Source organism: Toxotes jaculatrix, chromosome 19 (assembly GCF_017976425.1).
Source record: "Toxotes jaculatrix isolate fToxJac2 chromosome 19, fToxJac2.pri, whole genome shotgun sequence".
NCBI classification, from domain to species: Eukaryota; Metazoa; Chordata; class Actinopteri; family Toxotidae; genus Toxotes; species Toxotes jaculatrix.
Window position 1 is genome coordinate 4,259,153 of NC_054412.1, and position 243,793 is coordinate 4,502,945.

At 40.6% G+C, this 243,793-nt stretch overlaps 8 protein-coding genes and 1 long non-coding RNA gene across 14 annotated transcripts in view; 4 read left to right on the forward strand and 5 right to left on the reverse strand.

Annotated features, from left to right (window-relative positions):
• The window catches only part of tfap2d (transcription factor AP-2 delta (activating enhancer binding protein 2 delta)), a 13,837-nt gene extending 6,620 nt beyond the window's left edge, over window positions 1-7,217 (reverse strand). The window contains exons 1-3 of the mRNA XM_041064666.1: window positions 7,179-7,217; window positions 5,971-6,489; window positions 2,533-2,593 (exon numbers count right to left, since the gene is read on the reverse strand). Of these exons, the coding sequence (XP_040920600.1) occupies window positions 2,533-2,593; window positions 5,971-6,489; window positions 7,179-7,217 (619 nt within the window). The remainder of the gene's footprint in view (window positions 1-2,532; window positions 2,594-5,970; window positions 6,490-7,178) is intronic.
• Window positions 7,218-88,330: 81,113 nt separating this feature from the next.
• Window positions 88,331-94,954, reverse strand: hadhb (hydroxyacyl-CoA dehydrogenase trifunctional multienzyme complex subunit beta). The gene is made up of 16 exons (XM_041064051.1): window positions 94,877-94,954; window positions 93,694-93,766; window positions 93,387-93,428; window positions 93,139-93,235; window positions 92,878-92,922; window positions 92,159-92,258; window positions 91,962-92,049; window positions 91,502-91,689; window positions 91,248-91,428; window positions 91,012-91,133; window positions 90,498-90,577; window positions 90,353-90,400; window positions 90,056-90,143; window positions 89,674-89,748; window positions 88,914-89,078; window positions 88,331-88,756 (listed from the first exon to the last, which is right to left on the reverse strand). The coding sequence occupies exons 2-16, from the start codon at window positions 93,758-93,760 to the stop codon at window positions 88,721-88,723; spliced, it is 1,422 nt and encodes a 473-aa protein (XP_040919985.1). The 5' UTR covers window positions 93,761-93,766; window positions 94,877-94,954; the 3' UTR covers window positions 88,331-88,720.
• Window positions 94,955-95,203: 249 nt separating this feature from the next.
• fhit (fragile histidine triad diadenosine triphosphatase) lies at window positions 95,204-95,957 on the forward strand. The gene has a single exon (XM_041064052.1). The coding sequence runs from the start codon at window positions 95,399-95,401 to the stop codon at window positions 95,855-95,857; it is 459 nt and encodes a 152-aa protein (XP_040919986.1). The 5' UTR covers window positions 95,204-95,398; the 3' UTR covers window positions 95,858-95,957.
• A 1,785-nt stretch (window positions 95,958-97,742) lies between these two features.
• On the forward strand, window positions 97,743-111,298 carry LOC121199407. Its single transcript, XR_005896446.1, has 4 exons — window positions 97,743-97,861; window positions 98,119-98,225; window positions 98,332-98,449; window positions 111,141-111,298. It is a non-coding gene; the product is annotated as an uncharacterized LOC121199407 (long non-coding RNA).
• Window positions 99,055-111,430, reverse strand: gareml (GRB2 associated, regulator of MAPK1-like). 2 transcript variants are annotated; one of them, XM_041064050.1, is made up of 7 exons: window positions 111,156-111,430; window positions 108,236-108,376; window positions 104,995-105,125; window positions 104,697-104,862; window positions 104,360-104,487; window positions 101,978-102,147; window positions 99,055-101,524 (listed from the first exon to the last, which is right to left on the reverse strand). In XM_041064050.1, exons 1-7 carry the CDS (start codon window positions 111,265-111,267, stop codon window positions 100,924-100,926), a joined length of 1,449 nt encoding a protein of 482 aa, XP_040919984.1. In that variant the 5' UTR covers window positions 111,268-111,430; the 3' UTR covers window positions 99,055-100,923. The 2 variants fall into 2 exon arrangements, with proteins under 2 accessions (XP_040919984.1, XP_040919983.1); XM_041064049.1 differs by having other exon boundaries at window positions 103,637-104,487.
• Window positions 111,431-113,122: 1,692 nt separating this feature from the next.
• Window positions 113,123-115,105, reverse strand: atp5mj (ATP synthase membrane subunit j). The gene is made up of 4 exons (XM_041064053.1): window positions 114,989-115,105; window positions 114,005-114,128; window positions 113,587-113,607; window positions 113,123-113,265 (listed from the first exon to the last, which is right to left on the reverse strand). The coding sequence occupies exons 2-4, from the start codon at window positions 114,126-114,128 to the stop codon at window positions 113,252-113,254; spliced, it is 159 nt and encodes a 52-aa protein (XP_040919987.1). The 5' UTR covers window positions 114,989-115,105; the 3' UTR covers window positions 113,123-113,251.
• A 3,775-nt stretch (window positions 115,106-118,880) lies between these two features.
• On the forward strand, window positions 118,881-160,510 carry syne2a (spectrin repeat containing, nuclear envelope 2a). Its single transcript, XM_041064953.1, has 80 exons — window positions 118,881-118,994; window positions 119,624-119,685; window positions 120,647-120,742; window positions 120,879-120,956; window positions 121,043-121,135; window positions 121,317-121,513; window positions 121,640-121,839; window positions 122,038-122,138; window positions 122,718-122,807; window positions 123,136-123,249; window positions 123,352-123,489; window positions 123,609-123,773; window positions 123,885-123,997; window positions 124,123-124,291; window positions 124,585-124,681; window positions 124,757-124,962; window positions 125,058-125,210; window positions 125,403-125,540; window positions 125,678-125,767; window positions 125,998-126,165; window positions 126,458-126,616; window positions 126,706-127,452; window positions 128,284-128,450; window positions 128,737-129,067; window positions 129,748-129,866; window positions 129,986-130,106; window positions 130,274-130,440; window positions 130,798-130,948; window positions 131,037-131,935; window positions 132,268-132,423; window positions 132,563-132,713; window positions 132,884-133,042; window positions 133,134-133,301; window positions 133,378-133,479; window positions 133,758-133,961; window positions 134,942-135,147; window positions 135,654-135,758; window positions 136,160-136,442; window positions 136,866-137,044; window positions 137,190-137,505; window positions 137,659-137,823; window positions 138,003-138,341; window positions 138,434-138,570; window positions 138,801-138,930; window positions 139,804-139,974; window positions 140,073-141,464; window positions 143,451-143,615; window positions 144,240-144,395; window positions 144,540-144,772; window positions 144,872-146,909; window positions 147,009-147,343; window positions 147,436-147,580; window positions 147,683-147,883; window positions 147,971-148,230; window positions 148,310-148,460; window positions 148,988-149,131; window positions 149,235-149,366; window positions 149,541-149,723; window positions 149,848-149,985; window positions 150,319-150,504; window positions 150,749-150,871; window positions 151,259-151,441; window positions 151,684-151,800; window positions 153,282-153,359; window positions 153,483-153,851; window positions 154,069-154,172; window positions 154,271-154,418; window positions 154,884-154,970; window positions 155,265-155,420; window positions 155,541-155,741; window positions 155,943-156,032; window positions 156,336-156,413; window positions 156,522-156,701; window positions 156,798-156,998; window positions 157,200-157,289; window positions 157,593-157,778; window positions 158,055-158,225; window positions 158,391-158,525; window positions 159,432-159,631; window positions 160,336-160,510. Exons 1-80 carry the CDS (start codon window positions 118,958-118,960, stop codon window positions 160,508-160,510), a joined length of 17,268 nt encoding a protein of 5,755 aa, XP_040920887.1. The 5' UTR covers window positions 118,881-118,957.
• Window positions 156,530-217,543, forward strand: LOC121199612 (nesprin-2). 4 transcript variants are annotated; one of them, XM_041064459.1, is made up of 42 exons: window positions 156,530-156,677; window positions 156,798-156,998; window positions 157,200-157,289; window positions 157,593-157,778; window positions 158,055-158,225; window positions 158,391-158,525; window positions 159,432-159,631; window positions 160,336-160,468; window positions 160,865-161,047; window positions 161,589-161,738; window positions 162,049-162,225; window positions 162,527-162,682; window positions 162,783-162,938; window positions 163,371-163,541; window positions 163,857-163,990; window positions 164,491-164,686; window positions 165,539-165,721; window positions 165,910-166,023; window positions 166,196-166,347; window positions 166,511-166,658; window positions 166,997-167,091; window positions 168,464-168,695; window positions 169,028-169,225; window positions 170,351-170,473; window positions 171,345-171,500; window positions 173,645-173,803; window positions 174,500-174,666; window positions 177,698-177,860; window positions 178,326-178,516; window positions 178,918-179,068; window positions 179,316-179,498; window positions 179,709-179,846; window positions 180,185-180,376; window positions 180,596-180,884; window positions 181,562-181,630; window positions 182,957-183,090; window positions 183,229-183,355; window positions 184,064-184,245; window positions 184,330-184,506; window positions 216,429-216,605; window positions 216,805-216,899; window positions 217,131-217,543. In XM_041064459.1, exons 9-42 carry the CDS (start codon window positions 160,874-160,876, stop codon window positions 217,336-217,338), a joined length of 5,517 nt encoding a protein of 1,838 aa, XP_040920393.1. In that variant the 5' UTR covers window positions 156,530-156,677; window positions 156,798-156,998; window positions 157,200-157,289; window positions 157,593-157,778; window positions 158,055-158,225; window positions 158,391-158,525; window positions 159,432-159,631; window positions 160,336-160,468; window positions 160,865-160,873; the 3' UTR covers window positions 217,339-217,543. The 4 variants fall into 4 exon arrangements, with proteins under 4 accessions (XP_040920393.1, XP_040920394.1, XP_040920396.1 ...); XM_041064460.1 differs by having other exon boundaries at window positions 157,596-157,778; XM_041064462.1 differs by lacking the exon at window positions 216,429-216,605.
• Window positions 217,544-219,797: 2,254 nt separating this feature from the next.
• On the reverse strand, window positions 219,798-233,915 carry esr2a (estrogen receptor 2a). Of its 2 annotated transcripts, none has more exons than XM_041064465.1 (9): window positions 233,780-233,915; window positions 228,003-228,919; window positions 227,019-227,185; window positions 226,200-226,316; window positions 225,347-225,655; window positions 224,056-224,140; window positions 222,810-222,943; window positions 221,719-221,902; window positions 219,798-221,429 (listed from the first exon to the last, which is right to left on the reverse strand). In XM_041064465.1, exons 2-9 carry the CDS (start codon window positions 228,407-228,409, stop codon window positions 221,192-221,194), a joined length of 1,641 nt encoding a protein of 546 aa, XP_040920399.1. In that variant the 5' UTR covers window positions 228,410-228,919; window positions 233,780-233,915; the 3' UTR covers window positions 219,798-221,191. The 2 variants fall into 2 exon arrangements, with proteins under 2 accessions (XP_040920399.1, XP_040920397.1); XM_041064463.1 differs by having other exon boundaries at window positions 224,002-224,140.
• Window positions 233,916-243,793: the final 9,878 nt, after the last annotated feature.

The window sequence follows — 243,793 nt, forward strand, 5'->3', positions numbered from 1 at the left end:
GCATTCGCGTCATTTTTTCTGGCCGCAGGAAGGCAGCTCGACCTGTGGCTTCAAAAACATGTCATCCGGGTTCAGCACCGCGGACAGCGGCTTGCGCCTCTCATTTCAGCACGTGGACAGCGACTCGTGCCCACAGCACACCTGTGACAATGCAATAGAGTGGAAACAAAAGCCTGTTGTAGTCCAGTGGACAGCACTTTGCACTTTGCGCAAGGCAGGATGGGACTTGTCTTTCACTCAGGCTGTCAAAAAAATGGAGGATTCCAGGTCGAGGGAATCGATTGATACTATTGGTTAAGCTCCTGTGTGTGTGTGCGCGCGCGCACACGTGCGTGTGCACGTGTGGTGTGCGCGTGTGAAGTCCGGCTCGTCTTTGTCTACTTGTGACACAAACCGGGCAGACCTGTCTGTCAGACTCACGCGCTCTGACAGAGGCGCGCGTCTCTGAAAGCCGCGGGTTCACATCATATTAATTCCCCTAAAAATGTTTTGATTCAAAGTAGTTTGTATTTTATGTTGCCAAGGGCAATCGAAAAGAGCTATTGCCGGTAGTGCAGTCAGTGGAGCGCGCGGGCCCAGAGGCGATAACGGTATTTAAGCAACGGAGAGTAGCCTCGGGCTGCGGCGCGAGCGGCGGGCGGGATCACACGCGGAATCAAGCGCCTTTTACGAGTTTGCCACGAAAATTAAAGAAAAAGAGATACGGGCCAAATGTCATTCTCCTCATATTTTAACAACAATGTTTATAGCCCCAAAAAAGCCCGCCAATGTCTTGACAGTAAAGAGGGAGGCGCGTGCATGGGCTGTGGTGGCGGGGGCGCGCGTCTGACAGATCAGCTTGATCTGTGAGGCTGCTGCTAGAGCTGAACTGGAAGAGGGATAGCAGGGTGATTAAAAACACAGACGACTCCTCCTAAGTAGGATCCGCGTTTCTTGAGTGATTCTCTTTTGAAAAAGGTTATGTGAATATTCATGCCGCCAAAGCCGCAGTCAGAAAGAACAACATTAATATGATCTCGGCTGAATCCGGGGCCCCGCTCGGCATTAGCATATCAAAGCGTGCGCCCGAGGCGAGAGAAGCTATCGATACGGGAGCGGGAGGTAAAGCAAAGATTATTGGTTGTGATGGTTGCAGCGGCTGAGCTCAGGGCCAAATATGGCGCACCATTAACCGAAAGTGATAGCGAAGGGATTCCCGCGTCAATCCGAGAGAAAAGCCCCAACACCTAGGCAGAGCTGATGAAAAATTAAACCCGAGACACAGCCTTCCTCTCTCTGTGTGGAAAACTACACATAGTCCCGACTAAAAAAAAAAAAAAAAAAAAACACAGGAGCAGGCTGTGATGGAGCAAAAGCACCACATCCACAGCGTGTTTAAACCCACTCGTGAGGAAATTGGCTGGTCTGCTGTGTGTTGGTACAGACCGAGTCCTCATCCTTACCTGAAGAGTTAACCTGAGCCGCTTCCACGACTCAGCCCCGATTAAACTCTCAACTAACAATAATACTGCGCTCCAAAAAAAACAATGACTGCTGTGATGCTGTTTACATTACAGCCCACAAATAAAGATGTAAAAGAAAATCTGGCCAGAAGCAGACAAACGCCTGGTACATACCGAGAACAGCTAAATAAAAATAATATTTTTGATTGCCCTTTTCTGTTTAAGGTAATTCTCTAATATATTTTTTAAATCATAGCCTACCGTAGTTTTCTTGCTTTATCTTTATTATTTTTAATCGAGCTGAATTAAATTTATTTTGACAACAGACCTAACAGATCTATACTTTAATAATGATATAGTCCTTTTTTGACATTATAAATTATTTTCCAGCCTGCCAGCCTATTCATTGTTTTCTATAGGCTACTACAAATACAGGATTATTATTTTTACCCCGTGTTTTCATATTTAACATCATTACATACGTGAGATAAGATCATCAACAATGTTTGAGTATTATAATAATTTTATGATCTCAAAATAAACATTAATATTGCATTAAAGTAGTCTGTTTGTTTTATGGAAACAAAGGCAAGCCGTCAGTCTGCACGGTTAAAATGTCGCCTACAGGTTTGACTTCAAAAAGGAAGTGTCTGTTGTGATGTAGATTACTGTGTGACACAGTTCAGCAGGATATGTGTCAAATACACATTTCCCTATACATGTCATGTGCACCATAGCGTGTCTGTATTACGTCAATGCCAAATTAAGTTATGACACTGCTGACACTTAATTTTATTTTCTCAACCAAACTGAAACGCAACACTTGGGGTGGCTGGTGGGGAAGAAAAACACGTGTGTGTTGAGTGACAGTCCAGTTCACGCTGGAGCTGGGGAGCACCGTCTCTGCGCTTGTTGAACAGTGTGTTAGTGTTTAAATAGGCGAGAAAATGGGACCGTTCCCGCTGTAACATGTTGACAGCAGACAAGAGAGGGGTGTTCCTGTTTGTCTGTCTGCTCGCTTGTCTTGTCGTGTGGAGCCGTGAGTGCTCACGGCCTCCGGTACAACAGCAGAGAATAAACGGGGCCTTACCTCTCCGGATGACGCCCCCTTGGCCGTTCAGCACGAGCCCACACTGCGCTTCCACGGAGCCCTGCGGAGACACGCACTCATTAGGACGAGCAGGGAGGTGAAACCGCTTCACCCAGATTTTTACACCGCTGGAGCACAGTTTACTCAGCTGTCAGGCTTCAGATGCAGCAGAACATAATAACGTTTGCCTCGTTTTTCTTTACGTGGGAGCTGTGATGCTTTATGATCAATGAACGGAGGTGTTCGTGCGCCTTTTCACTCACCAGCACACAGAAAATCCATCTACACATAGATGAAAATAAAACATACACCGAAAAGGGCACAGTGGAATAAAGAAAACAGCGTGGTTAATAAAATTTGGAGATAATAATAGCACTATTGTTGATCTAATACGCCCCACGGGCATGTTTAAATGTTTTTTTTAGACCACAACATCATAAAGGACCTATGCGTTCATGCCAATTGATCTGTGGTTCCCAACCTAAAAACGACCCATTGTCAAAACTTTAATCTAATAAGTGATTTGCCCCTTTTTAGATTCTTTAATTTAAAAATTTGATAAGTCTTAAGGAAAAATAAGAAAACACAAGAAAATATTTAGGAAAAGTCAGATTTTTAAAATGTTTCCTCAGTGATCTCATAACCCCTAAGATTTAAATGGTGACACCTCTGGAGAGTCTCGACCCTCAGGTTGGAAGCCCCCTTTTATAGTTCCTTTATATTTTTGTGCAACACAGTTAAGTTTGTCAGTGAGATTGCAAAAAAAATGCATGCATGGCGTGTAAATATCGCACCACTTTTAAGGACATTTGTCTTGTGTATTTTAAGCGTTTCGCGTGTCTTTTAACGCCGTTTACTCCCCACACACCTCCACTGTGGAGAGATGACCATTTCTTTACCGACAACACAACCTGTTGAAACATAAAAATTAACCTGATATAGTTAGTAGATTATGATAATGATGGGGTAGGAGTAGGAGTCTCTGCAGAATATAAGTCAGAAGAAACTAAATGACACACAAAAGCAAAAAAATATATTTGCGTGGTGATAACTCACGAAATAGTTACTCTTACGCTGTTTGGTGATGCCAGGCTGCCCTGTTGCTCGCCCCTTTTGAACAGTTTTCTAGTGGTGGAAGCCTTTTTGTTAGAAAGTGTACATCACTTAGCAGGCTCTGAGTAAGACTGAGGGCACAGCAGAATAAAGGATGCAGCTCACGGTTCACCCAGAAACGAGCTTAATTTGAAAGGCTTCAGGCTATGAAGCGGGGGACAGCACAACTCGCCCAGACTCAGAAATGAGCGAAAAGTGTCCAGAATGTGTTGCAGCCACCAACCTGTTGGGATGTTACTCTGTGGGCTGCACGTAACAAGCACACTGCAATATGTAGGGCCTGCGTAAATCCATATGGAAACCTGTTACCGCCGCCATTTTGGTCCAGATCAGACTCGCGTGTTATCAACAATGTCATCAAGAAAGGAGAACACGCGCTTTTTATTCAGAAAACACTTAATCCTCCGTGCGAGCCTCGAGGCCCGGTCCATGCAGAAGCCCCTGATTAAAATAAACTGGAAAAAAGGAGCTTGTTGTAGCTCTTTCTTAACCAGGTCCTGCTCTGTTTCTTTTCTTCTACTCCGAAGCTAAAGTGATTATAAAATCAATATACAAAACGCAGAGGTCTTGCATGAATTAGCTTAGTGACGGGAGAAAGGTGTGGCAGCTGCTTTTGTTCAGCATGAAAATCTCTTTAACGCGCTCAAAGATGCGACGGGGCTGCACGAGACCATAGGCGCATCTGTTCCGTTCATGCATCCGCCTCGTGCAAGCTCAGGTTCACGAGCCGTTTCTTTCTTTTGCTCAATAAAAGGGTCAAACCTGCGCTGTTTTTATGTCCCGACAGCTTAAAATAAATCTAATATTTTCTATAGCGGCGATCAGCTGGGAGCCAAAAGTAAAAAAAAAAAAGCAAAATAAAATATAAAATATAGTAAAAAGGAGCCTATTAATTTTAGTTAAGCAGAATAAATTACAATTTCAAGTGGCATTATAAAATAACCAATGAGGACATAAAGAACAATTAGAAAATAATTTAAAAAATAATAATGCAGGCTCACTTTTAATTCCCCAAACTCGATACTATGTTTGTAACAATTCAGTATTTTTATTTTAAAACATGTCCTCATCCTTAGACCATACTGCCACACCCTTTAAATAAAGTAAAATAAATTCATCACAGGAAAACTGAATTAGCCTTTTATAAAATAATTTAAAAACATCCGATTACTCTTTGGATTTAAGTGTTTGTCGTTATTAAAATAATACAACTGATTTATTATTGCTGGTATAGTGAAAACATTAAGATACACTCACTGTTTGCTCACTTCTGTAGCGTAATGACATTAAAAATGTCGATAAAGGCGAACTTGTGTGGAGTTGGTAAATAGTTAACGTGACTGAAATTATGTGTCACTGTGTTAAATTGTGTTTAACTAGAGACGTGTTTTAACCAGCTCAGATGTCGCTGCATAAGTAACAAAGTTGATTGACGTTAAGTCGGTAATTGGATAAACTACGGTGCTTTATGGCGCTCGAGCTGGGCATTGTGCCCTGAACCCCGATCCGTTAATCCGCCCTTTACCGGAGAATAGAGCAACCAGCGGCTTTTCTTTGCCTCAGCAGACAGCCGGACACACACACACACACACTCACACATACTCTCTCTCTCTCTCTCACACACACACACACACAGAAGCTCAAGCACCGTGCGAATCCGTTTTCATCTCCACCATTTCTTTACATCGAAAAGAATTATGTAAAATATGGGTCACGTGTGTTCATGGAAAAAATAAAGGGCGGATTTCACAATAGGATTGTATAGACTGCCAGTCAATTAACCTTTAGAAACGGGCCTGCCTTTCAGAGGCACGGTGCCGTGTGGACCTGACATTTACTCAGCCTGTTGTTCAGTCACGTTTGGTTTGGCAACAGAAATGATCTCAAGATGATATCGGTGTTATTTACTCCGAAGTAGGACACGGTCATGTGCCGGAGATAATACAGGCCAAATGTAATACAGCCTCGTCAGTGTCACAGACGACAGACAGATGAAGCAGACAGGCACAGACAGACATCTGGCGCTGTCTTTCTGTTCAATATTTTGGAATTGCTGTGTGGCTCGTACAATAGGGGGGGGAAAGTTTTTCAATAGTAGGCCAGTGGGGCAGGGATACTGGGGCACTGGGTCTTGTGACAGCTACAAGGGTCTGTTATCCTATTCTGTCATATCTCATGTCCTATCTTATCCTAGTGTTAATAAACCAGAAAGCAGAAGCCGGAGGAAATATAAAAGGGAGGGAACACAAAGGAGCTGGATCTCAGGCGCTGAGCTGAAGGGAGACTGTGAATGAGCGGGGAAAGAGGCACGGAGGCCGCCGGTACCTGCAGGTCGTCTGCTGCGGGCGGAGGGAGGCCCAGGCCGGCGGCGGGCAGCAGCCTCTGGTCCGGGTGGTGCATGCCGACGCCGTAGGCCTGGGAGCCGTGTGACGTCATCAGCGACAGGTCATGGCGCCGGTAAGCGTCGAGGCAGCCCAGCTCGCGCCGCTGCTGCTCGTCCAGGCACGAGGACTTGAGGGCCGAGCGCGCGTTGTGCAGGTTGATGAAGTCTGCGGGCTCTCCGTGGTGGATCTGCTGGTAGTACTGGCCCGAGTGCAGCGAGTTCAGCCCGTAGGCCTCCGGGGCCACGGCCGGGTGGGAGTGCTGGAACTCGTAGTGGAAGGACTGGTGGTGGAGGGGCGTGTACTGGTGGTTGGCCGAGAAATAGGGCGAGGCGAACTCCGTCCCCGCCGGCGCCGGGTAGGTGAGCGGGGAGGAGGAGGAGTAGGCGACCGAGGAGTTGGCCACGGACTCCAGGCAGCCGAGCTGCATGAGCCGGTAGCTGTTTGATCCGTCGTGACGTATCTACAAGATAATAAAGAGACGGTGAAATATATGAGCCGTGTCATTTAGCATCAGCCGGTGTCTCCTCTCTCTGCCTCCCAAACACACTCAAAAACACAGCTCACACACTCAAAGCGTTTTTTTCCACTTTAAACCACCTGAAGGAGATGTCATTTCCACACGCCCGGGAGGGGAACGAGCGCACGGCAACAGGAGCCTTCGGTATTTTTTTTCCCTCCCTTTGGCATGCCTGTCACTCTCCTCGCAGCGTTTTAAAAGGCGTGCTGTTATATATTATTATTATTATTACCGAGCTGCTGGCAAATTTACTGTCCCGGCTCTCTCGCTCACACTGGATGGGGAGGTAAGCAGAGTGAGGCACAGCGGAGTGTTCCGCCCTAAAATGTTCTAATCACACTGTTACCGGCTCACACACGAGCCTCATTTGCTTCCACACACTAATAAAAAGCCCCGTTTTTTACCGGCTGCTCCAGTGAGATGCTCGTATCATTCCTACCCTCCATGCACATTTTTATTTTTATTTTTTTTAAATCCATGCGATACAGTATATTCCAGTTCGAGACTTCTTGAGAGCAGATGCTACCTCGAAATGCCTCCGTAACTCACTTTAAACCAAAGAATATTTATCCTACCACACACCGTCTGTAATTTCATGAATTAGAGGATGTTAAGTAAATAAATTACCCTACCTCTGCGTCGTGGACAAGTCCGGGGAAGGTCGCTGACATTGTGCTTTCTCCAAAGTAACCCGTGTTTTTTTTTCTCTCCTCTCTGGCCCGTTCGAATAATAATAAAAACGAGTTAAAATCCCCAAAAAGCGAGAGAAATGGAAAAGTCCCCCCTCGCGCGCTCTCGGTAACGGCAGAAAGCTGGCGGAACGCGAGCGTCTCCCCTCTGCACGGACGGGGCTGGCTCACGGATTTTGTACTTGCAGGGTATTTCTCGGCTGATGTCGTAGGTCCCTTGGTAATATAGAAGTTTTGAAAATTAAGCATCAGCACTGAGGAATGGGAGGACAATAGACGGAGCGGAGCATCCCAGGAGACAAGGAATAAATATTGTATCTTCGCCTTAATAAGGAACCAAGTGCTTCTTTCAACATTTTCTACGCTTTTTGTGGACATTTTCCTTTTTGACCCGTTTGTATTTTCACCAGGTCTTCTGCTCGCTTTCGTCGTGTTATTATTATTTTTTCTTTTATTCACACCGGCTAAGTCGTTTTTACAAAAATGTGCGGATTTTCAACGGAAATGTAAGTTTGCTTTGAAATATTCTCCAGCTAATTTCGACAATTATCAGCGGAATAAAAATGGATTTTCTTTTGTTTCCACAACAAGCCTGTGATCGATTTAGATAGCTTCGATGAGGAATTTCATTTGGAAACGGGATGAGTTCGATGCTTTCTGCTCGCATCAGACGTCTTTAGGTGAATTTTCGTTATTATTGTTTTAAGCAGTTCTAATAGTGTGGTAAACACACCGATTTCACAATGAAACAAGCACATGTGCAGGCCTACACATTTTTCAGCACACATTCTTTCGATGTGATCACAGCGGGATCGATAAAATATTATCCATATGTATTAAAAACGTTTATTTTATAAAATATTTTTTCCAGTAATGGAAATGACTGTTATTATGACTTTAAATGTTTGCTTTTCATGTGTAAATGTGCTTTAAATGAAATCGACAGTTCTGCTGTTCTATTTTTCTTTTCTTTTTTTTTTTTTGTTATTTTTGCTCATGCATGGAAAACAGCGTTTGATGAACCATATTTCATTTTTTCTTTTTAACGGGGTGGGGGTGAGGCGTGTGGGGGGTGTGGGGTTACTATGAGTGTTGCCTTTGTGAAAAACCGACAGAAGCACGAGATCTTTTCTCTTTTCAAATCAGCATTGTATGTGTGCATGGTTGTGCATGGTTAGATGGAAGAACTGATGATGTATTATTATTATTATTATTATTATTATTATTATTATTATTATTATTATTATGCCTGGCATGTCAGAACAGAACTGACACTTTTTTTCGGTCAGTCGGTCAGCCTTGTGGCCCTTCTTTCTGCCTCTCTCTCTCTCTCTCTCTCTCTCTCTCTCTCTCTCTCTCTCTCTCTCTCTCTCTCTCTCTGTTTCTTTCCGTCTTTCTGTCTTTCTCCTCGTGCTGTAACTCACCTGAGCTCGCGCCCTCGGGGTGGTCCTGCCCAGCTGAACTGAGCCGTTGTGGTGTTGTAGAGAAAGACGGTAGAGGAGGTTTATTATTATCACTATTATTATTATTATTATTATTATTATTATTATTATTATTATTATTATTATTATTATTATTATACATATATTGTAGCCATTATTATATACTGTAGGAAAAAAAATACAAAATAAGCAGGAGAAATACCTTCCTAACCACAGTCAGATTAATGATCTAATTAAATAGTAACAGGTGTGGAGACCTACACAGTGAGCTTGAGTCAAAATATCCATCCTATATAACAAGAATAAATAAACAGAAACACACATTCTGTTGCTTAGGCCACCCGGGAAGCAAAAGAAATGAAAAAAAAAACAACAACAACAAAAACTAAACTAAAAGCAGAAGCCAGAGCTCGTGGTCACAGTCTGAAGAGGAGCAAAGGGAAATAAAGGAGAGAGGAGGAGAGGAAACTGAAGGAGGAGAGGAGAGTTAGTCTACTGTCTGTCAGATTTCCTGCCATTCAAAACAAACCAGCCAACACACACAGAGGGGGAGAGAGGTGGGGGGGGGGAGAGACCAACAGCTCTAACCCAGAGCAGAGATAAGCCCTAATCAGTCTTGTTTTGGATGTTTTTTTTTTCCTGCTCAGCTGTAACTGTAACCAAAGCGACTCCATGATATTATTAAAGTGCAGACTGTGACCGCGCTGACGCCGGGACGCCGGAATTGACTCTGCACTTTAATTAAACAACTATTTCCCCTCCCATCTGTTACTGCATGCGTCTCTTTCTCTGTCCTCATCGGTCACAATAATAATAATAATAATAATAATAATAATACACTTGTCCATAGCCCCTTTGATTTTTTTTCTGTAAAATGTTGCATTTACTCTTTTGATAGTAGTTGCTATTGATTTTTCTTCATATGGTGCCATTTCTCCAACTGGAATTACATTTTCCACTTTAACATTGTATCACATAAACAAAAAAAAAACAAAAAACAAAAAAACCCAAATGCCTGCAAACAAGCTTAAATATTCTACAAGATCTCCCCTTTCTTCTTGATCAAAACTATTTAGCCTATAGGCTTGCAGTCACATCTGAAAAAGTCCTCGTAAGAAACACAAACGGCCCAGGCGGAGACACAAGCGGTGCAGGGGCCGCATTGAATAGCCTCCTTTAAAAAGTTCTCAAGGCCTTTTATATTTTAATTAACCGTTACCGATTGTTTTGCCTCGAGGCTCGACGTGAAACCTCTGCACGACGAGACCGGTGAAGGCCGGTTGTCGCACGCCAGGTATTAAAAAAGGAAAGAGAGACAGAGAGGGTGGGGGTGGGGGAGGAAAGGAGGAGGGATGAATGGGAAGGCCACCAGGCAAAGAGAGATGGAGAGAGCAAGGGAGAGCTTTGGTGTCAATTAAGGTCCCTTAAGTGATTCTAAATGTGATCATACGCTCATGATTGTCTGATTTACGTCTTATTTTGGTCAGAAAATATTAAGGAAAACCGACAGAATTACATTTCAAGGTCATAAAAATCACTCCGGGAGGGGCACATGGGTGTAGGTCTGATTTGAACTTTTTTTTAAGGGGGGGCAAGCTCTATCAACCTGTGGGCAGGAAATCATGCTGACATACAGGCCTACAGTGGAACAGTAGCAGCTTAACCTGTTTCCTCCCACATCATCATCAGGACTGGATCAAAAGGAATGAAATTTACCTTAGAACATACAGGCAGTTTTAAAGGACTGACACATACTTATGTTCTCACTTTGAGGTAAAGTATGCATGAAAAAAACTGGCTTCTTAATTTGTTTTTTAAAACCCTTTTAAAGTCATTCAGATGAGTTTCCTACAGTCAGAAGCGATGCAGCTTAAAGGATTCTGCTCACTCCGCTGACCTGTGTCCTGACACATCTGTGAGCGCATGAGTCACATTTACTTTATTTATGTCACGAGGTTTTTGCTGGTGAACACTGTTGCCTCAGACAGACAGATATATATGTATGCAGAGAGCGCAGCCACCGTCGCCGCCGACTCGAGGCACCAGTTGCACGGTAGACGGTCCTAATAGGGCTTAATGCCGACGAGTGGCCCCGCTTTACCGGGGGCTGGGAGCGCCGCACCAGATGCGCACTGATCTCCGGACAGGAGCCAGTCCATCTGCCGCCTGACGAGGCAGGGAAAGGCCCGAAACCCCGCACAGTAAAGCCCACAGGCGAGAATTTAGATCAGCCTCAAGGTTTGTGGATGGACCGCTGCTCCTGCAGAGAGTCAGGGGCCCTGTTGTCATATTTCAGGAGCAAGTGTCAGGAAATAAGACAACATGGAGAGGCAGAAGATTAGGATTTGAGCACACAGACACTTGTGACAGCCCATTGACTCGCTGACTAATAATGTGACCTTTATTGTTGTAACAGAGGACACACTTCAAGCAATACCTGCACAACTCTATGTGGATGAAATGTCTAAACAGTCAAGCATTAAGGACTTAAATTTCCTCTGAACTTAAATTTTAGTAACACCTCTACTGACTAATTGACTAAAAAGCATCTAATCAGTCATCAGATCCATTTTACTCATAGAAAGTGATTATTTTTAGATGTAATAAAAAGTATGACGACCAGTTTTTTTTAGCAATTTCGATAGCACATACCAGTAAATTGAGGGATTTCACTGCAGCTCAGGTTTTAGGCTCAAATAAACCGTTCTAATTAATTGTCACTTAAAATACAAAGTTCATATTGTACGAAAAGAACCACATTTCCTATGATACCAAGAGGATTGGTATCATGCATGATACCATGGTTGAAATGGTGACAACGTATTTATATTAGATCACAACATAGCCTGCAGTCATTTAGCCCATTGATGCCAGTGTTAACAATAATCCCCTTATAGGCTTTAAGGCTACTGTAAATATATTGTGTCAGACTGTAACACTTACAGCAACTGATGATGCATTTAGCGGGTGCAGAGATTCATGCTGAGTGTTAATGGGTCTATAGGCGGTTCAGGCTCATGTTTATTTCCTCTTAACGTTTTTTTTCCCCATAAACCTCACGTTTCATTAGTGTCAAATCATTTGTGGTCTTCAGTTAGAGGAGAGCCACAGCTAAAAATCCACAGTACTGTCTGTCTGTCTGTCTGTGTCTGTCTGTCTGTGCATGTGTTGGCCTTGTTTATGAGTCTGTTTTTGGTTTTAATCAGCTCCGGTCAGACACCGACCTCATATGGCCATGAGCGTCCGTTAACTCGGTCCTTTAGCCTTAGCTGTGAGTGTGCGTGTGCATGTGTGTGTGTGTGTGTGTGTGTGTGTGTGTGTGTGTGTGTGTGTGTGTGTGTGTGTGTGTGTGCGTGCGCGCGCGCGCGCGCGCGCAGGCCTCCACCTTTCCAGCCAAAATAACGACTGGCATAATGAAGGCCAACCATAACAAACGGCCCCAGAAGATGTTTGTCCCCCATCAACAGCAAAAGCAATTAAGAAAATGGTGTCTGACCTACATAAAGGATGCGCCTCGGAAGGAAGCACAGGTTAATATGCTAATATGGATCTGCTAATTGTGGGGATTTACTTGTCGGTTTGCGGAGGGGAGGGGCCGGGGCGTCACTGCCTTGTTTAAGCCTTCAAGATTTGCAGCAAATTAATTTCTCCCCATGCAGTGCGTGAGGTGAGGAGAGCAGAGAAAGCAGGAAACAGGTGGTCGCTGTTAAATGAACATCCAGGGAGAAACAAACCAGTAATAAAGTCCAGTTCGACCAGATTAACTGAAGTTTTTTTAATTTTTAACTTTACTAGATTTACTTTTATTCCCGGGGTTAAAACAAATACCATATAAAATACATCAACGTCCTGTCAAGTGCATACATGATATTAATTATCATCGCCCCGGGAGTGACACCCCCCTCCTCACCCCACCCACAGCGGCCACAGAGCCGCAGGACATTTAGGCTACTTCAAGGACCCTCCGTCTCTCCAGGAAACACTTTAATTTATCTTTTTAAATGCCCCCCGACAAAAAAAAAAAAAAAAGCAGGAATAACATGGGTGCTACCTGTCATATGAGGCACTCATCGGGTTTCAATTCCTGTTTGTGTTGCCAATTAGCGTGTTCAATTGTTGTTCTTTGTTGCTGTAATTACTCCTGAAGTCAGTTCAGAAGTTCAGTTCAGGGCAGACACGTGTCAGCTGCTGCGAAAACAGTGAAGAAAAGGCCAATCTGCTGCCAACGGACAGTCACTCACCAACATATTGGATATGTGCACGTATATAATCCGTAGGCCTGAACATGGCGATAATAGCTATGAACAACAAGCCCTGTGGGTTTTTGATCCCGGCCCTTTTTGTCTGTTATTGGTAAAACTGGAAAAGTGAACCTTTCTCTTTAGATTCCTGGATTAAACATTTCTAAACACTAAAAAAAAAAAAACAACCAAAAATCTCCTTAATATAAATATTTTTTCTTTTAAAAGATTTGGAGAGGAGACTAAAAACAATAAAACGAAACCTTAAGCCGTAAAATGATCGTGGATTAAAACGTCGCCTGTTGAGGGTTTTTCTTATCTATTGGAGTCATAAATCATCGCTCTTCTATGGTGAATAATTAACAGCAGCCTGTTTTAATAGACGATTGCAGCCCGACCATAACCGAAGCTCTAAAATTGATCCCTAAAACTTAACTTCAGCAGCTGTTGGATCAGTAAGCCCACTGTGTGTCTGTGTGTGTGTGACTGTGCGCGTCGATCGATGTTCATTAACTTCTCTTTTCAAGAGTTTCTGAAATGCTCCTGAAGATCACACGAAAGCTAAAAGTCTTCTGACTATTTCCCATCCAGCACTGTTGTGTGTGTGTGTGTGTGTGTGTAATGCACAGATGGGAGGAAAGAGCAAAATGTACTTTCAGATTTTCATCATCTCCTCTTCCTCCTCCTCCTCTTCCTCCGTGGTTTTATTTCTTTTAAGATCTTGCAGCTTTTCAATCCAGTAGCTACATGAGATGCAACAGGCAGTAAAAAGCAGACTCTTATGATTTTTAAATTAATCAATTATCTCACTGGGTTTTGTTTTGGCTGTTTGTTTAGACAGATGATTCATCTCGGTTGTGTCTGTGGGATTTCAAATTTATTTAAATTAATGCCAGTGTGGAGAGAAAAAAAAATAGAATAATGGTAAATTGCATGTGTGATTACTTTAGATATGGCTCCAGGCTGTAATGGAGGCTTTTTATTGCATGGTGAGTTCAATGCCAAGAGTCAAGTGGGTCTTTGACCCTTTGACTTTATTCTCTCTGCAGCCGGTTTCAGCTGATGTCAGTCATTATAAATGTTATTTCTACATGTAAGGGAGATGTTACCAAACTGCCACAGCTGGCTGGATTTGGCAGTGGAGGGAGCTGCGTAGGTCACAAAGCCTTGGATGACTGAGATACTGAGGCCTACACCAAATACAGCTTCAGCACCTTAAAGTGCTGCCCACGAGTTTGCCTTCACAGGGATGATGTAGTAATTCAGGTCTTGTGACCCCCCCCCCCCCCCGATCTTCATGTGTGGCCGTATTGCAGACATCATCTATTACTACCTCTCGCTTCTTCGTCACTTGCCAGTTTATTAGGCACACCTGCCTCATGGAGGTTGTGATGTTCAGTTTAAGTTGACAGTCTTTTAAAGAAGCATTGATTCAGCATTATCATGATCACAATAACAGAGCAGAATTATGTTTTTTCTTTTTTTTTTTTTTACTTCCTTCTACTGTAACCATCCTGCAAACCCTTGTGAGGGGCTTAGAGCTTCTTTAACCAGGATTCTCTATAACACATTAAAATGTCAGATCAAACTACAGCAATTAAATTGGTTTTGCACATAACACAGACAAGCTGGCCTTTTATTCACTTGAAACTATCTTGTCTCGTCTCGGCTCCACAGGCCCCTATTTTTCACCAACTTTTGTTTCACATCTTGTTCAGTCTTTGGTGATTTCCAACTTTTTCTTCCTCACTCTGTTTCAGCTCAGTATGTGTTAACAACTGACGTGCTGACCGTTAGACCACTCAACGCGTGTTGCTGTTGGTACATCTTTGCCTCATACTGTGCTGAAACCAACAAAAGATCAGCTGTTTCTGCAACTGGACAAGAAAAGATAAGCTCAGAATAAAACAACTGTTTAAACGTTTTATCGCAGCCTGTTTCTGGTTCTTTGGTCGAGAACCAAGATCTTCCTCTGGACAGATATGAAAGTCATTTTAACAATATGTAATAACCCTGTATGAATTATATGAAAATATGGTCATTTAAAGGGTCTTTTGTTGATGTTTTCTTGCATGAAGAGTAATTCCCATCTTTGCTGTTCTTGTCCCAGCCAGCAGAGCGCGCCGCTTTGGCAGTGCAGCCCCAGGGAAGATTAACCTGCAGGTCTCAGAAAAAAGAGAGGGCGTACACACACACACACACACACACACACACACTGATTCACACCCTCTCTCACTTTCAAAGCTAGAAAGTATACACATGCAAAGGGGGTGACGCAGGTTCAGTGACTTTGATCGTGTAATTCCTGTGTAATCTCTGTAATCTTTTAAAGCAGAGCTGTTTGAATGTATGTTGTATGTGTGTGAATGCGTGTGAGTGTGTGAGAGTGACGATGTGCGTAATGTACATCGGATTAACAAGATGAAGCAGAGGCCGAGACTACTGTTAAAAGAAAATCTTTAAGAATCAAACGATCTGGCCCGTTGGCCCTTTCACAGCTTTTCAGTTCAGTACAGTTAGACCTGCAGATTCAGGCTGGAGTTGTGTTTTTTTGTTTTTTACAGTGAAGAAAAAAGACATGTGCAGACCTGGGTCCCTCTCATTCACAGTTTCATTTCGTTTAGAGTGTTCAGTTTTGTTTCCAGACTGTTTCCAGTGTGTGGATGTGAGTCACCACTGAGCAGCTGGATGGATATTTCACTCTGACAACAGGAGCAGAAACAGACACATGAAATGTTCAGCAAACTTCACACTCCGCTGGAAGATAATGTTAATAGGTGGCTTGAAGGCCTTCACTTTGAGCTGTTTAAAAAAAAAATAATAATAATAATTGTGTTTAATAAAGAGCAGGATGTACATCACCAATGCTCCTTCTATTGGTGCATAACAGCAAATGAAACAGATTATATACATACACATGGAAAAATTCAAAATAAATCCTGATCATGAGAACTTTAACTCTGAGCTCTGTGTGTTGTCTTTATTCGTATTTTGCTGAATTGCATGTTGTACAGACAAAGCCATTTAGTTGGCTTTCATCCACTTCTTCACATGATGTAGTAGCCATCTTTGTTCCTGTATTATGGCTGATTACAATTGTTATTGTCATGCTTTGGGAATGTATTGTTACGCTGTGATGAGAAGAGAAAGCCATTGTCTGATAAAAGCCTCTTAAACAATGGTGTTTTAAATTAAAAATTAATCCTGTGAGAGTTCAAGCGAAGCCACCAGATCAACACCTTTGTTATCCAGCCAGCATATGCGGCCTTTACTCCAGTGTGGTCTTCAGATGGTGCAGTGGAAACCAGTCAGCATCACACAGAAGGAAACTACCGTTCAGAAAGAAGCGGTTGCAGCTGTAACGTTTTTAGTGACAGTGACTATTGGTTTTCTCACATCACCGCCCAGCAGCACTCTCCACTTCTTAACCCTCTTTTCTTAAGCTGGGTCTCTTCTGAACACTCACATTTTCTGACATACTATGGCTAAAAGCACCGCTTGCATCGGTTTCTCATTACAGTGGCAGCCTCCTACCTCCTACTGGTCTCACTTGGCAATGAGCAAGTTGGAAATAAAGCAGGTCTGACCGATGGAAGAGCTCTAATGTCACCAGACACAGTCATGACTTCAGCTGTGTTTTGGCCAAACAATGCGACTGTGACGATGTGAAAGTGACAGCAGGACACAGACAGAGGTCTGAGAAGTTTCTATTTATATTTTGATTCATACTTTTTTTCCATTTGAAAAACACTGACCCGCTGCACTGTTGTTTTCTGTGAAGGACTAACCTTCAAACATTTCATAGATGTTTTTATAAATATGTACATGAGGTGAATGTTTAATTTTTGAAGTGACAGTCATTCCCAAAATTGGGTACACATGTGACGAAGGTCCTTGGCCAGAATCAAACTATAGACGTGGTTATGTGGTTTGCAATTTAACCATTACACTGCCGGAAAATCTATGTTTTGAAGAAATAGTCTGACATCTGGACATGCGTTTTTCTTTCTTGCGCAGAGGTAGATGAGAAGAAAAAAAAAGTGAAGCATAAAAACCTTAGTTTTCTGTTTCATGGGAAATTCGTTTTCAGAATTTTGTCCTTGGAATCTCTGCTGGTTGATGACCAAGTGATCCTGGCCAAAAACTAGTCCCCGCACATAACCCTCGTGTAAGGCTGGAAATCAACACTTTTGCACTTCGGTTTCTGTACGGATTAAACAAAGCTTTAGAGGTGGTGTGAGACTGATATCGTTTCCTTTGGAGGGAGCCAGACTTGCTGTTTCCCTGTGTTTCCGGTCCTTTTACTTGACTAAGCTAACAGGGCTGCTGGCTCTAGCTACATATTTACCTTGCAGACATGAGAGTGATATCATATAAATCTCGTTGTGTTAGAGGCTCAATATCGAGAGCTTGTCAAACTATGGTCTGGGAACACCCAGGAGTCCCTTAATTTCATATTGTGTACAAAGCGTGACAGTGACAGTGACAGTGACACCAACACAATTTTGTCATCGATTCAGTGACAAAAGTGTCTACACCGAAATTTATTAGAGGTCTGAGGAAAAAAGAAATTAGACTCTTCCTTTTTTTTTTTTTTTAACACAACCAAGGATTTTCATTTCCATTTCTGTCCCTCACAGGCCGCCATTAGCCATATTGATTTCCCCCCACTGTCAAACTCAACTGCCTCACACTGTTGTCTTCTCAGCCTCTAATGTTTTTGCTTATCCTCAAATGCAACAGAGGCAGATCTGAAACAGAAAAATTGTAGATGAAACAATACCCAAACCGAGCAGCGAGGACAGAGAGAGACGCTGTAAAAGTTGAAAGCAGACTCGGTCAATTATAACAGACTCCTCCGGCTTTGAGCCTTTTGGTCGGCCATAAGCTCATACGCTGTTTTCTTAAGTCGTCCGCTGCCAGAGAAATCCTGTTTACTGTGCAACAACCAGCGTGGATGTCAACCGCAGTGTATATGCATGCACCTGAGATCACAGACCTGCTGCTTTATGGCAAGACAAACACCCACATTACACACTCATCCACCGCAATACACAGGAAACACACCACAACAGTGTGTGTGTGTGTGTGTGTGTGTGTGTGTGTGTGGTTACTTGACTGCTCCTGTATAATTACCAGGGAAGTCTCCTGATGTGGAACCTTTGCTGTTCTCACAATGAACCCATTTACTGCTGCAAAGCATCAAACACCTGCCAAACACACACACACACACACACACTCAGAAGCTGGTGGTTTACATATACCGGCACATGCACACATGGGCCTGAAGAAACATATATATACACACACACACACACACACACACAAACCATTTCAAACGAATGCAGAGAAATAAACAGAGACGAGAGCACACAACCCCTTCACCCCTCTGGGAATTTTACTATTCCGCACTTCTCTGCTTCTCTCATCCCTCTCTCTCTCTTTCTCTCTCACACACACTCACTTGCTCACTCTCTCACTCTTTTTCTCTCTCTCTTCGTCTCTTCCTCTGCTCCTTTGTCTCCCTGATTATGCAGTCGATCCCAGGGTGCGCTACTCACTGAGATCATCCACCTGTCAATCTGGAGCACACACACACACACACTTTTTGCACACACCATTCCACCAGTGATATTGATACAGAGGAAATATTAATGACTTCACTCACCTGCAATACACTGTTGTATCTTGCACTTCCAACACCGGGCCATGCAATTCATCAAGACACAGTTCTGGAAACTTCCACTCAAAAAAAAAAAAAGAGAGATGTGGTGAAATAACACTGAATGCTTTGTCCCTGAACACACACACACACACACACACAGAGAGAGAGAGAGAGAGACATGTCGAAAAGCGTCACATCAAGTAGTGAAAATGCAAGATGGCGTGTAACTTTAACATATCTTTAACACATGTCATGTTTTTTTTTTTAGTGCTTTGGGATATGTATATCTTTTTATTACAATTTGGGATGGTGCAATCACAGATCGTATGTTGTTATGTGTTTGTTTTCAGGGGTAAATATTACAGACTTCACGTGCAAAGAAACACTGAAGCAGTCGAGGCAGATAGGGATGTGGATGAACGTACGGTATAAATATATCATGGCGGTATCTTCTTAGTCATAGCTTTTGAAAGCATGTGGGCTTATCAAGTGCATATTTAAGCGTATTGTTTATTGTGGCAACCTGCCCCACATATGAACTCCTGTGCATCCTCACACTAGGAAGATCAGTCAATATGTTTGACTAATAAGGAAGGCTGAACAGCAGGTTCTTGTTCTTAATTCAGAAAGTTTTTCTTTGTATCCAGTCTTTTATTCGCACGTTGTTGTTACTGAAGATTTCAGAGTTTGAACAGTATTTGAAAGATGACACTGCATCTAATAGATTACGTGACAAACCAGTGAATTGTCAATAACTTACATGAAAAGACCAAACCCGACAATACGCAATGATTTTCTCCTCCATGTCTGTGACCCCAAGTAGTCTACCAGTGCTTACATGTGCTGATGTTTGAGGGCACAGACCCTGAGAGCCCAAAACGGAGGAAGCTATCCAATCCTGCTCCAAAAAAGAGGCAATGTGTACAAACGGTTATGAGGCAGGAGCTGATGCTACAGACACGTTTTTTAATTTAAGCTGAACTCATTGTCACGTTAGCAACCAAGCTAACAAGCATGCTAATTCTCCAGTACCTCTTCACTGAATGAAGACGATGTAGAAAACATTGCTCACCAGCAGTTAACCAACGATTCCTGTGTGTCGTTCTACAACTAAATATTTTTCAGGCATGTCCAGATGAAATTTGCTGTGCCACCTTCTTGTGTGGCTGAGTCTTAAAACAGCCACACACTGTGGTTTTCAGCAAATTTCACTCAGCGAATCGTGAATTTGCTGTGTGCTGTATTAAATGTGTGCTATGATATTCATGGCAGCAGGACAACGCATGTGGGATCAACTCAAAACTGCAGTGCTTATGTTCGTGGTGATAAGTGCAACAGTGGGGTTCACAGATGAGTTTTAATGGTTTTTGGATGATTGTGGAACTATATGGCACAGATGAAGAAGCTACACTACATCAGGTTTTGGCTATACTGGCAAAACTGGGATCATTTCTTTGGTTGGTGGTTTTGGATTTGGTCATTTGTTGAGAACAAGAGAAATATAGAATGGCACCATACTTATCTGTGAATATCAACATTTTACCAAAAACTATGTTTTTTTGTGTTGGGTTTTTTTTCCCCCAGAGAAGAATTTAGCATTTAGATCATTAGGGCACCCAAAAACTCCACTGAGTGCCAGGGAAAGGGTTAGCCAGCAATGAATCTGTTAGCAGCTTCTCAGCTTTAGTCTGTGGCAGTCTGAAGACTCCTTCTTTCTGCACCACCACGCTGGAATGTTTTCTTTAACTAAGGTCAAGAAGCAACCTTAATTAAAGGAAGAGGATGGCATTGACTGAGAAAGCAGATATGTCCTTCACCGTCCTCAGTCTTTGTCTCAGATCACAATGCATGATAGATAGGCAGGTACGTATGTACTTGATAGATAGATAGATAGATAGATAGATAGATAGATAGATAGATAGATAGATAGATAGATAGATAGATAGATCTCGTCTCCATAGCTCATTTCATTTCTCTGCCTCACTCCATCACTCTCTCTGAGATCCTGGGCCTTAGCCTCATGCGCTCTGATGGTAGAGGTTACCATGGAAACGGAGTGGTCTTGTGGCCCTGGATGTAAGCACGCACACACACACACACGCGCACTAACAAATTCACTCTTCCTCTCTCCCTCGATCTCTCTCCGTCTCTTCATGCATACATATTCGGAGCTACAGGTGCCCCCAAAAGTATCATCCTTCCTGATTTTGATTGACACACTCAAGGGGCGACGGATCACAATTAGTGATGCGGCAAATTTCCCACAATGCCCTGCAGCCACTGGGCACCCACTGCGCCTGCAGCCAGCTCATAAATATTCATGGTACATCTGATGAATATGCAAATGGTAAAAAAGCGGCGGTGTCCAGGTGAACAACCCGCAGCTCACCAATCAGAGGCCACCGCGCGCACTCGACATCCAGGGGTGGGAGATGTGGCAGGAAATGGCGTCTCAGGGCATCAAAGGGGAAATCATCAGGCATTGTGATTTTAATTAATACAAAACATCTTGATCATAAACACTAAGTTCTGGGTTAAAACTAACCTTAACATCACAATTTATACCTAATCCTAGGTTTAATTTGGTGAATGTAAACCAAAAGTCTGCCTTAAGCTCTTACTCCTGATATTAACCTCACTCTTTAAGTTTTAATTTCCCTCTGACATCTAGTTCATGGATAATTCCAACTTTAAACTAAATTCTAATGTCTTAAATATGTATTTTAAAAACAAACTTTAACAACAGACATGAAACTGTGTTGTATAAATCAGACTTCGTCCTTAATCCTGCTTCTAATCCCAAATTTTTTAATTTTAAATCTAACTTTTACTTTAATACTAACCTTTCTCATGGATTATAAAACAATGTTTTGATCCTTAATCTTAATTTGAATTACTTTAAACGTCATGCATTTGATTTTAATCTTATGTCTGGATGGAGACCTCATGGTTCGTAAGCCTCAATTTAACTGTAACCCCAGTCTCCGTCTCACTATAGATCTTATACAAAATATAATTATGTCATGAAACATATGTAGAAAAATATCAATAAATCAACAAACACATGACACCTGAAAACACAAAGAAGTAAAAAGAAGTGTCAGACATTAAATACATTATACTGGCTGATGTATTGTTATTCTATTGTTTTTTGAATTCTCATTATCTCTCTCGAAAATCCAGGATCAGTCTGTTGAAGATTTGACCTTTGCCTGTTTGACCTTCTCACTATAGTACTTCCACTTTTGACCTTTGTCAAGAAAGTTGTGTTAGTATCTGTAAGAAGGATATCATAATATTGATATCTCAGTGAAACGTGTTGCACACTTAGGCCCTAATCCGAGGCACAGTGGGTTCAACTTTGGTGATTATCTTGATCTAGAATTTCAACCATTAGACGATGTTTGTTGTTTAACTGAAACTTTGAAACTAACAGCAGTAGAGACTTGACTTTAAGTCCTAAGGGGTTGTTCGCAGAGTCAAGAAATCAACCTCACTCTAATGAACTGAGGTAACAAGAATGACATCTGTGGGCGTAATATATTTTCTACTTTGCACAAAGTTGGTTTCAGGCTCTAGTTGGTTGAAACCAACCAGCCTTAACTGTTGGAGGATGAGTTTAAAAATATTTATCGGCAAATGGAGTCTGCTAACCCTGCAACAGCATCTGTCTTGCTATTACACTGTTATATGAAAGTGGTTTTGGTGTTTTGCATGTTTCAAACGTATAATATGCACACACACACACATGCACGCACACACACACACAAAAACACACTCATGAAGCCACACCGGGAGCTGCTCTGCTGCAGATCTGGGAGAAAAACCAAAGCGGACAGATCAGAGCGGAGATATAATCAACTCTGAGTTCTGAGGAAAAAGCATTTCGTTCCTTCCTTCCAGTCCTCCTTTACCTCCTCTCATCTCCATACCATCTTTCACCACCAACACCACCACCCCCTCTTTCATCCTCCCCTGTGTGGAGCTCTGTGCGGCGGCTCGTGATGCCGGCACAAACAGACCCAGTGCAGGGTCTGAACAGACGAACCGGCAGCCGGCGTTGCTCAGAACCCATAACCCAAACTCAGAGATGGGGCTCATGTCGAGGCAGCGCTCCGGTGCAGAGTTCAGCTAAACCAGAAGGTTTATTGCTAGCTGTGTGAATGTGTGTGTGTGTATGAGTGTGTGTGTAGGTGTTATTGAGAAGCATGGCTTTCCCCAGAGAGATCCTCCATTAATTGTGAAGTGAAGGAGCCTGAGGGCGACACCAGGGACCTCCATTAAACACAGACAGGCAACTGACAACCTCTCTCTCTCTCCCTCTCTCCCCACTTTCTTTTTCTCTCACCCCTCATCCCCTCCCTCATTTATCCTCTAAAATTCAAATTCACATTCAAATTTAAACAAGGTTCATTGCCATGAAAGGAGCAACCTAATGTTGGCAAAGCAATAACAACACACAAAAGAAAATAGTTTTGTTGATTCTGGGAGGCTGCAAACAAGGAATGTATCACCTAAATGTAGCATGCATGCATAAAATATCTGATTTTTGCAAATTTCAAGCAGCAATTACCCTTGTTAAACAGCTTCTGTTGTGCAGGAATGTTTTTTTGTTTTTGTCTGATTCCATCAGTTGAGGTCGACTCGGGTTTCTAATTTCCTCTGCCACACACACCGCAGACATTTTACAACTCCACATGCCCCAATTATACGTTTAAAACATCTCTCTATTCTTTAACTCTTTTTTTTCATTTCTCATATTTGTTTTTTTCTATGCTGGGGCTGACAAGTCTGCAGTCAGTGGAGATAAACTTTGTCTCTTCAGAAGCAAGTTGAAACTTACTAATGGTGTTGGTTCTGTCCTTGGAGCCTGCCCCTGCGATGGGTGCTTTTTGTAGCTGGGCTGTAAGTCCCTTATGAACTTATTTCCACAGCAGGGTAATTATTGCAGGTACAATGCCTCAGGATGAGTACCTGATTCCCAACAGGATCGGTCTGGACTCCTGAATAAGCCCATATTGAGATCTTCTCCAAACTGCCAGTCAGCGGCTGGATCTTCTCTTCACCACAGGAAGCTCAGTTTTCTTGTCCCCCCGGTGAATCTGCAGCTTCTGAAAGTGCAGTCACTTCTCTGGATTCAAAAATACTTTATAAATAGTCACCAATTATCCATCATTGTTCTAATTTTTATCCTTTTTCCCTCCTTTTCTGCTGTGTGTGTGTGTGCATGTGTGTGTGAGCACTAAGGGTCACCGGCCACTAGAGGGAGCACCAGTAGTGTGGAAAAAGCTCACATTTGTCAGTCCTCACTTACCCCCACAATGACTTTGACCATCTCACACATACACACACACACATATACAGAGTACAGTATATGCACATACTGCTGTAGGCGAGTACCATTGAACCTAATGGAGTCCACCTTAACTCTGATTATCAATGAATTTGCCGGGTGAGGCACTGATGTGCATTTTCTGCACGTGCACAAAAACACAAATACACATGCACCCTCTCTCTCTCTCTCTCTCACACACACACACACACACACACACACACACACACACACACACACACACATACGCTACAGCAGATGTTAAGGATTAGTGTGTGTGTATGGGTGTGTGTGTGCGTAGCCTCAGGCACTGTTCAACAATGCATTATTCCTGAGTGCACCAGTTAAGAGGGGCACTCCGTCTCCATGGCAACCACCCCGGCTCTGATGTAAACATGGGGGTAGTTGAACGTCAGCCCCAATAAAGTGGAAGATTTGCCCCCCAAATTACAGACAATAAAAGACAATAACACACCAAAGTGTAAACATGTCCTAGTGTCTGTTGGAGAAGTGTGGGGATTGGCTGTGTGAGGGCAGATATTGCTATATTGATCACATCATGAATAAATCTTTCTCCTCATTTTCACCTAAATCCGAGCTCCGCGAACGTAAACTCTTCGTAATGTAACTGAGAGCAGTTGCGGTGAAATCAGGGTCAAACAAGCCACATCTTAAAGATGAACACGTTCTCTCCCCTTCTAATCCAAACCTGGCAGAGAGGAGAAGTTTGTTTATGTCACCCTGGAAATCTTAATCTCTAATCTTAGATGTAAAAACCCCAACAAAGCCACTCACTTCCTGGTTAACATCTGAGGGAACCCGGGCTTTGTTATACAATATAGACGGCTGCCAACTTTTGACAGCCCTCGAAGAGAGCGGTGGATTTCTGGAGAGATTAGTATAATCACTGAAGTCCCACCGGGGCTAAATATAGGTCGAGCAGGAGCGGAGAATCTAAGCTAAGAGAGGAGTAGGTGCTGGTGGCCATGGGCAACATTTTGAGGCAACGTTGCAGGGTAACTGTGACCATCAGTGTGTTTTTCATTATACTTCTGTTCCTTGGAGCCCGGCGTTCAGCAGTAATCGTACTGAATCTGTCACCCCGCTGAAGGGAACGCCGTCTGTGGCTGTTACTCTGAAGCTCCACACATTCTGTAAAGACAGTGGTTTTTGACACGTTGCATTTATTTCACTGCGTTATTACGGTTTCTGTTCCATCAAAACATCAAGCCAACTGACAGGTTGCCCATAACAGTTGCCCTTAAATCGCTGTAAACCCTGTTTAGAAGCAGGTTTATTATTTGAACCAGTCAACTAAAGCATGAACTGATGAACGACTCACTTTGTCACTACAAAAATGGAAGCACAAAATCACATTTATATCACGGCCCAGTGCTGAGCTGTGATGTATCACAGTAATGTGATTTCTCTTTTTACTAACAGCTAATGAATGGAGAGCGAGAGTGTGTTTGGCTCTCTTTGTATTTGCGTTAGGTTTGTGATAGCGTAGACGTCTGTCCAGTGTGTGTTGGGATGGACTCCCACCTTCATGGAATCAGAGAGTGAAGACAGTGGATACTGTGATAAAGGAAAGGTGTTGATTTCTTTCATCTAGCTTCCATCCCTCTACATGCGTGCACATGTGCTGGAACTTCTTAATGCAACACCATTACCTTTTACATAAGAACAATAGTAAGTTCTGTAGAACAGAAGAAAAGTAGTAGCCAGTTCTTCACAGAGAGCAAAGACTGTGGTGCCAGGTCGGGTTCTGTATCCAGGTAATTGTCTTGTGAGTCCTCAGATTTCTGTTCCTTCTGTCAAAGCAGTAACCTGAGGTGTGCTATGTTTTTTTTTTACAATGAAATGGGGAAAACATTGGCATTCATTTCACCCTTTTCATCAACGTGTTGTGATGCGGGTTCCTGTGGTTCCAGAGCATCGTGGAGTCAAACCAGCCAAACCCAGCAGGTCACGTCCACCACCTCATCCAGGCAGAACCATTACTCTCTGGAAGCCACACAGGCAGAAAAGTAGGGACGACGGGGGTTATAATACTCATGAGTGTGTTTATAAGTGTGTGTGTGTGTGTGTGGATCCTAAACTCTCTCTCCATTGGAATGGGTTCTAGTGTGTGTGTGTGTTTGTGTGTGTGTGTGTGTGTGTGTGTATCTGACAGCTCAGATGAGGACTGGCTGCAGGCAGCTGCTTTGCTCGAGGCCACATTCAGTTCCGTCGCGCTGCATTAGTCCCCAACCAACCTGTCACCCCTAGCAAGAGAGTGATAGTACGCAGCGCGCACACACACATACACACACTACTAAACACATTTACACACACTCATCACTGGTTTCCCATGTGTTCACGAGCTCAAAGTGGCACATAACACACTGACACATGCAAAGTAAACGCAATGAAAAGATTATGCTCACTTTATTTTGCGTTGATTGGTGGTACAGCGACGGCTCCTTGTCCACGCCAACGCCAAACTATTCATTTATTAGTTGGTGGGAAAGTGTTAATCAGAGTGACTATGGCTAAAGTACAGTGTGTGTGTCTGTGTGTGTGTGTGTGTGTGTGTGAGCATGTGTGTATTTGTGTGTGTGCAGTCCGTCAGTGCTGATATGCTAGTGAGGGGGACTAACCGGAGTTGAGTGGAGTCTTTTGTAGCGCAGGCGAGGCCCTCAGGCACAGCCCCAGACCTAGACCCCCCCCACCACTACCATCACCATCACCACCACCACCACCACCACCCACCCACATCTCACACACACACACACACATACCCCACATGCATATGCCCACGGCCGTCGTGCTGTAGATCTGATGTGACAACTACAGTGGGGCAGACTTTCCCACCATCACCCTGCGTTTCGATGGGATGTGACCGCGAACGTGAGCGTGCATGAGAGCAAGTGTGTCTGTGTGTGTGTGTGTGTGTGTGTGTGTGTGTGTGTGTGTGTGTGTGTGTGTGTGTGTGTGCAGTGGTGGGGTGGTGTTAGTTGAGGGGTGTCATAATGAGGCTTGGTTTGGTGGGACAGATGTTGGGATTCGGAGGGCATCGGTAGAGACAAGGAAGTGATGGTTCATTAGTATGAGAATCTCTCTCTCTCTCTCTCTCTCTCTCTCACTCTCTCTCTCTCTCTCTCTGTCTTTCTCTTTCAGCCTGTCTGCTTCCTTGTTTTTTTCTGTCTCTATCACTGCCTTTCTCTCCCTCTCTCTCTCTGGTATGATTTCCTGTGCCCGGAGCCACTGACAGAGGCAATTCTTCCCCTCTCTGCTGCAATGGTGCATCTCTGATTAACTTTTAATGACTTCACTATAACAGCCACACACACGCACGCACACACACACACACACACACACACACACACACACACACACACACACACACACATACACACACACACACACACACACACACACACACACACACACACGGAGGCCAACACTGGCTGGAGATGCATGCTAGCGATGAGATGAATCAACCAAGAAGTTTGCACTTTGGCTCAGCCGTGCTGATAGCCTGTAATGGGAGTGATATATCGGAGCAATGGGAAAGGATGGAGCTTTACAGCCTGGTGAAATGTTGGGAAAGTTTTTTTTTTTTCTTGCCTTGGTCTAACGGCTGTGATCATTTTAACCCTCATTTTCTTTCTCATTCCTGGTTTCACTGACCTAAATTTATGTTACATTTGATCAGAGCTGCAGACTTTAAACATTAGACATGGATTTCAGGCATAAACAGGTACACCATCAATTTTGCATGTCAAAGTCAATTTGGGACGACCACGCAGTCCTTTCAAACAGTTGTATAATGTCCTCTGTGGCTCTGGACATAGACTAGGTGTCCTGGCTCAGGTTTGGTGGCTTCAAATTTTAAACAGAAATCGGGTTTGGATGCCATCACTGAGTCAGCTAAATATACACGTGGAAAGCGCTTTAAATACAAGCAGTCAAATACTTTACAATATTCCTGTGACTGTAGAAAAGCTGTTTAAGAAAAGCCAGAAAAAGAGACCAAAGCTGATTTAAAAGGGTGGGAGGAAATTTTGAGAGCAAGCAGAGTGAGAAGAGAGGTGGAAATCAGTCAGTGGGAACGGGAGGCTCTGCTACATCACCACAAAACCTGCCAAGTGCTTCAGCACTTAAAACAAAATGGATATTGAGTTCTCACCACCCGCGGTAGAGAGAGTAACCTACTTCCTACCCACTGCTTCAGAGAGACTTTTCTCACTCTTAGAGTTGACCCATAAGTTTGAAGTGGTATAATTTGTGGATTTTAGAGTAAAACAGATGCAACCTAATTGCTAAGTGTTAAATTCTTGCAGCACAAAGGTCATAGGGAATTGCACAGAATCCAAGTGACATTACGTTTTCTTCTAAACATTTCTGCAGATTAGTTTTATATAAACGTAATTTCTAGGAGACGGTGTTGTTATAACCAGTGGTGGACGACCGTGTTGATGAGGAGGAGAAATGAGCCATGTAGTGCGGATGCCCGGAGGTGGGAACCAGTATAAACCCCTATTAACTCCACAACCTCTTACCTGTTTAGAGCTGATTGCAAAAAGTTGATGTTTTGAAGCGGACGTGAAGCTTCGCCTCTGAAATCGTTGCTTTAAAATGTGTCAGACATTTCACTGTCAGAAAAACTGACAGACATATTTAAAATGATGAACATAAGGCAACTCATTATCAAAGTCACAACTTAGTGGAAATGACGACATGAACACTTTGTGTGTGAGGTGTGCATGATTAGTAATAGATATTACATCTGTATTTTTACTGTAATAACGCACAACACTGTACTTGAAAATATAAACTGTTGATGAAACAGCGATGAGTGATCGTGAGCAGTAAAGCTGATTCTCTCTCTTTTATTTATCCATTCATTTATTTTATTTTATTTATTTATGATGAAATGATGATCAAGAGAACACTTTGTCCAAAACACAGACATGAAACTGTTTTTAGGAAGAAAACCTTCCTCATCCATCATCATTATATGGAACCACTTTGTATCTGCTCTGGTCTGTTTCATTCTTTTTTTTTTCTTTAGTCGTTCACATACAGAGAATCCACTTCTATGAAAAGCTTTTTCATTTGGCATGTTTTTTTTCCTTGGGGCAGAACATAAAAATAATGTAATCATAAACCCAACATAAAAGAATAAAACCAATACAACAATATTGCATGGACTGCCATTATAATAAAATGTCCTTATGAAGTTTCTCTCTTCCTGCCTGCATGTACCTGCTGAATAGGCAGGCGAGTGTTGTCGGCGTATTGATGAGTTCAGCCATTTTGTTTTTTCTCCAGGCAAAACTCTCTCTTTCATGTTTCTGATCAGAAAGAAGGAAAACAGTTATGAATTAAACATGCAGGCGTAATACATCTGCCAAATCCATACCTTACTGCACGACCGGCTGCGTGTGTCTTTGTGTGAGTGCGTACGCCGATAGTTTCCAACAATGCTTTTTGAAGTTTGCTTGTTTATGATCATCTGGATACTCTTCAGGCTGCTCTGTCTGCTTTAATATCTTCAGTTTTATTTTCTACAATTCAACCAAACAACCAACTCTAACAGGTTGTGTAAATATATGAGGCTTGTTTCATGTAACAGGTTGTTTTCAATTCAGGCCTGCTGTGGGACCCTGCCTCTTGAAAACATACTAAGATTTGGGTTGTTTGTATTTCAAGTACAATTTCAGGAACATTGTTTAAAACTATTTTAATCACTTTGTTTTGTGAAGTTTTTCATACTTTGACAATTTTATAAGAACATTTTTAAAGAACAAACTGTGTGACAATAATTTAAGGTCAAATATCCTCTTACTAACTGTTCAGACTTTTAACTGCATCTCTTGGTCTTCTTTAAATGAAACTAGCTCAGGTGGTTTTCCTCCTGTCCACAGTCTGCTGGTGGACGACTGTGACTCCTTCCCGGTTGATGCTGTGACTGGTTCTGGTCTGTTGTCCCCACAGCTGTTGTATTTGATGCCATACATCGCTTGATTCTTGCTGTTTTAAAGTGATTGGCTTGCTCATTTTGGTCCATTGTTATGACTACGTCTGTGGAAACAGATCCTCTGCTCTCAGCTACAAGCAGGCCAGTGAGTCAGGAGAACAGGCACAAGGACAACATCAAGATTAGCCTAAGAAAGCTCCACACTGCCACAGCAAACTGGGAGGACTTACAACAGAACAGCCTTGAGCATTAGCTCTGGATGTGAACCACGCGCTGCAGAATAATCCTATACGAACGTTAACGTTAAACCAATGGAGACTGAGCTGAGACATTCACGTCTGATCCCAGGATCTCTCTCTCTCTCCACGTGGTAACACACGCCATGGATCTTCATGATTTTTAATAGAACATTATATTCGGTGTGTCTCTGGTGTGGAGTGCCATAATGCACACACACTGCTTTTCTTTGACTTGTCAGATAAGTCAATCCCTCCGCTTTCTTTTTCCCTCCATCATCTCTCCTCTAATGAGGATGATCATCTGTCGCTTTCACACACGTCTCTGCCTCCTCCAAGGCCACGTTCTCACGGGGAATACTAAGCGTGTGTGTTTCTGTGTGTGAGAGGTTACGCTGATGTAGCAGGTCACTGAAAACCTGCAGTGAAACGAGCCTCACCGTGCTGCTCACCCGTCACATTTCATTAGTCTGGCTTTTTAGTGGAGACGTTTCTTGTCACATGATGGTTTGACAGCTGATTCACAAGATCTGTTTCTCATTCTCTGCAGAAAAATTGAGTTTTCACGTGAAAATACTCCTAAAGGATTTTGAGTAAAACATTTAAACTTGGAAAAAAATGGTTGAAAGTTTGGAACATTTTAGGCTTTAAATGCTAAAAACTGTGCATTAGGTGTTTTGGCACTTTAAAATAAGATCAGTCTTTCAGAGCACATAACGTAATTTCTGTGTGTGTGTTTTGTCCATACATACTGTGTTGTGTCCATGTGTTTCTGTGTGTGGTTGAGTGCTATGCTGTGTTGCATCTCCCCGTGGTGGAGATGGAAGGCGACATGCCGGGCTGCTCTCTGTCAGAGGAAGGCGAGTGTTAATATTTAACTGAGGGAGGCTCTATTTAGAGCCCGCCGCCTCTCCTTCTCCCTGGTGGACAGCACAATGCCGATGCCGACCGGCGCTGTTATGGAGGAACGCTGTAGGAGGCAGCCGCACGTCACTAAGTCTCCCTGACAGAATCAGTTTGCAGATGAGCTTTAAAACGCGCCGTGCTGTTTTCCATGCCTGCATGTTTGTGTGTGTGTGTGTGTGTGTGTGTCTGTGTCCTGACAATCTCTAATTTAAGAGTTTCTCCTCAGAGAAGATGGCATCCCAGCATGCTTTGCACCTGAACTCACAGGCCCGTTGCAGGGCATTCAGGTACAGGCAGCGCTGCCCAAAAGTGCAAAAGCCCATGAATGTAACTGACTCAAAAACTGGTCTTGTTATGTCAAGGCCAATACTCAGTTTGCTCAATAAGATCAGTATTTGTGCTTTACCGATCCAGCGTATCAGATCAGTGCATCCCTACAATGTTCATGATCAGTTTTTCATAACACAAATGTATCATATAATGATATGATTACCTTAAGTATATTCATAACAAAAGAAAGGTTGGGATGTGAGATGGAAATTTTAATTAGTCTTCATTTTACAGAAATGCCAGTTCCTGCCTCTCCACACTCCCCACCCTCTCCCTGTGGGTGAGCCCTGACAACCTATGAAGGAAAATAATTTTGTCCTCTTGTATCCTGCGGATACCCTTTGGTAGTTTGTGAAGTCTGTGACACTTCGGCCCTCAGATGCAGCTCCGTCTTCATGGCAATGGTCCAGCTCTTTAGGGGTTTGATTTTTTGTTTTTGTTAGAAGTTAATTTAATTACTTTTACTTTATACATTTTATTTTTTGTGCACAAAGAATAATTTTATATTTTCATGAGTAGCAGATGCCAGAATAATTTTCCTCGTTTGGAATTGATCCTCACTATTTGACTTCTCTGCTGTGCTGGCTAATCTCAAACAAATCCCACTAATGAATTAATGAACTGTACCTTTTTAGCTTCCCTTAACTGAGCAAAATGTACCCAGAAGACAGTCCCAGTCTCTGGTTGTGTGATTTGCTGCATCTGTTGTGAATCAGAAGATAATTCCAAAGAGATTTCAAGCTCAAGCTGAATGCATGCACTGTACTGGTGGAGTCTGGCCCTGAGTGTTCGCGACAACAAGTGTAATGAGTTTTCATGAACTGGCTACAGGCTGAATTTTTACTGTGTTTTCGCAGTTGCTGAATAGATGAATATGCAGCCACAGTGCAGGGGCTACTGGCTTTAGTGTGTCCACACCTTTGCTGCTGGATAGAAACCTGAAAATGTCTTAGGATTTCCGAGACCTGTCGATCAATCAGTCAACGGAGACACACAGAGAAGCTCATGACTCTTCAGCTGAAGTTAAAAAAATTGGGGAAAATCTAATCGGCAGTGTTAAAATGAAATAACAGAGCCAGTGAACTTCCAGGGATACTGAGTCCCTTAAATCCTGGATCAGTCTTTCTTGAGGAATGTCTCCAAGCTGTGGATTGCTGGGAAGTTGAGTGTGGGTCGGAAGTGGCCTCTGTTGACCTTTAACCTCAGAGTGAGACCTTTTGTCAAGTGCTCCACAAAAGCCTCTTTGCACCAAGAGGAGTCTCCAGCTCCAGCCCCCCTCCCGCCCCCCACACCTTTTGTTTGGCGTGTGTGTGCATGTGGATGTAAGGTGTGAGCGTGTCTGTGCGTGTCTTTGTATCTTGGAAGTGTCCTTGGACAAATCTCCTCAGACTCATTAAGTGTCCACTTTACCTCCCTGTCTGAAATCAGAGCCAGTAACGGTCAGGTTTTATTCAAACAAATAAAAGCCCCAGAAAAGATGAGAGGGTAAAAAACTGAACTGTGATGCCTCGGGTAACACTTTATCTCCTGGATCTGGTAATTTCCTAATAATTTCATAACAATTCCTTTAAAGTTTCCTGAACAGAACTATGTTATTTGGTATCAATAATAAGGACAATGGACTCAAGTTTGTGAAAATGTTGTGAGTTTAAAAGTATTTGTTGATTTCCAGAGAAATTTAATTGAGTGAACTGCTTCATTTGAGCCTTAGAAAATATTAACTCATCATTTATTTGTTATGGGAAAGTTGAAGTTTGAAGATGCTGACCATGTGATCACAACATCCCTGGTTTGAGTCCAGCTGGGGACCTTTCCTTCCTAGAAAACACAATACATAGATACAAACAGATACAAATAAAGGGTCTAGCTACCATTTGATTTTTCACAGTGTGCAGAATAAATATGCTTTGCCTGCTGAAAGCATAAAGAGCCTTGCATGTACACAACTGATCAGCTGACCTTGAGCTACCTAACCCTGCATCAATCCTGAGATGTTTATGTTGGTAGTTGTTCAGACAGTCATCTTAAAACCTCCATGCATTCTTGAATCTCCCCAGTGTTAATATAACATACATTATATCTGTTAATGTTTATCTTGTTATAATCTCAATCTGACTCGTGATGCAGTGCGCTGAGGTCTAGCGGTTAGGGAAGAGACCTGAATAGCAAATTAAGGATAAACCCTGCTGAACTTCCGTAATATTCAAGGCTATCTCTGGCAAATTTAATTAGCAGATACAAATAAAGCATTTCAAATGTGCGCGTGCGTGAGAGTGCGCGTGATCTGATGGGATCAATAGTCGTTTGGGAGGCCCAGTTGGCAGCTGCTGAGAGCAGGAAACAGGTGCAGACATGGCTGCTTGATGTACAAGGCGACTGAAATGAGATGAAACCACTTGACCCCCAGAAGAACCAATTAATTACACAAAATCTCCTGCAACAGTGAAACTCCGAACAGCTCGACTTTGGCAGATCAGCCAGGAATGCCTGGATCCTGCTCCGCCCCTCCACTCCCCGCCCCAGAATGTTTCCACATATCTGTTTCGAATAAAGAGAAAGTTCTCTGAGGATAAACAGAGGGGTTGAAATGCTTGCTACCTGGCAGTTAGGTGCATGAAATGATGCATAAACACAGGGAGAGGAGAGGGAGAGGCAGAGAAAGGTAGACTGAGAGTGTGCGTGTGTGAGAGAGAGAGAGAGCCGGAGATTGACAGTTACTGGGAGGATTTTCAACAGGCCTCTTCCTGAGAGTATTGTTGAGCAGCAGCTGAGATGTTAGGCATGCTAATGCTACAGCTAATTATGCAACCGTGTGAAACTGGCCAGCAACACACACACACACACACACACACACACACACAACTCACACAACTCACACAGCAGCAGCACCTCAGAGACAAACACGCAGCAGGCCAAAGAAAATTTCCATTTTTACATCACTGCCATCCAAACTTAATCTTTGCTTTATATACAGTCAGATCTTCAGTCCTGCTATGATACAACAGGTATAAGGCGGCACAATCAGGTATTTACGCCTCTGCCAAAGAGGCTGTCTTGTTTTTTGTTAGCGTTAATCAGATAGTTAGCAGGAATTTTCGCAGACTTGTTTATGGATTTTGGTAAATTTGGGGAAAATCTGGTGCAGATCCAGATCCAAAAGCACCACCATGAGGCCATTTGTAAGGCGCAGTATGTTAACTTCTAAACTGTGGAGCTTAAAAGTGAAATTCCCTCTTTTTCTTTGTTTGATTGATTTAGGTTGTATGTAGATATCGCTGTTACACAAGCATTTAAAACAGCCGCTACACGTTTCCTCTGATCTGATTTTCTCTTCTACAATTTTCATCCAATTCTCCTGAAAAAAAAAAAAGGTTCATTCCATATTTGGTTGAGCCCAAAAACAGAGCACTGTGCAACTGCAACCAAGTTTAGTTGGCTAATTTGGATTACTCGGTGGTCGTGAGTCTGACTCACGTGAAATTCTCCATGAATCGGTTCCAATATTTGCATTTCTTTCCACATCGACATCCATTGTTGCTGTTGTTTTTGATAATATGAAAATAATTATTATAATGGAGATATTTAATATCCCTTCTTCCCTAAAGCATTTAAATTTTAGGGGACAGAAAGAACTTGAAGCAGGGATGAGGTGAGATGAAATGATGCTACATAGCATTAAATATTAGCATCATTTTCAAAACTCATCCGAACCCTTGAGCGTGTCGATCAGCAGTGGGTGAATTCAGTCCGGTGGAGAGGGTGGAGGAGGATGTTTGAGGTGTATAGGTATCAGGTGGCCTTCTCCTCTGAAGCACCAGGCTAAAATTTTGAATACTGCCTTAATTGAGTGCCCCTCCTTTGGCTGGCGTGGTTCTTGGTGTCCCCCCCTCTTGGGGCCCGGGGAGGCCGGTGTGGCCGTCTGGGGGGGCCCTGACCCTAAAACCCTGCCTGAGGCACTGACTGCCACCAGCCTGAACCCTCCCTAACCCCCAACTATCTCGCTCCCCTCCCCGGCTTTCTGTCTCTGATGCTCTGCCCCTCTCTGTCCAATTGGCTCTGAGCTACAGACTTCTTTTGTCTGTCCTCATTAGAATACTGATCCTGCACACACACACACACACACGTTCATACACACACTCCTTTTGCACTAATTGCAGTTTCATTGGTCTATCCATTGCTGGGCAGATGGCAAACAAAGGAATCTCAGCATTTAACTAAGAAAATAAGAAAAATTCCACACATGCTTGTTTTGTTTTGTTTTGTAAAAGAAAATATGTAATGTAAAAAATGCTTTGTCAGGTTTTGTCTGTATTTATCTGTGTTTACTTCCTCCTTTTCATTAACAACCAAATCAAGTCAATTCACTTGTCTTTCAGATAATGAAGCTGCCACTACCCACACACCTGTGTTTACATACTCTTATGTTAACTGGTTGTTGTTGTTTTTCTATAGTAACCTAACTCATTAAACGTAAATGAGAAACCTGGCTTCAATCATCGGGATACTGAGATAAGAGAAACCCAATTAACATAGCTGCATTTCTGCTGTGTACATGTGCAACCTACATCTTTATACATTCATAAATTGTTCAGATATGTATCCGTCTTGTTGAGAATTAATAAAGGAAGTAGGCAGTCAGTCAGCATGAGCTCTGAAGGCTTCCCCCACTGAAAAGATATTGCCCACATTTCTTCAGAGGAAAGACAAATTAAAACAGAATAATTCTGGAGGTTCCTCCTATAACTGCCAGTGGTTCTCGTTGCATCCCTTACAGTCTGCTGTGATCACCTATTCTCTATCTCAATAGTGTGTGTGTGTGTGTGTGTGTGTGTGTGTGTGTGTGTGTGTGTGTGTGTGTGTGTGTGTGTGTGTGTGTGTGTGTGTGTGTGTGGAATCCAGGTGGTTATGAAACTGATCTTTGTATAGAGAGAATAACTTCTACAGACGTGTGTTCTACGACTGCCCCGGCTTAAAATGTCTGGTGCCTCTACATTTTTTCACCCAGTATGGTGATTGCCCTAATAACCATCTCTCTCTCTCTCTCTCTCTCTCTCTCTCTCTCTCTCTCTCTCTCTCTTCATGCATATCAGTCACTTTCAAGCATGAGTCCGGGCGTGAGACTCACACCAGCAGAAGGCTGACTCATTCACCCTCAGCGCCTATCCCTCCCTTCAGCTTCTTCAGCATCTATTCAACACAGAAACAAACTGTAAGTGTGCATCGAACAGAGCCGTATCACAGAACATGACTGTACTGTGTCACACACCAGGATCACCTCCTAAATAAATTCAAAACTAAATATTAATTTGGAAACATGGATTTATACTGCTTGCTGGTATTGTGGATAGTAGTAAAAAAAAAAAAAAAAAAAAAGGAACTCAGCTAGAAAATCAACTAATAATGTAAACTAATTTTACTTTAATGTTGATTTGTGAAATTTATTTTATGTCTTTTGTGTCCAGAACTCAAAACAATAATGCCACTGATGTTGATGGGAAATGGGGAAATTACATTTCATTCAAAAGATGTTTCTTTATTTACTCAATAATATTCAGTATATAACATATTAACATCAGACCTTTAGGATCTTGTTTCATGGCTTTAGAATAAACATGTTGCTGAAGCTTTGCACACTGAGACAGGTGCCTTACATATGATATTTGAAACATATTCATGTATATATATGTATGTGATTTAGTAGCACTGGGAAAACGTGATCCATAATGATGCAATCAGAGTTTTTCATGACCCGCCTGTTAAATACGTGATTGCAGAAGACATACACACAGACAGCGTTGCCTCTTTCAGACACAAACAGAGAGAAATCACAGATAACACTGTGCAATCGAGTCGGTCCCTTCAAACGTCTCTCCGCCATCCACTACGAGCTGTCCATCATTTTGACTGGCAGCTCAGAGGAGGGCTCTGACGGGCAGATGAGAGCAAGAAGCCGATCTCTGCCTCAGAGGCAACAGCAGCAGTCCTGTGTTCTCCTGCCCACCTCACACCATCTCCTCCTGCTCTCCTGCCCGCCTCCCACCACCTCCTGCAGGCCGTCATCCTTCCTCTGCCTGCAGCCAATAAAAAGTGGACATCATCTCATGGAGGAAATGTGTTGTTTACAGGGACAAGAGCACTCTTTCTCTGTCTCTCTGTTTGACTACTGAAACATCAAGGACAGATGTGAAGGTACGACACAGATAAACTTGTCACCAAGAGCAACAGCTGCATTTAACAGCGTCTCTCTGAGAAACTTCACCAAACATTCTTACTCAGAGAGACTTCATGCCCGTCTCTGCACCTCCTTCTTCAGGCCCCCTTTACATCCCACGTATACTTTTAAATTCTTGTTTTTCACCCGCATCATGATCTCCAGGGCTGACCTCCAACTCCAGGACCACCTTCATCCTCCTTTTATGGACCCTCGCCTTGCTTCTCAGGCCCCACCACGCTCTCCAGGACCACCTTCGGCCTCTTTTTATGGACCTGCATTTCACTCCATAGTATAACACACCACACTCCCCAGGCTCACCTTGTTCTCCCGGCCCTCCTCGTTCTCCAGGCCCACCTCGTTCTCCAGGCTCCCTGTGGCCACTCGGCTTTCCAGCTGCCTCCGCAGGCCCACTCTTCACTCCACAGGTCCTCACTGTCTCCAGGCTTTTCATGCCCACAGCTAGAGTCTCTTTGATGTTGCCCTTCTGGCAGACAACATAGGGCTTGGTGGACGGATTAGTGTGTATGTTTGTGTAGAGCATACACACTTGGGCAGACGTGCACACGCAGACTCAGAAAAGAGAAAAAAAATTCACACGTGCACAGCAGCTATAAGACGAAGGAGCCTCATTGGTGTGAGCATGAGTGTGTGTGTGTGTGTGTTGTCAACCATACTGGAATACACTCTTTTCTTGTTCACACACACAAACACAGAAAAAAGGCAAACATGAAAAGGACTGGGTGATGAGCGGCTGACAGCAGTTCGACTGACTCTGCTCAGTCTGACCACGGTGGGTGGGGCCTCGCGTGAGGATTGACACATGTCACCTCCAATAAGACTCCAGCTCCTCAGCTGTCAAACCACACCAGACTGGCTCGCAGCCTCTGGGAGCATTACACTGACAAACGTGGGTTATTATCAGAAGTTTTTGAATGGAACATTTACAAACAGAAGGGAAATGACTCAGACTTTTGGCACAAACTAAATTATTTGAAAACCGCAACAAAATAATGGAAGAAAACAGGAAACGATTGAAATTAATTTTAAGGAAACTGAAACTGAAATTGAAACTCTAACCCTTGTGAAATGTTTTCAGCAAATAGCCATGAACGTCTCACAACAGCTGTATGGAAAAAGTTTGTACAACATCATGTTTTACAGCTTTTGTGCACAAAGGAAAAAAGAACAACATTCCTCAAAATCAGCATCTTAATGAAAAGCATAAGATACTGGAATTGGCACAACACGTATTTTCACACAGAATAATCACAGAGGTGGCTGATAATTTTAATGACACATTCTCCAGTAACTACTCCACGGCACTGCTTTATTCACTTCACCAAACGTTTTCAGGCATCGAGCCTTCGTCAGGCTGCTGTCTGAGGCTCTTTGCAGTTTCCTTACATACAGTCCGTCGATCAGTCACGTGCACACTGTGCCAAGTGAAGAAAATAATGCATGGATGTTTTAGGGTGGGGTTTTAGGGGCCTCTTCTCCGTGCATGATGTCAGACACCAGAACACACACAGGTAGCAGTGCTTTGGTTAGAGAGAGTGTAAAAACTAAAAAGAAAAAAACAATATTTATATTAGTGGCACTATAGAGCATCATAAAATATGTAAATAGCATAAACAAACCATTGACTGTGACACTGCTGAAACTCTCAGTCCAGTAGGTTTCTCGATTTTGCAGTAATATTTAATGTCCATTGACTTAAAAAAAAACTGATTCAGTTCACTTGTCTTGCTCTCTAAGTGTATTGATGGTTTCAGGGAATTCCATTAACCTCTGCAAATGTTTGAGAAACACAGACTCAGGTCAGGAGGTAATTTTATTACTGCGCTGCTAACATAATTTAGCCCGTGTGGATTAGGCTGATGGTCTCTGACCCTCCGAAGAACGTGTTAAAACTTTGTAAAACAGTCCTCCAGTGATGGGATTTCTCTGAGCTAATCTTCAGTTCTTCAATAAGAACATTAGCATTGCAAATGATCTCTGATGAACTGACCGTTATCAGTGGAAAGCTAAGATGGCGGTGGGGGTCGCTGGCCTCATTTCGGCACTCTGGGGCGATCTAAGGTCTCAGCCCAACACACACTGACATTCAGTGGTGAAGCCTGATGCGCCTTCTATATGAATTAAAGCCTAAGTCAGAACAATTATGTGTCAGTATTCCTCCAGTGTCTTGTGGGAAACGCATCAGCTCTTAAAAGGAACATTTTGCTCCAGTTATGCTCTTCACGGGGATTACTCTTTTTATAGAACTATAGGAATTCACTTACTTCTCCCTCAAGGGGTACTACTTAAATGTCATTTTTGTCAAGCAGTTTACGACAAACTTTAGACTTTTTATGAAATATTGCATGTCACAGCACATCAACCTTGATGTTGAGAGCAACATTAGATGCTCTGTAGTGATCAAATGCGGTTTTGATTTGAAATGAGACAACAATGAGGCGCAGTCAGAGGAGGATTCACATGCTTTAGCTTGCGGTTGTAGCTGGATGTACGGCCTATGGCTGGCAGGCTGCTGCTAGCTCTCTGCCAGGCAGATGAGAGCCGGGTTAATGTTGGGATTTGTTCCCTAAAGCTCCAACACAGAGGAAATACTGATCAGCTCTGCCGTCAGCCTCAAGACCTGTTAATCGCTAATCAGCACTTACACAGCCTCAGTCTGACTCACACACACAAACACACACACACACATAAAGGGTTGAGGTTGCGTATTGAGACAGTTCATGTCATGGTATTATGTACTTTTGTTTGTGTGCAAAGCTGAAATATGTCTTTAACTTTGACATTTTTCACTTGTTTCGCTCGCTTCTTTTATTTCTTGAATAAATCTGGCAATTAAAAGTAACTGGATTACACCTCATCCGTTACCACACCCCACGCTTCATAGTAGTTTTCTGTTGTTTATCAGGAAAACCACATTCTCAGGTGAATCTCAGTTCTTTCTGACCAAGTTTAAAAACACACTGATCAGACAGAAGAGCATCCCAAACCTAAAATAAGTGATTTCAAAGACGTCTCTCTAAACGGAGTCCCTCAGACTGAAACCTGTTACCAACCCACATCAAATACACCACAAATACAAAAACTGCAAGTGAAATTTCATTCAGGTAATACGGCCTAATTTAAATCAATAATTCTATAATAATTTTTGGGCCCTTTTCTTGTCTCTTTTTGGGATCCCTGTTGCCGTCTAGATTTTGTTCCATGTGTGTTGTGTGTAGTATTGTAATCAGTAGTAGTACACACAACCTAGTTTGAATTACATTGCATTAATTCAAAATATGCATTAATTCACATTTAAATTAATTAATGTTTAAAAAAGGTTAAGGTGAAAAAACCCCTTGATGACATACAGTTAAAAAAAAAGATTGCAGAACACATACCATCTAAATTCTGACTGAATCTTTACAGTATGTATTTTCCTGCACCAAAAATGTCAGTGATCACATCAGTTTTACCTCATACATTCATTTATCCTTTTCAGGAAACTTTTCCAGTTGGTAAAATGACATGTCTTATGATGTGAACAAACACTGATAAAATCTTTAAAAGCGAGGTTTATATCCTCAGGATTATAAATTACCTCACCGGGCAATTTAATTGCACGAATACCCCTTTGTTCTCCCTTTTTCCACAAGCGCCAAGCGAAGAGTTTCACAATATTGCCACAGGTATGCTTAGTTTTCAGAAGTGCATCTTCTACTTTTTGTATAGTTAAACATGCATATTCTGACTGTTTTGTTTTGAGTCTCCGATGTACACTCATTAAATATTTAACTGTAGTCGTTATCAAGAGACTCAATATCTTCCTGTAAGGGTTTTAATTTTGCAAGATATAGCTTTCGAAGTAGGATGCACCCTGTCCTCTGACCTTCAACGCATCCCAAAAAAAATCAGGTGTAGTAGATCCTTCATTTACACTAAGAGAGTGATCAGTTTGATCATTTATAAACTTTAAGAGTTAATTTTCTTGTATATTAGAGAGAGAGAGAGAGAGAGAGAGAGAGAGAGAGAGAGAGAGAGAGAGAGAGAGAGAGAGAATTGGTTTTACTGACTGGAATTTACTAATAGAGGTGAAAGATCAGAAATAGTCCCATTTACATATTTCCAAGGAGGGTAGAGATACTGAGTGACTAACTGGTAATTGACATAGAATATTATAATATGAGGGTGATGACAGATATTTGTGCAGTTATTTGATATCTTTGGACTGAACTATTTTTGTAAACATTTCCCTTCCAAAAAAATTTGAGTAAATTATAAAATGTCTAATTTCAATATGACATCTTTCCACTGACAACAGAAGTATTCAGCAACTTTGCAGTGAATATGTAATCATCCAAACTGCATGATCTCCTTTTTGTAATATTATTTGTAATGAAAGAGACGTCTGGTCTCCGTATCAGCAGGTCCACCTGGCACTTCCCTGTGATTAATTCAACATCTCAGTCACATCCAAAGTCCACTGCTGATTTCACTCTCCAGCACTCCTCTCACAATCACCATGATCAAACTCCCACCTCAGTCATCTTAACCTCCTCCACCACGCATAGCTACTTCCTGTCCACCCCACCACCACCACCACCACCACCACCACCCCTTGCACCCCTCTCAGATTGGACCAGTCATATGGAAGGGTAATGCGAGTATTGTTCTGGGCTGGGCCGGTCTCTCCACAGGAACATTGGATTCTGTTTGAAGTTGTGATCCGGCACGGCCGACTCACCTGCAAGATCAATACGCCGGGTTCAAAGCTGCCGGCTTCACAGAGAACACACTCTTATTAATTTATAGAAACTTCTAGAAACTTTGTCTGAAGGGAAAAACCTCCAACTCTGTGTGGTGGAGAGACAGGGGGAATTATTAATATACCTGGAGAGAGAAAGAGAGACAGGGGGAAAGAGAGAGGGAGAGACCGACCAACCATCTTCTAACACCTTATATGAATATTTAAATGAGTTACTGTTTGATGTGGATTGATCATACAAAAAGTGTGTGTGTGAGCGTGTTGTGTGTGTCTGGAGCAGACAGATGGATAAGGAAGATGGTTAAAAGGCTCATTAGATCAAGAACATGTGTGTGTGTGTGTGTGCGTGTGTGTGTGTGTGCGTGTGTGTTTAACTCATTAAGGCAGTCTATTTGAGTTTTCCTTTGTTGTCAGATTTGATGATTTGGGGGAAATTTCCAGCCTTGGATTCAAAGCATTCCTGTTCGGCGCTCCAAGCCCGCGGCGTCGGGAATGAAACACTCAACATTTATATTTAATGATATCAATTTATCAACAGGAACAATCTCAGGATGTTGGCTCAGATTTGATTCCATGTTCCCCTGTTTTTACCTGAGGGACACATGCACACGTTTTCTCATCACCGTGCCATTAATATACTCCTCTGCCTTTCTCTTACATCTGCGCGCTGGTAATAACCAACAACTTCCTCACAGAGCAGTTCAATCTGTGTCTCACTTACTTGCTGCAGAAACACTGAAGACTGTGGCGTGAAAAGATATGTGGGGTTTTAGGTGGAGTTTTCACAGGCTGTGTTTAAAAAAAAAAAAGTTCAGCTAAGTTAAGAAAACGATGACTGGAGTCGCACATGAAAAAGAACTTAAAAGAAACTAAAGGCTCAAAACGCGTGACAAAAAAAAGAGAAGAGAAAAGGCCCCATGATGGTGTATCAAATGCCCAAACAAGAAAAAACAAACAAACAAACAAACAAAACAGTAGCATCAACTATTTCTACTGGGAGAAATAACAGTGGAAGCCATCAGAGAATCAATGAAACGTCAGAGGTGGCGATAACAAGTCAACTGTACAGCAATATTTTTATTTGACAGTGACTTGGAGTGTTGTATAATTTCCAGTTAATTTTAAACAATCAGGTATGTTTATTTCTTTTGCATTTTTGACACAGGAAGTATTTGCAAAGTAAATTCTGCGAAATACTGTCGGTTTGTAGAGGCGTGATGAAAGTTTGCTCAGAATGGTTTTATAAATAACTAAATATTTACATGTAAGAACTTATATTCAAAAAAATCATTGTCATTTAAAGAGCTAAATGTAGATTTCGCCAAATAGAATAATTCCATATTTTGTAACATATAAACCTTGTTATCTCAGAGATTTTACTCTCATACATCAAGTTTGAATCAAGTTTCTCACTGGAGGCATGAAGCTGTAGTTTTGAGGCTCTGAAGCAGTTTTGAACTGATGTCACAAAGTGTGTCCAGTGTATTAAAGTATTCTGTGTTGAAATGTTTGTTGGCTCCTGCTGCGACTGATCTAACATGACGCTCTCTTGATTCTGACTCCTAAAGGTGAAGTAAAAAAATCTGATTACGGTCCCCATCTGAAGAACCTCAAAGTCAAAGCGATGCTGTATTAATCACTGAGTGTGCAGACCTCCTCTTCATCCTCCTCCTCCTCCTCCTCGTACTGCTTTAATGTGCTGGTCTGTGTTGGTTGAGGACTTCTAGACGTTGTGTGTCTGTGTGTGTGTGTGTGTGTGTGTGTACGCTGCATATAAAAGCTCCTCCATCCTCGAAACCAACTGAACTCGCACAAGCTCAAAGTAACAAGGTTCAAGAGAGGTTCAGCTGGAGAGGCTGAAAGTGAGTGTGAGAGGGAGACGCTTAAGAGGTAGATATTACATGGCACTGTGTGTGTGTAGGGGTGTGTGTGTGTAGGCGTGTGTAGGTGTGTGTGTGTGTGTGGATAGAAAGTCCAGTGAGCAGGCCGTTGCAGTAAACTCTGGGGAAGGCAGAGAGAATCCTAAGTCAGTCTGTAGAGAGTGAGGGCTTTCCCTTTCAACTAGAGCTCCCCTGGACTCTGCACACACAAAAAAAATACACAAACCTACACACCACACACACGCACACAGACACAGGCATGTACGTAGATCCGTGCACGCACACATTGGCAAAAGCACGAAAACACACACACACACTCACACGCACAGGGGACACGAAGACGAGGATGCCCATATGCACACACAGACAAAAGCACACTTGGGATAATTCTGCACATGATTACGCACCCAAACACACATACACAGGCATGAACGCACACACTCCATCTTTCTCTCTTTTTGTGCCTCTCAGTAGTTCCTCAGTGTTTCATCTGACAGCTTATTCCCAGTGTGGCTCCACTCTGTATTCACCCCGGATCCCCTCAGCACAGACACCCTGTGAACACACACTCCCAGGTGGAGAGGTGGGGGGGAAGGTGACCTCGGCCCATATGCACACGCACACACACACACAAACGATGATCAACCCGACAAAAACAAATTCACCAAATTCAAATAGCAGAAATTCTTTTCTGTTTTTCACAACTGGGGCAAAAAGTAGATTTTTTTTTTTTTTTTTTAAACTAAATCAGAATTTGCATATTCTTAAAATGTTTGACGTGTCTGCAGTGACGACAAGCTGTCTCCAGCCTGCTCTGGTGATCTGCAGACGCTGTGACATGTTCAGTTTTTTCGGTTCAGTTACAGTACGAGGAGAAATCTGAAGGGATGAGTTTGCATACGAATGAAACAGGCGATTAGAAATTTTAAAGAACTGCACCCAGCTGGTAAATCAATGATGATTAATCAATGATGATGAAAGATGAAATATCTAATTAGAGGAGCAGTGAAATGCAAACAGAAATAAAAACAAAACTATTACAAAAAAAAAAAAACGTATGTCCTTCTACAACTTGCTCTCAGCCTTGTTACAGGTGGAGTGAGCTGAGTTTGACTGTGTGAGGCATCTATTTACATGAGTGTGGCCGATTTGGTTTCTATACTCACAGTTGGTGATTGTGTCTCTTATGCTCCGTGTTTGTGTAGCTGCCTGCAGCTGCATTTTAAACAAGAAATCATCAAGTATGACACAAAAATTGCATTTAAATTTATCGTGATCCTTTTTTTTTTTTTTTTTTACCAATATGAGCTCTGCTCCTGGGGACAATGGACTGGTCCATTATGTGACACTTCAGCGACTCAAAAATGAACCTCCACTTTTGTGTTTATACTACGAGTCCATTTATTATGTAATAAACCAGAACTTTTCTTGGATACTGGTGAAAATAACAAACAATTCAGCACCTTGTAAACACAACTGGCCCCAAAGTATACAAATGAAATAATTTGTTGCCACCAAACCACAACACCATGCTTCCTAACTTTCTTATTCCTCTCTCTCTCTCTCTCTCTCTCTCTCTCTCTCTCTCTCTCTCTCTCTCTCTCTCTCTCTCTCTCTCCTTAGGTTTCCCCTGCAGCACTTTGGGAAGAAACCCAGCGTCAGGCAAACCGCCTGCATCTCCTGAGAGTGGGTGACATTCACAAACTCTGCGCGTATACAGTAGGTGTGTACATGCATACACATGTATGAATGTGTGTGTGTGTCTGTCTGTGTGTGTGTGTGTTTGAGAGATAGAGAGAGAGCTGTGGCTAGAGCCCTAAACCATCAGCCTAGCGGCACTACAGTAATAACCACAGGACTCACTCACTACCACAGGCAATGTGTGTATGTGTCAGTGTGTGTGTGTGTCTGCGTGTGTGTGCACTGTAGGTCTGTATATGTGTGTTTGTATGTGTGGTGATGAGTGTATTGATCTACTACTACTACTTTCTTCCTGTATGTTGTATAATTTCTACCAGTACTCTACAAAAACGATGCAATTTTTTTTCTGTACTCAAAAAAAAAAAAAAAAAAACCTGTGTATGTGTGTGTGTATGTACACCATGTATTCAGGTGTGTGTGTGAGTGTGCAGTATCTCATTTAGAGGCCTGTAGTCCAATCACAGCTCAGCTCTTCAACCCCACACCTGTCAATCCATCCTCGACAGCGAGTGGTCGAAGGGTCTAAAGCCATTGGACAAGGTCACTGCAGAAAGACAGATGGACAGACAGACAGACAGACAGACGGATGGATGGGCAGACAGATCAACAGGCAGATAGACAGATAGATAGGGTCTAAATATATGCAGAGAATCATACCATTTTCAAAAAAGAGGAATGGTAAAATGAGCCTGCCCTCTATTCCCCGTTGTTCTCCCTCTCCTCCTGTTTTCCTCTCTCTCTTTATCATGCTCTCTCTCTCCCTCTCTCTCTCTCTCTCTCTCTCTCTCTCTCTCCTCTCTCTCTCTCTCTGGTTGCTGCAGGGTTGATTGGAGGTTTTGTCACGCCTGCTTTGACAGGCCGGGCAGAGCTCAGGTCCCAACGGTTTGGCAATTATCCTCTAACCCAGCAGCCTACTACTGCACAAGTGCGCTCACACACACATGCACGCACACATACATGGCCTGCATGTCAATACGTCAGAGATGGGGAGACAGGCTGTCTGTGTTTTCCATCTCCTTCTCTTTCGCCCTCTCACCACATCTGTCTGTCTCTCTCTCTCTCTTCCTCTCTCTCTCTCTCTCATTAGCCGGGTGCGTTTTAGAGGAGAGGAAGGTGTGAAACTCCGGAGACTCTTAACATTCCACTCTAATATACAGTCCATCTTAAGCCATCCAGGGCCTGAACCCGCACACATACACACACATGCGTACACACACGCGCAGCGTAATCCTGGGAGATCAGAAGGGCTCCTCTTCCTCTTGCTAAGTAGCGTTGGACCCATCTACAGACTTGCTGACAGTCTCTCCAGCTTAGCAAATGTACAGCAGCTTGTCAAGCACAGGAAGTAGCTTAGGCTCCAGAATTAACTTAAACATGCACTTTAGAAACACAGAGGAAGCCACAGCGTCCAGCCCCGTGTTAAACCTGCAATGCAATCTGTCACTTTATTTCAAACAGTAACAAATAAATAGGGTGTACTTTACTCCGCATGACCCAGTCTCTGTCTGTTTGTCCCACAGCTGCGTCCCAGTTCCATGCCACACCGTAAAACTGAGGCATGTACCCTACTGTGAGCACTAATGCTAACTAATGCTCCGTTTTAGCAGTGGGTGTGTGTTAAACTGCAAGTCTGAAGTACAACTGCTGGTTTTGAATTTGAATATTTCACATGTAAAGATTTTACTCACTAAATGAGGCCACATCTTACGCATCTAGTTATAGTTAATAAAAAGGCAAATGTTAATTGCATTTCTGTGATGTTAGGACACAGACATGCAATATAAAGAGCACAGACCTTTCTCTACTCTGCACACTGAACATTGTCATAAATCTTGAGGTGGGGATTTGTCCAGCAGTTGCTGGTTCCAGCTTCCCCAAAGTGAAGGTTTGCAGCTGACAGCAGGTTTCATCCCTGCCTTTTCACAGTTGGAACAAACTGCCCCACATGAACGTGGCCAGTGGTGCCCTGGATGACCTGATCATGGCACATACACACATACACACACAGGCTCACAAGGTGAAAACAACAACAGCCATTCTGTCACGGCTGGTAACGAGGGAAAGGCGTAATAAATGGAACAAAGTGCTGAACAGCGATGCAGAGTTAGCTTTAGGTCACACGGCAGATGCTTTCCAGTTCGCTGGGCTTTGCGCGTAGCGCGCGGCTGGTTCTGGATTATCCCACAGAGTTCATCAGACAGCTCATCAAGATGAGTGACAAGTGTAGTGCCGTTGACTGAGGGGATGGATTTACAGCTGGGACAATAGGTGAATGCTATTAGCGGGCTGGTGGGATGTAGCAGCAGCAGAGGTGTCGAACCGAGGGGCCAAAACTGAAATACAGTGAAATACTGAGAAGTATAGTGGAGGTGTAACATCCCTGTTTTACACTCTCTGTATCTCATAAAATTTTATATTTTAGTGCTGCGAGTACAGAAGTTAAAGTCCCTCTGCCACCATTTCATTGTGGTGGAGACTGAAATCTCAGATAGTCACATCTTAGCAACTCTAGATGCCAGAGAGACAGATGTTTTTTTTTTTTTCTATAGGACAAGTATCTTGATAAAATTGAGCATTTACACACTGTATGTACAAAAAAGAAAAAAAAATAGAGAAAAGTCACACCTATTCATACAAATCAGTGGGATGAGTCTATTATTTAAAAATGATTAAAGGAATCAGTGGTTTTGACAAACATAACTGATGATAAGTATTTTGAAAAGAAGCTCTTAAATTCAATAGTTTTTAGAGCAGGTTCTGAATGGGTTACACTCCAAATCGCCTTCTGACTCCTAATTGGAAACATGATGAGAATATTTAACTGCAGCAAATAAATGAAAATACTCATTTTTAAAAACAAGATAATGTTTCCTACTGATGAAAATATTTTGTGTTGTGAAACTGGAAACCAGTTACTCTCATGTCCTAAACTAAGAGGCTTGTTGAGAATTCGTATCAGCAGGTGTAGCTTTCCATGACTGGACACTTCTCACCTTTAAACTTCTCTAATCAAGTGGTTCACGTTCCTGTCCTTTTCCTGTTTTACAACGTGGCACCGTCTCCGTTTCTTGCTCAGCGCCCTGGGCGGCGTAATCGTCAAATCCATCAACACACTCGCCTCACATCAGATCAGCACGGCGCTCTTTGAAGGAGATGGACGTTGAAGCTTTATCAAACAGACAAAGCAGTGATCTTCCCTTCCGGCGTAAAACAACTACATACACCTTACAGCAACAAACGTCTCAGTGTGTGTGTGTGTGTGTGCGTGTGTGTGTGAAAGAGAGTGTGTGTGTGGGTATGGAAGCAGAACAAGTAGATGGGTGTAATTTCATAGGTGTGTGTGCTTGAGTGTGTGTGAGTGTGTGTAGGCGGACCTTGCCTCAAGCTAAAGTCATTGAACAGTTAAGGAGTTCCTGCTACACTCCAGGCTAAAGCTGAAATGCAACCGTCTGACCACGCGTGAAATTACCACCCTTTCATGAGTGCAAAGCACACACACACACGCACACACACAAAATTGTACTTGGACAATCCCATATTCACAAACATACTGTAGTACAGTATCTGCACACCTATAATAGACAAGCAAACACTCACGCACACGTCATGTGCAGAAAGCATGTCATGGCTGTTAGCGGTAACATGGCATGGTGACATGGAGGAGCCTTAGAAGTGCTAATAGCCCTGCCAGTGTGTGTGTGTGTGTGAGAGAGAGAGAGACAGAGGGAGAGAGTGTGTCATTTTTGGATTGCATCTTTATTTACAGTACGCAGCACTTTTCTTAACAGCAGTTACAAAATGCATCACAGCGAACAGATAAAAGAAAAACAAAGGGAGATGATAAAAGAACGAAGAGGTACACCTTAAAAGAACCTCGGGCCAAATCCATCAGGAAAAAATGTCACATAAAACAAATTTCCAATACAAATGGAGAAGCACAGATGTAAATCGTGGAATCAGTGATGGCTAAACTTGAGCAGCTTCAGTGTCACTGTACTGCTGCTGCTGCTGCTGGTTCACTGTCACGCTGTCAGGACAGAAGCTGCAGGTGTTAGCGTGGCTAACAGGGCTAACAGCAGCAGGTCCACAAAGTTGTAAATTAAACAGCTGCTTATAAAGCACTTCATCAATCTCTGTCTCTGTCCCTGATCGCACTGCAGCCAAAGCTGCATCTTTTCTTTACTGCTGCTTGTACTATTATACCACCGCTGCTATTTGGTCATAGCAACTTGGTCGATCCAGAAATTAGACAGGCACCAACCAGCAACTTTATTGCATATATTTAATATGTTTGGCCCTGGGGTTAAATATCCTGTAAACTGAGACATCTGTGAATCAGATAATACAACTGCAAAATTATGGCTAAGCTTACACAACTAAAACTACGATATAATAAATGTAAAAATAATGAAAAATAGATTATGATGGCTGCTAGTTCCACTAGTAATACATGTGCGTAGACACTTCCACCACGTTTACTTTTTTTTTTGCACTGTATAAAAGTTTCACTGTGGTTTGTAATTAACATGAATCTTTAAAACAGAGAAGCAGCATGTGAACATAATTTGAGTTGTAGTCAGAGGTTGAACTCACTCACAGTGAGCTTTTACTTCTACCCACTTACGTTTACCACCTCCTCACATATAAGAAAGAGTTATGAAGACGATTTTAAAAAAACAGGAGAGACTTGTTTGCCAACTAGACCTCTTTAAAAGTTTTCGGTTTACACTTTGCGGTTGGTTTACGGCCACAGAAAAAGATGATCTCTTCTTTTCTTGGCTAAATTTGTTTTGTATAGTGAAAATAATAAGAGCCATTGTTTTATCCTATAGCACAACAACTCTCCAGCCAGTTAGCCGGGGCTCCGGGTGACTATAGGTTTTCCATTAGTTGAGCTGCTAACTGATTTTGAACGTTCAATAACGCTCAGTCTGTCAATTGACATGAAAAACAGCTCAGCTTCTTACTCGATACAGAATACACTCATGGTTTCTATACACAACCTGTTTATCTTTCTGTCAATCAATCTATCAATCCGTGTTAGGCCTTACACACACACACACACACACACACACACACACACACAGCCCTGGGTGCCGGTTTAGCAGGGTAATGCAGTCTCAAGCCTTTCGCTAGGCAGTGTGTCACAGTGCATTATCCCAATTTCAGATCACAGTGAGCGTCATTTAGACACACACATACAGTACGTGCTGCTTACACACACACACACTCACACACACTCATGCACACTGAGCCATCACAGCAGTCGTCAGTTAGATTTGGTTCTTTTGAAGCAGAGCAGAAGTGCGGTAATGTCACAGCCTTGGGCGACAGACTGCTAGCACCCTGACACCCATATTACTCCCTCCTCCTCCGCCCCCGTCCTCCCCTCCAGCTCACCCCACCCTCCTCTCCTTGCCAACCAAACCCCCTCCCGCCCACCACCACCAACACCACCTTCCTCCTCTTCGCGGTGAACGCACTGAAACACAGACACACACACGTACACACACACACACAGACTGTCATGGCATATTTAGCTCCAAACCCCTCCTGTTTTTAATATCTCCATCTCAAATAAGTTGTGCTGTTTCTAGAGTAGCACTGTCCTCTCCAGCCCAGAGGAAGAGGGAGAGAGTGGAAGGATACACTTGGTGACAATGAGCATTAAATCAAGAGGTTTCCTATCCATCCGCAGGCGGCCTGATGGAGCTGCTTTCACATTATCAACATGTAGACTTACAATACCTCCTCCTACATTCTCCACGTCTTTACATTGTGAATGCATATCACTGTGTGTTGAATAACATGCTTTTGATAACTGGTAAACGTTTGATAAAGTAGAAAAGATAACCTGGCTGAAGTGTTGAGTTGTTGACAACCTGTTTGATCATCTGATAGCTCGTGTTTCTTGCCCTGTCGGACCTCACTGTAGTGATGTGACCATGTTCCCACATCTCAGATTAGTTAGACTGAGCAAAAGCTTGACTCGACAACAAGAACTCACATCCAAAACTATGTAGTTAAGTTATAATGAGCTGAGATGCTTTTGTATATAGTTGGTTGGAGTTTCTCGTTGGACGAGGACTCACTGTGTCATTGTGGATGTAATGTTAGCATAGCGTAGCAGGAAGTGCGCATTAGCAGTATTGTTTTTACAATAAAGCTTAGCCGAGCCCCAATATCAGTCAAGTATTTGGCACCAAGCTGCTTTCCATGTGTCTTTTCACCTCTGCCTCCACAAACAAGGCAATTTGGGAAATGTGGTTTTAGTGGTCAGACAGCGGACAGCAGAGCAACAGGAACTGTTGTGTCTCTGAACTGTGTTCACAAATCTGTGGATGTGACATATCGACTAAGAGATTTATTCAGTTCAAACAACCTTGGTGCTTCCAGTGGATTTTCCTCGGGTCCCTGCTCTGTCTAGTCATCGGTCACACTCCGGCTCAAGGACGGTGTGTGAAAACATTTGGGAGGAAAAGAAAGAAAAAAACTGTTTCCTAATCGTGTGTGTGTGTGTTTATGAGCATTAGTCTTTTATGGGTGAGCATTCATGTTTGTGTTTTGTTGTACGTTTACCTTTGTATGTGTGTGTCTGTTGTCAGCTGTACAAGCAGGTGTGTGAGTTTGTGCAGAGGTGTGCATGGTAACTCTTGTGTGTTAATGTGTGTATAATATGTGATAGTATGTTGCTGTGCATGGATATATATATACATTAGTTGGTTTGCAAGTGCAGTTGTGTGTGTGTGGGTGTGTGTGTGTGTGTGTGTGTGAGATAGACCATGGCCTGAGGTCATATCTGCGGCAGGCGGCTGCTAGAGCTCAGTGCCGGAGCATGATCCCCTACGCCTTTAATTAGACACATTAACATACACACATACACACATACAAACTCACACATGCAGTACACACAGACAAGAACACACACACACACTTCTTCACTCTCTCACTTCATCCTCTCTCCCTCTCTCCCTCTCTGTCTCTCTCTCTGCCTCCCACAATAGGCCTGTTGCATGACCCGAGGCTATGCCGACCACACCACATTAAAACCTGGACTAATCAACTTCATACTCTCATGGACACTTACCCACACACACGCACAGACACACACACACACACACACACACACACACACACACACACACACACACACACACACACATACACATACAAAAGCCCACCCGCATGCAAGTTGCACTTAAGCTCACAGACACACACACACACATACTCAGACACACTCTCAGCTTGTTAATTCTCCAAACAGAACATGAACCCAGAGTCACGGTGGTTACAGTCTGATTAGATGTGGTGACTGTGGCGAGGAGCAAATTAAAACTTGTGCATGACCAAATGAACAACGGGACCGACTCAATTTGGGAATAAAGAAGGACACGGGGATGATTCGATACGTCCCCTTAAGCTTTTTAACTGTACATTGTTTGGCTGTCAAGGTGAAAAAATCAATATGCCTGCCTGTGGTCAAATTGAGCCAATCACCTACTGAGTAAATGTATAATCACGGCGGTAAAAGTAATGCACAGTAATGGTACCGTCTTGGACTGAGTCATATCATGGGGATTAGAACTGAGGGGTGTTGTTGTTGTGCTCAAAATTTTGTATATTAAAGAAATAAAAGATAGCAAAGTTCCCCTCCAGTAACATCAGTGGAAACCACTACTACATGTTATTCATGTTTAGTTTGTTTGGTTGAGTTTGTTTCCTCAGTTTCACTAGTGAAAATGACAACTGTTTATGTTACAGTTTGCATGCATATCTGATTTTGAATTAAAAGTTATCATCAGCTCAATATATTCGATTGGTGAAAGCTGTCGATACTGCAACATTCTCGTTTGCATGTTGCTTTTCTATCTATCCGCAGCAAATCCACACCAGATATTCGGTAGCATGTGACCCCTGACGTTTTCACCTCGTAAACGAACAGACAAATGGAGAAACAATCAGTAACCCGCAGAAATTTGCAGACTCGCCTCTCTTCACTGAAAATCAGTAGGTTTCCACCATCTAGTTGCTTGAGGTTGTGGACGTAACGGTAGCCTCGGGGTGCAAAGCCAGGGATCCTTGAGGCTGCCATGAGGAAGTATCGTGAGTAATAGAGGCATGTACTGGCCACTAACCTGCAGCTAAATACAATGGGAGTCACACACACTGGGTAGAGGTAACATCTTTGATCCATAAACACAGAGTCAGGCTCCTGATAAATCTGCATATTGACAAAACAATTAAATGATGTTGCACTTGTTTCTACATCACATGTAGGCACACAGTTAAATATGAGAATACACACACACACGATGCTGATTATAAGATGACCCCTCCTTTCCAACACCTTTTTTCATTTTTTCCAAAAAGAGCTTTTTAAGATAAGAAGTGTTTGAGACTTGTCCTGCTGGGAAAGTTTTCTTTGAGATTCTACTGGTCCAAGGATAAGATGAGAAACCTTTTGTTTTGTAATAGTGAAACATGTGTGTGTGTATGTACATGTATGTTGTGGGGTTTTTTTGTATCAAGCAGTTTGTTCATTATGACAAATATATGAATATAACTCTGATTGTAGTGTGAGGTAGCCTAGTGAAAGTATGAGTAGGAGTTTCCACTTTTGGATGAAGTTGTACACCTGCAGCTGAGTAAACACATACACTTCATACTGTACACACACACAAACACAAACACACACACACACATACATGATGGAGCGGCAGGCAATCGGACATGAAGGGTAGAAAGAGCTTGATGGTTCACGCTCCGAGCACCTCTCACCTGGAAAACTAATGATTATTGACTTCCCTCCAGCAAACGTTGGGGACGTTCGCCTCAGGCCCTCGACCAGCTCCCCCACCCCTCACCCCCCAACACACACACACACACACACACACACACACACACACACACACACACACACACACACACACACACACACACACACACACACACACACACACACACACACACACAAGCTACAGAAGTACAGTTGACACCAGACACATGCAGCCTCAGAGGCAGAAGGCATCGGCCATTTAGCTTCATTCTAACGGAAACCACGCACACACACATTTAGCACTGAAAGACAGGGGTTGGCAAGGAAAGGGAGGGGGGGTCAAAGAAGAGGTAGTGAGAGGTTTGGCGAGTGGTGGGGGGGGTTGTCTGCCTTTTTCAGTTTTTACTCCAGCAGCAGCAGCATTGCCTGGGGGGCTTCAGCCCTGCCACTCCCCGCCAGAGGAGAGAGGCTGTCACTACGCGTCTGTGTCACTCTGAGTGTGTGTTTGTGTGTTTATGTGAATGTGCATTTCAGCATCGTGCATGTGCACATGTGTGTGTTTCTGTGCTTTTCCATTTGTGTGTGTGTGTGTGTCACTCCTGCTCTGTGTCAGCTGCTTAAAGCTGCCAGGCCACATTGTGTTCTCCTCTCTCTTGCTCTGTGTGTGTATGTTTCCCTCTCTCGCTCGCTGGGCTCTGATTGGCCAGTTTGTTGGCTTCCGGGTCACCGAGGCGTTAATAAGCCGAGAACGAGGGGAGGGGTGGCAGTGTTACAGTTAACAATGTTAACTGTAACACAACTTTTAATCAGTCAGTCTGTTTTAAGATCTCTACAGATTTGAAGATTTCGTGCAGTTTAACGGTGGAATTATTAAGTGATAGATCAGTGTTTTTCTAACTAAAGTTTAGCGAAGAGTCATCACTGATCATTTAAGTCATTTAACTTGGAAAAATGCTAAATAATAAATAATAAAATGCTAAATATTCTGTGGTTTCAGCTTCTCAAATGTGAAGATGCGCAGGTTTTCTCTGTTTCTCATCGCTGTAAAGCTTCCCATCAGCTGAACAGTGTGAAACCGACATCAGGATTGTGTATTACATTGTGCTTGCATGTGCACGCGTGCAAGTGCACGATGCTCTATAGCGTTACCAGTGGTCCAGAGCTTCTTATCAGAGCTCTGAATTTACTGCTCATAAATTGAACTTATTTAATAGGATGATTGTGTTAATCCTTCTTTCAAAACTCACTTATTAAATTGTAAAAATACACCACAGAAATTATTTTTTGATTTGAGAAGATGATGATAAAGATACAGCTAATATCAGCCAATACACAGGCTAGCCAGTTCTCCAAATCTATAATAATAGCAAACAGCACACTAATGTACCCATAGGGCTCTGTGGGACAAAATCAAACCACAAATTGTGGCTTTGTGGAGACTCGTTTGTTTATTTGGAGACTTTGTGAAAACATAAGAGAGCCCCTGCTCGGTCAGGACAGTTTGAATTAAAAATATCACCAGACTGACAGACAGTGGTCTGTTTTTATTGTCAGGAAAAGTATCAGTTGACTGATGTGAGGTTGCGGTTGTGTGTCTGCTGCCGTCTGTCTGGGATGTCTGGCTGGATTCAGCACGTCAGAGCTGTGCGAGGAGGTTTCCCACAACTGACAGATGTGTTAAAGCCGCATCGGCCCCCGAAAACCCAGCCGTGTCACCTCCAACACGCCGCTGTCAGCTTCCCCCTGACAAGCCCTGGAAGTGAAATGTCTCTCTTGTTCAATTTAAAAGAAAGTGTCAGTTTCTTAAGCATTTTTTAAGTGTTTTTGTAGTTATAAGTAATTAAGAAATTTTACTGAAATGGACGTGTCGTGTTATCAAAGCACAAAATTATTTGGGTGATTTCATGACACAGATTTACAACCACAAACATCTTCAGCATTGTTCAGTTTTACAGATTTGACTTGAAACTAGAAAAAAACATTTGTAAATCATTGCAACTCCTCACCTTTACATCCTCTAAACCCATTAGGTTGTAAATCATACATACATTTTCATTATGAAAAACATCTTCGACTCAAAAAAGCGAAATATATTCGAGGGTAGTAAAGGACAAGTGTTCTTTGAAGATGTATCTCTCGAATTCCTAAAAAATAGTCAAAAACAAAATTATTTAACATCCTACACATGTTCTGCACATGATGTCTGCTGTGATTCTGTTTCTCGGTTGTGCTTTGACATCCTCATCCATCCTCATCACTGATTTACCACCAATGAGCAGAAAGGAAAGAGAGGTGTGAATAAAGGGGCATGTGGAAAGACAGGGCAGACTTTTAACTCTTTTAATTCTGCTGGAGGAAGCTGGTTAACCCTTAAGTGTTTCGCCCTGAGGACATCTATGAAAACTTAATCAGCCCCACCTGGGATGGGCATCTCCATAACAATGACTGCCCGTGCATACGTGTATGTGTGTGTGTGCGAAATGTGCATGCACGGAAATGCTCTGTGAGCTGTGGTCAGTGAGGTATGCAGGTCTATTTCTTATTGATGAGCGGCTGACAGTGGATGGGCGGAGTCTGTGGTGTGGTGGCAGCACCACAGAAGAAGAAGAAGACAAAAAGAGCGAATCAGGAGATGAAGGCATCCTGAGGACCATATGCACCCGTTCAGATCGGTTAGCATGCCCAAAGGCATGAGAGCTTTCATCTGAATATGCCAACTTTGTACTGCATGCAAAACCACCACAGTAGCTGCAGGTCAGTGCAGTCTGTTCAGAGTGTGTGGCTGTGTGTGTGTGTGTGTGTGTGTGTGTGTGTGTGTGTGTGACCTTACAACACTGTGTCTGCCTGCAGAGATCGATGCATCCGGTGTCCGAAGGTCTCATCAATAGACCACTCATCAATAGCATTAATCACATCGTATCTTATCTATTGTGCTATTGTGTGTGGTAATGCATTGAAGCTAATGAGACCACACACACACACACACACACACACACACACACACACACACACACACACACACACTCATCCCACCTGAGAGGTAATTTCTTTCTCTTGCTGAGAGGCACCAGAACAAAACATTCATTTATTATTCAGAAATATATTATTCATCTATTCAATTAGCCACTGTTCTCCTCAGCCAACCTAAAGAATCAATGTCGGCAATGGATATGATATGCACAGTCCGTCGTCTGACACACACACGCACAGACCCACACAGGGAGAGGTCAGTTAGACTGTGATCAGAATTTGTAATGGAATCTGCAACCTAAAACCACAGAAGAAAACTAGCCGGGCAAACAGTAACAACACGGATTCTCACACACAAAAACTGTGTACTGACAAGCGCACACCACACATCCAGAAGACACACACAAGACACACAAAGAGAAGGGAAAGGTCTGACTGTAAACTGAGCTAAACCGTTTAGATATTTCAGGGACACATACAGGATTTCAGTAGTTATGGGGTCTTCTACTCTAAATTAGATTTGAATAGGTTTCCACACGGTTAAGTATAAAATTTTGTTTTGTTGTGATAATTACGCAACTCAACAACAGGCAGGAATCAATACAAGATACTGGCTATTTTGACAGGTCCAACAAACACTGAGTCCTCTGTTGGTCCTCCAAAATGCACGAACACCACTGAGTACATCACATGCTTTCAGAAAGATCTTGTGGTTTAAAGGCAAGTTTCAGTGGTAAGACACGGAGCTGTCTTAACAAAAGATGAGACCATACGTTGCACATCTGCCTCGTTCTATAGAAAGACAGCGGGAAAAAACAAAACAAAGTGATCCGAGCGATTAACCTCCTTCTCTCTACCAGATCTGGCAAAACTGCTTTTTCACTCGTAGGCGAGCAGAGAAATAAATCCATCAAAAATGTAGAATTTTCAAACTGGGTTTAGCACAGTCACAGCTGGACTACATTTGCTGGTCGTAACTGTTACGTCTTTACTTTGTGATATTGAAGTCATGAACACTTTCATGTCTGAAATGTGCTGAAAGCTCCAAGTTGTGACATACACCACCTTCTGGTGTTATTATTTGTAATAATTTTTTGTCAAATCTTTTTTGTTGTTGACTCTTTTCTCATTACAAAATATGACCACTGAAATGTAGTTTCATGTTTTGCAGGTGTTTTTTTTCCCTGTGTTTCCCAGCTGGATTCAAACTGGGGACTTTGTGATGACACTGCCGGGATCTTAAACCTCCTAGGTCACAAGGACTCCAAGAAGATGTACTGCTTTTGAAAAAGGATCAAGGTAACATCCGTGTTTGTTGTCAGACCCCTAAGATTACTTAAACTGCATGAATATCAAACATATCATGACTTTCCGTTGTACTTGACTTCCTGTCTCGTAAATACAACCTCCCGATCCCCATCTGAAGGCAACATCAATATATTCATGTGTGTGACTCACAAGCGATTATATTTTCTTACTGCTTCTGCCAGAGTTTTTTTTTTTTAATAAAGAAGTAGAATATATTAGCAAAAGAAAAAGTATCCAACCACACTGTGTGACAGTCCTAAAGCTTCCTGACGTCACAGGAATCCACATATACACGAGGCAGTGACAGTTATGAACTGCAGCACTTTTTTTTTCTGTCGAAAATGCGTCACATCTGTCAAATACCAAGTTTAAGCAGTGTTCTCTCGAAACATCTCAAAATCGAGAAACCAGAAAAGTCTAGGCTGTTGTAAGTAATATTAAATTAACTTCCCATAAGCTGCACGGGTAATAATAAGTTACTGTTTTGAACCATCAGGGACTAGGCCTACTTTCTCTGTTTACATAGTGAAGTGAAGGCTCAGCGGATGAATATATGGTCGAGAAATGGTTCCAAAAATAAATCTATACCCAGTTAATTTCAGTTTTATTATTCTCCACTGCAGCCAATGATCCATCAGGGACACGTGAATGGATTTCAGTGTGTCAGATGATAAACTCAGCAACAGGACAATCTCCTAAAAACTTGCTTGAATTAAACAAGAAGTTTTTTTTTTCTAAACTTCCTCCCAAGGCTGTTTAACTGACAACTTTAGAGCAAAAAGTGTTCATCAAAGAAACACACACCGACACTCTGACACTGACCTGTGTGTCAGCGTGTAACAGATGTCAGCCTCCACTTCACTTTGGGGATGAAGTCTTGACAAAACAGAGCCGCTTCCAATAGGAATTAGCCTAGAGGTTATATCCCCATTCATCATGCTCGTCAAAAGAAAGAGACTCATCGATTTAATATTGTGCATTTCTCAGAGCCACCCGTCATCAGACTAGATAATGTTGAAGACATAAAGAAAGAGATAGAGAGCGGCAGATAGAGGGAAAGAGACCGAAGGTATAAAAAGTATGTGTGTATGTGTGTCTGTGTGTGTGTGCGTGTGTGTGTGTGTGCGTGTGTGTGTGCATCGCAGTAAGTATGCTTCAGATAGAGACATTGGGCCATTTTTTCGTCCCTCCTCGGAGGGGATAATTATCTTTTGCATATTCATATATGCAAACACGACATGAATAATTTCCCTCTCCACCTTCCTCTCCCTCTCTCCAAAGGTTAGCTCATTAATTACAGCCCAACAATTAGCAGGAAATATTTTTATAATTAATTATTTGCTGTTTCTTTGGTGCCAGCGCTCGTGCATAACTTACAGCGGGGTCAGAGCCCAGGACAGCTGTTGAGGGTGTCTGTAGTGACGGCGAATGGCGTGCCCATGCTAATGTGATATATGACTATGCTGTGCAAGTCTGTGTGCACAGTTGTTAATGCTACATGTGTGAGGACATGGAGTGAAACTATTTCAAAACAAAAGCACATCAGCATACGCACCATCTAGACAAAAACACATGAACACAGACCAAACGCTCTCCATAGCTCTCGTTCACACACACACACACACACACACACACACACACACCAGTCTGAGTGTTGCTTGTTGCCTGTGGTCTTTGAACTGCCTCTCAGACTCCAGTCTGTCCAAATTCACTTTGAGGCATCCAGCTCTCCGCCTGCCTAAACTACTGCAACTCAAACACACACAAAGAAAGAAACACATGCACACACATATCACAAAGACAGGCAGACAGGCAAACATGCACTGAAACATGCACACTACCACGCACACACACACACACACACACACACACACACACACACACACACACACACACACACACACACACACACTGATAGAAACACTTTCCACATTTCTGCACCTTAGCTTCTGCCCGCAGAAGTTCTTGGAAAGTCATTTTTGGTTTCTACCTGGAGTCAAACATCCAACATTCTCACCTAGAACTTGAGAAAGGAAATAAATCAATAGATTTAATTTAGCAGCCAAACATATATACCCACGGTTGTTCACAGCTGCAGAATCTGGACATAGTGAAATATCTTAAAAACTGAATCTGAATCTGCTAACATCCCTGATAATGTTGTGTGTTCCCTGTATATTATGTGGAAAGCTTTGCTTAGTCCTATTTATAGGAAGAAACAGAATGGAACCATCCCAGTGTCTCACTGTGTTTGACTTTCTTCCTTCTGGTTTTGGTTTGGTAATATTTCCATAAAGAGTCATACAATAGGATTGTGTACATAACATTCATTGTAGCCTCCTCTGTGGCCTCTGTTTCTCAACTGTTTGAGACAGATACAAATTTATTGATTTAGCTTTTGGTCTGACAAAATGGATAGACAGTGAAAGGGATGCATCAATTGCTCTGTTTGGAAAAATAGATGGAGAATTATACGTACTGCATGGCGAGACAACACATAGTGGTTACCACTTTTTAAAATTATTTTAGCACTGCAAGTAAATCCACTGCAATTCCGCTGAAATGAATTGATTTTAGTCTGAAATCTCTGCTTTAAATGCTGCTGTGACTGAACCCTGAGTATAAATCCAGTCTGAGGAAAAGAATTTATTTTCTGATCAGTAGCTTTTTGCATTGGAGCTCTTATCAGTGGTCTCTTTCAGTGTGTTATCACAGCATGTTATTGTTCAAAAGGTTCTAAAACACCACAAAATCCACAAACACTAGCATAATGACGATTATGCAGACAGGTGGTTGCCAAGTTTTTAGCCATAGGAAGTGTTTCTGCTATCTGAATTATACGATTGTCATCAGCAAGCTGTATTTGTATTTTTCACCTTTCCCATCTGTCCTTTTTTCACTGTATGTAGTGTAGTAGCAAACCTAATGCAACCATTTAGACTAGACATTACACAAGTTGCTGTTGTTCTCATTGTCATCTTTACTACGCTGAGTCAACAGGTGCGTAAGGTGATTAAAGCTGCAGTGTTGCTCACGGCATTTAATGCAAAGTGAACAATATGACACGATTTTAACAGATTCCTTTGGTCAATATACCAAAGGCTGTAATACTTTACTGTCAGTGTTGTACGGCAGATAATTTTCCTTCTCTCGCGTGAAGGCCTGGCATCTTCTCACTTTGATCCAGACTCTCTCCTCACGCTGTGAAATGAGAGGTGAATGTGACTGCGCCGCCGTACGCCGTGTGTGTAGTTTGTCTCTCGGCTTTAAAGAGGCATCGAGCAGCCTGTCCTGTTCGCTTTCTCCTGAAGACTAATTTATCTACGCTGCCTCTCATGTCGGTGCCACTCTTACACGGCAGCAAAGGAGTTTTTGACTTCTACCGAGGCAGGAAGGTGTGTGTGTGTACACTCATCAGTAAGTGTGCGTGTTTGCGTGTGTGTGAGAGAAATAGAGACAGAGATGACACGTGGGCGTTTGAAGAGTGAAAGGAAACATTCTCCCGCTCTCGCCTCCCATTAAACATATTTGTACATTTCATCGCCAATAAAAACAGCAAATCAATCTCATCCAGCACTCTTCAGAGGGCCCTTTGAAGTCTTCTTAGCAAATGACCTCCCACTTTCCCCATCAACCGCAACCCCCCACAACCCCACCGAAAAAAAAAAAAGTCTAGTGCAATATTTATCTCACTTCACAAAATTTTTAAGTTTTTTTTTTTTTTCTTTTTTTCTTTTAGGAAAATCCTTGAAATTTTCATCAAAAGCATTCTAATCAGGCACTCCTCAGGTCAGCTAATGAGTTGGCAGGAGTGGGGCCCTCGCCGGGCGGTTCTCTTCAAAGGGCTAGCTCATTAGCGTTAGCGGCTCTGATTATGATACTTTCACATGCTCCCCTAATACACTCGTGCACATACACACTTGTTCACTCACTTGACACTGTCTCCCTTGCTTTAACACACACACACACACAGCTGTCATTAGCTCAGTTAGCATCATTAGCATCATTAGCAGCCAAGGTCAGTGTTTGAAGCCAGAGACAGACTAGCGACCTCCATCTTCCTTCCACCAGCTTTTCAAAATGTCTCCTGGCCAGTTTAACAGCTCCAAAGTTACATCGCCACAATTAGGCCAGAGGAAAGAGAGAGGAGAGAAAAGGAAGGGAAAAGGAGGTGTAAAGAAAAGATGTGGAGGAGACGACTGGAGGAAAAAGTGAGAAAGAGTAAAAAAAAGACAAATACAGACAACTAAAAGAAAGTAAAAAAAAAAACTTAAAAATGTACGCTTTGCCCTCTCTGCCCTTTAGCTTTCTAGGTTTTTAGAAGCCAGCTTTTCCCACCATAGTTCTTTTTTTTTTCTTTTCTTTTTTTTGTGCTGGCAAAGAGAGAAAAGAGTTCACATGTGATTTGCCACAACTCCATTGAGAATTAATTAAAAAAGATGAAAAAAAGACGTCACCCCTTCGTGGATTATTCAGCTTCCCATTTACCTCTTGATAACATCACATCTTGGTCTATGTGGTGACTCTTTGGGGAAGTTTTTCATGTTTGCTGACATTCATTGTGTGTCATGGTGGCAACATGATGAATGTTAATTATTAAATAAAAAAACTAAAGTCTGTAAAACTGGTTCTCAGGCCTAACTTACATACAGTACAATTTTGATTAAACTGTTAATCAAACACCCCCTAATTACAGGTTTATTGCTTTATTGTGGACATAAGCTGTGAGCATGTTTTTGCTCTTCTTGGGTGTTTTTTTTTTTGTTTGTTTGTTTTTTTTAATGCCTTCAAACATCTTGTGACCCCTCAGATTTATTGTGAAGGTTGAAAACCCCCAGACTGGGGACCAGCAATCTGAAGTAGAAAGTAGTAGAAAGTGTATTCACAAAATCTTTACCCATCAGTCTTATTAGCATTTTTTTTAATATGCCAGTACTTCCATTTCAGCTTAGCATGAAAACTTGTGCGATTTTTCAGCTTTGTTTTTTTTTTAACATCCTTTAAGGGAAATTACATATTAACTGTTAATTATTGTGTTGTTATTTATTTAGTTTACAATCAGAAATTAAAGAGTTATAGTTGTTTTTGTTGACTTTACAGGTGTTAGTCACAGCAGCTGGAGTGACCCCCACCCCCCCTTATGTGCTTTAAAGCACAGTATCAGCTGGCTTAGTGTTGAATTAATACACGCATATCAGAAATGAGAAGATGCCATTTGTGGAAAGAACCTAAAACCAGGCTTTAAAACCAAAATTACTGTGAGGGAAGACATGTCTCCCTCTCGTTATCCGTCCGTTCCCCTCCTCCTCTCTCACTTGTTCTCTGTGGTCAGTGTGTGACAGAGGCCCCAGGCTGACTAATGGCTGTGGGCGAGATGTCTGGGAGACGGATCTGCCCCTCTAATTCACTGGTGGTGGACACACTGGATTTAACCCAGACTGACTGTGAATGTGTGTTTGAGACAGTGTGTGTAAATGTGCTTTAAAGCTAGAGACTTTGTGCTGCTGTGTGCACGCATGCATGTACGTGTATTTGTGTGTGTGTTTCCCAGAGAAAGCCTATTGAAAAGCCTCTCTCCAGTCTATCAGATTAGCTCCATTAGTGGATTAGCCGGATTAGCCGGATTAGCGGGTTAATTGCAGTCTGCTGCTGCGTTGGTGCACAGAGGCTAATGACGGCTAACGCTAGTTAATCGCACACACAGCCGCGTTAGCCAGCTACTGCCACGTCTGGCAACATGGCACACACATCAGGGAAGCCAGCGTGCACCAGCTTCCCATGAGGATTAAGGACAAGACCACACATCTCTGCCCGCCATGAGTTAATAACTAATAACATACTCCGTTTTTTGGCAAGGTTGTCTCTTTTTTATTCAGCTGCTGTTGTGCTTGTTTGTCTTTCCTCTTAATTAGAAACACTTTATCGCATTGTTTTTGCAATAGTTGTTGGATTTAGGCTGTACTTTGCTTATTTGCGATGTATGAGGGTTTCTGTGCGGTCCGGTTTTTGAAGATTTTGAAGCAGGAATCACATCAGGATGAAGGTGATGTGGCAGTGGGTGTTTTACATGTTACAGAAGCAGAAAGGTTGGAGGCTTGAATCCAGAGACAGGCTGTAAAAATCATTGCACAAGCAGGAAAAACAGATATATGCGAGGAGACACCTGGCTGTACAGTGAGCACACATTCACTGGCCTTCAGATAAAACTTTCCCAAACATCATAATATATAAAATTACTTATTTAAAACCTTAAGTATCTTACAATACGTTTTTGACTGGATTTATATTTCATCTCAGTCTTAGTGTGTGATTAACTCCTACTTTAACAAATAATTCACCGTCACCAAAACAAGGCTCCATACTCCTTCGTAATTTCCTCCTATAGTAATAAGATGTGCTTCTACACTGAAAAAACTTTGCAGCTCAGTCAAGTAATCAAATCAGTGAGAATGAGAAACAATGCCTGTCGATGCTTGTACAAAACTGCATAAATATACAGTATATTCTTAGGGGCATATGCTACAACATGCTGCTGTTATCAAGCCATGGGCACAGTTTGAATTAATTTGCCTTGTGAGGAGAACGCTGCCTGCCCCTTGCTTATTGTCTTAGTTTATTAGGGTATGGACAACAAAACAGGAGATAAATATGAATGCATGCACACTTCAGTAGTGTTCAAAACAGCATGTGGCCTCAGAGAAAGTGAAACCTTTTGAAACAAATTCACAAAAAAATATTAGGAATGTTTTTCTGTAAAACTGGCTTTTGCTTAAAGTCTGATTAGGTACAGGCAGTGTGTTGTTCCTCTGACTGTATTGATACGGATTTGGATAAAATTGATAAGCACCGGGCCACATTTGTCGCTCCATGACTGATCCCTCTCTTAAAGCCGTTTCAACTTTTACGTTTAAAATGATCCCATTTACTATCCAATATTATGTGCAAATATTCAATAGGGTTTACTCCTAAACACCTGCACTCTGCTGGTTTGTTTTCAGTTCTTCTGACTGACACTGTCAGGGCACATTTCCTTAAAAAAGAAATGTGTGGAGGTGCTTAAAAGTTATCAAGACATACTGAATATCGGCACACGATACTGGCTAATCCACAAATATCAGTAATGGTGTAATCTTAATTCACGGTGAAATCCCAGTGAAGTCATCCACATGTGAAATGCAATCTAACCTGGAGCCCTCCTGGATCAACACCGGGGGCAGATGTGTAAACAAAACCCAAATCAACCCCAATCACCGCGGCTGAAGAAATAAAAGGAAAGAGATGATGGGTCAAAGCAGCGGTACGTGATATGTTGCCGGTAGGATGTGGTGTTGGGAGCTGAGTGAGTGCGGTGTTATTGATGCAGTTGCCAATGAGGTCTGACACATGGCTTCAGGACAGGAAACGCCAGGGGTTATGGGTAAAATGGGTGTTAGCGAGAGTGTGCAGAAAACCAGAAGCACACCCACACCTATGCACATCGCTCGCACGCAAAGACATAAGAAGAAGCAGGAATGTGAGAGAGCATGGACACACACACACACACAGACTTTCCATATATTCTGTGGGCACCTCTGCCTCATTAAGGGGAAGTGAAGGGCTCCCTGCTCATCTTTTAAAGATAAAACAAAGTGCTGTGATGTCATACCTCATCAGCCTTCGCCAAGGAGACGAGAAGCACTTTAGCAGAAAGAGCAGAGTGTGTGATCGCCTGAACGCACAGACCTCCCTCTGACACTCTCTCTCTCTTGCTTTCTTTCTCGCAAACACACACACGCACGCACACACACTCGCAATCGTGGTGGCAGTTGATGGTGGATGAGGGATGCATGTTGGTTTGGGGCTAAACATGATATCTCCTTTCCCCAGGGCCAGCCAATCAGAACAGCCTGGCAGGGAAAAACAGCAAAAGCACTCAAGACCAGCCAGAAGAAAACACACTCAAACACACACATAAACACAGACACACACTAACAAGGCACGTAGACCCACAAAAAACACACACTCCTGCACTCCTGCATGCACCAAAACTCCCTCCGAGCAACCATCCATCCAGACAAAGAAATGCTTCGGCAGACACACACCTGAAGTGCCAGTTGAGTGTTTTTCAGCACTGTACAGCAACTTCCTCTTTATCATTATTGTGAACATCATGATTTTCATCGATAGCTAACATAGCAGCAGGCGGGTTCATTTATCGCAAAACCACACCAGCTACCAGCAGTACAAGCGAGTACAAAGCCGAGCCCCGTCGCCGCTGCCTATGTTCTTAGAGTTGCACCAGTGCCTGCGGGGGGTGGGACCTTAGGGTGGGAGCTAGGGGGTATGGGGCACAGGAAGTAGGTACCTGGGGGGCAGCAGTCAGGGGAAGTGCCTAGAGGTCCAGGGCCCAAGGAAGACAGAGTCACTGCTATAGGCTCCGTTAAGGGGGAAGGATTGGGGCTAAGTGTTTCCAGGGGAGCTGTAACACAAGAGTAAAAGCTGTTAGGAGGCTGAAACCATGAAAACCAAACTGGCGTAAAGAAGAAGAAAAGATGACAGTGAACAGATAATACAGTTCAGCGGTGATGAGTTTGTATCAGCGTGAGAATTTCACTTTTTCCTCAGAGAGAATTTTTTTGCACCAGTGATCCGATTTCTTTTTCCATATTAAACTCCTAAACATTACACGTACATTACACAGGCCAATAAATACTGAATCTGAAAGTCATTTTATTTTAAACCATAATACTAAACCATAATTAACCCTAAATTAACATTAAAAGATATTTGAAAAAGATATGTTTTACATTATTTCACAACTGCAGCTGTTTTCTGATCAATACAATACCAGTCCTTTTTTTTCTAGTATACCTTAAAACACTGTTGAACAACAACATGAAAATGTTGTTTACACATTTATGAATCAGTAAAAATAATCCAGTAAAAATATCTAAAAATAAAACACTATCACTCTGCAACCACTTTTTGCTATCAATACTTTTTTAGTTTTACTTGTAATGGAGTATTTTTACACAGTGACACTGCTGCTTTTATTTGTTTAAAGGATCTGAATACTTCTTCCACCTGTACCTGTGGGCACACCATCAACGTTAAGATGGCAAAATGTACAAATACAGATAAAAGAGCATAAATTATATAAAGTCTGACACTAACAAGTCAAAGCAAAAGCTGCAGCTTTGCTCTCAGTTGTGTGACTTTTATTTGAACTTGTCTGCCAATGTGTAAACTCAGAGACACCCTGAAAACTGCCCTGTGATGAAACGTCGCCTGTCACACGCAGCAGCGAGAAGACTAGCTTCCTTTCATAAAGCCTTGTTATGCAACGCGAGGGCCGGAGCTACAGTGCAGAGTTCGAGCTGCTTGCTGTGAAAATTATCAAATTGTAACTACGGCAGTCTGGGAAACTGACGATCTGTGAATCTATGTGCGCCATCCGAGTCAAATCGTCAAACTGCAGCTCAGGTGTAGCTCACTGACAGAGGATTAGAGAGATGAGACTCCCTGGTTTGTTTGAGAAGTCGGCTCCATCGCTTTTCAGTTTGCCTGTGGGTCTCACTTGGTTGTTGACCCCTTATAGATCTCGACAAGAGTTTTCTCTCACTTTTTATTACATCATGTCGGCATGTGAAGACACCAACAAGCAAATAAATAAATTAAAGTTTCAGGCCATCGATAGAAAAGTGTTGGATGGATTTTCTCTCTCTACTTTTCTTTTCCTTCACAGAATCTTTTTCATGACAATTACTGATAATTAGTCCCCACATCAAAACTAAAACAGATAAAACAGCAGTGACCCAGGAGAGCACGGGGGGTGGGGTGAGGAACGGGGAGTGGGCGAGGTGGGGTAGGGGTATTTGGTGATGGCAGGGTCATTACAGGGTGTAGAACAGTGTGGAAGAGGGGGCATCAGGGCAGGGAGGAGGGACGGTGGGGGTGACGGTTGAGGGGATTTGCGTAGGGTGAAGGCTGGGTGTGATGAGGGAAGGGGGAGGCGGTGGGGTGCAGCTTGGAGGCTGGTGTGCGGTGGGGGTGAGGGTTGGTGGGGAGGGGGGTATCAGTGGGGAATGGTGTCAGCTGCAGAGGCAGCAGGGAAAGCCGACATCTTAATAAAACAGCCTCAGGCTAAATCCCATTAAAGGCCTCAGAGCCTGTTACCACTGCTGGCCAGGTAGCGCACACACACGTAACACACATAACACACTCCACACATACACACACACACACACATCATATATTTGTGCCTGCACGTACACACATTCACACACACACACGAATATATTATATATGGATCCATGTGTCCGTCTCTCTGTCTGTTCCTGTCTGTCCATGTGTGGGGGTCTTTCTTTGTGTTTTTGTGTGTGTGTGTGTGTGTGTGTGTGTGTGTGTGTGTGTGTGTGTGTGTGTGTGAGGTTTCACCATCTGACCATCGTGCAATTATACACTCCGAATCGCACAATGCTGCACGTACACACCACTGAACACACCTAGTCCTGCCTATTGTTGTTAAAGGTGTACAGTTCATTTACAAGTCAGTCGACTCGTTGTGATCTGACATCATCATCTTCGTTGTTCCGCCTCCATCTTTGCTTCCAAACCTCTGCTCCGATTAGAGAGAACGCAGAGGAGGTGGACCCACCAGTCCCAAACGTTTCGATGAAGAGGTTTCTGAGAAATCGGGGCTTGTGTCGTCCCTTAACTCACCACCGTACGGGGTGCTGTTGTAGCTGCAGCCGAGGTTTCTGGACCTTATCGCTGTAGAGATGAAGCAGACAGGCTCGTGCATTAAAAACACAGGAAATGTGGAATTTTATGTGTAGCTCAAGGCCCAGATTTTGGTGGAATGAGACAAGGTGTTATTCTAAAATCTCCTTAGTCTACCTGATCACTGGGTATGTGTGCTGTAAATCATTTTTACAGGTACAGTTGGTCCTAATGGGGCAGCAGTGCAGCCTAGCACAACCTGGAAAGTATCTGTTAATCACTGCAGCAGTCATGTGTCCTGCCAAAATGTCCTTGAACGCCCCACCAGTTCATTCATTATAACTGGATCTTGGAAACAACATCAGTTAAATGACTAAAATGTAAAAAGCAAGACCCTCAGTTTAGTGTGAGAGGTGTAAAGGGGCGACCTTGTGATTTCCTCAAAATAACATAATAATTTCCCTCAGTTGATGAAAAGGCCCAATCAACACCCAGAGTACAGCTTTCAGGTCATATTCATTCCTGCTTCGCCTTAAACAGGCCAAGGGTGTTTCCTGGGGGTGCTTTCGCTCTGATGCACCCCATTCTATAGCACCCCCTGGTGGCTGCAACGAGGTCTGTCTGCCTTTATGGGACAAGTGGCACATAAAAGGCAACTTCCACAAAAGTTTTGCAAGTGTAGACCTTAGTTGGATGTATCTGCTGCCATCCTTGGCTATATTTAGTATACTATTTTTTTTTTCTAAACATGGCGATTTTCAACTTATATAAAGTAATTTTTAATTTTTAATTTTTAAAAATTTTTACACTGTTTATTTTTCCAGACATTTCTTTAATCTTTGCTTCTTTTCTGTGAAATACTGGGCAATTTCATTACTTGGGTGTCTTCAGATTAAACAATCCAAGAAAGAGCTTGTGAAACCAGTGATGAGGGGTTAGCATGTTTGTTTTAAAGAGTTATGAGCTGAAAAGGCTTAGGAACCAGCTCTCTACTCCACACACCTGCATACAGGTACCTTCAGCTGCACTACTGGGTATAATGCAGACATGGGAAGTCATATTTTTTAAAAGCGAGACAGGAAATGGCAGAAAAATCTTCAGCAGTGAAGATGAGCTCTGGAGGAGATTTGTCAACGATGGCAATTCCTCCCTGGAGCACTACAGACGCTTGTATGATGAACAGTATCTAAACTGTCCTCTGAGTTTTTATCTACACATACACTCTCTGATTCTGGGCTGGGATCCAAGTATACTGGCCCAAATGAAACACGTGCTCACACAAACACACACACACGCACGCACGCATGCACACACAAAGTGGGGGGAGATCAATATGAAAGAGGAATCTATATGTCCCAAAGTTGAAGTTCAGCCTCTGTCTGACAGAACACACAAGTTCCTGTTGTAGTAAACTATTGTTTTGACAGGATGTCACTTCAGTTCTGCAGAGTGTGTGTGAGAGCGCCGAGCGCCGCGCGCCTCCTCTTTATCTCAGGCCTAAGGCTACTGTCACTGAGCCGGGGGGAGAGTGGGAGACCGAGGCAGACAGACAGAGGGAGAGAGAGAGAGAGCGAGGCAGGGAGGGAGAGAGAGAGAGAGAGAGGCAGGGAAATAGGGAGGAAAAAGGGAGAGATAATTCACTTGTCAGCTGCCTGATGAAATGCCATTTTAACTGAAGCTGCTAATAGGAGCATTACGGGGGTTCAGCAAGCCGGAGAGAACTTGCTGATAGTCAACTCTGCGTGTGTGTGTCTGTGTGTGCGTCTGTGTGTGTAATACAGATACCAATGTACTTTTTTCCCTCCTTTTATTATAAAATCTCTTGCTGCCAACATCCATCATATCAGATCTCTGACTCCACACTGGCTGGGTCAACGTACATTTTTGTTTTCCTTCTCCACCCAGTCACAAAACCTGCTGCATCCAACCCAGTTACTAATTACTCCACGAGACTCTAACTGGCCAGCGCTCATGTGAAAAGATGGTGTTAAAGAAACTTCACAGCTTCGCGTCTAAATCATGTTTGAACCACTCAGCGCGCTGTGGAGTAACTGTGCTTTAATATTTTACATGTTCAAAGTTTTGGAGGATAGTTCTGCTCAGGGTAAACATTAGAGAACTTATTTAAATTAGAGTATATTTAACTTTATTGACGTTACACTCCGTATATCATTTAACCAGACACTGCAAACTACAGCCACGCTGAATAGAAGCCACAGAAAGTCAATACGTTTGATAAAATAAGGCAAATAAGAAAAGTGTAAGATGTTACATGTATTTTTGGATTCAATTTCATTATGATTGAATTTAATCAGCAGTCTTTTTGTTTGACTGTGGACTCAGTGGAGTTAGATCCACCTTCTGATTTAAACTACAGAAGGTTCATATAAAGTATTAACAAACATAATAGCCACTTTTGAATTTGAATTCTCACATTGCATCAGAATGTTTACACCATGTTAATATAGCAGGCTGTATAAAACTGTAAGTTAAACAGGAGAAACTGTAGTACAGTTATCTGATGAACACAGGACAAAGCAGCACTGATAAAAATTCAGTTACATTTTTATCTAAAAAACACAGTATCCTTACATCGTACATTAGTTTGATTGTACTTCTCTTCTCCAACACATCTTAAACTATTTATTTGGAACAGCTACACTCCTGGTTCTTAGCCACATCTGGCTCTTGTTCCTTCTGAACTTGAATGCACTTATTTTAAGTCACTTTGGACAAATATGATTCAGGTCTCAGAGATTTGTGTCAAGCTAAAAAAATCCTAGTCCTCTAAAAACACCTTGGATTACATTAATTTATAGTTTCATTACAAAATAAATAAATAAATAAATAAATAAATAGTCCAAATTTGAATTTCACAAAAATATTAAGTCTTATTGTTAAATAATAATACTACTACTACTAAATAATACTAACATCCCCAGGATGCTTATGTTTGTGTCTCTTTCGGATCTTTGTGCAAACAGGTTTAATGGTGCATTAGATTTCACGCAGATACAGTGGAAGCTTATATGCAGAATCATCACAGCAACCAGTTATACTGTCCACCAGCATTACTGCTTTCAAAGGGACATCTAAGACACACACACACACACACACACAACCACACATTCACTCACACAGAGAAAGGGTTAAGAGAGCCCTGAGGCCAAGTGATTTACGCAAGAATGGGCTGAATAGTTTCTGTCTCTTTCTGCATGTGTGTGCATGAGCATGTGTAAATGTGTGCACGTGTGTGTCTGTGGGTGTGTGTGGGCGCTGGAGTACTGTATTTAAATAAAATACTCCACTTCAGAATTGCTGTATCCCTTCCCAGCCATAGAATATAACTGATAGATTGATGTCTTACTCTTATTCTTCCTTTTTCACTTTTTCAGCCCTTATTCTGGGCTTAAAAACGTATAAACGCAGACAGTCAGATGCATTAACACATGAAGTGCGAGTCAAATGAATAATCTAATGTTCAAACACATGACACACACGTTAAAAGCCGGGTCCAATATGGCCCTCAAGTTAAAACATGCCCTATTATCACCCTTAAAAAGAACAAATCAATGATATTTCCAAGAAACAATTAGACAATTTTATATCATTTAAATAGATTTAATACTTCCTCTTTTTTATGTACATAAACAGAGGCATTATATGTATGTAAATATACATATATATTATGTACATACATGTATGTATATAAACCATGAACATTTGCCTTAAAAATATATGTCAGTCCCTGTGGTTTCACTCTACAACTTATTTCATGAAAGTCAGTAAACATAATAAACAGAAATCAACTATAGTCTCTCTTTTTTTCCCCTAATGGGACATATTGTCCTATAACAATGAGTAATTTATTATTAATCACTGAGTAGGACCCAAGGTTTACCTCACAGAAAAACTATAGTCCGTGAAGGTAGGACTGTCAGAGGTAGGCAAACTGAGTCTGGCAACAATTGACAAATTAAAACACAATATCCAAATGAGACAGACAAGCAGAGAAGCAGTCAGCCAGCCACCGAGACACATTTGCTTTGCTTTCAGTCTGTGAAGAGCCTGAATGCCATCTAGTGGCTGCAGCAGGAGGCCATGCTGAAACAGTGCATCCAGCAGCAGGATCAGAGGTCACAAATGGAGCAACTTCAATGTCAACAGCACCCCCTGCAGGGAGAAAGCACACAGTCCTCTCATTATGCACAGGATCAGTTGTGGTGGTTGCACTGTCAGTTTAATAGAAGAATAAAACAGGCTGGTTAAATATTGTGAGCTGCACACAGTGAGATTTGAACTCATGCACTTCTCAGAGAGGTGTACGAGGAGGAATGTGTGAAGAGTCCTATTCTCGCAAAAAAACAGAAGCCAGAAATCTGTTGAGCTGCAATTCAATACATTCAGGTTTAATTTCTTCATAAAATACTATGAAAATCTGGACAATTTACAAAGTAGTTGTGCCTCTAGAAAACGAGGATTAATTGCTTTGAGTCATTACAGTTGAGCTTACACCTCAGTTTGTATCTGTACATTTAGGAGTTTTTAGCAAACAGCTGCTTTACACAACTGAGTAGCATAAACAGGTTGTTGGCCAGTACAGTTCAGACAACCTCATAATGAAAACCCAAAGTGACACAGCACATCAGCCATAACAGGTTCGCAGTGTGACAGTAGAGAAAGAGTTTCAGAGACAAAGATACCACATAATACTGCAAGTACATACAGTACATGACACTATGAGTTTTCATGAGGATACTCAGTAGGTTGGGTCAGGGAGAGACACAAAGCAGAATTTATTTGTAAATTCATATTTTTTCCATCAGTTACTTCAACATACAGTTTAATAGTATAAGGGAACATAGTAATAATGCAGTTGAGTGCTGAGTGTATTATATCGAAATGTGGCCACCACATTTAATGTCCCAGTGGCCATCAGCATTCAGCTGGTGAAGGGGAAACAGGGGCACTGGATGGGCCTTCAGTGTCTGTGGAGGAGCAGGGGACCGTGGAGACTGATATGACACACACACATATCCATACATGTCTGTGTGTGTGTGTGCATGCACCTGACAAAACTGTGTAAATGTGCATTCTGTCAAGGTGTGTGTGTGTGTGTGTGTGTGTGTGTGTGTGTGTGTGTGTGTGTGTGTGTGTGTGTGTGTGTGTGTGTGTGTGTGTGTGTGTGTGTGTGTGTGTGTGTGTGTGTGTGTGAGGAGCTGTGGATCTCCTAATTTAGCCTCCAGAGAGCTGAGACGTCGGGGTGTCAATCTCACTGCGCTGCTTTTTTCCCCACTTAACTTTTTAACCGAGTTTCCTCCTCTTTGCAATCCTCCGTATTTATAGCTGCCAAGCCTGGAGCAGCCACGTATGTCTGTGTATGTGTGTGCGTGTGCGTGTGTGCGTCTGCGGTATTTACCAACATTAAACTCTTTGTGCTGTGTATGTGTGTGTGTGTGTATAGCTGCACAGCTGTTGATATTGTGGGGTTAGGGGTTTGGTATTTCAGTCAATTTCCACCGAGACGAAGATGAAGCGCAACGTGAGAGAGACAGAGGAAGTGTGGAAATCGCTGGAGGAAAAAGAGAGAGCAGAGGAAGAAAGAGAAGGAGGTGAAAGGGATGAGGAGGGAGGGATGGCGGTGGAGGGGTTTGAAGGGGGTAAAGGGATGGATGGAGGGATGAGGCAGACTTCTGGCCGGGCGAGCTGCTCTGAGACTAATTAAGGTGAGGGCAGTGGCAGAGACGAGGTAATGATGAAGAAAAGGATTTACTCCCTCCATCCCTTCGTCTAAGACACACACCAGCTCTCTATCCATCACTCAGCCCCTCACCTCCCTTCCTTCACCCCCTGTCTTCCACTCCTCCCTCATCCCCTGTCCAACTCCCCTTCTCATTCCTCCTCTTCTCCCTGCTGGTCCAACATTTCCTGTCTTCGCTCCCCAAAACCAGTTAAAAGCATTTTGTCAAAACACAATACAGAAAAAGAAAGCAGATAACTGGTTTTAAATATAATAATAAAATAACTGCATTTATTTTGAGTAAAACATACTTTGTGAGACAGTGCACTGGCTTGCAGTGGCTCATTGGTTAGGACGTAAACCGTGTTCTGGTACTGCTGAGTCTGATGATGTAAAGGCAAAAGGCCAAAAAACAAAGGATTGCAAGGCAAGATGTTCGACAAACTTTAAGGGGGAGTGGGAGGTGACAGCTCATGTTTATTTTGGACTGGACAGTATCACCACTGTCTGCTGAGCAGCTCACATCCACCAATTGTCAACATTTATTTTTGAAACTAAGAGAAATGTCTTTGTTTTTCGTTTGAATGTACAGTTTCGTTATTGAAAAAGTTTTGTAAAGGTTTCTTAATTCCTTTATTAAGAATAAGGGTCAGTATAAATGTGTGAACACAGTCTGTGGTTTACGGTATTGCTTGTAAAGTGGTTAGAAACTATTTGTTTGTTTTTGATATCTGATATTTGGGTGGGAAATGACAGTTGCTTCTAAAGAGTGAGACATGACTTTACCATAATTACTCTTCAGCACCTTTAGGCCAGTTGAAGAGTAAAAACCTGTGGATAACTTCAAAATAAGTTAATCGGTTTCTCTGACACCTAGACTTTATCATTTTCTTCTCATCTATAATTAATTTTGATTGAAAAATGCAATGTTAGTGCTGAATTGTGGCACAATTATTTTTTGTCTGCTTGAATTTTCTTTTTCTTTTGACATGTTGTCTAATCAATCAAAGATTAAATCAGCTCAAAAATGGGTAGATTCTGAATACTCACTTAATCGAATAGAGGAATAGAATAGACACACATACAAATACAAATTAAGTAAGTGCAAAAAAATGATAAAAATGCAAAGTGTAAACCATTAAAACACTTTTTCTTTTTGCTAACTGCACTTGGAATAAAAGGCTTCATATAATCATTCTAGGTTAATTTTTATTCCTTGATTTAATAATGATTTAATTTTTTAAAAATGGCACTCTTTCAAAGCTGCTGCAAATAACTGTTTTATAAAATATCTGATTTACTTTTTTTAAATTATTGTATTTGTAGAAGCTTTTTTTCCCCATGTTTCCAACATTTAACCTGCACATGCTGCTCTGTATGTGCAGGTTACATATTCAAACAAAAATAATTAAATTGCAGAGGAGGGAAATATTATTGCAGCATGTTTGTCTCACCTTTACAAAATGCAGTAATCATTAGTGTCCAACTCTTTCCTGACTTTTTCACCCTTATTCTCTTTTCCACTCCTCCTCCCATCATCCATCCCTCCCTCTCTACTCCTCACACTGTCAGCCCTCACCCCCTCCTCTCTCTCACTCTCTCTCTCTCTTTGTCATCTAGGAGTGTGTCTGCTCGCTCGCTCCAGCTGTGACTCTTCCACAAATCTTCTCCTCCCTCCATCTTTCCCCTCTCTCTTGCTCCTTAGGCATCTTTCTGTGGGCAAACAGGAAGCCATGCCGGCTTGTCATGAGGTCTCCTGTTCCAGCCCCGCCAACTGTGTTCCTGTCAACCAACGGCGATACACCCCTTTTGCAAACGTTCACTTCCACCCACACGTATCCTACATCTGCTTCTTGCCGTGTTTTGGCGTCTTCTTGTTACGAATTTGCATACAGTTTGCAGAAACAGTCATATCCTCTCCTGTTGTCTGTGCCTGTCACTCCCCGGCTGGAGCTGGAACTGTGAGGCGAAATGTCTCCTCGCTTTAGTTTGAACAAACGCACGACAAAACACTTCAAACCAAACATGTTTTGAGTGTATTCCCCCTTCACCTCATTTTGTTTAGCCGTGTGTGACCTGCACTAAAATGTGGGTCTCAGTGAGAATGAGGAGGCAACAGAACAATGCCAAAACACGACAGTGTGCAGGTATAGGGAGGTATAATGCTAACAAGATGGCAATTACTAACATTTAGAAGCCAAGCAAAAGGTACACTTCATTCATTTCACACATAATGGTCCATTTATTTGAGCACCACTCAGCCTTTGAGAACAGCTGTGTAATGTGACTCTAAAGAGAGCTTGTTTGTTTATTTTTTAAAAGTTAAAAAAAAAAAAAAAAAAAAAAAACAACCCTGAAATATTTGACAGAAAAGCTTCGTGACCTGCACGGAGTATGAAAGATGAGACCGTTTAACAGGCAGGGAAGGTCTACTGAGAAGTGCTACCGAGTCATGGTACATGAACTGTAGTATCTAGTGTTTTTGACTTATAGTGATGAGTCAGAATGTGTGAGCCTATCCTGCATCAGATACGACTTTTTTTTAATCTTTCCTTTCAAGACTCCCAACTTCATGGAAGTGCAATACTAAATCAGTGAAGTCTGGACTAAGGAAGAAGTGATGAAAACAAACTTGAGGAATGATGCAAAATGCTTTGGTACCAGGCATCAGAATCAAACTTTCATAAACTTTTTCATGATCTCTTTTCGGTGAGATATCACTTGTCGGTGTTTCTGGTCATAAGTATTCAGTGTTCCCCCGGTCTTCAGTTTTCGTATTGTAAATCTTAAAGATGTTGATACTGACTGATGGATTTCTGCTTAAGGTTGAATCTTCTGTTTTGCTGCATCAGGCAGATTAGTCATTCAGGTTAAAACTTTGTTTGGAGCAAACGTATTTTCACCTCGGTTTGCAGCACCTAGAGCAAAGCTGCATCCGTCTCCAGAGTGGTTGAGAAAGTCCATGCAAAAAAAAAAAAGAAAAAGTAACAGGAAAATATTTCCTGTTTCACAAAACTAATACCAGTACAACAAAAAGAGGCCAGGTTGGAGCAGGTCCTAATCACTTATTACAAAAAACTAAATCACCAAAAGGTGTCGAGACTTTGAGGCTTTTGATCAACACGCTTGAAGGATTTAGACTTATAAATGTCTGCAATCTTTTAAATTAGTTTTATAAAATGTCATTTTTATACACTTGTTGAATGTAATGAGTTTGTACTGGCTGCCTTTTTTTTAAATTTAAATTTCATTTTTCTCTCCTGTTTTTATAGGCTGTTTAAATATAATTTATACATGTCATTGTTATAGAAGCTCTCTTTAAACAATGTTTAAATAGAATTTAAACGGCCTCTATGCTAAGCGGTTCCCCCTCCCTGGATAAATATTTCAAATAAAATCATTTTAAAATAAAAACATCCAGGCAAACGCCACTGCTGGTATGTGTTATGTTAGCACTCAGTGTAGCAGCACTAGGACAGAACAAGCTCATGGGGAGGGAGAACAAAAGATCAAAAGGAATTGTGTGATAATTTTAACTGCACAGTTAATGTTTAAAATAAGTTGTCACTTCACCACTTTAACACCATCACCAGTTCAGGCTTTAAACTCATGTACGGGATTGTCACTCCCGAAACACCCCGCTCACAGAGACTGGGGAGCAACAGCAACAAAGTTCACCCTCAAACAATTCATTGCCTGGAGAAGACAAACTCCTTTAATTAAATCTTAATGTAGCACTGATATACAGGAGACATACAGTAGATAAACAAGGACAAAAATGTACAGATAGATAGTTTTGAGAGCATAAAATGTTCAGTTTGGGGAGTGACGAAGCTTGAATATGTCACTAATGTGGAAACCCACAGCTTCAAACAGCGGTTTGTTTAAAGACTTCCCGAACAACGTCAGATTTTAATGAGGCTGTGAAGTGCACATAAAGAACGAAGAGTGCTGATAAAAAGCAATCCTCCTCTTTGTTTTTCTACATTTGTGTCCCTTCTGTAGGTTGCTTTTAATCAGACCTTTTGGGCTGAAAGAAAAAAAAAATTGCATTAAAGTTGGTTGCTTTGCTTAGTATGCAAAGATGTAATCCACTTTTAATACAGTTTAGTTAATAATCAGACCGAATTCAGGCTAATTCTGCTGAACATTATTAAAAATCTCTTCAGATCTCATGTAATTATTTGCTTCTCGTGAGAAACCCTAATACTATAGCTCAGTACAGCTTAACGAGATGATAGGAAGTGTGATGCTTTCTGCCTCAGAATGCCAGAGCACAGTGTGAAATACCTGCATCACTAATGGATGGCTTTTAATTTCTGGGGTTTCAGTGAAACTATAAATTCTCCTTGCTTCACTACACCTGACAGTACACTGGCAGCACTTATTTTTCTTCACTGATTTTCCTAAGAAAGTCAGTGAAATAACTAGAGAGGGGGGAAAAAAAGAGGTTCTACAAAGTGCACCCTCTGTACTTTCACATATAATGACGGGAGGAAGCAGCATGGAGATAGCATGTTTGATCACTGCACACATCACACAAAGAAGAAAGGCACCTTAGAGGAACTTTGGCACCAGTTTTTTTTTTTCGCGCACCCTCCCTCTGTAAAGTACTACAGTACAACAAAATCAGTGGGAAAAATGTGCAAGACTGCAGAAAATAACACTGTGTACTTTGAGCTAAAAGAATACAGTACGCAAATAATTCTGGGAGACTGCAGCATCAGTCAGTTTCCAGTACTTATGTGATTTAAAAAAAAAAAAATGGCATGAAAGCCAGCCATGTATCTGCCTTGTAAGTTGTTGGCTCTGGTGCTTTATTCACCATTTTAGTGCCATAACGAGCAAAAATAAATTCTAGTATAACAAAATGTAAAATAAAACAATAATAAGAGGTTGTGTTTTGTGACAAATAGATAAATTAAAATATTATCAGTTCACAGCTTAACATTGGCATGCAGTAACCTCAACTGGAGCACATCAGGTGAACAAATGAGAGAAGAAAGAAATTGTCGTGTTAAGGGGTTAAAGGGAAACTCATGCTGTGCAGCTAAACATTGTTCAAATCCACAGAACTTTATTTTAGATTCTAGTGTAGATACCAAAGTTTTCAAAGATACCAAATATGTCAAGCTGAAGACCTGAGGACAGTCAGACCATCGCTTTAATGTCACAGTGATACAATCACTTAACTCAAAAAGATAAACAAACTACATACTCAGTCATCTCGACTCTGAATTGGCCTCCACGCGAGCGAACATCTTGTGTTATGGTAAACGATGTTGTATATATGCATCATTGCGTGTTCTGGTGCAGAAGTTTTGTACCACATCCTGTGGAAATTTTAATAGGGCTTTACACCGAACTGCCAAACTCCATAAAACTTTCTGGATTCCTAAAAGACCTTGATGGTTCGTGCATGGGCAGCAATCTGTCATGTCAACCGATTCCCGCTGCCCGCCCCTTTCTGCAGTGCTGTCTGGTACTGTGTTGAAGGCCGTTTTGAGCAATGCAGGGGCTTTGTCCATCATTTTTCAGTTTGTTCAACCTGATGATATAATTTAAATCGCTGTCTACGCAGGTGAAGCCTGATGAAGAAAGGGAATAAGCTCTAAACCTCGAATGCCAATCCCTCAAGATTTAAAGAACAGTCTACAAACCCCCTGAGAAGAAGAGAGAAAACTTGCATTCAAACTTCCTATTGGTGACCTTCATTATACCTTACCCCACAAACCCTTAATGTGACTAATCCTTATACTTAACTTAACTCTTGTAGAGGATTGAAGCACAAGGACACACACTAGGAAATCAGCAATGACTTCCTCGTTTCACTAACGTCAGAAATCTTCTTTGTGAAAGGAGGGGCGAAAACAAGCCCTTGACAAATGGAGTTTTTGTCATCAAAATGGTGGGACGGCAACCTTTGACCCCTTCAGATTTCAGCACCTATGAGGCGGGGCCCACAGCCCAGCGGGCGCTCTCATTGGACAAGGTCGTTGGACATTTGAGCCCTGTGGGGGGATGTGATTGGAGCGTGAGCCTTATGCAGAGCGCGGGATGCAGGCGAGAACAAGAGACACCAACACAGCATGAGACACATACAGAGAGAGAAGGAGGCTGAGACGAGAGGGAGATGGATGGATGGATGGAAGGAGAGACAGGGAGGAAGGTGTGCGTGTGTGTGTGTGTGTGTGTTTGAGTGTGTGAGTGCGTGTGCAACAGAAAAGCCCAGATAGCAGTGTGTCAAGAGTGCTGTCAGTCACTCATCCACCCAGCTGGCTAATTGGCTCCTTACTCTCTCTCTACCACTTTCTGTCTACCTCTCTTTCCCTTACACACTCTCTCTCTCTCTGCCTCCCTCCCTCCATCCCTCCCTCCCTCGCTTGCCCTCTCTCTCTCCCTCCATCAGGCGTTGCTCCTAACTGCGCGCCGGAGGCCAAAATGCAGATGAGCTCTGCCTCGCGTCAGGGGGAGCTTCTGCTCTGCTTAATTATCTGTGTGTGTAGGTGTGTGTGTGTGTGTGTGTGTGTGTGTGTGTGTGTGTGTGTGTGTGTGTGTGTGTGAGAGAGAGAGAGAGAGAGAGAGAGAGAGAGAGAGAGAGAGAGTTAGCTTATCAGCTTACCGGCCCACACACACACACACACACACTGTTCATGCTGCTGCTGTTGCTGCTATGCTAAACAGCAAGGCATCCTGGGAATTGCAGTGACAGCTCATTTTGGTTTTTTCGCAGTCTATGTATGAAAGCTGCTGAGAGACAACCTTTCCCTCCCCCCTGCCTCCCCCCATCCCTCTCCCCTCACAACACACACACACACATACACACACAAACAGACACACACATACACACATTGACATATACACACACTCACAAAACCCTCTCTCTTTCCCTGGTGCTCATGGGAATGGGTCTGGGGCCTGTCACTAACCCACCCTCACTCCCTTACCCCCCCACACCTTCCTCCCCACCACCCCACCCTCCCCTCATCGCCGCGGTGACAGGGCTTGTTGACAAACGCCAGCAGTCATCAGGGCACCATGGGAAATCTTCTGCCACCATTTTGTCAGCAGAATGACAGAAGTTGTTAATGTCTCGCCTCTCGCCCTGACACGAGACGCCGGGGCTGACAGACTCTGACACGCGCCATACACACTCACACGCACACTGATACACACTCACGCACAAACACACTCCCAGAGATACACACTGCAGCACGCAGCCGTACACCGACACAAATGTCACGCTCAATACAGACACAAACACACACATCCATGCACACTCACTCACACACACACACACACTGACATGCCGCACACACACCATTCATGTCCACATTTTGTGCCCCCCATCCTTCACTCTCCCCCCATCTCACTCAACTAAATCAGTTAGTGTGTGTGAGTCTGTGTGTGTCTGTGTGTTGTCTGACAACTAGATGTGTATGGATGTTTAGTGTGTATGACTAGGGAGTGTTAATGAGGATATGTCTATGAATGTGTACGGCTCCTAATGAGTTGTACACCAGTGTGTGTGTGTGTGTGTGTGTGAGAGAGAGAGAGAGGGAGGGAGGGAAAACAGTGTCTCAGCTCTCGTTATGGATGCGGCGTATGCGTCTGATCAATAACATTTACAATCCCAACAGGAGATCGAGCCTGGCGGACAACCCTAACTGACCGTTATGAGAACATGATGAACTCTGGACAGAGCACACACACACACACACACACACTCACAAACACACACACAGATACATATGGGCAGCTTCTCTGGACAGCCAATTATCGTTCCTCATAATCCACTTGCTCCACACACAGCCTCTGCCATCCACCTGTGTACAGTTGGTGTACAACCGACAGACGTCGAGATGTATTTGTGAGTGTGTGTACGTGTGAGTGTGTGTGTGTGAGTGGGTTGCTGAGGCTGCCAAAGTTCCCTCCAGAATCCACAAAGATACACCATCTTAAGCACACAGGCCCCTGATCAGATCAACATGGGTAGTTTACCACATTTCGTTGCACCGGCTGCACCTGTTAGGAACTGAACTATCTATTTGATGTCTCAGGATTTTAATGAGTCGTCCCTGCAGGGTCGAACGCTGCAGAATCTGTTGAGGGTGGAGGAAGGTGTGTTTGTATTGTACTTCAAAGTGTGAATTAGAGCCAGCTCGGGTGTTTCCAGAGGCAGGACACAGGCCCAGCAAGCTAAAAAGATGTGGCTGAATCGAGCACACAGAGATACCGGGCAGATTTCACTTAACAACACAGGGATGGAAAATTACACGTGTCATGTCTGCTTTAGCAAGTGAAATTTAGTTTTCAGTATCAATTTAACATCAAAATCTTTGTGAGGTGCAAAAGACGATGATTTACCATACCCTCAACTCCTCCGTTATATTCAACACAACTTTATTTATTACTGTGTGATCAATTGTGCGCAGCAGCTCGCCATCTTGATCAACAGATGAACACATGGCAAACTACAGACAATCAAAGGCTATAAGTTTAAAACCTATATGTGAAAATGGCATTAAATACATTAAGAAATTACTATAAATGTCTAAAAAGAGCAACTTAAATATGAGGCTGTGTAAAAGCTGTGCTCAGTGTAAGCCTTTGAACCCTCTGTTTCAGCCAAACACATTTAACACGTGCCAGCTGTTCTCAAGCATTTTCATGTTGCTCATTAAAAATAATAGAATGAGGGTAATTATACGCGCATCACATGTAGGTGGCACAAGTCAACTGGACAGAACTGACGAAAAGAGAAGAGCACGAATGATTTCAGACCACAGTTTTATGTGACTAGACAACTTTCCCATTTCCATCCCACACACATTGAAAGCTCCCGTCTACACTTCTGATTCTTTGGAGCAGCAGTGTGGTTGCTATATGGGGGTGCATCACAGCAAATATGACAACTTTTTAAACCTGTGTCACAGGAGTTATTTTTGACTGCATGCATATCACCTGCAATTTGCAAAATGTTATCCTTCTTTTTGTTCTTCTAAAGCTGGTTTACTCATTTTAATGTTGTCTTTGTGTGGTTTTCCAGGTTCTCTCCTGTACATCAGTGTCTACCAAAGCCTTCAACTCAAATGTTGCAGACAGCATTCACAGGACCATTACAGTATTCATCTTCCTACTGCCTACAGGAAGTACAGTCAAATGGTGAGTACGTATGTGTGTGTGTGTGTGTTCGTGTGACACATAGCTCACCTATGATGCCATTTGTTTGTTAGTCTCGTACAACTGCCATAATGTCTATTCTGTCTATAATGTCTAATTCTACACAGACAGGACTTCTGACTTGTAGACTAACCAACCTGGTTTCATATTATCCACACACACATCCAGCTCTGACACTTCTGCAGTATCAAAAGTTGCACACACACTCTTTCTCTCTCATTCTCTCTCTCTCTCACACACACACACACACATACTGGCGGAGCTGTGTCACTTATATAGCAGATACCAAAACTTTTACCCTCACATACACCCACTCGCACTCATTTTGACACTTGTACAGTAAGTAGGGTATGTGGAAACCTGTTAACAAACATTCACACATACACTCACATACTTGTTTTACTATATTCCTGGGGACCAGTCATTGTCTCATCCCAACCCCAGCCCTTACCCTAATCTACCTAAACCCAATTCTTAAGTCTTAACACTCAAACACATGCAAAAAAAAGGTTCTGCTCTAAGCCTGAATTTTCAGTTTCTTTAGTTACTGCTCCTGGCCAAAAAGTAGCTTGTCATTTTTGTGCTTGAACCAACAGGATATGAGGTGTTAGTTAATTAGTGAGCTTTAGAGGTGCTGGTGGGTGGATTCTCTTAACGTTTTTGGTCTTTATGCTGGTGGCTTTATATTTACAGTCTGAGGCTGGTATTCATCTTCTCAGCAAGAAAGCAAATAAACTTATTTCCCAAAGCGTCAGACTATCACTTTAATGCTGCTCTTTCACTTGTGATACTTTAAGAAGGGACAATATAAATGATTTGGCTTTCCATACTTTTGTAAATAAAGTTTACTTGTTCTTGTACTAATTTGTACAATCACAATCACTGAATTAGATTTTTACAATTACTTCCATTAAAGACTTAAAAGGCCAACTGCTCTCTGCTGTTAACTCAGGTGACTTTACAGTCACAAATTCCACACTGGGCCTTTGGCTCACTAGAAGAGCTAGAAGCACTCCCATCTTTTAAGTAAAAGTAGCAAAACCATTAAATAGTATTCAAAACATACTTAAGGTGCTAAAATCAATCATTATGCAGTATGGCCCATTTCAAAATAATGCTCAGTATGTTGTTTATTAGCCTACTGATGCATTAATGATTTAATGCCATAGAGCTGCATTAAAGGCTAATTTTATCCACTTGCTGGGCAGTGTAATCTATAATAATACATTATAGATTATTAGTCGATTATATTTTGTATTAATAATTTGAATCTGCCAAGTAAGTAGTAGCTTCAAAATAAGTGTAGTGGAGTAAAAGTATAACATTTACCTCATTTATTAAAGTATAAAAAAGCATAAAATTTTATTACTGAGGTAAAGTAGAGCACCTCAAAACTCAAGTAACGTACCTTAGTTTTTACCACTGACAGACATTATTTTTTTAAAAAAGATCTGTAAATAACTAATAAAGTGGGAAATATGTAAACAAAATTGACACATATGACCCCGAACCACCCACTGCAGATTATTCCATCTTTTTGCGCGTGCCTACACACAGTTTAACATCATACACACGCGCGTGCAGGCACACACCGAGCGCACGTCGCAGGTGGAGGAAGCGCGAGTCAAGTGCACCTTTCAGCAGGTGCCGCCCCGCGTGAGCCGGCTAGGACGAGATGAAAGACACCGCTGCACACCGACTCCCTCCTTCTCTCACCCCCTCCGCGCGAACACCCCGAACCCCCCACATCCTCTCCCCCCTCCTCCTTCTTCTCCCTCTCTCTCCCTCTCTCTCTTTCTCTCTCTCCTCCCTCTCTACCTCCCCCCGCCTCCCTGCGCGCTCGGTGAGGTAGATTTGTAGTGACAGCAGCGGGTGCATTCGCCAGTCATTCCCCATAAAAGGTTCCGTCTGATCAAAGCCCCGCTGAGGCAGGGAGAGGCATGGAGGCGGCCCGCTATGTCGGCGTGTGTCGGTGTGTCTCCGGTGTCTCGCAGGGCTGAGGCGGTTTTGAAGCTTTAAAAACACAAAACCCTCTCTGTCTCTCTCCCTGCTATTTACATTTGAGCTCCGTTTTGCCTTGGCAGTAAAACATTGGTTTTATTCCCTGTGCCTGCAGCCCGTGTGACAGGCTCGGCTGCATTAATCAGCTCCTCCCGCTCAGAGTCAAGGATTTCTTAAACTGGAAGAATTAAATCTTTAAATACATTTTAAACGGATGTGTCTGACTGAAGTTATGTTAACAAGCCCGCAACCTCAGGTGTGTGAGTGTGTGTGTGTGTGTCAGATTCCCCGGTGAGCGCTGAGGGGATCGTGCACACCAAAGAATAAAAAGAGGCAATGTGTTGATATAAATTTACCCATCCGCAGTCAATTAGACAAACACTTTAGCAGGTGTAGAAGTTGCGCTTTTCCGCGATATGAACACCAAAATATCAGGGAGACACCGCTGCCACCTGAACTTTTTAAGTCATCTGCCAGTCACATTCCCAATTTTCCATATTCATGTTGTTTTAAATCACCGGGAAGCCCAAGCATCCCTCTTTACCTCCTCATTAACATCAGTCGTCTCGTCAGAGGCAGACAGCATTATTCACCATCAATTAAGCGCAGACGAATCCAAAGTCAGTCTGCTGCTGACACATCTTGGTGCAGGGCCGGGATGCAAATGCAAAAAAAGAAAAAAAAATTTTTTTTGGTAATGCAAATTTTGAAATCTGTTAAAGAGCAAACCCCCCCCCCCCCCCCCCGTCTCCAAATTCGTTGTTGTTGTTGTTGTCTGCTGCACAAAGGTTTCCATACATTGATCTTTTTCCTTGCAATAGTTTCAGTCCCTGCTGAATAAAACATAGCCCATCAACATTACTTGGAAGTTGTCCGCACATCAAGGCCTTCAGCACAGAGAGTAAATCATCACAGGGATGTGGAGGAAATGCAATGAACTACTCACAAAAACCAAAAGTCACAAAGAAGTTATGTTGTGTACACTAATCATTCAATTTTAATCTGATTTCTGGAAATACTGACTACTAAAACAATTACTTGTGTAATTATCTTTATAGGTGTAAGGTAAAAACCTAAAAACGGTGTCCTACATGAACACAAACTTTCATAGCGATAAAACAGTTGTGGTGGTTTTAAATGATGGATTTCTTCATTTGGTCTTTGCTCTGAGTGGAGCTCAGCTGGAAAGTGAGGTCACTAGTAAGGATAGTTATGGGATTCTTTATGTTGCCAGGCAACAGCCAGTAAAATTAAAGCTTTATCACCTGCAACCTTGTGTCTGATGGAACTGAACTGTATCTCATTTAAACTTTGGAAAAAAGTAAAATTGTAAATTTACATGTCTTTAAATTGCTTGTTTTGTCTGACCTACAGCCCAAAGGCCCCAAATTAACTTTGCTCTCATTTACTATTTACTCTCAAGACTAAGAAAACCAAACTACATTTTACAAGATGGATCCAGTTCAGTTGGTTTTTTTTTGTTGTTGTTGTTTTAAAAAAGTGTTTGCATGATCAATCGACAATTAAAATACCTGTCACACCCTAAAAGCTCACCACATGCAGTCATCTAGAAGTTGTACTTAGAAAGCAAACAAATATTGATTGCTTCATAAATGAGGATGTTACAGGAAATCACTATAATCAAAGCACTGGCTTAAACTGGAAGCTAATAGTCCCTTTTTCACAGAAGAAGAACAGCAAACCCACAGATGAGAGTGAGAGAGAGAGATGAGTGTTGTTATCATCGTATCATTTAATTTCCACAGTTTGTACGAAAAAAAAAATATCACAGCGTATATAAACATTAGCACTGTGGCTCCTCCGAGTGCTTAAACTCTATGTTACATTCGACTCAGACAACGCTGACATGATGCACTTCAAAGTCCACAAAATTAAAGGCAAACTTCCTCTGCAACATTCTGTGATAATTTAACAGCCTCTACAAAAAGTTTAATTTACACAAGCTTCCTCACACACACTCGCACGCTGTATCTTATCTGACTCTCTGATCAATCTCTGATCAAGGCAAAGTGGTGCTAGTATGTACACTCTGTTGTCTGGATGTTAGCGTGTGTAGCCGTCATGATGATTAGCCTGAAGATCGGGTTACAGATGGTGCTTCAAGCGGTTTACTGGGGGTAGGCCTCGATCACCATGGCATGACCCTGGGAAACACAGGAAGACAAGCTTGTGAGGAAAACATCAACAGTATGGAGAGATTAGTTGGATCACTAGAAACAAAAAACATATTAAACTCTACATTCGCCTGAATTCAGTCAGTGTCATTTTGCCGTGTTATGAATGTGTCACCAATGACTTTACCTGTCCTCCAGCAGCACAAGCCGCCACCAGCCCGTACTGTCCTCCCTCCTTCTGCAGCCGGTGTGCCACTGTGGTTACCAGCCTGCAGCCAGTGGCACCGAACGGATGACCCAAAGACAGAGAGCCTCCCCACAGGTTGAACTTCTCCATGGGAGGAGTCCCCACCTACATACAAGAGACATGGCTGGTGAGAACTGACACTTACACCAGTGAAATCTAAATTCAGAAATCAGAGAAAGGCAGGGCTGTTAACAGACACTGAACGCCAAGGTTAAAGCTCAGGTGAACATTTTTTATTTAACTTGAAAATTCTTATCGACGGACTTCCATATGACCGGAGAGCAGTTAAAATGAAAGAGAAGGCACAGAAAGAAGGGCAAGGAACTGCACTGCACTGACACGATTTCCCTAAAAACAACTATTACGCATGTTTTTCTTTGCATTTTAGCCCCTGATGTTAATTCATGAAATTATTTTGTCAGTAAACATCTAAATTTTCATTCATGTTCACTGATTGTGAAAAATTAGCTGTGATATCAGACCCAACGACCAAACCAGAGTCTTACATTTTTTGTATTACAACCATATACAAATACGTCTACACCAATATCAAATGATAAAAATTTCATTATGTGAGTATCTTGGTCAAAATTAACTGCACACAAAATGTTCATCTGTTGCAGCATGTTTCAAGCATCCACATGTACTGTATGGATCTATTCAGAGAAAAGGCCAACAGCTGACCAGCAGCTATCTTTACCTTCGATTTCCTTCCCATGTACGTCTGGGCGAACCAATCTGAGTCCATAGCCTTCAGATTTGCCATTATCTGGCCCTGGAAAACACAGAGAAATATATATTCAGAGAGTTACCATAGATACCAGGCTCTAAACACATTGATTTCTACTGATTCAAAGTGCGAGATGTGGAGTGGACCGGTCAAATCTTACTCCAACATGGATGTCGATGAATAACAAACACCACAATTGGATTAAGGCAGACACGAGATTCTAGCTGAATTATTTAAAAACATGTACATCTAAAACTTAAAATTCTTGGAGATTGACAGGATATTAACAGATCAATACACACACATTCACCCACCTCTAAACAAGCCCACACACCCTTTCGTAATAACTTACCGCAAATGCCTCGTGGAACTCAAAGACATCGATGTCACTCATGGACAAGCCGGCCCGTTCCAGGACTTTGGGTGTGCCGTACGTTGGCCTGAAAGGGTCAGTAGGTTAAAACACACACAAGTTATCCAGCTATCACTATCTTCTTTTACCAGCCCTCATTTTGCAAATGCTTGTTTAGCTGTCAGTTAGTTAAAATCTGTGAATAATATATGAACTTTAAAATAACATAAGGCAAAACATCAGCTGGCTTTTCTGCATGAGAATCAGTGAAAGTAAGAATAAGATACTGAGGCTCACCCCAAAAGCAGCTGATCTTTGGGGTCCTGAGACACGTAGACAAAGTCTCTGCCAGGATGAAAACACAACATGATTAGCACATCATCTGAAATGGCATCACAGGGGAAACTGAGGCTGTTATACCAGACAGGGAGGGCACAGATACCTCAGGTAGGCTTTAGGCTTGTAACCCATAGCCAAAGCTTTCTCTTCAGACATGATAAGCACGGCAGAGGCACCGTCAGTCTGAGGACACACAAAAAACAAGCGGTTTACTCATAATCAAGGTAGTTTATGAGCGGTGTTTTCACCTGTGAGCAAGAAGAGTTGAAAGAAAATCAGGGTTTGACAGTTTGGGCAGGGTTATAGATTTCTTCCCTGCTATACATTTCCAGAAAGAGTTTCTACAAAGCCCAAGTGAGCGCTTAAGATAACTGTACAAACAAAGCCAAAGCTGTTGTCTGAACTGAGAAGACTCACAATGCTGAACCAGATTTTAACAGTATTCTGCTTCAGGTAAACTGCAGCTTTGTTTTTGCAGCTTGAAGTTTGTGCAGCTTTGTGTGTTTGTTTTACACACAGAGACAGAAGCTGCTGTCTACGCTGAAGGTTTTAAAGCAGGAGGGAGGAATTAAGAACACTGAGAATGTGTGTGTGTGCATGTGTGTGTGTGTATTTACCAGGAAGGAGGAGTTGGCAGCGGTGACTGTGCCGTGAGGTTTAATGAAGGCGGGCCTTAGTTTGCCCATTTGTTCCATGGAGGATGGACGGATGCCATTGTCCTTGGAAACAATATCACGACCTGGAAAAGACAAAAATATACAGTCATCATGTGAATGATTTAAGAAAAAACCTTAATACTAGCTTCTACCTGTTACAATTCATGCATAACCTTTTCACCTTTTGCAGTGTTTACCTGGCACTTTAAAGGAGATGACATCCTTCAGCAGACCATCATCTTGGGCCTTTTTAGCGAGAGTGTGTGATCGAAGAGCGAACTCATCCTGCTCCAACCTAGAGACCCCAAACGCAGCAGCCAGACGATCAGCACTGTGGCCCATGGTTTCGGCTGTGGAGAACTCAGCCACAGCAGGAAGCTACACACACATAATAAAAGGTTACACCAAGGAAACACTACACAGCTATAGGACATGTGAAGTGAATATATACCTCTGGGGAGAGATGTGCCAGCCGGATGCTGCCAATCAGACTGAGCCTCTGGCCAAGGGTCTTTGCTTTGTTGAGGGACAGCATGGTCTTCCTCATCTTACGGCTGTGACGGATTGGAACATCGGACATGAACTCCACCCCGCCTGCCACAACAGCATCACACTGGCCTGCAGCAATCAGACCAACAGCTGGAGAGAAGGAGGGAGAAGAATGAGACAAAGAACATTTAAAACATTTAAAAAAGGTAAACTACATACCTGATTTTTTTTTGCAGTGCGTAGGATTGAATGGCTGGATTTAGTGTGCTTTACTGTTTTGTTTTATTACTTTTAATTACTTCTCACAGCAGCAGTTTACAATGTAAAACTAATGTCAGACACTATCACCCAGCACAGCCCAAGACATACAGTGCATGTCAAATAGAAGTGGCCGGGTGTAGAGGTTTCTTTCCCTGACATACCTGAGGTCATTGCCTGGTTGGAAGAGATGCAAGCCATGGTGACGGTGTGAGCTGGGATCTTGTCAGAGAAGCCTGCACCCAGCGCTGCCTGAAAACACAGCAGCACATGACATGAGCAAGGTAGGTGAAGTTCCATATATTACAGCCATTTTGGGGTATAGGTGTGTGTGTGTGTGTGTGTGTGTGTGTGTGTATACCTCTCTCGCTACATTGCTGGTTTTAACCTCCTGGATGACTGTGCCATAGATGATGTAGTCAACAGCATCTTTGGGTATACCCGTCTTGTTCAGCAGACCCCTAGAGAAACCCAAATGGACAATTTTAATCACAGTAACACTAAACCAAACAGCATCCTGAGTGAATGTATTACACTGCAGGGTACAAATGTAAACTCTCATTTTTGACAAAACACTCCCACCCCCTTCATTGCTCTGTGAAATTGTTTTTGCAGTACCCGCCCCCATCCGAACCAACACATTTCAGCTATTTTTACATCCAGATATTTACAGTCTATAATTTTGTCATGCTGGTTGTCCAGACTGTAAACCTACTATGTGCGTGACTATGTCTCTCCATCCTGGAAAAGGGAGCCCATCCTCAGTTGTTCTTCCTGAGGTTTCTTTCTGATATTGTGTTATATAAATAAAACTTGACTTGACTAGATACCACATTTGAAGGTCACCCATAATTCACAGAACTGTAGTTACATGTGATATACCCTTGGTCATACATTTCCTGGATTTTCTCTGGAAAAAGGAAAAGTGCTCCCGTAGTCATGAACACTACACATGGGACTGATTCACAGAGTAATAAAGTTACTTACTGTGCATGTAATTTACTAATTCAAACAAGTGGATTTAATGTTGAGCTATTCTTTAATGCCACTGGTGCTTGGTGGCCAGTATCTCACACTTACTGCAGAGCTGCTCTGGCCAGGTCATGGGGCATTAGGTCAGCATATCTGTAAACACAAATCGCAAAGGTTTTACCCTCAAGCCACTGAGATTATCTTTGTAAAACAGTGGTTTGACTACAGGTTTTCATTAATTACACTTTTCTAATCACATCCAGACCAAACAACCTTTTTGAGCAGTGTTCTTATCAAAACACCACAAACGTATGATGGCCACAGGCTCCAGCCAGTCAACTTAGCCATAAGAAAAGAGTAGAGACGTACGTGGTTCCAGACATCAGGAAAGGGGTTCGAACTCCCTCCACCAGCACTATGTTCTTCACACCAGGCCGACCCAGTGTCTTCTTGCTCTTTGTCTGAACTGAAACACAGAGAAGACGACAGGACATTTCTAGACACTGACAGTTGTAAGCTAACCTGAGGAATCCCTTTTCAACCATTTAGATTCCACCTAAGGAAAAGAGTTTTGTAAATGTAAACGATACCACAGAGATATAACAGAAATAACTTACCCTGAGCCTGAAGCTGGGCCGTTGTACTGAGAGAGCGTGCCCCTGAGACAAAACAGAGATCAATTTAAATTACTTCACCAAAATTTTGTTGGCGCAAACATCTCAAATAACTACCAATACACACAAGACAACATAAGAAGATAACAATGTTGATGCAGCCTGAGTCGACACAGCAAATGCCTGTATTTTATATTGGATCACCAATTAATGTGACAGTGGCAAAGGATCATATTTTTGTAACTACTAATATGCAGAACGTATTCATAACGACACACTGAGGAAGAAAACAAAGATGCAGACAACTCACCCAACCGCACCGCCCAGGAAGGGCTGACAGAGCAGCTCCGAATTGAGTTCAGCAACATGGAAGCCATTATGTTCTACACAGAAAGAAACTGTAAACGTTACTGCGAGGTTCTCATCAGGGATAATCACCACCTCTCTAAAACAGCTCTAACAAAAACTGAACACTGCTGCAGAATTACTGCAGGGCTGCTGTATTACACTGCTCTAGTCTTAGCTAGGTGTACCTAACAAACTGGCAACTGAGAGTACATGCCCTCACATTCCAGTACAGAGACCAGTTTTCCTGGTTCTTGATATTCAATAATGTCTATGGAGAATGTGTGAAATTCTTGGCTTTCCTTGCCTGAATTTACAATGACATTTTTATATATATTTTTTTTTTTGATAGTGAAGCCTGGAGAGTGACATAACCACATCACACAGCCTCTCACTTCTGTAGGCAAAAGGTCAGCCGTGGTAAGCACCTGTGACCCGAATGTCGGTCGCTCTGAGCGTAATAAACAGCACCGGGGTTAGCTTGACTGTTTATAACTAGTTAATGCCGACGTATGACTATGCAGATCATGTGGTTTAATGTGACAGTACGATATATATGATAGAACGCGATGGATCATTTGCATCCAGCTCGAAACAGATCCCTAAACGTTGCAGTGAGGAGTGAAAATTTTGCAAATATCAGTGGAGTTTTGAATTAAGTACAGATGTAAACTTACAGAAAAGGTATACCGGTCGTGGCTATGGATATAAATAAGGGCATACATATATATGTAAGCATTATGTCTTATTCTGTGTCTTATTATGTGGCATGGTATGTCATATAATTGTCGGTCACCCGGCCCAACCCCCCCTACCCCGGCTCTGACCCTTCACCTAGATTCCTGCCCTACAGAGTAACGGGGACAGAAATGCACAATCACAGGTCTCAAACAGAATCGGACCTGATTACAGATCGAATATTTACACACGCGCGTTTACATCGATCGAAAACATTTTACTGAACAATCTAAAAAGCAAAACAATGAAGCTGGAAGCTACACGGAATCTAGTAAAGCTAGCCGGTTGTTAGCTACAGTTTCCATTTAGTTGTGATCTATTTCGCTATGTTTGCGATGAAGAAGCGTATTTGCAGAAGCTATGTCTTTCCTTTCTCTAGTTTTATTATCAACAGCTACGTTGAAGCTTACCTGTGCTGTGTGCGTTCTGTCTTTGACGACCCTACCTCCCTGTCAGACGATCGGCCACACTCTTGCAGCGCAACCGGACTACAAAACCCGCTAACCGCTGTCGAGGACCCACCCACATGTTGCTGACCGAACAGATGCCTGAAGAACCAATGACGAATTGAATGCACACCTGCTGTGTTTAAGAGGAATTTTAATTATAGTTGATAAAAATCGACATTATAAAATACTGTTTTCTCAAGCAAAAAAAAAATAATAATAACGATATGAACAAAATAGCATTTTAGGCTCCGGCGCTATTTCAGTGTGTTAGGTTGGAAGGCCCTCTTTCCTTCTCGCCATCTGACCACAGCCGCCACTCTCGCGCTTCCACAGGTGAACATGGCAGGTGTTTGTGCGACAGGCGTTTTCTCCAAGACCTCACACACCGAGGCCTCAAGCTAGCATTAGCCGCTGGAAGACTTCGCCCCGGCTGATTCTCGATTCCCGCGTTAGCTGATAGCTTAACCGGCGAGTCAGTGGGACATGTCGACCCTGCGCTTTGGGCAGCATCTCATCAAGGCCTCGGCTGTGTTCCTGCAGACTGAGCTGTCCTTTGCGCTGGTCAACAGAAAGCCTGTGGTGCCTGGGCATGTGCTGGTGTGCCCCCTGAGACCGGTGGAGCGTTTTCGGGATCTTCGGCCGGATGAGCTGGCGGATTTATTCAGCACCACCCAGAGAGTCGCCAACCTGGTGGAGAAACACTTCGACGCCACCTCGCTCACCATTGCCATCCAGGACGGCCCCGAAGCCGGACAAACCGTGAGGCACGTCCACGTCCATGTGCTGCCCAGGAAGAAGGGGGACTTTGAGCAGAATGACAGGGTCTACGATGAGCTGCAGAAGCACGATCGAGAAGACGAGGACATTCCCTCCAAATGGAGATCAGAGGAGGAGATGGCAGCAGAGGCGTCAGATCTTAGGAAGCAGCTCCAGAATCTCTAAATAGACAATGTTCAACATTTCATGTCAATGACTGGAAGATTATGGGAACACATCCTGATTCTTATGTATTTTATTCTTATTTTCTAAAATAAAATGACCAAAAAAAATAGTTTTCTTCAAGTTTTTTTTCTTCTAGCAAACATCCCTCAGCAAAGTTGTACTGGGTGTTAACAGCTGGCCTGAAGCTTTCACGTGTTTTCTAGTCCTCACTGTCTGTCTCTGTTTCTCAGGTCACGCCAGCAGAAGCCTCTCAGTGTCTTCATCACTGGCAGGTAAAGAAAAGCTTGATGGTGATTGGCCCATCTGATGTACACTCACTAGACTGATTATTTAGACATTATTAAGTGTGTAGAGCCCCCTGTTTGCAGAGGTGAATTATTCTTTCTAGCCTGTAACCACTGACTTTCAAACAAACACAAACATTCAGATTTATCTAAGCAAAACATAGTGTGTGTATCCTCCAGGTCTTACAGACATGTAGCATTCTTCTTATTGCTTGAATTTGTTGGCACTTTGCTGCGTGTCTTGGCAGGTTACTGCCACCTGTAGATCAGTGTAACAGTGTGACACCACTGGAATGAATGTGAACCACATCATCAGCAAACCTGTGTGCAGAACAAACAAAACAGGCCCACTAATTAAAAAAAATGCTCCGTTGTGATACTAGAGATAAAAAAAAAAATGTTAGAATGTCGACTAAAGTCTCCATCCTGGAGTGTACTGCTTACTCCAAACAAGAAGTAGATATTTGTGAACAACATCATTGGTACCATCTGTCAGACAGTGCCTCTAGCAGCTTGACAGTTCAGTATCTACTTTCACTCTTAGATTTTCTGGCCACACACAGATTTTGGTTTTCGGGTTTGGTTAGGTATTCTTAAAAAAAATAAAATTCACTTTACTTTTAGCCGCAATTCAGCAGGTAACAGGCTGGTTAATGGGGCCGTCCCAGTTCACAATGTGCTGTTAAATGTCCTTGAGTAAGGACACTGTTGAAGTGTATTCGCGCTGCTTATGCTAAAATTCTCTGGGGATGGTGTTAAACTTGCAGAAATTAACATAATACAATACTGGTAGCCCTCTGTCTGACGGTCTCTCATCCTATTTTTTTACTGTTTTCTCCATCAAGCCCGAACACATGTCACCTACAAGCTCAAGGATGATGTGGCAGTTATACAACTCAATGATACAACAGCTAAGGTGTGTGCGTGTATCATTGTGGTTGTGTCAGAGAAAGAGAGATTATGTATGTGACAGTCTTGACTAGCTGTCTCTGTCTCAGTCTCTCACTGACAGATGATTAATCAGAGTGTGTGCATTTGTGTGTATGTGTTTGTGTGTATGCAGGTGAACACACTGTGCAGTGCAGATGCAGTCTGAGCTGACGGAGGTGATGAGGGAGATGTGGTTGGAGCTGTGAAAAGTGCCATCTTCATCTCCAGCAAGCCTAGCTGCTTTACCAGATACCAAGTAGGCTTATTAGGGCTTGAACAAGGATTTCCATTACATGCATGCACATGAAAAAGTTTGTTTGGTTTTCACACTTCAAACTTTCCTACCTGCAAACCAATCACACACATATAAATTTAAAATTGTCTCCTTGCTTTAATGTATATCCCTGAACTGCTTTCTTTACTCCGAGACTGATCCAATCCTCGAAGAGCAGTGAAGAGGACACTCGTCTCTCTCAGGAGAGTTGGAAGATGTTGTAGAAGATCAAGAAATCTCTATCCCTATTGACGCTGGTACCCATGGCTCCTGCCTTGGTGGAGGCCTCAAGATAAGACTGTGTGTGTGTGTGTGAAAAGACATTCAGGTGTGAAAAATGCTGCTTATGTGGATTAAGAGTTCAGCACTAAGTCCTGATTTTGTGTCTTCTCTGTAGTTTCCAGCCTGCCAGGACCTCAAAATGCCAAAAAAAAAAAAAAGATCCTGGAGACACCAGGGATCCTGCTGGCTGGACTGCTGCCTGGAGCAGGCGCCTCCCAGAGACTGCCTAAAATGGTACACATACACACATTCATATTAATCAGTTATTCGGCCAATGGCTTGAAAGCACTGCCACAGTCTGGTGCTAGTGGCTACTGAGTTACACTTGAGTATATTAAGGTCAAGAGCCTCACTGGGGGGGTGGGGGGATATCAGCTCATAGTATCTGCAACCTGCTTGCCGTGTGTGTGTGTGTGTGTGTGTGTGTGCGTGCGTGCGTGCGTGCGTGCGTGCGTGCGTGCGTGCGTGCGTGCGTGCGTGTGTGTGTGTAGGTGGGTCTCTCCGGAGCATTTGACATGATGTTGACAGGCAAGAACATTGGGGCTGAGAGAGCCGAGAAGACGGATCTAGTGCTCCAGCTTGTGGACCCTCTAGGTATGTTCTGCATTGCTGTGCTTCATAAGACAGATAGCACTGTTCTCATTCTGTAATCTTCTGTGATTTGAAGTTTTCATGGCCTTGTCTGTTCTTTTTTTGTTTTCCAGGCTATGGAGCCTGCGGACGAGAGGACTGTTGAGTACCTTGAGGAAGCTGCAGCGGGTGTGGCCATGGGAATCGCCAACAAGAAGGTTCCCCTTACAAAGGAGAAGAGCCTCATGCAGAGTGAGTGAAGCCTGGTTCACTGTAGTTGACCTAATCTCACCAGGGGCCTGTACCACAAAGCCAGATCGACTTATCCCAGCTCTCTTTTGGTAACGGGGCTTCACAGGAGCCTAACATTGGCTGGTTATCAAGTGGCTCTGTTAACTCTGGGTTTTCCAATCCAGCTACGAGCATGTTCTTGTGAAAAAAGCTTGTTAATTACAAGCATATAATATGAACATTCGCTCAAGTGCTGTACAGTGCTACACAGGGATAAATAGCCCGTCACGCTGCCCATGTGTCTGAAAACTGACTGATCTGGGATTCTGTTTTATTTTTATGAAATCATTTCCTATCAATGCAATAATTGTAGTACTGTATCCAGCCTTATCTTCAATAAGCCTCACAGCCGCCTGTCTGTGTGTTGTTATGACTCCGGCTCCCCGCAACCACCAGAGCAAACAAGAGTGGATAACTTGATTTTCAGAGGTCATTAAGTTTCTATTTATTTTATATTCTCATTTATTTCTTCATTGCTCGTCTTACAGTGGCCTTGCAGTTACATGATCACAGAGAGTACATCAATATTATGTAGGTGTAGTGGACCAAGGAGGAGGTAAAGTGTTTGTGTGTGTGTATGTGTGTGTTGGGAGGATTTATGGAGTTTCATAGATGTGATGTGAAACAGTTTTGAGAAAGCTGGCATCAGTAAGCAGCCGTTGGGAGTTTTGGGAATGTGGAATTTAAAGAGGATTATTTCAGACATAATGAGAGAACAGCAGCTTATATGGCAATAAGAGAATCACAAGAACTAATAAACAAGTTTAACATTTACAACATCATAAATTGCATTTTCACAGTCATCTGACTAATGTTGATGGTGTTGCTTCTTGAAACAATCCTCAGTGTAGCTGAGGCTACAGTCCCTGGTTATAAAACATTATTATTATCATCAGTACCTGTATGGAGGTATAGTTTATACCCCTAATTAAGCAGGACATACATGTAAATTTCATGGAGCTGTCCTCACTTTAATTTGAATAGCGTCTGTCCCTTGATCTGCTGATGTCCGGAAGTAGAGACACTCGGGTCTTGTCTGTGTGTGTTCAGCCACAACAGATCAAATCTGTCGCATAACTGACACATGTTCTCATTTTGTACATGTTTCAGTTGTTTTGGGCAGAATTTAAGTGTATTTATGTACTGTAATAGAAGTAAAAATGTAGGGCTGAAACAAATGATCATTTTCATATTGATTTATCTGACAATTTTTTTTTTAAACTTAATCATTTGGTTCACAGAATTTAAGAAAATAGTGAAAAATGCCTGTCAAAATTTCTGTCAACTGAATTTTAAAAGGCATGTACCTATTAAATTATTCATTTTTATTATTTTTTATAACTTTATGACTAGAGCAGTCGTTTTAATATCTAATACGACATTAGTAATCCTTCAACAGTTTGTAACTGTCTCATATTTTATGGGGCTGTGGATCTTTCTTCATATTTTTCTGATACTTCGTATAATGTTTGTTTATACTGGACCTTTTTCTAATTCTTCTTTCAAGCAGTCATCAGTGTGTTTTCTTATGTCTCATGTTGCGTAACGAAGAAGTAAAAAACAAATGCCTGCATGATCGTTTTGCTAACTGTGATTTCATATAATATTATACATGGCTAAATCAAGCATATCCGAAGAAGTGATCTGAGGTACATTTTGAAAACTCTATTTCTGAGGCAGTCAAAAATTCTATTATAGCATGGCAACACATCTGTGCATGTGACTACAGACAGAGGGACATCTTGTGGTAACCTTAAAGGGGGTCAGTTAAAGTGTCACTGGCCCAAAGCACAAAGTGGCATTGATACAGAATACTGTATATTCATAGATGTTTCACTGACTCATTGATCAGTACCAGAAACTCAGCAATTAACTGGGTTTCAGACTTTCTGCATTTTTCTTTTTTCTTTAGCTCTCAGCAGCTCGCTCTTTCTAATCTCCATAGAGCCTCTCACTCTGTGAGAAATTACTGTGGCGTAATTTATGCAATATGTAAAAACTGCAGGAATTCTGTTGATTTGTTTAAAATGAAGGCATGTGTTCCCCTCATGTCAGATCACACACGTATGTAGTGTTTAACCTCTCTGCTGTCTCGTAGCATGAAGATGTATCGTGGTTGACTATCTGCCCCGAATTGAAACAGGGCACTTAAATCATGTAGCTCTCTGTTGTAGCCATTTGTTAGTAAACTAGTCCCAGTCTGTGATCCAGACAGGAAATATGCAGTCTGTCAGAGACTCTTGGCATGAGAGCCAATCAAATGTCAGTTCTACAGTTTGACCACAGGGTGGCGTGGTTTCCTTCAGCACAGTCTCAGCTTCAGTCAGTGGGGCTCAGCAGCCAGTTGGTCACAGTGGAAGGCACATTCAGGAAGGCTCAGCAGCCAACAGGCACATTAACAGGACAGTGTGTGTGCGTGTGTGTGTGTGTGTTTGTTAGATTTTGGGCCTCCAGCCCTGTATGAACTGTGTGATCTTGGTGACATGGAGTCGGCTCAGGTGGAAGTCATGTGACAGGATGTCCTCAGTCAGCTGCACCAGGAGGCTGCCGTCAATTCGCTCCCTCTGGAACACGGCTACCGCTGCCTCTGATAGGCCGATGAACCGCAGACACGCCGACACTTCCTCCAATGACAGGGCAGACAGGTCAGCAGGAGGCCGCCAGGTGGGGTCAGGGGGCGAGGACAACCCTTCAGTGACCCCTGTGGACGTCCCACCGCCCTCTGCACCTCTGGAGGAATCTGTTGTGGGATTGGCAGCGGGCTCAGGCGAGGGGCAGGGGGACTGGCGGTTGAATGGGTTCAACGCCCCAAAGGGAGCAAATCGACTCTGTGGAGGTGGTGGCCTGAGTCGGGGTCCGGAGGAGGTGAAGGAATCCACCCATGGCTCTGCCCAGGTGGCCTGTGCTGGTTGAGGATTGGCTGTGCTGTCTGAGGGGATGGCAGGGACTGGCTCAGGACTGGCAGGGTTAGGGGCAGGGCAGTCTGCCCAGGAGCACGGGTAACAGTACAAGGAAGCATCTGGAGAGGGTGAGCAGCTGGGACAGAGCGGGAGAGAAGGATAGTTTCCGCATTAAGATAGCATAAATAAAATCCTAAATGAAATCATACACGTTTTGGAGTATAGTTTATAGATATTTTCCCATATCAACAAGTCTTTTCCCATTAAGCATTCACTAAGGATCTGCAGGTCAAAAGACATCTAGACCTGTAGGTTAAAACTGGACTAAACATGGTCATTTTCAAAGTTTGTTATTTCAGCAGTATTTAAATGACTGTATTTGACTGTCAAACAGGTTCTGTCTGTCACCTAGACAAGGACCTGTAAATGTGTTAAGTTTCCCTTCTTGCTGAGCACTTTAAGGACTGTCTCGTTCATGTCCACTCAGTAATTACACTAATAATTGCAAATAAATGTGACAATGATTTATTGATAACATAAAGGCTGATTAGTAGCATGTTTCAGTAACAACAAAACCTTCATACTATACCTGTCCTGAAGTCCAGAGGAGTAGAACGAGAGGTTGGGTCTCAGGGAGGTGGAGGCTTTGGGGAAGCGAGGTGGGACAGGCGGGCTGGGGGCTGGACTGGAGATAGAACCCCCTTTAGAGCAGCGAGGAGGGACTGGAGGGGCGATCAAGTAGCGACACTCTTCTCTCACCTATACGCAAACACACACAAAAATAAGCTACAACAGCACAAACTCTAACTCCTGAAACTTGACTTCTCAGGAGGCTTCAGTTTGTGTGTGTGTGTGTGTGTGTGTGTGTGTGTGTGTGTGTGTGTGTGTGTGTGTGTGTGTGTGTGTGTGTGTGTGTGTGTGTGTGTGTGTGTCTGCTGGCTTGTCTCAGTGTTCTGCTTGGTAAATGTCAAACTTAGTGACCTTTACACCTCAAACAAACTCCCTCACACACAGTGGCAAGCTCTTCACAAACACACACATACATATGCACACACCCAGAGAGTGTCTTGGCAGGCTAAATATCAGGGAATGAGGAACACTGTGTGTGACAGGGTATAATCCTGCTGCATAGCAGACGTCAACACCCACACACCCTCTGTGTACTGCTGCTAGCTGCCATCACTTTAGAAGAAAAAAGTTAATTAAACAAAACAAGAGCGATAACGCCCCCCTTAGAAACACAGACGCATTATACACTAACATATGAACACTAACGCTGGGGAACAGCAGCAACGAAAACAACCTTGTTTTCACCGTGACACACCAATCTCTGGTTTAAAAACGATTCGTTTTTCAGGGAGTTTCATAGATGCTGGTCATCTTACAGAGGAACACAACAGCCTTCAGTTGAACACGAGGAGCATGAGGAACTATAGCAGTGCACATAAAACACTAAACCTATTAAAGTTAAAAAAAAAACAGCCAAACAATCCTACAAAGAACTTTAGTTACAGTTCATATATTACATGTTCCACTTAAGCACTATAAAAGGAATATTGCACAACCTTTCCATTTATGTTCAATTAATTAGGTTTGTCTCTTTCTATCACAAAGTGATGTACCACAGTAATTATAGCACCACATGTTGTTCATTAAATTAGTATGTTTGCAGTTCTAAATTCTTACTGTCTGGTTGTCAGGATGTAGTTAAAAAAGAAAGTTGTTCAGAAAGTGATGCTTTTTATGCTTCCAGGTCATTTTCAATCCATAGAGGAAGAGTAGCTTAGTTCGTTTGTTTTCCGTTCTGATCATCAGAAAGAGACTGTTGCTTTGTCGTCCTCTTTTATCATGAAGTCAATGATAACGCGGCCATTTTTAATACCAGTGGCTTCATCGGTATAATGCTGTGCCATGGGAATAAAATGTCTCTGGGCCATTTATTGAATTATTGTATTCCAGCATACAGCAAACATGTACCTGCATCCTGAGTGATGATGTATGTGTTCGTGTTCTGTGAGCGCATGGGCTGTGAGCGTGAGGCAGCCTTTCCAGGAAGGCAGTGTGTGTTTGTGTACGTGTGTGTGTGCGTGTATGTGGTCAGTGAGATTTAAAAGCTGTAGTGTATGAATAATTCAAGTCAGGCATCCTGACTTTTAACTGCCAGATGTTGCTGTGGACAGATAAGAGGAACAAGAGACAGAAGGACAAAAAGAAAGACAGCAGCTGAGACCGAAAGACTGAAACTCACAGCATCAGATTTTGGAGGTACAGGGGGCGGGGTGGACACTCTTGTCACCATGGTACCAAGAGAACCGTCCAATGAGGAAGACGAATGGAAGGAGATGAGGTTTGGCTCCTTCCCCAAGCCCTCTGCGTTTTGATTGGTCCAGAGTTCCTCGTAAGGGATTTCCTCACTGGTCCTCATTTCAGCCTCAGTCCACTCAGGAGTCACATACTCTCTCTCCTCACCTGGTCCCTCCCCCAGTCTCTCCCCGAGAGAGTCCCTACAGCGCTGTGATAAGCTGTCCGAAACCCCACCCCCATACCCACACATCGAGAGGCGCTGCAGTGCCGGTGCCAACGAGTCCTGACCCGACACACACATGCGAGAGCGGCGCGGGCTCACACACTCCTCTGTCATACACTCCAGCTCTGGCCGGGTCTCTCTAACGGCACGCGAGTAGGCATCTGGGTCGAAAGCGTGTCGCAGTAGGAGGCTCTCCAGCGCCGCTGTGTGAACGGAGGCCTCGGCCACATTAAACCGGGGCATGCAACGCAGCAGCAGGAAATGGGACGGTGAGACTTCCTGTCGGCGGAGTACCATGCAGAGCACCACCGTCTTGCTGACAATGTTGAGCAGCTTGTAGCGGTGGCCCTCTCGGACCGCATGGCGGTCGTAGGGGTTTCGTGGTGGTCGCGAAGGTACGGACACATTGACAGGGAGGCGAACCCTCTCGATTATGCTGCGTACCGTGTGCTCCCCTCCCAGCATGCCTTGTTCCAGAGGGGAGCGTGTGCAAAAGCGTCCACGGCAGCCAAAGGGCAGGCTGACACTCTGATTGGTGCGATGGTTCATACAGACCAGGCAGGGAGTTTTACCTGAAGAGGCAGAGACAGAAAGGTGGAACGGCAAAGGGTCAAAAGAGGCCAGAGCATGATACGCTTTTAGCTCAGGGGTCTGGGCTTTATTCTGGTGAAAGTATACACCAGAATAAAGATGAATATGAATATCTCATCCCACACTTGTCCTCACTCTCAGTGCAACCACTGAAAATAGGACACAACACACTGAGTTTGGCGTTACTTACTTCTAGGAGTCTTTCCCAGGCGTCTCAGGAGCGCGCTCAGTCCCGTCTTTTCCTTTGAGGGCGTGGCACAGAGAAGCTCCGCTTTCCCCATGAGTGACAGCTCATCTCCAGCCTGCAGAGTGAAGCTGTAAGGCTCACTGTCCTCACTGAACTCTCCTGAAACCACCTGCAGCACACACACGCATGGACATAAGTGGATGTGATAATTCACTGCAGGATACAACATCACCTGCCTTTTTTTAGGATAAATCAAATGCAGCTGGAAATGCATTTTATGAAGGTGTGACAAAGGGCTAACCTTCACACTGAAGGTGATCGTTTCCATGACAAAGACTCGGTCTGGGAAGGCTCCAGCAACTTCCTCCACGCTGGAGAAATACTGGACCGGATCCCTGACGTCCCGGTCTTCATCCAACAACTTGAACTTGCCTACAGGAAACAGGATGATGGTGACGGGGGAAAAAGGAGAAGGGACGACAAGGGCGGAAGAGAATTAAGGCGGAAGAGTAAAGAAGTTGGTGAAGGAAATAAAGGAAAGGACGGAAGGAGGATAAAGTCGGGGGAGCCCAGAGGAGAGAGGATGATGACAAAAAGAGAGAAGGAGGGAAGGAATGAGGACAAGGAAAGAGATGGAAAGAAGAGTGCAGGAGGACAAGAAGGAAAGAAAGTAGTGCAGGGAAGAAGAAGAAGAAAGGGAGGGAAAGGGAAGGGTAAAAGGCTGTTTCTGTTCTGTCTTTTTTCTCTTTGACTTCCTGCAGTCTTACTTCAAAAACACACACACAAACACACATCCGCAGTAGACACTGTTTGGACGAGAAGAATACAAAGACACCTCCGTGACCTATGACCTGGCACCAGCTCTCGGCCAATCAACAGCCAACGGGGTTGGCATGGCAACCAATAAAGGACCCCCATTCTCACGCAGAGCAGAGACACATCACCATGGAGACACTCACACATACACTTTCACACACACACTCACACACACACAACTCTCTCTCTCTTTCACCCTTTCGTTCCCTTGCTCATCCCCTCCTCCGCCTGTAAGTGTTTCACACTCCAGCGTTGTAGTCCAGTGGCTGTGTTTGTGTTCTTTACGTTGTAAACTTTTTGATGTTTCGGAATCAAAAGAACGTTTTTAAAGGCGCTCACATTATTCTTGCATTGAACTACAATAACGCTCCAAGGATCCTCTTTTTTTCTCACAGAGTCAAAGTGTTTGTGTGTTTGAGGGAAAAGAGACATGAGAAAGTTATTTTGTCTGAGAGACAGAGCAGAATACCAAACTCCACCATCCTCCTCGCCAGCACCTCCCTCCTTCTCTCTCCCCCTCTGTCTCCTCCACCCCCCGCCTTCCAATTCAAACAGAACCCCCAGGATAAGCTTCCACCCACCGAACAATACCAGCAAGTGCTACTTTTCAACACAACCCACCAACCCCCTTCCCTAAAAAAAGTGACAGGCTGAGAAGGGGGTTGAAATGAAACAGGGTAGCCAAAAAAAAAAAAAAACTCAAGTTCCATCTTGGAAACTCTTATAAGAAAGAGAATTATTTGGCATGAAGCGAGATGTGACACCACATTAACTATTACTCTGTGAGAAAATACTTTTCCAAGAAATGAAAACAGAATTATTTTGAGGCTTTTAAATTCCTACGACTAAGGTTTTGGCAGGTTCTACCACATTACAAGAGTGGCTGTGGCGCCACTTGCTTCCCTGAAACCTATTCATGACAAGGGATCGTTCAGCTTTTCTGTCCTCTATGCCTCAGTCATCCTTGGCTCTCACTGATGGACAGAGGACGATACAGACAGACATAGCGAACATGAGGAGGAGGAGGGAGCATCCTGTTGTCCATCCCCAGGGGTAAACCTATATTGCTCTCCTCCTAAGCTTATTTAGACTTCCTGTATGAAGTCATCACACAGACATTAGCTCATCACTGGCAATGGCCTCTGATTCAACAACAACTTGTGTCTTACTCTTAGAGAAACATAAAGGTAGTGTGCAAACATTTTAGTTAGCTTTACTGGCTGGCTTTTTTGTGGATGGCAGAATAAATGCAGAGGTGCAGAGGACAAAACTGTCTTTAAGAAATCTGTGCAGTTCCTAAACTTTTCGTGACTTCTAGTCCCTGGATCTTTTGACTGAAAAGTGCTCTAAGACAAGCCGAGTTACATCAGTGCTAAAATGGCCCAGTGTGTTACAACCACTTGCTAATGTTGGCAAAGATGGGGATCACATGCCTCTGATGTAAAATATCTAAAGCAACAATGATCTCAACATACCCCCTCCTACCCAAATGTTCTTTCATTTGTCCGAAAAGGAGCCTGAGAGGCGGCAGTAGTGTGAGGTAACATCAGTGCTCCATCAGCGGAGGAAGCAATGGAGAGGAGGCATTAAGATCCAGTTACACAGCAAATAATGTGACTGGATGGAGAGTCTGAACAATGGGATTGTGGGGATGAGCTCCGGTGAGGTCATACTGACTAGACTCATTCAGCAGGAAAGCGGCAAGTGAATGGAAAGGAGAAGCCAGGGAAGGTCACATCTACAGTAGCTGGCTGGTTGTACGAATATGGACTGTAGTGAGTGTGTGTGGGTGTATGTACAAGTATATGTCTGTACACTGGAGTTTAACTAGGGTCTGGTTGAATGTTCAAAATGTGACCGTTTACATGCTGTAAACAAGACGTATATTGTGTCAGCTGGTTCCAGCTCTTCTTTGAAGCTAATGGCTGAAACTCTTTCTCCTTTAGTATAAAGAAACCTTCTTTGGGAGTTTATATTTGGGCTCTGGGCTACATCAGGCTTCAAAGGTCTAAGCTTTTGAATAGTGTTATCTGCCAAGTTCCTGATGAATCACTAAATACCAAAAAATTAGGAGCCAGTTCTATTGAGAGTTCTGCTGCAACTATATTGTATTGCATTGCGTGGTTGTGTGCTTTAATTTTCTGTTCCTGTTTGTTATCTGAGCCTAGTTAAAATATGAACGAACTATTGAACTTGAACTTATTTTAGCTTCTTAATTTATCTTTACAGCACCCATGTGGCTTAGAGGCTAACACAACGATCATGAGACACAACATCCCTGGTTTGAGTCTGGCTGGGACAAGCTGAGGCAATGCTCCCTCATTTCCTCTCAGCTCTCCTATATCACTATCTGAAAAAGGCATAAAAATCCCCCAAAAATCATTACAAATATAATTTATCTTTAAGACCCTACAAGTCGACAGAGGAGGTAACACAACGATTTATCATTTATGTAACCAACCAGCTAAATATACACAAACTTTACTGAACAGTTTCTAAGTGTTACAGTGTCTGTTCTGTGTGTGCGTGTTTGCCAGCAAGTGGAAAATGTTGACCTTGTGACAAAATTGTGTATTTATTTTATCCCCAGAGAAAATGGACATTTTAGGGGAAAATTGATTTGGGTGAGGACAGACTCTGACTTCTCAGGAATTTTTGTCCATGCAAATGTTGAAAAGCAGTGCGTGTGTGTGTGCGTGTGTGTGTGTGTGTGTGTGTGCACTCACCCTGGTATTGCAGAGGGATGTCTATCTTGGGTCCAATGACGTAGTGGCCCTCCTCTAAGCTGTGGGCCGTCACTGTGGTCCACTGACGACAGGAGTGTAACAGCACCACATCGTCCTCTGACAGACCCTCCACACATTCACCTGGAACACACACACACATACACAAACAAATCAACACACAGAAATGGATTGGGGATAAACAAACAGTCTAGTGGCCTCAGGTTTTAATTTCTAAGGTCACAGTAAGTGGCTCAGCAATGGAAAACACTAAAACACCTCCCCACACATACAAACACTCTCACGCATTCAGGATTCAGTGTCAATAATTACCACCATCAGTGACGGTTCACCACCCCTAACCTACTCATCAGGACCCCGCTATGCAACTGGCAACCTACTATTACACAGCCCCCATACATACACACACAAACACACACACACACACACACAGTTCTCCAGCTTTCACTAGAGCCATCATGTAGCACAACAGCATTGATTTCTGCTGATAGCACAGTGGTACAATTCAATCACACACACACACACACACTCTCTCGCACTCACAGACTCACACACAGATCACATGGATTCACATCGTTTTGTTCTTGTTACTGAGGGATAGCTGTTACTCCCAAACCTTTTAGTCTAACGGTCATGTTGATGGATGGCTGAATAGAAACATGGGACAGAACATGAGGGATTGTCAGTAGAAGTACAACAGGTCCTCTGCTGAAAAGATAACTGTCCTCAGAGGACCTTGCTTTCTTTTGGGACTTTGGCTTATTGTCACATTAGGATTGACACTAAAATCTGTGTGTCATCCAGTGAGACGTCTGTATGTGTTGGTGTATTTTTATTGGAACTAGATTTGAAAGGTTTGTCAATTATTCAATTAGTGCATAGATAGGAAATTAATCAGCAACTAAACTGAAAAGCTGTTTAAGTTATTTTCAAGCATAAATGCCACCTATTCCCAAGCGTCAGTTTCTCCAATGGGGAAATATGCTGCTTTTCTCTGTTTTATTTCATCGTACATAGACTATCAAGATTTGGAGAAGATGCCTTGAACATGAATTGATCAATAATTAAAATAATCAGTAGTTGCAGCCCTGATTGGAACTATTTTAAAACACGGTTGTTGTTTGTTGTTGTTAATATGACGAAATGGAGGGCAAAAAAAAGCCAAGCAATCATACCCTGTTGTAAATAACTAACCTTCATCTGTGTTGGCAGGCAGGACAAACAAGCAGGCATCTGTGGTCTAACTACAGTGCAGTTAATAAACACCTACGGGCGCTCTCTCTATACAAAGCACACGCGCGCCGACAGAAGTAAGGTGCGTAATTTTCGAGGACCATGACATGGCTCGGGTGCGCGCTTTTGTCCACCAAGGAAAGTTGGAGGTTTTCCTCCTCGTCGCTGCTCGTTAGTATTCACCACATTCACCGACAGATTACAGCATTTACATATGAAAAGAATTGAGCAGCACTTCAGCAGCACAACAGACACTTTGTGGCTTTCCGGGCCTCGCTGGACTGGAACAACTTTGGCCATGACACCCATCGCCCGTTCCCAAAGTGAAGACACCAAATCTGGATAGTAGAGAATCGTGTTGGCATGAGAACATAACACAAATAAATAGAAAACTTAACACAAATGGTAAATAATGACTCTCTTATCCAAGTCAGTGGGCTGGTGTGAACTATGAAAGCCTGTGTCCTAGAATAAATTCTGCAGCTGCACTAAGTTAGCCAGATTTAACCAAAATAATAACGGAAATAAGACCTTTTTGGTTTCAAAATAAGAGCACAAAATGTGCCCAGGGAGCTGGGACAGTCATTATACCTTGACAATAACCTGCATAACTTTCATAAAAAAGTACAGCATTTGATAGACTTGACAGTAATAGTAGTAGTGGCATCTGTAACAGTTTATTTTTTTTTAAATGTTGAAAATATTGAACATGATGAAGAAAAACACAAATGTTCCAAATCAGCAAATTTGTTATATTCTGTACTGAGTCTTTTTGTATTACAGCTTGCTTTATTTTAGTAAGCAAATCTTCAGTCTCTGGGCTACATCTTTATTGGACCTGTCAGCCAATCATTAAAAGTTATGCTACAATAGCAAAACTTATGCTAATTAAATTAAATTAATCATTTGGTCTATGAGATATCAGAAAGTGAAGTCAAAACTGGTGTCTTTAAATGTCTTGTTTTGTCCAATCAACAAGAAATATTTAGTTTACAATGATAATACAAGGAGAAAAGCAGCAAATCCTCACATTGGAAAAACCAAAAGTAGAAATGTTGGGTATGTTTGCTTGAAATTTACTTAAAGGATTATTTGATTTTCAAAATTAGATTTTCTGTCTTTCAGCTAGTTGATTACGCAGCTAATTGTTTCAGCTCTAATCCCCATCAAAATGTCTGCTTAATTTGTTTTGTAAAGATTATGCAAGGTTACCCTCCAAGCTACTGATTGCTGATTTAATTTATTTCTTTCTTCTATCATTTAAAAATGTTCGTTCTCATTAAAAAAAAAATCTGACACGATTAAATTATTTATTTTGAAAGTTTTGACCGGAAGCGGAAAATGTTTCCTGTCAACCTTGACACTTAAAATGCTGCACAGATTCTTCGGTAAATTGCCATACTTGTTCTTTCATAGCAGCGTCGCTACGTCCACGAAAACCCGTAGAAATACACTTCACTCGATGCAAGTTTAAGTTTTTCACTTTTCCTAACTGGAGAATCGTACTTATCGTTTTCCACCATCATTACTGCCATAGTTATCTTACCTCTGGTGCTGCGAAGCGGGACGTTAGAGTTGGCTAACAGTTGTCAAAATATATATATACAACAGCCCTGAAAGTTTTTAATGTTCCTTCTGGTGGTCGAACCCCTAGGTGAAGGTCTCTTACCGTGGGCCAGGCGGACCAGAGTGGGCAGACGGAACTTGCTGACCACCGCGTCCAACGGCAGCGCCAACGGGCTCCAAGTGATCTCCGACAGGCTCGCCGACAACTTCTCCATCCTCCCGGGTCATCACGGTACCGGAGATAATGGTGATGATGATAGTGAAGATGAAGATGATGATGATGATGGTGGCGGTGGTGTTGGTGGAGAGGATGAGGGTGGCGTTGGCGGTGGTGGTGGTATAATGGCAAAGAGTTTCGCCATGTTTGAATGTAGGAGAGAGCGAGCGGAGTCACAGTCGGTGCGCACGAGCGGTGGGAGGGAGCGCGAGCCCTCTCTCTTTCTCCCTATGTGTTATTCAGTGTTTGTCCACCACCCCCACACATAAGCGTGAACGAAATAGCAAAGTAAAACTTTGATTTTGTAGTTTCTGTCAATAAGATATAATTCAAAAGTCAAACGTGGACGTAAAGAAGCCTCCTGACTATCTTTACAGGCCTTTTGTGTGATAACCTGCATTGTATCTTCATGTTTTCCCCATTAATTATTACACCACTTTATCCACACACGTTAATCTGAGCAGGTGCGTAGGTGGAAAAACGATAGCCAGAGGGACTTTTTGCAGGATTTCTCAACCTCTTCCGGCTCGCCGTGGGCTCATTTTAAAAATGCCAGAGTTTTCACGAGGCCCGCAATCACAGAGATGGTATGTAAGCATGGATGGATTACCGAACAGGCCTACAGGGCACGGGCCCAAGGGACCGAGAGATCAGCGGACCCCTGGGCCAGAGCCCCTGTATGAAGGGAATGTTATAACTGAATAACTAAAAAGAGGCAAAACCAAAAATAGGCACAAAAACTGCCGCCATTCAACCACAAAGAGACACAAAACAACAGACAGGTCCAACAGACTTTTATGTAATGATGTAGCATTATGGCAGAGCAAATTCATGAACACCTGCACGCCCAGACCAGTATCTCATCCCTCTGATCAAAAGCAATCGATTCATCTCAGTCCATCAGTTGTGCAGGTGTATATAAAGCATTTCCACCTGTAGCTGTATCACCAGCACATGTAGACAGTAGTGATGTGTTGCAGAAGTGGAATCGGTTTATCCACCTCCTCACTCAGCACTAAACTTCTGGCCTCAGGCAGGACTCTGGTCAACTCACTCTCAGGTCAATGAACCAAACTGTAAACAGAAACTGATTCATTTGCGATTGATTTTTGCCAGCAGACCAGCTGCGATGCTGCAGTCCTTTCTGCCATAATCCAGAGTGAGCAGTTCAAAAGAATTACATAACTGATATTAAATCTACTGTTGTAAATGAGCGCTATTCACATTGTCTATTGTAAGAGGGTGAAGGATGTCAATGCAGGCTATCTGTCAGTTATCAAGAGGGCTCATCCAATCACAAATATTTGGTTGAATTAATGTTATCTGGCTTTCTAGCTTGAACCAACCACACCATTGCCCACTCAGCACCAAATATGGCAGCGTTGTGGCTTATTCTCCGTTCAGTTAGTTAAAATGTAAACCCAAACTGTGATTGACTGGCTATTAATGGCTCACTCATTCTCAGTTTTCACTCTTACAACAGGGTATGGCAAACACTGAAATACAGTATGTCAGTGTAAGGGATTTATCAACACAGCCACTTATTAATGCTTAAAAGTCCCAAATGTGAACTATCTGTCAGTGATATAACGTGTTAGTGTAAATCTAAATTGTACACCAATAACCATCCCTTCAAAGACCAGAGCAAAATATGTACTTATGTGAAATACATGAAGCACTCCCTCTAAAATGTATTTACTTTCTGTGTTCAGAGAGCCTCAGGTTCATTCCCATACCTATATATTGATTACAAAATGTATTTCATTAGAAGCCTTTTTCTGTCTAGTGAACTCTAGACTCATGTAGCATTACTGTGTGCCCAGTGTGATACAAATTTACTCAGACAATATCAATGAAATGACCAAAACTTTGGATAGCAACTTTATTTGTTCCATATTAACAAAAATTTAAATTGGAAGTTGGACTAGCGACTGGGGCATTATTTCACAGCAGGTGAAGGGGTGGTCAGCATGGTGGAAAACTCAGTGGGCTGGCTCTGCAAAAGGAGAGGACAAGAGAAAAACAAAGTACACATTTAATTGCACAGATTAATAAAAATAGACCCTGGCCAACTAAACAGGGGCAGTCAGCAGTGAACTTCTTCCAGCAGCCAGTAATGTTCCTCCAGATGCCATCTGTCACTGACATCTAGAGGAAAACATATGAAACTGCACATCTGACATGACTGACTTGACTTCTCCTGCAGCCTAACTCATGTTCAATGCTGCAACCAATCCCCACAAAACTTCTTGTGTTTAAAACTAACACACCCACACATAGAATTCTCTGTTAAGGTATACAAAATCTGACTACTTACTGCTCTTCACAGCCTTCTTACCTAGAATGAAAAAAAAAGCACATACATTATATTAATCACATTAACCAATACAACTAAAATACAGTGCATTAAAATATAGCTCAGGTAAGTAACTCTAGCTGCTTAAACATTTTATATCTCGGCAATTGATTAAATGTTAAATGATGCAGGATCACAGCATTTATTCAGCACTGTGAATGCTGCTTTTATTTCTCACCTCTGTACAACTTCAGTGTTCTTACTAAGGAGAGTTGTCTTTGTTGTGCTATGTTTATTAATGATGCTTACAAATCAGTCAATCCAGATTTGGAAGCAGATATTTGCCGAATTAAAACCACCTACATTACTCCAGATTCTGCTTGTATTATGGAGTGCAGCTGCATTTTGTACAAATTGTCTTAAACTGCCTTAAACTCACCCCCGTAGGAAACTTTGTAGTACAGGTATGTCATGATGCCAACACCAACCCACATCTCTTGGTATGCCTTTGTGTAGTAAGGGCTCATCTTCCCCCACCAATTTGCAAACGCACGTCCAGCCATCTGTGGGAGAAAGCACCAACATACAGTCAAAACAACACTCTCAAATAAGAGTTAGTTTCAACATCGGCTGGACTGGAACATCATAACTGTGCCATACGCTCTCCACATCAAACTTAATTTAAACTTTACCACCTTTCTGAGGTGCTGCTCTCAAGCTTACCCAATTTACTCAGTCACAGATTTCGTATTTTACGTGCAATGCATTTAATTCGTTAGTCTGCAATAATCTGAGACTGGTTCATTCGTACAATATTTACAGCATAAAGAACTCAGTGTGTTACCTTGACCCTCAGCTGTGTCGGGCCAAGCTAATGACTTTGTCCAGCTGGGAAACAGTGATCAAAAGACCGGGTAAAATACCACTACTCTCTTCTCTTTTCTGATTTTTACTGTTAGTGGAACAAGGGACATTGTGTTTCAACTGACATGTCCAATACCCACATTTTTCCTTAAGATGAATCAAGCTCCTTGGCTAACGCTAATGCTAATATCATAACCTCGCATCTTGCGTCGGCATTAGATGTATGCATGTATGTAAGTCCGGTAAACTAATGAGGAGAACATTCTGAAGCACACACATTGTTGATATTTATACTGTGCTCGTGTAATTTGATCATACAACTGCTTCAATCAATGAATGGCTCCTGACTAGCATGTTAGCATCCTCTGTGCTGCTGAACCATGAAAGAACGCTAATTAGCTTTAGCACGAAGCTAAGCTAACTAGCTGTGTACACCTCCAAAGCAGCCCTGGTGAGTAGAGACGATAGCTTCATTTGAGATTGCTGTCGTGTAGAAACAGCTGCTCTTCTGTTATGATTAAAGTCACTCAGTTAAAAAAAATGTAAAGTCTTCTCTTACTTTTCAGTTTGTCACTCCGCTGTAGGAAGGTCAAGACAGCCGCTGCTGCTAAACGTCAAAGTCGTGGGGGAAAGCTTCTTCTACTCTCGTCTGTGTAGTACTTCATCCACGTTTTGCTGTTGCAGCGCCACCAGATGGAGGTACACGATTGACTTATTTGAGACGTGACTAACGCGTTTTTTCTAAGACATTTGAATGGTAAACAATTGTCTTTTCTCCTTTTTTGCTTCCATGTAAAAACTGTAATTAGGGTATTATGTGCTGCTGAACACCAGACTTTCTTGACAATCACAAGGTCTGATACATAATTAGCTCAATAAAAATATACTCAGTACAGGCAAGTGATGCTGGAGAAGGTATATAATGTTATAACTCCTTACTACTTATCTGCTTTGATTGTGTTTAAATCTTAGTTTATAAGTCTCACAATGAAACTTTGATCTGGTTTCATGTTGCCCAAATTCCTGAAAATACAATTTCCACTTGGCAGTGAAAAGAAGAATCATGGGTGTGAAGCTCATTTGTGAATTCTGGATACTGTTTATTCTAAAAACTGGACAGAGCCACCATAATATTTTAAATAAATGCCGATTTACTTCCCGTGATTACATTCAAGTTAGGGCAGTGTCAAACTGGAAAGATTGGTCAGGTGTCTAAAAACAGAAGTAAGAGTTTGGTTTATTTCCTTTAATTGGTGCTTTTACAAGAAAATGTCAGTGGTCATAGACGTGTGAAAGCCCTGTCTCACTTTCAATTTCAGTTGCATTCTTTTAACACTGTGCACTTTGCCTGATTTATCTTGATGCCATGTTACACGGTTGTAGATTTTCCAGGGGAACAAATAGCTATCTTATATCTTGTTCTGCTTTTATACAGTATCTTGTTCTTCCATTGCCGTAACAGAGGTTGGAATTTGAGGTGAGGGTGCAGCTGCTACGTGGCGCACAGACTGTCCACCAGCTCTGTCCGCTCACCATAGAGAGACAACAAATAAAACACTGGCACTGCTCTCAAGGGTAAAAATGGCATTGTATAACACGCTCTACTGTTCATGCACCCTCTTTCTCCTCAGGTGAAACAAATAACTAACATCAAGTAAAGACATATTTTATTCAGTTGTGTATTTAAAAACATTTGCTCCTTGTGATCACATACTTTGAACTGTCATGAATTATATTTAAAAGGGTTTTTATAATTGAAAAGTCTTAACAAATTGCCATGTCTCAGTATGAAACCTATTGCGAAATGTAAAAGCAGAATTAAATATTTATTATACAGTTGACAGTAGCATAATTCTGGAAATACCCCTGAAAGGAGACTGGAGTTTCTGTAACTTTATTGCAACAGCATACAAGAAAATCAAGGAAAAGAAGACAAGATAAAAGATATAAGTAGAGATTGTGTTTTTGTTTCTTGTAACAAATTCTACGTTTGTTTGCAAAGCAAAGAAGTCAACTCTGGGATTTGTCAGGATATGATTATAGGTAAAGTGTACTAAGTTTGTATGAGAGCGTGCAGGAGTGACTTGGGCGGCACTGAGCATGGGCAGGACTTTCCTCTTTTTTTTTTTTTTGTCCACACGCTCTGTGTGATAGGCAAGAGGCACCTTGTTTCATTTATGAGCACCAAAGGCCAAGTCCTATTTGAAGATACTCAACACAGTGACTCAACACGGAGTTGTGCCAACATGAAAGGACACAGCTGAGGAGATTTACTGCACAGTTTACACACTATACTGGGTTCCTCACTGTGATATGTACAGTAGCCATCTGCGTTAACTACAGCCCTGCTACAGGTATGTTGATTTGACCAGGACATGTATTTTTGTATATCTACATCATGGCAGTGTGCTACAGGCTCTCACTCTATAAAACACAATCATTCTGCCTCTTTGAGCTCTTTGTTTGAGTGTTTGCATGTGTGCACTTGCATTTGTGTGTCTGCGTGTGCGGTTATGGATGGGTGTGTATGGGCATGTTCTTAACGTGACTAATGAGGCAGTGGAGGCAGCTCACAGAAATCTTTTGGAAAAAATCTTTGACACTGCAGTATTCACTTCTGTCTTCTTTGGTGTTGTGTTTCTCTTGAGTAGATGATTTACAAATCCATGTCCTCTGAGCCTTTCTGAGGTGTAGTGTGTGCTGTTATAGGAGTCTACATGGCTTCAGGTGGTGCAGAGGAAGACGATGGAGGTGTACCATTGGACATTGACAACGTGCACATGCTTCTCCAAGGTCAGTCTGTTCCTGTATTTTTATAGATGTTGTGACGTGATGTGCTGGCGTGGGGGACCACAGTGGTGGCCAACTGTCTGGGATCAACTACCCATCTAACACAAATTATATTTAGGGAAAATATAAATTGATAAGAGCAAATACAAGGAAATAAATCTAGAGATAAAAATGTACTCTAATACAGAGACATAATACATGTCAGCCAATGTCTTTACAAATACTTAGCAATAGCATATAGCATAATATCCACCTTTCTATTGTATATTGCTCCTTTTCAGTTCTCCTTTTTGATTTATAGTCAGTTTTGATACATACTGCGAATATGTAATGATGGTAATAGTCACTGAAAATTACTTCACCACATTTATTGATCAGACAAATATTTTGTAATTAAAACATGCAGGTGCTCCCAGTTTTGTTTTCTCAAATAAAGTCTCAAGTTTTAGCAAATCTTGTATTTATGGAAATTTATGATCCATTAATTAACTATTGAATCTCTGTTATAAGTGATGCACATACTAAAAGGGAAAAATCTCACCTTTATTTTCTGAAAATATTTGATCTATAAATATCAATGATGTAATGTTGGAACCAGTTGTGGGCTTTAATACAGTTTTTGCACCTGAACAAACGTGCCTGAGTATCATCATTCACACTGTAACTTAAGATTGATATGAAAAAGATATTAAGAAAATCTTACAAAACACAGTTTCACAACATTAAATCCCGGTCTTGTCATGTTTGTTTAATTGTTTTGTAAATTTCTGCAAAACCTTCCTTGATTGTAATTTGACCTGAGAAAACACATTTGACCGATGCCTTCGTACAGCGGCCTAAAAACAAGAAGCTTTTATTAATGTGGTGAAGAATCTGCCTGATTTTTGTGCTGGGTACGTCAGATGAACTGGGTGGAGTCAAGTGATTAAACTACTCAGGCGTTTCCTGGCTTGGCAGGCTCTTAAACAAACAGCACAGTCAGTGAGTCAGTCGTAGCCAAATCTGATATCAACAAGTGAGTCCATGTATCTGACTTTTCTGTGGGCTTCTCTTATTGTCTCAGACAAAACACCAAGTTCCTTTGTTCACTACAAACTGAATCATAAAATAGTCTAAAAAGTTTGGTTTGCGGGAGACTTGGACGTATAATTATGAGCAACATCCAACTTTTCATGCCTGATACAGTTATTCATTTAGAAATAGTGGTCAGAATAATTGATTATTTCTCGAATAATTTTAATTAAAGTAACAGATTACTCTGCGTCAGGAATAAACATCAGTTTTTTCTTTTGATGATATTCCTTGATGAAATCATACAGTGCACACCAAAGCACAATTTCCAGAACTATATAACCTACGTATTTCTTTAAGCTTTCTGTCACTTCCTTGGACGACCTTTACATTGTTACAGTAAAAGGTTCATGTTTTGGAAATAGAAGCTTAGGGTCTGGTGTGTGTGTGTTTGTGTGTGTGTGTGTGTGTGTGTGTGTGTGTGTGTGTGTGTGTGTGTGTGTGTGTGTGTGTGTGTGTGTGTGTGTGTGTGTGTGTGAGCCTCAGTATCTATGTCTGTCAGTGTCTTGGAAGCCATCCCGTCGCCAGATCCCAGCCTCACTTCAGCTTAAAGAAGAAGCGTTTCACTCCAGGATCCTCCAGTGGGAGAGAAAGAGAGTTTAATGTTGTTTAGGTCGATGGTCTCCTTAGTTATTATTCATGGGTCTATTGACTGTTGGTTAAGAGAATGGCGAGTCAGAGAGCTCTTCAGTTCTCTGGTGTTGGTGAGTAGCTTTGGACCTCGCTGCAGCCCACATCTGGATTTCTGTGGCTGTTTTGAAATTTCAGGACTATTGTGGACTTTACAGCAGTGTGTTCCACACAGGAGAGGTCAAGGTTGTTTTTGAGGAATGTTGTTTAATATATTTGATAAAAAACAGCTTTAGGTTTAACACTCTGCCAGTTTTCTGTAAAGGATGAGGGCAATTTTTGTATAAATCAATCAGCTCGACTGTTTTCAGGAAATACACGTTAACTCTAAGTTAACTCATGTCATTTATTTTAACTTCCTCACTATTTGAAAAACATGACTAGATACATGTGAATGAATCAACATGAGAAGATATGAATGGACTGTCACATTAAGATGACCGAGACACCCCACAGATGCAGTTCATTGTTTCACTACTGAATGTGCCTACAGTGTGTGCTGCTCTCAAACTGTCAAACACAAGCTTCAAAAATTCTACAGGAATTTTCCATTTTTAATTCATATTTATGTTTTTCATTAGATTATTTGGTGTCTAGTACATCAATACAGTAATAATACTCAAAATCAGAAGCCACTACATTTAAATACATCTTGTTCTGTTTGAGTGTAGATTATAATTTCTTTCTCTTGTTTCCCAAACAGTGGAGCACGAACAGATTCAGAAAAGAACTTTCACCAACTGGATAAATTCTCAACTCGCTAAGGTACGTTGTGATTGCATATTTGTGTGATGTTCTCAGATTACTCTGAGTCTGTAATAAACATCAGGCTTTTGATCAGCACTCAGTGCTAAAAGAGTGCAGAAAAGTGGCATGACGTCATGCTGTGGTTTGGCTGGAAACGATATGAAGCAAGTGTAACGTGCTGACTCACTGGCCAGACACTGAGGTGCAGTGAAGCAGTTTGCCGTGGATCTCATTGGAAAGAGACCTTGAGCCGCTTGTGACATTCGCCTGGGGTATAAATAGTGCTTCAGCGGAGCAGAGCAGCACGAAATCTGAACCCAGACACCTCCTCATAACCTCATGTCCATATGACTGCGCTCGAAACGCCAAAATCACTCGTTCATAACTTTCCATCTGTTGCACCAATCTGAGTCCACTTACAATCCCCAACGGAAGATATTCTCTAGGTCAGTGTTCACTGTTGTGACTTGGTCTCAAGCTTTGACCCAGACACTGCGTTGTTTCTGAATGAATCTTATACAATTTCAGTTTAAGTATTGGCTGAAACAGAGAGGTTGTAGGCTCTGTTCTTAAGGGTAATGTGGGGAGTTAGTAAATGTGGTATTTGGAGCATTTTAAAAAAGTATGTGTATGTTTATAAACAGTATTTTTATAATTACAGTAAAAGCATAAAACCATTATGTTTCCACTTTGGTTTACTGAAGGGTAAACATTTCAGAAAGTATCCTCCCATTACCCTTTTGCCCCTTTTACCATATGACCTGAGGAAGCCCTGAGCTACTTCCTGTTTAATATAAAATGATGCAGCAACTTTCCAACCTAATGTGACACTGTGACCTAGGGCTGTTTCCACATTTCATAAGTGGTGAACTCAGCGATGGATAATAGATTTCACATGAGCTCAGCCACATCTTTATTCTGATGTATTGTGCAGCTGGATATATAAATGAGTTAGAGTAAATCCTGTGCGTTGTTGCAGAGATGCCCTCCCTCATTTGTGTCAGACCTGTTTTCCGACCTCCGAGATGGATCACAGCTGCTCGACCTGTTGGAGGTGATGAGTGGTCAGTCTATGGTGAGTTACTCCAATGCACTTCTGATATCAGTGAGTTAAGAATTGGGTGGAGAGAAAAAAAACGGAACAACACAGAAACATGCTGAAATGAATATTATTATCACAATAAAGCTGACGTTGTGATTTCTCACCACAGAAAAGAGAAAGGGGCCGTGGGGTTTTCAAGCAGAGGGCCAACATTGAGACAGCTCTCAATTTCCTGAAGAAAAAATCTGTAAGTTTTCACACACTCAAAAAAAACCCCATACCATCTGAACCTGTGGTGTATTTTATTGCTAATATTTGGTGTGTTTGGTGTAGATCAAATTGGTTAACATAAACATCCCAGACATCATAGATGGACGGCCCTCAATCATCCTTGGCCTTGTATGGACCATCATCCTCCACTGTCATGTGAGTATCATTAGTAAAAGTATCCTACTAAAGCCACCATATATAACTCTACTACTGCTACTGCTGCTGTGAGGAGAAGAAACAGAAACAAGAGCAGCTAGTGAAGCAGTTAATTCCTAAAAAAATTCTCAAATGAAGATTTATTGATAAACAATATATTGTTTTACTATCTCCATCTCAGATTGAGGAGCTGGCCAGTGCTCTCTCCTTCAGCTCTCGTCATTCCTCCCTCGACTCCCTGGCCAGCGTGGACTCCTGGTCTGGCAGCCCTGTCCCAGCTGGTCCAGTCCCTGCAGGCAGGACATCTCCCCTTCATAGACGCTTCAGAATGTCTGCCAAGAAGGCCCTGCTCATGTGGGTCAGGGAGCAATGCCAAAGGTGGGTGTCTAAGCATGTACTTAAATGCTTAAAACACAGGCATGTCACGGTTATTAAATCAAAAAAGTCTCGTTTTGTCTCTTTTGTTTTCTTATTTTCGTTGTCTATCTGTCTTTCTGTCTACAGGGTGGGTAGCTCTGTCAGTGTGAAGGACTTTAAGTCGAGCTGGAGGACCGGAGAGGCCTTCTTGGCCATCCTGTGTTCTCTCAGACCACAGCTGGTTGATCTCTCACTGGTTCAGCACAGAAGCAACCAGGAGAACCTGGAAGAAGCCTTTCACCTGGCCAGCAGGGAGCTCCACATCCCCCGCCTGCTGGAGCCCCAGGGTGAGGCTGATGAGATTTTACATGATGTTTCACTGGAATGTCTGTTATATTTATGGCTGCCTAGTAGAATAACAAACTGCTGATACCAGTCCTTCTTATGATTAACACCAAGACACATATTAAAAGACATTTCATTAGTTCTTAATTTGTGTATTTACTTACATAACAGTGACTTACTGCTGTTTTCTTTTACCACAGATGTTGATGTTAACGACCCCGATGAGAAGTCCATTATGACGTACGTGGCTCAGTTTCTACAGTACTCCAATGACATGCCAGCACCTGACGACCATCTGCAGGTTAGAGATCAGACCCGTATTTGAAACCACAGTGTCACATTCACATCACACCGACTGAATAAGAGAGAGATTTAATTCCTCAGTGATGTTTCTCACTGTAAACCCAGTGTTGCCATAAAGCAGTTGCGGCGTTGTCCACAATGGCCTCAAACAATCAGTTTACATTTCTCAGTAATCCTGCTCTCCTACAACATATTAAATCTACAAATCACATTGATGGTGCATGTTAAGGATCATATGTCCTTCTCTCCTCTTGGATCAATCCAGCCAACAGACACTACATTACATTACACTAATTTACACTTAGACTTGCTGATAAATCAGATGGACATGAGCTCATGTGCTTGTCATTTTTACTGAACTATGTTTTTACACCAATAAATCTCCACTATGGGGCCCTCTGAATTCAACTGCAAGTTTAGTGTTACTGTTTTTTTTTACTGCTCTTTTGGCCCCTGCTGCTTATATTCCCTGTCTGATCCTGAACCCACAATCCTCTGCATGAAACTGAAGGGTGTTAGCTACTTTCCTGTTCCTTCAACTTCTGTTTTATGCTCTCTTCTGGTGGCGGTGGTGTAGCTGTTTCCTCTGGATCCGCCCTCCTGCTTCTCACCTGTGACTTTACCTGCTCACTTCACTCCAGCAATCGCTATCTCACCGTTACGTCAGGTAGCTGCACACCAGGCAAAGAAGTCCTCCTTTACTTAATATTTGAGTGCAAACTGTTTTATATGCTTTTCTCTCACGCACAAGTTTACATTAATTGTGCACACTTTTTTTTGCCAAAGATTGATCATTATAAGATGCATTGCTGTTGCTGCAGGGGGCTTTTCTAATCTCTACATTTGAAAAATGGTTTTCCGCTTCTGGTTCCAGGGGTTTATCCAGTGATTGTCCACCTCTAACACTTTTATTCACCTTGGTTAACACTCTTAGCCATAATAGCAATAATGGCATCAAAATGTAGTTGTTGACCGTTTTGACTGGGCAAACTTAGGTCTCGCCAAGTGAACGAGCACAAGAGGTGACTTGCTGGCTGCAGCAGGCCTTTCAGGAACTGTCAGAAGCATGGGCGGCTGCGGGGAATTCAACCTACACAGAAAAATATCAAGTAAGGCAAAGCACAAGAACTGAAGGAAGAGGACACTCGTTGATGTGTATTATTTTGTTTTGCTTTGTTGTAGAGTGATTAGAGTTGTGTTTGGTTCACCAGGTCCTCCATAGTCTCACTGGCCCCTTCACTGAGCAAAGGAGACCTGTAATGACCCTCCTCGCTACCATAAGACGCTGCCCTGAGCTGAGTCAAGCGCATCATGCTCTCAGGGCATCGTGGGATCGTCTGGAGGAGGAGGTGAGGAAACCCACTGTGGATAACAAGGAGGGCCACTCTGGACCTATGCTATGTTTTTCTTTTCTTTTTCTTTTTTGTATATGTTGTATATGTATGTATGTATGTGTATCATTGTTCAGGTGCAGAGATGTAAAGCAGATCTGGACCTGAGTCTTCCTCGTCCTCTGGACTCAGTGGTTGTGTGGCTGCAGCGTGCAGAGGCAGCGCTGACGGAAGAGGGAGGAAGAGTCAAAGATCATGCAGAGGCTGCTAAAGAAGCAAGAGCTCAACAAGACACCCTGAAGGTTATTTTTATTTTAAAAATCAAAAATGTACTTTTTTTGTGTTTTGAACTTGGCACACATTTTCATGGTCTAGTTTATGTGCTTATGATATTGTTTGCTGGTTTTCTTTAGGCTTTAATTAAGGAGATGAACCACCACGTCCAAATTCTTGATGACTACCCCAACACGGATGACTCGGGGAACGTGGTAGTGCCCCTCGAAAAGTTTGATGAGATTAAAAGACGGTACATGGCATAATTGGTCAAAATCAGAAATCTTACAATCACTGATAATAAAACAATCCACAATGACGTCTTTTGTACCAGTAATCTCAATTGATAGTATGGTAATATATTTTTTTTTCAAACAGTGTCACCCACATCAGAGTCACAGCCAAATATCAAGGGATAAAGTTGGAATACCAGGAATGTCGTCACACTGTACTGGACCTCCTACTCTGTATCAAGGCGAAGATCCAGGCCTGGAAAACTCCTTACAGATCAAAGGAGGCCATACATGTGCTCCTGCAGGACTGGCATGTGAGTGTACAGTATAACTGACAGAGCAAGAGTTACACCAGTTAGGAAACGTAGTAGTGTTAGCTGGAATAATGTGAGCTAACAGTAAACTAATAGATATAAGATAGATAGTATTCAATAAAACACTGACAACTAAATGACAAAGCCATTTATGAGCTAAAAAGCTGAAATATTTTATACTCTTGGCTTTAATAGGCTCTAATTAGAATTTGTTAACCATACTACTTTATCTTACAAATTATGGCTCCAGAAAACCGGCAGAAGCAATGACTTGATGTTTCTTCTTTGTCTAGGAAACAGTGGAGCGCAGAGGCATGCTTCTGATCCTGATGGACACTCTCCAAAACCTGAAGGAGAAGGCAAACGCTTACACCAGCAAGGCAGCACTGGGTATGAGCTTAATGTGTGTTAATAAAAAGAGTTTTGTGTGCAAGACTTGACTTGAACCCTCTCTTCACTCACCAGGTGAGAAGTCCCAGCTTGTTAATCGTCAGGTGAAAGAAGCAGAAAGCGAAGCTGAATTGGTCACGCAAGCTGTAAGGACTGTGAGAGGGAGGATGGAGAAAGTGGTGTCTGCGTGGGAGACTTACAACAACTGTCTCACCTCTCTACATTCATGGCTTGCACAGACTACACAGTCACAAACCCAGTCTCCTGCTGTAGGGACACAGGTAATCTGTAGGACTCTCACTCTGAAGTCCAGTGTTTATAATGACTCTGCCTAGCTATAAAAAATGTTTGTTACCTTTTGTTTTGGCCACTGTAGGATGTGAGTGAGTGGATGTCATGTCAAGCTAAGCTAAATGAGGTGGGGAACTTACTTATTGAAGTGACAGAAACTTCAACCAGCCGCACTCTGGCCGAACAGCTCAGCAGGGTCAACATGCAGTGGGCTGAATTTATGAAGAGGACAAAGTTTGTGAGTTTGCAAGTTTCCATTGTTCTTACTGCACAGATTTTTCAAGAATGGATGGTTTAGATTGAATGTCAGGATTTTAAATGCTCATGATTTACAGAATTAATCTCAAGACCTGTTTAAATAGTGTTGCAGTTTTTCATCTGATGACGGTTATAGACTTGTCATTTAGGGATTGTCATTTGTCTTTCTTAGGGAATAGCATCAGAGCCCAGTGTCGGTCCCCCAAATCTTCACGTGGTGCATTCACTGATCCAGGAGGCCACCTGTCTACTGAGACAACCACTGGATGTGGCCTCAGTTCCACTGAAGGCAAACAGACAGAAACTACAGGTTGGCAAACTTACACATTAACAAATGGATGGGAAGATAAAAACAGACAAAGTGGACAACATTTTGAAATCTTTCCATGCCTGGTCTAGTCTCTCTTTTTTACTTCTACTTGCCACATCTACTTTTGTTTTTACCAGCTACTGAGTAAAAAGATGGCAGAAGTGGACATGTTGTCTCTCAGTTCTTCCCCAGACTTTCAAACGAGCCACATAGAGAACTTCCCACAGGTACTCTCTTGTGAAAACTTACTGTGATGCAGTTTAACAGGCCTCATTCCTTCTTCCATTTTTTGACTAAGCCCATTCTGAAGCTAAGCTTTGTTAAACCGATGCAGGTCTGGAAAGAAACTCTGTTTATTATTGACTTTATCCTGTGTCCATTGTTCTCTCTCCTCTATTGTATTGTGGCAAACTAAGGACAGGGTTCAGTGCTAATTGCTTGTATGTCTATGTGACAGATGCTGGCTGAAGCAGAGAGGACCTGCGGGGAGCTGCAGCGGGCTGCATCCAGGCTAGAGGGCCGTCTGGCTGAGATGGCCCACTGGAGCACAGATGCCCTGGACTGTTACCAGCACCTAAAGGAGAGAGAGCACAGAGGACACTCTGCACTGGACTCTACAGCCAAAGTCAGCTAATCAAAACTTTTTCTCCTCCTAATTAGGCATTTTTTAATGTTAAAGTCATTATAAAAGCTCCACAGGCCATTTTCACAAAAGTGATTTGCAAGTATTGTTGGCATGCAGATTGCAAATGATGGCAGCGTTACAATTCACAAAGGATTGTCACTTGCTAATTGCAGATAAATGGGAGTCCCTCAGGTCTCTGGCATGGCCATTCGTGGATCTAAAGTATAGTTTTTGATTAAAATTAAATAGTACAGTACACATACCCCAAAATAAGCTTTAGAATCCTCTCTAGGTGCTGATCTCCCGAGGCGTGCAGCTGGAAAATCAAGTCGTAACTGAGGGACGGGATCTGCAGGACTTTGTTGAACGAGTACAGAGGACCTGTCCTCTGCAGCACCTCAGTACCTCTGGGATGCAGGACAGGATCTCAGAGAAAGTCTCCCACTGCCAGGTGAGTTAAATTAATGTATAGTAACTTTTCTCAGTTCCTCAACAATTACACATGCTCATGTGATTTGTATATTTTTTCCATTTTTTTAGGAGATTCTTGGAATGTTTAGTTCCTTTGGGTACAAGTGGCACAAGGGTGAACCAGTGCCCCCGACACAGAGACAGCCAGAGACTGGGTTATTTGTTGTGGCCAGAACCAAACATGTAGAACAGACTGGGAATGTTAAGCTACAAACCCAGAACCCAAGTCAGCTTCCACCTCAGATTCCATCTCATATCCCTCAACCAACGACAAGAGATCCCTGGGTTTGGCCTAAAGACCAGCACACGAGCACACAAGATGAAACAGCTATTGTCAAAATCCAGATGCTGCCTCAGCCTTTGAGGGAACCAGTACCCCATTTCAACTCTTCTCTTGCTCAAAGTGTGAAAGAAGCTGAATCTAAGCCTGAATCCCTTACTCAAGCTTCAAGTCAGAGTCAGAATCACCAACCTTTAGCTTCTTTGACCAAAGCTACTGTTGGACCAACATTTCAAAAAAGTCTGGTTGTGTCAGAACATGCAACAAGTGCAGTGACAGGGGAAAAGGAACGCTCACCCCCCTCACAAACTAAGGAATCAAAATCCAGAATAAGAGGGCAACCAAAGACTCTACAGAACAATAAAGCATCTCCACAGCCGCCAGTTATGGTCCGCAGTGAAGTTCATTCAAAAGCCCAGTCCATGGCAAGAAGCAGGCTGGAGAAGGCCAGGGTTCGTGTGCAAGGACGCATCCAGCAAGCCATCAAGTTATTTGGTGGCAAAGAGATTTCAGAGTCACAGGCCAAGAAGAAACAGGTACAGTTTAAAACATTAAAGGATAAGGAATAAGAGGAACATCAACATCTACAACTGTGGAAAAAAATACAAGCTCTGAATTACTTTACTGTTCACGTGTCTTGTGAAGTCTTTCGACTGCTTCGACTTGCTTAATAAATGCTCAAAACAGAAGCTTGGTTATGTTTAAGACTTGCCTCGAGTGCAACAACATCCAGACCTTACAAATCCCAAATTCAGTTTCAGAATCAGGAAACATTCTTCACAGGTCTGTGGTGTTTCACGTTGTGTTGCTTCCAGTTTTGTTTGTGCGTGTTTGTCTAGCTGTATGTCTTTCTGTGCAGCGGGCTTTAAAGATGCTGCAGCCTGTCATCCTCGAGGAGTTCCTGGGTGCAGTGGAAGGGTATGGGGCCTTCTGCTCTGGGCCCCAGCTCCAGGACTTGATGCTCCTCTCTGATTCTGTCAGAAAGCAGTGGGAGGTATGACAGTGAGTCTGTGAAAGACTGATGTGCCCACTGGCTAAGGTTAAGTCAAAGACTGTAAACTTTGTGCTTGTCTGTGTCACACTCAGGATGTACGCAGAGAAATGGCTGCCTTTGTTCCCATCTTATGGTCTAAGATCAGAGAAGGGAATCAGTCATTTTCTGCTGTGCAAAGTGAAACGCTTACTAACGCTCTCCATGAAGCTACTGACCAGACTGACCATGACTCTTTGCAGCTACAACAGGTACTTGCATAACCCTGTAACATGGCATTAACAGCTGACTGTACTGTGTGGCTAACTGTCAGATGAGATAGCTAGAAAGAAAAGGTACTTGATTTCAGATTCTCAGAGGTTCACGTTCTCCCCAGGCTGCCACAGACGAAGCTGCGTCTTTTGAGGAAAGTGTTGAATCACTGCGAGAGCTGCGTGAAACACTGACACCGAGTAACTCATCCTGCCTGGCAACAGACCAGCTGAAGGAGTCAGACGAAGCACCGGAAACACAACCCAGTGACACAGCGCTCCCTGCACACAGGTAAGATAAATATTTATTTCATAATCTTTCTTCACTCAAGAAAAATAAGAAATTTAAATTTGAACAGAAATAGAATTTGTTGCACTACAATTTACCCTCAAATCAATATTCAGTTTATAGCATCTGTGAACCGAATTTCAAGTGAACTGCATTTTTAACTGGAGCAGACCTTTTATTTCATAACAGTTCTCGCTCTGTTGAGTCAGTTAATCTTAATGAGATGCCTTTTGTACCGGTTCGAACTGACTGGCCCTGACCCCCTCCCAACAAACATTTCTTAACTCAGCAGGGGACAGCAGCTTGGGGGAAACACCCCGCTGAGAGCGACTGGCATGACCGCCGACACACAGCCGGGCAGCAATCTGCCACAGAAACAAAGCATAGACAGCCCACAACAAGACCTCTCACCTGTGGCTGGCTCAGTGCCACTTTGCGGTGATATCCTTCCACTGCGATCTCAGGACGCCACAACAGAAAGGAAGGACCACCTGACACAGCACAGAGGTTCTGGGTTGGGGCAAAATCGAAAGCCTTCACTCCGAGCCCAAGAGCAGCTACTGAAAGCTCATCTGCTCCACACAGCAGAGAGCAATCAGCAAGGCCAAGCTCATATACAGGTATGATGAGATCACAGAACTGCTTTTCTATTCAATTGTCTTTTTTTTTCTTGATTTTCTTAGTTCCACAAGGTATTTTAGTAATGTGTAAGTTACAGTTAGAAACACTCATTTGCATTTTTGAAAGTTTATTTTCTCAACCTAAAAATCACATAATGTGAAGTAAAAGTCATTTAAATAACTTAAATGTAAGTGGATGCTGAGGAAGGTAGAAAAGGAGGATTGGAGTTATGCATGTGAAGGTTTCTCCTCCTTCCTTTGACGTCTACCTGAGAGCCAGAGCCTCACTAGAATAAGTGTGTTTTCTTTAGTTTTTCATGTTTTCTTTACCTAAATATTTTCCTGTGCAGCTTTGATTTTTACAGGAAACAGGTTTTACTTTTTTGTGTTGCCGTACCACCAAACCGATAATCTTAAATACTATGTTGTGTCTTGTAGTGTAAACCAAATTATATTGGAATATTGCACATGTTAATTAGCCTTAAATGAATCCAATTTACTGTGGCCTTTCCTCTTCCCAGTCGAAGAGAAACTCAGCAGTTTAACTGGCTGCGACTGACACTTAGAAGCCACAGCACCAGCTGTAGGGCAGTAATCCTCAGTAATTGGATAGGCTCGCCGCTCCATCTTTTCCTCTTTTCTTCACTGGACTGTCACTGTGTAACTCTCCCACCTCCCAGGCGGTTGTCAGGGGCGACACAGTGGAGACCAAGCAGGAGGCAGAGTGGACCGTCATCCCAGAGGCAGTCGCCCCGCCACAACAGGAAGAGCACCCCTCTGAGCAGGAAGTACTGGAGAGGTATGGGTTCATATCTCAGTGAGACTTTACAGGACATTTATCCTAAAGACATATCAGTCTACCATGTACAAGTTTCAGAAAATGTCATATTAAAACTGTGTGTAAATCTTTCACTGTAGATACAGAGAGTCCTGCTTGGTATTTCAGTCTCAACTCCAGAAGAACAAGCAACATTTGGAGGAGTTTGTTCCAGAACCAGTCACAATCTGTACCCTGCAGAACCAAAAGAAGCAACTACAGGCAAGTTGAAGCATCGCTTACGTTACTTCACCCTCTTTTACTGTGCATTTTTACAGCCTTGAAGGGCTCAGCCAAAATATCCACCCATTAAAAATATTTTACGTATAAGTCATGGTTTGCAGACTGTGCAGTTGCAATTGCTTTGTAAACGTGTGTCCTCTCAACAGACTTTGAAACAGGAGACAGACGCACTGTGGTTTGAGCTTGAGCAACAGTATGCTCACCTAACCCAGTCCCTCCATCTGAAGATCAGGGAAGACCTGAGCGAAGTGGAAAAAGTCTGGGAGCAGGTGACTCAGGAGTGGAGAGGCCAACAAATGTGCCTAAAGAACAGGTGAGTTCAATCCAAAGTATTGACTGATCTCTCAAGATAAAGCACATTTGTAACACTTATCCTTGTTGTTGATCTTAACCGTTACCATAACTAGGGTTTTTAGTTTCAGTCATGATATATAATTGATACATAATTGGAATAATTATTATTTTGGAAAGACATCACTTCACAAGGACTGTAAATGTAAGATGAGTTTCAAATTTCCATTTAGTCCATTTAGTAGCCATTCAGGAGCTTTTGATCATATCACATCATCTTCATCAGTTGGTTTTTTGCCCGGTTGACATGGAAACATTTAAAAAAAGGTTAATAATAAAAACTAACAAGTAAAGTTTCTTATACTTTGGTTTGTGACAGGATGACGTCTCTAGAGAACACAGCTGACCTGATGGAGTCTGCAGATGATCAGATTGCACTGATCACACAAAGACTGGACGGGATCATGAGAGAGTCTATAGACATCCGCTCCTTCAACTTGGCAGACACTAGTCTGCAGTCTGACTTAAAGGTACATCTTTGCTTCAAACAATTATCGTACTTTAATTCTTAGAGTGAAATATTCAAACACTACTATTAATCCCTGATGTGTTCCTCAGGAGATGGATGACAGGCTGCAGTCTCAAATGAGAAAACTATCAAAACAAAGCAGTGAAGTGGAGAAACAGCACCCAGAAGCCATATCCCTCCACCAGGCTCTCCAGAGCAGTGTCAGTCATCTCCAGCAGCTCAGACAGCAGCTGGAGAAGGTTCAGTTAGCTGCCCGGGCCGTGGATCACTTCCTGGCCACAATGAGGGAAGTCAAGGCCGAGATCCCAGCCCTGCTGGCAGACCAGGACGCCAGCAGGCAGCAAAATGAGGCGAACTGGGAGCAGGAGAGACATTCTTGGCAGGCAGCAATGCAGCAGAGGTTGCAGACTGCTGCGGAACAATGTGATAGCGTTGACAGCAGTTTAAAGGCAGCGGGCATAACTCTGACCATGGATGGTGTAACTGTGACGTGCCAGGATGTGGTGACATCATTGTCCAAGCACGCTGTGGACGTGGAGAAAAAGCTGATGAGAGCCAGGCAAAAGGAGAGCAGAGATGAAATAAATCCAGTGGGAAAGGGGCAAATGCAGAGGAATGAAGAGTTGAATCCTATGGAGATACGTCAGACAAAGACTGGGGATGATTCAGTCCAGCAGGGAGGAGCACAGGAGCAGGGGCAACCACCTCCAAGTGGGGCAGAAGAGGAGTCAGGACTGGAGGCCAAAAGGAGTAGGTTGAACGGAGAGAATGACACAAAGACACAAAGGAAGGAAGAGCACAAGGCTCAAACATGGAAGTCTGAAGGGGATCAGAGAAGAAGAAGAAACAGCCATGGAAAGAAAGAGGGAGAGGAGAAGGGGAGCTTGGTCCAGAGGAGAGCTGCCTTGTTAGGAGCACTGAGGGAGATAAGGGGAGCAGCTGAGCATCTGGGGCTGCGCGAGCCCACCCTGCCTGCCCTGCAGCAGAGGTACAACACTGATCTGAATCCAAGTATAAGTTTATTCCTCTTAACCGTTCTGATTTCCTCCTGTGGGTGGAATACCAGATTAGTGGAGTTTTCTACATCAGTATAATTAAGACTGACAGAAAGAAAGTTGCATTTTTAAGGTTATTAAAAAAAACAAATTACAGAAAAGTTGTTCATTATATGTCTTGCTCATAATAAAGGACAATCACCAGTCAAGTTTATACAAACAGGCAAAATATTGTCCATCTGGTGTTCCACACATGCTTCAAGAGACAATTTGCCTGCTGTGCACTGATGATCCAGCACACTAATGACAGCTTGATCCTCTTCAGGACACGTGCCTTGACAGAGCTGGAAAGTCGACTTGCTGGCCTCCTGTCTGAGCTGCAGGACATACAACAGGCATCTTCGTCAGGAATCAGTGAAGTGAGTCAGAGCACTGAGGTGGAGGGCGTCTGGGAGGAGACAACAAAAGCTGTAACTGAAAGGTAAAGACAAGAGGAGCAGTTATAATCACAGTTTGATTATTAAAACCTCTGTCTGTCACGATTGAATACTATTTCACTGTGATTGTGTTACTTTGCTAAGTTTGGTGTGTGTATGTGTTGTGTAACGGATCACATACAGGCTGGAGCAGTGTTGCGTCTTAACTGAGCTGCTGAAGGTGTTTCAGAGCACTCGTGGTAAGCTGAGTGGGACATTGCAAAGGGCAGAAAGCACCATCAGTGAACAAGCCTCCTACATGGGGAGAGACAACCTGCAGAGATTACACACTAAGGTATAATGTAAAGATTTTTGGAGGTTTGGACCAATTGGTCAGTTTAGAAAACATGCAGCAGACATCAGATCATCCTTGTACCCCTCATAGATTACTGGATCAGGGTCTTTGTACTGACACTCGGTTACATAATAAACCCTTCAAGTGTGTCTGTACGTGTGATTTCTCAGGTTCAGGAAACAAAAGATGAGCTGAACGCCCTTGGGGACGGCATAGAAGAAGTCCGCAGTGTCTGCAGGCAGCTTCACACTCACCTACGTCAAATGCCAGAGTGCACCATCATCCCATTTGAGAGTGAAGCTGATACTCTTATGGACAGCTGGCTGGATGTGAGTTTAATGGCTTGGCTTGGCTTGGAAATATTTAAGTTCTGAGGTTGAGGTGAGTTGATAGTGTTCATTGCAACCCACATCCTTGCAGATATCAGAGCGAACAGATTCCCACCTTGAAAACTTGCACCGTAGCCTGACTCTGTGGGATGGAGTCCTCCAGCTGGGAGCAGAGGTGGAGAGCTGGGCCGACAATAAACTAGCGGTGTTTGCTCAGTCTCCATCCTTTCAGTCTGAGGATGACATCAAGACACTGCAGGTAAAACTGTTTTCCTTTGATCGTTCTGTAATGTACAGTTTCAGCTTCTCTCTCACCCCCCTCTCACTGTCTTCAGAACGAGATTGTGGCCCAAGAGAAGACTGTGGAGAGATTCCAACAGAGAGCCACTGAGATTCAGTCGCTGCTTCAAAGCCCAGAGCCCCCCCTGGAGCTGCAGGTACAGCATGTAGCTTTTTATTTAGTTTTCTGTTTAGGATGTAGGTGTTTCAGGCTGAAATAAAGCTGCAAGGATGGACAGATACATAAATATACTTAAAGTTTCATTTTTAGCTCCAGTCTTGTTCAAGTTTTGTAAAACAGAAACAGTAATGTGTGTTGTGTTGTGGTGCCTTGCTCTTCACGTAGATATTTTTGATTAAAACTGGATATACTGTATTTTTGCATGCCTCAAAGTCTTGTCAGTGCAGGACGCTTAGTTAATTTTGGTTTGTCTAGGTGGCGGAGACTCAGATGAGGAAGAAGATAGAGCAGCTGAAGGAGCTTGGTTCTGAGGCTGAGGATGTTTACAGGCAGCTGGTGGCTGCCAAGGGACAAATTACTTCCAGGATGGTCGAGTGCTTCAGCTCCCTCCAAAAGATTCAGGACTCCCTCCTCACTCTCAGTGGTTCAGATGTTGCAACAGTCCTTGCAAAACTTAAAGTAAGTTCTAAGATGAATTTAGAAAAATAAATAAATATTTTTCTTTAAATATTTGTAATAATTATCCTTAAATTTACTTTATTTTCCTGCATAGGTGTTTGTTAAATACAAATTTAAAATGTCCCATTTAATTTAGATGCTGTGTACTGGCTCTTTTTGCCTAAATATGGCAGCAGGTAGAGATACAGGTGGGAAACCTGACAGGGCCATACCACTGGAGACTGTATCACTATTCCAACAGTTAAACTTTCGTAAATACTTCAAAACCTACATTCTTATAATAATTCATCTTATAACTGAACTGCCCCTAAAGTGGTCATACGCATTTAATTGAAAAACAAGCAGCTAAACATTTGCTTAAAGTACACACATAACACCCCTGCCCATCTTTTCACTTGGTTCCTCCTGGAACCTTTAAACTGGTGTTTGGACACCATGGGAATCTTTTTGCCCACACACCTTGGAGTGGAGAGCTGAGAGACACAACAGCACAAATAAGTGACTAATCAAATATAGACAAACATTCAGTCACTCAGTGTAACTGGGTTATTTGTGGTATGTGTTAGCAAACTGTGAAAACTCTGGAACAACCAAAGTAGCCTCGCTAATATCTGCTACATTTGAAGGCCTAGCCTGTAAATGTAGCAGATATTAGCCATGCTAAATGTAGCAGATATTAGCCATGCTAACCTCACCAAAAACACACTAAAGATATCCATACACATATAAATAATGGAAATGAATGAACTGATCTTTAAACCTTAGTGTGGTCTTATAGTGATAGGGAAGAGAGTCAGCCATCTTTGAGTCCAGATTTCAGTTTTCAGTTTCTGTGTGGAGAAGATTTCTCACAATGACATCAGCTCAGTTTGTTGGCTAAGATGCTAGGATCACTGAAAATTCTGCACATTTGTTTTAAAGTCTGGAAACTGATAGCTGAGGCTCTAAAATGCTAATAACTAACTCCTTTTCCTCTACAGGAACTTTGTTGGCAGCTCCAGACCCAGGATGAGCAGGCAGAGAGTTTGCTGGAGGACCTGCGTGTTATGACCTCTGTAGCCGGTCCAGACAGCCTACAGACTCTGTTTGCGGACGGGATACAGCTGCAGGAGAAAGTCAGAAACTCCCATCAGCTCTTCTCTGAGGTGGAAGAACAGACTCAGAGGAATATCCAGGATCTGGACAGGTAACAGGTTACTCATCTGAAGTGAAATGTTGATATATATATCTTCCCAACCATGTAACATACACACGTTACATTAAAGGCATAAGAGAGCTGCTCAGCAGGTATTTCTGGAGTTTGCTCAGATGCTTTCTGTTTCTTTGTCCAACATATATGAAATCTACTACACAGGCAACACTTGTTAGTTGATCTATTGATTGGTGGTTTGTTCTTTTTATGGGATTTGTTCTTAAAACTCACTAATCAGTCATTTGTACTGACTGTGTATGAAATAAACACAAGCTCTGAGTACAAAGAGTCTTAGAGATTCATACAGTTCAAACTCTGCAGATTTAAAAAAAAGACAGCGGGACAAGTTCAACTTGTTTTTCTAAGTCTGTCTTGTGCTGTATGACAGAATCATTTTTTTCATCTCTATGTCACTTTAATCTACAGTGTATTGTGCATACTCTACATAAGCTTGACTGTGTCATGCGCATTCCTGAGTTCATGCTGAATGTATGTTGTAGGCTGCAAAGGGAGAGCGAGCGTTTGGAACAATGGCTGCAAGACGCAGAGGAAAAAACAGTAAGGGAGGATCTTAGTCTGCTGCAAGAGGAATCACTTAAACAAAGGTAAACGTTTTTTTCTGGCTGAAGGCACGAAATGCTCTGTATGCTATGTTTCAAATCTTGTTGAAACTGTAGAAATTAAGACTTGTACCTAGAAAGGTGTGTTATACCTAGAAAGCTGGAAAGCGGTGGTAAAGTCAATGCTAAATCTAATCTGATCTGTACACTTCAATCAAGAATGAAGTAAAGAAATGAACAGGAGATCTACAATTAAATCAAACACATTTGAAGGATGTGCAGTTGTTTGGCGTTGTGATTTTGACTAATGCTACAGCCAGGAATGAGGTTAGGAATGCTAGAGGTGGCTGACTCACGCTGAATGACATGACTGTTTGTTGTCACACAGAAGTTGTAAAAATTGTAGACTGATTTATAATCAAGGTTTTCATTTTTCTTTTCTGCAGGGCGAGGACAGAGCTCGTCAGTCAGCTTGTGTCGTCCCTACAAAGCAGCAACCTTCAACAGTCTGCGCTGGTGCAAGAAAGTAACAAACTGCTGGAACGATACCACAGCTTCCACACCAACATGCTACATGGCGCCAAGGAGAAGCAGTCGTCTCTGAGCGGGGACATAGATGCATTTCAGGCTTTGCTGAACTCCCCACAATCCTCGGTCGGAGGTCTGAGACGACTTGTTGACTCTCCACTTGGTGAAAGTTCTGTAGAGCAGAGACTTCACCGTGCTCAAGTAAGAACATTTCATCCACTCTGACTGAGCTGCTCAGTTTCTTTACAAACCTGGCAAATAATATCCTGATTTATTTCACTTACAACACAACAAAGGTGTTTTCTAAGAGCGTGTCTGAATCACATCTGGTCCAAGTACCTGTTTGTACATTCTGCAAAGGGCAAGAGGAGTGTTCGCAGTCATGTGTAATGTCACATCAGGGTGTGGTCGCACTAATCTGTTGTTTCTTTTTGTTCCTGCTTGTTCCAAAATGAGGAGTGTCTATTCATTGTGCAGAACTGATGCTACAATGACTGAAACTGTCTGAGAATTTTCTGGAAAGGACATTTATGTTACAGAGTTTCCATTGTCTGTTATACCCGCACAATCAAGGAGACACTTTTGTCACTTTTCATGTTCGGGTCTGTGAAATATATATTTCAGGCTGTGGTAAGTGCAACAGCAGATGGAGAGGCTCGCCTTGAAGTGCTCAGAGCTACTGGCAATGGTCTGAGCCACAGACTGTGTGATGAAGATGATCTGAAACAGGAAATTCAGGAAACCATTCAGAAAACAGAGGAGCAGTGGAGCGACCTTCTACAATCAGCCGAGCCTTATCACAGGTGAGTGGAGCAAGTGAATGGCTTTTAAGCAGTAAGATGAATTTAATCAATGAGATCATTAAAATGTCAATCCTGAGTTTGGACTTAGTAGTAGTAATCAGTCCTAGTAGTAGTCTTAATGTCTTGGTGTCTCCTGGTGCTTCAGGATTCTGCAGACTGATCCAGAGCTCACCTCCTCCTACCTGGCCAGAAGACAGGAAGTCTGCTGCGGAGTGGAAGAGCTGCAGCGCCAAATTGCTCAGCTCCCCACTTTATTCCCCTGGCCCGGCACAGCTGAACGTAGACAAGCCTTCCTTGTAGCTCGTCAACTGTGGGATGAATCTAAAGCCCTGCAATTAACTCTTACCAGCCTGGCTGAGCAGCAGAGGGAGCTGGGAGAGCGAGCCAGCGATGCCATCTGGAAAGATTCCTCCTGGGCTGAGCTGGACGGCCGCTGCTCATCACTGATGGCAGAGCTGAAGGTAAAACTTAACTTTTTGCGTTGAAGTGATGATCGTGGTTTAGTACTGTCAGACAAAAGGTTGGGAACCACTGGGTTATCATAATCACAGTAAGTATGTGTACTTAAATATAACTCCTCTGTCTGTGGCTTGGTATCACTGAAATGTCCACAGGATGTGTGTTGCCGCCTCGAGGAAGGTGTGAGTAATGAGGAGCATTTTGACCAGTTACTGCAGGACTGCCACCATAAATTGACATCCCTGCAGGAAAGGATGTCCAGCTGTCAAACCCAGAAAGATAGCTCAGCTGTACTGTCCACTGATGCACCAGCTCTGGAGGTGAGGTCAATTACGTAAACCGACCCGATGAACCATTTACAAGCTCTTGTGCAATTTTTATTTTGCATTTCCTCTACACTGAAAACATAAAAAAGACATTTATATGAAGGAGATGGAGAAGTTCCATTTATTTATAAGAACACACAACATGTTTATGTGTCACTCTCTTTACTTTTCAGGCTTTGCTCCAAGAAGTAACAGACACAGAGAAAGACATTTTGCAGCTTGTAACACTGAAGGACTCCATCACAGACAGTTCCACAGTTGAAGCCCAAGCCAGCCTCTCCCAGCAAGTCAGTAACCTCCAAAACCACAGGAGGGCGCTAGACGGCAGCATCAGAGAAAACCTGGCACTGCTCACAGAAAACACCAACCAGAGAGTTCAACAAGTGAAGGAAGAGGTCTTCAGTGTACAGACAGCCTTGAAAGACCTGGCTGAAAATGTTGGAGATCTGTGTGAGAACCATGAATTGTTACCTAATATCAGCCAGCTCAAACAGCAGTGGTGTACTTTACAGGTAACATTAAAAGATCCTTTGTTGTTTCGTCCCTGATTAATATGTTCATGAAGGGATATTTTCAATCACGTAAGCTTTCACTTCTCTCTCAGGACTTTGATACCAGACTGACAGAGTTGGCTGCAAGAGTTTACAGCCTGCAGAATCCTGGAGAGTCCGGCATCACACTAGAAATACTTCCTGCAGGTGTCATCGTGAATGTTGATGGAGCTGCTAAAGACCTCGACAGGTGCTTCTGGTTTCAAAACAGAAATGTTGCATTCTTCAGAATGACTGACCCCCTTCAGCACTAATACCACTGGAATGAGACAGACGCTACCTATTATGTTTAAGTCCAAAGTACCCTGGTTTATTTGAAAATTCACCCTTGCCACATGTAGTTTATTTATTTATTTTTAAAAAATATTGTATGAACTAATTTAATACCTGTTTGTTTTCTCTCTCGTATCCTAACGCTAGCTTCAGGTCCATTTTTCTACAGAGGAAGCAGGAGTGTGCAGAAAACACTGCTAATAGGGTGAGACAGGTCATTAGGCAACTGCAGGAGTGGAGCCAAACAGTACAAGCTGAACCACCATCACCAAGCCAGGTAATGCACATTTTTCTGTTTCATATAAAACACCAATCATGTAACCTACAGAGTCTGCTTTGCCGTTGCTAATTAAATAAATTCAAAACTATTCTGAACAATATCAAAAAAAAAGAAAATATGCTCTGTTTTAATTGGCCCTCCATGTCATTGTCTATGTAAAACATAACTTCAAGGCAAACCTGAAACATCCAATCCCGTTTGAGCTTTCACTTCGTGTTAAAACGAGGACTATTACCTTTTGCCGTGTCTGGCTTGGGACAAAAACCCATGATTTTTCAACCCATTGGGGCCTTTATGTCTTTTTTAGAGCTGTTCTTAAAATGCCACAGGTCCATCCTTTTTTCTTTAAAAAAAAATACGAGAACGGGAATACTTTCTCCTCCGTGTGGAACATGGTGAACATAATAGATAGTCCTCCCTAGGAGCATATGGCTAATTTCAGCAAAGGTTTGCTCTTTGCTGTTGCAAAAGATCACAAACATGTTATGACTCATTTTTTTCCATCAGCCTTTTTATCTGCTGCTGCTGCTAAAAGCTCTTTAAGCTTAAATCCAACAGTGCTCTTCGTGTTTTTCCAGTCTTTTTAATGTCTCACCATATGTACAGTAAATAAACTGATTTCAGTGACTTAACATGATAATATGGTAATATGGTATAATATGGTTTACAGCTTGTAACTCTAAGCATTTTATCAAATGGAAAAGATTTGGGGTCCACTGCTCACAGGTTCATAGCCAGACTGGCTAAGTGAATTCTTACATTGTTCTACAAACCAGGAACATACCAAACTGTTGGAGTGCTGGTTGTTGCAACACCACAAAGATACCGATGTAAAGGTCTTTGTTTGTGCATCTGTCTGTGCTCTGGCAGGCAGCTCTGGATGAAGGTCTGCAGCTTCAACAATCTCTCTGTGAAGTGCTCTCAGAAAAGGATTTTCTTCTAAATTGTTTGGGAACAAAAGTCTCAGAGAACCTAAAGAAAAATGCTTCAGATTCTCTCTATGAAAGCACATCTGCATTTGAAACACTGTCTAAATGCCTGGTAAGTTTCCCTTCAGTCATGAATCCTGTAGTACAGAGTTGTGATGACAATATTATTTATGTGGTTAATATTTTTCTTTAATTTTCTGGGTTTCATAGGTGAGTGAAGGTCATAGCGAAGTGGAAATGGACAAAGGTTTGCAGCTTGAAACTGTTGGAGAAGCTTTTAGAAGAGACGCGCCACATTCAGCCACACCTGATGAAATGATGGCCATGTGTCCTCCAGCGTCTCCGTCCCTGTCTGCTACAGACAAGGAAAATTCAGAAAGTGATCAGAATGACAACAAAATGATAAGCAAAGGCACGTCCACCACTTTAGGAAAGCATCATCCTTCCACCGAGCTTGTCACAAACACTTCAGGAGGATTTAATGTGGAAGCCGATGCTGCGAGAGAGGGCGAAACATGTATTTCTATGGAACAAATAGACATTTCAAGTATATGCACCTCAGATAGCCTTGTGCAAACAGCCAAAAAAGACGCCTTAGTACCTAATCAAGTCCCAAGTGCAAAAATCCCAAATATTTTCAGTTCAGAAACCCAACAGGAATCACAACAGTTAACACCTTCTCCACCAAAAATTGGACACAGGACACTTTCTGTAAATAACACAGAGCCTTTAATGTCAGTACAATCAGAGACTTTTAAGGCACCTACTGATGCTCAAGAACAGGAGAAACCCTGTGAGGACATCAATGTGTCCCCACAGAAAGTGTTTACAATAGTGTTGGACATGGAGTTGCCTGTGTACCAGTCACAGGACACGCAGCAAAGGGAAAGTGTTGGAGCCAGCAGTCCAGAGGTACTCACATGTTCAGAGGGAACAGAGCTCACAGAAGTTTCAAGCACAGGACTCCCCGAGAAAACATTAATCAGTCCTAAACCAGACGAAACAGACTTTAAAGGACATTGTTTAAAAAGTCTCAAATCAAATGTGTCTCAAGGGGCAGATTCAGAATCAGGAAGCCCCTCTGTGTTAATGAGCACGGAGCTGCAATCTGCAAATGCCAAAGTATCATGCAAAGAAAACTTAGAAACCCCTGAATTAATGCACAATGAGGTGCTGAATTCCTCCAAATCATGCGGCTCTGTTACTGAATGTCAGCTCACTGGCACTCATGCAGCAGAAACAACATTTCCCAATGTCAAACAAGAGGAGGTGACAGATTTCTGTCACACCGAGAAGCAAACAATGAGCTCGGTCCTGTGCACTGTGGAAAGTTCAGTGCAAACTGGAGATGCCTTAACTAAAACTCACATATCTGCCGGTGACAGTAAACAGACGATGGGTGCTGACACTGCAGAGAGCACAGGTACAGGACATGCAGAGATGGCAGAAGGGGAAAACACAGAAGAAGCAAGTGACCCCGAAGGCCCCGAGTCCACACATTCAGAAGTGCCAGAAAGAGAAAACAACACCTCGCTGCTACAAGAAGAAAGTGAATCAAAGTTACCTGCAACGCTGGAGGACACAGAGGTGACTCAGGGACAGGTGGGTTTTGATTTCTAATTTCACTGTGAACACAGTGGATTTTCCACTCATAGTTTAGTCTGAATTTTGCTTCTTTTGAAACATTCAGAAAAAGGTTTTCAGATGAGCAATCTGCAATTCTGTGGATTATTTGGATAAAATCCCCCATGTGTATTTTTTTAGTGCTTCAGCTTTTACCAGATAGAACATCACAGACAGCTAACAGGAAACAGGGATGACAGGCAGACTCAGACTCAGGTGTTCCAGCTAAATTCACAGTCCTTGCTCTCCTAAATTTCCCTTATCAAACAGGGTCTTCTTTGACATTTACAAGCCTTACATTTACTTTCCTTATCTTACCTTCATGTTAGAGCAGGAGCGTGTTCAGTGAGACATGGGCATTTCTGACATTTTGCAACTCTAATTTAATCCTAACATTTGCCCTAAATTTTTGCTGGAACTTATCTCCTTTTATTCTTCTCACCGTTTGGCATTTTAATGGCATAATTTTGATAAAGTCCAGTCATACTGTTTATGGCATTCATCTTTTTTGGAACATTGGTCATCCAGTGGAATGAAATGATTTTTTTCTCATGACAAATGAATCCACCAGATTTTTCATTAGTTTTTTTTTTTTCCTGGAACCTGTTGTGTGCGTATGCTTAACCTGCAGTAGTCCAAGAAAGATTATAAATTAGATATGAAAGGAAAAAAGGTAAAAAAAAAATAAAGATGATGAGGCAGAAATTAGGGTGCACAGCAGGCAAGGTCAACACTGACATTTATAAAAACCAAGGAAGTACCCATATTCACTGCCAGGGTAAAACTACAGCATGAGACAGCTGTGAGACAGAAAGACACACACACACACACATTACTGCTTTACCATTGGTAATACTCAAATAGGGTAACTGCCAGTATCTGTAGAGTCAGTTCAGTACCTTGCCATCACTTCAACCCTTTTCTTTGGTAGTTCAGAGATCCTAGATGTGTTTTGATAGTACAGGCCATAGTGCTCAAAAATACCTTTGGTCTTTGAGGAATTTCTCAAACTAAGACAGCCTGTCATTATTGTGAGTAATAACAGCGTGCCTTCTCCCTATAAACAGCTGACATTTGTTTACAGTGATGAATGTTGTCAGAAAATGTTCTCCCAAGTGCCAAAATATTTGTATTTAAGAAATACAAGAAACAGTTCACTTTTTCCTATTTGTTTTGTTAATTTTCCTATTTTAGATTAATGAAAATAATTTTACATTGCTTGAAATTTAATCAGAAATATTAAAGGATTCACTAACATAGCGTTCAGAAACCTTTGACTTAAAGTATTCAGCATATTAAGTCTGTGAAAAAGTATACGCACATGTACATGAGAGGTTTTTAACTTCAGAACCCTGGTAAGGAATACTTATTTCAGAGTGCAGGTGAAAGTACACTCAGCTTCCAGAAAGAAATGAGTATTACCTTTATCAACTGCCACTTAAAGCTTTTGCACTGGTCCTGTGCACCATTTATGAGAAAACTGTATATGAGGGAAAAATTTGATCCAAACAGTGTAAGACATTCAGCAATCTGCGATATGTTTTCAAATCCTCTTCTCACTCTGTCAACACCCTGCTACAACACATAATTTGGTCAAGCCCAACATATTTTAAAAAGCACCTCCCCTGTTTTTAATCTAGTAACCTAGCAGTTCGTGTCATGTCCTGGTGTCCTCCCTGTCCAACCAAGTTATAACAGATCAGTCATTTCTTCCTACAAGTATGGGAGGCAGCACTTTGTAGATGAATAGACAGAGTCCTTCTCCCTCAGGGCAGACTGCTCCCTTCTCAGGCACATTCTTGTGTTAACTGTACTGACTCGCCAGGCCACTGTTAGCACAGTAATATTTGCCACTATGGAGCATGGAAAGAACAGGAAGCTCTGTTATTATCTGTGGCCAAACACAGGGAAGAAGAAGGCTAAAATGTGACACCACCCCTGTCCCTTCTGTGTATGCTGCCTCAGTTGCAAGAAGACATGGAGCCCAGGAGGACGGTGCTGGGTTTGTCAGCTGATCGGGGTGCTGGAGAGACGACAGGTGGATCACCTGCGTCCTCCAAACACAGACCCACCATGCAGGATATTTTGTCTGAGATACAGAGCTTGGTGGAAGGAAGTAACATAATAAATGTGAGTATCAGCTGGTTTTAATAATGAATATTAGCTTGAGAGTGTGTTTACAAAAGGTTAAATTCTGAACTTTACTGAAGAATTAAAGTTAAAAAAAACAAAACAGGATATTTATTCACTGTTTGTGGCACAAATCTAATTGTGTACAATATGGGCAATGAATTGATATTGTTTTAAGCATTTTAATGATAAAATTCAAAATATAAATGCATAGCTCCATGCGTCCAAAAGAACAAGAAGATTGTTATAAATGCATGGAACAGTGAACAGATAGGACTAGCAGTGTTTTGATTGATGTTTGTGTATTCCCATGATGCTGCTGACAGGAAGGTCTACAGGAAGGACCCAAACACAAAGATTTCCTGCTGGGTCGTTAGTGGGTTTAATTACCCACTGTATACACTTTGTGACTTGCACTGTCATAGTTTATTAAATACTTTTTTTTAAATACCATTTCTTTCATTTTGAAAAGACAAGTCATCATTTTCACCATTCCCACAAAAAAAGTAATCATAGCAGTTATGTTTCCTCACACAACATTGCTGGAAAAGAAAATAGCATTATATAATTTTTGGCCTGTTTCACACCAGTTTTGTTTTGTTCATTGTTGTTGTTACGTTATAGAGGACACCACACATCGATTTAAACTGGTATCTGAAGTCCTCTCCTGGTGAACCAGAGATTCGTCTGGTACGAACTGTCCAGCAGGTTCTGGCATGTCGATATCAACCAGCACAACTTGATATCACAGCTATGGCCAAACAGCTGGAGGAAGCAGAGGTATGTGTTGTACTTACTTCTTTTTCCTACTTATGACTTGGCAACTTGTATATCACAAGAGCTTCATTTTGCTAAATTGGAGAAAATCACCCTTCAAAAAGCAAAAACGTAGATCTCTTCTAAAGCCAGTTCTGTCCACCGCAGGAGTACAGGTGCTGCGTGCAGGAGCAGATAGCTACTATGAAAAGCATGAGGGTTTCTGACCCAGATGCCTTGGAAAGAGCTGAGGGACAATGGAGTGCAGCACTGCTGGATGCCTCTGCCACGGTGCAGGTGAAAGCAGCGCAGCTGGATCAGGTCACACAGTATCACAAACAGATGAAGATGACCAGAGCTTTCCTGCAGGTTTTAGCTGCTGAGAAGGAAAAAATGAGTTTGTGAGTAACTTTTTGCCTTAACATCATCATTACTTGATAGCCTTTGTTCATGTGCTTGATGTATGGTGCACTCATGTTTTTCCGTCGTGGTTTTGTCAGAAATGCTTTGGGAAGCAGTGCTGTTCAAGCTGACAAACTCCATGTCCTACTGCAAACCATGGAACAGAAGAAAGGCGTAATGGAGGAGCTGCTCCACCTAAGTAGCCAGTTATCGGTCCACTTGAGTGACACTGAAAGTTCAGGTGCTCTTCTTGCCCAGCTTGGAGATGTCCAAGAGGAATGGAGGCTTTTAGAAGGAAGTATCAAGCGAGCTCTACAACACGCCACAAACTCCACCTGTCAGTCCTCTCTTCTTATAAAAGAGGTCGAACAGCTTAAAGCCAAGCTCAAAGCTCTCCAGAAATCCAACTTTCAAAGCAATGACATCAAAAGCACCTTAGAATTTATTTGTCAAACCACAGACCTAAAACTGTATAACCAGCTTTATCTACACTTACAATCACAAGCAGATGCTTTTGTCCATTTCTCTTTGGGTCAGAAGGAGAAGGATGAGATCCAATGTAATCTTCAGGAACTGGCCTCATTGCTTAATGTCACCAAGACAAAGCTCCACACTTCCACGTACAGCCGTGGAGACATTTCTTCAACAAAGATCAACAAACAATTACAAGACTTGGTCATATGGGCGAAGCAAGCGGAAAACCACATCTCTACTGGGAAAAAGTTGGCTCTTTTCCCAGAGGAGGCTCGCATTCAGATTGCTGACATGAAGAAATTTCAGACTGACATTTTGTCCCGACGGTCAAAGATGCAAGTACAGGTTGAGGAGATGAAAGATGTAGCCTCTGATATGGAAAAGGAGGAAAGTGACCAAGCACTGAAGACAATAGAAGACCTATATGAAGCCACTGCTGACAGCTTGGATCATGTCCTTGAGACCATGAAGAAACGCCTACAAGAGAGGGAGAAACTGCTATCCCAGCTTGCAAGCATGGATGCCTGGCTGGCTGAAACACATGCTACAAGAGACCCCTGTGCCCATGTTGAAAATGTTTCCAAAGCTGACATCCAAAAGCTGGAGAGCGAGCTGGAGAGTCACAAATTAGCCACTGTGGAGATACAGAGCCAGCTAAATCTGGTGGAGGAAATGGCAGAAAGTTGCAAGGACATAGCAGCGGGACTGAGTCCAGGAGAGAGCCGCTACCTTGTCAACAGACTGTCAGGCCTTTGGACAGAATTAGATGGACTACTAGCTCATGAGAGAGCAATCAGCTGGGAATTAGAGGAGCTGATCCATCAGCGAACATCTTCAGATGAGGAATTATCAACCGTCCAGGCTAGCCTAAAGCAAGTTGCTGCTGATTTGGAGCAACAAAAGTTCCCTTTAACACAGGAAACCATTTCAACAGTTGTACTTTTGAAGCACATGCTGATGGAGAGTCAGTGTCAAGTACAAGAGCTTCAGCACTGCCATGAGGCCAAGCGAAGTGCCCTCTTGTACACCATTGGGGAACTTCTAGACAGGTGCAAAGCTCTTAGTCTTAATGCCTTCGAGCAAGACAAATATCTGCACCTGAGGAGACAAATGGAGGAATCTAGGGATATTGCCAAAGAGCAAATTCAGCGTGCCAAAGACAAATCAATCAGTGTGGGTGACAGGTTCAGACAATACCAAACACTCTTGGTTGAACTGCCTTTGGTGAAGACACAGTGTCAGGAAGCAGGGGACCAACTGGAGGCCATAGCTCAGGAGTTATATCCATCTGAGCTTAATTCAGAGAGGCAGAGGATTCACCGCACTGTGGAAGCTTTGGTGTCCTGGGAGCATTCTGCCACAGATGATATCAAAAATCTAGAGACCAAGCTTTTGCTTGGACTTCGCTTTTCGTCCGAACTTCCTGCCTTAATTGAGCTTTTCCAAAGAACAAGAGGGGAACTGCAGGGAGCCGAGCCCGTCTGTCCAGATGAGAAAGCAATAGACAGCGCACTACGAAGATACTGGGTCATTTGGAGAAATATGGAGTCTGGGATGAGGGTGTTAGAAGCTCTGGGACGGAAGGAAAAAGTTAACCTGAAGAACTACAAGGAGCTATACTCTCTTAGAGATGCAGCCATGCAAGAATGCCATTTACGAATGGTGAGCATAAATCTTCTGTTACTTTTTCAACTTTGCAATTCATACTTTTGTTTGATGTTTCTCTAAGCTATCCTTTATCACGTAACATTGGTTCAACAGGAGAGTTTATCCCAAGCTCGAGAATCCTTGAAGGATTACCATTGGGCTGCTCAAGGAGCAATAGCCTTCCTTCACAATGCCGAAGCCACCTTTTTGTCAGCTCCTGGAGGGTTTTTGGACTGTACCGAGGAACAAAGACAGACCCAGCAGGCTCTAGAAGCACTAGAAGACGGATTTCAGGCTCACATCTGTCACATTGTGGAACTGGTCCCCCAGCAACCCTGCCTCTCCCGCCCAAATGCTGAGCAGCTCCACATCAGCATTCTCAGCCAGTTGTTGGTGGGAAGGGCCGTACTGGAGGCCCAGGCCCAGCTCAGGCTGGAGTCCTTACAGAGGTGCTGGGCTGTTTTGGATTCCTAAAACCAGTTCTGCATACTTTTTGTCCTTTTGTCATATGATTAGTTCTGTGTTTTCAAATTTCTTACAGGTGTGCAGTAAGACAACAAAGCCACAGGAGCTGCCATGAAGACTTACGGCAGCATCTTTCTGGGTTTGAAGCCAGACTTTCAGAGTGCGCTGCAGCACAAGTGACATCCTTTGATAAATGTGTAGCCCAACAAGGGAGAGCTATGGTAAGTTCAAAGCTGAACTAATTCACTCCTGATTAGCAAGTGTTTCACCATGCATTTCTCTATCTATCAATTTTGATCTTATATGTTAATCTCTGCTTGAAGCTACTGATGGAGGATCTCCACAACCTTGCTGGGAAGATAGAAGACCTGAGGGCTGGATGTCCGATGCAGGGCTGTGGAGTTGGTAAAGACGGTGAGCTGGGTGCCCTCTGGCGCCGTTGGGTATCACTACGACGTGGTGTCGGCCGCCTGATGGCACACTCAGAACAGAGACAAGAGGAATGGAAGGACATCACTACAAGTGTGAGTTCACAAAACACAGAAAAAAACAGAAAAAAAATCATATTCAGTTAATATTTAATATTTAAGATTAAATTCTATTCCTTTTAGATGGAGCAGTGTTGCAGTTTTTTGGCCAGTCTTCAGGCTGAGGTGCCTGACTCCTCCACTGTGAGCTTCACTCAGGAGAAACCCCAGGATCTTCTTGCCCAGGCTGAGATGCACCAGGCCGGTCTGGAGCAGGAGCAGCAGGCCTTAGCCTCCCTGGAGCATCGACTGGAGCACGCACTGAGCTTGTCTAGTTCCCAGGAACCCATCAGTCCTGGACCTGTTGGCAAAACACTGATGAAGATCCAAGAGAATGTCAGGAGGTGGGGTTTGTTTCATGTCCATGTCGAAAGTTATTACTCATGTATATGAGAGTTGCTGAGAAGATACTGTACCCCACAGCCTCAAAGAGAGAAACCTGCTGGTTGTAGCTGCAGCCCAGGCAGAAGAGAAAGAGAGACAGCAAGTCCAAGAGGAGATCGGAGAGGTGGAGAAACACACGTTGGCCCTTCTCTCCGCACTGGAGGCCTCTTCAAATCCAAGAAAACAACAGGTCAGGATAATTTTTTTATGCTTCACAAGCTTAGAAATTTGAGTTTGAGATTTTGTGTTTCAGTCTACATCACGTACTACAAACGTTTGGTTATTAATCAATGCTGCAATGGTGAAGTTTTGATTTATAATAAGGTAAACTTTGATCTTAAACTTAAAACAGGTTTATTTTAATGTGAGGGTAAGTCCTCCTGATCCCAGTGAGAAACACCCCGTGAACTGTTCACAGACCTGTTTTTGTCAGTTTCAGCTACAGACCACGTGGAACATCTGCAATTAGATTACAGACTTTAAGTGGTCTGAACTGCCTCAGTCCTGTGTGTGGTCTACTGTCATCCTTTTCTTTCAAAAAGAGAGCATATTAAACTTGTGAGGGGCTGCTGCAAGCTCACCTTCAACCTTTAACAGGAAAATAAGTTAAACCAGTTTGGAGGACTCTGAACGTTTGACCCACGCCGTCTAATCAGTGTCTGTGTCTTTCTGATGTCTTGTCCTTCCAATTTTTTTCTTGCATTCCCACACTGACAGGAGCTCAGAAAGGATTGGTCCTCCCTGAAGGCCAAACTGGAGTGTATCATGGATGGTGTGCAGAGCCGATATGCAGAGATTCCTGCTGATATCAGCAAACATTTACAAGAAGTTCAACTGTCCCTACAGAGAGCAGAGGAGAAGGTAACAGGCAGCAGCACTGAATCATCCTCATTTACATTTAAGCTGTCTCCCACCAGAACTCCTCATTTCTTTTGTGACTGTGTGTATGTGGTCTGTTTTACAGCTCACGGAGGGGAGCAACCCGGTTCGGAAGCTGGCTGGTCAAGTGAAGGAGCTTTGCTCAGGCCTCGAGAGCGTGAAAATGTTACTGGAGCAGAAAAGTCCAACAGTCAACGAAGCTGAAAATGTGCTCAAGGTGTGTACAGTATGGAAGTAAATGTTGTTTGTCAATGTTCATATTGAGCTAAAAGTGCATTTATATACGTTTTTATTTAATTGAAAATTTGGATGTGATGTAATATAAATTTATCACACTTACAAAGACTGCATAATCTCATCTCATACATACTGTACGTCCTCTGTTCACCAGCATGTTTGGGATGAGCTGGATGCGTGGCACAGCCGCTTGATGCTCCTGGAGAGCGAGGTGCAGGATCTTGCAGAGGAGCAACCAGAGCAAGCCCACCTCCTTTTGGACCAACTCACACAACCACTACAGCTCTACCAGAACACATCCCAGATGGCAGAGCACCACACCTCCTTCCTCAGCAAGGTCAGGCTTACTGTGCTGTACAATTTCTACACTGTATTGTAATTTACTGAATGTTGATATTCTGAAAATCAGTTAAACAGAACTACCATTCTGCTTCCTTATATTTTCTGTACTCCTCTGTCAGATCCCTGCCTGTCTTCAGGAGTTTGAAGACATCTTGTACAGCGCCACCTGCTGGTTAGACGAGGCCCAGTCGTGGCTCAGTGCTCCTTGCTCATTCACAACAGCCAGAAGTCTCCAGAATCATGCAAAGTCCCTGCAGGTCAGCGGCTCCGAGTAAAAACCAAGAGACCTGTTATATCTGATATCACTTCCTTTTAAGTGGGATGAATAGTGACAAGTCTTAAGCACATTCTTCTTTCACGCTGTAGTTTTTATTTATTTATTTATTTATTGATGGATTAATTGCATCCATACAGGTTTTTAAGAGCCACTGATAGCATAATTCCTCTTTATTGCATCGTGTCACTGTGTCCTACTGCTCATGCCAGGCCTTATTAGTCATCTTAATAGACATTATTCAACACTGACCACACTATCCAGAAGCATTTTTCACATATGTCATATTAATTTAATTTTAAATCCTGAACTCCAGCTGGTCCTGGACGACTCTGAGAGGATCAGGGACACCCTGCAGAACTTCAGGCCGGTGCTGGCTGAGATCTCTGCTGTGTGTGACGTCAGCACGCAGGAGGAGAGGCTGGACCAGAATGGCCAACAAGTCCACAACATGCAACGCAACATCCTAGAGCCACTGGAGCAACTCCTGCAGGCTGCTGTGGTAAGAAGTTCAAACTGAGGATTTCCATCAATTTACTGTAGACTTTCCGGTTTTTAGTGACCCCAAATGGCAGTTGGGGGAAACTGCTGTTTTTTTTTTTTTTACCCCTGAATTTGGATCCTCCCACTTCCTCTCTGCAGAGAAGATTTTCATTCAGTGGGCACTAATACAACATGTGAAACCATTTTAATTATAAAGATGCGGCTCAGATATCTCAAAAAGTTGCTGGCAATCTCCTTTTCAGGCGGTGGAGGCGATGGAAGCTGAACTTAAGACTATGGAGAAGAATGTTCCGAAGATCAGAACAATTTTGTCCTCCATGGAGAACGCCAACATCACTCTGACAAAACATCTTCACAACCGACAGGTGAAGCGTTGCAGTTATAATTCTTTATTTATCCATTTCATGCAAATAACTGCAAGGTTCATAGAGAACATGTGAATAGTAGTGCAGTAAAATAGTGAAAATATTAAACATTTAAGATTAAGAGTTAAGGAATGCTCAGTTTTATTTAAGGTGGGTGCTTAGAAAACATCCAAAAGTTATGATTTACTCAAGAGGGAAATAAAATTCTTCTTATGAGAAAACAAAGATGCAAATCATTGTCTTACAAAGCTGTAAAAGTACTAAAGTGTTTTGATTTTTATTTGTTTTGCAAACATCACTGTCAACCAACTGCACATCAAGCATTAGTAGTTTGTACAGAGGTTTAGTTTACACACCTGTTGACTGTGTTCCTGTTTTTACTTGAAGGTGATCCTGGCCAACGTGCAGTCAATGCGGAGGACACTGGAGGAGGTGGACAGATGCAAAGGAGAGCTTCACCTCCCACAGGGAGCAGAGGACAGCCTGCTGGTCTTCTCCCGAGCCAGACTGCTCCTGCAGCCGCTCGAGGAACTGGAACAACTCACCCAACAACAAGTCTCACTGCTGGAGGTACAACATCAAGTCTGAACATCACTGCACAAAGAAAGAGATTTTGTTACTGTCAAGGATCTTCTGCATCTTTGTTTTGGGAATCTGTGTAAAGATTTTCTCAACTCTCAGCTTTGTTCTTCACAGCACAGTCGCACAAAGAACCACAATATCCTACAGTACAACCTAGAATGTTTTTCATCAATCTCTGTCACTTTTTACATTCTCTCTCTCTGTTTCTCTCGTCTCTTCGTCTAACATAGAAGACTAGAGAGGAGGAGGAGGAGGAGACCAGTAAGGATCTTGGCGTCACCACAGTCTCCAATTTTCCTGAAGAGATGCAGCAGCTAGACAGACCTCCACGCAGGCACTTAGTCAAGGTAATAATAATAAGCATAATCACGAAGAGGTAGGTGAGGTGATTTTAACTTGGCATCATCTTTTGAATTAAACCAATGAAAAACCTGTTCTTTGATTAAACTTACAGTTTCATGCTGTCAGTGTGCTGTTGACCACCACTTTTTAATTAAACTGCTGTGGTAAAAAAATGACAGTCACCAAGTGCAGGATTCCCACTGGCCACTGAGTTTTAAAAGGAGCATTTTAACATGGAACATAAAGTTAAACTGGCATTTCTTAGGGAAGGACGTCAGTCTTGGTGACCATCATTTGCTCCCTGTGCTGTCAGGAATTGGTTGAACCTGCCTGGTACAGGCCTGTCTCCAGAACACATCTCCCTGAATATGCAGTGTTCATACTGCTGGGCTGTGAGGCAGGCTCAAGCAAAATCCTTGAATCATATAGTTATAGTTTTTTTGGGGATCATTATTATTTTTATTATTGTCCTACTGTACATACCTGATGACTGGCAGTTCAGTTCATGTTGTTTAACAATCATCTAGGCCCAATTTAACTCAGCACAGCTGTTGGATGTCTGTGGGATCACATTTAGATTACATTAAGACATTTTTTTAAACAGTTTTTTTCCTGTGTAGGGAAATAAATAATATTCCCCAAAAAAATCAACAACCCTCTTAAGCAAATATACGTTTGCTAAATTAACATGCATTCCTCCATTAGACTCCATTAGTCACCAGGTTCAAGATGGTAAACACAGCAAAATGAGTGGATGACTGTTAATGGAGACATGAAGGAACAAGTATTCGTCAGAAAGTCAATTTATTGTTCCGTTTTCATTTAAATCACGGTTTTCATCATATCATTCACCCTTATCACTAAAAGCAGGAGGCTTTTGAAGTGTCTAATTCAGAGGAAGAGGAGGATGAGGATGACGAGAGTTGTCACTCGTCGTCCTCTGACACACTAACATGCAGTATTCCAGAGGTAAATCTGAAAAATGATCACGGCTTAGGAACGCATGTTTCTGCCTACCTCTTTCTTTGGGTTTCGTTCCAAAATGTCTCATTCAGCAGCGTAAAAAAAAAACTGCTGTCGCTAAAACGTCTGTATTAAATATCACTGAATTTAAATGATCCAAATACTTATGGAACAGATATATTTTTAACTTACTAGTTCTGTGTGTTTTGGAATGAAACTCAAAATTTCTTTGGGTCCTTCTTCCTATATTTTTCCTCCTTTATTTTGTTTTGATTGTCTGAATAGATTTCATCTTTAATATTGCTTCTTCTTCCTGTGGTTTGGAGGCCTGGAGCAGATTTTGCATGCTGTTGTGTGAGGCGGGCTGTTCTGTCCTCTTATAAATTCACTCCGGCACTGTCAGATGCAGCTGCTTGAAATGTGTTGCTCCTCAGGAGCCTTTCCTTTCATATATATACGTGTGTGCATGTGTGCGTGCATGGATTTCTTTTGCATTTATACATTTATACAACACATTTATCAGGACCCAGAGGAGACACTCAACCTTTCAGATGTGAAAAGTGAGGATACTGAGGAAATGAATCCTTTGTCAAATGTTGAGGTAGGTGGAGATGAAACTTAGCCTTCAGTTATTAGGTTGTTTTTTTTTTTTCATAGTGTTTTCAACATCAGTGTAGTTAGAGGACACACATAACTAATCATAGTCATTTCATTTGTCTTTCAGGAGCTGGAGAGTTTGGCTCTTCAGTTTTCCTCTGAAGTGGAGACAAGCCCAGAAGGTGCTGAAGCTGGGCTTTTACCTGTGAGGCCTGGGGGTGATACCAACGACTTTGGGTCTAAAAATGTTGTAACTGGATTAATAACAGTGGACTCTAAAGCTGAACACCAGTTTGCTGCTGCTGCTCCTCAAGACCAACATGACTCACCAAAACATGAAACCTTGGACACGGCAACTTGTGCAGCCGCAATTGAAGACACAAGACTGATTCCTTCAAGACCTATAACTCCATTCACAGCCGCGAGAGCATCAGTGGAGCTCATAGAGGAGGGAGACGAAGATCTGTCTTTGTCCACAGTCCCCCATCAAGACCTGGTAAGTGAATGAGAAAGAAAAGACTCCCTTTCAAATACATTTCCAACTTTTCCTGCAAATTTTCAACTTAAAAAAAAAGTAGAAGACCTCCAACTTTAACATCAAAAGAACGATAAAGCTTGATGCACTACATGTTCAATCCTGAACTTCACTTATACTGCATCTAATGTGAACTTTATGAAGTGACTTTCATATTTTTGCTGTTTTCAACATCCAGGACCCTCTGAAAGATTTGAGGGAGCAAAACGAAGTTAGGAACAGTGAGAACAGTTTGGTGAAAGAATCCCAACAAGTCCAGGAGTCTTCTAAGGCGCCAGTCAGGTAAAAGACAAGGGACGAGTCGTAGGAACTGACGACAACTCACATGCACGTAACATACCAAAGATTCAGGTGTGTTGTGTGTTTCCTTTGGTCCGTAGCTTGGCAGGACATGAAGAAGACGAGAAGGAGCAGCTAAGGTGGACTCGACTTTATAACCAGATCTCTCAAAAACTGACCACTTTGAAAAAAGTTCAGGAGGAGCATCAAACCTCAGTCAGCTCGGGAGATGCAGCGACCCATGAAAAGGTAGGAAAATACAGCAAAATAAAAAAGTTTCTGATTTTTAGGATGTTCAAGACAGGTTGATTATGAGCATTGGAAGAGACGTTAGGTGGATAAATGGTGAGATAGGACCACAGTAGATGGAGACAAAATTATCCATCACATCCGTTACCGGGGCAACAGTAAGCTAAACCTTCTGCCTCTGTGCCATCCCTTTCAGAGCTGTAAAGATGTTTGTTTACATAATGAGAGGGACCAATAACAGAAACCCTTAAAAATGCATGACGATATAATTGCTGTGCTCTCAAAATATTATTGAAAAATATTAAATACGAAGAAGAAAATTATGGTTCTGATGTCAAAACAGTTACAAGGAAAAACGTTTGCCTTGAACTGAAAATGAATGAGTGCAGATGTTGTCCTCCCATCCTTTCTTCTTTCCTTCAGCGGTGGTGAAACCTAAACCACAACTGTCTGGTTTTGTTTTAGGTTCCACTAAAGGAGCTGATGTCAACTGGATCTGCTTCTGCTATTCTCCAGCGGACACATGAGTCCATTGCTGTGCTAAGACAAATAGTATGTGCAATAAAAAGAGATATATTTGGATCTCTGTGGTTTAACAAGCTAATCAAAAGTAGAACAAATGCTTTAAAGTTTACTCTTGACAGTTTAAGGTATGTGAACTGAAGCAAAGAAACATTTCTGATTATTAAAGTAGAAAAATAGCTTTACATGTGTAGCAATAGGCAGCAGTTCTTCTCTGTGAGTGTTGTTGCCAAATTTAAGTCAGACCATTGGAGAAAAAGGTTTATTTTACCCTGGGAAATCCTGCATTTAGTGATAGTGATGATCATTTATATAATGCTTCAGGTGAAGTCTGCAGACAGTTCTCATCCAGGTGTGAAGGAGGATTTGTACGAGGCTCTCCGGAGGGTCCTCCTGTGTCTGGACTCCTGGACTGACTTCCTGTTGACTCCTGGTGGTGCTGGTGAGGATGAAGCCCAGCTGAGGCTGCTGCAGCAGGAGGTGACTGACCAGAATGCTGCTCAAGTACATATATATATATATATTGTATAATTATATCTACTGTATTTAAAAATACTTACACTCTTCTGTTTTGGCATTTCTGTCTAAATTCCTGCGTAGTGTGTATCAGCTGAGCTGGAGACTCTTAATGAGCTGTTGAATAAAGTGGAATCAGAGACCAGCCCTGGACTTTGGAAAGAGGAACCAGACGCTTACCGCTGTTTGACCTGCCTTCAAGATTGTCTTCGTACTGTCCAGCTGGTCTCCACCTCATCCAACAATCAGCTCACTGAAGATCTGGGCCTCAAGAAACAGCATCAGGTTTGAAATTGAGCTTGATTTATTCCAGGAGAAAATTGTGAGTTGTCACAGCCTCAAGCGATATTAACCATATAATAACTTTTAATTAAGCAAAATTTGAATTCAAGTGTAGAACTTATAATGGAGTATGTTTACTTCTCAGTACTTTCTCCATCACTGATCTGAGCCACAAACACAGATGTTTTTTTTTATCTTCTGCAGGAGTTCTTCAACCAGCTGTGTATTTTGGACGAGTTTGAGCTCGGACAGAGGGAGATATTCCCAAGTCTGAAGGAAGCTCCTAGTTTGGAGGTAACAACTGTTTATGCATGTTGACATGCCAGTACGTGGTACAAAAAGTTTGGCAAATATAACAACACTACTGCCTTTGAAGAAATGGCCTCTGTGGAATGATTTTGTCGTTAATGATAGATTTCAGATTGTAATGGCACATGCATGATGCACAGTTTTAACTGCAGACTAATATCAAGTTAAGGTTTTTAAAAATCTGCTATTGAACTCCACTGTAGTTGGACTGGAAACATGATACAGGATCTGTGTTTCCGAAGTTAATGGTATTCGCCTTAAACTCTGTGCTCCTCCTGTGTCTCTCAGCAGTGTGTCCTGGGCAGACATCTGAGGGAGAGTCCTGGGGAAACAGCCAAGCGTAGCAATAGGCAGCAGTTCTTCTCTGTGAGTGTTGTTGCCAAATTTAAGTCAGACCATTGGAGAAAAAGGTTTATTTTACCCTGGGAAATCCTGCATTTAGTGATAGTGATGATCATTTATATAATGCTTCAGGTGAAGTCTGCAGACAGTTCTCATCCAGGTGTGAAGGAGGATTTGTACGAGGCTCTCCGGAGGGTCCTCCTGTGTCTGGACTCCTGGACTGACTTCCTGTTGACTCCTGGTGGTGCTGGTGAGGATGAAGCCCAGCTGAGGCTGCTGCAGCAGGAGGTGACTGACCAGAATGCTGCTCAAGTACATATATATATATATATTGTATAATTATATCTACTGTATTTAAAAATACTTACACTCTTCTGTTTTGGCATTTCTGTCTAAATTCCTGCGTAGTGTGTATCAGCTGAGCTGGAGACTCTTAATGAGCTGTTGAATAAAGTGGAATCAGAGACCAGCCCTGGACTTTGGAAAGAGGAACCAGACGCTTACCGCTGTTTGACCTGCCTTCAAGATTGTCTTCGTACTGTCCAGCTGGTCTCCACCTCATCCAACAATCAGCTCACTGAAGATCTGGGCCTCAAGAAACAGCATCAGGTTTGAAATTGAGCTTGATTTATTCCAGGAGAAAATTGTGAGTTGTCACAGCCTCAAGCAGTATTAACCATATAATAACTTTTAATTAAGCAAAATTTGAATTCAAGTGTAGAACTTATAATGGAGTATGTTTACTTCTCAGTACTTTCTCCATCACTGATCTGAGCCACAAACACAGATGTTTTTTTTTATCTTCTGCAGGAGTTCTTCAACCAGCTGTGTATTTTGGACGAGTTTGAGCTCGGACAGAGGGAGATATTCCCAAGTCTGAAGGAAGCTCCTAGTTTGGAGGTAACAACTGTTTATGCATGTTGACATGCCAGTACGTGGTACAAAAAGTTTGGCAAATATAACAACACTACTGCCTTTGAAGAAATGGCCTCTGTGGAATGATTTTGTCGTTAATGATAGATTTCAGATTGTAATGGCACATGCATGATGCACAGTTTTAACTGCAGACTAATATCAAGTTAAGGTTTTTAAAAATCTGCTATTGAACTCCACTGTAGTTGGACTGGAAACATGATACAGGATCTGTGTTTCCGAAGTTAATGGTATTCGCCTTAAACTCTGTGCTCCTCCTGTGTCTCTCAGCAGTGTGTCCTGGGCAGACATCTGAGGGAGAGTCCTGGGGAAACAGCCAAGCTACAGCAAGTAGCCCGGTCCTTGCTTCAGGGGGTAACTTGCCTCCTGGAACTGGGTGAAGAATGCATAAAAGAAAGGCAGATTAGTCAGGTTCACAACCGCAGCCAACTTCAAGCCGTTCTCTGCAGGCACAAGGTATCTCACTGTGCTTTCAGCAAGTTCTTCTAAACAGGCAGGTGAAGCCCAGAGTTAGGTTGGGCACTTTCCCAAGAGTGCGTGGAAGCCTCTTGATTGTTTTTCAAAGAGACAGCCATTGCTAAAACAGCCTCAAACAATCAATGACTAGACTTAACACAGAGATATTTAGACCTTAATCACATCCACTGCCTCATTTCTCTCTTCACTCTTGTTGCCTACTTTGCAATTATCTCTCTTCACTTCTGTCATAAATCTGGTCTCTTGGTGATGCAGAATCTCCTGCAGGTCCTCGGGTCTCAGTTGGCTTTTGTGCAGCATCTATTCCAGCGTGAGCCAGAAGTACTCAAGTGTCAAGAGGATAAGCGGCTACAGCTGGAAGTCAGGGCCAAAGCTTTGCAGCAACAGGCCCTGGAACAGGAAGTGGCTTCTCAAAGGAGGCTGCAGGTTTGTAGTGCACCTTTGCTAAAGGCCATAAGAATTCATATATACACAAATGAGAAGTTTCTTCTGGAATACTTGATTTTTTCTTTTTTTTCTGTTTCGGGGTGTCTATGGCCCAAAATCAAATGTTAAAATAGATGTGTGGGTTTCTGTTTGGGCCTGGCATAGGAGTGGACCCTCTGGGAGGATAATTGTGGTCAGCTGGGTAGAGTTTTGGATGAGTCTGAAGCCCTCATCAGCAGTGGAGAACCGGAGGGAGACGAGGAGGAGTTTGTAATACAGCACAGACTAGATGCCTGCCAGGTAAACCTGATCACCCTGCACACAAACACAGCATCTTTACTTTTCTCATCAAACTTTTCCTTACCTGCTCCTCTCGCTTTCCCTCATTCTGTCCCCTGGCTTTATGCAGCTCCTTTTCACTCTCGACATTCTTTCTCTCTGAGGCTTGCATTTGGTTTGTTCATCAACGTGCTGTAATTCAGTTTTGCAAATGTGCAGAAACTGAGGGAACAGTTTTGTCTGGTCAGCCGCTTGAATAAATTACATGAAAAACCAACAGGGCATCAGAATGAAATAGTGTGATACCAGAAACCATTTTTTCTGTTTTGGTTTAGATTTCTTCCTGTAAAAAGAACATGTGTAAAGTGAGGTTTATACTAAGTAATGAAGGCCATGCTGAGGACAACGCTGGTGAGTGTTTTAGTTCAGCCGTCAGGTGTTGTCAGATTAATGGAGGCCCGATCCTCCCGGTGACCTCCAGCTTTGGTTCTTTTAGACCATTTGCCTGTTTTCAAAGTCTTCTTTCGTTTTTGATAGTATTAATAGATTAATGGGTTGGATTTGATGGGACAAAGATTTTTGTTAGACAGACAAAGAGAGCTGTTGCCATAGCAGTGGATGAGTGAGTTGGCACGAAGATATTGAGGCAGAATAATAATGTGGTTGGTTTGTTTGTTTCTGTATTAATTTTCTTCTTTTCTCCTCACGTTCTTCATTACTTTGCAGCTATTCTCTGAATCTTTCCATCATCCTCTGCCATTCTTAAATGTCATTTCATATTTTTAGGCTCATGCTCTTGAACACCTCATCTCCTCTACAGCGCATCACATTTGCTCCATGCTGACCCTTCAAATGTTAGTGCTAAGAGAATGTCACAGAGTTTGTTCTAAGCTTGACATAAGCGCCCTCATTCCCCTCGTCATTCAGCAAACACTGGTCCAGTTAGACGAGCGCAGAGCTGCTTTAGGACTGCTCCTGGATCAGTGCAAGGTGCTGCAGGCAGAGCCAGTGTTTTCTGCCTCAGTCAGCCAGGCAGGAGGTGCTCTGGAGCTGCGGTGGAGGAGTGCTTTCAGGCGGACGGAGCAGGAGATTCAACGCTGCAGAGACATCCAGGACCTCCGGGCCAGGTGGGACAGGCTCAGAAATACCAATGTGTAACCTCTGGTGAAAAACTTCTGGGATTATTGTGCTTTAGAAGTCTTTATTATCCACAAGAGCAGGCCAGGCAGTTTTAATTATTGCCTGGCCTGTCTGATAAATGTTATTGTCTGGAACAGCCACATCAGCGATTTTGTTCATGGATACAAAATAAAACTATCATGCCAAAGTGTTTCTTCACTCCACAGGTTTTGGATATCAGGGACTGAATGTTATTTCACTACTTCTCAGGTCCTACAAAGTCTGTTTTTGTTTTTTTGTTTTTTTTTTGTTATTTCTATGAGGATCTGCAATATCCGTAAAGTATATCATGAAAAAAAAAGAGAGGTCACGCAAGGTGAATATGTGAATGATAAATGGTCTTAGTTTGCTTCAGGCCATTAGGTTTTAATCTTGCCTAGAAATATTTCACAGGATTTAGTCAGTAAATTTGAACGAAACATGCAGACTGTGTTTCCACATGAAATTTGCTGTTCACGGCAACATTTCAACAATCTGTTGTTCACACGCTCTAATATGTTTGTATCTGGTGCACAGCCATGACATCAGAGCAAATAAAAACACATGCCACTCATCCACAGTATTGTTTATTAGTACTGGACCCAAACCTCTGTGGTTTTCTGTCATGTTCTGCCCCACTGGATGAGCTACGTTTTTCTCATCCTCCCCACAGATTCCAGACAGGCTTCGCCACGGTCAGTAAATGGCTGGTTGCTGCCAACAAACACCTGAAGACGTGGTCAGACCTGGCGGACACCTCAGACCTGAGCCAGGAATGTGTTCACAATAATCTAATCAAGCTGCTGGTAAGGCTCTTGTATCTTCTCATCACCTTTCCGTACGACTAAAGCAGAAAAGCTGCTGTCGGCTCCGGCCTTTAACCTAAAAAAAAAAAAACATCCCAAGCAGAAAAGGCAGTCTGGTGTTTTGAATCTCCCAATATTTATTCTTTTTTAGAATTGCATTCTCTTGAATTGTTTTTGAAATTTGCTTTACTTTAACTATAAAGATATTATCATGTGTGGTTAATATAGGCAGAATATGTACAAACTAACTAAAGTGAAGCTCATCACTTAAACTTCACTGGCAGATAATCAAAATAAAGTAACAGTACAAACATGCTTCATTGCACCTGTAACGCAGCCATAGGACAAGATTTTACTGCATCCAGACACTGGTTAACCTCTGACTCTCTCCACAAGGACTTCTCCATGGAGGTGGAAGCCATGTCAGTGCAGAGGGCATCTGTTTGCAGGGAAGCCGCTCAGCTGCTCCACCTGAGGGAAGCTGATTGTCCCGGCCTGAGAGCTCAGGTCGCCCAGCTGGAGGCCAGCTGGAGCCAGCTCACCTCTGATCTGTCCAAGATACAAGACCAGCTGCACCAGGTGCAGTTTTTCTCCTGTGCTCGACCACGTACCCCATGAACTCTCAACATTGCTGCTTTCCAGTTCTCCCTTGAATTAAAACTTAATGGTCCACATTCCATGGAAGTGGTGTTGGTTTACAAAAAATAATTAGGCATTGAGAAATCCCTTCTGGTAAAGGGAGTGCAAACTTCACTTCAACCATGCTGACATCAGTTTTGGGGTGATTGAGGATAAGGAGGAGAAGGACACTTTTAAGGTTTCTTCACCATTTATCACCAGTGAATGGAACCAGATATTCTATTTTATAATAATTAAGTTAGATTTAGGTTTGACAGAAGGTTCATTTTGATGTCTTACATTTTGGCAATCACCTCAGGACAGGATGAAAAGATCTCATCTGCCAAAGAAAGATTTAATAATTTGGACAGGCACAAAGGTCAGATTGTAACAGAACTGATGTTTTCATTATGGCTACCTGGCTTGATAAATGAAATAAGATTATTTGAAAGTTAGAAATGAAAGTTAAAAGTAACTCCCTTCCTTCTGTGTTGTCTGTTAGCGGCTGCTGGCTCGATGGCCACCGGTGGAGCTGCTGTCTGACCTGGAGGACTGGCTGAAGAAGCTGGAGGCTCGGCTGAGCCAGGAGAAAGAAACAGTTCTCAAGGCCAAAGATGCTGCTCAGATCACTGAAGTCCTGCAGCGCTTCCAGGTGCTCATACCTCTGCTATTCACTGTTTTTTACATCCACTTTAATCAGAGGTTCAATTTCAGTGGTTATTTCAACTCAGGCTCTTTTATTCAGGATTATTTATTCAAACTACTCATTTTGAGTTGCCTGAATTTCAGAAATTCATAGTTAGATTATGTGTGCAGACAGAAGAGAGACGCATCTCCGAGGTATATTCTGTACAACTTAACATAAATTACATGTTGATCCTTGATTTTGTTGCGAACATTTCAAAACCCCCCCTCATATGTTTTTCATTACTGATTTCTATGTATCCAATGTTCTTTCTCAGGAGTTAAAGGCAGGCACTGTCAGTGGGCAGCTCATCCTTGACTTCTTGTGCCAGTCCGGGCCACAGGCGGTGGGACCGGATCTCCAGGCTCTCCGGTCTGAGCGTACAATGTTTGCTGAGACACTCTGCGCCCTTAGACTCCAGTGGCTGCACCTGCAGAGGGAGCTGGAGAGCCAGGTCAGTATCTCATCTACAAATATGCAATAGCACTGCTACCTGTAGAATTTAAAATTTAAAACAAAAGAGCCAACTGTAACTTTCTATAAGTTTTCAGGCTTAATACTTTGTGCTGATACTGTGTTGTATCAGCACAAATGTTGTTGCTGATGGTTCATCTTGTTACTGGAGCCTATTAGTCAGACTGTAAACATAATTCCATTTATGTCAACGTCTTATTTAACTCTCCAAATCAACTGAATTTTCCAATTCTGTTATTCGAACGCATGGATGAGCCACTGTTTGGCTTTGCCCCCCTCAGATACGTGGAGCTGAACAAATGCATCACACTTGTGCTGTCAGAGAGAGGCGGTTACAGCATCTTCATGGTTTCATAAAGCGACAGAAAAGGCAGCTGAATCAGTGGAAACAACCCACCAGTCAAACTCTGGCTCGTAAATCTCTGCTAGAGTGGGAGGTACAGTAACAGGAAGCAAGCGGGTGTGTGTTTGTTGTGCTCCTCCTGCTGCTGTGCTCAGATCTGAGGTTGCTCTGTTTTGTTTTTTTTTTCCTTCCAGGGAGTTGTAGGCAGAGTGAAGGAGGTGGCTGCAACTTTGCAGGAGTTGAAAACCACACGAGTGCATGCTGAAAAGGAAGTGGAGCATCCTTGTGATATCGCTTTCTCAAACCAGGCAGAGAGTGTTAGTCATGACTGCGAGGATCTTAGTCAACAGGTAAAACATAAACCGGTGAATTAAAGCACTACTTGTTACTGTGAGTTATTATAAGCTGTAAATCCAGTGCTAAAGCAGATGATGAGACATATTGTAGCCACATACTGTTAATATATTGTTTGTAAAATACATTGCTCTTCTATTCCCTACACAATTCCACTGATAACTTCTCACTGAAGAGAATTTAATTTACATTTAATTTAGAAGTTACCACAAAGTGAAGACACTGACATAGTTACCATACGAGTCAACAGTCTATCAAGGACCAAGGATCAGTACTCTCACATCTTTATATTAAAATAAACCGACAGGGCAGAGCTTTATTTCTGTAAATACGAAACCTGTACCTCAAAAATGTTGGATAGATGCTCCCTGTCTGTCAGGAAAACTGCATTACAAATCCTCATCCAGCTTCTCTCTGGTAATTTTCAGATGGAAGCTCTGAGACCTGCTCTGCAACAGACTGTTGCGGAGTGGAGTTGTTTTGAGAGAGATCTGAGGGAGGTTTCTCTGCACACCAGCAGGGTGCGCTGCGATCTGCAGCATCAGCGAGCTCCTCTGTTCTCGCTAAAGCAGGCAGAGGGATACGTGGCCCTCCTCCAGGTGAGCAAAAGCATCTTGTACGCGCTCGCACATAAAGGCTTTACAGCCACAAGACGAAGTAATCACATCTTGTATGACGGCTTTTAAGCTACAAAAAAAGAAGTCAGAAAGAAGCTTTTTGTTATTGTGAAACCGCCAGCTGTAACTGTGTAAAGTTAAAATCCCTTCCACCTCGTTGTGACAGATTCAGTAAAGGTGTGGGCGTACATGGACGTCAAGCTCTCAGTTCTTTTCAGTCCCTAAACTTAGGTTTTGGGGAAGTAAATGCACCACTAAAGAGGGAATGTGAAAGAACAGTGGTTTTTCTCTGCACAGCAACTCCAGGGGCAGGCTGGAGAAGGAGAAGAGCTTTGGGCGGCTGTGGAGAAATTGTTCCAGAGACTTGTGAAGACTCTTCATTGTGGAGCAGCACAGGCACTGGGTGACCAAGTGGAAGGAGAGCGAAAACGGTCAGTAGCATAGATTACAAGATTGACTGTGTCAGTGAATCAAATTTAAACATCAAGTGGAAAAAAATTCCACATACCATCACGATTCAGTGAACCCCATGTATTTACAAATTTAATTTAAATTCTCCTATTTGCATCAAACGCATTGTCACAACACTGAAAACAGGGCTGAGCCCACAGGCCATACATATTACCTATTATATACACATAATACATCATTACAGGAAAGTAAAACTAGTGACAGTATTATCTTAAAGACCTTGTTTGTGGGAGGAATCTCCAACCCCTGTCTCCTTTACACCTCTACTGTGTAAGCAAAGTAACACCCGTCAGAAGCAAACATTTTCCTGGCATTTATACAGATTACACACACTGTTAATATATTGTTTGACAGTGTCAATAAAATCATATAATACAAGTTAAATAGACAGTCGTGACCTTCCTGTGTGCAGATGAACACTACACAGTTATCGAGCACTGACGTATTGTGGCTTTGGCAGGTGGAAGGACCTGGTGCAGGAGCTGAAGGACGAGCACTTGAATGCTGGGGAGACACTTTCCCTCTGGCGGGAATACGACCGTCTCTCTGATAACTGCTCCCTTCACCTGCAGCACCTGTGGCTTCAGTGGGAGGAGCTGTTGAGTTCTTCACTTTCACCTGAACAGGACACACAGGCCACATTTCACCTAGTGGAGGTGAGTTTAGGAGCCTTTTAGCAGAGTGAATGAATGAGTGATGAAGTTTAGAGTAAGCGTGCACACACATGTATGCAAACATTATTGTTTTGGTTTTTAAAGAACTGTATGAAGATATATAAAATAAGATGGGATAAATCCTGGATCCTGAAAAAAGTAGAAGACATTACACTCATGACATGAAGATGATCAAAATTCGGCGACATCCTTGTACGTTCATGTCAGAAACACTGATTTGTTTATTCATGGCTCCCGAACATCTACAAATTCGATGTATTTTAACTGGAACTCATTTCTGGTATTGCTGAAGGTCACTGAGAGAAATTCCATGCTTGACTCATCCTGTTCCTGGTGTTGATTCAGAGAGTCTATGCTTTACATTCACCGTTTAATTAAATGTTTTTCTCAGTGACTGGTCTCCTGTTCTTGGAAAGGAACAGGCAGCATGCACTCACGGGCAGAAATATCAGCGATGATTTGTGCTGTGTTGGTACACCTGTTCTGTTGCTTTTTACTTATGCTTAGTTCAGATGCTGCATTACGTGCTGTTTTGCACATTCATGCAAAAAAACAAGCTTTAGAGTTTCCATTCATGTCATGTTTTCCATTTCTGCTCTCTTTAAAAATATGCAGGAAAGTGTATTTTGGATCACTTGAGTCAGAGCCATTTGTGGGAAACCAGGTTTCCATTTCATGAAGAAAAAAGCAGCCACAGTGTTATGATCAATTATTGATCAAAACAGTTGGAAAGATGATGATTGGAAAGACTATTTCTCCATTGCTTTCCTTATCAACCTATTCCTTTATCAGTCAAAGTGGTTATGTTTTTCCTCTCACTTTTTTTATCTCTAGAAGTTGCAGGGTGTTGCTGAGAACTTGCAAAGCAGTGTGGGAGATGTGCTGGAGGCCTCCAAGCCTCTCGCTGGCCGGTTAGAGCCACTGGCCTCAAATTTAATCCAATCAGAGACCAGACTGCTGTCACGTGATGTCCTGCTGCTGAGCCAGGCAGTGTCAGGGAAAAAGAAAAGTCTGCAGGTGAGAACATTTGTTAAAATATTATCTGGGATTTTTGCTATAGTTATATCAGAAATATGGAGTTTAACCACACAGACTAGTTTGCCAGAAGTTTGGTTTAAACATGAACTAACCAGAGATTAGTGAATGAAATGAATTTCACAAATCTGTATATAAAAGAAGTCAGTTACATGTCTTTCTGTTTGCAGGATGATTTGGAGGAACATCAACTATTTCATACTTGTCTGCAGACCCTTGAAAAGCAGACTCAGAACATACAACATAAACTGAAGGTCGGTTTAAAGGATGAAGACTCTGTGAAGGTTGGTCCGAATCCCTCTTATTTTCCATGAATGAGCTTCACTGGACATTCATTCATTCATTTTTGAACATCAGTTTTAAATTCAAAGCTCTTGGCTCATGCAAGAGATCTTGGCTGTGGTGGCTGAAGCTAAAAACGTGCTTCATGTTCAATATTTCTTGGATGTTTGGCAGGTTCTCTTGGAGCTCAGTGATCTGTTTCCGTCACTGGTTGACGTCAGGGATATGAGTGGCTATTTGACCCTTAACAGCCAGGAGACAGAGAGGCTGCACATGCTCAGCACGCACTGGATCGAAAGCATGAATCGCACATCTGACGTGAACAGGTGACAAAGTTTAGGTCTAAAATGACTGAGTTTGACATTACGTTTTGAAACAAGCACAGAGCTGTAATCACTATTTATTTGCACTTTAAAACTTGTAATATTTGATTGAAGTGGTTTGTCTCCACAATGCTGGCATTCGTTGTTACGTTGCATTGTTTTCCAGAGAGCTGCAGGCTGAGCGTCAGTGTTCCCAGACCTTTCAGGAGAAGTGTAAGAACCTGATTCACATAAAGGAGAAACTTGTTGAGCAATCAATGTCCAAGAAACCTCAAAGTCACTCCAGCCCCCAAGAGATGCTGACTGTCCATCAGGTACAGTGCACCTTTCAGATTCTCTGCATTTCTTTCGGTTCAGAAACATTACTGAGATTATTATCTGACAAACAGAAACCGGCCTCTAGATTACATAAAGACACTGCTTTTTTAAAACATTCTACATTTACACATGAGTCTGAAGTCTTGATAAACTACTCAGCTATATACTGCCCATGTGTTACTAGCTGACAAGCGTGTTGACAAAGAAATATTTGGTAATTAAGGCTTGAGGAAGTTAAATTGTTAAATATATCACTGTGATTATAGCAGGATGTTTGGCAGATCACTGATTCTCAATGTGTTCTCTCTCCTGCTGTTATCACTCATTCCCACAGAGGCTTCAGGCTGAAATAATTACTGGACAACAGCTTCTGCAGGGTCTTCTCTGTGATGCAGTCAAGTCCATGGAAAAAGAAACAGGAGAGAAAAGGTACATGAAAGCTACGGAAAAGTCTTGGAAGATATTAAATCATAGTTTAATAGTAAACCGTGTTTTGCTACAATGGCCAAATTGGCAGCCATAAAGTTTAAATAGTTTATGAATTCACATTGAGAGGCTAAGAGGCTTGATAGATGTCCAGAATAGGCACATTTTATTGCCAGCTGTGTCCTGGCACAGGTAGTACTTGTGAAATAATTTGTTTGTTGCGTCTAGAGGGATTAATCACCTAAGCCTCTGTAAGGCTGACAGAAACTAAACCAAAAGACTTCACGGATAAGGGTTTTTATTTATTGTCCATCACAGTCTCAATGAAAAGAGTTTCTTTTTACTCCACAAAACACCAGCGTTCCTCCTCCTTCCCTCCCATGTTTTTGGTGTAGGTTCAAGGTTGGTGTGCCTCTTACGGGGCTCATATTAGATAATATCCCTTTTGACACTTGGCAACCAGTCTGTAAGACAGTGGCAACCATGTGAACGCAACAGCTATCTGGAAGAAAGATTTCAGCAGAAAATGGGAAGCTAAGGCTGAGAAAGATCTGTAGATTAAGTTTATAGATAAAACATTAGATTCACTGGATATTTAAATCTTGACAGGACATGTGATGCATCATTGTCACAGTATAGATACCCAGTTGTGGGATGGAACATCAGACCTCAGTTGTTTTGTGTAGCTTCCATTTGTGGATTGATAAAATGTTTTACTCATCAACTCGCTTTTGGTATTTGTACCGAAACTAGCAGGTATCATATTGGCGCCAGTATTAAAAAAAAATCTGTCTGGGCCTCATACTGGAGGGAAACTGTGGTAGTAAAGTTATCTGTGAGGGGGGTTTGTGTTTCTTCAGACCCTGTCATCTAATAAAGTGATTAGAACTGAGGTTTTCCATTCACATTCCTTTCGTTGCTTATTACGGTCACACATGTTGTGCGCATGCTGACACAACAAAATGCAGAGTGCGCAGGTGTTTCCTGCCCTGGAACAGCTATGATCCTCTTTCCCTGATGCTTCCTTAAATCATTTTTTGAGGTCTTTGGAAAGCTTGGAAAGCTCTTATATTTTTAAAGGATCCAAAGGAAAGTTCCCTCTGTTCCCCCCTGCTGGGATTGATACTTAAGACGATGAGACCATCTTAAAATTCTGCTGATTTTGTGTTTTTGTAGCAATTGCCTGTGAATGACCGATGACAGACTTTGTATTTCTCCTTTTTATTTTATTACTTCCACCAGTTTATGCACTTTTTTTTTTGCAAAGAAAGCATATCATGCTCAATTTCATTTCATATTTCACAGTTAACAGCGACGTTAGTTTTTCTACAGATAGAACACATGATGTTAACTTCTTATGTTGTTTCATGTACAGATCTGAGCTCATGGCACAAGTGTCCAGAATGAGGGAGATCTGGTCCAGTGCCGTTGCTCTGGCCTGCCAGCGCAGGTCTTTGGCTAAAGAACAGCTCAGACAGCGGAGGACCTACCGCCACGGCTTGAAACGTCTGTGGAGGTTGTTGAGGGATGTTGACCCTCTGCTGCCCCCTGCTGGCCCCGCTCTGTGCACACTGCAGCATTTACGAAGCTGTGCGGATGACTGCCAGGTTAGCAAAGAAGTTTTCTGTCGACAGAAGTTAAAGCAAAAGACCTCATAAAAATTTAGTAATAAAATAGTAGAAACACATACATAAAGAAAAAACTGCCAAGGGTGTAAACACATTTCAGCCACATGCCTTTGAAGCATAGTAGAAAAGACTATTTCCAGTCTATTACAGCTGAATCATTAATTGACTGATGCATGCCCAGGATTGTTGTATGGATGAAGGCAGATGCTGTGTTTAATCTGACCAACTAAACGTTCAAGCTTCAGGCTTAATATTTTTGAGTACAAGTACAAACAAAATGCATCCAACCAGTCTCCCCTTATGTGTCCAAGTGTGCTGAGGAGGCTTTGGGTCTGCACTCGACCGTGTACAACCAGACACTGGAGGCTGGTAAACGTTTGTGTGAAACCATGACGGAGTCTGAGAGTCAGATTCAGCTGCAGTCGGAGCTCCAGGCCATAGAGGAGGCCTGGAAACAAACCACATCGCTGCTGGGCAGGAGAAGAGACCTGGTGAATACAGCTGTTCAGGTAACAGCCATATTTATTATTTTTATTGTCATTATTGTCATTTATTTTACAATAAAAACATTTGACAAAATCTATTTATAGGTGAGAAAATCTAAACGTCACTGCTTTGACAAATGGTCAAAAGTTATTTACAGTGTAGCCCAATAAACCTGAGGGATTACGTTTTGCATGACCCATATCCAGGACCTGATCCTACCCCGATAAAAACACACACATGAGCTGGTGTGTTGCACTGGCACTGAGCTCCTGCCAAGAGGGATCAAAGAGCAGCTCAGATCTGTCCATGATCCACATCCAGACACCACTGGTTATCAGTGTCTGTCCCTCCTACTCCATCACTGTTACACTGCAGTGTTCATATACTGTGTTGTACAATAACAACTGAATGCCATGGCTGATATTTTGGTTGTATGCTAGTGGCTTTTTTTTTTTTTTTTGGCTCTAAGCCGTGCGTGATCGCTGCTGTCCAAGTTTTAGAGGGTCTTTCCTGCTACATGAGCTGTGATGATTACAGTACAACATGTGAATGTTTTGGTGTCCAGAGAGGTCAGGGAAAGTTGTGTTAACCCCCTTAAGCTAAACAGGATCTACCCGGGGAAAGGAAAATCCCTCTGAGCAACATGTCAAAGATCACACAGAGAGCAGCATTAAAGCACAAACTAGAGCTGACAGCAAGAGACTGGCTTGGTCATCAAATACAGTCGAGTATCAGAAGATTTTTAGGAACACAAATCTGGTGTTGCTTTTGTAACGTGAGAGTATTAAATATATTTTAAAGCAATCGTTTGAAAAGTTTATCAACTGATTAGATGATCATGGTTGATCATTTTAGTTTCTGATTCTGAAAGATTCATATTTACGAGAACATTAAAAGAACAGGAATGAGCAGTGCTGCCTTAATGTGATTTAACAAACTTTTTTTTTTTCAGATGCAACAACAAGCAACTTGAAAAAGCAGGTTACCTCTGTGTTGATTGAACTTGTCCCTGTTTCATTAGATGCTTCATTCAGTGATTCTCAAAATGTTGTTTCCAAAAATATACTGAATAGGATTTCACAGAAGCCCAGAGTTTTGTTCTCAAACAATCCAAATCACAGTGTGCCTGTGTCCTGCTGCTTATTTAGAAGTGGTCTCGCTGTCAGGACGGGATAACCAGCATCATGGCTGACCTGGATGAGGTGAAGACCAGGATAAAACAGCAGATGCCTGAAAGACCAGAGGACTCTGAGACAGAGAAGCTCGTTCAGGTGATTAGAAAATGGCTGAAAAAAAAGTGTTTGTGAATGTATTAAATTAATATCACATCTTATTGAAAAAGTAGATAAAAACCTTTATAGCAGATTTTATATAAATCAGCCTGCACAAAAACAACCAGAGCTCCAACAGGTGCTAACTTTTAAAGTAATGCTAGTGCCCAAAAGGATAGTGGCTACCACTGAGGATACTGAGGTCATGCTCTTCGTATTTGTTCTAGGAACTTTAGACTTTTAGCAACCAAAAATAAAATTGAACAAACCTCTGTACCAGCTTTTAGAGCTTCATGTTCAAAAATAAATTTATAGTTAACTGAATTAATAAAATAGCAGCATGTGGACGTCAGGGAGACTTTGACTGTGGCTGAAATAACTCACTGTTGTCTTTATAGTGCACAATGTTTTCTCATGGTGCCCTGAAGAATTCCGACCTGGAACAAGTCATAAAGTCATAAAGTTAATTCAGTGAAAACACTGTACGATGTGTGTGACATTAAGACATAACGCTGTCATATAAGTTCCAATAGCATTCATCAGCGTGAATCTGTAGGAGGAAAACCTAATTGGTCAGCCATACTGAAAACTGGCAAAAGTTTCCCCACCCCTCATCTCCATCAGTATCCACCCCCCATCCCACCAGAGCGTTTCTGAGTTTACCCCCCTTTCTCTTATTTAATACCCCCATGCTTTCACTCCCCTCCCCCTTTCTACCCCTTCTACCCTCCCCCTGTCCCATCCACAGCCCTTTAATCTGGAAGGTCAGAGCAACTGCGAGCAAGAGAGAGGTAGAGAAGCGTGTACGCACAGCGTGTATATGGCTGTCTGACCGGGTGTTTAAGTGTGTGTGCCTGTGTGTGTTATGCAGGAGACGGAGTTCTCTCTGCAGCGTTTGGCCAGTGGACTGAGGGAACTGGGCACCATGAAGACAGACCTGTCCCAGTACATTGCGGCTGGTGACTCGGCTCTGCTGGAACAGCAGCTGGAACAACTCCACGGTCAATGGGAAGAGCTTTGCATGAAGGTGAGAACTGACAAAATATATATATATCTAGAGAGAGAGAGAAAGAGAGAGAGAGAAATAGTGAGGCAGTAAAATGATCCAGAGAAAGTTAGAGATTGTAGATGGTGCAGGTGGAGAGGGAGTTTTGGGAGAGAGGGGAGAGAGAAGGAGGGAAAAATCGCTACCAGCGGTTCCTTGGCGGTGACCAGCAGCACAAAGCCTGTGCACCACTGGGGCTGAGCACACACACACACACACATACACACTCACACACTCATTTGTCTGAGAAAAGAGCCAGCATGTGCAGGTTTATGGAGGGAAAACTTAACTTAACTTTCCTTCCTGTAGGTCAAATCAGTTTATTCTCTTAGCATTTCTACTGCAAAGGTTTTCTAAGCTCTGCTTATATCAGCATGCAGAGCAATTGAAGCCCTTTGCAGTTTATTAAAAAGTTTGGAAACAGCCTCTTGACAGATTTTTAAGGTTTTAATTAGCTCCTGACTCAGACTCGCTGTGTAAGCTAAGCAATCACATGAAACTCTCCAACAGAACAGGCAGCTACACTTTATACACGCAGGCTCAAATTCCTGCACTTAAGTCTTTTGGCTTAAACATAAATGCACTTTTGTTCTTGAGGAACCAACGGTTATGACATGCTCGGGACATTTTCTTTGGGTTATTAGGGTTAGGGTTATAATTTGCGCTGGTGCTAATTGGGCCCCCAGTTTGCCTGGCTGCTTCCACCTGCCTCCTATCTTGGCAGGAGCAACTGGGATTCACAGATGCAGCAGCCAGTATGCCCAGTCATTAGGTTTTCTTTTGATGTTTTGGGTTTTGTATGCGGCATTGTCTTCATCACGTGTGTTTTTATTTTCTGCTAAATTGTGGATTTAGTGGAAGCAAAAAAAGCTAATAATTAGAGAAAGCACCGACTAATGTCTGCTGTTTGATCACACAAGATTTTTCATCCCTATTCATTTGACATTTGCCTCGGAGGGGGGGGGGGGGGCATAGATCTGAGCCACAGCAGTTTACTCTGCACAGTTAACAGGTTGTAGGTGGGGGAAGCCACTGGAATGGGTTGGACGAGCAGATGGCTTGGCTGGGTCTAAAGGGATTCAGGGGACAGGCTCTATTGTTCCTGGGGAAGCACAAAGTCCTCACGGGGTGACTGCAGCTCACAATGCTCCCTAAATTCTCCAGAGTCCAAAGGGCCCAGCAGTGTTAGTACATTAAAACCAAAGCAGGGCTCGTTTAAATCAAATAAATGCCACTGAAGAGTAAAATATAGCCGGTTCAAACATGCCCCGTGGGCTCGTTAAGCCCTTTAGCCTCAAAAAGATCATCAGCCCCCTCCTCGGCTGTGTAATGGGGTGTTTTCATGGCATTAATCTGTCATTAGGAAAATGGACCTTGTTAATTTTATCAAATAGCCAGACTCCTGGGTTTTTTTCTCAATTCAGTTGATTAATGATTCAGATAGATTAAAAAAATAAAGTTCCTACTGCTTCAGTGTAGTCAGAGGAAACACTTCTATTTGCTCAGCCTTATGGTGTTTCATTCAAACACATATTTTTTTAATACTTTAGGGATTTTGAGGTGAGCTATTTTTCTCAACCATACACACCCATGCACCAAGCTCAGGTCTACAAAATGCTTTGTGGTGTATTTTGGGATTTGGGTCACAGTGTTTACTGGTTACATACCAGGAAGTGTCATAACACATAACCCTCTTTCAGACTGGACTGACATTTGTAAATCAGATCTCATCAGATCTCTAGTTTAAAATCTACTACTACTACTACTACTACCTTTCAGGTAACAGAACCATCTGCCCTTTGACTGGACTCTGCTTTGTGATTGGACCGTCATTGTCCAGTCAGGTTCAGCTGTAAAGACAGGGCCCAAATTTGCGTCACACACAGTGTGGGAACTTTGAGTGCCTCTTAGTAGAAATCTTTTCTACACGTTTGACTTACTGCTACAAACTTTCAAATTGTTTTTGAACACTTTACAAGCTCATAATCTTACTGATCCTAATTTGAGCCCATAATTATTTGTGTTACTGACACTTCACTCATACTTTTCAAAGATATGTCTCGCTGGCATGAAGTGTGCAAAGTTGCCTAATTCCAAATTGTTTAAGTGGACTCTGCTTTTTCCAGGTTTCTTTGCGCAGGCAAGAAATCGCAGACCGACTCAATGCCTGGACCATCTTCAACGACAAGAACAAAGAGTTCTGTGATTGGCTGACTCAGATGGAGAACAAGGTGTGCCACAGCGGAGAGCTGAGCATCGAGGAAATGGTGGAGAAGCTCAAGAAGGTACAAGATCTAGGAAATGTTGTTCCCTCCTACCCACATATAGGGGTTTTCATAGTTTTTCATTTGAAATCCACCTACACATGAATGGTGGTAGGACTCCTTCTGATATTATACGATTGTTTTAGGATTATAGCAGACACTGCACGTCTAATCTCTCTGGAATCCTCCAGAAGGCCTATTATAAAACTTTTGTACAGGATAAGACTTGCACGACTATTCCCTGCAAATAACAGTCTGTAACTCCCACAGTGATTCAGTGCATGGGTAGCACTCATGCAGGCATGATTAAAATCCATACATGAGCAACATGCATTATGCTGTTTATAACAGATGGTGGCCTGGAATGAAATGGCTGCGTGCCCTTTGTTCTCACACAACAGTTGTCCTTTCAGTGACTGAGAGCCTTTTGTACTTCCTCGTCTCATCATGAAGATTGCTCATTTAGTACACAAGATGATAATTGGTTCGAACGTTGCAGGATCAATGTTTTGGGCTGTTAGATGAGATGAGAAAATTACAGGCATGTGATAGCAGTTTAAATTATTCGGAGAGCTGAAAATGGTGCTTCCTGGTGACGGCCGACTGCTCCGGGGGGTGGAAACAGGTGCCTGACAGGTTGAATGAACTGGACACTCAGAAGTAGAACTGTGTGTGTGTGTAATAAAAGCTAATTCTTATCATGCCACATCTCCACAGGACTGCATGGAGGAAATCAACTTGTTCAGTGAGAATAAGAGCCACCTGAAGCAGCTGGGCGAGCAGCTGCTGTTGGCCAGTGATGAGGCCAAGCAGACCCAGGTCCACGGCTCGTTGCAGGAGGTCAACCAGCGCTGGAACAACCTCTTCCACCACATCGAAGCCAGGTGAGAGCAGCGACAGCTGCCACAGAAGCTGCACGGAGGGATTTGTTGACCCACTAACATGCACAGTATATGTGCGTAGTTGTATCAATGAAGCACTTTGCAAAAAACACAAAAGCAAAGCAAACAATGTTGGAAAATTGAGTGTGTAAACCACAAGTGTGGAGGCCAGTCAGTGAGGACTTTTAAAAGGCAAAAGGATGGTTAAAATAAAAATCAAAGTGTGTGTATATGTGTGGATGGTTACTCAGTTTTGCTGAGTGCTGCGCACTAAATTCAGCCCATTATTATTCTTCCGCACAAGCACCTTTCACAGCAAAGCCACTCTGCATTAAAAAGCATAATTAAGGACTGACAGGCTTTAACAGGGAGCCTGTAATTAAACAATAGCTCTAATGCAGAACCATCCACCTGCTGTTGTGTATTCCTGCAGCTGTCGGGAATACACGGCTCCTAATGTACAGACTGGTAGAGGTTAAACCCCTGCGATGATAAACAGTTACTGCCCCCGACCGCCCCTCAGACAGATGGACAGTCCTGAGATACAGACTTCACTCCTAGCCCTGTGCACCCAACCTACCCCCACCATCATGGAAAAAAAAAAACCAAGCTAAAATCTCAGACAGTACCATATGTCCCCTATGTCCACACCCCTCCCTTTTTCTAGTTTGTTGGATGATGTGAGCGAGGGTGGGTGGGTCAGTGTAGAAGGCGAGGGGTCTGTCGGCATGCATTAATCACTGATTCTCACACTGAGGTCCCCTCAAAGATTCCACGAGCAGATTTCAGGGGGCTGGATCCCGTGCAGGCGAGATGTGGAATAACGTCCAGAGTATGTCTGCCCCTCACTTATTAAATGTTTGTTATAGATGGAAACTGCTACAGTAGAATTGGGGTGCATCCATACCAGGCACAGGCTTTAGTAACAAAAAACATATGTATTCTATAATTTAATTATAATACTGTAACTCAAAGCACATGTACAGTAACAAGACATGTAGCTACAGTGATGAGAGTAAACATCAGTTGGAGTTTGGTCTGTGCGTAACTTTCAGCCCTCCTGTGGTCAGCTGCACTTTAACTCCGTCCCCTAACTGTATATCCTCTCTCCTTTCTGCTCTGTTTTCTCCATCCACTCTCCTGTTGTCCTTTTCCTCAGCAAGGACCCCTGACTGGGTTTTGTGTCTTTGTTTGGCCTCCACATGAAGCTGCTGGCCTTTGTTAGTCTGTCAGAGGTGGAGGGGGAGTGAAAGGGAGTCAGGGACGATTTAGCTGACTGGGATGGTTGTATCTGCAGAGTGGGAGAGTATCTGCTGGACAGAATTTACAGTGGCTGTATTATGTCTTCATTACACGGCCATGAACATGAAGCCACATAAACTACACGCACAAACTCCCACTGACTACACACTGTTCATTATTCATGAACTTTGCTTTGGGATTGCAGTCATTTGCATTTTCTTACTATTGGTGTTATCACAGCACCTGAGGTACAGCTTTTTCCATTTCACATTTTTTCTAAAAGTATTGACTTTTCCAGGTTTAAATTTTAATTTGCCCAATACTTTTACAGTTTATGACCAAATACCCACAAAACTAATGACATCCACATCAGCCTCAGTTTTACTTTGTATTAAGTTCTAATTAGCAAATGTTACCAGGCTAACACACTAAACTAGGTGTGAATCTGGTAAATATTACTCCTGCTAAACATCAGGATGGTAGCACTGTCATTTTGAGCATGTTAGCGTTTATCCCAGAGTGCAGCCTCACAGAAAATCCATTTAACAATCGAAGCTTCACCGTATAAAGCTAAATGGAGTCTTACACTGGCAAAAATCTGATTCAGTCCGAAGCTGTTTTTGTGTAAGTGTAAGTAAAGACGAGTATGAAGCTGAGCCACTGTACCAAACGATTCCAGCTTTCAGTTAACATCCTGCCGTTAAAGGTCCAAAGCTTCGTCCGGATCTCTTAAGAACAGATCTAAAAGGGCTCTCACTCATGCACACACTCACTTAATCTATAGTCGTCCCTGTGTCTGGCATCTGTTGGGGACCCTTTCATGCATTCTTCAGGCTGCCACTTACACTCACAGCTGTTTTTAGTGCGTATTATTTTGGTAGAGAGCATCTCCCTCTTAGCCCTGACAGGCTCTGTTGGACCTCGACAGGAGAGGAAGGATCAACTGGGCAAATTAACTCAAACTCCCAAATGGGGCACATTTTCAGAGGCTTTTAAGCCTCTGAAGAGAGCTTTTATTGTCCCGAGCGTTGCTATGACACCAGTCAGTGTGGGGCGGTGTGTGTGTGTGTGTGTGTGTGTTTTCACAAGGGGGTAAGTTGCCATGGAGACTTTGGAAGTTTTAGTGTAAGATACCTGAGAGAGTTGTAGGTTAATGAATAGTTTGTGTGTTTGTTTGTTTCTGTCTCTTTTGTCATTTTTTTCTGCCTCTGTTTTTTCTGTAGTTTTTCTTTTGTCTTATCGATTTTTGTGTCTGTTTCTGACTTTCTTGCTGTTATTTTACATTGTTGTCTGAAAAAGTCTCTTTTTCTTGCACTTTTCTTTCTTTCATTCTTTCTTATCTTTGTTTCTTTCCACATCTTTGTTTCTCTGACTGTTCTCTTTTTTCTGTTTCCCTATCAGTCTTTCTTTTTTATTTTGTTCTTTTTTTAATCATGTGTTTTTCAGGGACTGTACAGAAAAGAAAAATCTCATACAAAGAGAAGAGATACCTTATAAGAATTAATCTGAGGGGTCAGTTAATTAACAGAGTATAAAAGTGGCAACTCAAACTTTTCATTTACTTAGTTCTTCCACCAATCTTTTTATCTTGTGATTTACACGATCTTTTTATCCCCTCACACTTCAAAAAGTATCCTTTACTTTTTTTGGTCCCAAGTTGACATTTCTTCTTCTACTTTTAACAGTTAACAAGCCTAAAATGTCAGAAGCCACTTTTTTGGATGTTTGGTGGTTTGCTAGTTATAAAATTTGAATTCTAAAGTTTTTACAACAGTCTGTGTGTGTTTTGCAGGGTGAAGAAGCTGAAGGAGACTCTGGTGACAGTGCAGCAGCTGGATAAGAACATGAGTAACCTCTGCTCGTGGCTTTCCCGAATCGAGGCCGAACTGTCCAGACCAATCACCTACAGCGTCTGTCACCACCAGGAGATCCAGAGGAGGCTGGCCGAGCAGCAGGTAGACAGACAGACAGTAAATGACACTGTCCATACTAACATGACCACCTCATATTGTGCTGTTCTCGCAGACGTGGATCATTTCACTGTTTGGGGTTTCGTCCTTTCATTTCTTTGTATCATTTCTGGCTGTTCAATTTGTTTGACTATTTCTTCTTTTGTTTTTTGTTTTTTTACTCTTCCTGCTATTTTATTTTTCTGTTTCTTCTTTCATCTGTATTTCTACTTTGTTTTCATTGTTTTGTTGAATTTTCTTTTCCTTTATCTGTTTCCACTTTTTTAGTTTTCTGGTTGTCTGTCGCTTCCTCTCACTCTTTGTCTCTGTTTATGTTTAATAATTTATAACCTGCCTTTGTTTAATTTTGGGAGTGGTGGTCTCTGTCTGTGGGCTGATGTTTAATACATGACATCTTTGGCACGGACTGAGGTGATGTCTCTCTTCATGTCTGTCCATGTGTGTGTCCAGGAGCTGCAGAGGGACATTGAGCAGCATACGGAGGGCGTAGCGTCGGTGCTCAGCCTGTGTGATGTTTTGCTGCGGGACGAAGATGCTGCTGGCGGCACGGAGGCGGAGAGCGACTCCCTGCAGGAAACCAGCCACAGCCTGGACCAGCGCTGGAGGACCATCTGCGCCATGGCTCTGGACAGGAGGCTGAGGTAGGAAAACACACATGCATGTATCAGTCAGTCTTTGGATCAAAGTTTTAAAGACAGAAGAATTTTACTTCTGGGTTTTTTTAGTCTGTTCCTGTCTTGTGACTTACATAATTATTACATAGCTGTTGAACAAACTTTAGTTGAGTGGTCCATAAACACATTTTGAGGCAGCTGTTCTGGAGCTCTCGAATGTGTCACAGTTGTCCCACTGAAGCTGTTCAAATTTCCATTTTCTAGAGTGCTTTTTTTCCACACCTGATAATGTCACGCTGCCATTTTGTTCATTTCTAATAAAATAAACCACCTTTTTTTTCAAATCCAGGCAAAGCAAGAATGTTAAAAAAGAAACAAAGAAATTCACTCATTGATAAGAATAACATTTGTATGATGTCTCCTTGTAGGATCGAGGAGACGTGGAGACTCTGGTGCAAGTTTCTCGATGATTACTCACGGTTTGAGGATTGGCTGAAGATGGCCGAGCGCACCGCTGCCAACCCCAACTCTGCAGATGTCCTTTATACTGTTGCCAAAGAGGAGCTCAAGAAGTTCGAGGTCAGTTGTGAGGTCAACTGAGGGAACAAACTTGAAGCAGCTTCTTTTGTTTGCTTGTTTTGTTTCTTAAAGTGAAACGTTCTCATTGTTCTGTATTGAATTTTATGTGACTTTCATACATTCATAATTCATAACTCATGACTTGACAAAGGTGTTTGCCTTTCCTCACATTCAAGGTGTTAGTTCTTAATTGGAGAAATGATGTCTATATTTACTCCAAATCCACGGATCATCCTGTCCTTTTCAGGGTTTCCAAAGACAGGTTCATGAGCGACTGACCCAGCTGGAACTAGTCAACAACCAGTACCGCCGTCTGGCCAGGGAGAACCGCACCGACCGGGCCAGCCAGCTCAAAGCCATGGTCCATGAAGGCAACCGGCGCTGGGACACCCTGCACCGCAGAGTGGCTGCCATCCTCCGCAGACTCAAGGTAAAACATCGTCTTAAATGAGCGTGAGCACCTGCACTTGTGTGAGCAAAGACTTGACTTTTGCAGTCCTCTGCTTTGATTGTCTTTGATTGTCAAGTTTTCACAAGAGAACCTAACGAGTTTCTCACTTTCTTAATTGCATTAGAAAAATAAAAATAAAATAAACCTGTATTTACTCTCTTTTCCATTCTGTCTTCATGTTTCTCTCAGTATTTTACCAGCCAGCGGGAGGAGTTTGAAGGCACCAGGGAGAGCATGCTGGTGTGGCTGACCGAGCTGGACCTGCAGCTCACCAACGTCGAACACTTTTCAGAGAGCGACGTCCATCACAAGATACAGCAGCTCAATGTGAGGACACGGTTCACGCACAGGCACTTCTTTTATAGCGACTGCACAAGGCACAAACTGCAGGTCACGCTCAGTGCGTGAGGAAAAGCTCTGCTCGGTTTATTTTAAAATTTTCTGAACAAACATACCTCTTTGTGATCAGTAATAAAACCAAAATGATTGTTTTTATTATTAAGGCCAAACTTAAGGCTTCAGTTTTAAACTGTGTGTATTTTAGGAAGGTTTCTCTTCCAGTTCAATTACTGGAAACTTTTACAAACAGTTGTGTTTGGTTTTCTGAAACATTCTTCTCATGTTCCTGACTCTGTTCATACAACCATTCAACCCTCTTCCTGCAGAGTTTCCAGAAGGAGATCACGCTGAACACTGAGCGCATCGACGGGCTGATAGTGTTTGGAGAGGGTCTGATCCAGAGGAGCTCACCGCAGGATGCAGCGCTGATAGAGGACGAGCTGGAGGAGCTGCACACCTACTGCCAGGAGGTTTTCAGCAGACTGGTCCGCTTCCACCAGCGCCTCAGCCAGCCCCCGGTGAGCTGGATCACACACACAGGAAAATTTTCAAATAAGCAACTCTTCTTTTTGTTCAGGGGCACATACAAAAAAAGTTTGGTCACCAAAGTAACAGAGTGGTTAGTTGGAATAACCAGGAGATCCCTGATCCCTCAAGGTTCTCGAGCTGTACTGTGGCTCATAAAGACGACTCACATATTCACACCTGGCTGAATACCTGTTATTTCTTTGCCTTAGATCAGAGAAGAGCCTGAGCTCTCTCGTACCACCTTTTCCTTGGAGTCGAGCTTGGAGCTGATTGGCCGGTCGTGGCTTGGGCGGAGCCAAGGAAGCCTCCCGGCCACGCCCACCCACCTGTTGGCCTCTCCGCTGGAGCGTTCAGGGCGGGGGACACCGGTGAGTGTGGACTCCCTGCCTCTGGAGTGGGACCACACCGGCGACGTGGGAGGTTCGTCATCGCATGAGGATGATGATGAGGAGGAGGAAGAGCATGAGGAGGAGGGAACGTACTTCAGTGCACTATCAGGTACATTTACAGTGTGTAATCAGGTAGATTAAGAGATTTTAAAAAATCAACAGCCACAGATTTTCAAACATGGAGACGACACAGTCATCCTGTTGTACTGATGTGTGAATAAATGTAATGAATAGGTAAAAAGGACTGAAAAGCCCAGCACACCTGTCTCCACAGTTAACGATCTGTTCAGTTGCTGTTGGATAGTTAGTGTTTTATTAGAACGTAACAGCAATGAAACAATCAGCAAATTAAGTTTTATGTCTCCACTCGATTTGTTCTCTTGCTGCTGCTCCTTCTCTCTTGTTTACTCATTCTGTCAACTTGTGTGGACACACTCTCTCCATCGCTCTTTTTTTTTTTTTAACTAGTTTGGAAGCCAACAACAAAGCTTCAAACTCCGTTTCTAAAACAAATAAATATTAAGAAAAGTCCACCCCTCATCCTAATATTGATACTAGTCGTGCCCACTTCTTGTTTTGTGAATCATGCTGTGCACAAGTTGAAGCAGTCGCAGTGCCCTGAAATTCTCTGCCGCAATAAATTTAGACAATAAATTTGAACAATGAAACAATTACATAGTTTATTTTTACTTCAGCCGTACTCAAATGAAATCAATAAACATTTGATGTAATGATGCGTAATGTACATGTCCATACTCCTCTGGTCTGACCCCTCTCTCCTCTCAGAGGCGGAGTTGACTGAGAGCCAGGAGGATTTTGTCAAAGCCCCAGAGGCGGTACAAGCCTCTTCACTGGGTAGGCACCACAGCATCTTCACTTCCTGCTTAATAAATGTGTTCGCAGCTCATCACGGTGAAATAAATGTCCTGCAGGAATCTTCCAGCATCTCATGTATCATTTGCATCAATTTACTTGTCGTGCTGCTGCTTTGGTACTTTGCTTCCTGTAGCTGTGCTCTAGAAAATCTTTGAGTGCCAGTGCAAAACCTTTCTACTTCTTTCTTTCTCTGAGACAGTGGTCTGAAATTTTAAAATTACACTGACTGGCTCATGGGGAGGAAATAATTATAGGTGAAAAAATAAAAACCCACTCAACTTCAAATCCTTGATTGGATTTTTTTGTTGTTGAAAAATAAGAATTTCAAGGCACTGTACATTCATATGACACTTTGCTGATGTTGATAAAACTTATTTACTGGACAAAGAAGTGGGTGCACTTTGCCTTTGCCATTGTATAGATTTCTTTTCTTTTTTTTCCCCCATATACAGAATCTTCATGCTTCTGTTTCTGTTTCCCACCACCAAACCTTGTGTTTTTCAGTCAAATCTACATTGATATCAGTCCGTCCCTGCCATTCCATTAATTTCTAGAGATTACTGTAGTAACAAACACTACCACCACAGAAAAATCATCTACGTTTACAGACCACACCCATCAGAGGGAAATTATTAATAATTTTATAATTAATTTTACCGAGGTATTGTAACATGTCGTCTTTGAAAGTTTCATTGTTTAAGGAGTGGCGTGAACTGGTTTTCAAGTTTCCAGCTGCAGCCTGCTTGGCAGGGATCTTGGTGCTCTCTCTGCTGCTTGAACATGTGAAATATGGCGTCAAAGAAACACCACTGCACAGATAACAATCTCTTCAGTTTCCTGGGGCGGGTGATTTATGCTGAGGTGGTATCATTACTTGGCTTGATTTGTGCATAGTTTTGGATGAATTTTAGTTTTGCAGCTTGATATATTATTTAAGCATCTGCATGTTTTCCTCTGTGGCATCAGTTGAGTTGACATCCAAATACAGAGTAAACGCCAAGTAGAACACCAAGTATAAATCTACTGTATTTGTTAGCATCAAGGGGGGAGTTGTGGGTTTCAGCAAACATATTTACAGCCTAGTACATCCAGAGGCCTCCGGCTACCTCCAGCGGTTGACAGGGGCTGCAGGGGCATGCAATAACTGTGTTGCTTTTATTTTGAAAAGCCAAAGGCGTGACGTTTTACGTATGGATGCATGCGTTAGTTTCTCCAGGTCTGACTTATTAGATGAAGGAGCTTTGCCAAAGCTGAGGGTGTTGTGCAATAACATCTGTGGTTTCACTGTGTGTGTTTGTGTCACAGCACCAAGCAGGTCTATGGTCGTACACGAGTCTACAGCATGGGCGTCACCGCAAACACCGCCTCTCCAGCTGCACTCGGAGGACCACCCTGAGGCTGCGCCACCCCTCACCAGCACGCCCCTAAAGCAGGGTTATGTACGTTTCAGAAACATTCCCTCAGTGGTTAAACTAACAAAAACTTACTGCTGGAATATGAAAATAAACATCATAAAGCTTTTGCAGGCAGTTTGCTGCCGTGGCTGTCTGTACTAACGGTGTTTATTGTGTCTCCAGCTGCGTCTCATGTCTCAGTGCAGCGGCAGCATCGAGGACGTTAAAAGAGTCTCGCTGATCCTGGATGATGAGGAGGAGCCGAAGAAGCTCGGTCTGACAGAACTAACTGCCTCCGACAAACAGTCAGGTGAGACACATAATGTGATTAACGGCTGAGATGGATTGCACAGTACAATCAAATTTCAGTAGAGTGGCAATAAATGTGCAGCTCTGCTGTACTGATGGAACAAGAGTGAATGGAACAGAACAGAAAGTGCATTCAAATTTATGAAACATGGCGCCATGGTTTGCAAAATACAAGAGCCTTGAAGTATAAATGATTTGTAGTAAATGAGCTAAAGGATGCAAAACCACAGGTATGGCCTCCTAAGACTGCTGAGAAATAACAGGGTGAAACAGGTGAGTGAACCAGGTCTCTCTCTCTCCTGGCATTTAAAACTGACCAGAAGTCAGCCTATGGACAGAGATGTCCCAGCTTGTCAGGCTGATCAAAAGAAGCAACTGAAGCCAGTCAATAAAAAACATTTTAAACCAAAACACAGCATTCAGAAATAAATAATCCAACAGCAGAATCATGCATTTTTGAGTGCTGTGTTTGGGTTTAAAGTGTTCCATCAGCTAGCCTCATTTACTGCTGTTCATTTCTGCCTGACAAGCTGTAAACCAGGATATCTGCATACATGGGACACATGGCAAAGGTTAATGTCTTCCTATCAAAACATGATGATGGTGAGTTTCTTTTTTTGGCACCTTATGACAAAAAAAATCCAAACTTAATTCCACTGTCAGATAAAAAAAAAAAACAGTTCATCAGTAGATGTTTGTTCGCACTCAGGTGTGATTGAACGCTGGGAGCTGCTCCAGGCTCAGTCCAGGAGCGATCAGCAGGCCAACCCTCAGGAGCCACAACAGCTCACTTCCTGGTTAGAAAACGTGAACCCGATGCTGGACCGCCTCCAGCTGTCCGACCCAGCGGGGAGTGTTGAGGACATGGAAGCCAGAGCCAAAGAACTAAAAGTAAACTTTTAGACCCAATACAACAGAATTGATTATAAGAATTGATTTTGTTTATACAAACTCATGGATATTGTTCTCTTGCAGGAGATGCAGAAGATGTTTGCTCACTACAAGTCCATCATGCTGTCTGTCAACCTGAGAGCTCAGGAGGCCCCAGAACTACAGGAAAGACTGGCGAGTATGAACAGGGACTGGAGCAGAGCGTGTACAGGCCTCCAGCAGTGGGACACCAGTCTGAGGAAGACTCTGATGCGCTGCCAGGTGAGAACAAATATCAGGTATACTAAGCTTAAATTGCCTAACACAGCCCAGGGTCTTTAGCTTCGAATTAGGAATGATGATACTGAAGTTAAAAATCGCTGCTCTTACTGCTCTGCACGTTTTCTAACTTTTAGCATTGAAGAGGATCGATTTTCCTTTATCTCAAATGGAGCTGCCATGTTAATGGAATGTTAATCACACAAGATTTGAAAAGAAAAATGGCTTTAACTCGTAGGGATGGGCACGAAGAACTGGTCTTAAATTTGTACCACTTGGTCAAAAGTAAAACACAAACATCTCCTTAGTCAATTCTTCTCTCAGTATTTGAATGTCATTCACTCAGCTGACAGCCTCAAAATGTCATAAAAAACGTCATAGTATAGTATGGTGTTTTTTTCGGCCGAAAAAAGTCAAAAAAATTTCTGACCTCAAAATGTCATAAAAAACGTCATAGTATAGTATGGCGTTTTTTTTCGGACAAAAAAAGTCAAAAATTTTTTTGACCTCAAAATGTCATAAAAAACGTCATAGTATAGTAAGGCGTCAAAATCGGACCAAAAAAGTCAAAAAATTTTTTGACCTCCAAAAGTCATAAAAAACGTCATAGTATAGTATGGCGTTTTTTTCGGCCAAAAAAAGTCAAAATTGTTTTTGACCTCCAAAAGTCATAAAAAACGTCATAGTATAGTAAGGCGTCAAAATCGGACCAAAAAAGTCAAAAAAATTTTTGACCTCAAAATGTCATAAAAAACATCATAGTATAGTAAAACGTTTTTTTTCGGACAAAAAAAGTCTAAATTTTTTTTTACCTCAAAAAGTCATAAAAAACGTCATAGTATAGTAAGGCGTCAAAATCGGACCAAAAAAGTCAAAAAAATTTTTGACCTCAAAATGTCATAAAAAACATCATAGTATAGTAAAACGTTTTTTTTCGGACAAAAAAAGTCTAAATTTTTTTTTACCTCAAAAAGTCATAAAAAACGTCATAGTATAGTAAGGCATCAAAATCGGACCAAAAAAGTCACAATTTTTTTTTTACCTCAAAATGTCATAAAAAACGTCATAGTATAGTATGGCGTTTTTTTCAGCCAAAAAAAGTCAAAAATTTTTTTGACCTCAAAATCTCATAAAAAAACGTCATAGTATAGTAAGGCGTCAAAATCGGACCAAAAAAGTCAAAAAATTTTTTGACCTCCAAAAGTCATAAAAAAACGTCATAGTATAGTAAGGCGTTTTTTTCGGACAAAAAAAGTCAAAATTTTTTTTGACCTCAAAATGTCATAAAAAACGTCATAGTATAGTAAGGCGTCAAAATCGGACCAAAAAAGTCAAAACATTTTTCGACCTCAAAATGTCATAAAAAACGTCATAGTATAGTAAGGCATCAAAATCGGACCAAAAAAGTCACAATTTTTTTTTTACCTCAAAAAGTCATAAAAAACGTCATAATATAGTATGGCGTTTTTTTCGGCCAAAAAGTCAAAAAAAAATTTTGACCTCAAAATATCATAAAAAACGTCATAGTATAGTATGGCGTTTTTTTTTCGGCCAAAAAAAGTCAAAAATTTTTCGACCTCAAAATGTCATAAAAAACGTCATAGTATAGTAAGGCATCAAAATCGGACCAAAAAAGTCACAATTTTTTTTTTACCTCAAAATGTCATAAAAAACGTCATAGTATAGTATGGCTTCAAAATCGGACAAAAAAAGTCAAAATTTTTTTTGACCTCCAAAAGTCATAAAAAACGTCATAGTATAGTAAGGCGTCAAAATCGGACCAAAAAAGTCAAAAATTTTTTCGACCACAAAATGTCATAAAAAACGTCATAGTATAGTATGGTGTCAAAATCGGACCAAAAAAGTCAAAAATTTTTTTGACCTCAAAATCTCATAAAAAACGTCATAGTATAGTATGGCGTTTTTTTCAGCCAAAAAAAGTCAAAATTTTTTTGACCTCCAAAAGTCATAAAAAACGTCATAGTATATAGTAAGGCGTTTTTTTCGGACAAAAAAAGTCAAAATTTTTTTGGACCTCAAAAAGTCATAAAAAACGTCATAGTATAGTAAGGCGTCAAAATCGGACCAAAAAAGTCAAAAATTTTTTCGACCTCAAAATCTCATAAAAAACATCATAGTATAGTAAGGCGTTTTTTTCGGACAAAAAAAGTCAAAATTTTTTTTGACCTCCAAAAGTCATAAAAAACGTCATAGTATAGTAAGGCGTCAAAATCGGACAAAAAAAGTCAAAATTTTTTTTGACCTCCAAAAGTCATAAAAAACGTCATAGTATAGTATGGCGTTTTTTTCGGCCAAAAAAGGTCAAAATTTTTTGGACCTCCAAAAGTCATAAAAAACGTCATAGTATAGTAAGGCGTTTTTTTCGGACGAAAAAAGTCAAAATTTTTTTGGACCTCCAAAAGTCATAAAAAACGTCATAGTATAGTAAGGCGTCAAAATCGGACCAAAAAAGTCAAAAATTTTTTCGACCACAAAATGTCATAAAAAACGTCATAGTATAGTATGGTGTTTTTTTCGGACGAAAAAAGTCAAAAAAAATTTTGACCTCAAAATGTCATAAAAAACGTCATAGTATAGTAAGGCGTTTTTTTCGGACAAAAAAAGTCAAAATTTTTTTTGACCTCCAAAAGTCATAAAAAACGTCATAGTATAGTAAGGCGTCAAAATCGGACCAAAAAAGTCAAAATTTTTTTCGACCACAAAATGTCATAAAAAACGTCATAGTATAGTAAGGCGTTTTTTTCGGACGAAAAAAGTAAAAAAAAATTTTGACCTCAAAATGTCATAAAAAACGTCATAGTATAGTAAGGCGTTTTTTTCGGACAAAAAAAGTCAAAAATTTTTTTGACCTCAAAATCTCATAAAAAACATCGTAGTATAGTAAGGCGTTTTTTTCGGACAAAAAAAGTCAAAATTTTTTTGGACCTCCAAAAGTCATAAAAAACGTCATAGTATAGTAAGGCGTCAAAATCGGACAAAAAAAGTCAAAAATTTTTTTGGACCTCCAAAAGTCATAAAAAACGTCATAGTATAGTAAGGCGTTTTTTTCGGACAAAAAAAGTCAAAATTTTTTTCGACCACAAAATGTCATAAAAAACGTCATAGTATAGTATGGTGTCAAAATCGGAAAAAAAAAGTCAAAATTTTTTTTGACCTCCAAAAGTCATAAAAAACGTCATAGTATAGTAAGGCGTCAAAATCGGACAAAAAAAGTCAAAATTTTTTTTGACCTCCAAAAGTCATAAAAAACGTCATAGTATAGTAAGGCGTTTTTTTCGGACAAAAAAAGTCAAAATTTTTTTTGACCTCCAAAAGTCATAAAAAACGTCATAGTATAGTATGGCGTCAAAATCGGACAAAAAAAGTCAAAATTTTTTTTGACCTCCAAAAGTCATAAAAAACGTCATAGTATAGTAAGGCGTCAAAATCGGACCAAAAAAGTCAAAAGTTTTTTCGACCACAAAATGTCATAAAAAACGTCATAGTATAGTATGGTGTCAAAATCGGAAAAAAAAAGTCAAAATTTTTTTTGACCTCCATAAGTCATAAAAAAACATCATAGTATAGTATGCCGTTTTTTTCGGCCAAAAAAAGTCAAAATTTTTTTGGACCTCCAAAAGTCATAAAAAACGTCATAGTATAGTAAGGCGTTTTTTTCGGACAAAAAAAGTCAAAATTTTTTTGGACCTCCAAAAGTCATAAAAAACGTCATAGTATAGTAAGGCGTTTTTTTCGGACAAAAAAAGTCAAAAAATTTTTTGACCTCCAAAAGTCATAAAAAACGTCATAGTATAGTATGGCGTTTTTTTCGGCCAAAAAAAGTCAAAATTTTTTTGGACCTCCAAAAGTCATAAAAAACGTCATAGTATAGTAAGGCGTTTTTTTCGGACCAAAAAAGTCAAAATTTTTTTGGACCTCCAAAAATCATAAAAAACGTCATAGTATAGTAAGGCGTCAAAATCGGACCAAAAAAGTCAAAAAATTTTTTGACCTCAAAATCTCATAAAAAACATCATAGTATAGTAAGGCGTTTTTTTCGGACAAAAAAAGTCAAAATTTTTTTTGACCTCCAAAAGTCATAAAAAACGTCATAGTATAGTATGGCGTCAAAATCGGACAAAAAAAGTCAAAATTTTTTTGGACCTCCAAAAGTCATAAAAAACGTCATAGTATAGTAAGGCGTCTTTTTCGGACGAAAAAAGTCAAAAATTTTTTGGACCTCCAAAAGTCATAAAAAACGTCATAGTATAGTAAGGCGTCAAAATCGGACCAAAAAAGTCAAAAAATTTTTCGACCACAAAATGTCATAAAAAACGTCATAGTATAGTATGGTGTCGAAATCGGAAAAAAAAAAGTCAAAAATTTTTTTGACCTCAAAATCTCATAAAAAACATCATAGTATAGTAAGGTGTCAAAATCGGACAAAAAAAGTCAAAATTTTTTTTGACCTCCAAAAGTCATAAAAAACGTCATAGTATAGTAAGGCGTTTTTTTCGGACAAAAAAAGTCAAAAAATTTTTTGACCTCCAAAAGTCATAAAAAACGTCATAGTATAGTATGGCGTTTTTTTCGGCCAAAAAAAGTCAAAATTTTTTTGGACCTCCAAAAGTCATAAAAAACGTCATAGTATAGTAAGGCGTTTTTTTCGGACCAAAAAAGTCAAAATTTTTTTGGACCTCCAAAAGTCATAAAAAACGTCATAGTATAGTAAGGCGTCAAAATCGGACCAAAAAAGTCAAAAATTTTTTTGACCTCAAAATCTCATAAAAAACATCATAGTATAGTAAGGCGTTTTTTTCGGACAAAAAAAGTCAAAATTTTTTTTGACCCCCAAAAGTCATAAAAAACGTCATAGTATAGTATGGCGTCAAAATCGGACAAAAAAAGTCAAAATTTTTTTTGACCTCCAAAAGTCATAAAAAACGTCATAGTATATTAAGGCGTCAAAATCGGACCAAAAAAGTCAAAAATTTTTTTGACCTCAAAAAGTCATAAAAAACGTCATAGTATAGTAAGGCGTCAAAATCGGAAAAAAAAAGTCAAAATTTTTTTGGACCTCCAAAAGTCATAAAAAACGTCATAGTATAGTATGGCGTCAAAATCGGACAAAAAAAGTCAAAATTTTTTTGGACCTCCAAAAGTCATAAAAAACGTCATAGTATAGTAAGGCGTTTTTTTCGGATGAAAAAAGTCAAAATTTTTCTGGACCTCCAAAAGTCATAAAAAACGTCATAGTATAGTAAGGCGTCAAAATCGGACCAAAAAAGTCAAAAATTTTTTTGACCTCAAAATCTCATAAAAAACATCATAGTATAGTAAGGCGTCAAAATCGGACCAAAAAAGTCAAAAATTTTTTCAACCACAAAATGTCATAAAAAACGTCATAGTATAGTATGGTGTCAAAATCGGAAAAAAAAAGTCAAAAATTTTTTTGACCTCCATAAGTCATAAAAAAACGTCATAGTATAGTATGGTGTCAAAATCGGAAAAAAAAAGTCAAAAATTTTTTTGGACCTCCAAAAGTCATAAAAAACGTCATAGTATAGTATGGCGTTTTTTTCGGACAAAAAATGTCAAAATTTTTTTGGACCTCCAAAAGTCATAAAAAACGTCATAGTATAGTATGGTGTTTTTTTCGGACGAAAAAAGTCAAAAAAATTTTTGACCTCAAAATGTCATAAAAAACGTCATAGTATAGTAAGGCGTCAAAATCGGACCAAAAAAGTCAAAAAATTTTTTGACCTCAAAATCTCATAAAAAACGTCATAGTATAGTAAGGCGTCAAAATCGGACAAAAAAAGTCAAAATTTTTTTGGACCTCCAAAAGTCATAAAAAACGTCATAGTATAGTAAGGCGTTTTTTTCGGACAAAAAAAGTCAAAAAATTTTTTGACCTCCAAAAGTCATAAAAAACGTCATAGTATAGTATGGCGTTTTTTTCGGCCAAAAAAAGTCAAAATTTTTTTGGACCTCCAAAAGTCATAAAAAACGTCATAGTATAGTATGGCGTCAAAATCGGACAAAAAAAGTCAAAATTTTTTTTGACCTCCAAAAGTCATAAAAAACGTCATAGTATAGTAAGGCGTCAAAATCGGACCAAAAAAGTCAAAAAATTTTTCGACCACAAAATGTCATAAAAAACGTCATAGTATAGTAAGGCGTTTTTTTCGGACAAAAAAAGTCAAAATTTTTTTTGACCTCCAAAAGTCATAAAAAACGTCATAGTATAGTAAGGCATCAAAATCGGACCAAAAAAGTCACAATTTTTTTTTTACCTCAAAATGTCATAAAAAACGTCATAGTATAGTATGGTGTTTTTTTCGGACGAAAAAAGTCAAAAAAAATTTTGACCTCAAAATGTCATAAAAAACGTCATAGTATAGTAAGGCGTTTTTTTCGGACAAAAAAAGTCAAAAATTTTTTGGACCTCAAAATCTCATAAAAAACATCATAGTATAGTAAGGCGTCAAAATCGGACAAAAAAAGTCAAAGTTTTTTTTGACCTCCAAAAGTCATAAAAAACGTCATAGTATAGTATGGCGTCAAAATCGGACAAAAAAAGTCAAAATTTTTTTTGACCTCCAAAAGTCATAAAAAACGTCATAGTATAGTAAGGCGTCAAAATCGGACCAAAAAAGTCAAAAAATTTTTCGACCACAAAATGTCATAAAAAACGTCATAGTATAGTATGGTGTCAAAATCGGGAAAAAAAAGTCAAAATTTTTTTTGACCTCAAAATCTCATAAAAAACGTCATAGTATAGTATGGCGTTTTTTTCAGCCAAAAAAAGTCAAAATTTTTTTGACCTCCAAAAGTCATAAAAAACGTCATAGTATAGTAAGGCGTCAAAATCGGACCAAAAAAGTCAAAATTTTTTCGACCACAAAATGTCATAAAAAACGTCATAGTATAGTATGGTGTTTTTTTCGGATGAAAAAAGTCAAAAAAATTTTTGACCTCAAAATGTCATAAAAAACGTCATAGTATAGTAAGGCGTTTTTTTCGGACAAAAAAAGTCAAAATTTTTTTGGACCTCCAAAAGTCATAAAAAACGTCATAGTATAGTAAGGCGTCAAAATCGGACCAAAAAAGTCAAAATTTTTTTGGACCTCCAAAAGTCATAAAAAACGTCATAGTATAGTAAGGCGTTTTTTTCGGACGAAAAAAGTCAAAATTTTTTTGGACCTCCAAAAGTCATAAAAACGTCATAGTATAGTAAGGCGTCAAAATCGGACCAAAAAAGTCAAAAAATTTTTTGACCTCAAAATCTCATAAAAAACATCATAGTATAGTAAGGCGTTTTTTTCGGACAAAAAAAGTCAAAATTTTTTTTGACCTCCAAAAGTCATAAAAAACGTCATAGTATAGTATGGCGTTTTTTTCGGCCAAAAAAGGTCAAAATTTTTTTGGACCTCCAAAAGTCATAAAAAACGTCATAGTATAGTAAGGCGTTTTTTTCGGACGAAAAAAGTCAAAATTTTTTTGGACCTCCAAAAGTCATAAAAAACGTCATAGTATAGTAAGGCGTCAAAATCGGACCAAAAAAGTCAAAAATTTTTTCGACCACAAAATGTCATAAAAAACGTCATAGTATAGTATGGTGTTTTTTTCGGACGAAAAAAGTCAAAAAAAATTTTGACCTCAAAATGTCATAAAAAACGTCATAGTATAGTAAGGCGTTTTTTTCGGATAAAAAAAGTCAAAAATTTTTTTGACCTCCAAAAGTCATAAAAAACGTCATAGTATAGTAAGGCGTCAAAATCGGACCAAAAAAGTCAAAAAAATTTTTTGACCTCCAAAAGTCATAAAAAACGTCATAGTATAGTAAGGCATCAAAATCGGACAAAAAAAGTCAAAATTTTTTTGGACCTCCAAAAGTCATAAAAAACGTCATAGTATAGTAAGGCGTCAAAATCGGACCAAAAATGTCAAAAAAATTTTTGACCTCCAACAGTCATAAAAAACGTCATAGTATAGTAAGGCGTCAAAATCGGACCAAAAAAGTCAAAAAAATTTTTTACCTAAAAATCTCATAAAAAACGTCATAGTATAGTATGGCGTTTTTTTTCAGCCAAAAAAAGTCAAAAAATTTTTTGACCTCCAAAAGTCATAAAAAACGTCATAGTATAGTAAGGCGTTTTTTTCGGATAAAAAAAGTCAAAAATTTTTTTGACCTCCAAAAGTCATAAAAAACGTCATAGTATAGTATGGCGTTTTTTTTCGGCCAAAAAAAGTCAAAATTTTTTTGGACCTCCAAAAGTCATAAAAAACGTCATAGTATAGTAAGGCGTTTTTTTCGGACAAAAAAAGTCAAAATTTTTTTGGACCTCCAAAAGTCATAAAAAACGTCATAGTATAGTAAGGCGTCAAAATCGGACCAAAAAAGTCAAAATTTTTTTCGACCACAAAATGTCATAAAAAACGTCATAGTATAGTAAGGCGTCAAAATCGGACAAAAAAAGTCAAAATTTTTTTTGACCTCCAAAAGTCATAAAAAACGTCATAGTATAGTAAGCCGTTTTTTTCGGACAAAAAAAGTCAAAATTTTTTTGGACCTCAAAATGTCATAAAAAACGTCATAGTATAGTAAGCCGTTTTTTTCGGACAAAAAAAGTCAAAATTTTTTTTTACCTCAAAATGTCATAAAAAACGTCATAGTATAGAGTAAGGCGTTTTTTTCGGCCAAAAAATGTCAAAATTTTTTTTGACCTCAAAAAGTCATAAAAAAACGTCATAGTATAGTATGGCGTTTTTTTCGGCCAAAAAAAGTCAAAAAATTTTTTGACGTCAAAATCTCATAAAAAACGTCATAGTATAGTATGGCGTTTTTTTAGGCCAAACAAAGTCAAAATTTTTTTCGACCTCAAAATGTCATAAAAAACGTCATAGTATAGTAAGGCGTCAAAATCGGACCAAAAAAAGTCAAAATTTTTTTTGACCTCAAAATGTCATAAAAAACGTCATAGTATAGTAAGGCGTTTTTTTCGGACAAAAAAAGTCAAAAATTTTTTGACCTCCAAAAGTCATAAAAAACGTCATAGTATAGTATGGCGTTTTTTTCGGCCAAAAAAAGTCAAAAAAATTTTAGACCTCCAAAAGTCATAAAAACATCATAGTATAGTAAGCCATTTTTTTCGGACAAAAAAAGTCAAAATTTTTTTGGACCTCAAAATGTCATAAAAAACGTCATAGTATTGTAAGGCGTTTTTTTCGGACAAAAAAAGTCAAAAATTTTTTTGACCTCAAAATGTCATAAAAAACGTCATAGTATAGTAAGGCGTTTTTTTCGGACAAAAAAAGTCAAAAATTTTTTCGACCACAAAATGTCATAAAAAACGTCATAGTATAGTATGGTGTTTTTTTCGGACGAAAAAAGTCAAAAAAAATTTTGACCTCAAAATGTCATAAAAAACGTCATAGTATAGTAAGGCGTTTTTTTCGGACAAAAAAAGTCAAAAATTTTTTTGACCTCCAAAAGTCATAAAAAACGTCATAGTATAGTAAGGCGTTTTTTTCGGACAAAAAAAGTCAAAATTTTTTTGGACCTCCAAAAGTCATAAAAAACGTCATAGTATAGTAAGGCGTCAAAATCGGACCAAAAAAGTCAAAAAATTTTTCGACCACAAAATGTCATAAAAAACGTCATAGTATAGTAAGGCGTCAAAATCGGAAAAAAAAAGTCAAAAATTTTTTTGACCTCCATAAGTCATAAAAAAACGTCATAGTATAGTATGCCGTTTTTTTCGGCCAAAAAAAGTCAAAAATTTTTTTGACCTCAAAATTTCATAAAAAACGTCATAGTATAGTATGGCGTTTTTTTCAGCCAAAAAAAGTCAAAATTTTTTTGACCTCCAAAAGTCATAAAAAACGTCATAGTATAGTAAGGCGTCAAAATCGGGGAAAAAAAGTCAAAATTTTTTTTGACCTCCATAAGTCATAAAAAAACGTCATAGTATAGTATGCCGTTTTTTTCGGCCAAAAAAAGTCAAAAAATTTTTTGACCTCAAAATCTCATAAAAAACGTCATAGTATAGTATGGCGTTTTTTTCAGCCAAAAAAAGTCAAAATTTTTTTGACCTCCAAAAGTCATAAAAAACGTCATAGTATAGTAAGGCGTTTTTTTCGGATAAAAAAAGTCAAGATTTTTTTGACCTCAAAAAGTCATAAAAAACGTCATAGTATAGTAAGGCGTCAAAATCGGACCAAAAAAGTCAAAAATTTTTTCGACCACAAAATGTCATAAAAAACGTCATAGTATAGTATGGCGTTTTTTTAGGCCAAAAAAAGTCAAAATTTTTTTCGACCTCAAAATGTCATAAAAAACATCATAGTATAGTAAGGCGTTTTTTTCGGACAAAAAAAGTCAAAAAATTTTTTGACCTCCAAAAGTCATAAAAAACGTCATAGTATAGTATGGCGTTTTTTTCGGCCAAAAAAAGTCAAAATTTTTTTGGACCTCCAAAAGTCATAAAAAACGTCATAGTATAGTAAGGCGTTTTTTTCGGACGAAAAAAGTTAAAATTTTTTTGGACCTCCAAAAGTCATAAAAAACGTCATAGTATAGTATGGTGTCAAAATCGGAAAAAAAAAGTCAAAAATTTTTTTGACCTCCATAAGTCATAAAAAAACGTCATAGTATAGTATGCCGTTTTTTTCGGCCAAAAAAAGTCAAAAATTTTTTTGACCTCAAAATGTCATAAAAAACGTCATAGTATAGTATGGCGTTTTTTTTCAGCCAAAAAAAGTCAAAATTTTTTTGACCTCCAAAAGTCATAAAAAACGTCATAGTATAGTAAGGCGTCAAAATCGGGAAAAAAAAGTCAAAATTTTTTTTGACCTCCATAAGTCATAAAAAAACGTCATAGTATAGTATGCCGTTTTTTTCGGACAAAAAAAGTCAAAAAATTTTTTGACCTCAAAATCTCATAAAAAACGTCATAGTATAGTAAGGCGTCAAAATCGGACAAAAAAAGTCAAAAATTTTTTTGACCTCCAAAAGTCATAAAAAACGTCATAGTATAGTAAGGCGTTTTTTTCGGACAAAAAAAGTCAAAAATTTTTTTGACCTCCAAAAGTCATAAAAAACATCATAGTATAGTATGGCGTTTTTTTCGGCCAAAAAAAGTCAAAATTTTTTTGGACCTCCAAAAGTCATAAAAAACGTCATAGTATAGTAAGGCGTTTTTTTCGGACGAAAAAAGTCAAAATTTTTTTGGACCTCCAAAAGTCATAAAAAACGTCATAGTATAGTAAGGCGTCAAAATCGGGAAAAAAAAAGTCAAAATTTTTTTTGACCTCCATAAGTCATAAAAAAACGTCATAGTATAGTATGCCGTTTTTTTCGGACAAAAAAAGTCAAAAAATTTTTTGACCTCAAAATCTCATAAAAAACGTCATAGTATAGTAAGGCGTCAAAATCGGACAAAAAAAGTCAAAAATTTTTTTGACCTCCAAAAGTCATAAAAAACGTCATAGTATAGTAAGGCGTTTTTTTCGGACAAAAAAAGTCAAAAATTTTTTTGACCTCCAAAAGTCATAAAAAACATCATAGTATAGTATGGCGTTTTTTTCGGCCAAAAAAAGTCAAAATTTTTTTGGACCTCCAAAAGTCATAAAAAACGTCATAGTATAGTAAGGCGTTTTTTTCGGACGAAAAAAGTCAAAATTTTTTTGGACCTCCAAAAGTCATAAAAAACGTCATAGTATAGTAAGGCGTCAAAATCGGACCAAAAAAGTCAAAAATTTTTTCGACCACAAAATGTCATAAAAAACGTCATAGTATAGTATGGTGTTAAAATCGGAAAAAAAAAGTCAAAAATTTTTTTGACCTCAAAATCTCATAAAAAACATCATAGTATAGTAAGGCGTCAAAATCGGACAAAAAAAGTCAAAATTTTTTTGGACCTCCAAAAGTCATAAAAAACGTCATAGTATAGTATGGCGTTTTTTTCGGCCAAAAAAAGTCAAAATTTTTTTGGACCTCCAAAAGTCATAAAAAACGTCATAGTATAGTAAGGCGTTTTTTTCGGACCAAAAAAGTCAAAATTTTTTTGGACCTCCAAAAGTCATAAAAAACGTCATAGTATAGTAAAGCGTCAAAATCGGACCAAAAAAGTCAAAAAATTTTTTGACCTCAAAATCTCATAAAAAACATCATAGTATAGTAAGGCGTTTTTTTCGGACAAAAAAAGTCAAAATTTTTTTTGACCTCCAAAAGTCATAAAAAACGTCATAGTATAGTATGGCGTCAAAATCGGACAAAAAAAGTCAAAATTTTTTTTGACCTCCAAAAGTCATAAAAAACGTCATAGTATATTAAGGCGTCAAAATCGGACCAAAAAAGTCAAAAATTTTTTCGACCACAAAATGTCATAAAAAACGTCATAGTATAGTATGGTGTCAAAATCGGGAAAAAAAAGTCAAAAATTTTTTTGACCTCCAAAAGTCATAAAAAACGTCATAGTATAGTAAGGCGTCAAAATCGGAAAAAAAAAGTCAAAATTTTTTTGGACCTCCAAAAGTCATAAAAAACGTCATAGTATAGTATGGCGTCAAAATCGGACAAAAAAATTCAAAATTTTTTTTGACCTCCAAAAGTCATAAAAAACGTCATAGTATAGTAAGGCGTTTTTTTCGGACGAAAAAAGTCAAAATTTTTCTGGACCTCCAAAAGTCATAAAAAACGTCATAGTATAGTAAGGCGTCAAAATCGGACCAAAAAAGTCAAAAATTTTTTTGACCTCAAAATCTCATAAAAAACATCATAGTATAGTAAGGCGTCAAAATCGGACAAAAAAAGTCAAAATTTTTTTTGACCTCCAAAAGTCATAAAAAACGTCATAGTATAGTAAGGCGTTTTTTTCGGACAAAAAAAGTCAAAAAATTTTTTGACCTCCAAAAGTCATAAAAAACGTCATAGTATAGTATGGCGTTTTTTTCGGCCAAAAAAAGTCAAAATTTTTTTGGACCTCCAAAAGTCATAAAAAACGTCATAGTATAGTAAGGCGTCAAAATCGGACAAAAAAAGTCAAAAAATTTTTTGACCTCCAAAAGTCATAAAAAACGTCATAGTACAGTAAGGCGTTTTTTTCGGACAAAAAAAGTCAAAATTTTTTTTGACCTCCAAAAGTCATAAAAAACGTCATAGTATAGTATGGCGTCAAAATCGGACAAAAAAAGTCAAAATTTTTTTTGACCTCCAAAAGTCATAAAAAACGTCATAGTATAGTAAGGCGTCAAAATCGGACCAAAAAAGTCAAAAAATTTTTCGACCACAAAATGTCATAAAAAACGTCATAGTATAGTATGGTGTCAAAATCGGAAAAAAAAAGTCAAAAATTTTTTTGACCTCCATAAGTCATAAAAAAACGTCATAGTATAGTATGCCGTTTTTTTCGGCCAAAAAAAGTCAAAAATTTTTTGGACCTCCAAAAGTCATAAAAAACGTCATAGTATAGTATGGCGTTTTTTTTCGGACAAAAAATGTCAAAATTTTTTTGGACCTCCAAAAGTCATAAAAAACGTCATAGTATAGTATGGTGTTTTTTTCGGACGAAAAAAGTCAAAAAAAATTTTGACCTCAAAATGTCATAAAAAACGTCATAGTATAGTAAGGCGTCAATATCGGACCAAAAAAGTCAAAAATTTTTTTGACCTCAAAATCTCATAAAAAACATCATAGTATAGTAAGGCGTTTTTTTTCGGACAAAAAAAGTCAAATTTTTTTTTTGACCTCCAAATGTCATAAAAAACGTCATAGTATATAGTAAGGCGTTTTTTTCGGACAAAAAAAAGGTCAAAAAAAAAAAAAAAAATAAAAAAAAAAAAAAAATAAAAAAAAAAAAAAAAAAAAATAAAAAAATAAAAAAAAAAAAAAAAAAAAAAATAAAAAAAAAAAAATAAAAAAATAAAAAAAAAAAAATAAAAAAAAAAAAAAATAAAAAAAAAAAAAAAATTTTGACCTCCAAAAGTCATAAAAAACGTCATAGTATAGTATGGCGTTTTTTTCGGCCAAAAAAAGTCAAAATTTTTTTGGACCTCCAAAAGTCATAAAAAACGTCATAGTATAGTAAGGCGTCAAAATCGGACCAAAAAAGTCAAAAATTTTTTTGACCTCAAAATCTCATAAAAAACGTCATAGTATAGTAAGGCGTTTTTTTCGGACAAAAAAAGTCAAATTTTTTTTTGACCTCCAAAAGTCATAAAAAACGTCATAGTATAGTAAGGCGTTTTTTTCGGACAAAAAAAGTCAAAAAATTTTTTGACCTCCAAAAGTCATAAAAAACATCATAGTATAGTATGGCGTTTTTTTCGGCCAAAAAAATTCAAAATTTTTTTGGACCTCCAAAAGTCATAAAAAACGTCATAGTATAGTAAGGCGTTTTTTTCGGACGAAAAAAGTCAAAATTTTTTTGGACCTCCAAAAGTCATAAAAAACGTCATAGTATAGTAAGGCGTCAAAATCGGACCAAAAAAGTCAAAAATTTTTTCGACCACAAAATGTCATAAAAAACGTCATAGTATAGTATGGTGTCAAAATCGGAAAAAAAAAGTCAAACATTTTTTTGACCTCAAAATCTCATAAAAAACTTCATAGTATAGTAAGGCGTCAAAATCGGACAAAAAAAGTCAAAATTTTTTTGGACCTCCAAAAGTCATAAAAAACGTCATAGTATAGTAAGGCGTTTTTTTCGGACAAAAAAAGTCAAAAAAATTTTTGACCTCCAAAAGTCATAAAAAACGTCATAGTATAGTAAGGCGTCAAAATCGGACCAAAAAAGTCAAAAAATTTTTTGACCTCAAAATCTCATAAAAAACATCATAGTATAGTAAGGCGTTTTTTTCGGACAAAAAAAGTCAAAATTTTTTTTGACCTCCAAAAGTCATAAAAAACGTCATAGTATAGTAAGGCGTTTTTTTCGGACAAAAAAAGTCAAAAATTTTTTTGACCTCAAAATCTCATAAAAAACATCATAGTATAGTAAGGCGTCAAAATCGGACAAAAAAAGTCAAAATTTTTTTTGACCTCCAAAAGTCATAAAAAACGTCATAGTATAGTATGCCGTTTTTTTCGGCCAAAAAAAGTCAAAATTTTTTTGGACCTCCAAAAGTCATAAAAAACGTCATAGTATAGTATGGCGTTTTTTTCGGACAAAAAATGTCAAAATTTTTTTTGACCTCCAAAAGTCATAAAAAACGTCATAGTATAGTATGGCGTTTTTTTCGGACGAAAAAAGTCAAAAAAATTTTTGACCTCAAAATGTCATAAAAAACGTCATAGTATAGTAAGGCGTCAATATCGGACAAAAAAAGTCAAAAATTTTTTTGACCTCCAAAAGTCATAAAAAACGTCATAGTATAGTAAGGCGTTTTTTTCGGACAAAAAAAGTCAAAAATTTTTTTGACCTCCAAAAGTCATAAAAAACGTCATAGTATAGTATGGCGTTTTTTTCGGCTAAAAAAAGTCAACATTTTTTTGGACCTCCAAAAGTCATAAAAAACGTCATAGTATAGTAAGGCGTTTTTTTCGGACGAAAAAAGTCAAAATTTTTTTGGACCTCCAAAAGTCATAAAAAACGTCATAGTATAGTAAGGCGTCAAAATCGGACCAAAAAAGTCAAAAAAATTTTTGACCTCAAAATCTCATAAAAAACATCATAGTATAGTAAGGCGTTTTTTTCGGACAAAAAAAGTCAAAAATTTTTTTGACCTCCAAAAGTCATAAAAAACGTCATAGTATAGTAAGGCGTTTTTTTCGGACAAAAAAAGTCAAAAAATTTTTTGACCTCCAAAAGTCATAAAAAACGTCATAGTATAGTATGGCGTTTTTTTCGGCCAAAAAAAGTCAAAATTTTTTTGGACCTCCAAAAGTCATAAAAAACGTCATAGTATAGTAAGGCGTTTTTTTCGGACGAAAAAAGTCAAAATTTTTTTGGACCTCCAAAAGTCATAAAAAACGTCATAGTATAGTATGGTGTTTTTTTCGGACGAAAAAAGTCAAAAAAAATTTTGACCTCAAAATGTCATAAAAAACGTCATAGTATAGTAAGGCGTTTTTTCGGACAAAAAAAGTCAAAAAATTTTTTGACCTCCAAAAGTCATAAAAAACGTCATAGTATAGTAAGGCGTTTTTTTCGGACAAAAAACGTCAAAATTTTTTTGGACCTCCAAAAGTCATAAAAAACGTCATAGTATAGTAAGGCGTCAAAATCGGACCAAAAAAGTCAAAAAATTTTTTGACCTCCAAAAGTCATAAAAAACGTCATAGTATAGTAAGGCGTCAAAATCGGACCAAAAAAGTCAAAAAATTTTTCGACCACAAAATGTCATAAAAAACGTCATAGTATTGTATGGTGTCAAAATCGGAAAAAAAAAGTCAAAATTTTTTTTGACCTCCATAAGTCATAAAAAAACGTCATAGTATAGTATGCCGTTTTTTTCGGCCAAAAAAAGTCAAAAATTTTTATGACCTCAAAATCTCATAAAAAACGTCATAGTATAGTATGGTGTTTTTTTCGGACGAAAAAAGTCAAAAAAAATTTTGACCTCAAAATGTCATAAAAAACGTCATAGTATAGTAAGGCGTTTTTTTCGGACAAAAAAAGTCAAAAAATTTTTTGACCTCCAAAAGTCATAAAAAACGTCATAGTATAGTAAGGCGTTTTTTTCGGACGAAAAAAGTCAAAATTTTTTTGGACCTCCAAAAGTCATAAAAAACGTCATAGTATAGTAAGGCGTCAAAATCGGACCAAAAAAGTCAAAAATTTTTTCGACCACAAAATGTCATAAAAAACGTCATAGTATAGTATGGTGTTTTTTTCGGACGAAAAAAGTCAAAAAAAATTTTGACCTCAAAATGTCATAAAAAACGTCATAGTATAGTAAGGCGTTTTTTTCGGACAAAAAAGGTCAAAAATTTTTTTGACCTCCAAAAGTCATAAAAAACGTCATAGTATAGTATGGCGTTTTTTTCGGACAAAAAAAGTCAAAATTTTTTTGGACCTCCAAAAGTCATAAAAAACGTCATAGTATAGTAAGGCGTCAAAATCGGACCAAAAATGTCAAAATTTTTTTCGACCACAAAAGTCATAAAAAACGTCATAGTATAGTAAGGCGTTTTTTTCGGACAAAAAAAGTCAAAATTTTTTTTGACCTCCAAAAGTCATAAAAAACGTCATAGTATAGTATGGCGTCAAAATCGGACAAAAAAAGTCAAAATTTTTTTTGACCTCCAAAAGTCATAAAAAACGTCATAGTATAGTATGGTGTTTTTTTCGGACGAAAAAAGTCAAAAAAAATTTTGACCTCAAAATGTCATAAAAAACGTCATAGTATAGTAAGGCGTTTTTTCGGACAAAAAAAGTCAAAAAATTTTTTGACCTCCAAAAGTCATAAAAAACGTCATAGTATAGTAAGGCGTTTTTTTCGGACAAAAAACGTCAAAATTTTTTTGGACCTCCAAAAGTCATAAAAAACGTCATAGTATAGTAAGGCGTCAAAATCGGACCAAAAAAGTCAAAAATTTTTTTGACCTCCAAAAGTCATAAAAAACGTCATAGTATAGTAAGGCGTCAAAATCGGACCAAAAAAGTCAAAAAATTTTTCGACCACAAAATGTCATAAAAAACGTCATAGTATTGTATGGTGTCAAAATCGGAAAAAAAAAGTCAAAATTTTTTTTGACCTCCATAAGTCATAAAAAAACGTCATAGTATAGTATGCCGTTTTTTTCGGCCAAAAAAAGTCAAAAAAAATTTTGACCTCAAAATGTCATAAAAAACGTCATAGTATAGTAAGGCGTTTTTTTCGGACAAAAAAAGTCAAAAAATTTTTTGACCTCCAAAAGTCATAAAAAACGTCATAGTATAGTAAGGCGTTTTTTTCGGACAAAAAAAGTCAAAATTTTTTTGGACCTCCAAAAGTCATAAAAAACGTCATAGTATAGTAAGGCGTCAAAATCGGACAAAAAAAGTCAAAATTTTTTTGGACCTCCAAAAGTCATAAAAAACGTCATAGTATAGTAAGGCGTTTTTTTCGGACAAAAAAAGTCAAAATTTTTTTGGACCTCCAAAAGTCATAAAAAACGTCATAGTATAGTATGGCGTCAAAATCGGACAAAAAAAGTCAAAATTTTTTTTGACCTCCAAAAGTCATAAAAAACGTCATAGTATAGTAAGGCGTCAAAATCGGACCAAAAAAGTCAAAAAATTTTTCGACCACAAAATGTCATAAAAAACGTCATAGTATAGTATGGTGTCAAAATCGGGGAAAAAAAGTCCAAAATTTTTTTGACCTCCAAAAGTCATAAAAAACGTCATAGTATAGTAAGGCGTCAAAATCGGAAAAAAAAGTCAAAATTTTTTTTGACCTCCATAAGTCATAAAAAACGTCATAGTATAGTAAGGCGTCAAAATCGGACCAAAAAAGTCAAAAAATTTTTCGACCACACAATGTCATAAAAAACGTCATAGTATAGTATGGCGTTTTTTTCGGACAAAAAAAGTCAAAATTTTTTTGGACCTCCAAAAGTCATAAAAAACGTCATAGTATAGTAAGGCGTCAAAATCGGACAAAAAAAGTCAAAATTTTTTTGGACCTCCAAAAGTCATAAAAAACGTCATAGTATAGTAAGGCGTTTTTTTCGGACAAAAAAAGTCAAAATTTTTTTGGACCTCCAAAAGTCATAAAAAACGTCATAGTATAGTAAGGCGTCAAAATCGGACAAAAAAAGTCAAAATTTTTTAGACCTCCAAAAGTCATAAAAAACGTCATAGTATAGTAAGGCGTCAAAATCGGACCAAAAAAGTCAAAAATTTTTTCGACCACAAAATGTCATAAAAAACGTCATAGTATAGTATGGTGTCAAAATCGGGAAAAAAAAGTCCAAAATTTTTTTGACCTCCAAAAGTCATAAAAAATGTCATAGTATAGTAAGGCGTCAAAATCGGGAAAAAAAAGTCAAAATTTTTTTTGACCTCCATAAGTCATAAAAAACGTCATAGTATAGTAAGGCGTCAAAATCGGACCAAAAAAGTCAAAAAAATTTTCGACCACACAATGTCATAAAAAACGTCATAGTATAGTATGGCGTTTTTTTAGGCCAAAAAAAGTCAAAATTTTTTTCGACCTCAAAATGTCATAAAAAACATCATAGTATAGTAAGGCGTTTTTTTCGGACAAAAAAAGTCAAAAATTTTTTTGACCTCCAAAAGTCATAAAAAACGTCATAGTATAGTATGGCGTTTTTTTCGGACAAAAAAAGTCAAAATTTTTTTGGACCTCCAAAAGTCATAAAAAACGTCATAGTATAGTAAGGCGTTTTTTTCGGACGAAAAAAGTTAAAATTTTTTTGGACCTCCAAAAGTCATAAAAAACGTCATAGTATAGTAAGGCGTCAAAATCGGACCAAAAAAGTCAAAAATTTTTTTGACCTCAAAATCTCATAAAAAACATCATAGTATAGTAAGGCGTTTTTTTCGGACAAAAAAAGTCAAAAAATTTTTTGACCTCCAAAAGTCATAAAAAAACGTCATAGTATAGTAAGGCGTTTTTTTCGGACAAAAAAAGTCAAAAAAATTTTTGACCTCCAAAAGTCATAAAAAACGTCATAGTATAGTATGGCGTTTTTTTCGGCCAAAAAAAGTCAAAATTTTTTTGGACCTCCAAAAGTCATAAAAAACGTCATAGTATAGTAAGGCGTTTTTTTCGGACGAAAAAAGTCAAAATTTTTTTGGACCTCCAAAAGTCATAAAAAACGTCATAGTATAGTAAGGCGTCAAAATCGGACCAAAAAAGTCAAAAATTTTTTTGACCTCAAAATCTCATAAAAAACATCATAGTATAGTAAGGCGTTTTTTTCGGACAAAAAAAGTCAAATTTTTTGTTGACCTCCAAAAGTCATAAAAAACGTCATAGTATAGTATGGCGTTTTTTTCGGCCAAAAAAAGTCAAAATTTTTTTGGACCTCCAAAAGTCATAAAAAACGTCATAGTATAGTAAGGCGTTTTTTTCGGACGAAAAAAGTCAAAATTTTTTTGGACCTCCAAAAGTCATAAAAAACGTCATAGTATAGTATGGTGTTTTTTTCGGACGAAAAAAGTCAAAAAAAATTTTGACCTCAAAATGTCATAAAAAACGTCATAGTATAGTAAGGCGTTTTTTTCGGACAAAAAAAGTCAAAATTTTTTTGGACCTCCAAAAGTCATAAAAAACGTCATAGTATAGTAAGGCGTCAAAATCGGACCAAAAAAGTCAAAATTTTTTTTGACCTCCAAAAGTCATAAAAAACGTCATAGTATAGTATGGCGTTTTTTTCGGCCAAAAAAAGTCAAAAAAATTTTTGACCTCAAAATGTCATAAAAAACGTCATAGTATAGTAAGGCGTTTTTTTCGGACAAAAAAAGTCAAAATTTTTTTGGACCTCCAAAAGTCATAAAAAAGTCATAGTATAGTAAGGCGTCAAAATTGGACAAAAAAAGTCAAAAATTTTTTTGACCTCCAAAAGTCATAAAAAACGTCATAGTATAGTATGGCGTTTTTTTCGGACGAAAAAAGTCAAAAAAATTTTTGACCTCAAAATGTCATAAAAAACGTCATAGTATAGTATGGCGTTTTTTTCGGACAAAAAAAGTCAAAATTTTTTTGGACCTCCAAAAGTCATAAAAAACGTCATAGTATAGTAAGGCGTCAAAATCGGACCAAAAAAGTCAAAATTTTTTTCGACCACAAAATGTCATAAAAAACGTCATAGTATAGTAAGGCGTCAAAATCGGATAAAAAAAGTCCAAAATTTTTTTGACCTCCAAAAGTCATAAAAAACGTCATAGTATAGTATGACGTTTTTTTCGGCCAAAAAAAGTCAAAAAAATTTTTGACCTCCAAAAGTCATAAAAAACATCATAGTATAGTAAGCCGTTTTTTTCGGACAAAAAAAGTCAACATTTTTTTGGACCTCAAAATGTCATAAAAAACGTCATAGTATAGTAAGGCGTTTTTTTCGGACAAAAAAAGTCAAAATTTTTTTTGACCTCAAAATGTCATAAAAAACGTCATAGTATAGAGTAAGGCGTTTTTTTCGGCCAAAAAAAGTCAAAATTTTTTTTGACCTCAAAAAGTCATAAAAAAACGTCATAGTATAGTATGGCGTTTTTTTCGGCCAAAAAAAGTCAAAAAATTTTTTGACGTCAAAATCTCATAAAAAACATCATAGTATAGTATGGCATTTTTTTAGGCCAAAAAAAGTCAAAATTTTTTCCGACCTCAAAATGTCATAAAAAACGTCATAGTATAGTAAGGCGTCAAAATCGGACCAAAAAAAGTCAAAATTTTTTTGACCTCAAAATGTCATAAAAAACGTCATAGTATAGTAAGGCGTTTTTTTCGGACAAAAAAAGTCAAAAATTTTTTTGACCTCAAAATGTCATAAAAAACGTCATAGTATAGTAAGGCGTTTTTTTCGGACAAAAAAAGTCAAAATTTTTTTTGACCTCCAAAAGTCATAAAAAACGTCATAGTATAGTAATGCGCTTTTTTCGGACAAAAAAGTCAAAATTTTTTTTGACCTCCAAAAGTCATAAAAAACGTCATAGTATAGTAAGGCGTCAAAATCGGACAAAAAAAGTCCAAAATTTTTTTGACCTCCAAAAGTCATAAAAAACGTCATAGTATAGTAAGGCGTCAAAATCGGACCAAAAAAGTCAAAAATTTTTTCGACCACAAAATGTCATAAAAAACGTCATAGTATAGTATGGTGTTAAAATCGGAAAAAAAAAGTCAAAAATTTTTTTGACCTCAAAATCTCATAAAAAACATCATAGTATAGTAAGGCGTCAAAATCGGACAAAAAAAGTCAAAATTTTTTTGGACCTCCAAAAGTCATAAAAAACGTCATAGTATAGTATGGCGTTTTTTTCGGCCAAAAAAAGTCAAAATTTTTTTGGACCTCCAAAAGTCATAAAAAACGTCATAGTATAGTAAGGCGTTTTTTTCGGACCAAAAAAGTCAAAATTTTTTTGGACCTCCAAAAGTCATAAAAAACGTCATAGTATAGTAAAGCGTCAAAATCGGACCAAAAAAGTCAAAAAATTTTTTGACCTCAAAATCTCATAAAAAACATCATAGTATAGTAAGGCGTTTTTTTCGGACAAAAAAAGTCAAAATTTTTTTTGACCTCCAAAAGTCATAAAAAACGTCATAGTATAGTATGGCGTCAAAATCGGACAAAAAAAGTCAAAATTTTTTTTGACCTCCAAAAGTCATAAAAAACGTCATAGTATATTAAGGCGGCAAAATCGGACCAAAAAAGTCAAAAATTTTTTCGACCACAAAATGTCATAAAAAACGTCATAGTATAGTATGGTGTCAAAATCGGGAAAAAAAAGTCAAAAATTTTTTTGACCTCCAAAAGTCATAAAAAACGTCATAGTATAGTAAGGCGTCAAAATCGGAAAAAAAAAGTCAAAATTTTTTTGGACCTCCAAAAGTCATAAAAAACGTCATAGTATAGTATGGCGTCAAAATCGGACAAAAAAATTCAAAATTTTTTTTGACCTCCAAAAGTCATAAAAAACGTCATAGTATAGTAAGGCGTTTTTTTCGGACGAAAAAAGTCAAAATTTTTCTGGACCTCCAAAAGTCATAAAAAACGTCATAGTATAGTAAGGCGTCAAAATCGGACCAAAAAAGTCAAAAATTTTTTTGACCTCAAAATCTCATAAAAAACATCATAGTATAGTAAGGCGTCAAAATCGGACAAAAAAAGTCAAAATTTTTTTTGACCTCCAAAAGTCATAAAAAACGTCATAGTATAGTAAGGCGTTTTTTTCGGACAAAAAAAGTCAAAAAATTTTTTGACCTCCAAAAGTCATAAAAAACGTCATAGTATAGTATGGCGTTTTTTTCGGCCAAAAAAAGTCAAAATTTTTTTGGACCTCCAAAAGTCATAAAAAACGTCATAGTATAGTAAGGCGTCAAAATCGGACAAAAAAAGTCAAAAAATTTTTTGACCTCCAAAAGTCATAAAAAACGTCATAGTACAGTAAGGCGTTTTTTTCGGACAAAAAAAGTCAAAATTTTTTTTGACCTCCAAAAGTCATAAAAAACGTCATAGTATAGTATGGCGTCAAAATCGGACAAAAAAAGTCAAAATTTTTTTTGACCTCCAAAAGTCATAAAAAACGTCATAGTATAGTAAGGCGTCAAAATCGGACCAAAAAAGTCAAAAAATTTTTCGACCACAAAATGTCATAAAAAACGTCATAGTATAGTATGGTGTCAAAATCGGAAAAAAAAAGTCAAAAATTTTTTTGACCTCCATAAGTCATAAAAAAACGTCATAGTATAGTATGCCGTTTTTTTCGGCCAAAAAAAGTCAAAAATTTTTTGGACCTCCAAAAGTCATAAAAAACGTCATAGTATAGTATGGCGTTTTTTTTCGGACAAAAAATGTCAAAATTTTTTTGGACCTCCAAAAGTCATAAAAAACGTCATAGTATAGTATGGTGTTTTTTTCGGACGAAAAAAGTCAAAAAAAATTTTGACCTCAAAATGTCATAAAAAACGTCATAGTATAGTAAGGCGTCAATATCGGACCAAAAAAGTCAAAAATTTTTTTGACCTCAAAATCTCATAAAAAACATCATAGTATAGTAAGGCGTTTTTTTCGGACAAAAAAAGTCAAATTTTTTTTTTGACCTCCAAATGTCATAAAAAACGTCATAGTATATAGTAAGGCGTTTTTTTCGGACAAAAAAAGTCAAAAATTTTTTTGACCTCAAAATCTCATAAAAAACATCATAGTATAGTAAGGCGTCAAAATCGGACAAAAAAAGTCAAAATTTTTTTTGACCTCCAAAAGTCATAAAAAACGTCATAGTATAGTAAGGCGTTTTTTTCGGACAAAAAAAGTCAAAAAATTTTTTGACCTCCAAAAGTCATAAAAAACGTCATAGTATAGTATGGCGTTTTTTTCGGCCAAAAAAAGTCAAAATTTTTTTGGACCTCCAAAAGTCATAAAAAACGTCATAGTATAGTAAGGCGTCAAAATCGGACCAAAAAAGTCAAAAATTTTTTTGACCTCAAAATCTCATAAAAAACGTCATAGTATAGTAAGGCGTTTTTTTCGGACAAAAAAAGTCAAATTTTTTTTTGACCTCCAAAAGTCATAAAAAACGTCATAGTATAGTAAGGCGTTTTTTTCGGACAAAAAAAGTCAAAAAATTTTTTGACCTCCAAAAGTCATAAAAAACATCATAGTATAGTATGGCGTTTTTTTCGGCCAAAAAAATTCAAAATTTTTTTGGACCTCCAAAAGTCATAAAAAACGTCATAGTATAGTAAGGCGTTTTTTTCGGACGAAAAAAGTCAAAATTTTTTTGGACCTCCAAAAGTCATAAAAAACGTCATAGTATAGTAAGGCGTCAAAATCGGACCAAAAAAGTCAAAAATTTTTTCGACCACAAAATGTCATAAAAAACGTCATAGTATAGTATGGTGTCAAAATCGGAAAAAAAAAGTCAAACATTTTTTTGACCTCAAAATCTCATAAAAAACTTCATAGTATAGTAAGGCGTCAAAATCGGACAAAAAAAGTCAAAATTTTTTTGGACCTCCAAAAGTCATAAAAAACGTCATAGTATAGTAAGGCGTTTTTTTCGGACAAAAAAAGTCAAAAAAATTTTTGACCTCCAAAAGTCATAAAAAACGTCATAGTATAGTAAGGCGTCAAAATCGGACCAAAAAAGTCAAAAAATTTTTTGACCTCAAAATCTCATAAAAAACATCATAGTATAGTAAGGCGTTTTTTTCGGACAAAAAAAGTCAAAATTTTTTTTGACCTCCAAAAGTCATAAAAAACGTCATAGTATAGTAAGGCGTTTTTTTCGGACAAAAAAAGTCAAAAATTTTTTTGACCTCAAAATCTCATAAAAAACATCATAGTATAGTAAGGCGTCAAAATCGGACAAAAAAAGTCAAAATTTTTTTTGACCTCCAAAAGTCATAAAAAACGTCATAGTATAGTATGCCGTTTTTTTCGGCCAAAAAAAGTCAAAATTTTTTTGGACCTCCAAAAGTCATAAAAAACGTCATAGTATAGTATGGCGTTTTTTTCGGACAAAAAATGTCAAAATTTTTTTTGACCTCCAAAAGTCATAAAAAACGTCATAGTATAGTATGGCGTTTTTTTCGGACGAAAAAAGTCAAAAAAATTTTTGACCTCAAAATGTCATAAAAAACGTCATAGTATAGTAAGGCGTCAATATCGGACAAAAAAAGTCAAAAATTTTTTTGACCTCCAAAAGTCATAAAAAACGTCATAGTATAGTAAGGCGTTTTTTTCGGACAAAAAAAGTCAAAAATTTTTTTGACCTCCAAAAGTCATAAAAAACGTCATAGTATAGTATGGCGTTTTTTTCGGCTAAAAAAAGTCAACATTTTTTTGGACCTCCAAAAGTCATAAAAAACGTCATAGTATAGTAAGGCGTTTTTTTCGGACGAAAAAAGTCAAAATTTTTTTGGACCTCCAAAAGTCATAAAAAACGTCATAGTATAGTAAGGCGTCAAAATCGGACCAAAAAAGTCAAAAAAATTTTTGACCTCAAAATCTCATAAAAAACATCATAGTATAGTAAGGCGTTTTTTTCGGACAAAAAAAGTCAAAAATTTTTTTGACCTCCAAAAGTCATAAAAAACGTCATAGTATAGTAAGGCGTTTTTTTCGGACAAAAAAAGTCAAAAAATTTTTTGACCTCCAAAAGTCATAAAAAACGTCATAGTATAGTATGGCGTTTTTTTCGGCCAAAAAAAGTCAAAATTTTTTTGGACCTCCAAAAGTCATAAAAAACGTCATAGTATAGTAAGGCGTTTTTTTCGGACGAAAAAAGTCAAAATTTTTTTGGACCTCCAAAAGTCATAAAAAACGTCATAGTATAGTATGGTGTTTTTTTCGGACGAAAAAAGTCAAAAAAAATTTTGACCTCAAAATGTCATAAAAAACGTCATAGTATAGTAAGGCGTTTTTTCGGACAAAAAAAGTCAAAAAATTTTTTGACCTCCAAAAGTCATAAAAAACGTCATAGTATAGTAAGGCGTTTTTTTCGGACAAAAAACGTCAAAATTTTTTTGGACCTCCAAAAGTCATAAAAAACGTCATAGTATAGTAAGGCGTCAAAATCGGACCAAAAAAGTCAAAAAATTTTTTGACCTCCAAAAGTCATAAAAAACGTCATAGTATAGTAAGGCGTCAAAATCGGACCAAAAAAGTCAAAAAATTTTTCGACCACAAAATGTCATAAAAAACGTCATAGTATTGTATGGTGTCAAAATCGGAAAAAAAAAGTCAAAATTTTTTTTGACCTCCATAAGTCATAAAAAAACGTCATAGTATAGTATGCCGTTTTTTTCGGCCAAAAAAAGTCAAAAATTTTTATGACCTCAAAATCTCATAAAAAACGTCATAGTATAGTATGGTGTTTTTTTCGGACGAAAAAAGTCAAAAAAAATTTTGACCTCAAAATGTCATAAAAAACGTCATAGTATAGTAAGGCGTTTTTTTCGGACAAAAAAAGTCAAAAAATTTTTTGACCTCCAAAAGTCATAAAAAACGTCATAGTATAGTAAGGCGTTTTTTTCGGACGAAAAAAGTCAAAATTTTTTTGGACCTCCAAAAGTCATAAAAAACGTCATAGTATAGTAAGGCGTCAAAATCGGACCAAAAAAGTCAAAAATTTTTTCGACCACAAAATGTCATAAAAAACGTCATAGTATAGTATGGTGTTTTTTTCGGACGAAAAAAGTCAAAAAAAATTTTGACCTCAAAATGTCATAAAAAACGTCATAGTATAGTAAGGCGTTTTTTTCGGACAAAAAAGGTCAAAAATTTTTTTGACCTCCAAAAGTCATAAAAAACGTCATAGTATAGTATGGCGTTTTTTTCGGACAAAAAAAGTCAAAATTTTTTTGGACCTCCAAAAGTCATAAAAAACGTCATAGTATAGTAAGGCGTCAAAATCGGACCAAAAATGTCAAAATTTTTTTCGACCACAAAAGTCATAAAAAACGTCATAGTATAGTAAGGCGTTTTTTTCGGACAAAAAAAGTCAAAATTTTTTTGGACCTCCAAAAGTCATAAAAAACGTCATAGTATAGTATGGCGTCAAAATCGGACAAAAAAAGTCAAAATTTTTTTTGACCTCCAAAAGTCATAAAAAACGTCATAGTATAGTATGGTGTTTTTTTCGGACGAAAAAAGTCAAAAAAAATTTTGACCTCAAAATGTCATAAAAAACGTCATAGTATAGTAAGGCGTTTTTTCGGACAAAAAAAGTCAAAAAATTTTTTGACCTCCAAAAGTCATAAAAAACGTCATAGTATAGTAAGGCGTTTTTTTCGGACAAAAAACGTCAAAATTTTTTTGGACCTCCAAAAGTCATAAAAAACGTCATAGTATAGTAAGGCGTCAAAATCGGACCAAAAAAGTCAAAAATTTTTTTGACCTCCAAAAGTCATAAAAAACGTCATAGTATAGTAAGGCGTCAAAATCGGACCAAAAAAGTCAAAAAATTTTTCGACCACAAAATGTCATAAAAAACGTCATAGTATTGTATGGTGTCAAAATCGGAAAAAAAAAGTCAAAATTTTTTTTGACCTCCATAAGTCATAAAAAAACGTCATAGTATAGTATGCCGTTTTTTTCGGCCAAAAAAAGTCAAAAAAAATTTTGACCTCAAAATGTCATAAAAAACGTCATAGTATAGTAAGGCGTTTTTTTCGGACAAAAAAAGTCAAAAAATTTTTTGACCTCCAAAAGTCATAAAAAACGTCATAGTATAGTAAGGCGTTTTTTTCGGACAAAAAAAGTCAAAATTTTTTTGGACCTCCAAAAGTCATAAAAAACGTCATAGTATAGTAAGGCGTCAAAATCGGACAAAAAAAGTCAAAATTTTTTTGGACCTCCAAAAGTCATAAAAAACGTCATAGTATAGTAAGGCGTTTTTTTCGGACAAAAAAAGTCAAAATTTTTTTGGACCTCCAAAAGTCATAAAAAACGTCATAGTATAGTATGGCGTCAAAATCGGACAAAAAAAGTCAAAATTTTTTTTGACCTCCAAAAGTCATAAAAAACGTCATAGTATAGTAAGGCGTCAAAATCGGACCAAAAAAGTCAAAAAATTTTTCGACCACAAAATGTCATAAAAAACGTCATAGTATAGTATGGTGTCAAAATCGGGGAAAAAAAGTCCAAAATTTTTTTGACCTCCAAAAGTCATAAAAAACGTCATAGTATAGTAAGGCGTCAAAATCGGAAAAAAAAGTCAAAATTTTTTTTGACCTCCATAAGTCATAAAAAACGTCATAGTATAGTAAGGCGTCAAAATCGGACCAAAAAAGTCAAAAAATTTTTCGACCACACAATGTCATAAAAAACGTCATAGTATAGTATGGCGTTTTTTTCGGACAAAAAAAGTCAAAATTTTTTTGGACCTCCAAAAGTCATAAAAAACGTCATAGTATAGTAAGGCGTCAAAATCGGACAAAAAAAGTCAAAATTTTTTTGGACCTCCAAAAGTCATAAAAAACGTCATAGTATAGTAAGGCGTTTTTTTCGGACAAAAAAAGTCAAAATTTTTTTGGACCTCCAAAAGTCATAAAAAACGTCATAGTATAGTAAGGCGTCAAAATCGGACAAAAAAAGTAAAAATTTTTTAGACCTCCAAAAGTCATAAAAAACGTCATAGTATAGTAAGGCGTCAAAATCGGACCAAAAAAGTCAAAAATTTTTTCGACCACAAAATGTCATAAAAAACGTCATAGTATAGTATGGTGTCAAAATCGGGAAAAAAAAGTCCAAAATTTTTTTGACCTCCAAAAGTCATAAAAAATGTCATAGTATAGTAAGGCGTCAAAATCGGGAAAAAAAAGTCAAAATTTTTTTTGACCTCCATAAGTCATAAAAAACGTCATAGTATAGTAAGGCGTCAAAATCGGACCAAAAAAGTCAAAAAAATTTTCGACCACACAATGTCATAAAAAACGTCATAGTATAGTATGGCGTTTTTTTAGGCCAAAAAAAGTCAAAATTTTTTTCGACCTCAAAATGTCATAAAAAACATCATAGTATAGTAAGGCGTTTTTTTCGGACAAAAAAAGTCAAAAATTTTTTTGACCTCCAAAAGTCATAAAAAACGTCATAGTATAGTATGGCGTTTTTTTCGGACAAAAAAAGTCAAAATTTTTTTGGACCTCCAAAAGTCATAAAAAACGTCATAGTATAGTAAGGCGTTTTTTTCGGACGAAAAAAGTTAAAATTTTTTTGGACCTCCAAAAGTCATAAAAAACGTCATAGTATAGTAAGGCGTCAAAATCGGACCAAAAAAGTCAAAAATTTTTTTGACCTCAAAATCTCATAAAAAACATCATAGTATAGTAAGGCGTTTTTTTCGGACAAAAAAAGTCAAAAAATTTTTTGACCTCCAAAAGTCATAAAAAAACGTCATAGTATAGTAAGGCGTTTTTTTCGGACAAAAAAAGTCAAAAAAATTTTTGACCTCCAAAAGTCATAAAAAACGTCATAGTATAGTATGGCGTTTTTTTCGGCCAAAAAAAGTCAAAATTTTTTTGGACCTCCAAAAGTCATAAAAAACGTCATAGTATAGTAAGGCGTTTTTTTCGGACGAAAAAAGTCAAAATTTTTTTGGACCTCCAAAAGTCATAAAAAACGTCATAGTATAGTAAGGCGTCAAAATCGGACCAAAAAAGTCAAAAATTTTTTTGACCTCAAAATCTCATAAAAAACATCATAGTATAGTAAGGCGTTTTTTTCGGACAAAAAAAGTCAAATTTTTTGTTGACCTCCAAAAGTCATAAAAAACGTCATAGTATAGTATGGCGTTTTTTTCGGCCAAAAAAAGTCAAAATTTTTTTGGACCTCCAAAAGTCATAAAAAACGTCATAGTATAGTAAGGCGTTTTTTTCGGACGAAAAAAGTCAAAATTTTTTTGGACCTCCAAAAGTCATAAAAAACGTCATAGTATAGTATGGTGTTTTTTTCGGACGAAAAAAGTCAAAAAAAATTTTGACCTCCAAAAGTCATAAAAAACGTCATAGTATAGTAAGGCGTCAAAATCGGACCAAAAAAGTCAAAATTTTTTTTGACCTCCAAAAGTCATAAAAAACGTCATAGTATAGTATGGCGTTTTTTTCGGCCAAAAAAAGTCAAAAAAATTTTTGACCTCAAAATGTCATAAAAAACGTCATAGTATAGTAAGGCGTTTTTTTCGGACAAAAAAAGTCAAAATTTTTTTGGACCTCCAAAAGTCATAAAAAAGTCATAGTATAGTAAGGCGTCAAAATTGGACAAAAAAAGTCAAAAATTTTTTTGACCTCCAAAAGTCATAAAAAACGTCATAGTATAGTATGGCGTTTTTTTCGGACGAAAAAAGTCAAAAAAATTTTTGACCTCAAAATGTCATAAAAAACGTCATAGTATAGTATGGCGTTTTTTTCGGACAAAAAAAGTCAAAATTTTTTTGGACCTCCAAAAGTCATAAAAAACGTCATAGTATAGTAAGGCGTCAAAATCGGACCAAAAAAGTCAAAATTTTTTTCGACCACAAAATGTCATAAAAAACGTCATAGTATAGTAAGGCGTCAAAATCGGATAAAAAAAGTCCAAAATTTTTTTGACCTCCAAAAGTCATAAAAAACGTCATAGTATAGTATGACGTTTTTTTCGGCCAAAAAAAGTCAAAAAAATTTTTGACCTCCAAAAGTCATAAAAAACATCATAGTATAGTAAGCCGTTTTTTTCGGACAAAAAAAGTCAACATTTTTTTGGACCTCAAAATGTCATAAAAAACGTCATAGTATAGTAAGGCGTTTTTTTCGGACAAAAAAAGTCAAAATTTTTTTTGACCTCAAAATGTCATAAAAAACGTCATAGTATAGAGTAAGGCGTTTTTTTCGGCCAAAAAAAGTCAAAATTTTTTTTGACCTCAAAAAGTCATAAAAAAACGTCATAGTATAGTATGGCGTTTTTTTCGGCCAAAAAAAGTCAAAAAATTTTTTGACGTCAAAATCTCATAAAAAACATCATAGTATAGTATGGCATTTTTTTAGGCCAAAAAAAGTCAAAATTTTTTCCGACCTCAAAATGTCATAAAAAACGTCATAGTATAGTAAGGCGTCAAAATCGGACCAAAAAAAGTCAAAATTTTTTTGACCTCAAAATGTCATAAAAAACGTCATAGTATAGTAAGGCGTTTTTTTCGGACAAAAAAAGTCAAAAATTTTTTTGACCTCAAAATGTCATAAAAAACGTCATAGTATAGTAAGGCGTTTTTTTCGGACAAAAAAAGTCAAAATTTTTTTTGACCTCCAAAAGTCATAAAAAACGTCATAGTATAGTAATGCGCTTTTTTCGGACAAAAAAGTCAAAATTTTTTTTGACCTCCAAAAGTCATAAAAAACGTCATAGTATAGTAAGGCGTCAAAATCGGACAAAAAAAGTCCAAAATTTTTTTGACCTCCAAAAGTCATAAAAAACGTCATAGTATAGTAAGGCGTCAAAATCGGACAAAAAAAGTCAAAATTTTTTTTGACCTCAAAAAGTCATAAAAAACGTCATAGTATAGTAAGGCGTCAAAATCGACCGAAAAAAGTCCATTTTTTTTTTGACCTCAAAATGTCATAAAAAACATCATAGTATACTAAGGCGTCAAAATTGGCCAAAAAAAGTCAAAAAATTTTTTGGCTTCACAATGTCATAAAAAACGTCAATGTATAGTAAGGCGTCAAAATCGGCCATAAAAAGGCATACTTTAGTATGGCCTCAAAATGTGCCAAAAACGTCTTGGTAGATTACAGCACAGCTTGGCTCATCACCATCTGTCATGTTTGTTGTCATACAGGAGCTGCGGGGCAGGCAGGCTCAGCAGGCCTCCCTCCAGGCTCTGTGGTCCCAGCTCCAGCCTGAGGGCGGAGTCGAGGAGAGCGACGAGGCCCAGGAGAAGCTCCACGTCACAGGGAGCAAACTGAAGTTGCTGAGGCAGGTGAACCAAGACCTGAGCACCCTGCAACAGCGACTGGTAACCAACTCCGATAGTTTGAAGATTGTTTTATGTGATGTGCAACAGCTGTCCTGAAATTGTGGATAAAGTATTTTGATATTGATGTTTATTCATTGTTGACATTTTTGTTTTAATTTGCTGTTTTTTTCCCTTTGAGAAGCTGAATCACAAGGTGAACCACAATGTTATTTCTTTCTTTGACTTGTTTTTAATTCAGGACTGTGAACCTGCATCAGACGGCCAAGGCCAGTCTGCCTCTGCAGATCCTTCTCAGGAGGCTACACATTCAAAGAAAGGCTCCTCTTCTCAAAGGTAAAGAACTGATTTTTAATATCTGACCTTTTATTAATGCAGCACTGTTCAAGTTCTGTTTGTGACTTGTGGATTAAAAATTCAGATTTTTCTTAAAAAAGAGTGCAGCTCCTCTACACTCTTTGCAGACTCTCCTCATTTTTGCCGTCTTATGACCTTTTCACTAAACAGTACATGTGTTTTATACTTGCCTGTGATAAAATTCATCCATGCGTCCTGTGTGTCGTGCAGAGAGAAGAGGGAATCGTCCCCACCTCGGTCCTTCTTCTACCGAGTCCTTCGTGCTGCCTTCCCCCTCCAACTCCTCCTGCTGTTCCTCCTGCTGCTCCCCTGCCTGATTCCCATGTCAGAGAGTGAACCCAGCTGTGCTGTGGCCAACAACTTCGCCCGGTCTTTCCACCCCATGTTACGTTACACCAACGGGCCACCACCCACCTGATACAAACCTAACTGGGGAAATAAGAGACATTTTTCTTTTTCTTTTTTTAAGAACAGACTGAGACATGAGCCACCTTTTTTGTTGAACTGAAACACATGACCAAACTGTGGAGCACAGATAAATCTATTAACTTCCCAAGTCCCAAAATTGTATTTTATTGTTTATTTTCAAAGATTTAAACTGAGAACATTGTATTTATTCCAGGAACAAAATGTGGGCCATTTGACTGCATTTCAGTCAGAAAAAAATGAAAACAAATGTGTAGATATATTTTAGTTTAACAATGCAAAGATCTTGACAACCCGTCCCCTCTTGGAGGAGTCACAGATGTGGAGGCGTGAAGCAGCAAACATAGCAGTGGCAGCAAAGAGATGTACAGCAACAGGTAAGAAAGTTTGAATATCTTTCAGCTGCTGTATGATGGTCTGTGGTTAACAGAAAAGCCAGAAAATATATTCAGTGAGTTCACTGTAAAATAACAAAGATTAAAGACCCAGTAAGACGACAAAATCACAAAACAATTTTTGACCCATCAATTTTTTTGAATTAGCAGATTTTCACTGAACGTTGCTTTGGTTTTTTTTTCAGATTTTCAGCTTCATTCAACAAATTTACATATAATCACTGAATTCAGTGTTTTTGTCTCTTACATGTTTATATCACTACAATCAGGGTCTGAACTGTGTTATTTTATGAACTGCTGACATTTCATTTTGTCTGACTTTTTCCTGCCTGTTACACTGAACTCAAACTTTTTTTAAACACAAAAGACACTGGTTGAATTTGAATGTATTCTATAAAAGGCCAACAGTACAAAATTATAGCAGTTTTTATACATATATCCATATTTTTTTAGATGCTATTTGTCTTGTGTAGATTGTGAGCAGACATTTCAATCACTGTTGAAACACTGTAGATTTAGCAGAATGATGTTTATGTACAAAATGTAATAATATAATGCATATTTATAACATCAAAAGGTGGATTTATGCTCCTGATGTTCTGCTAGTAAACAATTATTGTCTTAACTCCATTAGCATTTTTGTTTTATTTCACGGCGTAAACAAGAATGAGTGGGTAAACAAAAACAACAAAAACAAATGAACTGGAAACTGACAGCCAACTTATAGACTCAAAGCCCTCGAGGCAACACTGAGATTCCTCTAATGATTGATGAACATAGTGAAGATAATGAATGAAACCCAGCGGTCCTTTCACTTCTAATTTTACTTGTTTACACATTAATTATTAAAAGTTTTCAGGGATGAGATTCTTTTCCATGACCGTGAAGTACACTTTAAATACACAGTGATAATACAGTATATGATAATACAAAGTAAGGCCGGAAGAAAAGCACACGGCAGACAGAAGTCCAGAGGACAGTTATTTTAAAAGTCTACATTCAGTGACCAACCATTTATCTTAAACTGATTCTGATTGTCAAAGCTGCATCACGACAGTGGACACAACAGCTAATGTAGCGAGCTAGATACAAAACCAATCTTTTTCTTCAAGCAAAACTTGACAGATATGAGTGCAAAGTTGTCTTAAGAGCAATCGTGGTTATTCACAGAAAACAAGTTAAGATATATCTTTAACAACAAAGACAGGACTGATCTGTGACTGTCGAATCATCTGGTGTTAGCAGGTGTTCTAAAGCGCCCTCTTGTGGTCAGCTAAAGGTCTGCCATGACAAAACAACCCCTGGAAACAGCCAAAAAACGTTCCCTAGTTACAGCCATCTCAACTTCAGATAGTTCATTTCTATTGATGCTGTATACTTAGTTTCTGACCAGGAACATCACTGACAAAGCTAAGTGATTTTCTGTTTTGATCTTGTCAGTTTGTTAGCTAATGTAGCCACGCTAGTTTTGCCTTCCAATCTTTCAATGGCTTGCCAAAAACATTTTCTATTTCCTAAGCTACATAGGTCCTACTGCACTGAACAATGAAACCATTTGTCATTTTAACCAATATGAAACAAACAAAACTTTCAGCATTAAGCACCAACAGCTAGCATACTTTGGCCTCAGGCATGCTGTCAAAATCTCATGGGAGCTGTGGTTGTTGAATGCTAACAAAATAACGATTTTATCTCTGTATTCATGACGCACATCTCTCCTGAACATTGTACATCATTGTAGGAAATACAATACACTCACTGGCTTTGCTTTCCAAGAGTTAGATGAGAAGATCAAAACCACTCTCGCCTGTATAGTAAATACAACACTACGGCCAGCAGCTAATTAGTTTAGCTTAGCATAAATACTGAAAACAGTGCTAAGTCTGGCTCTGATCACAAGTGACAAAGTCAACATCATGTCACTTATACACTGCATTTATTTTTTATGGGTTAAACAAACTAGAAATACCACTGCAAATTCCTCCGCCATCCAGTCAAGTTGTAGCTTACATCCATGTGTATCCAGACTAACATACGTAGTGAAGAAAAGTGTTTTGTGAGGCCACAGTGACCTTTGACCGCCAAATTCTAAAATGAAATTCAGTTGGCACTTTATTAGATACACCTGTGAAATACAATGCAGTCCAATACAACAGCTCAGCCATAAATGTTGCCTCTGCAAAGGTAATCAAGTTCAGGTCTGCGTGACACTGTCAGAGACGTGTTAATTTAACTAAATGTTTATTATCACAGTTGTGGTTTGCAGTGATGTTGAACTGGACTCCAGTACCATGCAGACCAGTCCATCACCACCAACAACAAATATAGGCTATATTTGAATTAACACCTCTCAGAAAGTTCTAGCAAAAACTGAACATAATAAGTTTTGTAAATGAAGAATTTGTGGCACATCTGTTGCATTGTAAAGGTGAACCTAATTAAGTGGCCAAGGCATGAATATTAAAGAACTAGCTACTTCAATATCTCAGCTGACTAACCCTGAACTGGGAAACTGGAATCAGTTAGAGAAATGTTCAGTTAACCCTTCAAGGGGAACTCCAGCAACTTCACACATCTAAATGACTAATACCTATTTATACTGTCTGAATATAAGGGCAAAGATCGCTCCTCTGAGATATGACTGATGACACATAAAAGAGGTAACGTTAGTGAACAACCTCTGCAAATGAATGAGCCTCACTCTGCGCTTTGATGTCAAATGCAACGACAAAAAAATCAAGAGTAATCAAGAGTCTTACTGCTCCTTCAGGTTCAACCAGACAGGAGAAGACAAAAAGAAAAATCTTTTGTTAAGTTTGCAGCGTAAACTGTCACAGTAACTGTTACTCAAGAGTTTCCCTTCAACCCAACTCACTGTTTTCACTAAACCCACTTTCTGAAACACAGTCCTGGTCATTGGACCTTCAGGATAGAACCAGCAAGGGACAACAGGAGGTTCATGACAACTGTATCCACTGCAATTAAAAAGCCATTGTTTCCTGCCTGTACCTGATGTTACTGTGTAGCTCTGGCTTCATTATCTCTGGCAACATCTCAGCGTGAGTCAAAGCTGTCTCCTGTCATGGTTACTGCAGCAAATTAAACTCACTGTCTTGCCTTAGCACAACAAATCATTATCTGGTAGAAAATTCAACTCTAAGCCCAAAAGACACACAGCAGTAACATATGACGCCAACATTTAAACAGGTAGTGGTGTCACAGGCCATTTCATGACAACAACTTCTTCCTTTTCTCTGGCTTTTTGTGGTAGTAAGGCAGTGAATCCTACGAGTTTGGTCTGTCTTCTAAAGCTTTGACTTATGATTAGAGAAGCTCACCAGGAGTCCACATAGTGCACAATCAGAGAATCCGGCTTCCAGTAAAATCAGTCCTATGGACTAGTTTTTGTGCAAAGCAGTGAAAAACCATTGCATCTGAATTCTGATCTGTCTACTGGGGTTCACCTCCAACTCCAGTGCTGCTGGGAGTCCAGGTATCTGAGGGGCCATCTCCGGAGCTGGGGGGCCGAGCAGGAACCTCCCGCTGGTCCGCGGAGTCCTGCTGGGGAGCCCAGCGAGGCAGCCGGGAGCTGTGCATGATGTGGGCATCCAACATCTCCAGCAACAAGTCGTACAAAGGCACCATGTTCTTCATTTTCATGCAGTGGAGGTGGTCCATGCCTTTGTTACTGCACGATTGAAAACAAAAGCAAAAGAAGGAAAAAGAAACTTAATTGGTGGTTATTCTGTGGCTCAGCGGGGAGCGTAATGACTGCTGAAAACAGAAGTAGTTCAGTCATGATGATGGTGAGCAGCCACACGTCTCACATGTGAACAGCACTGAGTGGATAATTTGCATTTGCAAATTCAACATATTTCCAAAAAGTAAATATTTACGAAAATAAAGAGCTTTTTCTTAACACGGTATCACTGTAGTAGTAGTAGTTATATCATAGGGATGACCTGGGTTTGCTTTACCTGACATGACGGATGTGTGAGAGCAGCATGAGCAGGTGAGCGAGGCGGGTGTACTGTTGGCGGAAGGTGAGGCCGGTTTTAGCGATGGCCCACACCAGGGCGTCCGTTACGGCGTCCAGAAGGCGAAGCAACTTGGAGCGACTCTGCAGGTCCTCGCTGCCCTCTGACGAGCTGAGGCACATGTCTGGCAACACACAAAGACACAGAAATACTCAACACCGGTAATTAACAGAAAGAGTAAATAGAAATTCTCAGTGTTTCATAAATATTTCAATATTAATAAATAAAGTATTCACAACGAGCTGTTAATTTGACTCATGACGCGTCTGCCTCCGCTTCATGATGAGCTACTTTTAATAAAAAGAGTCTGCATCAGTTCAGGTGTTCTGTGGGGTCACCCACACCTAGCCGCCACCAGTGCAAAGATTTTACTCTCAAGATGCAGGACCTTTAATGGCCACTAGATGCTCTAGTTAAAACTGCAGTCAATGGGAAAGACCCTGAATCTCTCATTTTTAATTTTCAAGTCTGAATAATTCATGTCTGTTTAATATATTCTAGGGGTGAAGAGGGTTTTTTTTTAATACATCCTGCTAATACATTAATGTCCAAACAGACAAAAGCTGTACTGGTGCAAAAAAAATGATCCCATATCAACTATGCTGGTGGAGGCAATTAAATAAGAAAACATAAGTCAGATGTTAATAACTCTTTTGTGTAAATGCTCAGCAGAGAGGCTCTGATCCTGTTCATCTTCAGACAGGTACTGCCTGTTACTCCCAGCATTCAGCAGAACCAATGAGGGCAGAGACTCGAATTATACACAGTGTTCCCATTAAGGTTTTTCACTGGTAAGTTATTTAGCTGGTCCCCTTGCCAACCCTGACTCACACAGATAGGATTACATGCTGAGATACCAATCAAACACTCGAATGCGGTTTCACGTACAGGAGCATCTCACGCACATACATCTTTTTTTTTGTCACACCAACACACATGCAGTGTGTCACGATATATGGATCGAACATGCAGGAGAAACAACAGAGGGTGTGGGAGCGCACACACAAACACACACACACATGCTCACTCACTGGAGTTCAGGAGGATCATGGCCTTGAGGCAGACGTACTCCTCCCTCTGCAGCTTGAGCTCTCTCACCCTGGACGTGGCAGCGATGAGCATATCAAAGATCTCCACGAAGCCCTGGACACAGCTCCCCTCTTCTCTATCATACAAAGACACAAACACCAGCAGTTATTCTATTAGGAACGACGCCTGATTCTTATCTCACCAAACAGCAGAAGCTGTAAGACATTTTGCAATGTCATTTTATTCTACACTCCTGCTACACAACAGGGAAACATTGTCCTTTTTGATCCACTATTTTTATTTCACAGCTTCATGTTGCAGATTACAATCTTGTGTAAAAATGTAAGATATGACGCATTTTTAAAGATGAATTCGCTCCACCTCGACCAACTACAACTTTTAAAGTACCAATTAAATGTTAATGAATCAGTGATAATGATCCAATAATATAACATATATAGTTCTTTCAAGGAAATTCCTGTTTTTCCTGAAAATAGTGCCACACAACACGGGTCTTTCCAGGAAGATGTTAATATACTTTTACTTACTTAATGATATTTTCGGTACAATCTGTGTATACTTATGTTCTTTAACTGTTAGTTTCAATGCATGACTTTTACTAGTACAGGAGTATCTTTATCGTGTGGTATTACTACTACTTTTACTTAAGTAAATTATCTTAAAACTTTTTTCCAGCACTGGAAGATTCATCCTGGCGTCAGTCATGCACTGAAGCATGCACTGCATTACTTCAAAGATATGATATGATGATAGGAAACCACAAAGGAAACGTAAATCTGCCTTCAGCGACAGAGTTCAGGACACTTTGCTCCAGATTCTGAAACAGCTCATATCTGTGGTAAAATGTGATCTCATTACCAGAGTGATGCAGATCAGACTGTGGTAAGGCCTTGGGTTAAATGTGTGCTGGATGATGGTCTTTGACTTCATACACAACACAGACTGGGACCGGGACACTCGGCACAACAGGTGCTAGACTTTTAAGGGCAATACTGATCTAACTGCTTGTGTTTCTTGTCTCCTTAGTTTCAGCCATATTGCCGTGTCCCCCAGATCTCAGCTATGGCTTTGGTGAATGCACATCACACACTGTGAAAGTTGACCCAAGTTGTGCTAAACTCGAATCTCTAATCATACTAGTGATGTAGAGATGTGAAATTTAGGCGGTGGTACCTGCTCAGGCTGAGGTCAGGGGAAAAGATGAGTTTCCCTGGATGGTCCACTGACCTCCACATCAGGCCCATCATCAGCACCTCCAGCCAGCAGCACTCCAACAGGTGCACCTGGTCCAAGAGACTGAGCTCCACAAACCCTGAGGAATCAAAGACACAATGAAAGACTACATAACTGAGATTTTCTTTTATATCACAGCAACTCAGTCTCTAATACAATAAGCAACACAAAGACACAATCAAACCAAAGAATAGAGAAAGAAAGATAATTAAAAATGCCAAAACTCTAAAATCTCATGGAATCATACTAATCACACAAAGTCCTTTTTTTCACTGTCAGTGCTGTTGAATGTGAGCTAACACTTGATCCTGTGATCAGCAAAGCAACAAGTCATGAAAAAGCACAGCAGCATCTCAATATACAACTCAGACAGTAGGTGCAGGAGACTGATTATCTTTGGGTTTTAAACTGTTGAAATGTGACAACTGTCACATGCTCATCTCTGTTACTTGAATGAAATCATGAATGCAAAAAATCTTAAAGAAACTAGAACAGCACTCAGTAGAACACATTCCTGCACCACGGCCAAACAATCCCACACACGTCTGTCTAGCTCTTATAATAGAAAAATAAAAGGAAGAAGGAACTCATCTGTCCGTAATGATTTATTTGTCATAAAACAAGTATAACTCTGTGTTGAATGCAGATTTAGCATTTTCTTTCATGAGATGTTCCTCTTTAACCAGATCCACACCAAAACTGGATGAGATCTGCCCTGGCTCATGCCCCAAGCCAAATTTGGTGCAAATCAGTTCAGTACTTCTTACGTAATCTCACTGACAAACAAACCGACAAACAGACGCAGCGGAGGTAATAAATACTTTGACATTTTGGGGAAAAAGGCCTCTTTGCTTTCTTGCCAAGAGTTGAATGAAAAGATTGATCCATATGCTAAACACAGAGCTACAGCTAAGGGGCAAATACGTGTATGTCCCAAAATGTCAAACTATTCCTTTGAAATAATAATTTGAAAGACACAAAATCCAACTAAAAGTATTTATGTCAAAGAGATAAGAACAGAAATGGAGGATAAACCAATAAAACCCTCAGTGTTTAAAACCAACAATCAACTGTCGCTCATTGCACCTTAATCACCGCTTATCATCACCCATCTGCGGATCTCAGCCCCAGCTCTACTGGTTCTGACATCAAAAAGTTCACCGATATCAAGTTTTATACTTACTACAGAGCATACAAAGGTGTTAGAAAACAAATGACTTCTAAAACCTTAAATAAATTACTTCAAGCCTTTTGAAAGGGACCCCTGAAAACCATCGACACACACCTGGAATCTTCTTGGCCCAGCTGATCATGTGAACCAGCTCCTTATCAGCCAGGTTGGTGAGCGACATCATGACGTTGGCTTCGGTCAGCAGCCCACTCATGTCCTTCATGAGGTAGATCTCTGGCGGCTCCGCCTCCATTATTCGCTCGATCAGCTGCTCCGGGGTCAGCGCAGGTGGCTGCAGCTCGCTCAGCAAACCCTCCGCTGGTCCAGTTAAAGCCTTAGGTCCGCTGGTTCTGCTCTGCGAGGACAGACGGGTCAGTCGCCTCGTCTTGGCGCTTCTGTAGTTTCCATGCTCCTTTCGCATACCTGAGACAAAAAAATGATCAGATTCCTCTCACTTATTTGTGGAATATGGTTCTTGCTTTGCTGCTCTTCGTGTTTTAACTTGTGCTCGGTCAGATTACAACGTCCTCTGTGGGCTGAACATGCTAACAAGTAAAGACAGTGAAGATCTTGTAGCTCCTACATTAAAAAGCTAAAATGATGATGAGGGACACTTGAAATCCCCCACAGCTAACAGCAGTCTACTCCACTTCAAACAGCTGCTGAACAGATTCAGAGCAGATAAATAACAAGAACCATTCATGGCCTTTGACAAGGGGTCGCATCAGTCTGGATATAAAAAGAAGGAAAAATGCTGGAACCACATGAAGCAACGATACTGTTCTCTAACATAAGATACAGGAAACTAGTGACCAAAACATGATTTGTGTAAATTTATTTTGGGTAAATGTAGAGAGAGGAAACAAGGCCACACTGATTGACTTAAAGAAAAGAAAAAATACAACCATCTCAGATGGGAAAAGAAGGACAGAACTAACACAAATAAGCAATTAATAAGGACACTAACCACACTTGGTCATGCCAACTTCATAGCACTTGCGAAGGCGACAGGCCTGGCAGCTCTTACGTCGGTTCTTGTCGATAGTGCATTGATTGGTTGCTGGGCAGATGTAGTCATTGTGTCCTGTGACAAAGACGAAGAAAAAAGAGAGAAGATGAAAACAAAAAGAAGAATAAAAATAAAGAAAGGCTAAATCACTGCACTGAGATCCCACAGGCTTGTAGATTCCTGCTAATTTCACAAGGGCTTAGCACTGTCTCACTGCAACACGAGGACCTGCTAAAGGGCTGATGACATACTTTGTTTTGCTTCTTCCTGCCCTGCGAACCTGCTCCTTCCACTGTCCATGAAGGCTCAGTGAGTGAGTGCAGACACTTCGGTTCATGCTTGGCAACAACAGAATCTAAATACTGCATTTATTATTCAGTTGTGATTTAATTCAGTGCAGTAGCAGCTCCTCAGCATGGATTACTTAGATAGTGATGAGGTGTGACAGTTTTAAAATCGGTGTCAAAAATTCTTGCAGGAATGTGAATATGTGTTTATGATTCAGGAACACTGTGTGTCCCAGTTTAAAATTTTTACAGCCATGCCAATGATCTTTGTACCACATTTCGTGGAAATCCATCCAACAGTTGAGAACAAATATCAATCAAAAGGACAAACATCCACAGTATGGTGACACTGGAGAAAAAAAACAAACAAAAAAAACAAAAAACAAATGACACTCAGAAACAGAACCTACTACCAACAAAAACTGAGTTTAATCACCTCTGACCATCTTAGCTTCACCAAACTCGTACTTTACATTTCATCGTGTCTCACCTTGGATGCTCCTCTTGAAGAAGGCCTTACACCCCTCACATGACCACACGCCATAGTGGTAGCCGGAGGCGTAGTCGTGACACACAGAACAGTAGTGGAGGTCTGCCTTCCCGCCTGATGACACCACGCCCTCCTTATTTTCCTGGGAACGCATTCTTGCGCTCTTGCTAACAGATAAGGAGAGTCATCGTCAGTCTGCAGCTTGTTCCATCTTAATGAATCGGTACCACATCAGTGCTATGATTACATATTATTTTGTTAAGCAGGTAAACAATGAGGGGGTTTTATGGTGTTGTTCGAACAAAACAATCTGAAGACATCACAATGAGTGATGAGATTCACTTTACACTATTTTTCTTTAACTTTTTTTTAACTTAACAATTATTCCATTGATGTGTTATCATCAGGTGCGGCCCTTCAACAAACAAAAAATTCAACAAAAAACAAATCAACAAACAAATTGCCCTGCACCACCGCCCCAAAGGCAAAATATACAACTAACAATCAAACAAGCAAAAACACAGATCAACAAATTGGTAAACAAACAAAATCAACAAACAATCAACTCAAAGGCTATAAACAAACAAAAAAATCAGGTCAGCTGCCCTGCAGTACCACCCCAAACACTGCAGACAAACAACTCATTTTTTCCCCCCAATTTATTTATTGACTTTATTTACATGGCACCTCCATGTTTCTCTGCGCTGGTCTCTAACACACACTTGAGCCAAAACTAAGCATGACTTTCTGCTCCCACTCCCTGTTCCAAAAAACAAATCCTTTGTTTAATGTATTGTCAGTCTCACTCATTGCTCTGTATGTGTGTGACGTGTTTGTGTTAGATCATCTGCTTCGCCTCTTGCTTCACCAATAAATAAGAAAAAAAGAAATAAACCATCAAACACACAAACAGATCAATAAAACAACCTGCCACACTGACCTGTCAGCTTGGGTGATTGGTAAAACAGTAAAGCACCATCCTACCTGGTTGTTAAGACACTGTCCCGTGGCGTCAACTCCATCCATGGACTCTGGATTGGCTGGCCGTGCTGGGATCGGGCCTGGGAGCGGTGCAGGGGTATGGGCGGCCCCATGTGTCCATGGCTGGGCCAGAATAAGGACGGGCTTAGTGACTGATGGACAGAGGGACAGTCTGAAATGTTGGGGCCGGCATAACTGAAGATAGTTGGACTGTAGAAAGGAATGGTGGTGAAGTCGTGGCCGAGGTCGGTGTACGGGGAGGGGATGCAGATGGGCTGGCTCGCTTCGAGGGACAGGCCAGGAGAGGAGGAGCTGAGGATCGGGGACAGGACGCGGCTTCTAACTCGACTGGAGTCCACCTCCTGGAGCTGCAGGAGGGGCTGATCCTTCTCTGGAGAGGCAGAGGCCATCACAACTACAGACAGTCTCAGTAGATTTACTACATCATCAACAGAGAATATGGGCCAAGGACAGAGTCATTTTTTTTCTCCTGGTGTCAAGTTCACTGTGGTAATGTCATTATCTACAAGTACTGGACTGTTGCCCTGAAAAAAACTGGCAGAGAATAACAACACAGACCGGCAGAATTACCTACACAGGCCGGCGTAATTTAATGTTACTCCTGAGTTCACATGATGAATTCTCAGACTGATGAATGTGTCTAACCAAACTTGTGCCTGACTTTTGTTTTGAGTCTGAGTCTGCTCAGTGTGACATGTCAGCGCTGGGACAGATCACATAATCAACACGGAGCTGATCCTGATTTTAAAGAAGAGGTCGCTCTCCAGAGTGCAGTGAACACCAGACAGGAGTCTGTTCTGAGCCAGAGTAAGGAAGATGTTCAGGGCTCATTCCCGCTCTCATGTCATTAGATGGCAGCACATGGACCCAGTCCCAAGACGTGTGACAGGCCTCTGCAGCTGGAAGACAAAGAGAAAAACACTTATTGAAGTAGTGAGATACTGAGCTTGAACCACAAAGCAAAATTTTGTAAGAGACAAAAGTCTCTAATGGCATTTCTTTACTTTAAAAAGAGTCTTTTATCATTTTTTACTTAAATCTTTACAGTATATTAAGCAAATTCCACTCAAGGCCAAAAATCCTCAACGAAAAAACAAAAATGTTCCTTATTCTGACAGACCAAATCTACAGCCACTGTGTTAGGGGGAGGACACTATAATGGACATATCACAGAATAATTATTTTAGAATATTTTTCATGCAACATTAATGATATGGATTAAAACTGCTTATGGTAATAATTTGGACATAAGTGTAACACACGCTGAAAGTGAAAATCCAGGCCTCCAGTTGCATTAAAATATTATCACTGCAAGGTGGAATTTCTTTTAGAGGAGTTCTGTGTCTGCAGAATGACACAGGAGGAAATAGGAAATACTGTAGGATTTATACTGTACTGTAGACAGAGACAGCTGGTAGATCAATAATTACAGCACACATATACACACACACACACCCCAGTTCAGTCTAAGCACACGTTAGTGTTAGTTTTCTTTTACGACATCTGATACAGCAAGTCCAGCAAAGTTAATCATTCCTGGATGACAGGAGTCTGACTTTAGTCACAGTTGGTACAGACTGTCTCTTCTTTTCTGGCATAAAGTTCACTCCTGAAAGCCGTTACTTATTCAGAAGGGGAAAAAAGGGTTCATTAATCTTTCCAAATCGCTTAGAAAACCTTTGGTTTGGCCAGTCAACAAAACCTGATCATCCACAGGAGTAGCTGGCGTCTTGGGCCGCAAGCGTAGAATTAGCGCTGTAGAAAACTGGCAGTAATTAAATTCACAAAGCTGCAGCTAGAACTAGTGACCATTAATTATTTTGGATACTGTGGAAAATGTTACAGTCGATTTCCTTTTTATGACACAAAAATAAAACATGAGTGGAAAAATCACTCTTACAGCTGTGAAAACACTGAGGGAAATGGAGCCATTTAAACATGCCTAACATCACTTTCAACCAATTTTGAAATAACCAAAGTTATGTCAAATATATTATATTATATTATATTGTCTTGTTATATTTCTCTCAGACTCTACACTGTATAGCTGTTTGTATTTTTGTATCTTGAACAAAAGACCACCACTGTGGAGGCTCTACAAGCAAATGAGAGAAATGCCTTTCTGGCTTCGGCCTTGGCTTTACTAAAGAGGTGCGGACAAATGATGGGTCGGTAGGAAGTTAAAGAGAGCAAAAGAAGCATCTTCTTCTCTTCTAATGCTGGTTTCAGGTGATTTCCTAGTTCACGGGCCATTTGCGTTTTTATGGAAAAATCTTAAGATGCCAGTGGCAGCTGTGCATCATGTGTGCAGTGTAATAATGAGGATGGTAAACTACTGTAACTGAGCCTACAACAGATTTTAATTTTATTAATGATGACTACTGCCTCAGGGATGTTTCAGGCTCCTTGGCCTTCACATTCCCCGAACCGTTCCCTGTTTCAACGGGGCAACGGTTTCAGAATATTTAGGCTTTTTTTAAAAAACATTTCCTTTGATAAACGGTCCATTTTTGGCCGATGATGCTGAGTGTGTGTTGGCAGTGGGAGGATGGCTTTGCCTCTTTCATCTATGAGTTTATTAATTCTTACCTGACGTCTAGACTGATGAAATACTTGGAAATCAAAGAGTTCGGGCTATTCTCTGTTTGAAGTTTAATTATACAGCTTGCCAGCTCATCTGTTTCTGCTTAAATCATGGGGAATGATTGATGATAAAGAGTAATACACTGGGCCACAGAAACTTCAGTTACAACATAGGCAGCCCTACTATCAATAGTAAGCAATCAGAAATTCAAATTTGATTACATTTAATGTCAAGACATTGTATATAATCTACCGGTTATATGCAGCAGAAAGAATAAAGAAAGTATTACAGCAAACGGTGCTGTCGTCTTCAGCTAGTTTAGCTTGACCAGGTTTCCAGTGACCTTGGGTCTGTAGCCAATGAACTGACTCCTAAAAACTGAGGAGTCACTTTAGGAGAACTGAAAAAAAAAAAAGGTTGTAGCAAGATTATGCTTCTTTAATTACCATTTTGGGGTAAAAGCAGATGTGGAAGAGTTTTTGTTTCCTTTGAAACTTTAACCTTGCCTTCAAACCTCCTCACTGTCACACTCTCCAGCAGCTGGCTGCTCATTGTGGGAGAAAACCTCCCAGATCCTCCACAGTGCTGTCCATCCTGTCGCCGCTAAGCTCACAAAGACAGAAAACACTAGACATAAACCCAATTTCTTTTACAGAAATTGAGTTTTAAAGAGCAAGGTTCAGTTCAAGGGCACTACAACAGTTGGGAAACGTTACTCGACAACCTCGACAGCCAGCTCCACTGCTCCCATTACTGGTTTATAGAACTATCACACCGAACACACACATTTGACAATGACAGTTATTTTCAATAGAGAAAGTGGCTGCGCTCTCTTGGGCAGCTGCACAAACCAAAGCGCTGAGCACTACAGTGATTTTCCACCAGGTTGTGCAGCAAAAAAAAAAAAATCTTAAATTGAACTTTGATCCCAAATACGTTGACCTCCACAACACAAATCCACTTGGAGTCAGGAGGCAAGGAAGAAAATACATCAGTAATAATGGCATTTAGAAATACAGTTTGAATACCGAGTTAAAGTGTTTTGGTGTTGTTGTTTTGGAAATTTTGAAAACAATGTTTGAAAACATTCATGTAGATTTTACACTTTAGATCGCGCACACAAACTCCCCAAATCCCCAAATTTCTAAACAAAGCCAAATAAAGCAAAATGTGAAGTGACAGAACTGCTCCCCGGCCATCAGCCAGAACTGCATGCCTTTTACACAAAAGCTCAAGGCCACGTTCTTTTCCCATCCTAAAAATCTCACTGCCTCCCAAAAACCAGGCGGAAACGGATATGAAACCGCTCTTCAAAAAGAAACCTGCACCTTTCTATATACAGTAAGGGAGTATGAGTGGGGATGTGTGTGCTGGTTCGTGCCAGAGAATGTGAAAAATCTCATTGAATTGTTTGCCCTGCTGTGGAAAAAAAACCCCCACAATGCCCTGCTTTAGATTTACTTCAGTTTCTTTTCAAAGGCAAATGAAACTCTGCACTCAGCAAAAATTAAAAACACACACATCGCTTGGAGCTCCTCAGTGCTACTAACCGCCCAACTCAACCTCAACTATACACTGATTCACTCATTTATTTGGCATTTCTGTACAATCTAAATGAAACAGCGGCCCTGCAGTGCACGCCTCCTTTGTGAAGGTTCAGTTTTTTTGCACACTGTGACTGAGAAGTTAACTCAGCTCATTTCAGAGGTTGTAGTGAGTAGTGGTGCTGTACTGAAATTGTCTATATGAAAAAATATTTCTAACGTCTTTTCAACCCACATACACGAAATGAGGCATGTATATCTATAACACAACCCACTGGTAACTACAGTCTCTCTGACAGTCACAATGTGAACTCTGTTAAGACTCTTAGGAAATGGTTTTCAAAAAAAAAAAAGAATGTTTGTAGCTGTGACTGACACTGACAGCACCAAAACTTAAGACTGGAAATATATTTATCTATCTGTCTTGAAGGTTACCGCCGTGAAAGTAAAATCCTCTCTCTGTAAAATCTCTTGGTAAAAAAAAAAAAGGATGAACTGTAATAGTGACTGTAGCCATCACATGCACATTTTCTGTGGTAAATGCGTTTTTGTTTTCCATTGTCATTTTGGAAATAGGGCCATTTCTGCACCTATCAGGTGTGAAGACAGGTGGGATGCATTTTAAGTAGGTTACATGTTTTTTTAATCCTGCCCTGTTCTTCATGACAGCGATGATATTATTTATTATTCACAAACAAACAAACTGATGTATACAAACACAAACTCTGACATTTCTAAATACAGAGAAAACAACTGACAAAACACACCAAAATGACCAAACTGCTGCCAGCAATGTTTAAAAAAAAATTGTGTGTCTAGTGTAGTTTTGGCGTGGCCAAAATGAGTTTTAATAAATGCAACACCTTTTAAATCAGCTCTCACCAATTCACCGATACTGAACGGGGTGATGTTGGACTAATCTACCATCAGATGCACAGTTCAAACAAGGAGAAGTGGGAGACTCTTCCTGTGAGCTCGTCTGTGTCACAGCAGCTGGCTGATAGCAGCCGCATGTTTACACAGCGGTAAGTGCTTTTTGAAGTAGTTCACATTAGACTTGTTTGAATTTAAACCAGAGCCAGATTTAGACGCAGAACAGAGACATGACAGCCTTCAGTCCCAGTAATCCATGCAAGGTTTAGATGTGATTTCTAAGGAAATAATTGTGGCAAAAGAAGCGTTAATTATATTAAGTATATCCCCCATGATCCCGTCTCCTGATTTCTGCGCAGATATCATTTGCTTTGCTTTTTGCAACGCCAAAGTCTCAAAGAAGCTGCTGCTGTAAAGGCTGATTATTTCCAGCTGAGAAATTAATACTTGAAAAATAAAATGCCCCAGAGCCTCCTGTGATAAACTCTCGATTAAAATCTCACGGTGTGGGTGAGTAATGTCTTGCTGGAGTTTATTCCATGCCACCTGTTCACCAGCCTCCACTGAAAGTCTGATCTGGTTTCTGATAAACACAGTTACAGGCCTTCTTCTACTTGTTGCTCGCAGCTCAAATATTTGACCTGCAGTAATGAGACAGTGGGACAGTTGGGACTTTAGCCCAGTGTCCTCTGCGCGTCGCCTGCGCTGACACAAACCTTAATGTTTGTATTTGTAAACATGTAAACAATGATTCTTACCAGAGGCTGCAGCTGCACAGAAAGTTGTCAGTGTGAGAGAGTGAGGTCCCGCCGCGGGGTCATGTGCTGGCCGAAGAGCAGCACACTGAGCCGAGGTGTTACGAGCCGCAGAAAGGCCGAGCACCGAGTAACTTCATCGACCGTCTGCTTGCGTTGATATAAGACGCGGCTGCTGCTTTCAGCCGCTGGCTGGTTCAGGGAAATGATGTCAAGCGAGACAGAGTAAGGTGCGCAAAATCCTTCAAAATAAAACCCTTCCTCATGAACGATTCACAGCTGGGTTTTTCACGCTTTACGTCAACACTGGTGCCAGCATCAACGTCAAGAAATATGAACAGTATAAGAACACATGTACCAGTGAAAACTTTTTTTTTCTTTTCTGTGAAGTACTTTATTATTTTTGAGCTTTTCAACTCGGGAGTATTTAGGTTTATAAACCTAGTAAGAAGTAATCACAAAGGAGGCACCTCGACCAGACTAAGACACACTTTATGTTGTGCAAGATTTTAGTTATTTTTAAACCTGGACCTGGAAGTGATTTTTAAAGCAACAAAACAAAAAATTGCTGTTTCCAGCTCCTAAAATGTGAAGATTTTTCTTAGTCTTACCAGTCACTTAGTGGTGTCCTAAAGGCATATCTATAATGCCCTAAGACTCTTTTAACCACCTGGATGAAAAAAAAAAGAAAAACTTGTAAGTTGTGCTTCTATTTTTGACTCAAACCTGCGTTCAAACAGGAAAAAAGGCTGTTGCAACTTGGGAAACAAGTTGAAAATCTTTTATATTGTGTAGCATATAAAATATGTTTTCATCCAGATGATTAAACGAGTTTTTAGTGATTTTAAAAATATAGTATATAAATACATTTTTTGGACTGTCAGACAAAATAAGACCTGTGAAGACATCACCTTGGGCTATGAGAAATGCTAACTATTATTTTCCATTATTTTCTACATTTGACACACAAAACCGTCCACCACGTGACCAGGAGAATGAAAACCAGATTAATCGATAATGAAAATAATTGTTAGTTGCAGCCTTATTTTTTTTTTTTTTCTTTTCTCCAACTGCACAAGCTTCAGCAAATGTATGCTTTTATTATGAAGGAAATCACCCTGTTTCCGGTTTAGTCTTATTATGTGAACTTGAAGCTGCTCAGGGAAAGTCACCCAAAGACATCAGAATAAACCACACCCTCCTGTTTGGCGCGTTATCCCCGTTTAGATACCGAATGTTCATATTAATCCTAAGTGGGACCGTTCCGTAGATTTACTGTCAGATGAAGTCAGAGATAAGCACAGACTGCTGAGGTCAGTCTGGACACAACACATCATTCCTACCAATGTAACAAGCAAATGTTTTTCCATTTTATTGTTTGACGTGGCCAAATTTTGACTCACATCCCCTGGGGGCACATTTTGGAGACTCTCCGTAAAAATCTGCAGACACTGCCACTGTGAGATGTTTTCAAATAATCGCTTAATATCAAATGGCTGAAAATAGACACAAAAGTTAATTACATTATAATATCCCACAAACCAAGGTAACGTCTTCACGTGTCTTGTTTTATCCCACCAACGGTCCAAAACCCAAAGTTATTAAGTTTCTTATCACTGAAGACAGAGAAAAGCATCAAATCCTCACGTGTTAGAAGCTGGAAGCAGCAAATAGTTAGCATTTTTCTATTTAAATAAAATAATCATTGATTTTCCTGTCAATCAACTTATCATTGCAGCTCTGTTTTCCTTTATAGGAAAATACATCATTAGCCCCTTCAGTCTGAAAGCTTTAGAGAAAAAACCCATGTTCCTTCATCCTAATAAAAAAAAACCTCCACTGTAGGCAGTCTCAATTCAAATTCAAGGCAACAGTTATATTTTTTTTAAAGAGGGACTCAAATGAAAAGATGTGTTGACAGTCCTGACATCAGACCATTTATAACTGATGTAAAAAAAATTATCAAGGCAACACCCTATCATCAAACTCTGAAATATAACATAACAGAGCAAAGCACATCCTCACACTGAGGGTGTGCATTTGAGAAAATATGTAATTAAGAGGAACCATTTACTGTTTTTATTTTATTCAGTTTCCTGGACACTGAATCTATTTGCAGCAGAGAAATTCGAGGACATGTTCCTTCCTCAAATTGCAACAGGTGAGATGCATCCTGAGCCAAATAAAATGGATTCAGCTCGTCTTGTAGCTGCACTGCGTTCTGAAGCAGAGGCTGATATCTACTTTTGGGGAGTTATGAACAGAGCTAAGATAAATAAAGTGGCTGTTTATGGTAGGACTTAAATGTAAAAGTGTGAAAACTGCCTGATTGTGGTATATCTGTTTATGCTGGTCCACTGGTACATGCTTGGCCTCAGAGGCCTGCGCCATGACTGTGTTTAACGCCAGCACTCGCAGAGCAGCAACGCGGAAGTCTGACCTCCGCTCTCCTCTGAGCTCATTAGCAAAAACTCCAGAGAGGAAACTGCTAATGACTCTGCAGGCGAGGCTACAAGCGAGCTACGAAGAGCTGCAGAAAACAAACAATGCCACACATAGTTTATTATTCCAAGGCCAATGATGCGACGTCAAATGAACAGTCAGGGTTCTACTGGAGGCTAAATCCAGCTAAACTCCATCACCTGCTTCATCCCAATTAAAATCCAACAAATGGCAGTAACACAGGGGCTCTTGCTCCTTAGTGTGTAAATAAATAAAGAGTGGCTTAATAACTACGTGGCGTTTTACAAGAAAGTACCTGTCTTCCAGAAATATTCATGGTCTGTTGCCACATTATATTATGTTCGAACATGTTGAGCTCTTCATAAAACATCTGCAAAGCCTTTGCATAAAATGAGTAAACTCCTCAGTGTATCTTTAACTACATCATCAGTAGGTTGCAAAAAATGTTATTGAATCATTTACTGTAAATCAATCAATAATTTCAGCAACAGCTGCGAGAACAACAAAACAATACGGTCCTGGTGAAGTGTGAAATGAACTTTAGGTGTAAAGCCGGTGGACAGACCCTTTCATAGTTAATAAAACTGAACATTCACCTGGGTTTTTCACTGTGGACATATGTCACTGTCCATGTCTGTAAACACACTGTCTCATGCTTGTGTGTACTTTCAAAGACAAACACATTGCATTCATTTGGCGGGAGCTTTGGTCCAAAGGGACCAGGCATGCACTGACTGATCCTTGTTCTCTCCACCCCACTGAGATAACCACTTTCTGACAAACTGTACCATCGCACTCTACATCATCATGTCAATTTGGTTTTGCTGACTAGCCACTCTGCTAATTCAAGGGCTTAAACTGTTTATGTGCCGGGTCCCTGCAAGCTTTGATGCCACAAGAAAAGCAGGTTCATCAGTTCTGCAAATCAGATGCAATATCAGTAAGGACAAAATGATGCTCTGTGCTGCAATTAGAGAAGCAAAACAGAACATCTTTCAACACTTAGTTGTCCCAGTACCTGGAATACTTTCCCCAGATTCGCTTCCCCCTCTACACCTGTTCTCCCAGGAGTCTCAGGGACAGAGTGTATGTGTGTGTGTTTAAAAGAGCATTTTCACCCTTGCAATTTTCTTTGAAGAAAAAGAAGCATAAAAAAAAAAAAAAAGCTTTTCCCAGTCACAGCCCACCGTCACACCTGCCAAGATAATCATTGAGAATTACGATGCGCTCATTTCTCACCTCTCAAAATCCAATTTCCGTGATTACATTTTGTGGCCGTGCAGTCTGTCAGTGCTTCAGAAGCTCATTTGACATTACCAGGTAATGGACTACAGTCTTTACATTCTGACCAACCCTACATAAGTGCACCGCAGGTTACAAGGTGCAAATTGTGCCAGAAGATGTGACTATGGCTTCTCCCGTCTTTCTGTCATTTGGTTTATGGGGAGCTGAAGGAGCAATTTACCCTTAAAATTGAGCTTTTAACCCTCAGTTGTCATAATGGCACATAACTAATGAACATTACTGAGATTTGGTCTCAGTCATTTCATAACCTCTCTACTTTGCTGTCAGTTTCTTCTTGTCACTAGAAATTACTTTTTTTTGTGCTTTTGTACCCAGGGTGTATTATCTCTACTCAGATCACACCAATGATGGCACTGCATGTAGTTCAGAGGATAAGCCTCTTTTATTTGCCAAGTCAGGGGGCTTAAGAACAAACCTCACTCTACCTGCTGGTCTGGGCTAACAGAATCACGTTGCTTGGTTTCCCATTAGTGTGCATACTGGGGTCGACTAGATACAAAAGGCAAAAACCCTCTTTTTGTGCCCAAAACAGAGCAGAATAGTTGTTATTTGTGCTTCCAAGTCCAAGCCTTTTGGAAGTGTTTCATCACGACTCTTTCTGTTTTTTCTCTCACTACATATCAGCCCTTTCTGTGGGAGAAAACTGGGGAGAATGGCCTCCCAAGAAAAAAAAAACAGCATCACTCATTTCAGCAAATGTCCTAAAATGATATATGTTTACATTCAAGGGACAAAGACTTCTAGCGGCTATAAGAAAATATAACTCTTCACCATCAGCAGCAAAGGAGGAGGAGGAGGTCAAGAGATGTTAAATGGGTAAACAAAAAATACTATCCAACTTTACACTCATCAGCACCATTACAGACATTCAGATTGAAATGAGGACTTGAACAAAACGGCGTATACCAGGACAAAATGCGTGAGTCAGATGAATAATTCCAAATGCTTTTCTCTGAGTCAGACCTGAAAGCAAACACTTAAAAAGTAGTCCCCTTGGAAATGGCCATCAGGGCTAATTGCATAGGGATCGACACCTGGGTCGAAGAACTGTAACGCTGGATCATAGCAGGTCAAGGAAATTTGTTTGTTTTTTTTGTCTGCCTAAACCCTAGATTTCCAAGTGGATCCATTCATGTATGTCCATAAAGGACTGAAAGACTCCTCAAGGCTGCATGCCCATATAACAGTAGATGTAGACAATAGTACAACAAAAATAACTACGTCGTAATGACGATAATATTGGTAGAACAATTTCCCAAACTAGAACGACATAAAAGCTAGTTAAACAAATCTAGAGAAAAAAGTAAGGGGAGGGGGGTGGTTGCCCAACCAACAGGTAGGTCCTCATAGTAATGTGGAAAGAGTCCAGATCCTCATAAATTGTTGAGTTGTTCCTTTGAGTGTAAACAGGGTATGGTGCTCTGCTGACATGCACACTTGCATGATTGACTATGGATGGGCTGTGATGGTGTGCATGGCAGTATATGAGGACAATTTTTTTTTTTATGAGGTTAAATGTTTTTAAGACAGTGTTTTAGGGCGGAAACAGCTGGCACAGAGAAAGGAGAAGTCCTCTGTGCCCTGGGAGAGATGGATCCATCAGTAAGAGGAACACAGAAGGTTATGCCCCCTTCAAAACTCATAACCCCAAAGAGCTGCCCTCCGTTTCACTGCTGGTTACATCAGCTTACGGATAGGTTGTTACATAAACTGTGTTATGGCTTGCATATGCAACTAAAAATGCCAAAAATCCATAGACTGCTCCGCGATTAAGCTTCACATCATTGCAAATACAATCTCCAAGCTGTGTGCAGAATGCTCCCTTGGGGCCTAATCTATTCTCTTTATAAGCAAATACTTCAATCATTGTTTTCTGGTGAGCATCAAAACAAGGAATCAAAACTGCCTGACCTCCAGGCTGCAAGGGTCTTGTCAAGGTCAGAGGTTCATGTTGACCTCTGAAGGCCTGGGACAGGACAGGCATCACATCCTGGCAGCTTTATAGAAGTGAGAGTGGGAAGTTGTTGCTCTTATTGTGGCAACCTGGCACATGAGGTAACACTGGGGGCATGTTGTGCAGCTTGTTGTCACACGCTGACCAGTGTGGGAACTATTTATTTGCTGTTTTTTAATTACTGCAGGGATGAGACGGGGGGGCGTAAAATGATTCAGCTGGTTTTGGTGGAGTAATAGTTTTAGATAAAGAGGATGATGTGTGGGCGGAGGATTAAAAATGCTTTCAGCCTTGACCCTCTGCTCTGCTGCTTTTTGGTTAAAAAGCACTAGGACAGTTCCATTATGACCAAAATTATACACACCTTTCACCAGAAATGAGAGTTACAGGACTGTAGCTAATTAGTTAATGGTTCAGAGATTTTGGCTTAAATTACTCCTTTTAAACTCTGGATTTCTTTGCAGACTTTTACCAAGCTTACATGCAGCTTTGACCCTCAGCCAAGGCCTCTCTGACTATTTGTGTCCTGCCTAAAGACTGAAGATTATCAGGCTTTATATTTCGGACTGACACGCCTGAGAGTCTTTTAAATCATCTTTAAAATCCCTATTATAATAGTCGATTTGGTCTATGGCTTTTTATATATTTATACTCTGTATTTGGTTGTAATTTATTAAGCTGCTTTAATGCCAATGGCCAGGAGTGTTTTTTTTTTCAACCACTGTTTTAATTCTTTTTAATTAATATTATTACAGTTCATAAACAACTAATCTTTGCTGATTTATGACGTGTGGTTGGGAGGCAGAGTTGATTACCGTAAGATGTGCACAGCGCACAGCATCAGTAGGGAATTGGGAGATGGTCAAGAAATTATTATGCACATTGTGGAAGGATACAGAGGCTGTCAGACAGCAAAGCAGTAAAGATGAAAAACTTTGCCAGGCAGAAAGAAAAAGAAGAAAACAAAACAAAACAAAAAAAATCACATCATCTTCATCCGCAGATGACGATGAAATCCTGGCCCCTGCTCAACAACTATTTCATAAAGCAGATGGTTTGCATGAACTGAATGGTGGTTTGGTAGTGATATAACCGAGGAAAACAACAAAGAAAGCAATAATACAGGACAAAGACTGAAAAGAAAAAGGTTGATGAGTGTGTATGAGACACTGTAGGTGTGTGTGTGTGTGTGTGTGTGTGTGTGTGTGACATTGAGACAGAGCAGAGAGGGAGGCTTTGGTGTGTGTGTGCGTCAGTGCTTTGGACATTTTGCTGCTGGTTTCCTGTAACAGGCTGAAGAGGTTATTTATTGCAGAGTGCAGTGCCTTGCATTCTCTCAATTAATTGAGCAATTAAAACCACCTGGGATTAAAAAAAAAAAAAAAATAGCTAGCAAGCCCACACAATTGTTATTCAACTCTGGATTTAGAAAAATGTTTTTTTATTCAGTAGGTTGTGCGCAGGCTTGGTGGGTTTTTAAGATTATTCTGGTTTGATGTGCAATGTGCAGTAAAAAGAAAGTTTGTTTACCTTCATTTTGGTTTGTTGTTGTTATTTTTTTCTTTTGGGGGCATTTCCAAAATACAACCACACAGAAGAAACCCAGTTCATCTCTTCTGCAGCAAAGCCACATCTGCCCATCTTCTACAGTACATCTGCAATAAAAGACTTCAGTAAGAATTTCTCATTAAATCTCACTGCAAAATCATGTAACTCAACCAACAACGTCAGCTTGGTTCAAATCAGCTTCCGCTGAATCAGATTTATTTTTGTCCAACACACAAGCCGTCCTGGGGATGCGATTGTTAAAAGCCAATTAATGGTTTGGTTGGAGTTTCACTTTGCAAATGAATCACGAAACCACTGACCACTGAGGAGGAGTGTGAGACTCAGGATGAGTTTATGTGATCTCACGATTTGTTGCTCGCTGACAGAGTAAAAGCTTATTGGCCACAGTTTAGTTTATACTTGCGTGAACACAAGACAGACAATTTAGTACGCATTTTACTTTCGTGACTGTATAACTGAACCTAAACACTGTCCCTTTTCTGCTTGGTAAAAAAGCAGCATAAGTATTTTGCTGTCAGAATGAAAGGACAAATCAAAGACCTACATGTAAAAAGCACTTCACTTCTCGAAGCCACATCAAAAAAAAAAGGCAGAAAAATAAGCACCAACAAATATACAATCAATGATGCCTTTTCACTACACTACCGGTGCTCACATCCTCTATTGACCACGACCTTTCATCACGTCCTAGGTGTGTGTGAGTGAGTAAATGTGTGTCCAGCCTTTCAGAGACTGACAGCCTGAAAAATCTGCCACAACTGCACCTTTTTCTTTTTTTGTGGCAAAATGTTGGTTTGAAAGTTTTTTTGTCCACTTAAAGCTGACATTGCTCTGATGTGCCTTTTCCAAACTCTATAAATTTACTGTGAATGGTGTGGAGCTCTACTCCACAGATTTGTAAGCTCTTCAGTTTAATGTTTCTTATTATTTTTGTTGATGACATTTCTGTTCGTCCAATTTGCAGCTTCACTGGTTAAATGTTGTAATGTCGTAAACTCTGAAGATAGTAGTTAGAAAACCACCTCATTTCTTTGACTTGCTTCACTGATTTAGATAATCTACAATAACTGAACATCCATTAAGTTGTGTGTCTATTGTTATAATCACAAAATTCAAAAGAAACGAATTAACTTATGACTCATTGTGTGTGTGTGTGTGTGTGTGTTGCTCTGACTATAACCTCAAATCTCACTGAAACAGAGTGTATTTAAAAGTCAAATATTATTTAAAAAAACATTTTTATACCATAAAAATGTATGAAGGATGTGGTGAGTGTTCCATGCATACAATATACAATACAGCCTGAAAAGTATATGGATTTATTTGTCCTGGAATAAAATGTTGACATGTGGGCAGACAGTGCCCCCTAGTGGTCGTTTTTATCACTTACACTAAATAGTATTGAGGCCTGAGAAATGTAGTGAAGCTGCTAAAAAAATTTTTTTTTGCAAAACACAAAATTTACAAAGACAAACAAAAAAGCTTGGTTTCAGTTCCATCCATGTGTTTCACGTGTCAATTTAATATATTTATTTATGGTTTTGGCAATAACTTTGCTCTACATTGTCGGTAATACTGTAAATTGTTTTTACTTGACCTGTGTTGTTAAAACTACAAGACAAATATAATCTCAGTTCTTTCAGTCACTGCTTCTCCTGAAAAATCCACCGTTTTTATCTTCATTTACAGATAAATGACGAATGAAAGAAAAAAATCTTACTGCTTGGAGAAGAGTAACAAAGATGCTTCCACACAGAGCACGACAGGTCACTAAATGGTTTGACCAGTATGAAAATAATGTGAGTGACATGCTGTGGCTTTCACAGCCACCAGATCTGAATTCAACCAAACACCTGTGAGAGACTTTGGACGTGTTAAACAACCACCACTAACATTAAATTACTAAGAACTAATAAAACATAATAAACAGAATTGATGCCATTGAGAACTGAAGCTCCCACTGCTTTACTATGACACTTTATCTTGGGTTTTCTTTTATTTTTGCCTCCTCTCCACTAATAATGAATGAAACTATTACTATTTTCATATACTATACAAAACCATAGAAACTGATGACTAGATGGAAAAAATACATTTAAAACACAAAAAATAGCTGTAAATAGAAGAAGAAGAAATGAATGTTTTTTTCTCTGTGCGGCAAACATTTATACTGCCTTACAAGGTGCACGCACACTCATACACACACATACAATGCTAATGCAAAGGGAGGAGTTCAGTGAACTGTAAAAACGCTAATGGGATCCCTGACAATATAATTAACTAATGAGGCTGATGGAAATGACAGCTCTCTGTCACCAGACACCCTCAGTCCTCTTCCTCCCCCCTCTGGATGCTCTCTGCTCACATCTGCTGCTGCTCTCTGCCTCAACAATCCTCTCATATACAGAGTTTTTTGCACAATAAATGATTTAAATAATGTTGATTAATCCTGAACTGACTGGCTAGGGCTGCAACTATCAAGTCATTATGGATTCAATTAGCTTGTGATATTCAATGCACAATGATTTAAAACTGAGGAAAAACAGCAAATCCTCACATTCGTGAAGCTGGAATCAGAAAATGTTTGGCCTGAAAAAAAATATTTGAAATGATTAAATGAGTTATTATAATAGTTGGAAATTATTTTTCTGCTGATTAACCAATCAGTTAATTGACTACTTATTTCACCTCTGCAATTAACCAGGAGTTCTCTGTGTTTGTCCCAG

What these genes read in the sequence shown, in the direction of transcription:
- esr2a (XM_041064463.1), bottom strand. Translation starts at nt 228,409, where the DNA reads ATGGCCTCTGCCTCTCCAGAGAAGGATCAGCCCCTCCTGCAGCTCCAG. An exon ending in GACAGTGTCTTAACAACCAG is followed by an intron (nt 227,186 to 228,002) that starts GTAGGATGGTGC and finishes CTTATCTGTTAG; the next exon opens with CAAGAGCGCAAGAATGCGTT. An exon ending in CTTCAAGAGGAGCATCCAAG is followed by an intron (nt 226,317 to 227,018) that starts GTGAGACACGAT and finishes TCTTTGTCACAG; the next exon opens with GACACAATGACTACATCTGC.
- fhit (XM_041064052.1), top strand. Translation starts at nt 95,399, where the DNA reads ATGTCGACCCTGCGCTTTGGGCAGCATCTCATCAAGGCCTCGGCTGTG.
- gareml (XM_041064049.1), bottom strand. Translation starts at nt 111,267, where the DNA reads ATGGAGAAGTTGTCGGCGAGCCTGTCGGAGATCACTTGGAGCCCGTTG. An exon ending in TCTGGTCCGCCTGGCCCACG is followed by an intron (nt 108,377 to 111,155) that starts GTAAGAGACCTT and finishes TGTGTGTTCCAG; the next exon opens with GTGAATGTGTGGAGGGTCTG. An exon ending in TACCTCCAAAATCTGATGCT is followed by an intron (nt 102,148 to 103,636) that starts GTGAGTTTCAGT and finishes GTTTGCGTATAG; the next exon opens with GTGAGAGAAGAGTGTCGCTA.
- syne2a (XM_041064953.1), top strand. Translation starts at nt 118,958, where the DNA reads ATGGCGAGTCAGAGAGCTCTTCAGTTCTCTGGTGTTG. An exon ending in GTCAGGGAGCAATGCCAAAG is followed by an intron (nt 121,514 to 121,639) that starts GTGGGTGTCTAA and finishes TTCTGTCTACAG; the next exon opens with GGTGGGTAGCTCTGTCAGTG. An exon ending in TGAGGCTGCTGCAGCAGGAG is followed by an intron (nt 155,421 to 155,540) that starts GTGACTGACCAG and finishes ATTCCTGCGTAG; the next exon opens with TGTGTATCAGCTGAGCTGGA.
- hadhb (XM_041064051.1), bottom strand. Translation starts at nt 93,760, where the DNA reads ATGGCTTCCATGTTGCTGAACTCAATTCGGAGCTGCTCTGTCAGCCCT. An exon ending in TTCCTGATGTCTGGAACCAC is followed by an intron (nt 92,923 to 93,138) that starts GTACGTCTCTAC and finishes TTGTGTTTACAG; the next exon opens with ATATGCTGACCTAATGCCCC. An exon ending in CTGCCAACTCCTCCTTCCTG is followed by an intron (nt 90,578 to 91,011) that starts GTAAATACACAC and finishes GTGTGTCCTCAG; the next exon opens with ACTGACGGTGCCTCTGCCGT.
- atp5mj (XM_041064053.1), bottom strand. Translation starts at nt 114,128, where the DNA reads ATGGCTGGACGTGCGTTTGCAAATTGGTGGGGGAAGATGAGCCCTTAC. An exon ending in CTACAAAGTTTCCTACGGGG is followed by an intron (nt 113,608 to 114,004) that starts GTGAGTTTAAGG and finishes TTTTCATTCTAG; the next exon opens with GTAAGAAGGCTGTGAAGAGC.
- LOC121199612 (XM_041064459.1), top strand. Translation starts at nt 160,874, where the DNA reads ATGGAGGTGGAAGCCATGTCAGTGCAGAGGGCATCTGTTTGCAGGGAA. An exon ending in AGATGCTGACTGTCCATCAG is followed by an intron (nt 166,659 to 166,996) that starts GTACAGTGCACC and finishes TCATTCCCACAG; the next exon opens with AGGCTTCAGGCTGAAATAAT. An exon ending in ACAAGATACAGCAGCTCAAT is followed by an intron (nt 179,847 to 180,184) that starts GTGAGGACACGG and finishes CTCTTCCTGCAG; the next exon opens with AGTTTCCAGAAGGAGATCAC.